This window comes from Pezoporus flaviventris, unplaced genomic scaffold (genome assembly GCF_033815535.1).
Source record: "Pezoporus flaviventris isolate CSIRO_AGI_PZ_B2104156 unplaced genomic scaffold, CSIRO_AGI_Pfla_v1 ptg000066l, whole genome shotgun sequence".
NCBI classification, from domain to species: Eukaryota; Metazoa; Chordata; class Aves; order Psittaciformes; family Psittacidae; genus Pezoporus; species Pezoporus flaviventris.
In genome coordinates, this window is record NW_026892614.1 from 11,668,650 (window position 1) to 11,935,004 (window position 266,355).

The 266,355-nt window shown below is 41.3% G+C and overlaps 3 protein-coding genes and 1 long non-coding RNA gene across 9 annotated transcripts; 2 read left to right on the top strand and 2 right to left on the bottom strand.

Moving 5' to 3' along the window:
- Nucleotides 1–1,504: 1,504 nt before the first annotated feature.
- LOC133278681 (uncharacterized) lies at nt 1,505–3,700 on the top strand. The gene is made up of 3 exons (XR_009746645.1): nt 1,505–1,611; nt 1,893–1,974; nt 2,461–3,700. It is a non-coding gene; the product is annotated as an uncharacterized LOC133278681 (long non-coding RNA).
- Nucleotides 3,701–4,328: 628 nt separating this feature from the next.
- On the top strand, nt 4,329–38,411 carry TARBP1 (TAR (HIV-1) RNA binding protein 1). Of its 2 annotated transcripts, XM_061471250.1 has the most exons (30): nt 4,329–5,165; nt 5,259–5,356; nt 6,571–6,640; nt 7,017–7,165; nt 8,354–8,406; nt 9,986–10,083; nt 10,818–10,953; nt 11,268–11,364; nt 12,216–12,305; nt 13,202–13,340; nt 14,381–14,477; nt 14,772–14,947; nt 17,833–17,930; nt 18,768–18,929; nt 20,055–20,248; nt 20,926–21,178; nt 21,259–21,447; nt 24,509–24,708; nt 24,850–24,921; nt 26,505–26,625; nt 27,996–28,106; nt 28,647–28,796; nt 30,673–30,759; nt 31,359–31,555; nt 33,147–33,228; nt 34,038–34,209; nt 34,453–34,644; nt 35,585–35,709; nt 36,824–36,960; nt 38,024–38,411. In XM_061471250.1, the coding sequence occupies exons 1-30, from the start codon at nt 4,334–4,336 to the stop codon at nt 38,181–38,183; spliced, it is 4,737 nt and encodes a 1,578-aa protein (XP_061327234.1). In that variant the 5' UTR covers nt 4,329–4,333; the 3' UTR covers nt 38,184–38,411. The 2 variants fall into 2 exon arrangements, with proteins under 2 accessions (XP_061327234.1, XP_061327235.1); XM_061471251.1 differs by lacking the exon at nt 24,850–24,921.
- A 384-nt stretch (nt 38,412–38,795) lies between these two features.
- LOC133278459 (cytochrome c oxidase assembly factor 6 homolog) lies at nt 38,796–40,565 on the bottom strand. The gene is made up of 2 exons (XM_061471252.1): nt 40,334–40,565; nt 38,796–39,227 (listed from the first exon to the last, which is right to left on the bottom strand). The coding sequence occupies exons 1-2, from the start codon at nt 40,475–40,477 to the stop codon at nt 39,132–39,134; spliced, it is 240 nt and encodes a 79-aa protein (XP_061327236.1). The 5' UTR covers nt 40,478–40,565; the 3' UTR covers nt 38,796–39,131.
- Nucleotides 40,566–46,016: 5,451 nt separating this feature from the next.
- Nucleotides 46,017–215,838, bottom strand: SLC35F3 (solute carrier family 35 member F3). Of its 5 annotated transcripts, none has more exons than XM_061471253.1 (8): nt 215,528–215,835; nt 215,023–215,252; nt 88,913–89,237; nt 57,003–57,222; nt 52,559–52,684; nt 49,952–50,144; nt 48,838–48,927; nt 46,017–47,681 (listed from the first exon to the last, which is right to left on the bottom strand). In XM_061471253.1, the coding sequence occupies exons 1-8, from the start codon at nt 215,578–215,580 to the stop codon at nt 47,437–47,439; spliced, it is 1,482 nt and encodes a 493-aa protein (XP_061327237.1). In that variant the 5' UTR covers nt 215,581–215,835; the 3' UTR covers nt 46,017–47,436. The 5 variants fall into 5 exon arrangements, with proteins under 5 accessions (XP_061327237.1, XP_061327240.1, XP_061327238.1 ...); XM_061471256.1 differs by lacking the exons at nt 215,023–215,252; nt 215,528–215,835 and adding exons at nt 101,940–102,094; nt 104,723–105,236; XM_061471255.1 differs by having other exon boundaries at nt 47,502–47,644; nt 215,528–215,838.
- Nucleotides 215,839–266,355: the final 50,517 nt, after the last annotated feature.

The following is a 266,355-nucleotide window of genomic DNA, read 5'->3' on the forward strand; positions in this document are numbered from 1 at the left end:
TACAGAAGGCCATAGACCACAGGAGGTTATAGACCACGTGCTGCCTATAATTTGCATCAGTGTGGCAACAAAGGGAAGTTTGGGATATAAAAAAGGAAAATGAGGTGGGAGCACAAGAAAAAGCATGAAGAATGAAGTCCTAATTGAAAGTCTAATGTATGGACAATTAAGATTGGCAGCATGGGTAGGCTGGTGTGGAAATCAGTGTCTTGGTATTAGATAACAGCATGGGGAAGGATAGACTAATGAGTATGGAAAGGGAAAGGAAAAAGCAGCAGTATGTGTTTGATGTAGCACAGAAGAGGGAGACAGCAGAGGGACATAAAGGAAGAGGTGGCAAGGTCAAAACAGCAGGCTAAGTAACAGATCTAATTAGGGTAAGATTGCTTTTGTTAAGCCAAGGAAGGGGATGTGGGACAGGGACAGCCCAGACAATAATTGTAAGCATGTGGGTAGACAGGAATGGGCCTGTTTTGGTGACAATTCTACAGATAGAATTTGCAAGATACAGGGTTTGCTCATCTTTCACAATGGAGTTTATACACCGAGCATGATGTTCCATGGTATGGAATATGCCTTTGGCTAGTTTGAGTCAGGTGTTCTTGCTGTGCTCCCTCCCAGCTCCTTGTGCACCTCCTCATGGGCAGGGCGTGGGAAACTGAGTTCTCGACTTAGAGTAAGCACTACTTAACAACAACTAAATCACTGGTGTGTTAGCACCATTATTCTCAGATTAAATCCAAAATACAACGCTGTACCCACTACTCAGAAGAAAATTAACTCTATCCCAGCTGAAACCAGGACAACCTAGATGATACATATATCTTATAGTTGGGTATGAACATTTACCATAGCATCCGGTCTCCTTCTCTCATCTACGCTTCTAACTGCAGGTGCTACCTTAAAGTGAGAATCACATACAAGCTATGTGCACTGCTGTTATTTTTTGCCCAACAGCACTGAGGAAATCTAGGAGAGGACATGAATATACCTAACTATCAGTAAGAATTGTACAGAGCACATCTATGCTTTTCATTTCATTTTCCCATTTTATTGTGGGACAAGGATGTGGTGGGAAATCTCCTGCATGACTCTTTTCAGAAGTCTCCCATCTACTTCTGCACACAGTGGGAGAGGAGGCTGTGTTACGTACCCAGCGCCTCTAGCGATCTTACATGGTGCAGACACGCTCCCACGAACACCAGCAAGGAAAGAAAATCACGCTCCTTATTAACTGTGCAGAATTACCTGTAAATATGCAGGTAGTAGTATGGCACTATAAGAGTTTTGATGAGAGGAAAGGTATTTTGTGCAATCCAAAACCACCATCAACACAATTTAAAGACAGACACTTGGCCTGGACTCTATAATCTAATGTGGCGCCCCAGTACCTCAGCAGTGGCTTTATGACAACAGCATGACACATACTTCCAACATCGTAAGTGGGCATTTCCAAGCCTTGTAACTAATTGTCTGTAGTTTATACTGTAGTTTTGTCCATTATCCTTTTCCACTACAACCAACCACTGAAATGATCATCCATGGGTTTCTCCTAGGACAGAATTGACAGTTTATGTGATCACAGGGGAAAACATTTACACCAGAACAAGTGTACGTTTGCCTAAAAGCGTATGCAGTTAGCTAAGGCACTGATTTTTTTAACTGGGGGTGTGAGGAAGGAACCTCAGTCCTCTTGTGTTGCTAAATCGGTGTAGCATTATGGGTCCTGATGAAAACCAATTATCATTAAATATCTGAGTTCTACAACCAGACCCAACTTGGTCAGCTAGTTATGTGCTGGAAGCCCAAATCATCATAAAAGGTGCTGTTATAAAGTTCAGATAAGAACTAACAATAATAACCATTTCTCATATCTTTCCTGCCTCCCATAGGCTCAGTAATGGTATTAAATGGCACATGAAGACTCCAAAGAAAACAGAATGGGACATGGTCTTTGGTGAGGTAGGGACATGTGTTGGAAGTGCAGAGCTGGAAAGCATAAATTTAGGGTCCTAGCATTAGGACACTTAACGAGTATGGCAGGAGGGTGGGAATGCTGTGGCTCCTGCCATTTGAAAATTACAAAATGCTGCTCGTTGTTCCTTTTCTCTTACTTCCATGCCCACCTTTTGGGGTTTTGTTTGTGTGTTTATCTTTCTGCACCACAATCCAGGCAGAAGCTCCCCAGCCTGGTCTCCCACTGGCTTAATTTCTCACCTTCTTCTTTTTGTCTGACAAGACGATCTGCAGTGAAACAGTTTGAATTTAAATGCTGGTGTTTAACTTGATGTAATAAGACTTTAGACTTGACGCCCCACTGTGATAAAAATAAAGGCAAGAGAGAATCCAGGCAATAACGGAGAAGCAGCACAGCACCTAGTATTTTATTCTGATTTGATTACTGCTTGTTGTGCAGACCTTTAATGCTTCATTTAGTTAAAACTTACAGGTGCCTGGAAGGGAGAGCAATACTGTAATGAAGAAGGGATACCCTGCTTGGCATGTTTTCAAGCCTGATGAAAGAAACACCCACAAATCATCAGACTGCATGCTGTAAGTAAGAAGTGGAATAATTACTAAAGACACCAGAGCAAATGGAAAAGCAAACAAAATGTATTATGGCATGAGATTTCAACTGTAAGCATCCTAGTTACTAACACACATTATACCCATTCCTCATCTGAAAAATGTTTTTGTGTGTGTACTAGGGTTTACTTTATGTTTAAATAAATGTATCACTTTGCACTGTTTTCTTGAGCTTTTTCTAGATTCTGTTTTTATACGTAACTGAACACATGCAGAGTGGTAAGGAAACCATTTTAGCTAGTGGGTTTATAGCCACACTAGAGGTCCAGTTCCAATGAGAAGCTTCAGACATTTTGCAATCAGGAGACTTTCAAAGATAACAAACTCCTAAAAAAGTTTGGGGAAACTGGATAGCCAGGAGAAGAAGCAACTCTACTCATGTGGTTCGGAAGGTGATCAGGTGAGAACCTACACCAAATTTGTCCATTGCTTTCATAGGAACAGAAGGTTCCAGGTCTGTGTTTTCCTATGACTTCGTCTTAGAATCATAGAATAGTTTGGTTTGAAAGGGACCTTCAAAGTGATCTGGTCCAACCCTCCTGCAACAAACAGGAACAACTCCATCTAGATCAGGTTGCCCAGAACCACATCCAGCCTGGCCTTAAATGTCCCCATGGATGGGGTACCCACCACCTCTCGGCAACCTGCTCCAGAATTTTTACCACCCTCATTGTAAACAATCTCTTCCTTATGTCCAGCCTGAATCTCCCCTCTTTTAGTTTAAAACCACCACCGCTCATCCTATCACAACTGGTCCTGCTAAAAAGTATCTCCCCATCTTTCTTATAGGCCTCTTAAGTACTGAAAGGCTCCAATAAGGTCTTCATGGAGTCTTCTCCAGGCTGAACAACCCCAGCTATCTCAGCCTGTCTTCATAGGAGAGGTGCTCCAGCCCTCAGATCACTTTTGTGGCCCTCCCCTGTACCCTCTCCAACAGGTCTGCGTCTTTTCTTCTCAGAGAGTATTCCCAGCGTTTTTCATGTGCCGATCTCTAACTATTTTTCACAGGAACTGTAATCTTGCATACTGAATTTACATGTACTGAAAATCAGTTTGCTTTTCCTGGTTACGTTTTGGCTGCACCATGACATTAAACAGCTTGGGAGTTGTTCTCTGGCCCCAGAGCCTCTGGGCCTCATAATAAGCCAACAGCATTGAGCCAGCACCCAGGAAAACCTCTGGTGTGGTGTGATGACAGTGTTAGATGGGTTTCAACTTATATTGGCATAAATGGCCATAACAGGCAAAACTGATGGGAAAACAGAGCATTTTGCGTGTTACTGCTGCTTGATATTGTTATGACACGCATGAAGCATAGAGTTTCTAAGGCGCACAATGAAGAACCTTCACCCCCTCAAACCCGGTGCCAACACCTAGGATGTCTCTGTTAATCCTTCCCGTGCTTGGCCCATGGGAGCACAAGGTGGGTCGGGCTTTGCTTAGCGGCCAAGACGGCTGGACACATCCACACGAACGCACCCAGCCGTGCACGGGTATCCCTGACAGGACACACAGCACCACGCAATCCGAACAGACAATTCCAGGCGCTTCCTTCCCTGCGCTCGTGCAACATCCGCGAAGCTCACGCACCTTCTATAGCACGCACCTACCCCGCACACCCCAGCGGGCGACGGAACCACGCCTGAGCTTCCCGCCGCACCTCCCACCGCCCCTCAGGGAGCCAGGTCCCGCCCGCCCCGCCGCGACCTGCGCAGGCGCGGAGCGGCTCTCCCGCTCCCCCCGCAGGATGGAGGTGGTGCTGGCCGACGCGCTGCTGGCGCGCTGCGGGGACCCCTGCGCGCTGCTGCGGGCCGTCTGCGCGCCGCTCTGCGCCGAGCGCGCGGAGGCGCTGCGCCTCCTGCTCCAGCGCCTGGCCGCGGTCGAGCCGCAGGCGGGGGAGGCCGAGGCGCTGCGGCGGGCAGCCTGGGAGGTGGCGCTGGAGCGGTGCCGGCCGCTGCTGTGCGGCGGGGAAGCGGCGGCAGGATGCGGGGAGCGGCTGCGGGTGGCGCGGGCGGCGCGGGGCGCGCTGCGGCACTGCGTGCAGCTGTGCGGGGCGCCGCTGGCTGCGCGGCTGGCCTGCGACGCCCTGTCCGAGCTGGCGGCGGGCGGCGGGGCGGGCGCGGAGGCAGCGGTGGAGGCGCTGGTGGCGGCGGCGCCGCGCCTGGAGGAGCCGGCGCTGGTGGCGCGGTGCGTGGCGGCGGCGCTGGCGCTGGTGCGGGAGGAGGGTGAAGGAGAAGCGATCCCGGCGCTGGTGGCCGGGCGGCTGCTGCCGGCGCTTGGCGGCAACGGCGCGGCCCTGCGCTACGTTTGGGAGGGCCTGCTGGGCGCCGGCGGCACCCCACGGGCCGGGCGGGCGCTGCTGGCCCTGAGCGCTCTGGCCGATGCGCTGCTGCCCCGGGGCCGGCCGGGGCCGGGGCCGGACGCGCGGCTGTGCCCGCAGTTCTGGCGGGTGGTGCAGGAGGGTCTGACCGAGCGGGACGGGCTGTGCCGGAAGCGGGCCCGGTACCTGCTGAAGCGGGCCCTGGACCTCAGCGGCGGTGAGCGCGCCGAGCTGCGCTGCCCCGCGGACGGCGGAGACGGTACGGCCGGGAGGGGAGGGGGGAGAGGGGTGCGGATGGACCCGGGCTGCGTGGCAGGGGTAACCTTGTTCGTTCTTTGTTTTCTTTTGTTAGACTCAAGTCTGTTTTGGTGGTCTGCTGAGGAGAATGAGAAACTCCTACAGTTTTGGGAAACTTACATTTTGGTAATGGAAACTTTGGAGGGAAACCAGGTAGGAGCGCTGTAAAATCGAGGCTTCTAGTATCATAGAACAGAATCATAGAATAGTTAGGGTTGGAAAGGACCTTAAGGTCATCAAGTTCCAACCCCCCTGCTTGTGAGGAACACCTCACGCTAAACCATGTCACCCAAGGCTCTGTCCAACCTGGCCTTGAACACCGCCAGGGATGGAGCATTCACAACTTCCCTGGGCAACCCATTCCAGTGCCTCACCACCCTCACAGTAAAGAACTCCTTCCTTATATCCAATTTAAACTTCCCCTGTTTAAGTTTTAACCCATTACCCCTTGTCCTATCACTACAGTTCTTAGTGAAGAGTCCCTCTCCAGCATCCTTGTAGGCCCCCTTCAGATACTGGAAGGCTGCTATGAGGTCTCCATGCAGCCTTCTCTTATCCTGGTTACATGTGATGCCTTCTGCAACAGTGGCTGTAAATGTTTTATTGCTCAAACCACTTCCACTTTGGGTGATTGAGGGTATCTAAATAAGCATTAACAGAAATATTCTTATTTTGAATTTTAAATATTTAAAACACAGTGCTTGTAATTCATTTAGTATAAGTTCAGAGCTGTCTTCTATCTTTGAATTGAAGAAGGAAAAATCTTCACCATAACTTATTGCAAGACCATGGGTAACCTGTTCCTTAGTGAAATCAGGCTGTTGCACTTTATGACCTTTTTTTAGTAGAGGGGACTACATCTGTATGGTAAAGCATTTGTGGCCTTGAGTGAAAGTGATTCTCAGTTTGAGTGTCCAGGGTACTTGGCAGAAAGATTCCTGTTGACTTGAAGCTTCTGTAATTGAATAGTGTTGTGTTGCTGACTACTGCTTGTGTGGCTTTGTAGTTATTTTATTTGTACGTAATTGTCCTGTAACTGAGAGAACTAGTATTTACTAAAATGTTTAATTTTAGAGATTAATGCTGCTTTATTATAATTTTGATGAATAGAATGATTGGTTATTGGGAAGCATTCTTATGATAGAGTAGCATGGAAGTACCAGTTTTTCTTCAGTGCTAAACTACGATTGTTACATACCGAGTGCAAGGATCAGTTGCATAGGCACTGTAAGTCTATTTAAATGCAGTTACATTGTCAATTACTATATTAATACAGTTGATAGTAAATTCTAGCCCATGAGTAAGTGCCAATTACTAAACTTGAGATATAAACTGACTACTTATATTACATCTGATTTGCATTTCAGATTCATGTCATAAAGCCAGTATTACCAAAACTAAACAGTTTGTTTGAGCACGCTGTATCAGGGGAAGGAGGTAAGATGCAATATTTTCTGAACCATCTCCTAACTATTAAGCAGTTAAATCACACTTCTTTTTTTTTTTTTTTTTTTTAATTCTGCTGTTTTAAATAGCAATTTTTCGTTATGTTTTGTTTCTCAAATTAGCTGGTGGCTGTTCCAGTTTTAGTGGGCCTTCTACATGCATAGGTTGCTTGGCAAACATGCATGGGCAGTGCCACTGCGCCAGGCAGAAGTCCTAGCATATACTTACTACTTACTATATTATCTTGAAATACTTTTTTCAATCAGAAATCCCAACTCAGTGGTCCTTTTGGACTATGTTTTGCTTAGTATGTTAATGTGTCAGTGTCATTTCTGTGTTGGTTTAGAAAAATTTGCTTTTGTAACAGGTTGTTGGTTGTTTCACCCATCATGGCACATGTGCATTTATAAACGAATGTTTGAGAGTGAGAATAAAACATTGACAAAGGAGGGCATTCTTCATTTTCTGGAGCTTTATGAAACAAAGCATCTTCCCAGTTCACTTGGTTTTTCAGAGGTAAGGCAGTTACTGTTACTTGCCAGAACAAATGGATGTTCTAATCTGTGATATATCTTAACACTAATTGCCTCAGTAGTGTTGGAGTTAGACACGTTCTGTAAAAATACCCTTTATTTAGCTGTGCAAGTGATAGCAGTATTTGTAAGTGGTGTGAGATATGGCTAGGCTAGAGAGAGTGCGTTTTTGAATGTAGTCATTCTTTCCCATATTTCAAAGTAATGCTAATTAAAGTTGGCTCCCAACTGATTGTGATTTTTTTTTTGTTTTTTTTTTTACCAGAAGTGAAATTGAGGGGTGATGGATGCTGCAGATTTTCAGAGCCCCTGAGCCTCTCAAAAATTAATGTTATTTGATTGAACAAAGTCTTGGATAAACATGGTCAACAGACTTCAAGTCTGTATATATTGTCTCCTATTCAGTGATGGATTTTGGAAATCCATTGTTAGATAACCCTGTGAAGAGGTGAACATATAATCAGTAATATACTGATGAGTATATTGCTGTATCCCATTAAAAACAACACTTTAAAATATTCTAGATGTGGGAAGAAATACTTTAAAGTTCTTTTTTTCTTTTATTAGTAAGCCTACACCTTTGTAAGGAATGATCTCTACTATATTGTTACTTCTTCCTTTCCTCCTTCATAGAAGGAATGTTGCCTTCCGAGGCTAACATTTCTGATTTATACAAATGAAGTCAGCCTCTTCACGACTAACGTGAAATCCTGTCAACCGTGAATCACACCCTAAATCTTTCTACTTGTGTTTGCCCTTGCCTTTCACTTATTTAATGTTAAATATCTTTTCTGCATCTGTTTCCCAAAAGTTTTTCTTACTCATCTGCACCTTTCACAATCCTCTGTGCAGTGTACCTAGTGGAAAAATTACTTTGCTTGTTTATTCACCTCTAGACACCTGGTCTGGTGGAAAGTGGCCCTGCCCATAGCTGGGGATTGGAAGTAAACGATCTCCAAGTCCTGTCCAACCCATTCTGCAATTCTCCTGCTACCCATTGTCTTTAGTTTCCTCTTTTTGCTCCTGATATTTAGTACTAGCAAGAGAATTCTTCATTTTCACTAAAAGAACTGTGTCCTTTTAAAATCTGGTGAAAAATGTCTTGTTATCCTCTGTGTAACAATGCCTTGCAAGTGTGCATTTAGCCATTGTTCTCGTTTCCTTTTGTCAGTTTGTTATTGGACCGTTAATGGATGCGCTCTCTGAAAGTTCCCTCTATAGTAGGTAAGACACTGATTTACATTTAGTTGGGTTTTTTTTAATGTATTGATTGTTAGAAATGTATTTTAATGATACATTTTAAAACATAACTGCTCTAAGTATGTGGATCAAGTCTGGGTAAAGGAAAACATTAATGAACAAGTGTTGCTGCACTTACTGACAGGTAAAGAGTTTTTCAGGAAGGGTAGGTGGGTGGCTGTAAGGTGAAGTAGGTTCAATTTAATCCTTGTCATAGCAACATGGGGATCCCTTAAGGGCCTATTTTACATCTTGTCAAGATACTAATTTGGAAGTGAAGTTAGATAGGATAAATGAATAACTTGAAGTATTTTTTAATCTTCTAATTTTCTTGCCACACTGAAAGAAGGGGCTGCTCTAATTGTTGCCAATTCATAACTGATTGAAGGGGTTTTCTGTCAGGGCCTGATTATCTTTTGGGAAATTAATACTTTTTTTACAGGAGACTACTTGCAGTTGACAGAGATGAGAAGTGGCCTCCCTTGGTGTAAATACATAAAGAACAGATAAAAGTTTGAGGATTTGCAAGTTGTACATTCAGAGTGCTGATGGTATTCAGTCCTTTGTGCTAACGGCATGGAGAGTACTGTGAATGGGGGATTAACTGCTGACTGCACTTCATACTCAACATTATGCCAGATACCATGGCTTGGGTGATTGAGCTAGCAGTCTGAAATTCAGTTCCAAATGATGTTGGAGGGGCCTTAACTAGCTGAACTTGTTAGGCAGCTAGAAAAGTTGATGCTGTCTCTTTATGCACTGTTAGAGCGATGCTGGATCAGTGCTTTATAATCTTCTCTGTTAGCTTATGCATTTCTGGTGACACAAATTGGCATATGTAGAGAAGGGTGCGCGTTTGAGTATACCAAGAATAGACAAAGTTATTATGGTTAATGTCAAACTGTATGAGAGAAAACTGTAAAATCTCATGACTTATGCTAATCCTTGATAGCCTGAGACTTCTCATGGGGCACAGATTGCCTCTGTTGGTCTCATGGAGTGTTTTTTGCACATTAAAACCTTCTGTGCTGGTTAGTAGTTTTCTGTATATTGACTTTGTAATTTTATTCCCTAGCACACTTACGTAGGTAATTTGTCTTAGCTGTTCTCCGAATCAACCTGGTCACCTTCTTGCTGTGTGCCACTGATCTTGTCATGTGGGCATTGGCAACCTGCTGCATGGAGGCTTGTGTCATTATGTGGGTGCAGGCACAGGGTTGAACTGACAATGACATCTCGTGCTATGGGCTCAATGCAAGGTGCTCTCAGCCCTGAGTAACCTAACCTGACTTGAGCCTGCACTTAAATGCTGCAGTGTGCTACTACCGTGTCCTTGTAGGTGCCCAGGGAGAGTCATGGTTTTGTGACCATCTCCATCCTCTGTGTGTTTGCTGGGTACTGTTGGAATACTGGGATAACTGGAGGATGAAGCTGATGCATTTCCATCTATTTGGCCTGTTGGAGCAGTCTCCAGCCATGAACTGCACTTTGGTTTTGTATAGGGGCAATCCTATTTGTATCTGTTAACATGCAAATTGTGTATTTGATATTCCAAACCCAACAGGACACCAGGTCAGTTAATGGGAGCCTGTCCTCCTTTGGGAATGAGGCTACAGAAGTTTTTGGCTACTTACATGATGCTTCTTCCAGAGGAAGAAAAAGGTATTTTTCAGTTTTACCCTTATTTTTAAATAAAAAAAACCAAATAAAAACTATGGACCCATTTTCCGTATCTCATGTAAACATTTCCCACTGCTTTTCTACATTACTTAAGAGAAAAAAAGGAGTAGTTCTTGTGGCAGTGGAGTCGCCAGAGAAGAGAGAAGTCTTCAGAGGCTTTGAGGGATGCTGCAGGGGCAAACTGAAGCAGTCTTGCTTTTTTTATTAAACTCCTAAGTTCTGAAGGTGAACAGTATTTGAAGATTCTTTTTACTTTATTTTCTGGTGAACATAATACTGTGTTGAGCAAGATCTTTAGAACTTTTCTTTTTTTAGGTTGTTTTTTATTTTAAGGCCTTGGTGTGTTGGGTTGTTTTTTTGCTTGAGCTTGTTGTGGAGGCTTATTTTGGTCATAGTGGTTGAATCGTGTACTTTGGTCTGCCATCACTACTCAGTTTACTAGGCATTGTCTAGTACTCAAAATTCTGTTACTGAATATAGTGATCAGTGCAGATCACCAAAGCCAAAATTAGGGTTATCTCCTTATCACACTGCTGTATTGACAGACATCTTTGGAATATACTTTTTTAATTGAAATAATTAGGATATTATTCTATTGGTTTGCATTTAATTTTCAGTAATGATCATGACGCTCTTCTGCTGGGGTGTTACTTAAATGTGTTGGGGAGCGCAGAACAAGAAATCACTCCAAATTGTTTGTTTTGTATTCTTTTAAGGTAGCTTCCTGTTAAAATTTATTCAGAAGATGACGAGTAGGCATTGGTGTGCTGTTCCCATTTTGTTTCTTTCTATGGCTCTGGCGTATATCCCTGAGTGTAAAATACTGGGCACTGAAGGACTTCATGCTTTGAGGTAAAAACGTACACATGGAAATGCAAATATTGAATTCAGTTTGAAGTGATTATTCCTTTAGTTTTGGCCTTAGTCCTGTCTGTCCCACTCCTACTTCTGTTTTAAATTTGTCAGGTTGTTTATCCAAGTTTTAGTATCAGTTTTTTAAATTACATATGGCAATAGCCAATAGAATCTTGGTTCTGGATTGTATGCTGTTTGATCAGGCAATGTTTGTGCCGTACTTTGTAGAATGGCTAATAGTTGTCAAATACATGAAAATGTTTAAACATCCCAAGTGTGTTTTCTACAGTGCACATTTTTCCTCTTTCCAGAGATGTCCTCCAGTGCACTATGATTACACATCAGATTTTGTTGCGCGGAGCTGCACAGTGCTATCTTCTTCAAACAGCTATGCATTTGACAGATGTGGTGAGTTTTGGTTTGGTTTTGTTTGGTTGTTGCTTTTTTTCCTGTTGTAAAAGAAATACAGTGACACTTTTAAACAGGGTAAACAGTGTTCAAAAAAGGGCTAAATACCACATGGAACAGCTGATTTGGTTGGATTTGTATGTTTGTGGGTTTTTTTTATTTTTTTAGTGACTATTAAAAAATTGGTCTGTGAGTTCAGATGATTTTTTTTCCCCTCCATTACCTTTTATTAGTTGATGTTTTCCTGTAGGTTTTTCCTGATTAGTCATGGAATAGCATTTTATTAGGAAATCCACTGTATAAACTTGGGTTTTAACGTGTAGAAACTAAACTGACTTTCCTGAAACACCTAAGAAAATAGAACTATTCAAAATACCAGAATTAGTATTATACCATTAATGTTGAAATAGCAAGACCTTAGTTGTGCAGTAATCAAAGTATTCATGTTTTGGTTGTTTTAGTACATGCTTGCTTTTTAGATGAGTAGACAGTCTTCCATGTAATGTGTTATGGTTATAAACTTGTCTGAACTGAGAATTTCCTTTTGGAAATACATAAATAGTACTTATCAGTGTCTCTTATTTATGTAAATAATTTAAAAGGTTTCTTCAGTGAATAGCACTATTCTTCTAGTCATTCATTAAACTTCAGATAGACATATTATTACTTGGGAATATTAAATGGTCTTTCTTGGTAAAGATAAGTTGGTCCCAAAGAGGAAAACACAAGTTTGTGTCATGGAAAGGGAAAAATAAGTATCTTTTCCTGAAACTGTTGCAAGATAACAGTAAGCTTGAGTTGTTACATAATTGTTATCTGTTGTATATTATGTTGGCAACTGTTATCTTCAGGGCAAAGTGTCCCTCCCAGAAGTTTCAAGCTTTCTTCTGTCACTTAGACCAGAGGAGTCCCTAAGGAGGGATACTATGTTATGGATGGAGGTGAGAACTGAAGCTGGTTTTATGTTCATCCGATGTTTTTTAATACCTATACAAATGCATGTTTTATTATTGCTAATTTCATATTTAAATAGCTGGTTTTGCATTCTGGAATTTCTGTATGTGGAATTCTGATGGATTGATGTTTTACTTGAAAGTTGTGATTTTTAAAGTTTTATATATATATTTTTATATATATATATGTATTTTTTTTAATGCTAGAGGTGTTAATGTTAACTCCAAACAAATGATTAAGCAGATTCAAAGTGGAAGAATTCTAAGGTGTTGAAGGTAAGGTGAGGTTAGGGTGAGGAAAAAAACATGAATTTTTCTTTTTTCATGCAGAAGTTCTCAATTCTGCAGAAGAAAAAGTTATTTCTTGAGGCAGAGTTGTGTTTTTTGTGTTTTGTTTTTTTTTTAACTCTTTCAGAGTATATATGCCCCAATTCATTGTGTTTCCTAGAGCTAATCTCAGTATTGCAGCTGTTGGGTGCAGTGTTTCTCTAATAATTTCACAGTATTAGCCATGATTTCAGTCGGCATGCTTAACTGACTTGCTTTAGTTTTACCATGCTTAGTAGCAAGGAGGTTAAGCTTTAGCATATTGAAGTGCGAAACTGAATTGGATTTTACTCAGCTGAGTTTTGTCTTATAATGGTATCAATGATCGCTTTTGGGGCATTCTGAATTACTCTCTGGAAAAAACTTTTTCCATGTTAGTTAAAAGGGAATAGTCTGCTAAGCCCCAAGGTAGCTCCATTAAACACCTCTCATAGTGTGGATTTGTTGTTGCAACAGCTCATGTTTTGATAGTGCTTTTGTGTGCTGCTGTTACATTGGTAATTTCAGTATACAGCTGGCAGACATGGTTAAGTAGTAATGTACTGTTTTTAATTTAGCTTTGCAGTTGGTTGCAAGCGAATGAAAGATGCTTCAGAAAGTCTGTAACCTCTGATTTTGAACATCAGGAGACACCATCATTGTGCCAATATGTGTGCAGTCTTGTGGGAGAGTACCTTAAGACTCCAGTGTCTGAAAGTAAGTTAAATGTTTATTAATATTAAACAAAAAATTACTACAGTCCTTTGAATTTTAGAATAGTTGCTTGTTTGTTTACATTGTAATTTTGGTATTATTATATTATATTATTATATTGTACCCATTGGGTAATGATTTAAACCAAAGGAGGGGAGATTTAGGCTGGATGTGAAGAAAAAACTGTTCACAATGAGGATGGAACAGGTTGCCCACAGAGGTGGTAGATGTCCCTATCTGTGGAGACATTCAAGGCCAGGCTGGATGTCGTTGTGGGCAACCTACAACCTGCTTATTGAAGGGAGGTTGGACTAGATGACCTCTGAAGGTCTCTTCCAAACCAAACTATTCTATGATTCTATATCTATTCAAATTCTACCTTATTTGTGGTGTTCATGATACTTAAGTTTGAAATTAATTTTCTAATTTCAGTTTCCCTTTGTAAAAAATACAGTCCTGCAGCAATTAATTGAAAGTTAAGCCTTAATTTTAAATTCTAATGCCACTGATTGTCTGTTAAACGTCTTACTTTCTTGGAGGTGTGTGAAAATGCCAGTGTTTTGGTTTTGTTTTTTAATTTCTTTTTGGCAGAATAATTCTTGTTCTTCATATGCCTTTTAGCTGGTCAAAATCACAGCTGATGTTTCCGATGAAACATAGTGGTATTATGTTCTTGGTTAACTTCATTCGAATATCCTAATGTATCTTTAAAAGCAATAGAAAAGTCTTTTGGGAGCCACTACATAATATACATTACTACATAATATACATTACTACATAATATACATTACTACATAACATAACACTTAGCCTGAAATTGATTTCAGCATAGAGACCAATGATATTAGCCTCCTTGAGGTGTAGAAGAAAAGCAATTATGTTTGTGTTTAGTTTATATCTAGATAAATAATGCAAAATATTACTAATACTCTTGCTAGAATTGTTTTGCTACTAATTTATTAAGCTATAAACCCAAAAGTTTTAGAAATCCATATGAAAGTATTTTTTAAATACTGTGGAAATCTTAAAATATCTTTAATCAGGAGAAAATTGCTTTATGCCTGACTGGTTTGAAGCTAAGCTTGTCGCAACAATGATTCTGTTGGCTGCGGATGTGGAGCAGATGAGGAATAAGCACAGGTAAGTATGAAATACCTTATTTTACATTTCTCTCTTTTAGAACCCCTTCAGTGCTGAAGGATCTCATAGAAGCCTGGTTGAATCAGGAAGCTGTCCATTTTTCTCTGTCCACTTTCAGTCAGCCTGGTTATTTTTTAGTCTTGTCCAACTGTTGCTGTAAACATACCGGGTAACATTTCTAAAGATACTTAAGTGATTTGGGAACGTGTGTCCTATTTATTTCCATAAGGGACTTCAGCACTTAAGGCAGATACTCAGAAGAAGACTTTCTTTTTAATTTTTGTTTTTGTGTAGTGGAAAAAGCAACATAGAATGGATTGAACTAGAGGCTTTCTTGAACCCTCTTCTGGATGTCTTGATGAAACTTGGCAGTAATGCTTACATACCAACACTGAAAACAGATAAAAGCCTACAGCTTCTCTTGAAGTTATTGCAGACCCGTTCGTTAAAATGTTCCAATACGCAAGATGGTTAGTGATATCTTTAGTATACTGTGTCTTTTATTACTTATAGTCTAACTAAAACTAAGGTACTTACTGTTTTAAGGCTATATTGTCAAATTGATACTAGCCTAGAAGTGTTAAATGTAAAAGTTGACCATATGGCGTATCTGTTATGAAATAGAGCTGTGGGTCCAATCCTACAGGAGCTTTTCTGAAGGTGTTCCAAGGAGTGGGAATTGAGAATGTGGAAGCCTTCCAAGAAAGCAGTTGTTACCCATTAGAATTAGATTTACAGTGCTTAACCAACTTGCTTTAGTTTGACTGTGGTTAGAAGCAAGGAGGTAAAGCTTTAGGACAAGGCTGCTGATCTGAATGTCTGGGAGTTTTATATTACCCTCCCCACCTTGATGGTGCACTTTAGCTTATAGACCTTTCAGGAGAGTCTGAACAAAAAACATGGGGCCATGGAGTCCTTTAGCATCCCTTTTGTGAGAACTTGCTCAGTTTGTAACCAGGATAGACCTACTTTCTTTCTCCTGAGAGTAAATGAGGATCTTCATTATTTTCCTGAATTAGGATGCTGAACTGGAACAAGAGGGACCTTAGTGTTTGGTTTCTGCTTTCCCAGATTATTTGAGGAATTTTTTTTTAGTGTTTTTATAACATGGAATATAAAAGTAGTTTTGGAGTGGGGACCACAAATCTGAGTTCTTATGTGGGGAAAAAATATTTCAGGTTCTGCATCCAGGTTTCATAAAGATGTCTAAATGCAGCCCCTAAGTAAATCCTTACCCCCATTTTGAAAAGTGCTTTATATATTCGCTCCCCTTTTGAATTTTAGCTGACTGAAGTATTGAGCATTAGGCAGGCTGTTAGTTTATAATGTGGGATGGCCTCTGCTGAAGTGGATTCCTTCAAATGAAACTAAACTGGAAGATGAGCCCCAGCCACCTGTGTGCATTCAGTCTACAACACAAGGCTAGAATAAGCTAAGGCAGAACCCTACAAGACACATGCAAGTGCATGTTATTAGGGTAAAGAATTGAACTCTATAATTTATTTCCTTGTGTGCCTTACTTCCTTCTGTTCTGGCTAATGTAGATGTAATGGATTGCTCCTGTTTTGGGAATTTTGACACCTGACTTAATGTTAAATTCTGCTAACAGAGTTCTTAAGGTCTGGAAAGATGAGCCTTGCAGTATCTCCATCCCTTTGAATGTGCCTATAGGTACTTTAGTATGGCTTGTTCTCAGTAGTCTTTCAAGAGGTTTTCAGAATTGCACTTATAATATTATGTCTCTTTCTGCTAAGTTAAACAAGGATTACTTTTTTTATTTATAGTACTTCCTACAGTGTTTTTGTGCTTCTTCCTCCTGTACAGGAGAGACAACAAATCTTGTTTCCACAGCTGGGAATTGACTGTGGTGAGGGGTGGGATGAATAATGCTGTAAATCACAGAAGTTTTGTTTCTGTGTTGATTAAACAGGAGGTGAAAAGTCCTGTTTGTCAAATGGAAAATGGTATGGGAGGGAAGAAGAAAGGAACTGAAGCTTGTAAAATAAAAATAACAATTGGGAAGTGTTTTATTTAAGAGTACTTTAATGGGGATAGATATATGTTTGAAATGCATACTGAACCAGCAGCATTTTTCTACAGGTCTTGCTGTTTTTATACATCTCTATTTTAAACAGTAAGGTTCTGCTAATTTTTATTTATAGTGTTCCAGAGCCGCTGGTAGTGAAACTGATTTTATGCCAACATGTTTATCTAAGAATTTCTGAATTTTAATTGCAGAAGATGTTAGATATTTGAGACTTATGATGAAATGTGATAATAATCTGACATGGTTAAAACTGTTTGTTCTAAACAAATTAAGCATTAGAAAGGCAGTCCAATGATCCATTTTAATAGAGAACATTGAGAGTAAGTACAGATTTGGAAGTTATGGAAATAATGTCCCTTTATATTTCAGCCTTCTGACGGTCTTCCTTTTCATAACTTTGCTATATGAAGTGTAACTCATGGTCAGCTCCAGTAAACAACAGCAGATGTAACCTCTGGGTAACTCTCCTAAATACCGAAACTAATGATTGATATTTTTAGAATGACATGGTCATGCAGAGTATTTTAGCTCCATTTTCATATTGAGACATTATTTCTTTGGCTTTCAGCTAGCCCTTACTGTAGAGGCACAGATTGAAGGGTGTTTGTGGCTAAATACATTTTACCAGAGTGACCTACCTCCTGTGTATAATAAACTCGTGTCTTTCAGTTTGTGAAATAAATACACACATGCGGTATACTTTGTAGTATAGCTTTTTCTCAGAGAAAGTATCACATTTTATGTTAGAACCATACGGTTTTGTTTACAGTATTAAGCAAGGAAACTACTGGACTGAAATATTTTAAGATTACTCTATATCCAAAGTCAAATTATTGCTAAACAGCAAAAAATCCCCAACTAACAACCAAACCCCAGTTTTCACATCTGTACATATTGGAAATACATAACTCTATTTTTCTCATATAGAATCAATTGCTGAATGTGGAAACTTCTGTTTTTTATTAAAGAGTAAGTTCATGAATAAGCTGTTTGTGCAGAAGGTTGGGCATAGGATGAATGTGCATCAGAAGCTGGAAAATTATGGTTTGATCTTCTGCTTTTGTGTGGTTTCTGGCTCACTAATACATGATAAATCTCAGGAAAGACTACAGTCTGGTTTGATTCTTTCAGCCCTGTGTCTCTTATTCCTAAAGAGTACAGAGCTTTTTTAAGGTATTGTGAGATATTTGAGTATCTATTACTGTGTAACTTTAACTCAACTAAATCCTGCATGATACAACAAATTTCTTAAGGAAATTGTATCTCTGTATGTTAATGCATTGTTGGCTTTTTTCTCTCTTCACACAGATGGTGTATTGTGTTTTATCTGGAAATCTCTCATGACACCTGTTGAGAGTATTCTTGAATTTCTTCTCCGACGTCTTACTACAAATGAATTAAGCACTGTAAGTAATTATTGTGAGACATACTTTAGTGTGGTTTTTGATTGTTAATTTGATTTAGCAATGTTCTTGATTTTCATATAAAACAAATCTGATAGTGGAGAGTCCCCAGAATGTGAATACCATGGAAAATCGGTGAGAAAAGTGGTTCTGTGTCAAAGCAAAAGTTAGGGTTGAAGTAGGAGAATGGTGTCTGAAAGCCAGTGCCAGTTCAAAGGTGTAATCTCTCTCAAAATTACATAAGGAGTGGTTCTTTCTTCACGTGGTTCTTGAGTGCATGGCTTTGTGTGTGGTTTTTTTAATGTGAAGAAGAGTTGCAAATAACTCAAGAATAAAAAGCCATAAAAACAAGCAAGAACGAAAACATAGTGGGCAAGAAGTGCAAGGCACAGTGTTGTGTATGTACAGGTTGCAGTGCTGTGCTGTGATCTGAGAACTGAGTTGCCTTTGAATACCACTGACACTCAGGGCCAGCTCTGGTGTTTTTACATGGCACTACTTTGGGCCCAGGAAGGTAAGTTAAGTGAACTTGCCAATTAAAAGAAGTGGAGATTTCTTTCAGAATTTCACACTGTCTCTTGTAAGGCATGCTCCAGAGCCCTAAAACTAAAAGAACCTGTAAGTTGAAAAGGTTTAAAAATAATAATAAAACCCAGACAAAATCCAAACTAACAAAAAAACCCTAACAATGACAAAATCCCCTGAAAATTAGGGAAAGGTGGTTCAGCTGCAATGACCTGTTGTTTTCCTTCTGCTGTCATTGTTACTATTGGTTTTCTTTCTTTTCAGCTCAAGTTTCCTTCTTTTAATGCTTTAGTTTACCTTTGTTTCCTCTTTTAGGTTGGTGATTTGGATCGTTGTGATCTGTACTTAGCTTTAATTCCAGAGATAGTGAATCTGTGTTTGCAAGTCAGCTGGAAGAAAGTACCATATATAAAGAGTTTCATTTTGTCCCTTACAAATGCATCTATTCGTAATCTTCAGGAGAGAAATTGTAAAGAGGTAATTTAACATTATTTACAACAGTAAATATTAATATAAATTAAACCAGTAAATATTAATTAAATATTATTGTAATCGTTACAGGATATTTCTGTTATATGAGCTAATTGCATAACTATATGATAAATGTAACAATCTGCAAATATTAATATTTATTATAAATATATCTGATACAAAATAATTTAAAAAATATGTGAATATGTATGTATATACATGCCCTAACACAGTTGTATGTGTCTTCAGTTGGCTTTGTACTGTTAATGTAAAATACTTGTAGCTAAGATTTGTAGCACTCTTGTTTCCTTACCTTAAGTTTTTAGAAGTCTGTATAGCTAAAGTAAAACGTTAGTTGTAATAATGGACTTTTTAACTTTTATAAAAGGAAGAGATTTAAATTAAGATTTGTTGGGTATAATCTTTGGTATTTTCTGCATTGAAGTGATCAAGAACACGTAATAACACAGTAAAATTGGCAGTATTTGATTTGCTAAGTTTACTTTTCTACGGAAACAAAGAGCAAGACTCAATTTTTTTTTTCTCTTTATATGAATTACATTCTCATTCTAGTAGTTTCAAGTAACATTGAGCTTTTAATACCATTAGGTTACTATATGCTTGTTGGCTTTTTTATTGAGACTTTCTATTTCATGCTTGAATATATGTATCACACAAAATAACTATAGTAAGTGTTGTGACCGTGTAGCTTCTTGGAGCACTTAGCATGTGGTAATCTGAATTTCAGCTGTGTTACTGCATCGTGTTTCTGACTACGTGGACCTGCATTTTTTTTCTAGTTGCTATTCAGCTATGTACATAAACTGCTACCTGGCAAGATACAAGTGTTCCATCAGAGTCAAGCTACACACCTGCACTTAATGAATATTTTACTGTAATTTGCAAGATTTATACTTTTTTCAGTGCTTGTAACTTGTGATTGAGTGCACTGACCCAGCCAAGCAAAGCTGTGTTATGCATAGGGTAAGAAAATAAGGAAGTAGAAGGATGCAGAATTATGATGTCTGCCATGATACAAGTAGGAGGATTATCAAATGTATCGGTAAGCTATTTTATCATATTAGAAGAAATTGGTGTGTGTTTGTTCATGTATGATTTGGTTTTACATAGGAACCAAAGCTTCAAGAACAAATTAAAAAAGTAGCTAGCATGGCTTCACTTACAGCAGTTTGTGAATTAATGGATCGGAAACCTGAAGCACACCTTGACTCTCTGCCTTCTGTGGATGCTCTGAAGAGGTTTATTTCCTTTTCTCAATTCAATGATGTGTTAAAGAAGCCATCTTATATTGGAGAAGAAAGCAGGTACGTCTTTGCTATAGCTTCAGTAATTCTCCAGAACAAACTTGGTTAATGTGGAGCTGTGATTAAGATGATGGTTTTTCTTGTTGTTTTCTTTGATAACTTTTTGCGAAGATAAAAATGAAGAATTCTGAAACAAACTATTCATTCAGTTGCTCTTTTGTTTTAACATTCAGGTGTTAGAACATTAAAGCACCCATAATTAATCAGACCAAACATGCTTTGCTTAGTCCTTTAGAGATATGAAGCCAGAGCTAGCTTTGAACATTGCTTATCCTTATGTTAAATTAAACATATATACACGGCACAAAGCTATAACACATATACTGGCAAGTTGAAATGGAAATTACTGTTGGGCAAGGGAAGCCCAGAGCAAGCCTGAGGGCCAAAACCCAAATACTTGGGTAAGAGAGATAGTCAGCATATAGTGATGTTTCCATCGAATACTCTCCCAGATGTTTGTGACTGATGAGACTGTCTTAGCCTGAACTGCTTTTTCTCTGTTTAAAAGAACTTTGTCGATTTCTCTTCCATGAACTTGTCCAGTCTCCCCTTGAACCTGTGTAAATTTTAGTGTCTTGACATATAATGAGTTTGTACAGTTAAGCTGTTCCTGGTGATTAGGAACGTGCAGGATAAATGAATACAATATGTATTTAAGAATAATATTCTTCTTACAGCTTAAGTGAAGAAACAACATTTCAAGGATGGGGGAAGATAGTTGCACGCTATGTTCGTGACCAGTGGATTTGCCTTCGTTTTGTTTTAAGTTCATTTCCTACACTGGCTCAGGAACATGAAGAAACTTCTGAAATGTTATATACAGTTGAAAGGTCAGGCAAAATTCTACAGTCTGCATTGGAAGCCCTAACTATACTTCCTTCAGACCAAGTTTTACCTGTGTTTGACTGCATGAAAGTCCTTGTTCCCAAGGTAAAAGATAAAACTACTGTACACTATTGATAGTTTTGGGGGTGTTTTTTTGTCTAACGCTTTGTTCTCTTTATTTTCAGCTTCTGGACTCCTCAGAGGCTCTCTGCATAGAAGCATTTGATTTAGGTTGGAAAATTATATCTTCTTTGAGCAACACACAACTGATATTTTGGTCCAATCTAAAAGCTTTTGTTGAGTTCGTCTTTGATACTGAGGTTCTAGCTGTTGCTGCAAGTGCGAAGGGTCAAGCATATGCCAAAATAAAAGAGGTCAGTTTTAAGAATTCTGTTTTGGCAAGGGAACATAAATTTTATCTGGATCTAAAAATGAATTTTATCTTCTATTTTCACTTCAGCTATTGTGAATTTATCATTCCCAAAAGGTATTAGAGAGTGTTAAGAAAAAATATCTGAGAATTAAATTGAGGATAAACAAGTCTATTGTTTGGTTTTGTAACAGAAAAGTTAAAGTACTATTTCTTTGGTTTTTTAGACTATTCAGTTTTATCTGCATTGAAAAAATTGTTTTTTCAGTCTTGTTACTCTATTTTTATATTATACACTTCTTCTTAGATGTTTTAAGGATTTGCCACCTGAACTGTCACAAACTATTAATATTCTGCAACGAATATGCCTTTTTCTAATAGTTCAGTGTTATGAAAATACTTTAAGTTAGAAGCTTTCATGGATGTTGCTGAATGAGACAACCCTAGCTGCTTCTTTAAAAGGTTTTTTTTATCCTCTGGGGTCCAGGTGTAGAACATGGTAGCGCTGCCTCCACAGTCAAGAGCTGCATGCAACTTCCTGTACTCCAAAAGTTTGTGTGTTGGGGTGTTCTTTTTCCATTTTAGGTCACTAAAACCTCATTTAATATTGAGATGTTGGTTCACCTTCTCTTTATATATTAGAAAGTTGTCTACTGTTTCTTTTCTACGTAATCCTTTTTGGGTGGTTTGGGGTTTTTTTTTGCCTTTTTCCTCTCTGAGCATCAACGAAGTGTTTGCACAGAACAGTCCACAATGACTGCAAGACTTTCACCAGAGCAGTAATACATTACATACTAGTTACTAGTATATGTGTATGCTTAGACTTGGGTCTCATGTGCTGCATTGTACTTGGCACAGAAATCATGTGAGGAGGGGCTGCAGTTTTGCCTTAAGTCATCATAAGTAGCTGTGTCCTGGTGTCACACTTGCATTTGTAAAAATTAGCAAACGTCTCCAGCTTTATTTTCAGCACAGGCACTCCAAAATGTTGTGATATCTCCAGATTTAACTTCAGTGTCTTAAAATGCAGCCTGTTTTTTTGATCTGTTCTTTTAGAAAAGTTGCTTCAAATGGCTGTTACTGTCATGTATTCTAAGCAGTAGATAAGACTTTGCAATTGTAGTCTTCATATGGACATAAGTCAAGATACATATGCTAAGATGGTAAAATACCTGTTCAGTTCTAGGTATCGGTTAGTTTTTTCTTGTAGGGAATATCTGTAATGGATAATTGTGTGCTCAGTATTGTTGTAACTGATGAACTTACTTTTCTTTGATCTTAACTTTTGTTTAAATTCTTAGTACTACTGTATTAACATCAGTGTTATTATTTCAAGCATTATGTAAGATGTATTTTGCCAATGTTGAGCATCTTGAGTCTGTGTGACAGCTATCCCATTGTCTGCAGTGGGACATACCATGACAGCAGGCAACAAGGAACTAAGGAAGGTCTCCTGTACTCAACAAAGGGCATCTGGTTGAGCCACCTTCTGCCCCTTCATAAGAAAATGAAGATAAAGTTCCCAAGCAAGTGTCTGCTTATGTATATTCTTATGCAAATCCTCAGCAGTCTCTGTTGCCGTTGACCCCTTGTGGAATGGCTGTATAGTTTTAGCTGAACAGAAAGGAAAAAATGAAACTCCTTGGTACAAATTTGTCACAGAAGCATAATTTTAATTTCATCTTCCACAGTGCACTCCTCCTTTTCAATCCTTAGAAAGGGTGGAACAGAGGGGTATTGTTAAGCCAGAAAAGGGAATATTGCTATGGTAGAATCCAGATGGACTTTGACAGAAGTGCCCAGAGTACTGTGTTCTTAGGCTTAATTTCTTCTGCTGCACTTTTCCTTTGTGCTCATTTGAATGTTAATTGTGCTAGAACTTAAATTTCTTTTGTGTGTGCTGGGCTTTTACTATGTTAATGAAACAATTGAAAGACATTCCAGAATTGAGAAATGCGTGGTAAATGTCATTCCGCTTCCCTCCACATGAAACGTGGTGGTTCAATTTTGGAATTATTGGGACAGTTACTATGTGTGTCTTTGCACTAAAAGAAAGAGTTTGAATACTTTGTAAAAGGACCAGCTGTTCCTAGGATTTTATTTTGTTTTTTCTCCCAGAAAGTGTTTCTCCAGAGAGCATTTCAGTATTTCTGTTTACGCTCTTCTTGGGCTTCTTGGTACCTTAATCCTCAGCAGTGTGGAACAACTTTCTCTGTAAAAGCTGGGTTACTGTCAGGACTGTCACATTATCAAAAGGGGATATTCAGAGCGGAGAGGAGAAGCAGCCTTGTCTGGAAAGAACTGTCACACTTCTGGAAAACCATCCTCCTGGACAGCTCTAATTGATGTTGTCTATAAAGGAATCCATAAAAAAAACCACCTGTTTATTCTGAATCTCCCTGTCCTCTCCCAAATGCTTGCAATTGCTTAGAAAAAATTTACTTTGTAACTGAAGTTTACTCTTGCACTTAGCCTAGGAAAGAAGAATTTGGAGGCCATTTTCCTTGTTTATTTTTTTCTCTTTCTGGAAAAGTTCTAGGCAGCAGTTTTGTTTATCTTAAATATGCCCTACTCAAAAGCAAAAAATAAATGACACAACACATTTTTCCACTTGAACTCACATACAAACTTTTAACTTCAGCATGAATGTAACCCTCATTAAAGAAGAGAATTAGTGATTTGGCTACCTATAGAAGAAATTTTGTTTATTTTCTTTCTCAATTGGAAAGGATTGATTGAAAACACCAGGTTTGTACACATGAAGTAAGCCCAGGTAGCATTTGTTACAGTTATTGGGAGATTTGTGTGAAGCAGCTGGTGTTTCATCTGTTTAAGCAAAGAACAGTTCTATCTTTTGTTAATTTAATCAAATAACTGGGACAGTTGTTGCCCATTCACCTGCCCATATAATCAGAGAGTTGTAGATAGATTTAAGACAGCATTTACATGAGCAGATATAGGATGCAGAGATGATCAGACCTGTTAAAATAGATATCACTGCAGTAGTATTCTAATAATTCTAGTGCTTCTGAAAACTAGATTTTGAATCTTTTCTTTCTTTTCAGATAATTTTCAAGCTGATAGATATGTCTACTACAAAGACTGGCGTATTCAATGTAGTCCTTAGTCATTGTTGTCAATCTTGGATATTTCCCACTGTTGATGAGAGAAGTGCCTTGACAAATGCTTTCGTAAATGCTGGAAATTATTGTGAACTTATCACTGAGGCTTGTGTCTTTGGAACTGTATTTAGGAAAGATCAGAGGTATAAAAAACATCTTTGTGATGATATTTGTTACCATTTTGTGCACCTTGTTTTCTTTTTAACCTTGAGATAACTATTGTAAAACAATTTTTGTATGGTATTCTGCTGATTTTGTTGCTTTGTCTTCTTTCATCTGTGAAGACTTATTCAGGATGTGCATGCCTTCATAGAAAATCTTGGAGAAAAATGTGCAGCAAACCTTGTTACGGAAAGGTAATGATTTGGAGGATATATCTTACAATATTTAGTGTGAATTGTGTCTTCTGTTACCATTGATGCTGCAATAGAATAGATGCTGGTTTTGAAGTCATCTTCTTATCATAGTATCTCTTAAATTGGATGGGACCCATAAGGAGTACATTCATAACTTTATAAAATATTGGTAAAAGGGATATACATTATATTCATAATTCATATAGTGGCTACTGGATTACTGAATTTTTTTTTTGTCATTTCGCTACCACCTTTACTCAGTAAATGAAAGAGAAATAGTTCTAACATAGTGTTTTGAGAAGTGTTAGTAGTTGATAAAACCTGAGCTTTTAAAAAAATCTGCTGCCAAAGTTCACTACTCCATTTTAATTATAGAATCATAGAATAGTTAGGGTTGGAAAGGACCTTAAAATCATCAAGTTCCAACCCCCCTGCCATGAGCAGGGACACCTCACACTAAACCATGCCAGCTAAGGCTCTGTCCAACCTGGCCTTGTATATTGCCAGAGATGGAGCATTTACCACTTCCTTGGGCAACCCATTCCAGTGCCTCACCACCCTAACAGGAAAGAACTTCCTCCTTATATCCAGTCTAAACTTTCCCTGTTTAGGTTTTAACCCATTACCCCTTGTTCCATCACTAAAGTCCCTAATGAAGAGTCCCTCCCCAGCATCCTTGTAGGCCCCCTTCAGATACTGGAAGGCTGCTATGAGGTCTCCATGCAGCCTTCTCTTCTCCAGGATGAACAGCCCCAACTTTCTCAGCCTGTCTTCATACAGGAGGTGCTCCAGTCCCCTGATCATCCTCGTGGCCCTCCTCTGGACTTGTTCCAACAGTTCCATGTCCTTTTTATGTTGAGGACACCAGAACTGCACACAAGACTCCAAGTGAGCTCTCACAAGAGCAGAGTAGAGGGGCAGGATCACCTCCGTTGACCTGCTGGTCACGCTCCTTTTGATGCAGCCCAGGATATGGTTGGCTTTCTGGTCTGCGAGCACACACTGAAGCTGGCTCATGTTCATTTTCTCATTGACCAGCACCCCCAAGTCCTTCTCCACAGGGCCGCTCTGAATCTCTTCTCTGCCCAACCTGTAGCTGTGCCTGGGATTGCTCTGACCCAGGTGTAGGACCTTGCACTTGTCATGGTTAAACTTCATGAGGTTGGCATCAGCCCACCTCACAAGCGTGTCAAGGTCCCTCTGGATGGCATTCCTTCCCTCCAGGGTATCAACTGAACCACACAGCTTGGTGTCATCGGCAGACTGGCTGAGGGTGCACTCAATCCCACTGTCCATGTCAGTGACAAAGATGTTGAACAAGACCGGTCCCAACACTGATCCCTGAGGGACACCACTCGTTACTGGTCTCCAGCTGGACATTAAGCTCCATTAGTGTTCTTCATCAGCAATGATGAACAGATTTTAAAATTCTGGTTCTGGGTATTTGCATGTAGTCTCACTACAGGAAACCTGATGGCTGAAGGTTCAAGATGATGTTTGGTACTTTTTTTTTTTAATATCATTTAGGAATTCCCGATCTCTAAAAAAATTATTTTGATTATTCTTTCATTTGTATTTTACAGTACACATCGAGATGATCACTATGTTCGGGTTTGTGCTATTAAATTTCTGTGCTTGCTGGATGGATCGAATACCTCGCATAAGACACTCATGGAAGACATTTTCATCAAACTACTTGACAAAGTAAACTTGTTTTCTCTGCTATACAAATGTGATGTTAGTACAGTTACTAAAATGCAAAGTATTTACAGGTGATGGGGTTATTTACGGTTATTTGTATAGTCTGTCAAGGGTTGTCCAATAATACACTTTTTTTGGATTGTAAGGCAGAAATTACTTCAGCTGAACAAAAATGGTGAAAATTCTCTCAGATTTATTTCTCTCTTTTTAGTGGACGTTCTGACTTCATGAAACATTATCCAAATTGTAACCATTTTTGCATTACAAATCTTCCTTTAGGTTGCATCTTGAAGCAACACGTTTCACTTTAACAATTGGAGAAGGCAGACTAACTTGAATTGAGAGAGCTATTGTCTCCTTGGGAGACCTTTATAAATAGATTTCATGGAGAAGGCTTGGGTCTCATTTTCATTTACATCATATCTCCTTATGCATTGGCATGAGTCAGTGGTAAATTACCACAGCTACTATTGGAACATCAACCATGCATTCTGGTACAATAGAATTCTGCTTTTGTCTGAAGAACAAGAAATGGGTGGTCCTTCATTCTTGTCAGTTAACTACTGGAGAAGAAAGGATAATATTTGTGTTACAAGTCTGATAAAGTGGGAGAAGTGAGCTTTAAATGTTATTTCCTTACTTGCTTAAATATGAAGCTTAAATATATAAAAGTAAAGTGTGTTTGCATTTTAATATTAACATGGGACTCGGATCAAATGCTTTTCTTTTTTAAAAGTAAAAATAGTTTTGAGTGTCACATATTTTGAAGACCATAGGGAAAGCTATATGAGAACATGAATTTAAAATCTTTTAAAAGCTTTATTTATCTAATCTGTTTTCTGTCATGTGAAACATCTCTATTGCAGAATATCAATTACTGTCTCAAAGCTAGAGCTGTATTTTGAAGCTAATCTTGATTGACAGCATGACTAAATCTTTTTTTTTAAATGTAGACACTAAAGTAGAAATGTTTTATATACTCATCTCTTCAATTAGGATCTTTAGTTGCTACATAGCTAAATGACAGATTGAGTGCTCGTGCTCCTTTTTACGTAGTACTGTTCTAATTGTTCATGTACAGTAGGTGCTGGAAATTCTTAAGCCTCTGCTGTTTGAAGAGTCTTACTACTTTTTTTTTTTGTGCTCCTAACTAAAAGTACTAGTAGAATTGTTTATTTTTTAACTTTCTAAACTTCTCATGGACAAGCTTCAAAATTTATTTCTGAATAAATGAAATTAATACATTTTTCCTAACTTTTATATTTAATGCTGATACTAGGTATGCAGTAGGTGCTGCTTTCCCAGTACAGTATATTTCCATGTATTCAATTTTAAGGGAATAATATGTAATAAACTTTTTAATTTGCTTTTAGGATGAACAGGTATCCAGATCTAGAACACGCTATTATGCAAACTCTTTACAGCATAGAATTAAAAACCGGGTATGGCAGACACTCTTGATTCTTCTTCCAAAGCTTGACCAGGTATTGCTCTTCACTGTGAATTCTTAAATAAATATCTCCTTTCAAAGATAATTTGATGTCATTCAAACTGCATATGTTAAATTACAGCCCAGTATAAAGGGCATGCCATTTCTGTGGTTGATGTAGAAGTTTTGTGTATTTTCATTCTTTCTGTCTGAATTCATGAATTCATGATGCATTTTTAGAGTTCACTTGAAAACTGGTTCTTGGACTTGTGAGTTATAGGAGACTAGATTATGCCTCTTAAAGCTAGGTAAACTCTGTGTTGAACGTCCAATTTAAAGGCTTTCATGTAGTAAAAATGTTGCTACTTTATGAACACTCAGAATATTGAGAAATCTTAGTTTCAACTAACAGTTCATAATTAAATAATTAAAAGGTATAATAAAGAAATGAGATGGTTCTAAAATGTTTGCATCTGAGTATTAAAATATTTCTAATGTTATGATAAAGGTGAGAATGTTCTTTCATTTAGATTTTTTTCCCCTTCATGGAAGTAACTAACAAGATACCAACTGATTTATGATCTTTATTCCTCAGAATTTTTTGTGTGGAATCCTTGGCAAAGTCTTTCAGGCTGGATTTGGTAACAATCAGGCATCTGTGAAATACTTCATAGAATGGATTGTTATCACGAGTCTACATAGATACCCCCAATTCCTTAACAAATTCTGGGATTGCTTTTGCTATGTAAGTAAGAATTTTGGCATTTGCTTGAAGAATAATTCAAAGAGGGTACAGTTCATCACCCCATACCTTATTTTCTATGTATTCCGGTTTCCCTTTGGAAGCAATGACAGCCAATGAGCCAATCAAATTAACTTGGAAGTGGATCTGAACCATAGTCTGAGATATTTGTGATATAGAAATAGCTGAAGACGAATGAATTTTTCCAGCTGAGATTTCTTGAGCACATTAGGTACTGCTCTGGGCATAGTGAGTTGGAGTACTCTTCGCAGTCACAATAGAAGAACCATCAGGAACACACAGATGCCCTAGATTCTGAGTTTAGGAAGACAATGCAAAGTCACTTGTGGTTTCCACACCCAGCTTTTGTCTTCTGCATCTTGTTTGTCCATGGGAACACAACTTGCATAACACACATTCAATTTTTGGCTTGTAATATGCACTTCTCTCACAGTGGACTTCTGTAATGTGGTTCCAAAAGCTGGAGGCAGGGTTTGAATTACGGCATCCAAAAGTTGTAAAAGGGTTGACTGAGGAGAACTTACTTGCTGCCATTTCATTTTTACATCTTGGATGATTAAGTAATCATCTGTAAAAGTTGACTTGTGCAAATAGTAATTGTCTATATTGATATTCTTGAATTTGTTAGCATTGTATATTTGGGCTGAGTAGAACACGTATGTACTTGCATCTCCTCCAGTGCATAGGGAGACATTACTTGCAGTTGTGCATCTACTGAAGCTCACCACTCATAATAATTAAATGTAGATGTCTTCTTTTTTATCAAATAGCCTAGTTGCTACTGTAGTTTTTAAAACAGCTAAACAGTACAACAAGAATTAAATTAAAAAGCTATATACATACATTTTTTTGCCCCAAACGAGGGAAGTTTTTAATACTTTGCTTGCTCGTGATGCTTGCTGGGGTTTTGTTCTGATTCATCTTTTTTATTTTTTCCCCTTCACAGGAGAAAAAAAATCTTTCCATTTACAATTTATACTTTTGCATATGTATACACATATATAAGTATACAACTGCACAAAGATGCCTTGTCATGCCTATCTGAACTGATAAAAAGTGTTGTAAGGACTGTAGCCTTTTCCTGTTCGAGTTCTTTTCAAAAACTCATGCAGTTGGAATTACTGTCACTTTAGTAGATGATTATCTGTTGGGTTAAAGCAATCTCATGCTGATAGCAAAGGCACTGAATCACAGTGGGCCCATTCAAACAAACAGCAAGCAGAAAAGATACAGATTTATGAAAAAGGAATAACGATTGTATTTTCAGAGGCTGTCCTGGAAAACAGTGACTCTGAAAAGATTTTTCAGGATCATACTGAAAAATAAGCTGCTTGAGCACCCAGTGCAATGCTTCAGCAAAATGGATGAATAGGAAATATATCTGTAAACAGCAGAGTTGAATAGAAGTGTGGAAACTCATTTCTTCCAGTACAGAATGTGGGTGAGGCAGCTGCTACTATTTGGTTCTGCTGGCTGCTTGTTCGGCTGCTTGTTCAGCTGCTAGCTGTATTGGTTCTACATCCAATACTCGTGTGTGATGACATGGAAAATTGCAAGCACTAAAAAGAATCCCTGAGGTTTTTATTGGGTTTGGGGTTTTCAGAGTAGGGAATACAGCAAATTTGGGTTGAATTTTAGCTTATTTACACTGCTGTATATGTTGTTCTGAATAGTGTGTTAATAAAATGCAAATAACATATTAGGAAAAATGAAATCTGAACTTCATATTTTAGTAGATTTTGCTGTGGAAACACATGGGGTTTGTTAATAGTATGGTATTATTGCATGTGCAGAACATGCTTTGAAAACTTTCAGGATATAATATGCGTATTTCTTGTTACATTATCTTTTGCTTTAGGATGAAGAAAAGCTTAAAACAAGCATCTGCACATTTTTATCAGTGTTATCACACTTTGACATCATTCTTCAAAATACCTCTGAGAAGGTAAGTTTGACTGAAAGTGTTCATTCTTTTCCAGTTCCACTGTATATGGATTTCTGAAATAAAATCCATTATCACGGTTTTTCAAAGGTTCAAAGGTTTTTCAAAACCTTTTTAATACCTACTTCCTGCTAAGGTATGCTTTGGTATGGAAAACAGTGAACTTTAAAATATATGATGAGATACAGTCAGATGTTACATTAGAATAAGTACTTCATATCTGTAGCAATCCAGGCATTTCTATTATTTTTTTTTAATGTTTGCATACATTTGCAAGATCAGAGCTAGAAAATCAGAAGTAAACAGAGGTTTCTGTGTATATGCAGAATTAATAATTTTTAAAGCAAATTAGTGCATTGTCAAAACACTTGTTAGGGTGGTATGTCTGTGTTCTACTGAAAAGGAAGGAAGAAAATCAGAACCGCATTATGAAGCCTGGTTTCGCACATCTACATACTATTAAAGCTTCTGACTTTCTGAAATGCTCGGTTTTGAGTAAGCCACTGTTTCTTGGGCCACTCTTCCTTTTCTACTTCTGAATGGCACATTTAGCCTGAACATATAAATGAAAGAATCATTGGGCTTTGTGTTTTCTTTTGTAGAAACCAGCCTTGAAGAAAGCCCTCATAGTTGTTCTGCAGTGGTGTTTCAACCATAATTTCAGTGTTCGTCTTTATGCATTAGTTGCCCTTAAAAAAATCTGGGGCATGTGCAGAATGTTGCATGTGGAAGAATTCGAAGCTCTGACACCAGTTATTGAATCTAGCCTTCAACAAGTGGAAAACATGCATGGTACAGGGTTAGTAACATTCATCTTGCTTACAGTCTAACATGATTCTTCTGAGCTATTTGCAGCCAGCCTAACTTTCTTAAGCAGCACTTGATAATTTCTGTGGGAGTTTATGGGGTTTTTAACTCTGTTAAAATTAATTATCAGCAAAGTAAATGAAGTCATAATTCAGTATATCATCACAGTTTGAAAGCACAAGAGATGAAACTCAAGGCATGTTTGAACAGTGCTCATAGTTTAGAGGTGGGGTAGAAAAAAAAAGTCAGGAGTGCTTAATTTTCTTCTATGGTGGATTTTAAAGCAAAAAAATTCATTCTCCCAAACTTCTGATACCAGTAAATTCTTAAATATAAAAATCCAAGATGTTTTTGGTGTTAATACTTGAAAAAAAAACTTCTGTGGGAGGAAAGTAGATAGGGAATTTAATTTTGGGTGATGATTAAATAGGCTCTACAGAAATGCTTTTCTGCCTCCTGATTTGGAAATAGAGCAGTAAATTTAATTTTGTACTCTGTGCGTGTGACTTTGTGTGTGTGTATTCTTATTTTTTTAGCTCTGTTTTTAGGTTAATGAAAAATATTCAGTTTCTGACAGTGGTGTTGTCAGCCAACATAAACTCTATTTTTTCACAGCTGTAAGTTGTAACTAAACTCTAGGCTAGTATTCAGTTTCCTCCAGAGGCCTACCTAGATAGGATACTCTTTCTTGTGAAACTTGCTGCTTTTGATAACAGAATTTGGAGACATGTTACAGGCCTTCCTTGAAGCATAAGTAAAACTTATTTCCTGTATATTGGGGATTTTGTTCTTGTTTGTAAATAGGTCCTTACTTAATTGTTGAAGTATTTTATTTCCCGTTCAGTACATAGAATCATAGAATAGTTAGGGTTGGAAAGGACCTTAAGATCATCAAGTTCCAACCCCCCTGCCATGGGCAGGGACACCTCACACTAAACCATGTCACCCAAGGCTCTGCCCAGCCCGGCCTTGAACATTGCCAGGGATGGAGCATTTACCACTTCCTTGGGCAACCCATTCCAGTGCCTCACCACCCTCACAATAAAGAACTTCTCCCTTAGATCTAACCTCAACTTTCCCTGTTTAAGTTTGAACCCATTACCCTTTGCTTGTCCTACCACTACAGTCACTAATGAAGAATCCCTCTCCTGCATCCTTATAGGCCCCCTTCAGATACTGGAAGGCTGCTATGAGGTCTCCACGCAGCCTTCTCTTCTCCAGGCTGAACAGCCCCAACTTTCTCAGCCTATCTTCATACGGGAGGTGCTCCAGTCCCTGATCATCCTCGTGGCCCTCCTCTGGACTTGTTCCAACAGTTCCATGTCCTTTTTATGTAGAGGACACCAGAACTGCACACAATACTCCAAGTAAGGTCTCATGAGAGCAGAGTAGAGGGGCAGGATCACCTCCTTCGACCTGCTGGTCACGCTCCTTTTGATGCAGCCCAGGTTACGGTTGGCTTTCTGGTCTGCGAGCACAATAATAAATATGATTAGGTTGCCTTATTCCAATTTGATAATTAAAGAAAAAATTCAATTACATTGTGCTTTTTGTGCATCTTGCATTACTTTCTGCAATTGCAGGAATGCTAGAAGGAACTGGCAGCGAATCCAAGATCACTTCTTCTTTGCAACATTTCATCCACTTAAGGATTACAGTCTAGAGGCAAGTCTGAAATTATTGCTGATCTTTTTGTAGTTTTGCAACTACATTTTTGTCTGCCTGTGTATGTTCTAAGGTAGGATGAATAATGATGAACTATTATTCATTTAAAACTGAAAAATCACCTGATTGTGATGGATTTTAGACTAATGCTGCAGCTTAATTGTCTAATTAATACTGTGTTAAAAAACGAGGTTATTTAAGAAGTGGTGTATTTGATGAATTTGCCCATCTGTGGGAGTTAATCAGGTGTTATATATATGACTAGAAGAGGTACTTCTAATAAACGAAGAGCATCTACTTAATCACATGTAGTTTGTTAGGATTTTTAAGGCTTACGTTCTTAGAAGTAACTTTTGAGGATGCTTAAAATTGATGTGAATGGATACACATCTATAACTTCTAGAGCACCTCTTTCATCTATTCTTTTTGCTATAGCTTAAAGAACTGATAAATGAATAAACACTAAGGAAAGGAAGGCAGGCAAAAATACTGGTGCAGAGCAAAATAAGACATAAAGGAACTAAGCTGAAAATACAAGATAAACATGAATGTTAAAAGGGGTATGTGTGTTTCAAAAATGTCTAACTGGAGAGTGGAGGAGACTAGATCTATGAAAATTTGGGATAGCACTATATGTAAAGGGATCAATGAGAGATACATTAGTAAGTTATATCAAGTACAAAGAAAAACAAGTATAAGATCATGGAATGCTAGATAAGATATGTATGGTAAAATTACTAGAGATTAATTTATTATCTGTTTTGCTTGCTTTAGTGGTGCTCTGCTAATAACACTGTGTTACACTGTAGACTATATTTTACATTCTTCCCCGCCTTTCGGAGCTTGCTGAAGATGAATGGATCTCGCTCTCTAAATTCGATAGATTCACTGACATTCCTTTGCCACCAGCATTTCAGTGGTACCATTCTCGAACAGAATTTCGTGATCTGAAACCAAGTGACTGGTCCCAGCAAGACATGGGTAAAATATAGCTAATCTATATTAAATGTAATTATTTGTATGTAGTAGCTGTATACTTCTGTGTTCAATCTGATCTCTGTTTCTTAGCTGAAGTAGACTTCTATGTATGAGAGCAGAGTATATACCATAAAATAATAGTAAATGACTAATGGTGGCTACAGTATTACCATTTAGATAATCTTTACTGAAGCAGTAGTTTTGCTACCACTTGCCTATCTGTATGACTACTAATTGTTTTTATAGGCTCAAGTTCAGCTGAAACAGATAGCCAGACAGAATGGACTGATGTTCAGAAAAAGATTATACCCTGGAAAAACAGTACTCCTAGTTTAGACCTGGAAATGGTATTTCAGGACCGTGCTGCTAAACTTGGTAAATCAAACAGCAGACTGATCGTGGTGGCTTCTCTTATTGATAAACCTACCAATTTAGGAGGTAAGATTGATGGCACATCTTATTTTAGACCAGTTGGATAATAGTAATGAATTTCATTTTATGTTGATAATTAGAAAACTATTTAAGGACTGCTCAGAGAAATAGATTACTATCTTGGAGAGGTGGTAACCAAACAAAATACTACCTGCTTCAGAAGAAGGGATCTTCTATAGTTTCATTTCAAGGGGGGTTGGGGGAGGAGGAATTACACATAGCATGTATTAATGAAATAGAACTTTTTGCTGTTAAGTCATGCTCAGTTTCTTACTGCTTTTGTATTTTTTGTTACAGTTGAGTTTTTCAACATTGTATGTAGTTAAAGGAAATAATTTGCTTTTATGTTCTTTGTGGTAACAATTAAGCCAAATTTTATAGACCTACTAGTTTCTCATGATGTGGACAGGAAAGTGCCTGTTCCTGATTAGGTGCTTTTCACAATGTCATACAAGCTGTGATATAATAAATCCTCCAAATATTTTATTGCATTGTACTTGCTGTTGTCAGCAGTTTAAATAACTGCAGTGAGACTGTTAATGAAAAATAAGCCCACAAGCTGCTGCTGTCTGCATTGTAATGTGTCATTCTCTCAATGTAATGTCATTTAACAGGTATGGGTTTTATAGCTGAAGCATGTGTGTGTGTATGTGTCAATCCAACCCTGTTGAGCCTTGTAAGCTGACCCATTACTCTGTAGAAGCACACTGTCAGATATACTACTTTTCTAATTTTTATCTTTCTGATAAGTTACAAAACTTTTTTCCACCTTGGTAAATTATATGGAACAAGGTGTGGCTTGGAAAAACTGACGTAAAACTGATTAAAAATAGAGGACTAAAGTAACCATTTCTCTTGGATATTTTTGTCCTTTCTCAGTTGCTAAAATATTCTGGCTTTGTGTTTATTTGCTACACAAAAATCACTTTAATTCTTCTTTTTGCAGGTTTATGTCGTACAAGTGAAATATTTGGGGCATCTGCATTAGTTGTGGGCAGTCTTCATTATATACAAGATAAGCAGTTTCAGCATCTTAGCGTTTCTGCAGAGCAGTGGCTCCCCCTTGTTGAGGTGAATGGAAACATTTTAATAGCTCAGAAGTGTACTGTACATCTTCAGTTCATCAACTGTATAGTACAGTCTTTTTTTATCTGGTAAAAATGAACCTTTTATTTAACAGAAGCTCCCACTGTTATCGCTGAGACTTAATCTTCAGTAGTTTGGTATAAAATTTGGCTCAACCTCATAAAAATAGCTTATCACAGCAGTAAGAAATTAACATTATTTTTAAATTGATTGTGTGAGCTGTCATTGTTACTCTATTTTTTATAGTGGCGAGTTGGAATTTAATGTTTATTTATAAATGTTAAACAATGCTTCATTTATCTTGCTCCATTGCTTTTGGTAAAACTGTGGGGATGATCACCAAGCTTGCCTGGAGCTAACTTGTGCCAAGCTTGTAGAACCTATTATCTAGCTTATAAAAATGAGTTTCGATCTATATGTTTAGTATTTGGTAGAAAATGTTTGTGATATTTTATAATGATCAGTTTTTCAAGATCACTTTTAAGTCATCTGAATAATTGAGTGCAAATTTTTCACCACCTCCTCTCAGTGTTTATGTTCAGCCTATTCAGATTTTTCTTGATAGCTACAGCGTTTTGCCTAAAACAGAATAATGCTGCTGGACATGTGTTGTCATGCCTAGTCTCTGCATAGAAGTGTACTGATGATAGAACTTCAGAATGAAGGCATTTAATATGAATAAGCAATTTAAAGAGTAGAGTGCAGACAATTCTTCACTGCAAGCTATTACAAGTTGTAATGCAGGCATGTAAGGCAACTCAGCCTTGGTACTGGGTGTTGTATTGTTTTGGGAAGGAATTCCAGGTTAAACAACTATGCACCTTCTCCCTGTGATTCTTCTACATTCAGATGTAAGGCTTGTAGCTGTCAGAATCATAAAAAAGCCTTTTTGTTCATGGTATTCATGGAGTACATTTTTTGTGACCTTGTGTGCTATTGCTGAAGAGCTTTTAAGCTATGCATATGGACAGAGCTTTTGGAGATAAAAGTCATTCATCTTAAAAACAGTCTAAGTAAATTGATTTTCATGGTTACTTCAGAAGTTTACGGATGGTGATATTTAAATATTTGTGCATTTCTCTCTGCTTCTGATGGACAGGTGAAACCATCTCAGCTTGTTGATTATTTACAGCAGAAAAAAACAGAAGGCTACACTATTATTGGTGTGGAGCAGACAGCTAAAAGTTTTGATCTTACAGAATATTGTTTCCCAGAGAAGTCACTGTTACTGCTGGGGTAAGAACACACACGTTTTTGTAAATCTACTTCTTGAAGTCCATCCCTTCTAGTAGTCAGATTTTGGTCATGTGAAAACCAAGTGGCAGTGGTGAAGGTGGATTTAGAGTGCAAAGTGATCGTGGAGACAGCAGAGCTTGACTTTGTGTGCTCAGGAGCAGGTGGTGATGCCTGCTTCTGAACGTTCCTTCTCCTCATACTTAATACACTATCCAAACACTGTAACTACTTTTTTTATATGAGTGGAATTAGCAGCAGCACAGATGATAGTTTTCCTGGTGTGATAAGAGGTACCAATAGTTCATTTCAGTTATCTGGGGCTCTGGGCGTGTAGGCTGCAGTTTGCTCAGCAAGAAGGGGGCTGCCTGTTTGCTCTGCTTAACTTGGTGAGGACTGGAGCTGACTGGAAGCATGCATGGGAGATGCTTTAAAAATCAAGGGTGAGGCACAAGACAAAGCACTGTTTCTGCAGTACAACCAGAAGCTGGGACAACTTCGGAAAAAAGCAGTAATCAGTTCCTATAGGCAGGCAAGCCTCATTTGTGACAAAGGGAAGGCTACTTGAAGAAGTCTAGAGGAAAGTGCCTGCAAGTCAGAAAGCTACTGAATTGTAGGGTCGCCAAGTGAGATCAGGAAGACGGGCAAAAATACTGGGTTTTCAAACCTTTTTATATGTAGCTTGTCTTCAGAATGTAGTTTTCATCATTACTTTGTTCTCTTCTACTTAAAACCACAGTTCCAATTACCAATAGATAACCTTTAGTAACTTCTGGTGTGCTCATTCTGAAGAGGTGAAACACTTCCAGTTCAAGGCTCCAATCAGTCTCAACATTCCCTCATACCAAGACCTCACTGAATGTAAAGTGGGCAGTTAGAGCTTCCCTGTTGAGCCAGCAGCTTCATGCCCAGATCATTTCCTATACAGCTGTTCACTAGTTTCAAAATAAAGGTAGAGAGGAAGTCTTCATGTTGGGTGTTCAGCTGTTGCTGGAGCAGTGAACTGAATTTCTTTCTGACATCAAAGCTTAGTTAGGTCTCCCATATCTTCTTTTTTCTTTAATAGAAACGAACATGAAGGAATCCCAGCAAACCTGATTCACCACCTGGATGTCTGTGTGGAAATTCCTCAGCAGGGTATCATTCGATCCCTCAATGTTCATGTAAGCGGAGCTCTGCTGATTTGGGAGTACACAAGGCAACAAGTCATCAAGCAAAAACAGTAAAAATAACCATCAAGAGTTCTGTGCCTTATAGTACAGATGGGTGACTTCCTATGGTGCTACAATGTGAAATTCTGAATGGGCGAGATGATACAAACTCAGGGTGAATGAGGATTCTTCAGTTTTGCATGTTTTATTCTCCGTAATGTTCAGACTGACTTTTAAATGCCTTAATACTATACCTCCTTAAATAAAACTGTTGCATTGGAAATAAATACTATTTATATTGCATGTAGATTTTTTTCTACTATTGGAACATCAGTATAGTGTGTGAAGAATCCCAAACTCAAAAAATAAGTTTTTACTGCAGTTACTTCAATTGTGATGACCATGCTTGAAATGAAAGTGGTGCCTTCCTGCCTCAATCAAAACTTACCTGCAGCCAAAGCATTCTATGCCTCCAGCATGTTTTTCAAGGTAAATTCACTTACATTAAATGCCACCCCATGCATTAGGTCTTCTAATAGCTGCTGTTTTATAAATTGATGTCTGACTTTACCACATATATCAAAGTATTTTAAAATACAGTTTAATGACAAATACAAATCCTATTGTACCACCACCTCCTTTTGACAAGGAAGTTGGAATGGTCTTCTTATCTTAAGGAAAAGCTGGTTAACTTACTGAAAAACAGTTTTATTGTTCTCTTCAGAATTATATTACATTATTAAACAATCATTTATTCCCATGAAACAGTTTGACTAATTGCACATTCAAAACCTTAATTTTTGAATAGCCGTGCACCATATTTCTTTGACTTATTCTCATGAAAAAGCTATCCACGACCATCTTTTCCCAGCAGACACCTGAGACCTGGTAACAGGAGCAGCAGTGTGCATTTCAGGAAGACAGTTTGGTTACCAGTTCTTGAGCTGAAGCAGCTTCGGTCACTTTCTCGTGCTTTTTCCTTCCATAGTTATTCTCACTAGATTCATTTTGAAAGCAGAGAAGTTACGACTTCCCAGCAGCTTCTGGAGGATGATACCCTTCTGTTTCAAGCTTCTTTTTATATTTTAAAAAGTCTCTTCTTTTGTCAAAATATTTAACCTGTTTAAAAAAGAGAAAAGATATTTGGAAGAAACTGGCAGAAAAAGAGGCTTTGTGCATCACAAAAAGAATAAGGAATAATGACCAAACTTGAGGATGTTAACTCAATACATTAGTTAGGAGCTTCTTGCTCTGTTGAAGAAATTAAGAGTGGAGTATTTGTTTTGTGGATTTTTTTTTTTAATCATTTTGAAAGTGAGTTTCCTGCCCTAACCACCCAATTACTTCCGTAAGCATCTGATAAAACCAGTCTATTGCTATTTTCATTGCTATGAATAAAGATTACTTGTAATGCACAGAGATGATAAGCTCAGCAGCTTTTCTATGGTATCGCATCCTATGTAACCTCTGAATTCATTGCCTGGAGCCACTGATGTGCATGCTGCAAAGCACTGCATGTGAAACCATCATCACCAGAGATGACATACAGCAGAAATGCAGCGTTCAAAGTGTAAGTCACTACAGCAACTGCGAATGTACTTGGGTTTTTGTTACCAACTTCAGTCCGTTCAGCCCCTCAGCCACTGCTGTTAGCAAAAGAGCGTTAAAAAAGGTTAAGAACTACAGCTTGAGTTTAGGGAACCTAGAAGGCACAACGTGAGTGTGCTACGTGGAAGTCGATCGTTTCTGTGAAGTCACACTGCATGAAAAGGGTATGCACAAGGCATCAGATACCTGTCTTAAGATGCCATGCAAGTGCAAGCCCTGCATGTGGCCTCCCTTCCGTGCTAGCTTATCCTCTTTATTAACTTCTGTGCACTTCCACAAGCTTTTCATCATCTTTCTGAACTTTTTTTAAGCAAACAATCAGCCTATATGCTTGCGTAGTTGTGTATTTATCTGAAAGTCTGACATTGTGATTTCCTTCCCCTTTATACCATGCGCTTCAATCTACTTTTCACAGCTCCCAGGTTAGTTAGTGCTCTGCTCAGGAGCTGTAATTTCCCTGCAAGACAAAAAGCGTGCAAACCAAGTTATGTTTTCAAGGGCGCATGACTGTCTATGAGAAAGCGTTAGCACGCGTTCTGCAATGCAAGACGCCAGAGTTGCCATCATTAACGCGGTAAGCGGAGGCCGAGGTCGCGCCCGGAGCGGCGGCTGCTCACCCACTGCTGCGGGCACAGCGACTCGAAGGACCGCCGCAGCTGCTCACACTTGGAGGCATCATCCCCGTGGCTGTCCATGCACTGCCAGAACTCGTCCCGGGCCCCCCAGCAGGCCTTCCTCTCCTCCATCGTCGGCGCCGCCATCTCGCTGCCCACCTGAACGCAAACGGCGGTGTGTCCGAGCGGCACCGGGTCTGCTGCGAGCCGATCCCAAGGCCCCCGGGGAAGGGACTGCCGGCACGTACCGCCGCCACACGGACCGCAGACCAGCGCCGCCTCACCGCGAAGGTCACGGCCCCGGAAGCGGTGAGGCGCCTTTCCTAGTGCGCAGGCGCAGTCCCAGGCGAGGTTGGCCACGGGACATGGTCGCCATGGGGACGGAGATGCGGGATCCCTCCGCGGGCCGGGCCGGGCCGGGCCGGGCTCCGCGGATCATTCCGTCCCAACAGTTCGGTTCCTGCCGCCAGGCCCTTCAGGGGGCCCGCTTAGTGACAGGAGAGCCCTGGGTGCGTGAAGGGTGTGTTTCACACCCCAGAGACACCCAGCCGGGCGGCGGGTGAACTCAGCCGAGGGGCATCACCGGGAAAGAACCCTGCAGTGCTGGTAAAGAACACCCAGAAGCGCACTATGTTCGTTATTTTGTTTGGGAATCGGTGGCGTTTCCTTGGGGCAGTCCCTGCAGCTGAGGAACTGGAAGTCTTATTTTATGCATCACCATTTGCGCGGGGCACTGTTGCAGTTTGGAAAGCGATCACCCGTGTTGCCGTAGTCATCCGCTGCACTCGCGGGAAGAGTGGCTTTTTGGTGCTGCGAAGAGCCCAACTCTGCCGGGTGCAGACCCACTGCCAGCTCCCATGCTGATGGCTGGTGCTGCTTTGGGTGCGTGAGGCCGCCCGGCAGCCGGGCCAGGGAGCGGGTGGAGCTGCCGACCTACCTCGAGCTGGTTTTCCTTCTCAGCATGCAATACCAATTCCCACTGGTGGTTATGGGCATGCTCATCTGGTTCTCCTTGCAAGGTGGCTCACTTACCTCTATACCAGGAAAGGTATTTTCAGAGAAGACCAAGGATTTGTGCTTCTTCTGCAGAGTACCTTATAAGCCAGCCAGATCCGGAGGGGATTTTGTTGGTTAAAATGCCTAACCAACCCCTTCAAAGGGAATCTTTTTGAAGCAAAGTAAATGTGACTGCTGCTGTACACTGTACAGTATATAACAGCCCATGTTCTCAGCCCTGCCTATTTGCTTAACTACCTTCTGTTTGTTAGGCTGTGATAGGTAAAAGATAGAAATCCAGTAATTTAACATCTAACAAAACAGGCGGTTTAAGGTGAGTGGAAGCCACTACAAAAGTAGAATTTCAATTAATATTTTTCTGTTGAAAACAATTAATATAGAAGTAAATTTATATTACTGCTTACTTGGAACCCTTTTGCACTCAAGGTTTTGCAAAGCAAGCTTTTACAAGCATGAATATTGAAAAGAAAATTAACGTTACGTCTCAGGACTGAAACACGATTATAGGAAATGTCAGTTGCGTTTTAGATTTCAAAATTTATGGTGCATGTAATGTTGTTTTGTTACTGCGTCGTAGAAACGGAGTGGGTAATATGATTATGTATAATTAATCGCAAAGCCTGAATAGCACACCTGGGATTTGTGATAAATAGTTTATTCTTTAATGATCTGGAGCCCAAGAGATACTCAGTGGACACAATTGTAAATAGCTCCATGTAATGGATATTATGGAAATTTAGTGATCTGGTTTTAAGAAAGTGCATGGATAGAAAAAAGGTTTCTCTAATGCATTGTTAATGGCAATATTTCCAATTTGGTTAAACAGCTATCATAAGGAGGTGGATTTTTTGTTGTTTATTAGCCAATTCTAAGTATCTATCTTTATTCTCTTACTTTTGGGAAATGTGCCCAGTAAGTAATAAATGGGATATTTATAATACCGGGCAGAGGCAAATGTTCTAGAAAGAGGGGAGGCTGAAAAAATTCCAGATTTGTTAGGTGCACTGCTGGCCGCAGTTGAAGCCTTTGCATTACATTTCCATTTAGCTTTTAGTGAGATAGATGTTATTAAAGAAATAGATACCTGTCATAAAGACTTCATGTTGAGTTTTATGGATATCCTTTTAACAATAACCTGCCTTAACGTCTTTGGATGAGTTAGCAAGAATTTGGGGTTTTGAATGAATAAGGAAGGAGGAGTGTGTGAGGAGAAGGAAAACTGTAGCTTTCGTTTGGCAGCCTTACCAAATCAATTTTCTGAATCCCTAAGAAAATGTGCATTAAAAAGTTATTTCTCAACTAACTGGGGCTCTTACCTTGATTTCCTTGTAATGCTGTCTTTGCTGGGTCAACAATGCTGTGTCTTCACTGTCACGCTAGGGAGTGCCAGTGTGGCATGAACATTGAAAATTAAGCACATGGCCTGGGACACTGAGATGGAGACTTGGCTGTGTGGGTGCACCAATTAGCACAGACGGGGATTTGACTAGGAAGAACTAATCTGTCTGTGCAGGCTGGTATGGACACAAAAGGACGGAGAATAGACAGAACAGCAATTTTTATCTTCTCCAAATCTCAGTTTAGTGATCTGAAGCCTGCTGAGAAAAGGTTTCCTTGTCTTTGTGACAGCTCGTGGACATCAATGGAGAATTCCGTGAAACAGTCTGAAAATCAATAGGCTACCTAGACAAGTGGCGATTATGACCACCAGGGAGTGACAGGGGGGTTGGAACTAGATGATCTTAAGGTCCTTTCCAACCCTAACTATTCTATAATTCTATGATGAAGAAAAAAGAAAAACTAACCCAGCAGCTGGAGGTTTAGGATTCTTCTGAGGTGACAAAGTAATTCACATTAATTATAGGCATTGTTTTTTAATGCTAATATTCCATTTTTGTTCAGTTGTTAGGAAGGAAGAAAACAGGAGAAGGAGTATTTTGGGAAAAAACAGTCAATAGTAAGGTGGGAACACTAATTCTTACTCTTCTATTGGCTCCTGATTAGCAATTGTCTAAGCCTACCGAGAATGCGACAAGCTTGCTTTGCAGCAATGTCAATGCTCAGCCTTTTGCAGGAAAGCTAGATGGGAAACTGGGAATCTGCCTGTTCAACAAGCAGACTTCAACTTTCAAAGCTGTGTAAATGACAGAAGGAAACTCATCTGAGTTTCATTTGGATGCCTTCACATTTCTGTGGCATGTTATGTACTAAAAGTGAAGAAGTGGTTTCTAGTTCTCTCTGAGACTGAAACACATCCTAAAATTCTTTCTAAAAAATCCAGCTGCATTCTTGCATTCAAGTATTGTATTTAATAATGCATCAGCTGCACCAATTACTTATAGTCACTGTAAACATTGTCTGTGAAGTGTAGGTGTACTGTACCAGATGGGATTGCTTACACATGCACAAAGGCAACATCATTCTCAACATGATATTTGTTCCCAAGATCAATATCAATTTTCTTAGCAGCCAAGCTAGCAAGTGACATGCCTTTGACCAAATCCAAAATCACATAATGAAAGAGATGTTTTTGTTTACAAGTCATGAAGGCATTTAAAATGTGTAATTGGCCAAAAATCACAAAGAGGGTATTAAGCGACTTACTCTGCTTACTAGGCTGCAGGCATTTTGAAGCTTGGCAGCTTCAGAAGCCAGAGGGCCAGAGAGACTTACTGCTGGGAGATAGCAAAGCTATGTTCACTGGCCCGTAATGTATACTCATAGCCAGCAGGGCAGGAAACCCAAGCTGAAGTTCATGTTTTGTAAGTCCTTACAAATCTGTCTGCTCAGACCGCTAACGAGTAGAGAAGAGAAATATGAGGCTTATTTTCAGAAACATTAGTTTGAGTTACTGCTTCTGTCCTTAGGACTGTGATTTCCTCTTAAAAGAATATTTTTAGGCTGCAGGTGCGCATCTGTTCATTTGACTTCCTTTTTGCTTTCACAAGATCTTTCAGCTCCTTTTTTCCTTATGTCTCTTTCTAATGTTCAGGACTTTTAGATAAGGTGCAGGGATTTTTGAAATGCCCTAGAACATGACAACTGAAGAAGAAAATCTCATTGCTTCTCTTTCAAGAGTTTTGAGCTAATTAAATTTACCCATCAAAAACTATTTGCTGATAGCAGTTTCTGCAAAGACAGCTTGCATGACACCTGGACTGTGAAAGAGGCTTCTCAGTCTTGGCCTTTGCCAAGGGGTAACTCAGGTTTGGAGGCCTTGAAAGACTTAGTTCTTTCTGTAGGATGCATCGGGGACATGGAGCCAAACTCCTTATAGCTTATGACTTCAGAGTGAGTACGCAGATGCCGTTTCTTCAAATGAATTGTAGCAAGGGAAAGGTGAGTGTCTTCTCTTGGAAAATGTTTCCCAAAGGCATTTCTGTCCTGATACCGTCAGCAGTGTTTCTGTGCTCCTGCTTCACACCAGCTGCATTGTCCCTGACTTCTGTTCTTCTCCATTCCTTGAAGAAATCCATGTCCCAGCCTGCTTTCTGAGTCCACGAAGTCCAGGTGCAATGTATTGCCTGAAGAAATATAGGTAATTTCATCCGATTAATTTGTCTGTGTGTAATTTACAGTTGTTTAACATGGGTAAATCTAGTTTGCCCAGCTCCTACTTGGGAGAGAGTTTGTAATAGAGCGCTGTTTGAAATCACAGCCCTTGCATCTATTTAGTCTGTACTTGGGAAGGATAAGCCAGCAGAAGCAATGACAGTTGCATCAGGCAAATCACAGGGTTTTCCTGGTGCTGCTCTCCATTCTGGTGCATAAACTCCCCCACAATCCTATAGAATGTTAAAAAATTGGTCTGTCATTTTAGTAATAAACGTACATTAGTTGCAGTTTTTAAACTGGCATTTAGAGCCTTTTGGATACCTATGAGACTGCATCAAACACACAGTGAAATGGAGTGCAGAGATAACAGAAGATGCCACGTATTTGGACTAAGGAAAATGGAAGGACTATTTGTACATTCTTCTCTGGCTTTGCCTCAGGCAGGGGGCTTGGGGAGGGTGTGGATTACTTCAAGGATGACAAAATGATATGCCCAAAGATGGAGTAAACTTTAATATGAGAGCTTTGAGATCAAGTCTCTCAACCAGTTATTAGAGTTGTACCTGGGCTCTTGTCCTGTGCCTTACCCTCCCCTGCTTCCCAAAGAAATAGGTTAAAGATCCAGGTGTGTAAGACTGAATGGGACAGTGGTTCTGAGCAGCTTCCCACAGCCTCAGATTTTTGCCTGTGTGTATAATCTCTGTTAGCAAGTCTTTAGTATCTGTTTGGTCATGAAGAGATTATGAAGATATGGAGAAAACAACATATGGCTTAGGCTAGGGCCTAATGATTAATGTACAAATTTGTGTCCCATCCATTGTCCCTAAATACCTCTTAGCATATGCATGTATGGCTGCTCACCAATGGTTTCAAAGGAAGCTCCGCTTTTCTTTTGGTCTGCTTCTGCTGGACATGTGTTTCCTGACTGATGCCTGACATCAGCCTTCCAGGAAGACTAGAGAAGACTTTGCTGTTGAAGACAGACTGGCAAGCAGTGACAGACTGGCAAGGGTTGCATTCTGTCCCTTTTGATCGCTTTGGCCCAATACCACCCACAGTAAAACAGGAATAGAAGTGCAGTCAAGAGAAAGAAACAGATAGCATTGACTGAGGCTGAGTTTAAAATCTTTTATTATTTAGCTTTGCCAAACAGATAATGGAATCTGAAGTTGCTTTGCTAAAATGTTTTGAAGTGGATGCCACCCCTGCCTGAGACAAAGAGGACCTCAGTGGCAGCAGGGACCCTTAGGGTATGGCAGCAGTTCAAAAGAACACTTTTAATTTTGTATGCAACAATGTAAACTTCAAAAATAGTAAACTATAACCCTTCCCCCCCCACTTTTTACATAGCATGTGATCTATCACAGATAGAAATTTAATGGCGAACCAAAATCGCGTAAGTAAACATCCTGGTGCTTACAAGTTTCATAAAAAGTGTTACATTTGATGTAAATATCTCACATTTTTACTCTTAACACTCACAATTATGGAGTAAAAGCAACTGGTGATTCACCCCCTTAGTCCGTGCTCTCAGACTGTACATCAGCAACCACGCTCCTGCCAGCCCCTTTGATCGTTTTTGGTTGGCTTGTTCCACACATGACCAAGACTTCCCCTTCCTTACACTGGTGTTAACCAAACGCAGCTTCACACAGGGGTAAAACCTGTGCAAGTGAGTAAAGAACCAGGTCTGCTGCACGCAAACGTACGTGTTCCCACAGAAGCCACGGCGTGTATGGAGCGCACGTCCTGATGTCGGTGGGAATTTGGGGTCCCCCGGGGCTGCAAGCCTGAGCCCTGCCATTGCAAATGCCTCTTGGCAGGACCTGGTTCTGCGTGGATAAAGACAAGAGTTCTGTAGAAGGCACTGGATTTCTCTTGCATGATTTTATACGTGGACTACAGTCATGTGCAGAATAAGGAGATTAGGGCTCTAGACTGCTTTCTCTCTAGTCCTTTAGTGCAAACATTTTTAGCACTTAAATTTTCTCCTGACTGCAGTGCAACATGCGCTCACCTACATAGAGTGATTTCCAAACCTCTTTCCTTCCTTCCACTCTTCCCCCCATCTTCCAGTCCCAGAAAGTTTCCCTTTTATTTTCCGTGACAACTTTCAGAGTACAGCTCTGGTCAAAAATAAAGGTGTGATGTAGCATAGCATTTGTTTCTTTAAATCACAGTGTGCAATGCATCATTCAGTACCTAATGTTCAAAATGTCTGCCCTGCATTTCATGAAAATCGTTCTTTAAAATAACCTATGCAAATATATTTTGACTATATATTACATTCATTTAAAAAGAGAAGAGAGGTTCTTGGTTTGCAGTTTTTTTTTCAGTGTACTACTTAAGTGAAAGGTCTGATGTGAAAAAAGTACAAGCAAACTGGACATGCCAAGATTCAATGCCTTAGATGGTGATCATATCAAAACTGTACAGGTATGTACACCATGTTGGACAGGTGTGCTTCTTTCCAAGAAAAGACCTTTGCATCATCATAGATAAGGTTAACCACAAAGTTTTGTTAAAAAGAGCATTTAATGAGCAAAGGACGACATGGAGGGACGAGTTCTCCGGCTTTTATTAGGCAGTCCTGAAGTAATGTCTCCATTCCCTTCAGGGATTTCTTCCTTCTTCCGGACTTTGAGACGCGTGAGGAGCTTTATTACCCAGACGTCCCACTCCTCTGGCAAGAGCAACAGGAGAAAGCCCAGGCCAATAATGATAATGGCGATCACCCGGACACTGTTGAAGACAATTTCACTCGTGTAGTGATCAACAACTGTGTGGGACATTGAACAGCTGTTATTACATGGAACAGAGCATTAGGACAGTATCCCTATCCCTCCCCTTTGCCTCCCCAGCTCTGGAGGCTGGCTTCAGCAGGAGAACATGGCCATGGAGGCAGTGGTGGCAGGAACACTACTCTTCCTGATGATTTAGCACATAACAGGGTATGGCCCCCTTCAGAGCAGGCAGAGCTGGCCCGTGGGCTCAGTATGCAAAAGGCACAACACCTGGAGTTGCAATTATTGTCTGCAGTGGCATCTTCTCCCTTGCTCACCGACAGCACAGGAACTCCCACTGAGGTCCAGGTACACAGAGAAAGGGGTATTTCCCTCCCCAGCACAGCAACTCCTTCGTGCTAATTTTAATTCTCACCCTGGCAGCCTCACTGAGTAAGAAACCCTGTGGACACTGAGCCATGCACATGCTCTGTGGGATCACACCACTTGGTACCAAAACCTGCCAGGACCACCAGCAGTGCCTGGCCCTTCATGCCTGTAGTCAGCACAAAGCTGGGAGCTTCTGCCTGCACCGTGGCACCAGTTCAGCCTGGCTGGCTTTGGGAGAGGTGGCTCTGGTTTGAGCCGGGGTTGCCTCTGCACTCGCCTGCCCAGCACTCTCTGGCTCTGCAGTCTCTTGGCTTCCACTAAATTTCAGAAAACAGTCAGTGAAATGTACCAGGCCATGCCCAAAACTGAATTGTCCAGAGCTCTTGAAAAACACCTGCAATGCTGGTTACCAAGGCAAGCAGAATTACTAGTATCTGTTTACTTTAAAATATAAGCAATTTTATTTGGTTCAATTTAGTGTTAAGCCTGCCCTGCAGAAATCATTGATTTCTACCTCATCTGTGACTTGTCATTCCAACCCCGAGATCTACTTTGAAAAACAAATCTACTTTGTTTTTCAGTAGCCACGCTTCCTTGGACAGTAATTTAAAAAGCAGTTTTAGAGATTATGAATATTCATGTAATGTTATACAACACATTTAACACCTAAAGAATGCACTTTTTATCTAGGTTCTCTCCATAAGTCTTTGAGAGAAGATGCAAAACATGTTTAATAAAGCTATTTGATTGTATCCCTGCTCTGCATTTGAAAGGCCACAGATTTAATTTATTCATTAAGATGCAAAAGACAGAAATTCTTACCTGCATTCACTGGGACACTCAGCACAATTCCAAGAGAAATCAAGGTGGGGTAGGTAATAGCAATCCCAAAATTTAGTAGAATATTGAATGCTGAAGAAGGAAAGAAAAGCACTTTTTACTACAGTGAAACTAGGCAGGGGGCCAAATCACTCTTGTTCTAAGGCGATTAGCTTCAGCAAAGTCAGGACAGCCTCGCCAGTACTGACCATGTCAGGAGCTGGGGCTGACTGTAGTAGTACCTATACATCACACAGCCCAGTGATCTCCTGCCAATTGCTGCACTGCTTGCTCATAGAAACCTTCCATTTGAATCCACTGATAAATAAACTGGAGTTACTTGTAGAGCCATGTGTTGTGACTGTTCTGGGTAAGAGGAGCTGGGACTCAAGATAGGTATGGAAAGGGCTATTTCCAGTAGAAACAAATGGAACATTCTGGGAGATGTGATGGCATCATCCTGTGTAGTGAGCAACTGTGGCAGCACAGTCCACATATCTAGTTTGACAGGGAACAGCATCACACTTCTCATGACCATGACTCATTAAGGCTTAGATTTGGCATCCCTCCCAAGCTGGGCTCCCTTGGTGGCACAGCAGAGGCAGCAGAACAGAGGAGAGCCGCCTACCTAATTCCCATCCGTGCTGTGCAATGCTACATTTTCAAAACTTTCCTGCTCTTTAGGAATAGCAATTAGCTATTACTGAAGTCAGCAGAGGCACTGCAGGTTGGCCTTGACTTGCCTGACCTAACCTGCTCGCTCGAGGGATGCTGATGAGCTCAAGGTAATGCCCTGCCAGAAGGGCTGCTTCCCATCCACAGCCTGGGCAAGTCTCTCTGTCTCTCTGAAGCAGAGTTCACAAGTAGGAGTGAGGATAAGCTTTACAGTTTACTCCCACAGCACCTTCTAATGAGGGCCACAATATTATGGCTTGGTAATAACAGCAGAAGTGGGTTCTGCATTGCCACCTAGGAAGGGACCCTCTGCATAATTTCTCAACCTAATAACTGGGTTGAGAAGAAGGGAAAACAGCTCTAGAATGTCAGAGGTCTGCAGCAGCCAGTTTTGGGAACCCTCCTCCACCCCGAGCAGTGTGAAAATCTCCCATCTACTCACTCAATAACAGAATTGAAAATCCACAGAGGTTTCCCCAAGGAATGATGTCAAAAGAGCTCCAGTACTCCACTTTGGTAAAATAAAGGATGACAGGAATACAGGTAACGAAGAGGATGTTGAAGACGGCTAACACAGACAGGAATAAGGCAGCTTCTCCAAATTTAGCACTGCCCAAAAGAAGTTTGAATAAAACCTACAAGAGGAAAACACATGGGTTTAACTCTCTTGCACCACTCCTCTGGAGGGCTGGTTGCTGTCTTGGCTCCAGTGGCTCCCAGAATGCTGGCCCACTGGTCAGTGGTTGGGGCCAATGGGCTGCTGTCAGTCAGCACCTATATGGCAATGCTTGCCATACACTTGAGGTGGCTGCTTGTGAAGCTGTGATTTCCAGCTTGTGTGCCCCAGCCTTCTCCCTGCTGGGAGCCAACTAGAACACAGGAAAGGGCAACCACCAAAGGAGCCCATGCAGGAAGGGGGCTCAGCACCTTTGGTCCTCTGGATAAACTAATATTAAATCCAGAAGACTTGGTGAAGCAGGGCAGGGGTGAAAAGAAAGCAGCCTGTGTGATCTTGCATGAGACATCACTGGTCCAGACCTTGAGCTGCCACCTGAGGAGCGCTGCCTTGCTAAGCAAGCACAGTCCAAGCTGCCCGGCTGTCCTCCTGCCTTGTCCTGCTGTGCACCATGGCCTACCCACAAGCACTGCTGTCCCTGCCTCCCTACACATGCTCACAGTGCCAGACCACTTTCTCCCTGGGAGCTTGTTCCCAGAAGGCAGATAGTGCAGCAGCAGCCTCACAGTCTGGAACACAGCTGCAGCCTAATGAGACCACAGGGAGGGATTTAAAAGCTTTGGTTTGTTAACGGGAGAAAGGATAAAGACAGAGGAAACAAGGGATGTGAGTGGCCCGTTGAAGAAGTCCCTGCAGACAGATTTGGTCTGGTGTCTACATCAGTTTTCCACATAAACCGGAGAGTATCCAGCAGAACCCATGGGCTCTGGGTACAGCTCTCCTCTGCCACAGGCTGCAGACTAGTACAGCTGATAGAGTCTGACTTACTGGTTTGTGCTGGGATGGCAGGCCCCCCCACCAGTGTCCCTTTGCCTACCCAGAGACCTGCAGGCAAGTCTGCAGGGCCGCCATGCTCATGGAGCTGCTGCCTGCTCCCACCACCTCACAGCTCTCACTGCCAGTGCAGCTGCATTGCCACTCTGCATAATGGATTACTCCTCATGTGCACCCTGAGGATGGCTTATTGCCCCTGGCAGGGCTGGCAGCCGACACAGGCAGGCTGAAGTGTGTCTGGGGTAGAAGGGCAGGTGGAGGTGGTTCTGCTGCATGTGGCACAGCTTATCTGCTGGCAGAGCTGCCTGCTTGCTATGGCACAATTCACAGAAACTGAGCCAGGCTGTGGGAAGCAAGAGCAGAGTGGCATTCATTGCAGAACAAGCTGCACAACTCCATCTGCCCTTGCATGCAGGGTGTACTGCAGTGAATCACCCTGCCAGCACTGCCACCATCATCTTTCTGTGCGTGGGCTCTGGTGGAGCAGCACCTGCAAGGTGCCATGGGAGAAGGGGCAGAGCTCGGATCTAGCCTTGAATAATCCTGCCTGCCTGCAGATGACTCCAGAGCCATGGTGTTTCCTTGGGTCTGGAAAGCCACATCTCTCTTCTTGCATCTCTCTTCTCTTTCGTTTTCTTTTAGGGGAAAGTGTTGTATGACACTTCACAACCTCCCTTATGTAAGACACAGGCTGATCTGAAAAAAGGAGCAGAAAGCATTGCAGTGCAGTGTTGAGGGACACGGACAGATGCTTCTCAGTTTGGCGAGCCTCCCTGGATTGCTTGCGTTAAGGCTGCAGGGCTCGCCTGGTCAATTTTTGTTGCAGGACTGGAATGGTGCAATTCATTAGGCCATATGGAGTCATCTACACCTCATCCTGGTCTTTCTACACATTCGAGCTAGGGTGGGTGACCCACACCCTACAAGTCCTTATTCCTCTCTGGACTGTGACTCTGAGTGCCATGAGCAGCACAGAGGCAAATGCATATACGTGTCCCAGGCTACATGAAACAGCTCTCTGCTCAGCAGAGAAGGCTGCATGTCCTCTTACACACTGTGCAGTTTACCCTGCTGGTCCCTGGATGAGACCTTGTGCTCTGGATTCTAAGCATGTAATTATTTCCATGATAAGCAGTACTTTAAGCCCAATGCACCTACATATGCCACTGAAGGAGGACTGGCAAGGAGGGGTAACAAACTGACTTGAAAAAGAAGCTAAACCTCTGAAAGGTGCTTCCAGGGTGAGTGATTAAATCTAGCACCTGTGGAAAAGAAGCCTCATTTCTCGAGAATGCAGGGCAGCTCTAGTTCTCCTGTGGACACTGGAGAAGACTCTTCCCAGGAAACAGGAGTTTTCATCCTAAGTGAATGCCTGAATGCAGTGTTGTAGTCAGTGTGCTTATGGCAGAGCCTCTGAAAGAAGGGAATGTGGCACTGAACTGCATGAAGGTCTGCAAGTAAGACAAGAGCAGTTCAAAAGAGTGAAGAGGGTGACAGCCACCTTTCAGGGTGTGGAGGGGAAGACCAAGGTGTGCTTACCTTGTAGAGAGCAGACATTGAGGCAGAGCCCACCACCAGGGCTATCCCAATAACTGAGTGGCTGTGAAACCCATCAGCGTACGTCATCATAACTATCCCTGCAATGGCAAATATAGCAGCCACAATCTAGTTGGAGACAAAGAAAGAAAGCAAGAAAAGTGTTACTAGACAACCACCGACACAGAAAAACAGGTGAGCAGGTTTAAATGAGAGGGCAGTACTGCATCATCTGCTTGTGTAGAAAACTGGTAGCAAGCCCTGCCTGATACCCATGGAGCCAGTGCTGCCTCCCCTCTCTATTTCTCTGTCTACAGAGAAGCTGCAGGCAGAGCTGTGAAGCAGTTCTGCCATGGAGCTGTGTGGCAGACCAGAACACTGGGCCCAGTTTGTCTCGGGCTGAGCTGAAGGGGGATTTCATCTCTGTCATTGGGTCCCTGCAGCCTCTGCGTGACAATAATGCAGAAGTAATAGTTCCCTGGAGTTTGCAGGGAAGGCTTTGAGTGCGGTGGAGGCTTTGGAGGAAAAAGGTTTTTGAAATAAACAGGGGAATAAAACTCTTGCAACCACTTTTCAGTTCATACACATCATTTCAGAGAGGCAGGTTTAGTCATCCTCCAACGCCTGAAGGGAGTTGTTCAAGGGGAGGTAGCATGGATACAGGCTGCAGGGTCAGCAGCTTCTTTGGGACTGTCCTGCCAGATGCCTCAAGCCTCCCCAGGAAGTAATTCTGGAGTGAAAAGGGCTTTCTGCATGCTCTGTGCCTCATGGCTCTGCTGTGGTGTGAGGGGTGCCCTGCTTTAAAACCACATTCCCGTTGGCTGCACAGTCATGGTGATGATTCTATGACTGGGATAAATGAGTTTATTTTGACCTGTAGCTGGGTCAGTGCCAGCCAGCTGTGCCCTCTCCTGGAGCCAGACTGGGTTTTAAGACCTATCCCCAGGCTGCGCTTCCTACCAATGCTGCAACTTCTCTGCGGTGGAAACTTAATGAGCATTAATGAACTGCAGAATGAAAAGCGTCCAGTTTTGCTTTTACTGTCAGGGTCTGACTGACTTCAGAGCACCTCCCAGGAGGCTGGGTCTCTGGTTGGACAGGAAGATTATAATTTGGGATTTGTTAGTCTATTTATTTCCAAGTCCCACTGGCAGGTGCTCTTGTCTGTGTGATATGTACACAGGAGTACCTGCCAGTGATGCCTCTCTTGGATCCTGAGCTATTTTACTTACTGTAGCATGCAGGGAACATCAAAGTCAAAGATCAAAGCAAATAACTGCAGTCTGCAAACAGTTTTGCTGGGGCACAAGTCCCTGCCTCTTCTATTGAGCATGTCACAAGTGTCAGATGAGTCTCGGCCTCACCTCTCATCCTGCCTGTCGACATGCCAAGCATGTCACATACGCTGCCTCTGGAAGCCTTTCAGCCTGTCTATCAAGCACACCATTAGTGGTGGCGAGAGCCTGCTTGCACCACACCACAGCTGCCAGCCTGTGGTTACCTGCAAATGCCTCAGCACCACAGCACTTCTGAAACCTGCAGCTTCATTACATGTGTGTCCTCTCTGAAAGCAATACAACAGCTCACAGCCCTGTTGGACCATTGCTCTGGGCACAGTGAAGGGAAAGGGGGAAAAGTGCAAGGGAGAGAGGTAGGCACTTACAAGTGCCTGAGTGGCTAGGATGGGATTTTGTAGCTTGCTCTTACATTTAAATTCCAGCCAAACTGTGATTGAAGTGCCAGCTGCACTTCTGAATGCCAAGTGGGATGCTTGTACATGCTTAAACCCCACTGAGCTGTGCCTTTCTCACCTGGCTTCTCCTCCAGCAGGTGTGAACAGGGACACCCAAATGTGCCATCACAGCTTTGCTGTGGCACCATCTATCCTGAGATGCTGCCACGGGATGGAGCGGGAGCATGGGATGATGCTAGCTGAAGGGCAAGGCACTGTCTCCTCTGCTGCCTCATCTGCCAAATACCCTCCCAAAAGCTGCTTCCAAAAGGGTCAGCAGCTCTGACTCAGGATGGCCTCAAGGGACCAGAAGCTTTGGGGCTGGCCTGTGTGTTGGCTTGCAGTCCCTAAGTCACTCTGGGAAAAGCCCCAGCACCTATCCTTCGTCCTGGTTGCCAGTCCCAGGAAGAAGGCTTTGCTCATCCTGAGGCTATCCCTCAGCACACCAGGCAGTGCCGTGCTTGCTGCCACTATCTTTTTACTTGAGCTGTATGGAAAAGAGGAAAGAGGGAAGACAATGAGTCTCTCCAAGAGAGTCCACATTATGGCACTCCGCAGACAGGAGTGTCCCCAGCACTCCCACTGTGCCGCATGAATCTATGCAGCAGGGCTGCTCTGCTGCCCCAAGCCCTCTCGGTCCCTAGGGAAAGTGCCTTCTCACTTGCATTTTGCCACAGGTTAAGGTGCCACATCTGCACAAGAGCAATGAGCCCACTGCCTGCGAGCCCCTTCCTCCTGCACCCAGGTCCCTTGCTGGCCCATCACCTGGGAAGGAGACAGCTGTGTTCCTCCTTGGGAACAGAGGTGGCTTTCTCACCCCTCACCAGCACTGGGTGCCATATCACATGGCAGGAGCATCACACAGCCCCTACTGCCTTGGCCCCTGTTCTGGGTCTCAGCTTCACTGCTGCTCTCCCAGGGCAGTGGTGATAAGAAATGAAGGACGGCTGGACATGGCCAAGACCACCACTCAGATCTGCTTCCCTGCTCCTTCCATTCCTTTGGCCCTAGGAATCCATAGCAGGATCCATCCTCCAGTGAGTGTCACCTGCCATGGCATGAGACTTTGCCTAGCTGGGAAGCTGCTGGAGAGCCGCTGATCACTCTGGCTCTTCACGCGGAGCCATGTACCCGGGAGAGCACAAGAAGCATCTCTGTTACAGCTTGTGTCTGCCCGTGTGGGTATCCCCACACAGGTTCCCACAGCCATATCCAGTGGCGAAAGATGGCAGTGCAGACCACGGAGCACACTGCACACACAGGACAGCAGTGGTTGGCCTTGTACACACCTCCTCTCCTGCATCCCACCAGCACTACTGTAGGCAGTGCCACAGGGCAGCTGAAGACCACAAAAAAATGCATTATTCTCTTTCTACTTTGCTCAAAATGGCCATCACATGCAGCCATGGTACCAATGGCACCCCCTCCTCCAGGACAATTTCGGACATCCTTGCTTCTATACTAAAACCCCCGGTTAATTTGTTTTCAGGTACTGCTACCTGGGCAGGGGGTGGGCAAGAGCAGACACCATCTGGCCAGGTTGGGGTTTTGGCAGGTACATTTTGCAACGATTCCCTGAGCAGCCTCTTGGCTGCCACCACCGCAAGGCTGGCCAAGCTCTCCTGCCAAGCTCGCCTGCTGGAGAGCAGCACTTCCTGAAGAGTTAACTCTCAGTTGCTCCATGCAGCGAGGCCTGACAACCTCTTCTGAGCTCTGAGAGCACGGCCTGGGTGGGTGAGCAGAGAGCTGCTCAAATGGTGGGCAGAAAACAAGCATTATTACCGTTATTGCTGTTAATAAGTGCCTGCTGGGGCAGTGAGGCAGGGGGAACACACTGGCACCTTGTAGTTACTCCTGGCAGGCCCCCCCCTGCCAGGGGTGATGTGCTACCCACCCTCCTGGCCCTGCTGCAGGGGACACTGCATGCTGAGTGCTGCCAGAATGGCTGCAGGATAAGCAGGGAGCTGCAGGGTTTTCTGATAATAGCCCCAGCACACAGCTCCATTGCCACATGTAGGACTAAGGGTGTAAGCAAAGACTTGGGGTGTCACCAGCAGAGCAGCCCCAGGGAAGCGGGCTCACTGCGGGCCATGCCGCCTGGCCCCATGTCCACAGCAGCTGGCCAGATGCAAGTCCCCATGTGTTGGTGTTACACCCATCCTCCAGCAGCGACACATACACACGTTTTGGCCATGGGTGGGCAAGGGCAGCCCAGCTGCTGCTGATTGACATGGGTGCAAAGGATAGCCATGCCACCCCGCAAGCCTGCTTTCACACATAGCAAGGTGTTTAAATTCAAAGGTTGGGACCAGAAGGGAACTGCATGCAACTGGGGCTTGCAGGAATGTGAAGTTAGAAACCACTAGGTCTGCTGCCATAGCCTGGGAATAGTCATTCGGAAGGGGCCAGCAAAGGCTGATGAGCATCCACAGCAACACAGAGGTAGCACCTATCCTTTGTGCCACATCTGGAGCAAGTTACCTCTTTCCTGACGGAAAATGCTCAAAGGCATCAGGCTGGGTGATACGTGGGCTCCAGGAGCTCACGGGTGCCTGGGCAGGCTGCAGGGAAGGATGTGTTCCTGCTCTGCAAGGATTTCTGTGCCCATATGGCTGTCTGCATGATGTGCTGTTTGACTTGGCCAGCGTGAGGGAAAGGGGAAAGGAAAGGCAGAAGGGTGAGGAGGAAGAGAGACAGAGATAAGGAGTCACTTACCCTCACTCCCATGAACCTGTCCCTCAGAACGATCCATGAAAGCAAGAACACAAAAGCTTTGTTGCAGCAGAACAACACGGAGACATCCGTAGTGTTTATTTTCTTTATTGCATGTAAGTAAAGGTAGTTTGTGAGTGTCCAAAGAACACCAAAGGGTGCTGCTTTGGTAAAAAACACCTTCAAAGTCAAACCATTGTCTCCAAAAAATCGGCAGCACTCCCTAAAACAAGGAGAGAAAGGCAGTGTTATTGCACAAACCAGTCACAGTCTGCAACAAGTATATGGGTTCCTTTTCTTACTCGCCTTCTTTTCCTTTTGGGGAAAGAGGAGGGCATACCTTAAAGAGGAGAAGAAAAATAAGTTTCAGCTTGTGCTGTAGCATGCAGCACCTGCAGAGTGTATGAACACACCAGGGTGGCAAACATGGGAGGGCAGCAATGAAAGGGGCAAGGGGAGAGGTGAACCTAGGAGGTGAAATCTCACTCACCATGAGTGAGCACCTTCACAGTGGACACTTTGAAACAGTGTGGGGTCATCCTCCTCCTTTCACCCCTGTGGGCACCAGGATGCCGAGGGGCCAAGGCTGGCAGCAAAGCCCTTGCTTTCCGCTCCTGGAAGGAGCCTGGTGTGGGGTTTTTCCACCCAAGGGATGACACCTGGCTCAAGCTCCTGCTGCAGCAGCAGGGGCAGGAGCAGGAGGAGGTGGCTGGCAGCTGCCTGCTCCCACTGGAGTGAGGACATGCACTGGGACATGGCACAGTGGCACCCAAGGACATGCTGTGTCAGTTGGAGCAGCAGCGTGTAGTCAGGAGCTTAGGTGTGCAGTTAGGCCTGTGGATGCTGCGAATCCCAAGCAAGAGGCAGCGGGAGCTGGTATGGCCCTGGTATAGGGAAAGGAAACACCAGTGGTTTATTTGTGTCCTGGAGGCGCTGGCAGGCAGAAAGGGACAAGAGGTGATGGGCACAGCCTGGCACAGCTCTGGGGAGGCAGAGGGTCGGGGCTGGGATGGGGCTGCCTGGGTCACCTGCCTGCCTGCAACCTGCTTCTGCCGAGCTGCAGAACTGTAGCTGCCAGCTGTGCTGCCTGCACGGAAATTCGGTAACGTGAGGAAGAAATGCAGAGGTCTGGAGGCCAAGGGTGCAGCCTGCAGAAGTCTGCAGGTGGTGGCCAGTGGTGGTGCCGTGCCCTGCGCTGGCTCTGCTTGCTTTCAAACCCGCAACCCCCGCGTCCCTCAAGTACTTCAATGAAGTGTTTTGCAAAATCTGAGCAAAGTTAAATTCTCCTCTGGCAATGAAGCCAAACAGATTTTGACTCTGCTTTGAAAGTCAAGCTCTTTGCTTCCCGAGACTGGGCACGTAAGGCTCATTATCTGGAGTCTGATGATGGGGCTATATCAGGTGATTACCTAAAGAAACCAAAGACACTGGGGAGGGCTGCACTGCCAGGGCGTCACAGGCAGCCAGTTTAATGCTCCGAAGGTAAAAACATAAACCTGGGCACAGTTTAAACTAAATGACCTTAAGTAAGATTAATAGGAGAGGGACAGGAAGGATGTAGCCAAATGAAAGGACTAAAATGGAATTTATGTTGGGATTCATTCTGGGAAAGAAAAGTTCCTCCTGCCAAAAGCTTGTTCCCTACCCGTACAACTGGGTTTCACAATTTCACACACAGTAGAACATGTGCTTTTACTGTACTGTGGGCCCAACTCTTGTTCAGTAGATACCACTGGATCCATATGCTAGCACCACCTGGCATTCGCCCCTATCCCTGAAGCACCCAGTGTAGTTCCATGATGTCCCAAAGGACAACCTTGCCTTAGCATGGATCAGGGCCCCAAGCTGCATTTCTCCCTTTGAGACCTGTACAATAAAGCTTGGGTTTAGCTGTTTTTGGCTGGTTTCACCAATTGCAAATTTCTTCTTGCAAGTTGGCTCCAGCTTCCAAAGGAGACCTCCTTATGGCAGGGGTTTTCCCATCCAGCATAAAGCTGTAAGGGAGCTTCTCTCCAAGAACACCTGATGTTGTGGAGGGTGCTACCAGACATTCACCCACATGCACAGAGAGCCCTGTTGTCCAAAATGGGTGCACTGCTGAACTGCGGGTGCTTTGTGGGGGAAGACTATGGGTTAGATGGGTTTCTTGGACCTGGCACCTTCAGTGAAGTTGGAGGAAATAGGGGAAATGTGTATTTCAAGCCCTAGGATGGCTATATCGTGTACAATAACCCCCTCACAATTAGTTGTCTCCTCAGGTTCGCTACTACTTATCAGGGAAAGTGATGTTTCCTCAGTGCCATAACACAGCTTGTGAAGCTATACATGGAAGCATTTGATAGAGAGAGTTGTCAGTGCATAATGGTAGATAAATAGTCATGGGAAGCAAGACAGGACTGTGATATAACCTATGCTTCAGTCCCCAAACAGTTGGGGGAAGAAATTACTCCAGAAAAACCAGCCTTCAACTTTAAATATTTCAACAGAACATTTTGGACACAGTTGCTCCTGCTGTCCAGTAATTTCAGTTTTGCCAACAAGGATGCTTTGTACACAATGAGTATCCTGATGTTTTATGGATATGCCTTGAAAAAAGCAGAGCTGGTGTCCTGTGGTACTCCAGATGTGCCTGACTGCACCAGAAGAGCCTAACTATGAGCATTTTAACAATCTCATCTGCTAATGGAAATGTCACTTTTTAAGAAAGACAACCCCCCACCCTGCCTGGAGGGCAGTCTGTGAGCGTTCAGCATTCTTTGGAGCCCAACTCAGCACTGTGGACCCTAGAATGAGGCCTGAGCCCAGGTATCCCAAAAACATGGGTCAGATGGGGAGCTGGTATTGGTTCCTTCAGGTTTTACAGGACAAACTCCTGCAGCTCTCCCTGCCCATGGCAGGACACGAAGGGAGTCCTCTGTTTGCACCAGAGCGAGCTGGCTGCCTCCGGGCTGGGGTGGAGGTGGCATTTGGTATCTCCTCCTGGGACAAATGTGCAGTGATGGCGAAGTGCCCTGCTCTGGCAGGGACACCACCAGCCTCCTCTGGCTTTGACTGCTGAGGACAGCAGCCTGTGAAAGACTGGAACGGAAATGTCAAAGGATGGATACTGGAAGGAAAGTGTACTGGCTTAACCACTGCAGCAGTAAAAAAGAAAAGCTTGCTCCCACTCAGATGTGCTGTATCTGTGTTCACAGACAATCTGAAGGCTCACAGCTGAAATAAAAGGCAGGATTACACTGCTGGGAGGAGGTCTACATGTGAACTGAGAGAAATGCATTGTTATACATAGCCCTTGGGAAGTGGGAAGTGTTTTCAGAGAGATGTTACATAGTGGATGTGCCCGCCATGGGGTGTTGCTGAGGGGGCTGCTGAAGCAGGCACCTCTGCTGTGTGTCAGAGTAACAGGATGGTGCAGGTGGGAAAAAGCAGCACATGCTTGGCCTGGCTGCTCTCTTCTTCAGGATGACAACTGGGATGGGTGGTGTAAAGACCATAAAGCCCACCTTGGGGCAGAAGTAGGTGCCTGGCTTTCAGGGTATCGTCTGCATGGGATGACAGCGATGGGGACAGACGGAAACCTGTTTTATAGAATTTATAATATAATTTATTACTTATAACTAATAAAAAAAATGTAAAAAATAAAGCATTAGGCACCACATGACATAACTGAGCCCACTTTACGCCGCTGTGGCAAAAAACCCCTGCAGTAACAGCCCCAAAGCAAGGTTTAGCAAGTTTTGACCAGCACCAGCCAGGCTGCACGTACCAGTGGTTCTCTCTCCCAGATGGGGGCTCTGGTCCCCTGACACTTGTCACAGGGTGCCCCTGACAACTTGGCCTTATGCAAACATGTAATGTCACCTGGGAAAAAAAACTTAGATGCTACTGCACTACAGGAACTGTGCTGGGATGAAAAATACTAAAGGAAAGCCTAAGGCACAGAGAACTTACTGTTTGTATTTTCACTCTAAATTGTTTGCTGGTTTCCTAATCTTTCATGTACTAGTTCTTGGTTTTGCTCATAATCATTTTAGTGTGTATCTTCATTAACCCAGCAAATGGCAAATTAGCTCTGCCCCATTAGGCATGTCTTCAGCACAACAGTACTAGCAAAATACCTCCGTTGCTGGAACTGAACATGCCCAGTGAAGTAAATCAGAAGTTGGCGGTACCAAAATTGTGTGCTAAGTAAGAGTTAATCATATTGAAAGCAGGTGCTGCAGTCAAATAAAACTTGCGAATAAAATGATGATAATGCTCCATTTTTTCCCCACTGAGCTCACAATTATCATAGATTATCATCATTATGTTTAACACTATCCATCTTCCACTGCCTGCTTTGTCTTTAACCATTGCTAGGTAGCCAGGAGGTTTCTCCATTGCTTTGAACCTTGTGCAGATGAATGTATAAAATTCTGCCAAGACTGGAAGGAACGCTTTTTTGCCCCCATTTTGCAAAAAAAGACCCCTATGAAGAGGAAAGGTTGGCAAGAACCAGAAAAAGCACACACAGTGCATTCCCCTGGGCTGCGGTTTGGTCTCTTGATAACTCACTGCAGAGCAAACCTGTGCCAGAGAGGTTAATAAGCCATTGAAGCCGCTATAACATCCTTGTGAAAGGTGCAGCAAAGTAGAGATTTTCTGGGAGGAATACGCATCCTAAGGGGATACTTTGCACACGCTGGTTATTTCTCCTTTCCAGACCATTAGCTTCTGTCACAGTTTTTTCACCATCTCAGTGCTCATACCAGAGCCTTCTCCTCCAAAGCAGGTTTGGATCTGCTGTTGTTACTAGCAGGTGGTGTTTTCTCCTTTGTAGACTGCGCTTCTTACTTTGACCTTGCAAGGTCTGTACCTGCAAATTGAATTTGGCTAAATTGCTCCTCATTTTCAGCAGAGTGAGCATCACCTCCCTGGAGCACGGGAAAGCTGCCACTGTGGCACTGAATCTGTCCTCTTGATTATAGATTGGCAGGCAAAACATATTTTCCTAATCCATGTACTGATGAGGCCTGCATGGATAAATAATCTGCAGATGCACTGTTAACAGTTGTAGGTTTTCCATTCAACATAGGAAAAAAGATATATGGACTTAATATATCATGCCACATCTTCGGGGGGCGGGAGGGGGGGATGACTCACAAGCCAGGTGCAGTATCCAAAAGCAAAGATGATGGATGATGTGCCCTGGCTGTTAATAGGAGGGAAGGAAACTATACCCAAGTTTAATTTCTCCCAGTTTAAAGAGGAATCCTAGGTCATTTTCCTATAACTCATCCACAGCAGCCCTCATTCATTATGCTAACAAGTGGGGGTAGGTCAAATACTGAGGTACAGATAAGAGATACAAGTTAAGCCATAATATCCCTCAAAAAATGCTTTCCAGGAACCTGCATGGTGTTTCCAAGAACACAGGATCATGCCTCCAGGCCTGCTTCCTTCCCTCTTGAGCCAGCGCTGACCTGAAGGGCAGTCATGACAAAACCAGCCTCTCTGGTGGGTGGATTTCAAGGTAGCGCAAGCGAAGGGTGAGCTTGTGAAACCCATTTTACAGATGTGCAAGCTTGGGCACAGGGAGGTGAATTCCCTGGGTGCTCAGAAGAGGCAGGATAAGGGCTCCCTCTGGCTGCACCTTTGGATAGCCGGGGATTTGCTTTTCCCGCATGTTTATTTTACAGCCAACTTATCAAGACAGCCCCTGAGCGCCTTTTTCCTGAGTCACCGCAGGCTCATGTGCCAGCAGAACAGTTGCACGGAGGCTCCTGTGGTGTGTCCCAGATCACGAAACACTGTGAATAAATCCGCTAGCCTCAGCATTTTGCAGAGAGGTGCCCAGGGTTCCTGCCATGGCTTTTATTGCCCGCTGGTCCAAGGCTCCTACAACAAAACCTGTGCCCCCCTGCCTCCAGCTTTCCTCCTGTGCGCCCGGATCAGCTCAGGAAAGCTGCTCCCCTGTGCTGAGAGGGCACAAGCTCCTCCTCAGCTTCCATAGGGCAGAGATCCGAAGCGTGCCCCGCTGCTTGGACTGCCTGCTGGGGCACATCGCAGGCCATGGCCAGGGCTGGGGGAGCGCTGGTTTTTGGACTCCAAAGCAAGGGGTGTCCCTTTTTTTCTTCCTGAGAAATGCCTGGCATGTTTCCAGTGGCTGTTTAATTAATAATGGCTGGTGATGGGACACTGCTAAGCTGTTCAGTGAGTGACTCATCATGATCAGGCATCTTCCCTTTCTTTACCAGATCTGTGCCTGAGAAGAGCTGTGTGGCTACTGCCAGAATATCTCAAGCTTGGAGTACCCTGCCCTTAAAAAGGACAAGGCAGCAAGTGCAGCCTGTCATAAAAGCACCATTTTTGCAGCTGATTTCACAAGGAAAAGTTTCTTTAATTGAGCCCTCCTGTCTTCAGGGTCAGGTCAATTTCAGAACATGTCTACAAATCTTACATGGCAGGAAATTTGAGCAGCAGGTCACTCACAGACCATGCTGTCCTGCGCCATGCGACGCTCGTGTGCTGCTTCCAGCCCAGTAAGACAAGGTCCACGCCAAGCACATTAGCTCAAGCCACCACACTGAAGATTTTAACACTCCCTGGGGTGTCCAGACGAGGATCCTCATCCCGTGCTGTCCTTCCATGTGCCTGAAGGGGGGTCCCCAGCTGAAAAGCAGAGTGGGTCGCAGGGTTGTGTTCTAACCCCAAGCCCGCCTGTGGGAAGGTCATGGTGACGGGTCTCAGGGTTCTGCTGTCTGAGGTATAACGTAGGACCCAGCACATCAGACCATGGAGGAGAGAGGTGGGAAGGTGGCCCGCTGCCAGCTTCAAGTAACTGGGGGCTCCCTTCAGGGGGACTGCGGGGTGCCAAGTCCTGCCATGACCCCCAACAGCTCATCCTACCCCCGCTGAGACCTGAGAGCTGCAGCTGATGGTGCCTGCAAGGAGCTCTTCACCTTTCTGACCTTCCAGATGTGGATGGCATCAACCCCAGGGAGGGAGTCTGGAGGCTTGGGGTGCCAGCAAGCCTGAAAATCAAAACCCCTCCCACTCGCTTTGCCCCGGAAAGCCCCTTGAAGACCTCCTTCCTGCAGGAGGGAACACAGACAGACCACAACCCACAGCCCCTTCCCAAGCTTGCAGCAGGAGAAAAGCAAGGACCTAGCCAGAGAACACCAAACCTTGAAACTAAGAAAGGATGGAGAAGTTCCTGGTGTCAGATACCCCATGACTGCTTTTCTAAGCTCTGGGAGTGAGTTTGTGCAGTCAGTACATAAAAAAGGCTTGAACTGAAGCTTAAATCAACAGGTAGATCTGGGGGCTGTCACCAAACCTACCTGATGACATGAATGGAGAAATAATTGTTCAGGGGCTTAAGCAGTTTCTCAGGAATGGATGTTAATCCCCATCATCCCATGCATGTTGTTATGCTATTAAATGCAAGAAATGACCACAGAAGTCAATCCAGCATCCAGCTGCCACTTTTAAATCTCTGCATCTGATACTGGCTGTTACTTGTGTCTACACACAGTGTGGGACTGATGCTCTGCCTTTAAACTTTTAATTGTTTTGAGAGTTTCCAGCTTATTTGCAGAAAATGCAGTGAAATGAGAAAATTGTCTCTCTTAAATGAAGCAAAACAATCTCCAGGCTGATCTTCCATCTCTGCATTAGAGAGACAGAAGCAATTGGTTGTACTGAGCACTGTACTCGTGCCAAACCAGGCATTTGCACAATAAATGGTCCCAGGAAATGCTTAGCTATGGATTTACATAAAACACCAGAACGGCTCCAAAAGAAGCAAATAATACAAATCTTACAAACCACCTGATTCCCATTTCCAAGACAGATCTCAGCACACACTCAGAAGCATTAATGAGATACTGTTTAAACTAACACTCAGAAAAAAAGTTTAAAAGAACAAGACCAAACCATGGGGAAGGTTCACATGCTGTGAACTGCCTTAGCAAACACCAGTGTGGGAGTCTTGGGTTGCAGACACACAGGAAAACATCTGCAGCTTCCCCTGTGGGATGGCCCTCCATTCCACGATTTGCTGTGCCTGGGGCACTAAACCTGTTCGGTTTGCCTCTGTCCATTTGCAATGAAGAGCAGTAGTCCTAGGATACGCTCTACAGCTTTTACATATGTGACTGCAGCGAAGGCTGCGGGAGGAGGGTCACACTGGGATGACTATTTCATTTCAGTTTTGCACCAGAAGGTACTGCAGAATTTTGCATGTAGGTTGGTTGTTGTGGGAGCAGGCCACCAGCCATCTCTGATGGGACATCAGGGAAAGCACTAAGGAGAAGGTAAAGTCGCTCAGCAGCACTACAACACTGCTGATCCTTCAGAGGAACAGCACCGGCTGTAGCAGTGTAAGCAGACATTGCAACAAATTTCCTTGTGGAGTCACATCTGTCCATAAGCACCAGGGTTAGCTGAGCTCACGCTGGGGTGTGTTATCACAGCAACCAAGAGGTCCTGCTGAAAAGCTTTCATTCAACATGCTGCATGGGGCAGGCTGGCATTTGTGGGTCTGCCATCCATCCAGCGGCAACGTGCCATTTTGGGAAATGCAGCAAGTATTCCTGTCAAGAAGCTTTCAGTGTGATCAGACAGCTGAAGCTGCAAATGGTACATCATCTAGCATTCTCTGGCTTTATAACCTAGAGGTACCTGGGGCTTGAACTGCTTTATATTCTTCTAGGTAATTGCTATTATACAAATAAAATGCAATACTGTTGCTATATGCGAGCTCCAAACACCCACAGACCAGACAGACATCACACTTGGACATAGAGATGAGGTTTTTAGTTACACTCCAAGCCCGTTTCATGGAGCAGCTCATTATTGAGCCCTAAGGAGATGCAACCCTTGACTTGGTCTGGTGTGGCTCACAGGATCAGCCCTAAACCTTATTAGAGCCTGCCAGAGCAGTGGCCAGCAGGAAACTTGAACTGGACATTTCCTCTTCACAGCAGCAGCGGCTGAAGCTGGAAGGGGCAGTGAGGGGAATGAAAGCTTCGCACGTGCCTGGGAGTTACTGGCATACCCACAGGGCACACAGAAGGAGGGTTCCTGCTGTATTTGGGGCAGGGCTCCTGCTCATACCACACACCTAATGACTGCCATCAAAAAACCAGGACATCAACTTCTCAGAGCAGCTAAGTGCTAATGAATTCAGGCCTTCCTGAGGATCTCCCACTGCTTCAGGTCCATTTCCTTGCCCAGTGCAGCTGGGTGCTGTGCTAAGGAGCAGGGGCTGTGTCCAGAGTGTCCTGGGAGATACACTGGCACCAGTCACGCCTGATTGTGTCCTGCATAGCTCAGGCTGTCTTATGAATGTGTTTGTTAATTTTGGCCTTTAAAAGGTGAGTTAATAACATTTTTTTTTTGGTGGGGTGAAAAAACCCAAACCACAAACCCGCATTGTTTTTAATGTTACTTAAGTGGATTGGGCAATTCCTTGCAGCAGTTTGGAGAGGCACCTCAAGCAATGTTACACCACTTCAGTTACTGAAAAGATGAAAAGTCTCCCAGGGAAAGAGCTGGAAAAGGTGCTGGGAGGCTGAATTTGAGGCCCATGGTGATGCCTTATCACAGATTCCCAGTATAAGCTTGGCTGAGTCCGACAGCCAGCCTGTCGCCCCTCGGCTCGGCAGCAGGACATGAGGGTACAGGCTCACTGTTATTTCCCAGGGCTGTGTTGAGGTAAATGCAAGCGAGCGTTTCTGCAGCATTTAGTGTGTGGTGAGGGATAGCATATACAAACTAAGGCAGAGAAAACCTAAACACGGGGCTCTCAAGGCTTTCAACATCATCACTGCTCTCCGTCATCATCCAAAATTTCCATTGTCGTCAGTGGATGTTCGGGGTGTGAAAGGCCTGCAGAGTTTGAAACTGTGCAGCGATTGCTTGCAGATGTCTTAAACTTGGCCTGGTGTGATTTATATCCAGCTTGTACTCTTCAGCTGTGCACCACTTACTAGTTTTTGGAACAGTCAAAATGAAACTTCTAGGAGAAGCTGGCCTCCTGTGAGCTGGATTTTTTGTAGCAGTTGGTACAGGTAGACAAAAGAGCATGCAAGAGTATTTCTAGTACCTGCTGTCTTGGCTTCTGGAAATGGAGGGTTTCGGCTTTGCTGATTTAGAAGCACAATGCTGACAGAAGGGGAACTGGGCTGTTGTTTCTTGGGGGAGGTAAGGAACAAGACAAGGGGCAATACCAGGAGGAGAGAAATGTCTCGGTGACAATCCTGGCTATGCAAACACCCTGAGATAGCTATTACTGAAAAACTAATACTAATATTAATGAAATACTAATATATATATAATTCACATATATATATGTGAAATACACACATATATTGGAACATGTATATAGAATATGCATATATGCATACACTCACATGTGTGTTTACTTTGGACCTTTATGCCTACAGTTAGTCAGAAAGACTGTGTGGAGATACTGCTCCAGCTGGGCAAAACCCTGCCAGACCATGGCCCGTCTCCCTGGTGATGCCAGCCTCAGGCCACGGCCATAAACTATTGCCTCTAAATCCTTACTCCATAGCAGCATCGTGCTGTAATACAGAAAATGAGGGAAATAGGTCAGGTTCATAGCCTAAGTGTTAACTGTTCAGCACCATGACAGGATACTGTGACAGCTGGGAACAAGAAGGCACGTGAGTCAGGAGACACCATCAACCTGGTAGCTGGTCAATGAAAAGAAACAAAGTTATACAAAAAAGAAAGCTGGGAGCTCGCTGACATAACAGCGAAACTGGCGTTCACAACCCACAAATTGACTCTGGCTGTGTTAAGTAAACAGGGACACAGAAAGGAAATAATCCTTTCTGAATACTTGTATTTGTGGTCATTTTTAGAGCACCTTGTATCAAGAACAGGTGAATCTTTTCTGTCTGAAGTTTGTTTGCCTTTTTAATTACACTGCTGATGTCAATTTAACACAAAACCATAGCACTCTGCCCCATACTCCCTTATTCTCTGTCCTTCAGTAATGTCATCCCAATCTCCCCCACAGCAGCACAGCGTGGAATGGGGAGAGTCCTGAACGACCGACCCATGGAAGTGGAGTGAGGAGGTCTCAAGACACTGGCATCTACCCTCATCCCAGAGTCTGATGTAACAGCACCCTTCTGAGCACAGTGATCTTTGAAAAGCAGCCCATGAGAGACTGAGAAACTCGGCAGTCGGATGTCACATGAAGGAGTACCGCTGATGAGTCTGGTCACAAAAGGACGGTGTTATAAAATACGATGCACTTCTGAGATTCATATTTCCAAACAGCTTTACTTGTTTTGACCCTCCTCTCAATAGGCTAGTCCTTCAGTAAACATGTTCTATGACATGTTGCTGTTGCTGTCTGCATTAATTTTGTTTAAGACCTTAATATAAATGGTAAAACCAGAGCAATATGTAACACCAATTGAATGAGTCTGTGTTACTGGAGCATTTAGGTCTCTCAAGTGGCATACAATAACTGAAAATGGCCTCGAAATCAATTACCAGTTGTCCAAGAGAAATATGTAATTTTAGGCACCCCATATAAGCACTTTCTTGTTAGAACAGTAAAGAGGCAAAGTAAAAAGTACTGACACCTACTGTGTTCTTAAAGAATGCTTGGATAGTACAGAAATGGAGGCATAGCTGGAACTCCAAGAGAGTTTCTTCATGAAGAGTTAGGTAGATACAGCTCCAGTGAAGAGCTGCGCAAGACGTTCTACAAGTGTTGGTCAAAAAGCTGTAGGTTTTTGTTTTCATTCAATTAGCTGGGAAACAAAACATTCACTGAAACAGAAACTTCTGTAGAAGGGAACAGGTTAAAAAACCTACAAAAAATACCGGTAGAGGTTTTGAAATTGCTCCATTTGAAAACTTTAAGTTACCTCCTTAGTTTCTACTGGAAGTGTGGAGTGGCACCCGCGGGTTACCCTTGTGACCCCACTGTTGGCTATTACAGCAGCCACATTTGATGTTGAGTTTTCCTCCAGCTGCTATGTCCTACTCTCAACTTTCTAGCCAACAACCTCCTTAGAAATAAAATGAGAACATAAACACCTAATGGGGTCATTAGCCCTCACCTGCTTCATTCAGAATGAAGTAAAGTGAGCATGATATTAAAAAGAACAGAGAAGAAATACAAGGAGGGGGAAAGAGATGAGATAAAACTGATTCATTCTACAAGTAAACAAAGATATTACGGCACTGAGGTGATTATGCTGCTTAGAGGTTACAAGGAAATGAGATTTCTTTGAAGCCCTTGGGAAGACCAGAAATGAGAACAGTGGTGAAGGATAGTCAGGAATTTGAAGGAAACAGAACTTAAGTTTCAGATTTGTCAAATGTAAAAACCAGACTAAAAGTTGAGATGGTGAAGCAAAATGGTGCTTGTGGCTAAAAACTGCTGGAAACTGTGAGTGCCCCTCTGAACAGGATGCTAGCCATTATTATGTATGTGCTTGGATGGGAGATGTAGTTGTTCTTCAGAGGCCAGGAAGAAATTTCCTTTGAGTCTGAAGCCTTCCACAGATACAGTGCTTCAGAGTGCTGAGCTCTGTGTTTTAAAAATGTAAAATTATTTAGATGAAGTACCTCATATTTTTAAGACTTTACTCTTACACGATAAAAGATGGTAGAACATCGAAAGTCTCTGGCTGGATCATGGTGCCACATAAGTAGGAAAGCACAAAGCAGTAGGATCTTGTCATTAGAGTGCATGTGCAGAGGGAACATCAGTGTGGTTTGGATCAGGCTGTTACAGCACACACTGCTCTCCCTCCTAGTGACATTTTTAATGTACATGTTCTTTAATATTTTTATTGCCTACTAAATGGTTTCTTTTGGCTCTGCTTTATGTGATCCTCACTGCAAAGAAAACAGTTCTGCTCAGAGAAGCACTTTGCAAACTACCCTGATGAGCGAGCCAGTGCCTCACTAGCATCTAATGCGCCATCCTGATCTTGGCTGTGAACCCACAAATTAGGATTTCAACCCAGTCACCTCTGAAGGTACCAATTTACTTTATGATTAGAAACCAGAAAGGAGCCCTTATCTGCAACAGTAATAACACAAGAACTTTCAGAACAAGACGCAGAACTGCTGAGTTAATGAATTGGAAAAACCCATCTGCTGGTCCAAATGCTGTACTCATGTTTTCAGCATCAAAATTATTGCAATAATATTACAGTGTGAGCCTTCCCTTCTGCTGGGTCTGTGTCAGTGAGGCATTCACTCAGAGGTGCCTGTGAAGGAATGGACCTGGACCAGACAGGAATTACCAGCCAGGGTCCAGGCAAGCCCTGTCCCGTCTCTGGCTGTGCTTTGAACCGCTTAGGTGGAAGTGCAGAGCCGAAGCGCAGCTCTGCTGTCTTTGACAGAATGATATGAACCACTGTGATAAGATCCTGCTCAGCTCAGCTGGGACTTTGTCAGCCCTGGGCAGCGTGCCGTGTGTGCATGGTCTACCAAATCTGGGACTTCTTCCTGTGACAGGGAAATAGCCATACCAGGCACAGTGATGGTGTGGCTCCACAGAGTGGCTGGGATTCACTAAGATTACCTCTCTGGAGAGAAAACAGTCCCACTACCTTCTGGGAATTACTGTAGCAGGCAGAGGAAGAGTCAGGATTACCCAGGAGGAAGATACACTGTCTAGCAAGAGCACCTTGTGAGAAGAGCCTTTGATGTTTAAGTGGCAGAGACTGACTGCTGACAGTAAACTTGAGGTGACTCACGAACACGGAATCTGGGTTTGTCTCGGAAATGTGACTGCGACATTTGAAACTGCCAAATGAAAATGACAGCTTTTAACCTGGATTTCCCTTAATCGGAATAGATCGTGCATTTTTCAAGCTAGAAATGTTCCAATCATTATCTGCTTCTGTGTTCATTACATTTTGATGTATCTCTGGTAATGGCTTTAATAAAGTGTCTGGAATAGAGCCTGTTAAAGAGTTTTTTACATTTAGATGATCAGATACCATGTGATTGACTGTAGCACAGATGAACATCCTTTTATGATAGAGAATTTCTAAAATAAAACGTAAGAATATCAGGAAAGACTGTCACAGAGTGTAACTTGATTTAGAGTCACAAAAGTAATTTCTGTTCTTTTGACTATTTTTGACTATAGAAATCAACCTCCTTTTAATCTACAGCAATCCTTTTAATCTGCAGTAAATCGTGCAACACATCCATTTTTACAGCACTCACTTTTGGCTAAAATGAAAAAGCTCTGTGACATACAGCTGCAGTTTATGGCATCTTCCTGGATTTAATGGGTAGAGGGAGTTACAGGGAGTGTGGGACTGTGATTTTCTGAGAGAAACAGTTAAAAGCTCTGCAGTGAGTCTCCCTCCTGCTTGCTGGTTCTGAAAACCGAGTTCCAGTGAGGAAAGCCAAGTGAGGAGAGCCAAGACAAGCTAGATAAAAAATTACCAGGTTCATTTGTCTTCCACCTTCTACTCCTGTGACATGCTTATTCCTTCCTTCATTTTGGAAAATGACCTTGTGATCCTTACTTCCAGGATCACACTCCGGTTCCAGAGCAGCCACACAAGACAGCAGTGAAAAATCTGCTCCCTGCTATGACAGGGTAAAATCACTGCTAGGGCAAAAAGCACAGGGTGTCCTTGCAGCAGGAGTCAGCTCCTGCTGACACCTTGCTGCTTTTCCCCTAGGAGAGAAGTGGACTGTATCGGCCATGATTAATGCCTGCCTTGTGGGCATGCCTGCTCTGTCTTCTCTTTTTTTAATAACAGATTTATAAAGCCCATGACTTTGGACTTAGACTATAATTGTAAAATGGCTTTTCTGGCCCTCGCCCAGATCTGCGGCTCCAGAGACCAATATCAGAATGCGCTACATAATTTGGATCGGATACCCTTTGGTTGCAGTTATGGTTAGTGCAATTGCAGCCACGTGCAATGGGCTGCCTAGGAAATGAAAATGGTTGGGTTTATAGCAGAAAGCAGGCAAAGAGGACGCACGGTGCTGTTCTGAGAGTGGTTAAAAGCAGAGGAGAGTAGCACAGTTTGCCTGTTCTGGTGTGCCTGCGAATCCTTATACATGCATAGCAGGCTGTGTTGAAAAATTTAACAGCAACACTGCTGGGGATGTATCACAGCCTACATATTCCATAAGCACTTACCTCAGTTTAAGTTCAGACGCAGATTAATTTAACCAGATAACTTGTTGCTGTTATCTGGAAAAGCAGGTTTACATCTTTCTAAGACTGAGATTTCTGTCGACTTTGGATTTCACAAACGTCTCTTGGTTAAGCCAGCCCAGACACGGTGGGCTCAGTACTGTGAGCCTCTTGGGGGAGCTTCACAGCAAGACTTGTCATTTGCCTGCTTCTCACATAAGGCTTCCTCTTTCTCTGTCATTAATAGAATCTGGCCATCTTACATCATGTTTTGACATGAGATTGAGGCATTATATTGTCAGAAAGTGGATCTCAGGCAGAAGAGGAATCAGGCCTTCTGAAAAACCTGCGTTGATCCTTATCTATAAGGACTTTTGTAATTCTTTCCCTTCCTGTTCATCTGCCAGGCTGTGCTGCTGCATCACATCCTGTGTTACTTAGGTTCATGGTGAGGTCCATGAAGGGGTGGGAAAACCATGTCCCTGATGTCCTCATCCTTCTGTCCAGCCTTCCCTCAGCAGGTACTGTTGGACCACAGCCCTCCTCCACAGGGCAGCAAACAGCAGCTGGAGAAGTCAGCACCAATCACCAGTTAAATGAAAACCAGCAGATTTTAGCAGATTTCTGCCTTAACCTCGACTGCATGCACTGTGGCACAGACACTGTGTTTATCCCTGCTGGAAAAGCACCTAGCACAGGCTGCTGGTGTGGATCAGGATTTGCTGGATGCTAATTTTATACAAATATTAAGCAATAACGATACTTACACAGCTGTGTGAGATAGGAAAAGGTGGCACAGGCTCTGATAAAGGAGATTTAATCTAGCATGCATGCTCAGAGAGGTAGGCAATTAGAAGTCCATAAAAAGAGAACAAAAACACATGAATGGACAGTTCAGCAAGGAAAATGTGTATGGGCTTAAGTTAAGCCAGTGCCAAGCCTGGGACAAAGAATAAGACAAAGAACAAGATTAAAGCTAAGTCTCCTTATTGCTCACGGCATCTGAAGAACGTGTAAGATGATGAATGCATTCTTTAGCTCACGGCATCTCAACAGCTGAAATAGTTGGTAGGTGGGCTGAGCCATAAACCAAAATATTCCCAGCATGTGAGAGAGGCAGCTCTAAGATTTTATGGGAGAAGTGAGCAAACACTGTCAGCTTCCCAATAGCAAAACATGGAATACCTTGAAGATACATTGTGGGGGAAAAAAAAATATCTACCGGATAATTCTCGCTCTTTGGTTTTGATGTGAATTTTACTTTATTGCTATGCTCATTCATTAAAATACATTTAACCTTTTCTCTTTGGCATCAACAGTGCATTTGAAAACAAGGATGAAATCCCAAGTTTAGGGTACGTGGTCAATGCATTCTTAAAAGACAGTTTACTAATTATAAAGTATAATTTGTGAAATAACAAATAAACTACTACTTTACCAACTCCTCATATCCACGTTTACTCATGTTCACTGCAAGAGTGGCATAATTGTGCTTTGTATGAGTCTGTTATTAAATCTTGGAGCATCCCCAGAGATCTTTAAAACTGAGATTTACTTGTGTTAGGAAATGGCTTGCAATCACATATAATATATACACAAATCATCCTAGAAAGTAAACCAACAGAGACAAATGATTTCGTGTTGATGAGATTCATTAGATTTGTCATGAAGAGCATATAAAAAGAATTTTATAATAACCCATAGGCAGCACAAATGAGCAAGCTGCAAGGAATTACCGCATTTTTCCACCTTCACACTGAAATCCCAGGAGGATCACATGAAATTAAAAACATAAATTCATATTCAGGTACCTAATACACTGACATTTCCAGTGGGCTGAAGACTGTCACCACCCACTGATTTCAAAAGGAATTATGGGTGATCAAATTTGGATTATAAAATAGAGTTAGGAAGGTTAAGCACGGCATCTCTCGCATAGGCATCAGCCACAGTGGGATTCCAGCCAAGGAGAGAGTCAAAAAACCCTGCTGAGGGGGAGTTTTGCCCTTTGGAAGTGGGGACAGTACCTGTGTGTGGCTGTGGAGGTAGGAGCATGTACCAAAGGGCTAGGGATCTTTTTCTATGTTCAGGTGTATGGAGAATGAAGAGGGCTGTTGAGGGCACTCGTTTTATACTGAACATGAGTGGGATGGAAAGCAGTGCAAAGCAGAAAGACTGATGAGAGCAGCCTGATCCCCCTGCACAACCCAGGATCTGCCTAGGGTGAGGGCAGCCCAGGGTGGTGGGGCCAGTGACAAGTTACCCTGTGCTGCAGGCACCACCATGCATGCAGGCAGCAGAGTGCTCAGGGTGCCTTTCACCCTATCCTGGGGCTCCAGCTCTGTTCGTTGGGAGGAGATATTTTCAGAGCAGCACCAGACAGCACTTGGAGACAGATGCTTGAGAATAAGCAGCTTTCCTGCTGCGAAAAAGCAAGTGTCAGCTCCCTCAGCAAACAAGCTGGGACCTGATCCTGGAGCCCTTGCTTTTCCACTGAGACCCATAGGGAAAGGTACATATTTTTCCACTCCAGTCAAGGGCATGACCCCACATTTACCTGAGAGCTAGAAAGCACAAAATTTGTGACTTCATTTTCCTTTCTTTTCCAAGTTTGTATTCCACAGGAGAGCTCCCAGTCTGCAGGACACCGTATGAAGACACAAGTAAAACCAGACTGTATCACCTGTGAGATAGCCTTGCTCTTGCAGCGTAAAGGGTCTCAGCACATGCATTCAAATGGCGCAAATGTGCACACATATGTACACATGCATACATACACACACAACCATAAGGAGACACTTCCAACAGCTTTCACTACAGGTTCACCACTCCTTCCGACTGAGTTATTATAGCTTCACCACAGTCTTCAGTAAGAGCAGAGAATGCAGCAGCAGGACCTCAAAAATGCTACCCAAAATATCCTGACACCTCACTGAGCCTCAAAGAAAAGAGTCACCCAGAGTCACAGTGCCCTGCAATATCCCTATCCAACCCCCCCAGTGTACATATCACAAAATCTGGCTTGTTTTACTGTCACTGTGCACCGGGTAAACTGTGTTAAATCTGGCTCTGTCAATACCGCGCCTACGCAACTAGCATGAAGAGCTTCCGCGGCTGGGCTCAGCCCATTCTCAAACCCTAATGCTCTGTGATGAGGCGGAGAGAGAAAGAGGTTACTCAATAAACTTGAGGCCTTGAGAGAGAGAAAAATGCACTGAACAGTAGTTTGTACTGTTGCTAATTTTAGTGTTGAGTCTGAATTTCTTTTCAGATTGTTTCCTGGGGAAAGTGACAAGAGCAGCAATGCGGTTTCAGCCTCTGAGGTGAAACTGTTTGCTCAGAAACCTGGCAAAGGTGATGCCTGTTTGCTACCCCACTTTCTCCTGGATCTGTACCAGTGAGTGTCACTCCTCCAGCAGAGCGCTGTTCAGATCCAGTGAAGGGACCTGAAGAACCTCACTGATTCAGACATGCAAAACACCTCGTGAGGTGTGCAGGGCTCTCTCTAGGTGGCTGGGGACATCAGCTTAGGTATCTCCGACAGTTGCTGGCTACATTCCCAGTGCTGGAGAGCTAGACAGCCTTGCCATGCCCATGCTGGGTCCACCCAAGAGGTATAGCCTGGTGAAATCTCGCTACAGCACCAAGGATTTATAAGCTCAAGAGCTGCAGAGTAAGCTGACCATGGGGGAAGCAGGTGGCTCTTTTGCTGATGGGATCCCATAGTAGGAATGGCAGCTTCTCTGTTCATGCAGAAATACCAGTGGCATGCAGTAGCAGAAAGCAGCTGAACCTGTCATCTAGCTGGAAATGTTTTCCATCCCACTGTAAACCATCATGATTGCTCATTTAGTAGTGCTGGGTTAGAATGAGCAGCTCTTGTTGCTGCAGGAGAGCATGGGAGAGGCACAAGACGTGTTGTGAAAACTGTAAGGCAGCTATTAGGAATCAGTCAGGCATACTGAGGATGACAGGGACATCATGATTTACATCAAGTCTAATGGAAAAATCAATTAATTCAGTCTTGGAAAAGCATAAGATAACAAAGTTTCAGCAACAAATCTCATCTGGTCAGTGCTGTTTGCATCTTCAATTGGCAGGAAAACGGAGTGCATGGAAACACAGGAGCAGTTACAGAGTGCGTTCCTGCGGAGAACGGTTGACCAGGTAAGCATGCACTTAAACCAGGACATGTCTTTCAGCTGTTTGCGCTTTGTGAAGCACGGAGGGACTATGTTTAAAGCCCTGGGTGAGCTGAGTCCATGCTAATGAGCTTATCTGGAGGAGCAGGTTAGATCAGCTGTGATAAACCTAATTAAGATGGGCTTGCATTTCACCTGCTGCTGCCAGTCCTGCAGCCTATCTGTGTTTTCTAAGGATGGATCCACTCAGGCTTTACCTCTGAGAGAAAGGAGAGGCTCCTGAGGAGGGAGAAGCACCTGCTGGAAACCACACGTACATATTTATGCCTCTTTGCAGAACACGACATGCGTCTCAGCCTTTTTTGGGTCTGACCCTGTGACAAGTCTTGCCCCTCAGAACACCCTTCAGCAACACTGAAAACCAGTACCAGCAACTCTCAACTGCAGTAATTTAGTCAAATTAATTATTAAAGATACAGAAAATAACACCAGCAGGGAACCAGCAGGGTTTGCTGATTACTCTCTTTCAATTTGGACTGTAAAAGTTGCTGGGGAGCTGGAAGCCAATTTCAAGTGACTTACACTAGTCCAGATTCTCATCTTCTCCAGCTCCAGAGCTGCACTGACGTGAGATATTTTTGGTTTGAAAAGCCTGTAAATGAATTGAGAATTTGGCTCATGGGGTGAGGACTGGATAACATGATGACAGAAGGGCTTTATAAACATTTATTATTCAAAATCTCTTCTGCAAATGTGAATACGCCTAGGCAATTATCTCACTTTAGCTGCAGATGGGCAATTTTGATGCAATTATTATGCACCTTCAGTACTACAAAGCTTTCAGTGCCATTCCTTTTGAAAATGCCTGAATTAGACAAAATGACAAAACTAATGAACTGCTGCATCTTTTTCCTGTCAGCTGCACAACATCTAGTAGGTGCCATCAGCACGCGTCATGCAGAGGAGCTGTATGGTCATGGCTATTGGCCCAAAGGCAGGAAAATACCAAGCTTCCCACTGAAGGTAAACCCATCTGAAGCCTTCAGTAGCTGAGTTACTTGAAGAGGGATGATCTGCCATTGTACATTCGGTCTCTGGCATTAGATTGATACCAAGACATCATCTGTCATCTCTCACTCAAATTTTCCTAATGAGGTGTTTCTACATGTGCCTAAAAACCTGTGCGTGTTTACTGTTCTGCACTAGACAAAGGCTTTTTGGGTAACAAGACTCCAGATAACAGCAGCATAATAGTAGAAAGTGTCTGAAGCCACACTGACAAAAAGACCAGTTTGTTTTTAGCACAATTGCCATGGAGGAAACACACTTGTCTCTAATTTCTCAAAACCACTTGTTTCTGGTTTCTTGCAGCAAACATATCCGGGAAGCCAGCTGGTTTCTGGGACTGGGTTTGTTTTGTTTTTTGTTTGTTTGTTTGTTTTTTTGTTAACCCTTAAAACAAAACAAAGCTCAAGAAACAGACAACATTCTGCAACTTGCCAGCCAGAAGTAAGGTCCACAATGAACTATACATATAACTGGTATGATTTTCAAGAGGAATGACCTCATTATGGCTCCTGTTTACCTAAAAATTAAGCCAATTCACTGCTCGCTTTTGAAAAGATCCCAAGAAAATATCTTCAGTGGTTTGGTAAATTTTATTTTCATATTGGTTTCTGTTAAGAAACCAATCTGAAAACACATTCAGTAACTGTTGCTGGCATAATTAAATCTCATCTAGATACTTCTGAGGGACATGTTTGGACCCCCATAACTTGGATGGCTGCTGAGCCGAACCAAGCAGTGATAGGACAAGAGGTAATGGGCTCAAATATAAACAGGGGAAGTTCAGGATGGACATAAGGAAGAAGTTCTTTACTGTGAGAGTGGTGAGGCACTGGAATGGGTTGCCCAAAGAAGTGGTAAATGCTCCATCCGCGGCAGTGTTCAAGGCCAGGCTGGACAGAGCCTTGAGTGACATGGTTTAGAGTGAGGTGTCCCTGCCCATGGCAGGTGGGTTGGAACTAGATGATCTCAGGATGACCTAACTATTCTATGATTTTATATCCCATACTCAGAATCTGCAACCAGCCACAGGACTCAGCACATGAGCAACACCACAGTAAGCACACTATCCATTAAAATCATATAGGATTTACTGATTTAGCTTAGCTTGTAAAAGAGCAACAGGAACTATAATTCATGTGAGCGTCACATTCAAGCAGAATTCATGCAATCTGCTCACATGGCAGGCCACATTTGATCCCACCATCTCTAATTCCCAAGCATGCACTAACTACTCTTTTCTTGCTTTTCAGGCTACTGACAGCTCAGTTGCACATTGATAGGAACCACCCCCTTGTTTCAAACACCTCACTCATTCTGTTTGATGCCACCTAGCTCTTTCCTCACTTTCTCCAATCTATATATGATTTAGCTGACCTTTATCATCTCCCCCTGTGTAAAAGTTATCCCTTTTATGTGATCAAGAGTCCAACTCTACTGAAAAAGCCATATGGAACTTGGTAAGGCAGAAAGTAACAGCACCATAGGGATGACCTGGAACTACAGCAGAGCACAGTTGCTTAATTTTGAAAAACCTATGAGATTGATAAAGCTCTTTGTTAAAGACTGTAAGACTTTCAGCGGGTTGGCCTTAATTGCTGAAATTTCATGAGCAAGTGCAGGTCTGCAGGTCCATTAATGGAAGGCACCTGATAATTTGGCTGTATGTCACTGTACCCTCTTCTGGGATATTAATTTTCAACATTAAGTTTTTCTGCTTCAGGTCTCCAGAAGCAAAAGACATTTTAAAAAAATAACATGTGAGATCAGGTGAATTTCAGCCTGGTCACAGCCTGAGATCCTCTCTGAAAGAATGAAAGTTAAAACACATCTAAACAGTTATTAACTCGATACTTTTAATATTCGCTGAGCCAGACCCTTCTCTGATGGAAATGAGCATACTGTCATGGAACCCAGTGGAGCTATGCCAGCTAGGATCAAGTGCTGACTGGATCCATCACATTTAATATACAGAACTTCATGAAATACTGAAAATATTAGATTGTTAAAAATAAGTTTAGCAGAAACACTTTATAGTGGGGTTTATTTTATTTTAAGGTTAATATAAAATAAACCCTGAGGGTTTGAATCAACATGTTTTTGCCTGAGGACAAACAAATATTTAAGGTGAATCTCACAAAAAGGGGCAAACAGCAGCAGAGCGGGTACCATTCATGCCTCTACACATAAATTGGAATAATAATAGTTATGTCTCATTCAGTGTCTGTAGATCACTCAACATTAATAAAGAAAAAAGTAGATACGAGGTGGCTCTGTGCTGAGCAGATTGGTCTAGGGACCTCCCTCCCCAGTAGCCGAAATTATTCCATGTTTCTATGAACTAATGTTCTGGATATCATGGTGAGATGGTCTAACAGCAGCCCCATTTGTTAGATGGTGAAAGTATCAGAAAACATTGCAGAGCTGTAGCATCATTGTTATTCCTAGGTACTATTAAGAGGTACTGAAAGTAGAGGTGCAATTCTCTCTATTTTCTAGTGTGCTATTTAATAGCAGAGCTTTTCATAGCTGGAAATTTATCCTTCTGTACTTGGAAACCTGTATGTAGTCTAGCTGAAAGCATGGTAAGACTGTTGAAGAAAACTGAAAAAGCAAGATACAATTTTCAGTTGGTCTGGCTGGCCTCTACAGCAGATACATTGAAGAGAATTAAATAAAAAAAAAAAATCCCAATCCACGTACTTTAAAAACATTTTTTAGATGCATTTCTAAATTAATCTAAAAATTCTAGGGCAAATGCCAGGTGATACAGACATAGAGTCTTCCTGTAGCAAATGGACCTGGGCTTATACCGTCCAAGGGCACCCTGTGTTAGCAATGAGCTACACAAAGTTTTACTGCTCTGTCACTGAAGGGACCCTCATGATGACTTGAGATCCCTGGGGTTTAACATTTGCATCTGCTGAAAGAGATGGGAGATCCCATCCTTCATGAAAGGCTTACTCCCTGTGGGAGTCTGGATGTTTTATTGAGGCAGTGGAAGGTTTTCAAAGACAGGAAGGAAATGTTGTAGCAGTCTCTAAGTGCTCATATAATAAGCAGCTTCAATAAACAAGTAAACAGCCCCCCAGCCCTGAAGGAACATGATTGATAAATTAACAAACCACAGGCAAACGACACCAGCTCCACGTGGGGAAGTGCTCAGTCAGGCATATGAGGAACAGGGAACAGATGAGGTAGCCACAGTGGATTTGGTTAATATAGGCATGCTGAAGACAAGAGCCCCAAATGATATAGCAATGACCATAAGGCCACAAAGTAAATGAGGCTCTTTAAACTCACTGAGATTTAGCCCTGACTCCAAGGACTGAAAAGCAGACCAGCAGGAGGGTTGTTTTTTTTTTTTCCACAGATAGGCTGTCTTCACTAACTACCACCCAAAGCAGGCAAACAAGGTAATAAACCCAGATGTTGTTTGTGTTCTCTGTTTTGGACTGGATCCTCTGTCAGAAAGTTACTACTGAAAAGGTGTTTTAGCACTTTAAAATACAGAAATAGTTGTACACGTGTGTGCGAGTACATATATATATATATGAAACTGTCTGCTCATCAGTTCATATCTTACCATTGTTTCCCTCAAAAAAAAAAAAAAAGCCCTATGGTTGTTTATAGACAACATTATGCAGTTGTTTGACAGGGCTGTTCAATTTACGACACCCTCTTTGTATACCTACGTGGCTACCAACCTTCACCTTTGGCTATTTCTCTCTTTTTACCAGCTTATAGCTCTAACACCAAGACTCCTGCAGACCAGAACTGAACAGGCTCTTCAGCCAGGTATTTGTGCATATATATGAGGCTGCCTTTTCACACAAACACAAACAATCCTGGGAAATCTGGACATGGTCCATAACCACTAGGCAGCTGGACAAAAAGGATTTTTCCACTTCTGTAGTACTGCCAGCCTCCAACACTTCTCACTGTATCATCCATCCTTATTGAGAGTTGTTAATTACAGCTATGAAGTTTGTTGCCTTATAGGCACTTTCCTTTTATAAAGCAGCTTTAAAGGTAGCTACCTTCAAGATATTTTGATGCAGATCTGGGCTGAAAAAACATGCAGAATTCCTTGTCACTCCTTCCTAAATTTTGTTGGTGTTTAAAGAATATGGGAGAACATGTCTAGGATAGTCCTCATTCAGTGAGTTTGTGCCCTGGGTGTCAAGGTACTTGATATGACAACCAAGGTAAAACACTTTCTGCAAAAAGAAGATCAGCTGTGAACTCTGTCTTTCATGTTATGGCGATTGGAAAAACAGCATATCCATGCTCACCTCAGAGTTCTGCTTCTTTCCCCATGCAATAAACATCATCACACACTCTTTTCCCTGTCCCTTTTTTCTTTTGCCAGCCACAAAATCCAGTTACTTTTCTGCTTGTGTGTGCAGCTCATGCCTGGAGACAGGGAAGGGAGGAGATGACCCCTCAGGTCCCTTCATCCTAGCTTGCTTCGGTTCCTCAGCATAGGTGGACTTGTTTTGAGGTGTCCTGAGAAAAGCCCTAGCAGCATGGAAGCTTGGCAGATTGCTCTAATAATGAGAGGAAGAGCCCGTTAATGAAGCAGTTTAACTACTGACCAGAGATCATTCAGTACTGCAAGGCACAACATCTTTTTCCAAGCAGAAGCCATTACATAAACACATTGTTTCATGCCCTGTCTGCAGGTAACAAGAACAATTATTTCTCTTTCTAGTCCTTGCCTCAAGCACCATTACCCCATAGGAGGCATATAACGTAATTATTTTACAGCATCAAGCCACAGCAGAGAAGACAGAAGTAATGGAAGAAGACGACAAAATTACAGGACACCGCTTAATTCAATCACCCTTGGAATAGTTTTGCAAACCAAGCTCAAGAGTAAAGAACATGTATTTCTCCTGATCAGGCAATATCTAGTTTTTATTCTCAATTAGCATAGATCTAAAAGGCCAGAAGAGGTGATCCTCAACAGATGAAGGATCTTCAGATTAAAAGGAAGCTTTTCACCAGCCATGAACATTAAACTCTTTTCAGAACGTCATGGTCTGAAATACACAATCTCCAAATATAAACTAGGAGGCTAAAATAGAAATGAGTGGTTTCCTAAAGAAGGACCCACAACCATTTTCCCACAGAAGCTAAGACACAAGCTCTCAAAGGCAGTGTTAGCTACCTCCTGTTTACCTTATATGCCTCATGTTTGTTCTATGCTGTAAGTATTTGCTCTCTTCACGCACTTTAGGAAGAAACTGGGCACTCAGCTCCAAGCCAGCAGTTCTGGGATATTCATCGTGGCACTGAGGAGCTGTATGTGGCAAATTTCCTTGCTAACCTAACCTCTGGTACTGTCTTCAGTGTGTAGAGAAGACTTAGGTAAATAGAAAGCTACCCTAGAAAAACTCTGGAGCTGCAGGACCACCTATTTTCTCAAGAACAGGCAACCTATAAAACACATTTTTCACAGCTAGAGGAGAAATTTTGTTTCAAGACCCACAAAGAGCAAGAAACCATGGCATTAATCTTTAACTTACCTAAGGAAACAAGTTTCCCCAAGGAAGCAGCTGAAAAGATGACTTGCTGATCATCTGGCAATAATGCAACATAGCTGTATCACATCAAGGCATAGCAGTGAGAAGACACCTCCAGAACTCCTAGGGAGTAACACACCCCTATCCCACATCCCATGGGGCCATGCTTTCCTTTTCAAAAGAGAAGGTGCAGCAGCAACCACAGGTTTCACCAGGAAGAGGTAATTACTTAACTTTGAAAACCAGAAGTTATCAACAGCAGTTGAGCTCTGTGGCTCGTGCTTCAGCTGAGCTAAGCCCAAGCGATTGTGCCAAGATGGAGCTTGATGCTATACACACAGCAGGTGTATATCAGACAGACTTCCACCGGCACTGCCCTTACTACACACTACTGTTACAGCAGAAGGCTTCACTACTACTGCTACTTGCTAACAGTACAATTTGGCCTTGTCTTCAGCTACAAGTGCAGATTAAGCGAAAACAGTCTGAGAAGTGATAGAGTAGCCCATCAATAACACATCACCAACAACAGTTCAGACATCTGGAGGAGAGACTTAGATGACCATGAGTATGCTTGCACAATATCCACACATTCTTTTAATTAATCACTTCAATATCAAGCACAAAGCTCAGTCCTGACAGACTGCTGTAGAGACCAAACTGGTTTAATCTGAAGTTACTCCTGGCTTGTATCTAACTCGAGTAAGAATCAGATGCCATATCTTTTAATTTCAAGGGTTCTTTTTGTTCTTTGGTTGTTGGTTTTATTTTCCCCCAAGAAAGTAATGGGAACTTGAATTATAAAGTGATTTTATTTTGAGAAACACAAAGTAAATAGGTATTATTTTAAGGCTAATGTACTGAATTAGACAAACAGAGTTTATAGAGTGAGGGTTTTTGAAAGAAAACATGCTTGACTGAGTGACATTTGCCAAAAACACTTGCATTCATCATGTCTTGATGCCTTTGTAGCTTATTTATGACTCTGTTAATGCTGTCTGCTCTGGTGGTAAAGCTCCCACCTAAGTAGTAATATAAATCAGTAGGATGCCAAAAGTCAACCACACTGCATCATTTTAATGCTGCTGGGTATGAGAGACTCATGAATACAAAATGCTGAAAATCAATAGTAAGGAAGAATTCAGTCTCGCCAAATGAGGCGCTCACCTTTCCCCTTAGAGCTGCATGGCGACCAGGCAGCTGCTTACCAGTGCAGCGTTGCTGGGTTCTCTGCCTGCTGCAGAAGAGGAGGTGAGTGCCATGGTGAAGTGAGTTGCACTTTTGCTTTAGTCAGGATCAAACTAATGGACCCAACTCCTGGAATAGCTGGAAATGCCATGTTAGTGCCTTGTCTCCTCTGTGCTAGCAGAAATACATATGAAATACCTTTAGAAACTGGCCCACATTCTCCGAGATATCATGTGAAACTATGGCACTGATAACTTTTGGCCACTGAAGAACTGACTTGATTCTGAGCCCATATGCATATAGATCAAAAGTTATTTTTGTGACATTAATGTTGGTAAATCAACGTGAGATCTACTACATTAGATGTCTACTGTTGTCGCTCCCAGTATTCTGGATCCATTTAGAGAAATAACTATATTTTGGTGTCATCTGCAACCTTTTTCTTCTTTTCGAAGAAAAATCTTCAAATTCTGAAAGATCAGTGGCAGCTAATTTGGGGACAGTATAAAGAAAAAACTGACCTAGTGAAAAACAACTTGTTAAAACATGCAGGTTTAAAGCTGTAAAGATAAGTGCAGGTACGTGCAATGATTCTTTCATTCACCCAACACATTAGGTGCATTCTAGGTTGTTGAAGAGATTTAGTTTTAGCTTCTGGTGTTTTCTTTAGCCCTAGTGCTTTATGAAATAAAAATCAAGATTTAAATGATAAACAAATAATCACACAAACCATTCTGAAAAGTCCTGCTGTTTCCTTCTCAAAAAAATCATTAGATAAGACTGTACCATTAAAATAATCAAGTCTTCTGAGGTATTCTCCTAAAATATGAACACAGCCCTCTGTTTTTCCCCCAGCTGGCACACACAGAGTGAATCTTTATGAAAGGTGTGTTTAGTCCTGCCTAGAGATACACAAAGCTAAGCAGTATCTTACAGAGATTTTAATTTGAACTTTCATGTAGCCAGTGAACTTTAAGCCTAGTGCTTTTAATTTATGTTACCTCATAAATTAATAATGTAGGTACGACAGAGGGTAGCTCATCAGATTAAATGTGCCATTTTAAAAAGCTGTTTGAAAGCAAAAAGTATAAAGCCGAAACGAAGTGCTCTTAGACAATCCATTAGGCGCATAAATCAGTATATGTGTTACTTCTGGACTGGATGATGGTTGAAATGAGTGATAATTTAGTTACTGTAATTTTATTTTAAGCTAGTAAGCACTTGCACAAGGAAAAAGCAGCAATGACCCTGGTGTGCTCTTCTGTGGCCTGCCACAGCTTTCTGCGTCACCACCCACACACACAGTCCTGTGCCAAGGGTGTGTGTGGCACCCTTGAGAGTGAGCATGGCACAAGGTCTTTCTGAGCAGTCTACACCTGGGCACAATTCCCACTGCAATTCCCAATGCACTCCAGCAGTTGATGGAGCTGCACAGGGAACCTAAAGCAGCTTTGACATGTGATTCTGTGATTCTATGAATGCATGAGTTTTTGTTTGCTTTGGAGAGTGACTGTTTCCCCATGCCAGGGACACAGCCACTGACAGTCTGCTCCAGCTTAAATAGCGCTCATTACCATCCAATATGGGTCAGTCAGAAATACTCAACACCTTACATTACAGCCTAATACTCAAAGTCTTATAAATAAACTGAATAAACCTGCTCTTAAATTTAATGTACTACTATAAAATTTTGCTGGCAACTTTATTACCATTGTATGTGCTATAAAATGAGGTAAAAAAAAAAAAATCTGCAGCTTTAAACTGGTTTGTGTCCATTGCAGGTATGTTCTTCTGTGAAACTAAAAAACCAGGAAAATTCATGTATTTACAGTACAGTGTATATACATACCGGTACAATACAACAGACATTTAAAACCACAATAAACCATATAATCTACACTGAGGGACTATACCTCTATTCACTGTTGCTACATTTTATTATCCCTGTTTTGTGTATTTTTCCTAAGAGTTTCTGTTCTTTACATGCTCTTTAACTGCACAGTGAGGTACCTGCTGGTACCGAAGCATGCCTGCTGGCTTAGGCCCCGTGAAGCTGCCCACTGAGGAAGAGGAGGTGGGAAGGCACTGCCTGTGCCATGGTGAGAGGAGGCTGAGCTGCCCAGTCCTGAGGAGGAGGAGGTGGCTGCGCAGGTGTCCTTGGGGAGCTTAGCTGCCAAAACACATTAGGTGCCTGAGGATTTTAGCAACCTGTGTAGGCAACATCTGAGAATCCCTTCCTTTACCACCTCACTCCTAAGGTGACTTAGATGTCATTTTTCCACCTCCCGCTACCACCTTTTCATTTATCTTGTTGCAAATGCCTTCCAGAGAGCTCAGATAATACATAAAATATAGATGAAAGTGAAGGATAAAGGAAACAGAAACTGATTATACAAGTTTCTTCTTAGTTCCAGGTCAGAACTGTCTTATAATAACTACCCAGAAGCCCACAAAATGCCTCCCTAAGGTGTTCAGTTATGCCCGGAGTTCAAGCTTTCCAGAAGATGGTAATGCTCTTATAAAGCTGCAGAGTCTTGGTATATGTCTTTCCTTCTATGCATATTTTTACACATATACAAAATATACAAAAAAGGGGGAATAATTAAGAGGGGATGCAGCACCACTGAAAGGTCTCAGTTTAGACAGTGGACATGCTGAGGCAGACACGATGTAAACACGTGATAGGGGAGTCCTCCCTCCTCCCTAAAGAACTGACTCATCCAAATGAACAGAAAGTACAAGGAGATCAGATGTCCATAGAGACTTGCTCAAAACCACAGAATAAATCTGCAGCAAAGCTACGAACCAAAACTGTATCTCCAAATGTCCAGGTCTACCCTGGCACCTAGAAAAAAACTCTGTAAATTAACCCTATCAAATCCGCTGGTCAGAAACACAAATGCAGGTTCTTTACTAAGCCTGCTGTAAGCTTACTTTTAGTGGTGTTCCCCTGCATTCCAAATAGGCTGCATGACCTCCTCTTCAACTCAGCCATCATTTAATTGAATGGAAGACATAAAACTACCAACCATAACAATTAACTGCAGCAACAATGTGTATAATGCTCTGGTTTTAACCCCAGGGATCTGGCAAACCACAACCGCTCATTCTAGAATTCAGAAGTATTTAAAACATTATCCGAGGGCAGATGGAAGAAAAATACTTAAAACCCAAAGAAACGAAAAGGTAGTTCTTTTGGGGCTAGCATTTGTTATTGGTTCTAGATTAAATTTGCTTTCTCTAACCTCTACACTTCTCCGGTCTCTGAAGCAACCATGTTTACTGCGGAGTAAACACGTACAAGTTGAACACTGAAGCACAGGAAACATGACATCTTATAAAAATGCCTTTAAAACTAGTGGATGCTGCTCTAGGACCTTCACTGAACAGTAGATTTCCTTTATCTGCAGCCCACAAATAACTCTGTAGATGAAACCATAATAATGGCTAAGCAGAAAAATTTCAGCACCACAGTCATCTGAGGTGGAGCATTTCCCGAGCACCCTGGTTTCTTAGACTTTTTCTGTAGTAAGTTTCCACCTCGCTGCTGCACAGCTGGAAGCTGAGAAATGTGCACTTCTTACTGTTTACTTTCTGAGCTACTTCATTAAAAGCCTGTGAGCCCCACTGTGTAACAGAAGGGGAAAACATTGTTCACATCCTTCCATGTATCGGGGAAGCTCTCTGACACAGGACATCTTGATGGCTGAGTCATCCCATCTGTCCCAGACACCTCTCGGGCCAAAATGAGATGAGCTGAAGGAGTGCTCACCAAGAGGTGGTTCTTTAAACAGCTAGAGCATTCTCAGCCCCTCACAGAGCACAGGCACTACGGGCTTTGTGGGTTTGGCTTGCTGTAAAGACAAGGTGTGCTGAAGACAAAATGCTGGCTTTGGTTATGACTGCGCTTCCTCCCGGAAATAAACACAACAGCTCAAGTTTAACCGGGATCAGAGCTTGGCCTTTGATGTCAGGGGCATAATGCCAGGAAAATACTGCAATACTTTTTACTTGGCTGATCAAGACACTGCACTAGTCCTGAGTTTGGAACAGAAAAGCTTACTGAGCTTATGCAGAAATTGCCATAAAAGTCAGCTGTGGGTAGAGGAAGAAGGTATTAATGAAAAAATGATGTTCACAGAGTATTGAACAGAAAGGTCTTGAGAAGTAATTGCAGCAAATGTGGACTTTCATTATGTGACTTGTATGCATCGGAAATAAACCAAGATTTCTTACTGTTGCAGTGAAATTGTATTAAGAATAATAACGTAGCATCTATATAATTAATTCAGAACATCCTTTAACAAACCTGGAAAGGAAAGCAAATGCAAGTTTGATTTAACTGGCATTTGAAAATGATTTGAAGGCTGAAGCACCTCTCCTATAAAGATAGGCTGAGAGAGTTGGGGTTCAGCCTGGAGAAGAGAAGGCTCCAGGGAGACCTTAGAGCAGCCTTCCAGTACCTAAAGGGGTCCTACAAGAAATATGGAGAGGGACATTTTACAAGATCCTCTAGGGACAGGACAAGGGAGAGAAGGTATATTTAGATTAGATATAAGGAAGAAGCTCTTCCCTGTGAGGGTGAAGGGGTGCTGGCACAGGTTGCCCAGAGAAGCTGTGGCTTCCCCATCCCTGGCAGTGTTCAAGGCCAGGTTGGACAGGGCTTGGAGCAACCTGGTCTAGTGGAAGGTGTTCCTGCCCGTGGCAGGGGGGTTGGAACTAGAGGTCGCTTCCAAACCAAATCATTCTGTGATTCTATGACATGAATAAAATATCTGCTAGACATAGAGCAGCATGCAAGAGCCACAGTGGAAAAAACAAAAGCTCCCATACCTGTATCTTTGCTTCGGAGACTGCTTTTCAGCTGACTTAAAAACATGTCCAAGATAATATAAAGGAAAGAATAAAAAGTTCCAGTTTGTTGCAAACCACGTTAGAGTGAAGGGTGCATCGAATTTCTTAAAGGTCAGTTTTGCTAGCTGGGTTGAACCTGACCAAGAGGAGCAGACACCCAGGACCATAGCCACACCCCAGACAATCTTCTTGAGCTGCGTCACGGAGCATTTCCAGCAACAGCGGTTCACCCTTCCACTGCCTTCCGCCCCGGCTTGCATCTGTGCTTCGGCTGGGGCTGGAGACTCCCGGGAGCGCTCATCCCCTGGGGAGAAGAAACACAAGGCTTACTAAGGAAAGCCAGCCCGCATTTTAGTTTTCAAACCCTAGGCCCTTCTGCAGTCACGCGGAGCTTTAGCAGCAAAAGAACCCTCCAGATCTTGCCACAAAATGTCCTTTGTTTTTAGATCATTGCAAGGCCTCTGGTTCAACCGAGACATAATTACAATGCAAATAGTAATTATCACCTCTAGATTTAGAAGCCACTGGGTAAAATTGAAATGAAAATTACATGTTGCTCTGATGTACGGAGAAAGGCTTAACACACCACTTAAACTGATGCTGTTAGGACGTGTAAACGAATGAAAAATACACATCCAGTTTAATAAAGCATCAAAGGGGATTACAACAACATTTGGAATTGTTATTGTCTTGGAAAAAGTGGAATTGGACAGCTTATGGAATATGGCGTTTCTTAAAAGGAGAGGGGGGACAATGTATTTAATCTTGCAGTTAAGCACAATCACAGCAATGTAAATAGTACAATTAATACTCAACTTGGATCGCCAGGCATTTCAGTGATCTCTAGAAAAACAGCTCTTCTGAGGCTGTAGCCAGATGGCAAAAATTAGACCAACCCACAGGCTGCCCTGGAGAGCATTTCGGAGTAGGCGACTAACTTTTTTTTAGCTCCAGCCCTGCACCAAATGAGACTGGACTGGAACTTTGCCCCAGTATATAACTGAGTCTACTATGCTGCTGGAAATTTCTTTCCTAAGAAGCTTCTTCCCTCAAATCCTTAAACATGAATTGGTATAGCCCTGGTATTGTACCACTATCAGCAGATACTGACTGAATGAGCAAAGTGAGGTTAGGGTGGTTCAGTTCTCAGGGAGCTCAAAATGTGCTGGAGACCTCAGTGGCAGACCCTTTAGGGCTTTCTACCTGCCTTTCTTAAATTCACCCCATTCACATGCAACACTCAGTAGCGACTTGTCTTAAAGGATGATTCAGTTGGGTTGGTCCATTCACTTGAAGGAGGATGTATTAGTAGTTCGTGTTGAAAGCCAGGACCCTACAACTTCAAAAGTGTCCAGAGGTCACTGCATGCATTGAAAGGTGAAAAGAGAAATGTAAGTGCAGCCACGGCAATGAGAGACTGTATTATTGCCAAACATTTATATACGTTCAGTGCAGATTAAGAGAGATCCATACACAAAAATCCTTCCTTATCCTGGTGAGAATCAATATTTGGAATGGAAAATTGCTTAAAAACTTTTATTTCAGGTTAACCTAAATTTGTATTTATATGAGCTAATACATTATTAAAGAAAAGGATTATTCCAATGGAGAGAATTATTATTTCCTTACAGATAACGAATGCCTGATCTCACTAAGATCTGAGTTTGCCTAGTAAAATTGTATTTTGTAACAGGAAAATCTGTGGCCTCTGGTGTCTTAAAAAGAGCGAATAGCAGCACAGGCATAAACATCTGGTCTTTTTGAGTGGCTTTAAGAGAGCTGGGCACTTTGCTGATCTCCAGTTATTTCAGTAGAAGATTGTGTGGGCAGCTTTCTACATAACAGGAGATGCACCAGCAGGCCAATGAATTATCCAAAGTTAATGTTGCTTTGTATTAAAAACCTAATGGAAGGGCTACTGCTACCTGCTAAATGTTACAAGAAGCTAGAATTGAGAAAAGGCTGTCTGTGAACCCTTAGCTCATTCAAAATCATTTAAATACATTTTCTTCATAATACACTGCTTGTCACTAATACTTCTTGCCTCACTTGCTGCACAGACCAGTCAGGGTTCAGTTTACCAGACAACAGTACATTCATTTCTTCTAACTTCACCGTCTAATGGCTCAACACTCTTTGCTCTTCACCACACAAGTCCCATAACGATTACTGATTTTTTTCTTTCCTCTCAAGCTTTTCTACTAAGCGTTGTCACTGAAACACCAAACTCTTCACACACCCTAACAAACTCCAGCATCCTTCCCACAGACCAGGGGTATTGCTATGCACGGAAAACCCACACTCGGGCAGCCAGAGTGCCAAGCAAGAGCTTAGGAGGGGTTTGTGCACCTGTGTCAGTGCAGAGAACAGCCTTCCTCCACACACAGTTTACATCTTTGACACTACCTGGAGAATTAGGCAAAAAAAGTTCCTCCTTCTAGAAGACAGCTAGCAGGGTACTTGCTGTACCTGTCTTCTCTGCAGTGATTCCAGCAGGAAATTGGAATTTAAACCCCTCCTGCTAAAGATATTTTAGATTAGTGAGCATGCCTTAAGCCACTAGGGTGTATGATATCTGAAGATGAGTAGGTGCTCTGAATCACAATATTGAAGCTGTGTTTTCTAAGATCAGATTTGATCATTGAGACAGCAAGTCTGTCCCTCTGGCCTAGTAGGGGAAGGAAAGAGGGGAAATCATGACTACACTATCTGATGCACCAGACACTCTACATAAAATAGTGCAGTGTTTGATGGACACCCCACAACACACACTGTGGTGAAGATCTTATCCCCACCAAGGCTGAAGATGATGCCTGCTCTGCTCCCCTTTTTACTGCACACATATGCATGAGTCAGCAGTTCACATGGACAACTCGCAAGGGAATCACTGCCTTTTAACTCTACTCCATGTCAATTACTCCCTATGAAATAAAGCTGAACTTTACTGATGCTTTCTCAGCTCCATAGGCAAAATTACTTGTCCAGGTATATTTAATTTTATGTTAAATACACCAACAGAAACATGAACTTTCAGCAAAAGACAACATTGCATGTATCACATCTAAAGTGATCTTGCAGCTCAAGGGTTGAATTTTTAGGGATGCTCATTCTTTGGATGCTTCCACATGCTGGATGAAGTAAAAACTTATGCCAGGTATGATGGGTTTCATGATGATGGGTCCCATATTTTGTGGTAATACCACTATTCTGGTAATACACAGTTACAAGCTGACACTTAAAGCATGTGTCAGTGTCTGTGGTATCTGTCAGTGAAACTGTATTGTGCCCATATCATTTCCTGTGCTGCTTCAGGCCTGGATGCCAAATGGGCACAGCCTTTTCTAGTGGCACTGTCCTGGAGGATATCTGGGACACAGTCTGCCCCCAGAAGCCAGGCTGTTTTTGGAAGAGGTGGACACTATAGATGTTATACACCCATGTGGTCTCATCTCTCATTTACTGTGATGGGGACTTGCCTGCCAGCTGACATGTATAATACTCAGAGCTGCAGCTTTCCCTGCCCAGTCCCTGTGTCCCGATGGAGACATTTTCCTCACCTAAACCACAGTTTAGGTCCCAGATGGGGTGACATCAAACCCACACATGGATGAAAAGCTCTTCACTCTCTTCCTAACATTCCACCATGGTCAGCTGGCAACAGAATCCATACGAATTTAAAGATGGCAAAATGTCTTGTCAGAATGGACAATTCTATTTCTGAACACTCTTCTCCAGGCTTTTACTGGTTTTCTTCCATTGCTCCTTGCAGCAGACTGCTCTGTATGCTACTGTATCCCCCAAAAGAACAAATCAAGATGCTGAGATAGAGGAAAATTGACTAGCTTGCTTTTACTAATTTTGGCTTTTCATTTTTCCTTTTATTCATGCCTTTTCCTGTTTCCTAATTTCCAACCGGAACCACTCCTTCTCCCTCCCTTTCAGCCCAAACTCTTTGCCATGGCATTCAGAAGCAAAGGGAAGAAGAGATCACCTCCAGTGCTACTGGCAATGCTTTTACCCATGGGGATCCCTAACACTGGGAGACAGCTGTCTTTCTGTTTCTCCATTACGGGTGAGGCCCCTCTCAGCTGACTTCAGGTACTTGTGGTAGGGACATCTATACCAGAGCTACTTAGTCCATGCTCATGGCTGAGGCCATGGATTAAAACAGGCACTGGAAGGTACTAGACACCCCACATAAAGCAGATGCCTTAGATGATGTGCCCTTTCTCACCGACTACAGATGCACTGTGTCAGACAAAATCCACCCTAGCAGAGGTTAACACCTTTAAACAACCTGTCCAGACCACTTCAAAAGTGCTTTAAGGTCTGAGACTCTTGTGCACAGATAGCCAGCTAAAGACTTACCGCAGCACCACACTGTATCTCACTGTAGATGTCAAAATGTGATACTGATAAAAACCAAGGGTGGCATTTGTCTTCTCAGTTTGAGACTTCTACTGTGCAGACTTGTGTATCTGAGACAGTGATTTACACTTTCTGCATAGTTAGTAGACAGCAAAAAGACATTTGCATAGCATGATTTATCTCCTCCTAAAGTAGATGATAAAGGCAAGCCAGATGAATCACCCTCACCAAGTGCTTGTTTCTCTCCACCAGCTCTTCTAAACAGTCTGGGGTGACATGTTCAGAAGTAGGTGCCTCTAGCGTAGGTGTCTGAAGCTGGGCTAGACGAATCCCACCTCTCCACCTCTGTTCTGTGAGGAACACGGAGTATAGCCACTGCAGGCAGCACTAGTGGGCTCAGCGCTGGGCCATGACACCCAAACATATTTAGCTGTCACCAATGAGCTGCTTTAGCTGATGCCAGCTAGCCAGCAAATGAGTGAAAGACGTATTACAAAAGTGCTGGGTGTTCTTGCCAACCCTTCAGTGTGAGAAAGCGACCCTCACAGACTAAGGACCCTCAGTCCTAGTAGGGACTGAAACATGTGCCTAATGATAATGCACAACTCCACCGACTTCCCCAGTCTATGCTTGTGCTTCAATGTAAGCATATTCTTAAGCAGCATTTTAGATCAGGCTTCTGGGAAAAATTCTGGCGAAAGAAAGAATCCTCACAGGCCTCTCTGACAAATACAAATGAGCCATCCTCAAAGCATTTCCAGTTTGCCAGCCTCTCAGATGTTTTGTGGCTGCTTGGGCATTGCACAGAACAAGCTTGTAAAGCTTGCAAAAATACATGCTTATCATAAACAGGGGAGAAGGAGCTGAGGCAAGCCCTGTAACGCAGCACCTGACCACCGGTGTGTTTAGAGCTCTAGAAACCAATGACATGCAGGGGAATCAGAGCTGGAGCACTACTCAAGGTATATTCTCACAACCTTTAATGCTGTGTGACTTCCTCTTCACCCAACAATTACCACATGGATCAGTGGGAGACAGTTCCAATGCAGTAACTTACTAGTTACATACAAACATACCTAAAAACACACATGATGACTTCTGGTGGTTGTTTTCTGGACACAAAATACTATTTGCCTCATTGGCAGACTTCCAAGCTCCTCAAAGTGTCTTTTTTATCCCATTCCTGTCTACCACACTAGCTATGCATTATTTAGCTGTCCAGGATTTTTGAGCTAAGTTGTACAGCTTAGGAATCATCCTGTGAAGACGAAATGCCAAATCCACAAAGTGATTTACATCTCTGATTGCCACTGTAGTTGTCTAAATCTGAAATGTGGGTATTTATTCAGATATGTGGCCCAGGCCAGTTAGGGACTCATCTGTCACCTGGCAGATCAGCTAGTAGCTAGTGCAGCTTTCTCATGCCATTGCAAATGGTGACCTCCCCTTTCACAGGTCATCCTGATAGCTAGTTTTAAGGAACTGTTAATATTTTATTTCAGAAGCCAGTTAGCTTCATGTATCTACCTTTCCAAAGGCCTTCCTCTCTGCTGCACATATCAGTAATGACAGCACACACAGCTTAACTTCTGCACCAAGGGCCATTTTCTCCAAATCAGCTTTACCTGCTTGCACCAGCTGTATCCTCCTCCCAGTCCCATTAGAGCTCCCCAGATGCCAAAGAATCTGTTTTCTGGGCATGCCTAAGCACCATGACTCCTAAGAAGGTTTGTGCCTCTGTCATACCCAGACCCTGTCAGGATTCAGACACGTTTGAGAGCTTCCATCTCTCATTTTAAGAGTAATCTCCAAGAAATATTTCCATACTGTATTTGAGGTAGTCATTGGAACAAGGCCTAGACCCTCACTTTTAATTTTCTGGGCAAATGACTTTCTCACTTCCTGCTTTCCCAATAAATAAGGATGTTTGCTATTGTGAGCAGACCAGCTTTGCTGATATCTGGGTTCCCCTGGTATTAGAGAGTCACTGGATTAGGGCACCCTTCTGGGTAGATGGGATTCCTGCTTCTTTCAGCACAGAGGGTGGAAGGCTGCTCCATGTTCTGAGCTACTGACGAGGATCACACACTCCACCTACACTTTTTGAAGGAAAAGAGTTCAGCCACTTAGCTGCCAGCTCAACTCTGAAACAGAGTAGTAAGTGCTAGAGAGAGTGAGCCATAGTGAGGAACAGGGATCTTATCACAGCATAAACCACAGGTCTCTACTTGGCATTACGTGTTGGGCAAACTAACCGATTTAACCTGCAGCCTCACCAGTGTCCTCTGATGGGGGGGGCCAATAGGCACACTGATAAAGGGGATGCAGTTTCCTCTCCTAGGTTTTTAAGAGGCCTCTGACAAAAATCACACTATAAAGGTCTTACAGAAAACAAGTGCCCAGGGAAGGTACTGGAATGGATAAAAGGCCTAGTAGAAGACAGGAAACCAGTGAGGAGTAAATACAGTAATGCAGGAAGTAGCTGAGGCTCTGCAGAGGTCTGCTCTGGGACCTGTGCGTTTCACAATACCCACAGGTGACCTGACCAGGAGGCAAGCTGTGACCTGAAGTTGGGCAGGTCAGCAAGGGCAAGGGCCAGCTGTGAGGATGGCAGGCTACGTGACTGGGTCATACACCAGCAGATGGAGAAGTGTACCTGCCGATCAAGAGGTGCAGGTGGGAGTAAACAACCCATATGCCGCATACCCAGCAATGGGCTCTGGCCATTGCCACCGGGGATCCTGAGCCCTTCACAGGCTACTCCACAAAAAGGGCAACTCAGTGTTCAGGAACAGCCAAGAAACCCCAAAATACCTGCCAAAAATTACTAGGAACAAAGCAGAAAACAGAGAAAAAAGTTATTTTCCTACGTCCCCATGGGTGGCTGGTGGGTGAGACTGCAACGCTTAGCGTCACAATGACTTTGGGTTTGCACACATTTCCCCAACCTTCCAACCATGGTCCGCGCTGAAGGTCTAAGAGATCAGTATTATATTTTTTAATGAATACTAATTAATGTATCGCAATGGAAAAATGACAAAACCCCATAAACCTTTATTAAATCAGTTTAAATGAGAATATTTGGTCAAAATGGCATCACATATATAGATTTTTGATGCTATTTGGGAAACTGTAAAAGTTTAAAGTACTTTCTTTAAATACTTTGCTTTTACAGTAACAGATAAAAATAATTTTACTTAATTTGATCACGGAATGGAATGACTAAGTCAAGAATAAATCAATACAGCAGATAGTTTTAAAATCCACAGTAGAGGTTATTTTAAAGAACAAAACCAGGATATTAACCTATTAGGTCAGAAGGTCTGAATTTGCTCAAGGCTACAGAATAAGGGATATACGTATCTGGAAATGGGGAAAACTGCACGAAGACAGATTCAAAACGAGACAAATGCATTCTGCGTTCAGACCTGCTTTTGCTGTTGGAATTCATAATATAAATTAACTAATTATACAAAGTAAGGTGTATTGATGCAGGATTTTCAGACTTGCCTGATCATCTCACCCTAATTTCTGCAGGTTAGAAAATAGGTCTACTGGCTCACCAGCAAGTAAGTGATTCTCTTATCCTCTTGTCTGTGGAAATCTGGCCCATATCACTGGTTTTCACCAGATCATCCATATAGCTTAACTCCTACAAAACAGGCATAAGTTTCATGTAACAGGTACACCCAAATTCTAAACTATTAACCACAGATAAAGTGTTTTCTATCCCTAATAGTTATTATATATTAATTCCTGTTTTATCTTGCACCAAATATTATACCTAAGCTTATTAATAGTTGGAATTAAATAATCTCACATATTTGCTGAAGATATGCTAAATTCTCCTCCTTAGCATACACATACATTCCTTCCTCTGACAAATACTCCAGTGAGGCTTCCTGCAAAATATATGTTCTAATTCCTGCTAGTGATAGTGAGCTGAAAAATTATCAACTCCATACCACAGCAATTTAGACTTTAATCCACTGAATTTATCTTCAGAGGCAACTGCTTAGAAATTCTATTAAAAGAGCTGCATTTGAATGGGCCTCATTAAATTATGATATTCCAACTTTGAATTTTATGGGGTGGGGAGCTCCCCTAAATACTGTCTTTTTTACTATTAATCAGGATTCATGACTGGAATCCAGAGTGAAAATGGAAGATATTGGGTGCTTATTACAGTACCAGCATTGTGGCGCTGGAAAGTACAACTGTAAAAGCATGTAAGGAATAATCCTGATTATGAGATACATATTCTTGATAGCATGGAAAAATATTTTTTTTCCTCCTTATTCCCTTTTTGAATAAAAGTTGGACTGAAGCTAACAGTGAGTTGCCTGGCAATGTCACTGGAAGTTTTGCCATTTAGTGTGAGCAGACCAGCCTCTCTATGGAAGCTGAACTTCCATTAAAACAAAAATAACTTGCAACCAGAACAGTCTTCTGGGCAAATTTTGATCAGAGTCTGTGCAAACTTCACTCTGAACAAAGGTCTGAGAGATGATTGTCTGTTCTGATGAAAAAAACCACTGAATTCTCTGAGGGAAACTACTGTATTAATTAGCCAGGCATTTGAGTGCCTCATGTCTTTCTTGAGTAATAGTTTTATCTCTAAGGGAATCTAACTACTTATATAAATAGCACATTTATATCAGTACCTATGTTCAGGTATTTATATTAAGAGGTAAGTGAATTTATGCTAACTGTGGAGGCTATGCTGGCTGCATTTTATCAAAACCAAGATGATGTTCTTTCTCCCTTATTGAGCTTTCCAAAATTCAGAGCTGCTTGGCTTTGAAGTAAACACAATTTTAGACAGAAGATTTTGCTATAGCCCATTGGTTCCTTGCATACCGAATTCTAACTCCAACTGATCTCTTTGAAGCTAAAGGGGTAACCTGCTATTGAACCTCAAACACAATGTTTTTTTAGGTCCTGCATTCAGAACAAGATTGTTGGAGCATCTGCTCTTTGTCAACCAATAACCAGATATTAGCATAGACTTGACATGGACTTGAGCGTGCTCACAGTGGTTGGAGTGACGCACATGTAATCCAGACAAGCTCCCTCCGTTCTGCTGCTCAAAGATCTACCAGAAGAAAGAAGAGGATGCTCTTCACCTCTCACCAGAAAGTTTAGCAAAAGCTGGGTCTCCTTTGATAAGAAACCTAGGTTTGGCTGGACCCATGGTGGCACAAAGGCACTCAGTATAATTCCTAGCAAAAATATGTTACTGTCCTGATTTTGGTTGGGATAGAGTTGATTTTCTGCCTTGAGACTCATGTATATTCCTTTCCAATGCAAAAAAAAACCCTAGTTTCTATATTCTCTCTGATACTTGCCTTTTCCTCTTTTCAGTGACACAGGCTTTTGTAACCCACTATTCTTGACTTGTTTCAATCACTATAGAAGATAGACTAGTACCTTTGTCAACCATAAATACAATACCATCCTTGCTGAGACTTGCATTAGGGAACTTGAGGAGACTGTGGAAAAGGGCATCTCTAGATCATACTTCTTCAATTCTGTATTTCTCCATGACAAGGCTTGTAGGGATCACTTTTTTTTTTTTTTTTCATTTGAGGAGGTTTTGGCCAGAAGTAATGATACTAGGTAAAATGTGTACCTATTACCTCAAGAAAAGTCAGTGTATAACCAAAGGGTGTTAGATCCTATGGAAAAATCCATGTCTTGAGTTGGACTCACAAAATTTCCATGCCAGGTTATTATGCTCTGCATTAGGCCCATTTAGAGTGGAGCCAGGTTCCTGGAACTGGGCAGTTAACATCAGAGAAGGTAGCTGGCTTCTCCAGTACATGGTACCTATGCAGTTGGTGAGCAGCCCTGTGTAAAAGCAAGCCATTTCTGCACCACTAAAAACACCTTGGCTCCTGTTGCGTTTGATCTTATTCTGTAGTGGCTGCCAGCAAAACTCAGTGAAGATTGTAAAGTAAATCTACTTTTTTATTGGACAAATTCCTGCTTCTGTGGGATGTTCTCCAGGTCTGCAGTGGCATCTTATGGTTTATAATTAACAAAGATTAACTGGGCTGTAGACTAAAGGCTGGCAATGGTACTCCAGCCAAGTGGAGGGAGCTGCTTAGTACGTAAGTGAATGTGCTGTGCTGAGTATAATGTGCTAGGAAAGCTACAACATAAATAATGCTGTATGTGAGGCTTGTAACTGGGAGATTCCTGGGCAATACATGTTGAGCTGCCATAGACTTTTATGTTGAACTACTAGTTTGAACTCTGCCTTTTATGCTGCACTGTTCCTATGCTACAAATCCTGTTGTTTACAAATGCCAGCCATTGGGAAAGACAGACAAGATATCTTTAATGAGAATTATAAAATTAAAATGGGAGACAACAAATGATTCATTGTGGTGTTTTAATATTTATTTTTTACTATGTCTTGTTCCAACTTCTCATGAGAGAAATCTGTAATTAAATAGATGGATTAGTAACCTTCTGATTTTTTGAAAGCAAATGCCTAAATTGATTAAAGATGACTAGAAAATGCACCTTGCTTCATCTAGGGGCAAGTGGGTTAAACATAATGGTCTGTGATCTACAGAAAGTCTGAGAAGATGATCCAAGGTTGCTGTTATCTGTAAGTTCTGTCATTGTAAATGAAACTATTGTTTGTCCATAGCATGTACATGTTGGCTTTTTTTCAGACACTAAAGTAAGGAACCTTGGATACATCTTTAATAATTTATCTTCCAGCTTTGTGATACATAAAAGCTCCTGCCCTGGCATTTGTTTAGTAACATTAAAATAGTCTCATTTTATTTTTGTATCATTTGGGGAGGGGACACACAGTGCAGAAGTAATGAGTCACCTCCAAACTATAGCTTATGAGTTTGCACAGGCGAGATAGTATATGAAATAACTGGTGGGACATGATCAAAAGGAGCTGGTGGGAATCCCCAGTGGGTAAGCCTAGCACAGCTCATTTTGAGGCTGTTTAAAGCTTAAGAAAGCATGGTGCCATTTGGGAAGGGAGCCAGGTGTTATGCAACAAGAAACTCCTCACGCCTTTGGAACAGGAGCTTGGACATCTGCTCAGATATGCTGGTGTGTTAACTTAAAGTACTGCAAGGAACAGGAAATTTGGGCAAAAGTTGCCCTGTGGCAAAGCCAGAGTGTAATTACAGCCTATGTGCACTTAACAGTCAGTACCCCCAGTAAACATGGAAGAGGGCGCTGTTTTTCCATCAGGGGAGTAAGCCACCCTGTCATATCACAGCTCATGCTGGTGGTATCATGGAGAAGCAGACACATAGCAAATTTACACTCCTGTTCATTCCTGTAGCTGCATGCAAACTTGTTAGCATTACCTTCACCCCTAGGTCATTCATCCCATCGCAGCTCTGGTCAGGAATCAGCAAAAGCTGCTACCACAACTATGGAGCAAGCACCAGCTGGGTTTGATGCTCTGGCCTAATAGTGAATGCTCACACTGAACAAAAGCGAGCATTTTGCAAGTTATTACTCTGCACAGAAGCCAGCATGCATTTCTCATGAAGGCCACTTCAGTGGGGAAGTGCACACAAACCAAATGCCCTGGCTGAGCCATAGTCCTCTCCTGCTCTCCAGCTACTTCTGCTTTCAAGAACATACAAGCAGTGCATATTTCTGTCATGTACAGCTCTTGTATAAAAGAGACCAGTGGGCACAATTCTTGCTTCAACAGATGTGATTTTTCACACTGTCTGCCCAAGTGCTCGAAGTATAAACAAGTATTGCCTGACTACCAAAATCTTTCAATGCCACCAGCAGAACACTGCTAACAGTTACACAGTATTTATCCAGAGATATATTTATGTAGCACTTGAGCTTATCTCTCAAAAAGGAAGTTTTAGTAGGAAGCTGAAGTCACTGATTTCAGTAAAAGAGGTCTTGTCCCTGCTATATTGCATCCATTCATGGCAGTGCCCTCCCGTGGCCAAGAAAACGTGTGGGAAGTTTGAGGGTCCATTCCTATCTACTGTCAGTCTTTTCTTGCCTGCTCAGTGAAATGACGTGCTGCTTGGTTTTAGGCAACTTGCTTCATTCTGCAGTTTCTCGGCTGCTCCGTCTGCAAAATGAGGATAATAAGAACTGCATCTCTTAAGGAATCAGACTGCCACTCATGAAAGTTTTTGCTGTGCTTGGGATCTTCAGTTTGTGCTTGCTGAGGTAAAGAGGAGGTTTTTTTAAAGTGATTACAGTGTTGATATGCTTGTGATGACTCCCCAGCAGGCATGCAAATATGTTAAAAGGCCAAACTCATTTCTCATTTGTACTTGTATAATTCCCTGCAACTCCAGCAATGCAGACAAGGTTACTCCAGCTGAGCATGTTGCAGAATCTGGTTCCACAGCAACTCAGTTTAGACATTAACGTGTAATAATTGAAAGTAGAGAGGTTATTATTTGCATTATAAGCAACTTTGAACATCACCAGTCACTCTTCCCAAGAGAACAGTGCAGAGGAAATGTGCTGTATTGGGAGGCTGAAATACCATTTCCTAGGTGCTGGAAACCTGGGAATAAGTAGCTCTAAGTATGGGCTAATTAAGTGAAGGATGGTTTTTCTCTGGCAGAAAAGATAGCTCCTGGCAGCTCCTCATGAAAGCTGACGTTACGTGTCCCTGGAAGATGCAGAGCAGGGAGTGAAATATTTACTTTCCTAATGAAGGGAAATCAGCCTTCAAAGTACACTGTGCTTTCGTGTACAAACAGAGTGAAAGCAGTCAACTGACTGGTCTGAGAGGAATGGCCCCTCCAGTATGGACAGAAACTGCTGAGAAAAACAACAACAGAAAGATGAACAAGCACAAATCAGGCACCAAGCCTACATTTCTCAAAATACGAAGAGTGTGCAATGGTGCCAGGCATACAAAACACATGGTATGGTTACTTCCTGCCTGGGTGATGCATGTAGATACACTCGTCTTGGGAAGTGCTGGTACAGCAGGCTCAGAGCATACTGATGATTCAATCTCTGAAGTAATTCAAAATGACAGTCACGCTTGTGAAGACTCACAAAGTCCTTATCTCCCTTTTAAAGCAAAGAAGTTACTGCACCAACAGGAAAATAGAAGGACTGCTGGAAGGCTTTACAGCAATGCATATCAATGAAAGGCTCCTCTTGGCTAGCTATTCCAGAGTGACACATATTCCTAGTGGTTCTGCCAGAGATCCTTGAAATGCTTTGATGATGGCTGATAGGAGAGAAAATAATCATAACTGCAAAGCAGAAGAAAGTTTTTGTTACCTTGTATTTGCAGCACTGGCTATGCCTTTGCAGGGGACTTCGGCTACCAGAGAAGTTTAGGAAAGCAAATCTTTACCAGAGGTCTGGCAGTCAGATCGACGGAAGCAAGCAGTGCACAGTGTGCCCACTGCCTCACTTTATTTTTGCCTGTAACTACGCTTGGCTTTTTCAGCCAGGCTCTAAACAGCAGCTGTCAAAATTAGTCAATATTAGTCTGAAAGGAAATGTTGTCGATGTGGAAAAAGAAGCTCTCAAAGTCAGTCTGTTTCATTAAAAGGAAGCAGACAGCAAAGAAAACTCTTACCTGCCTCTGTACAACCTCTGGGCCCTATCATACACCATCAAGGCAATTTAGATTTTGCCACTGATGATAAGGGAAAAAACAGTCTCAAATAATGAATGAAAAGTCCAACTAGGTCAACAAAGTCCCTGGTGAGTGGCAATAGGGTGTCTGAGAGCTGGTATGCAGAGCTGACATGGAAATGTTTGAAAGGATTCAATTTTATGGCATAGGGAAAGATTGCAGTGGTTCTGTTTCTATAAAAGGTAGGTAATAAACTGTATTTGAACCATTAGAAGAGGAATGAGATGACCCACATTTCAAAGCTGGGACCTGGTGGGTTATTATTATTTATGATTCATAAAGCATGTGCAGTGCACCAAAAGGAAGGAAGACATGCTCCGTACCCAGAGGAACCTCCAATTCAAACCTTGAGAGAAGCCCTCTACTATGCACAAGGCTAAATCCAAGGGCTTTTTTTAAATTCTAATTATAGTGTAATGAAGATCAGGCCTGTTCTTCTTCTGGTCAGAAAACCGAGATCCCTTTTCCTATCTCTACAGCAGGTGCTTTTTATGTTGGGGGAATGCAACAGCTGTGTTCTCCATGAACTGAAATAACAACCTTCAGGTACTCCTGATTTTCCAATTTTCCTTTCTGATTTCAGTTCCTTTCCCCCTCTCAGGCATTTCTGCATGTTCTCACGTTCTCCTCCACAGAGCTATTGCTGGCATGTCTTCTTTTCCTTTCTTTGTTCCTCAGTTTTTCAATATTATTTTTTTTTCTCCTTCGTGAGCTTTCTATGGAGTCTCAAGTTTGTACTTTATCTCTTACTGTTCAATAACTTTCTTTTTTGAGTCATTCTTCCTCTTTACCTCATCTTGCTCATCCCTTTCTCCCTCTCCTCCCTCTATTCCTCTCAGGCAATATTTTTCCTCTCATCAATCCCATTCTCTCAACCAACTACCACATTCCCCCGTGGATCCCTCAATCCAGTGGCTTCCTCTTTTTCCTTCCTTCAGGAACTGATGTCTGTATCTACTCCTCAAAAGGGCTCCTCTTCCTGACCTGCACCCTACTGCCTCCACATCATCCCCTCCACCTCACCCGTTCTGCCTCTTTTAGGCCATGGCCTATAGGTTTCTACCCAAGATAGCAGCTCCTCACCCCAGACCTCACCACCAGCTACACCCAGAGCTTCAGAACTCTCTGGAAAACCCTCCTGAGCACATCACTGCCCTTTTCAAAGTACCCAGCCATGATCTCTGAAAGTTTCCAATGATTCCTGAAGGTCTGCCAACCCCTCACTACTGCTGGGCTCCTAATGTTCCTCCATGATATAGTTTAGTGGCAGACTTGGCAGTCCTGGGCTAAAGGTTGGCCTTGATGATCTTAAAAGTCTTTTCTAACCTCTTTGGTTCTATGACTCTTTTGATTTCATTCCCCAGCTCAACGCACCTGGATTAGAGATGAGGAGAGATGGCTGGGACACGGGACTGTGTTCCCATGGGGGAGGGTAAATCTGTTCAGCTTCCTCCCTCCTTCCCCGAAGGGTCCCGCCTGGCACGTACTTGTCCAGGGGCTCGGGCGGTGCTCCAGGGCCCCGAGGAGAGCTCCAGGAGAGGAGCTCGGACTCTGGAGCGTGGGGGAGGAAAGAAACGGAGCAGAGAGCGGCGGGGGACACGGATGGATGCCGATGATGCCCTGCTGCGGGGGAGCTGCGCGACCCTTGTGTGGGCAGCGGGGACCCTAGGGTCGCGCAGCTCCCCCGCAGCTGGGCATCACCCCGTTGCGGTACGCGGTCTCCCCGGAGCATCATCCCCCATCGCGGTACCCGGTCTCCCCGTCTCGCTCCCAGCGCCGTCGTTTACCTTCCACTTTGGTGAGGGTGAGGACGGGGCTGTTGCAAGCGCTGAGGGGGGCCACCCTGGCCGAGTGCTTCTTCATGGCGAGCCCGTCACCGGCGGCAGCTCCCCGCCGCCCCGCGCCTACATCCTGGCGCCGCCGGAGCCCTCCTCGGCGGAGCTCCCCCGGTACGACTCCCGGCTCCGCCGCCGTCTGCCGCAGCACCGGGCGGCGGGCTCGCCCGCCCGCTGCCGCTCGGGGCTGCTGCAAACCCGACGTCACCGGCACAGCCCCCCCACGACCGCCCCCAGGGCTCCCGGGGCCGCCCCCCCTCACTACCCCGGGTCGAGGCGGAGATGGCGCCCGGACGCCGCGGTGAGGGTCGCCTTGCGGAAGTTCCCCCCGCCCCGCTCCGGTCGGCTCCTGCCCCGCGGTCCAGCCTCGGAGCGTCAGTTCGCGGTGTGCCTGGCTCCGGGGCTGAGCTTCCCGAGCACCGCCGCTCAGGCAGAGCAGGCAGCGAGCCTGGCGCGTAATGCGGATGCTGCCACGGCTCCTGCCGCCGCGGCTCCTGCCGCCGCCGGTGCGCCAGGGATTCCCGGAGCTAGCCGGGCTCACGGCCCCGGTGATTTCTGCTGGCTTTTCGCGATCTGCCTAGTACCCTTCTTACTGTCTTACGGGGAAGGGTAGTTGACACTTTCCAAACCAGTATCTTATTTGCCCGTGTTATCCCTCCTCTGTTTTCCTTAAAATCTAGTCACTATTCTGAGTCGATTTTCATGCGTGCTGTTAATAATTTCTCCCATCCTTTCTACAGCTTTTCTGTTCCTGCTGTGTCCTTTCTAAGAGGGAGGCCAAAATTAGACACAGCAGTCAAGATGAGGATACACCATTGATTTATCCGTAATACCCCAATACTTGCAGTAGCATACTCTATAGCTTTCTTAACACAGATTACCAACTTCTTTTTGAGGCATGAAACAAAGTACCTCCATAGCTACATACAAGTAAAAAAAATGCAGCATTTCACAATTGGATGCCACTCGTATGTCACAACTTTTTATAGTGCTTTTTTTCCAGCAATAATTTCCAGACCCCCAGTCATGACACACCAAAAATGCGTGGCAGCTTTACCCTTCTGTCAATATGCAGAAGTCTAACTGCTGTTAATTAACAAGACTTAACGCAAGTGGATCCAAGAGAGAACACATCAAAATGAATATGAAACATGTAAGAAAGACTGTACCAGTACAAGCAAAGCTGCTGAGCATGGTGAGCTCAGTGCACTTTAATCTTTGTGATTTCTTCCATGGATATGAAAATACTTAGTGCATTTACCAGGTTCCAATACAAGATGCATCAGCAGACAAAGAAACAAATACTCAACATTTCTTAAGACTCGGTTAAATTAAAAGAGTGGCCTTTGCAAACAAGACTGGGCAGCCATCGATACTCCACAAACATTCCAAAGTACGTGTTAATTTTACAAGTACTAGCTACCGAAAAGCAGCCCCAACAGACCATTTAGCAAAACGTGGGAAAATACCACCTTACTTGTGCCAGCAGGACAGCTCTTTGTATTTGAGAGGTGAGCTTTCCTGGGGGGGTCAAGTGTGAACTGTTAGTCTGCACAGGTCTCACCTCGTGATCAGTGCTCTGACGAAGCTCAGGGGTGGTTTGCATTTTCTATGCCTCTTCTGTGTCAGCCTTTGGGATGAGCTTTACAATAAAAATCATTAGGCTCCTCTCAAAGTGATCCTTCTAGAGAGTATATTCATGTGCTCAGTGCAAAGACCACAAAAGCTTGGCTTGGTCAAATGAAAAAACCCTGGCTTTCATTTCCAGGCCTTCTGAGTAGAAGTATCTGATTCATTCAGCTTCCTGTGATGTTACAGATCATAAGCATGTAGGAAACCGTGGGTTCATCTTGTTTCATTGCGCTATTTCACCTTGGAGTAGTTTCTGGTCTTTGAAAGAAGTTTCATAAAAAGGAGGCAGATCTCACCTTGGATGGTCCTGTCCATGAAATATTTTGCAATGTTGCAGTGCCTTTTATCTGAGGATTTCAAAGCATGTGATAAAATTTTGATTCATTTTGCACTGCCTCTGCAAAGAAATGTCAGGCTCACTGGTGAGTAAAATACAAGCACAGATTTTAAGTGACTCCCTCAGATTCAGATGACCAGTAACATCAGAATATGGATAACCCTGACCACCTTCTGCTCTGAGCTTGCCTTCCAGGATCATTGGAGCCTCTGCTACGTAAGCAGGAAACTACTAAATCAGCATTTTACATTAAAATTCCACCAACGTTTCCTACAGGTACATGGCTGTGCAAGGCAAGACTATCAGCTTTCCCTACTGGCTGTATCTTGTAATCAATGGGACATTCATAAAAATCTAAAGGATATTTATCAAAAAGTCTTTGTTGCTGGGTACTTAAACTCTTCCTTTCTGCAAGGTTTATGCTCTCATATTTTAAAGGAAAATAAGTGCGTTATGTATGCATAGTAACAACGTTATTTTACTTGGAGGATGGTGTTGCTCACCTAGAGAATTACACTGAAAACAAGACTTTTTTTTTCTTAATAGCATGTTCTTTTAACTCTGCATATGTTTAATATTGCAGGATTTGTGCAGCTGTTAACATGTTCCAGGCCTGCAATGTTTCACTAAAGCCTAGAACTCCAAATGTCAAAGACTTGTATGGCAGTATCTCCAGCAGTCGGCTGGACCTCTGCTTGTCTAGATCAGGTGGTGTCCGAGGGCACTGCTTAGCAGAGACTGGTGCACCTCTGCCAGTGGTGCTACAAGAGAACGAGGAGGCATCTAAGCCTTCAAACCTCCTGTCCTCCTTTCTCCTATGATGATGATGATGATGATGCCCTGCACAACCACATCAATCAAGCCTCTTCAGTGTCCAAGGTAGTCAACCCAAAGAGGCTTTCAAGGGGCCAAGAACAATTAGTATCCAACTAAGACTGGTTTCAAATTAGGGATAGGACATCCAGCTCCTTGCAGGCTTTTGGAAGTCTTTTGCCCAGTGTGTGTGTGAAAGATAGCTGCCTGGGGCTAACCCTGTCTGATACGGCTCTGCTCGACCCTCATCCCAGAAATTTTAACTCTGTCAGTCTCTGATTTCTCTTGCTGCCCTTACAGGCACACACACTCACACCAGAGATCCACACTAGGCCCCTGTCTTACACTGTGCATAAAAATATCAACCATGTATCACAACAACAAAAAGTTGTGTTTGTTTAATGAAGACCAGGGTGTCTGAGGACTGTGTTCCAAGGACTCTGCAGTGAGAGCTACATTTGGCAGAAGGCTTGTTACTTTCTGTAACTTGCATCATGCTACAGCCTCCCCATCTCCCTAAGCCTTAACACATTTGCTGTTGGATTATGTTTAGTTGAATTTGCAATAAGCGGCTTACAGTATAAGCAATGTAAAACACAGGTAACCCTGAGGATGCACTCAGGGTAAAATTTCAAGTCAAATTTATAGCTTTTCTTTTTAATTTACAACACCTCTCCCATATTCGAGTGGCAACAGGGGAGAAGACTGTGGATGTTTGAGCTGCAGACAGTTTACTAATGTAGATAGGAAACTCTTGAGGCTTCAAAACTGGAGAAAGCAGACTTTAATTTCCAGTCAAGAACAACGATGCTTCACATGAAAAAGGCAAGGTCAGATTAAAAACCCAGGATGAGATAGTTAGAATTTGCCTGGTTTGAAGAATTTGTAGAATCTGTAATTTGATGGAACTGGTTTTGTTACAGTCAGTTACGCTTCTTCATTTTAGTTTAAGAAATTATAGTCACATAAACCCACATACAAGTGTGCAAACATCTGGAGAAATACTGCTTTTAAGCTCATGCATCATCACCGCTTTTCTGAAAGATTTCTTATTGACATAGAAAAAGTAGATTCAAGAAAAAACTAAATTCTCACCGTTAGGTGTGCTACAACCTTTGACTTTTTTCCTAATAGCTACGTGCCCTGTTGGTAATGTGCACAGTTGGTATTTTTCCAGTTCAGACATTTTTGTGTATAGTGTACTTATTAATAGGACATTTATTAATTTAAGTGCTTGCCTCACCACTGAGGGCAGTAATTGTTGTGCTTAGCAACCCTAAAGGAAATGGAATGTGGACTTTTACTTGTGTAGCCAATTTCCTAATAGATTTCATCTCACGCCAGAATGAATTCATCTGTCAGGAGTCAAATACGTGCATGAAACCACACTGCCCACAATCTGTCAGAAACAGATCATCCTTTCCTTTAGTTTAAGTAATTTGGTGAATATCCTCCACAAATAATTATTAGCCTGTTTATGAGGGGCTTGTTCTACTTGAATGCTGTTATTAGTTTTGTCTGGCTACCATCTAATAATATTTTAATCTTTTATTTCCCAAGTGAAAAAAAAAACCACCAAACATAGATGTCCAAAGCACATTTCCAACACAAATAATAGCTATTTTGGAAGTGATGTTTGCTGTCTTGCAATCATTCTGAAATCTGTATTTAGATGCGCTGTCTGGTGACCATCCACCACTGTTCTGTTTGCACACCTCCTACATTCACAACCTCCACTCAGAAGAAATTCACATTTTGTTAAATTTACATACAGTCTTTCTCTCCAATATTAGCTGAGCTGTAACGATGATGATGTCTTTCTAAATCTTCCTATGCCAAAACAGTTCAGATTCTTTCAGTATCATGTCTTGAATTCACAGAACAAAGCAGTGAGGGAAAGAGGATTAAAACCTGTCTGGCTAGAGGTGTTTGCCAGACTGCACCAAGCAGAGACTGCTGTATCTGAATGTCTTATCTTCAATTTTGATCATATACGCAGTGCTACAGATAACAGTCAAATCTGAGGTGTCCGTAAAAGCTGCAGGTTGTATATGTGACCATATATCCAACAGTTCCTATACACGGATGCAAAATCCTGGTGAGAATTCCATCTTCATGCTTTTTTTTTAACCTTCTGTCTATAACTGCAGTAAGTGTTACTGGAGAGACAGCACTGATCAATTTTATTTCCAAATCTAATAAAATATTAACTGTTTCCAATATTTTCTGAGAAGCTCTCATGGTTTTGTGCATACAGAACAGCTGCATTTCAAATAATACTGCTGAATTCCACAAAATATAAAGAATAAAGCTAGCTTAAGTCTCAAAATTTCAACACGGGACAACATGAATTTAATTTTCAGGCTTGTGCTTTAGGATTTTGACAGGAAACATTCATGGCTTAACCATGCTTTTGAAAGGAAACTTTTTGTCAGTTTTTCTGTTCCTTTGAATTTTAAAGAAAAATAATTCAGTGCCCATGGGCAGGAATGGAATTGTGAGGTTTTGTGTATGAAGCCTTACATTTACAAGGGAATCAGATGTTTGCCAAGCTGCTTCAAACCTGTCTGACAGTGCTGGCGATTAAGGGCATCCCAAAGCCACACAGTCTTAGTCTTCATTGTCTTCAGCAACACAGGGGAAATGAGCACTGGTATTAGCCCAAGGCAATACTTCCCCAAAAATGGACATGTAGGAGAAATATGACAGAGATTATTCACTTTCTGAAGGCCACTGGGTCTCCTACAACCAACAGCAGATTGAGAAAAGATGTTTAAAGGTGAATGGCCCACAAATACAACACAAATTTGCATGTCTCTTGTCATAATTAAAAGATACCCATGTAGCCCTTCAGTGGACCTTTGCCTATACCTTTACCTCTCTACTGGTGCAGTTTAAGGGAACTGCCCACTTTTTGACCAGGTGGCTTAGGAACAACCCATGATGTGGTGACTGTGATTGTTCAGTGGGGCCGCCTGTCATCAGACTACCTCAATATATAGCATTTCTTGATATTAGTTGTGGGAACACAGGGGAAACTGTCTTCCTGCAGTTTACTTTCCCTGGGAACTTCAGAAGGCTCAACAGTTTTGTCTGGCAGAAGCTGCCCTTTGCTAGCTGCTCCTGACAACTCTACGAACCTTCCTTCTGTCTCGTCACTTTTTAGCCGTTTCAAATGTCAATTTCCAAAAAGCTATCAGTTCCCTGTGCAGTTGTGGCTGAAGATGAGAAACTAGTGCCTCATATCCTGACAACCTGGCAGTTTTTGTAATGACCCTTTTGGACTTAGCAGGCAATTGCTTTTCCTCGCATATTTGCATATAACACGCCGTCTAACTACAACACCTTAATGACCCCAAATCATATGAAATACATTATTATGCCATCAATATCAATAATTCAGTAACAACTATTTCTTAACCTTTTAATTATCTAGGATAAATGAAGTAAATAAAAATTAACTGGGCATAACCTCTACATTCTTCACCACCAGCCTACTCCTGGCCAGTTGTTTGTAAAGCACCAGACATGAGGTGCATTTAAATGTAGTTGTACGTGTTTTCCACCATCAGAAACAGTGTGTAAGCTGTGTGAAACCTCTACTGCTGTAGCAGCTTGGGAGGACCTGACTCCTCTAGTAAAGATGCAAAGGCCAGGAGACCATGTTTGGCAGCATTTTACAATTCTAGCATTGTAAAAGAATAGGTGGAAAAAATCTGAAGTTGGGACATATGAAAACAAAATTAAAAAATATAAAACCTAAAAACAGGATTAAAAAAAATCTATTGTTCAGAAGCTGGATCAGAAAGAAGTAAGTTGAATCTGTGAGGCAAGCTTTTGTACTCAAAAAACAGGTTCTTTCAGAATTGACTGAGCAAATAAGCATATACTCCTGGCCTCAAACACACAAGCAGAGACCATGAGAACTGAAGACAGAATCATATTTTTTTCCTCTTTCTCACCTGAATACTTGCAGACCTCTGCACTGCCCTACCAAGTAGTATCAGGCAGAAAAAGAGCAAAAGAAAAAAAAGAGATGAAAAAGGGACATCCAAAGATCTTTCTGAAAATAACAGTAAAGACATGTCTGAGCAAATATATTCTGTATTTCAAGTCACCTGTTTTATGGACTCTGTGCTCTGGGATGAAATTCACAACATCTGTCAAATCTAAGTTTTACTGTCAGCTCCTTGAATCAGGTAGGATTGCAAGCACTCTCAGTGGCCTGTGGAATGGACAGGGCTCCAGCCTACATAAGCAACTTGCTAGATATTTGCCAGGAAGAAAATTGCTGCCTGTCCAAAGATGCATAAGAGCCATCAAGCAGGTTCAGACTGATTCCTGTGTTGCCCTTTTACCAGGAAGAGTGATTTTAAACATTTTAAATAATTATATTTTTCCTGTTCTCCCATGTATACTCTGCACTTTGTCTTTCTTCTTACTTTTTATGTCAGCATTTCTTCTGTTCCTTTTTTCTTTATTTTCTTTTCCTTTCCTTTGTCATGTCTTTCCTTTGTCAAATTTCTTTCAGTGCTAATACTAAAAAGCTTGCAGCATGAACTGAATGCCACATCCACTTACAAAGTTACCCAGATAAACAAAATAGAAACCCATTCAACTGTGGGTTCTGTTTTTTATTGTTCATGTCCACAACAACCCTTATAGCTAGTACTGGGGTTTTTGGAGGTGTCTTAGACCTCACAATTTACAGCTTCAAAATCTTACCCTTTGCTCTGTGATTTGAAGTTTCTGCCTGTGCATGCTACCGGTGCTATGTCCAGAAGAATTCAAGATGAGAGTGAAAAATAACGTCCTAGGCACAGGCTCTCACCAAATTTTGCAAGTCTTCCCTGCTCCCTTGCAGGAGCTCCAAGCAAGGTCCAGCAGAGCAGGCTTCTTGGTTAATTCTTGGGAAGCAGTAAGTCAGATCCCTGGAGGCAACAGGTTAATTTTCCTCTCACAGAACATCTACAGTAGGTAGCTGGGCTGATTGCCCTCAGAGAGACCATTCAGTTTGGCAAGCTGAATCCTTTAATGCCTTTTAAATAAAATCTACTCCTTCAAGGTAGATTTTATTTAAAAAGCATTATACGGGATGAACCTTTTAGCACCAAGTGCATTGTAATTGTATCCTCCCAATCCTGCTATCCTATCACTTCAGTCTCCTGCTCCTGGAGAGGCCAGTTGCTGCTTCTTGAGCCCTGTGGCTGCTTCACTCTTTTTTTGGAGGCTTTTTCTCTTGCCTCTTTCAACCGCTATTAGGGGAGGTACTAACGCAGTTGAGCCCTGGCTATTTTATTATAATATGACACAGCAATATAAGCCTGTTTCCTAGAATATCTGCATTCAGATACTGGGAAAAGGAAGAGAATACTGAGGTGGGAATGACTATTATAAGATCTAAAAGTACCTATGAGCAGTTGCACTGCAATCCTTCCACTCCATTTTAGGCTCTGCCATTACAATGACGCAGGGTGCGAGTTAAGCATTTGTCACACTCATGAGTACCCTGGGACATAACTTAGCTACTCCATCAATGCGCTTTTGACATCCTATGCTGAAAAGCCCTGAGAATGGCCAAGCACTACTGTTATTAAACACTTGGAGTATATCTAACGGGCTTACTTTTTATAATCTTTCTTAATAAAGAGGATGGCTTTATTACTAGTGCAGAGAGTGAATGTATTGTTACTGCCATTTGTCACTAGTGCAAGAATAACCAAAATCTTTGGTTGATATGCTAACTCTGGGTTTCTGAAATTACAGTGAAACAGCTTTTTGTAGACCAAGAAATATCTCTCTTAATATTCTAGGTGTTTATAAATTGATCTAAACTCTGATATATCTTTACAAAGTGAACGATTTTAACCTCACAAACGCATTGATGGACAGCAAAATGTCAGATGAATACCTACAGCAAATGTACATCACCTCATATTCGTGGGAAACACCACAGAGAAAGATTAAGTCCTTTGGGCTGCTTCAAGGCCTAGTAAGTTTTGATTAGAGAGTGGGGTTAAAGACTGGAAACAAGCTTGAGTTTGTGACTGGAAAGTTAGGAGGTCTGCTCTGTCCCTTTAGAAAGGAGCTACTTTATATGAAGGACCACAGATATAGTCAGGAGATTCCCAACAGTGTGTAAACCCAGAATAATTCCACAGATTTCAATGCAGCCATGTCGGTTGAATGCCCAGCAGCACCCAAAATAACTTGCAATGAATTCGGCCTTTTACTTATCCTATAATGTTAAGTTTGTAGTAGCCCTCAAAAACCAGTTATGAGGTCTGAGGAAAACTGGAAGTTTTTCTAACAAAAATACTTTGAATAAACAAGGCAAGACTGCAATGTTATGTTCTGTATTTGATGGATTTATTTAGTCTAAAATAAACAAAAACCTTGTGGAGTTTTTTTTATTCTTCAGATTGTAAATTCAGTGCATATCAGCTTAGCTCTAAAAAATTTCATACATACTGACCAGTTAAATCAGTTTAAATAATCAGTTTAATCTCAGTTGGAGACAGTCCAACAGAGCCCTTGATTTCAGCAGATACAGGGGAATCACAGCCTGAGGGTCTGTGAAGGAGGTCAGGAAAGGAGAAATGGATGGTTTCTTTTAGTCAGTCTCAAGCTTCTCCCTCTTTTTATCAAGACCTATGCTATAGCACACAAATTTACTACAGATACCTTCTTCCCTCCCTGCTAGGCATGAGATACGTGCTCTATTTGTGCAGGCTCTGTATGAAACACAATTTTTATCCTTTGTCAGCTTGATTCCTGCCAACTTTCAGGAGTTTGAAATTTACATATTATTACAAAAAGCAGAGATTTTTACAATCTCCCTTGGGACATGAATGTCCATTGTTGGATCTTGTCTGGTTTTCTCTTGCAGTATGAGAAGAAAGCAGGTTTAATGGGTTATCGGTACTTGCTGAATGTGTATAGATTTTGTTAAAATAGGCATGACGATTTTTAATATGCTGGAGTAGAAATTTCAAGTTTTGTGCTTACATGACAATGGCTGTGAGCACTGAAGATGTGTCATTCCATGCTATAAGCCCTGTATTTTACACAATAAAAAGACAGCTCTTTATAAAGACACGCTGCTGCTTATCATTAATCCCTCAACTTCTAGACTGGATTTGGTTAATGCTTTTGGGGAATGAATCTGGATCATTAATTAACAGTACCAGGGATATCTGTAATAAGATTATGCACATGGTTTTACATTCCCATGACTCAGTTGATTTTCTTTTGAACTAATGGGAACGTTGCCACTGCACTCAATGTACTCAGTGCTGGAACTCTCATTGATGATAAAATGGTAATAAATAAACAACTAAAGAGGAAGCTAAATTTAAAAAGTAGGCAAAAATATTATTTTATAGAGTAGAATTCCATAAGGAAGCTGAAAGAAGGAAAAGCATTAGGCAGAAATACTGAAGGTGAGAAAGAGAGGACTACTAGACAGGATAAGCCAAAGACAGATGGCACAGTAGTTCAGGCAAGCATCAAAACCCAAATACAAAACACACTTGGAAACAGAAATAAGATAATATTGAGCTAATTCAGAAAAACTGAAGCACCTGTCTATTGTAAGGAGAGTCCATGTGTGCTTCAGATAGAGCGTGGGAATTCAGCAGATCCTGTTCCTTTCAGATAGAATAAAAAGTAGGCCACTAAAAGCACAGATTTCTACTACAAGGAAGCTCCTTGTAATACATTGTTTTGGGTTAGCATGTATCCTTCTGCAAAGAGACTTCCAACTTGTTCTTGAGTTTAATCCTTTCACCATAGCCACAGGCCAAATTCTTTGGAGAATCCTGCTGATCTGTATCACTCCTGTCATGCAAAGCAAACCTGCCAGGTATGGCCACAGGAGAGTTCACAGGATGGCACATGGGTACAAAACAGGAGTAGTGGGGAGAAGACGGACTTTATCTGAGGTGTCCCTGGCTGGTACCCTGTGGTCTTAGTGTAATCCTAGGGTAACATCAGCTTCTGATGTCACAGTGGGATGAGGCATACTCTGATCTTCCTGCTGGCAACAGGACAGATGCCTGGGTGATGGCAGGAGAAGAGACCTGAATGCAAGAGATAGCCTATCCATCTCCCTCTTGACTGTACTGAACCTCCATTAAGCAGGCTCCAGTCTCTGCACTGATAACAGAATTATTCCCCCTAGATATGAAACAATGAAAGTTCCTGGGGTGCCTGTCTGTGCTCACCTTTCCTCTCCCACACCCAGCAGATGCAGGTCTAGGTCTCAGGTTAAATTTCCATTGAACTGTGAAGCAGTGGGAAAGCAGATTTGTACCCTGCATATTATTTCCACCAGTGTTACCCCAAGCGTATATAAAACATGACTATAATTCTGTCCTAGGGTTCTGTTGATATTAATAAACCACTTGAATTTTGCTCTAAGTAATTAAAATTACAAGTACCTTTTATTGCCGGAGAAAACATTCATTGTTTCATTTACAGGCAGGAGACAAATGTGGCCGCGGCCTTGTTATTCAGAAATGTGTAATAATTCAGGTAGCAGTGTGTATTTCTTCAACTGCTTTTCTTTCATAGAACAGCCCACAGCGTTCAGCAATGCAACACACAGTTCCTCAAAGCTTCAAAACATAAATCTAGGTCCCATACCACCTAATGGAAATAAAGAGCACAACTGCCAAGCAATTCTTTACTGATTAACTATGTATAAAACACCTTGCAAATAACTGATAGCCATTTCACATAGTTACTCACTGAATAGAAATAACTCTTCACTGTCAATTTAAACCTGCCTTGGATATTAGCATTTCCAGTGCAAAATGTAAACCAAACTGATTATTGCTCATGGAGACCTAAAAATTAGAGCTTTAGGCTGAGTCCAGACTCTCTGACTCTTTCAGACACCTCTAGGAATAAGCCAGCACTTCCTCAGAAGTAAACATAATACTTGCTGTTTGCTCAGTCTTTCCCCTACTAATGGCATTTCTCCAAGACTGACTTTCTAGAGAGGATTAAATCAACAACAACAACCACACACATGAAGAAGGGAAAATGAGTAAGCAAATGCATTTATACAAGACTGAAAGGTCGTAAAACCTCTCAGGCCCTATTTGCTGAAGCCTTTAATCAGCATATAGGGCATAGCTAGGGCATTTAAAGGAACTTCAGAAACCCTAATTGAAAACACATGCATACTCCCCAGGTGCAAGATTGTATATGGGAATTGACAAGCATTTTATTGTTGGGTTTTTTTTCCCCCATCAAAAAGCTTATCTTGTGCTCTTTTCCAGGTTGGTTGGATGAACAAGGGAGTATGTGAATAGAGAAACAGAATCATGCCCAGAAGGCTTATGTGAGATAGACAGACAGAAGAATCAAAACACAGCTTTAAATCTACATGGAGTTAAGACCACTGCATGACTAGGCTTGAGATAAGTTCTTGCCAGTCAAACAGGAGGAAAGATGCTTGGTTTTGTTAGCAAGAAACTCAGAATAGTTTTTGTCATTCCAGCATTTAAGAGCTATTCATGTAATCACTGTGTAAAATAAGGTCATGGAAGGCATATCTGTGGGAGATACTTTTGTGTCTGACAAAGCAAATCAGGCATCAGCTGAAGTGAATAATCCAAAGGCAGAAGACAGGCAGAAGACAGGCAGAAGCATACAGAACTTATTAGTGCAATTAAGGTTACAGAAAGGGAGGACATGAAATACTAGTTGGGAGTACAAGTTGGCTTTCCTGAGGGATATGCAACACGGCTCAGTCCAAAAGAGCATCCAAACAGATATTAACAGATAGCCTGCATCCATTTGATTATTGTAGGAGTGTAAAGATTTACTTGAAACTTACTTTAAAAAATAAGAATGTTTTTGCTGTCTGGGTGGGATCCAGATGTGGATCCCTTAGGCCAATCTCTTTCCATTATCTGCAGAAGCACTATGGAGAAATCTCCTAAACTACAACTGTAACTTTTAGAGGAATACATTTAAATGAAATGTGGCCCTAAATTTTTATGTTTCAGTGCACATAAGCCAGGAATAATAATAATACTGACTGCTTCATCTAAGTTAATGCTGTACCTTTCAAAGAGTTGTGACCCTGCTCTCCTTCCTCTGGCAGTGTGTAATATACACAATGGTAAGAAAATAAGCTCCTTGCACTTCAGGCAATCTATACCACCTACATTAAGCTTCACCCAATTTAACTGCCAGTTAACGTCTGACTGCTGTCTAAATCCCTAAAGAGCACGATTGGTTTAAGTCCTATTGTTTAAAAATCAGCCTTTGTTATCTTGTAAAAGATCATACAACTTCTCCAACAGATATTATTGTTCCATGAAGACAACACCTGGATAATGACATTCTATTTGATCATTGTAAGTATGTTAGCATTCAGCCAAGCTATACATTCTTCTCTCACTACATCTTTATTTCCTCTATATCTTGTCAAACATAACTTTCTCATATTTTATTGCTACACAGGGATAATCTTTAAACAGTAGTGTCATCTGTTCATCACAAGCTCCAATCATTACATAGCACCAAAATTAGTATTCAGGCACTGCAGCCATTGAAAAGGCCTTTTCCTGTGGTCTGGATATTTCATTTCCACCTATCATTCCCCTCCTGGGTCACTGCATGCGAAGTGAAAAAAAATGCTTTCTATTTTATTTCACAGTGATTTTTATCCCACCTACTTTTTTTTTTTTTTTTTTTGGCAAGATTTGACAGAAAAGGAGTCCTTATCTGAAAAGGCACCATATCCTATTGCATTACCAGCAAAATGACTGCATTTCAGTGTGCAGAGCTGTTCAAGTTCAGCCAGCCTAGTCTCACTTCCAGATAGTTCATAGTTTCAAAGTTGTTTTCTCTGCTTCAGGGGAAGTCATTTAAAGCCACCAAAGACCTTGCAAATGGGATGTCATTATATACCGGCAACAACCAGGATCCTTAGGTTCTGCCTTTCCTGTCTGTCATTCTTTTTGCTCCATTCACATTGAGGTTTAGGGAAGTGTTTTAATCTCCTGTGTTTTTAATGTGTTTCACCTGGAGAAATTAAGTTTTCATTTTTATTTCCAGACCATAATAAGAACAATGCATCTGGTTTGACGAAATTGCTACCCAGAATGACTGCCAATGACTGCCTGATCAGTGCTGAGAGGTTTGGGGTTTGTTTTTCAGTTTTAATATTTGGAAAACTTTGGGGTGAAAGGAACTGAAGAGCAAACAGCAATCATGACTGCTTGTCCCTTAGATACTAACATTCTGATACTCTCCTGTATGCTTATATACTGTACACAGGCACTAGCAGATGACATTTAAAAGAGATTAACAGAAAAGTTGTACTCATGAATGTACCACATGGGGGAAGGGAGGTTCTTTGCAACTCCACTGAGTACAGGATGCCAAATACTTAACAATTTGCCAGTAACAGAGAGAATGTGAGGCTATCTGCTGCTGGAATAGGACCATCTCAAAGAAGAAACAGATAACTTATAAAATGTTAATGACTGCAGAAATTCCATAATTAGAATCACTACTACTTCTGCTGCAGATAATACAGATGGATGAAAGCAAACAGAGAAGATCCTCCAGGCTTGCATGAATTTTTTTTGCTATTCAGCACTAAGGAAGATTATGAGAATCTAAAGCCTAAGTAAAAGAGAAGCTGAATAAGAAGGAGGAATCCAAATGGACCTGGATGTGAAAGGCAAAAAAACTGTGGATAATACATAAGATATAGGACTGTGTCAGAATGGTTTATTATTAATCTCAACTGAGGGCCTATTTTACTGTATTTTAATTTTTTTTTCAGACTTTCCCTCCTCAGCATATATTTTAATGTGAAGGAGCCTTAGGGACTTGCCATGGATCCCAAGAATGGCTTGAACTAAGCCTCAGATTCACAAGAATAAAGAGCATTGCACAAAACTGTTTATATTATAACCACATAAATTAGCATACTGTAAGTCATCCACTTTTTTCTCCCATGCCAGTAATGTGCCCTGGCTCCTGACGATAGCCATACATATTTGCAAACTAGACGTTTCATCAACTGAAGCTAGGGCGATAGCAATGGGAGGACTGCTTCGAATGTTACGTATTTTGATATACATGTGTTATAGGTTTGCCTGCTGTACTGCAGGTTTATAATTTCATGGATAGTATGCCTGACATCTCTTCTCAGCATGTTCCAGTTCCAGGCCTCATACTATGGAAAAGTGCCCAGGCACATAATCAGAGCAGCAAATAATGAAGCTTCAACTTCAACCAACTGGAGCACACCTTCAGAGCTCTGTGTCTTCTTACAAAGTGATTTGCTGAGTGGGTTTAAGTAGATATTTAAAGCTAAGAATGTGCATCAGTGCTTTACTTGATACTGATAAGCTTCCCTCCCTCCATGTTGTCTATTTGATTTAACCCTAGAGCACGTTTCCTATACTTTTAGTTGATACTGTTGGGAGTACAGAGTAATTCCACCTTAAAAGTCCCATTCTCTCCTGAGTCCTACTGAACTTATGGTCTCAGCATATTTTTCATTGCAGGAGTCACACAGGTTAGCTTTACCCCAGGTGAGAAATACTTCTCTCAGTTTTACAGCTGCTGCCTGTTTTAGTGGGTAAGTAATCATGAGCAAGTCCCTTTTTTCTTATTTTATGAGAAAATTCAAACAGGATACATGGTCCCTAAACCATTTTTTTGTTTTGCCTGCAGTCATCTTGTTCTCTAATATTTAACACTCCTCTATAGGAAACATCTCTGTCTTTCTATCATCTCTTTGTTCTGGGACTTCTCTATGACTCTGGTCTTTTCCCCACCTCATGTTTCTCCTATTCTTGATGAAGCTGATTCATGAAAGGTTGGCCAGAACTTGTCTACAATTGCTAAATCTGATGTAATAAATTGTGGAGAGGGAATTATGCTACTTCAGTATGGAACCCAGACAGACTTTTAAGAAGAGTGTTTCTTTAATACCTTGGATTAATGTGATCAGTCCTGCCAATAACTCTGACAAAAGACAGAGAAAGAAAAGAAGAAACATACTAAGTCTATTTCAGTGGTTTTAATGTTACGGGATCTAGAGAGCTGTCTGCATGTCTTTCTTGTAAGCTTATTTGTGGGACCAAAATGCTATGCAGGTATTGCCATTCATAATATATAAATTAGATTTTCCTACAAGAAGGACAAAATGTTCACATAACAAATCATTCTGTCTGGGACAGAAAGAGATAGCAAGGTAATTAGCAGGGAGATACAGCTGTTGTAAAAAGTCATCCCTCCTATGAAGAAAGGCTTCACACAGTCCAACCTAGACAGGCTTGAACACTGTTACAAGCACATATAAACACTGTTATATCCATTATAACATCTCAAGCACATTTGCAGACAGCCCAGGCTGCAAATACATTTCCCTAAATTGATTAATAAGAAAGTGGAGGTCCTAGAATTGCTTTGACATATAATTTGTCCGCATTGTTATCCTGACAACTGTTAAGTATTAGAGAAACTCCAACACAGAGACTGTGTGTAGAGAGCCTACAATTTATTCTATTCTACAGTGCAGCACCCTGGATCTGTTGATTAGCCCTCGGCTATAACAGCCAAGAGATGTCTCAGAAAAAGTTTAGAAGACAGTGAGAATGTTTCACATGTAACTTTGGCTTTATCTCATGCCTTCATTTTTAACATTCTTATTTGTAACTATGTATTCAGCTTTATGATCAAGAATGTACCCTATTGCTTTGCTAGACAACACTTGTTTTCATTCAGTTTATGCCTGCCCGACCTTTAAATCTTGTGAGACAGATACATTAGTTTCTCAGGAGCAAAAGGTTCAAATAAAGCAACACTACAGTACTCTGGATGCCTGCAAACTAAGACATGGCTTGGACTTCCAAACAACAGCAGATGATGGAAGCTGTGATGAACTGTTGTATGTGGAAAATTATGTGGAAATACATTACAAAACATGTGCATGGGCACCTTACACTGTCTTTAGAAAACCCGTTTGTGACAGAGCACGGGTGTATCCCAGCTCCCAGGCCAAGTACGCAGCACAGGTAACAAGCCTCTTGCAGGCATTTGGTGGGCGAGGGGAAGAGATCTGTGCACTCAGGCACCTGGGAGAACTGTAAGCACATGCATTACTCAGCCATCCTGAGTGAACACCTCAAATGCTCCTACAGCATTTGATGATAATTATAGGCAGAATTTGTGAGTGAGTACTTCTCCCTCTGCTGTTTCTGTGGATGCATTCAAAGAATTTCAGCGGATCAGAAAGACTCCGTTCTCCACTTTGGAAGCAGAGTTTGTTATTTGCATGAGGAGATGTCCTGACTTTCCTGAGCATATCTGCACAAGCCTCCTGTGTGAACTGTGTCTGTTAACCCTGAGAAGTAAGGTATCTGCAGTATGATTTTAAGGGTGAGATCCAAATTCCACAGCATCCAACAGAAAGATGATTGCTGATAGCTGTGGAAATATCACTCCTGGCTTAGGCCACTTTGGGTAATTCACCAAATGCTCAGTTCGCCTATTCTGATCGAAGTCCATGGAATTGTAGCAGAAGAGAAAATGTCCCAGAGCAGGAGGCATTTGATAAAGTCACTGTTTTCTCAGCAGTGAGATGGAGTGCTGGAAAGTGCAGAAGATTTTCAGTGGAGGTTGAAAGAACCAAAGCAAGGGATTAAAAAATCGCTGTCTCATCAGTGAACAGCTACCTGACACGTGACTTTTGGATAAAATAATGATATGGGAGCTATATGAAAAACATGTAGGTATCCAGAATGTTGTATTTATAACCTGTACATATGATATTTTAAAATGTAAAAAAATATTTTCACAGGCACATTATTTATAGAAAACTCACTGTCATTTTGCACAACTAGAAGGCAACAGGAAAAGTCCTGAAAAATTTATTCAAGTGATTCTAGTGATACAGCATGTAGTTTTATTTGCTTCTTCATGATGTCCTTGTATTCATATACCACCAGTGCATGACAATGAACAAATACAAGAAGAGTTATTAGAACCGATGATGTACTGTATAGTGACTTGTTTTGCACTTAAGATATGGCTTATCTCAAATACTTCTATTTGGTTTGATCCTTACCATAAAGTCAATAGAAAATGCTGCTTTATCTTTTATAAAACATCTTTGTCAAAGCACTAGAATTGGACTCTAAGTCACCAAATGCATTAGACTTTCACACAAAGCAGGATAGTGCTTTTCCTCCTCACTCAGCCATTTTGGCTGGTTGTTACAATCATGTTGAAATTGTTCTGATTTGGTTCCCTTTTAGAGCTGAGACAGGACACTCTGCTTGCAGTATTGCTAGGTGTATTTGGCATTTACTGTGGTCAAGCACGGCTCTTGTTAGCGTGGAGCCGCAGAAGCAGACACTCGGCACAGAAAAGGCTATGATGCTGTGATGGAAGCGAATCCCTGACAGAAAGTGGGGGGAGGATGGACATGGAAAGAGTACTGGTGAAAACATCATCTGTATTACTGTGTATTGTCTGTGCTGTCTTTGAATAACCCAAAAGAAAAAGAAAGCTGAGAGTTTGTTAGCATATGCATAGTGAATATTTCAGATACATGATTTATAAATATGATCCAGTCCTGGAAATGTAGTTGCCATCAGTAACTAGCAGTTATTATTTCACAAAATGCAGTAACCATTCAAACTTGAAGGAATGAGCTAATTAAGAAACAGTGGGGTGAAAGGAAGGGTGCCTCACTCATAAGCACAATATTCACCTGCTGGTGGGTGGCAGGATTGAGATGACGGATCAGAAGAGGAAAATCCATCCTAAAAAAGAGGAACAGAGTAGATTCAAGCTGTTGGAGAACTCCCAAAGCAAATCAGAGTGGCAAACTAAGTTGCCTGTTCTGCTAGGTGATTCTGGAGACCTACTCCTTGGGCATGGGGTTGCTGCCAAAAGGATATTTTGGTGATCACTGCCAAGTCTACGCTCAGAGCCCTGGCTGCCATGTAGATTGGGTACTCTGACACTGCAGAATGCTGTTTGCTGCTTCTATTTTTGGTTTTGTTTTCCATTATCCAGAGCACCACCTTTCACTAGAATAAACTTGTTTGTGTTTTAGGCTAATACTTGAAACAGATTTGGCACAACCTAGTGCCCCTCATTTTTCTTACTTCTTGGGTAGTCAGGAATCCAAAGCAAGAGCAGTGTGCAGAATACCCCTGCCTGCAGCCAGGTATCTATGAAGGGACCCATAGGCACTTGAGGTGCTTATTACCAAGCATTAAGCAGAAATTAGCCCTCCCATATATTATTTACTGCCTTACGAAGGCACATAAAGAATATTCCAGAAACCTAGAAAAAGGGAGAAACTTGTAAGGCTGGAAGACAAATGCGTAATGTCTCTTTACAAGACTAGACAGAAGCAGAGTTTTGTTATGTCAAGCTGTTACAGGGTACATCAATTAGTTTGCAAGTAGGCTACATGGCAGCAAAGGGTAAAAATACATCAGCTGCTGACAGCATTAAAAACAGATCAAAGGATCATATTCAAATACTGTAAAGTGGGATTTGAGTTTTAGTTGTTCTGAAGAGCTGTTAGAAGTTAAAATTACCTTCCTACTGTTTCCCAAGACAATCTTTTCATGCAGTGAGTATGACCCAAAGCTAATCAGCATCAGTGGAAAGAACTAGGTGAAATTTGTGTCTGCACTGAAGTGAAGATGAAATGCTTTAGTCATGGGGGAAAGGATTTGATCCAGTGAACATCCAGAGAAAGGGTTACACCCAGTGAACACCTCAGACAGAAATAACACATCTCCCTTTCTCCTCCCCGCATTTTGCTTTTAGTTGTCTCTTGGAAATCAGCAGGAGCTTCTCCTGAAGATCTTGCGAATAAAGAGTTTTCTTAAGAGTTACAGTAGGTGCAAACCTGTAGTATGGTTCTGGGAAGCTTTCTCTTCCAGGTATGAATAATCAAAGCTTGAGTGACCTATATAACTGATAACACTAAGAAAACTATGTGAGAAAATGGTCTGAATTCCACTCCTTACACTAAGGACTAGTCATCCACCTTCTTTTTTCTTTTTTTTTTTTTAAATTAGGTGTTTTTAGAAGAAACATGAAGAAAAAGAAAATAAAAAAAAAATAGCAGCACCATTCATAAGTTTGACAGCTTTTATAAGGTAGGAAAAACAAGTAAAGTGAAACAAATGCATGGGACAGGAATAAACCCCCAAAACTGCCTAATGACTGGCTAAAAATGCATTTTGACTCATAGTTTTCATAAACCAAGTTTGCTTTTATGAATGAGTGCACCTGGCTTTTGATTTCAGTGGCACTTGGGTGCAAATATCTGAAACCCTCTATCTTTAATAAGTGCTCTTCATTTTGTTTCACATCTCCTGGCCATGGTAGATTGAAGAGTCCAGAATTCAAGGGCGTCTCTAACTTTCCGTATCCACTGTTATTGAGTCATAACAAAGTGATTATTAAAATACACATTCCTGCCCTATTCCTCATTCATTTCAGGTGAAAATGCCAATCTGAAGTTTTTTTTTGTCTCGGCTCTACAGAGCCTGCAGAGCTTTAAGGACAGCCATTTGAGACTGCCTTCTGCCTTGCACATCATCAACAATCCTTTCCAGGTAAATTCCACTTTAAAGAAATCTTTAGTATGGGTAATTGTATTACAGGTAATTGAGTTAAAATCTTCCCTGCATTAAGACCCCCAGTGACTTTATAGCTCTCTCTCATATGTGATTTGAGCTGAAACCTCTGCAGACCTTGTGGGAAAGATGTATGGACAGCCTAACAGAAGCTGGCTGCCTCTTAAGCTTTCTGTATTTTGGAGAGGAGGGGGAAGGGGACACTTTCACTGATAAACTGATTCATTTGTCATGTTCAGATTCATGGAAACCCTAAAAATCAGCTATCCTAAGTTAAAGTTTTGCTCAGCAGTGTCAATCCTATTATTTTAAAATGTCCTTAAACTATTTACTGACATTGATATGAACTCTTAAAGATTGCCAACAAATCCTACAACAAAATCAATGATATGTCTCTTGGACATGGTGTATGATGTTAGTATGTACAGGATCCAAACCAGCAGATCTCTCTCTCTCTCTCATCCTACAAGGATGATGCAAAAATTGCCTTACTAAAAGAGGAAGGAGTTTCTTTTCCAGATGAAGAAGCTCACACATGAGAAATGCTGCTACATGTATCAGTCTTTCTGCTGCTTAAGGATCCAAAGTTACTGAAATATCACAAGACTCCCTGTCAAAAAAACAAAGCTTATTTGCCAGCGATACCCTCCTACTCTGCTGCAGCCCACAAAATGCTTAAAATAACCAACCAAAGGTAAGCTTCAGAGCCTTCTGCCTTGAGCTTCATTTTCAAACAAAGCAAGTGAAATTTAAACAGAGGAAGCAAATGTTGTTCTGTTCATGATTTCACCCTTCAACCAGAAATAAATATAAATCCCCTTATTTCTTAACTGTTTCATGAAACTGTGAATCAGGTGAGTCTTCATAAAAGTGCAAAGCATTGTTAGAAGTCACCATGGTGGCAGTATGATGTTCAGCATGAAAACACAGCGTTCTTGGGTGACCTTGCCATCTTCAGTTACCTTACAAGTATGGGAAAAGTTTCAAAAAGTTCTCCAATGCAACTCTGTAATTTCTCTATAATACTACTAGGCAAGTACTTAATACTGCAGGCTGTAAAATCCTGAACCGTCTTCTACCATCAACTGCTGCCTTCAGCTGTACTCAGCCTAGCAGACTTTACCCTCTGGCATTTAGACTGAGTCAAGAGAAAGACAATGAAGCACCCGTATGGCTGTCCATAACATGTAACCTTGGCACACTGATAGACTTATGCATTATGGTTCCCTGTGTCCTTTCTTTTGCCTGCTCTTTGGCTTTCATCCTTCCTTTGTGATCCACATGCAGTGGAAATGGAGCTCTGCCTTAGCATTCCTCTGGATTGTGCCATGGCAAGTCTGTGCTACATGTCTGCTGGGTGACCCCTTTCTGCCTCAGCCTATGACAAGCATGATTCCATTCGTTCCTGTCCCATTCTTCTACCCCAATTCCGTCCCTTAATTTCAAGACAATGATTTTGCAACTTGACCCTCTCTTCCTCCAATCCTTCCCAGAATACAAAGGGCTGAAAAGCCACATTTCCTTATACCTGAGCCATAAGAGGCACTGCTGAACATGCTGGAAAGCACCCTGGGGTAGCAGACTTTAAAACTGAGATTATTAGATAATCTGGATGTGGAGCAACATGGATGAATTTGAGGAGATGAGCTTCCAGCTGTTCTATAAGTGACAAGAGAAGAGTTAACTGCAGTTTGGGTAGCACAAGAGAATAATTTCAAAGAAAGAAACTCTGAAATGTCAAAGAACAGAGTTATCAAAACAGATCATTCTTAACAAATGGTTGTTTATTGCTAACACAAAGCAAGTGTATAATTTGAAGCTGGGTTCTCTATAAGTGTTTACTAGAGGAAGAGGCAAAAAAAGCCACTTGGATCCTATTAGTTGTTCATAACACAACTGCTTCCATATGGCTCACTACTATACCATTTTACTTCAGCATATATGACTTCCAGGTTTTTGTCCTTTACAGTGATTCACTAAATGAAACACCCTCTCAACGTTAGTGTAGATACATCCTAGTTCCAGTCTAATTTTCCATAGCAAATGAATTTGAGTTAGTGACTGGAAAAACCTTCATGCACTTTCAATTCTCAGAATCCCATGCATGCCTGGACAAAATTTACCATACCACAGCTGATTTGTAAATCTACTGGTGATTAGATTGCTTAGATTTGGTTTGTCACCTCAGTTTTCCTGTCTAAGTTCATGTGAGTACCTGTGCATCTTTGGAAATTGCTTGGCACCTTTTTGTGGTAGGAATTAAATCAGTAATACATAATGCATGGTAGCAAAACCACACTGCAGAACATGATCGCACAAAAGCACCCCAGAGAAGAGGGACTGAAGTTATTCAGACAGTTCAAGGAAAATACCTTGAGACTGTTTTCAGGAAATACTCTCCAGGACATTTCATCCGTAACTAATTGCTGTTACCATGGCTTTTTTCTGTATGTGTTCAAGCAGCTAAAATATGGATAACAAATGCACATGCCAGCTGAAAGCCTCATTCCCTTGCTTCTGTGCAATACAAAGGGTGATCAGTTTAGTATTTCTGACAGCTAGGCTGTCTGCTCCCCTCTGCCAAACAGTGGGAGAGTTGAAGGTAGGAAGAAATCTTTGCTGCCCACCTCGGCTTTCACTGACAGCCATGCAGATATGACATTATGAAGGCACATATGCCATAAGTGTCTTTATTGTAAATAACATTTTTTTCCTCTGGCAGGCAATCTCACCCCACTGGAAGTGCCTCTAACGCATTAGTGTGCATTTGAAATAACATTTGCAGCGCCACCTGAGAAAAGGCTTCAGCTTGAAACTTAACAACTTAGAATCATAGAATCATAGAATAGTTAGGGCTGGAAAGGACCTTAAGATCATCAAGTTCCAACCCCCCTGCCATGGCCAGGGACACCTCACACTAAACCATATCACCCAAGGCCTCGCCCAAAACTTAAGGACAAACAAAACACTTAAACTATAATTTGAGGGGTAAGTAAGTATCTAGCAGGCTTTGATGACAAGGCAGGCACAAAGGAGCTTATCACCATTTGGCCTCCTTTATGAGAAGAGGAAAAGCAAACTACAGCAGCCCTGCCTAGCTATGGTGAAATGCAAGGTGATGTGAGGGAAAAATCAGCTGCCCAGGGGAACAGCGTGGGCACCCAAATCTTTAAAACACAGAAGCTGAAAATCGTGTCATTACACAGGTGGAGCAGAAGGCTGTTTTATCTCTGGACAGGGTGCTGAGAGCTTGCCAGCACGTTGAGACATGGCGGGCTCATCCAGTGCCAAGGACAGGCCAGCTGCTCTAGCCAGGATAAGGGACAGCAGCAGTGGGTGCTTCTGCATGAGCTAGTGATGGGACCGGCAGTCTCTGGGGATCCTGGTATGCAGGTTGGTTGCTACTATGTGCTAAAATCCATGTCCTTATAGCTAGTTGGAACAAGCTGACAAAAAAGAGCTAATATCACACCTTCATTTTATGGATGCACATGACCCCTGTTTCTTTCAGCAGAGACTGTCGTCTCTGGACCTTGTTCCATCCCTTGCCTTCCAAACAGAGCAAGAAACGCTGCCCGCCTCTCCTCTTCAGGCCCCAGAGAAATGGAAAAGCTGCTACTATTCAGTACTGCCCCAGCATCAGTGAGACCTCACCTCCACGCAGAGATTTCACTGTAGAATGACTGCACCAGTTAGGACCATAAAAAAGTATCTTGTCCATAAAGCATCCAATCTTACCAAAAAATGGCCCAGTATAGCTGTCATACTTTCAGGAAACTCTTTTGCTGACCTACCTTACCTCATTTCTGGATTAAGCTTTACAGGCAAACTCCTCTCCTGGTAAGAAGCAAATTTAGGAGGGTTGCGCTCTGCCAGTGCAGCTGCATCTGCAAAACCTCCTTCAGTAGAGACCAAGGCTGAGTTTGCAGATGCTTACAAAAAAAAAAAAAAAAAAAAGAAGAAATCAAGACCTGTTTTTAAATTCCAAGTAAAAGATGTGCACTCGACCCACTGGTCACAGAACTGTGAACTGCCAAAGATGCAAGTCTCCTAAAGTGGAGACAGTAGCAGGCATGACTGCTGGGGGCCAGGATTTAGTCTTTGGATTACAATTATGACTAAGAACTCCAGCTATGATCAGTCTTACATGGCAGTGAGGTGGGGGAAAATATATTGAGGCTGGTGTCAAGATCATCAGACAAAAACCATTTTTGTGAAAGTGAAATATTTTCTTTACCTCAATATTCTATGTTGTTTCATACAAGCACAAACTAAATGCACTCAAAATTCGCAACCTTCGTAGCAATTCCAGAACTTGAATCAGGTTGAAAAAACAGAATTCACAGTGATCTCTGGCATTAGGGCCTCTTGTCAGCCGCTCTTTGAAAATTATGAGCACTGGAGGAGCTAAACCCCATTACACAACATGTGACATCAAACGTCTGAGACGTTACGCAGTTTTCTATATTAATAATTCCCTACCTAATGGCAGTGTGCTCTTATTATTTTTGCCTCCTACTCTTGTTCTGTGATGAAAACCCTGCAGTAAAAATTCAGGTTAACTCCTTTATTTTTCTCCCTCCTGCTGCTGTTGTGTCAGAGCTGCTGCAGGAGAGGAAAAACTGTAGCAGAACAGCCTAGTAAAAACATTGCTCTGCCTCTGGTGATGTTAATATTGACAGAATTTCAGAGCTCCCCGTCTCAGACAGTGAAGAAAACAGCTCTTAATTTTCATGTTCCAACTACTATTTTCCCATCGTCATGGGGTAGCAGAAAATCAAACCCACCCACGACCTCCTGCAAAAGAGCCACCTCCAGAGCCGCACAGGGAACAGTCATCTTCCAGCAGCTTCAAGGATTCAGTTTTCCCAACTTCTTTTTTCCTTTTTTCTGCTTCTACATAGCTATTACTATCCAGTGCACGCCTAGAGACAAAGCAAAACACCAGCTTCCACCTTCTCTGTGGCTGGAAGGGAAAGGTGGAGTCACCTCTCTGCAAATTCTCCTCCATCTGAGCTGGAAGCACAGTGCAGAAGGGGATGGAGCCAGAACCAGCCACAACATGAGAAGAACAAATAAATCTGCGATCCCTTCTTTTCGTCTTGCCAGATGCAGCAATGTTACTTAGTCATATATTTTATAACACAGAACCAAGATTGAGTGTCCTTTGTAGCTAACACCAGAGATTTGTATGATTAGCAATGCATGGATTGCTAACAGTTCAGGTAAGCACTTAAAAATGTCGATCCCTATTACAACGCTCGAGTTGCACTCGCTACTATCAAAATTTATGAGACTGTATTATCGTATTGCCCCCTAGTGTCCACAAATAAGAGCGAGAATATCTTCCTGCTGCTTCATCTCAGCGCTTCTCTTTCAGCAGGGAAGTTCAGTCTCACATGTTGCTGAAGTGCATGCAAGGGGTTCACACTATTATGTACTAGGCATGCACTGCTCAGCTGTCACACAGTCACAGCATTTGCAACTGCTGCATCAGGGTTATACTTTCATTAAATCAATAAAAATCTAACAGAAACACTGCTTGTATAGACCAGGCTGGCAGGCCCAGCTCCATTCCCATCTATTCCCATCTAACTGCATGGGGAGAATAGCCAAGCCCCCACTGAAGCTGGCCAGGACCATGCAGGGGCTTTGTAGCAAGGTGCCTTCGAAAGAGCAAAAGAAAGCACCCTATAGATGGAAGGTCTAACCAAGCCACTGTTAGGCTTGGCTTTCAAGCTTACAGCAGAGACAGAGTTTTGGGGATAATTCAAAAGAAATTAGCCATTGAATGGAATTCAGTTTTACAGTAGAAACCACAAGAATATGTTTTACTTCTCAGTGTATAAGTGTGCCACAGTAGAACCAGAGATGCTCTACAGCTGCAGTGAAGAAGAGAGGTGGCAGACCACTAAAATCATCTCTGCATGGTAGGTGCTGGGCTGAGGCATGCCAATACATGCTCTGTGTAGAATACAAATGGTCTTTAGAAGGATAAAATATTTCACCCTGTTTTCTTAATTTCTCCATCACTTATTCTGTTGTCTCTTCCTCTCACTTTAGGGGTTCTAACCTGTGAACATCCCATACAGGTGCAGACAGCCCCCCAAGGACAGGAGTTGCTTACATATGGCAGCATGAACACATGCTTCTGCAATACCTTCACACCCAAGAGCTTGTTTAGGGCACAGCATCCTTATTGAGCAAAAATCAGCACTGTAGCATGCAGGAACAAGAATGACAGGCATTAGTACTGGTGTCTTAGTATTTCACCTTCCCACTGGGAAATGCTGTAAGATCAAGTAATTGCAGCCCTAATGCTGATCTTGTGGAAAAGAATCTAGGATAGCTAAGTTCAAGGAACAAAATACAAAGGTTAGTTAACTAAACACAGTGTACCTTGAGAACCAGATATTCAAAAGTCAGAAATCTGAAGGTACTGGTATGTACAGATTATAGACTTTGGAAGCTGGTAATTTGCCAGATTTCCACTGAAATTAATGAAAGTGAAGAGACTTAGGTCCCCAAAACACTATCAATCACAATACGTGTCTCTCTGCATCTTCATGTGCTTCATTAACTTTACATGCCTTCAAATGCATAAAATCCAGCTTTCAGCAGTTTGTTCCATGTGTTAGATGGATCAGGCACACAAAAGCTTTCAAAAATATCTTTACAAAAAAATAACTCAAAAATTATAAGGAAACATATTGTCAAAATGTTCCTTGACTAATTCAGGAGCTGAAGGTCTTTTAAAGTAACAATAACTGAAGGGCAAGGTCTTCAAGGGATAGACATAGAGATAGACTAATGCTTACTGAATTAATAGAATTGGTCTTAATCCATTTAAAAAGGAAAATATCAACACAATTTGATTAATTTCATATAAGCACACACACTCCTCAAGCAGGAGGGGTTGTTGTAGGGCTAGTTAGTCTGAAAATATTTGCCAGCAATATTATTCTTTTGTTTTGTAGACAAATAGCCCATTGTTTCAATACACTTGATATACCCACTAGATGTGTTCCAGAAGCACCTTTATTAGACACAGTTAATAGTCTAAATATTGACTTTTGTAATCCTCTTTAACAGTTACTGCTTTCTGCACTTGAAGTGACATTCATCTCAGAATAGTGTATACCAATGACTATCCTGTTTAGAAATTACTTTGGTTATTTAAACCCTCAGATGTGTTACAAAATATATAAAAATGGAAATGAAATGTTAAAGAGGAAACGTTAAGCTTACCAGCAACTTTTAGCTATGTAAAACCTCTATTAATTTATAAATATCCACATAGCTTCTCACCTTCTTTCCCAATAAACATTTCAAATCAATAGTTTTAATTCTATGCTTCATATTTATCATCTTAACTGACTTGCAACAGGTCTGATGCACATTTCCAAAAACTTAAAATGCCTATTGCTAAATCATACTTAACTCATGAACCAAGCTCCAAACATAAAAAACTTGAAAGAAATATAGGATTACTGAAGTAAAAGAAATGCTGATTTCACCTTATAAGTGGATTAAAAGTTAATTACTTTTTACCTTAAAGCGACAGGAAATTGCATCATGGACACCATCCTTTGCTCTTCAACAAAGCAGGAATGGGAAAAAGCAGTGCAAATTGCTTACAGTAGTCACTGCAGACTATGTTCCATATGCCCATGAATTTCTCAGCCTTGCTACTGCTTGCCAGTATAGCTGCTCCTGGCCAGCCTGGGGAAAAGGCAGGGGGGAAAGGAACAAACTGGGTTGGGAGGACATGCTTCTGCACACATTTCTGAACCGGAAGGCTTCTGGACAGACACTAGGCAGCAAAGCATTCCTGGCCCAGAACTCTGCTATATGCAACTTCAAACTGAAGTCACAAACAAGCCCTGCAGTGACAAAGAAACCAATTCTTGCCCTCCCAGGCAGCTACTAAAGTAGTTCAGACAGCTTACAGAGCCAAGCAGCCAGCTGTTCTGTCCTTCACACTGGGCTCTGATGGTGCAGGACTGGTCATGACACAGCCTTTCATCTTCTATTTTGCTTATGGAATTCATTATAATGGCAACTTTTCTTTAAATTAAGAGCTACTGTAGAAAACTTGAGTATCAAAACCTGCTCAAAGCAACAGGAACTCATCAGTCAAATTCTGATTGTGGGCATTCCTTCATTGTTTATTTTAAAACTTGTTCTATTTTAAAGTTTGGTCTTTGGACTTCAGCTTTTTCAGATCCATGAAGTTAATAATGTAACGCCATGTCAAACTGAAATCTATTCAAAATAATTGGCTTAGAGAACCACGCTGTTCATCATCTTTTGGAAAACAGATTAGCCTCATATCACCAAGACTGAAAATTCTATCAAGACCCACATTTGTATCTTAAAAGTTTATCCAGTTTTTGCTTGTCACTTGCTGAGGATGGACCCCCATATCTCTAAGGGGAAATATTTCTGAAAGTTACTTTAAAGTTACCAAGGTTATAACATCAAACACGAACAAGAATTTTAAGTCTTTTTTCTGTCAATCAGAAACTATTGTACAAATGGAGTTCTGATTGCTGACAGTGCTCCCTTTGGATGACTACAAAAAACTCTACACCTTTAAGGTGAAAGTCACATGCATAGGTATTGCTGCTGAACTAGCACAGAAACCATAATTCATTTGTTATACATGATACTTAAAGGAAGATAACTTTAAAAGATACCTTTAAAGTTAGGCAAATGTGTTTTCTAAGAAATTATCTTGGTTTATCTGGTTTCCAGGTGAAGCAAGTTTTCATAAATAACCAATTTTTGAACTACATTAATAATAGGATAAAATGCCTTGGTAATGTTTCTAGGTGTAATTATGGATAGATCATGTCCTGACCTCCCTTCTACACATGCCAGTGGTGTGACTGTTGCATAAACAGATCTTTATTTGCTCATTTCATTTTTGCACCCAGTGAGAGATCATCTATTGAATTACTAAAGTAAAATTTACCTTTTCAATTCAGCTGCTGAGCTGAGGGAAAAGCACCTACTTAGATGCTTGAATCCAAGCAGACACTATTTCCCTCTGGAGCACTTGAGAGTTCCATTCATTTGACAGGGAATGCACGTGCTTATTTTAGGAGGCTTTCTTCACTAGACATCTAAAATTCAGATCCAAGCTAGACAGTCAGATGCAGAATTGCAATACCTAGATGCAAGCTGGGTAGGCAGACTGGATCTTATCTCATGTGATTAACATTTTATGAAAGTAGGATGGCCTTAGAGTGAAAACCCTCCTAGTAGTCTTTCTGCCTTCAAATAAGGCCATTAGAATTCTGAGCTATTTTATATATATACAATTTATTAAATATTAAACATTTAAGTAGGTAAGGAAAATTACTGTGCATTGCTGTCAACCTGAGAAACAGCTTGATACAAAAAGTTTTGGAGTCTGGAATTCAGAGCTATATTTGGATCAACAGAAGCACAGTAATGAGACAACTTCATCTTGAAACTACAGACAGTAAAAGGAGGCCAGGAAGTATAAATACCCAAATGAATGAAGGAGCATACACTCTGAAGCTCAGAGAAAGAAAATGACAATGAGAAAGAATAATTTCAAAATCAGAATTTTGAGCTGAAATTGGAAAGCAACTAAATGATACAAAATTTGGATGAAACAGTCCCATCACTCAAGCATAAAATACCATGACTGTAGTAAAAAATACACTAAAAATCTAAAATAGCAAAATCATAGAATCATAGAATAGTTAGGGTTGGAAAGGACCTTAAGATCATCAAATTCCAACCCCCCTGCCATGGGCAGGGACACTAAACCATATCACCCAAGGCCTCGTCCAACCTGGTCTGGAACGCAGCCAGGGATGGAGCATTCACAAATTCCTTGGGCAACCCATTCCAGTGCCTTACCACCCTTACAGTAAAGAATTTCCTCCTTATATCCAATCTAAACTTCCCCTGTTTAAGTTTTAACCCATTACCCCTTGTCCTATCACTACAGTCCCTAATGAAGAGTCCCTCCCAGCATCCCTATAGGCCCCCTTCAGATACTGGAAGGCTGCTATGAGGTCTCCATGCAGCCTTCTCTTCTCCAGGATGAACAGCCCCAACTTTCTCAGCCTGTCTTCATACAGGAGGTGCTCCCGTCCCCTGATCATCCTCGTGGCCCTCCTCTGGACTTGTTCCAACAGTTCCATGTCCTTTTTATGTTGAGGACACCAGAACTGCACACAATACTCCAGGTGAGGTCTCATGAGAGCAGAGTAGAGGGGCAGGATCACCTTCTTCGACCTGCTGGTCACGCTCCTTTTGATGCAGCCCAGGACACGGTTGGCTTTCTGGGCTGCAAGCGCACACTGAAGCCAGCTCATGTTCATTTTCTCATCAACCAACACCCTCAAGTCCTTCTCCACAGGGCTGCTTTGAATCTCTTCTCTGCCCAACCTGTAGCTGTGCCTGGGATTGCTCCGACCCAGGTGTAGGACCCTGCACTTGTCATGGTTAAACTTCATGAGGTTGGCATCAGCCCACCTCACAAGTGTGTCAAGGTCCCTCTGGATGGCATTCCTTCCCTCCAGCGTATCAACCGAACCACACAGCTTGATGTCATCGGCAAACTTGCTGAGGGTGCACTCAATCCCACTGTCCATGTCAGCGACAAAGATGTTGAACAAGACCGGTCCCAACACTGATCCCTGAGGGACACCACTCGTTACTGGTCTCCAGCTGGACATTGAGCCATTGACCACAAGTCTTTGCGTGCGGCCATCCACCCAGTTCTTTATTCACCGAGTGGTCCATCAAAGGAAACACTTCACTACTAGTAAACCAATATTTTAACTCACAATAAAAGTACATGTATTTTGCGTGCTGCATTAAACAGTTTTGTTTTGCAACAAGAAATTGTTCTATCAGAGGTTTTCACCTAACCAGCAGCTATTAAGATGGTAGCAGATGACTAGATCACTGCCCAGACCCCTGCTATATCCCAGCTCTTGTTCTGCAAATGCTCCTGAAGAGGTTGCACTTCCCACACATTCCCATTTCTCTTAGATGTTATGTTGAACACTTAGGCTGGATTTATGATTATGGGGCCACAGAATGAAGGGCTATGCCTCTTCAAAAAGGACAGTTAAATGGTAACATTGGTATCTGTATTTTATAGTGTTAAAAAGCCCTCAAGATTTCAAGTGAAATGAAGCAATAGAGTGCTGAAACATCTTCCAAAGCAATGGAAAGAAGTATTTGGAAGTCTCATTAATAACAATTGATTAGAGTCAGAGGAGTAACAGTGCTTTGCAGATAGTTTTGTCAAGCAAAAGCTGCTACCCTGAGAATACATCTGAACATGCCTGGTATTGGTGGTGAGTTTAATTATGATAAATTGTGGGAGATGAGATAGAAAAATACAACTAATCACTCTGTGAGTATGAAGCATTACCAAAAACTAATGCGTATTCTGGGAAGGAAATTAATTTCTGCTTTCCTTGCTGAATTACATATTACTAGACTTACTAATTTTGAAAGTGACTTTTCCAAGGTGTAGTACTCAAACACTTTAAGTATTTGGTAGTTATCTCTCATAACAACAGATCAAACATTTAAATATGGCATAAATGGTGTCACTGAAATAATGTATTGTTGTAAACTTTTAAAACTCCAACCACTTGGGAAGGGTTTTTTTAAAAAGCAGTTGTCTTTATGGAAATAAGTAATCACAATCTAAGAGATTTCAAAGAGTTATTCTATGTCATTTGCATGTGTTTTATTTTTACATCTATAATCATTTGGTTTGAGTGAAGTTTGCTCCCCCCCTTGCTTTCAAGTACAGCGCTTGCTCTGGAAGCTTCATCAGCTGCCTAACACTTCACACACATCTGGCAGCCCTTCATGTGCCTGCAGTGGAGACTGCAGAACAAGAGCATAGACGTTGCCTTGGTTTTTGAGATCCTTCAGAGGTCATTTCTGTATCTCATAGTGCCCTGACACAGTGGAAGGCTCACCAGGAAACCCCTAAGTAGTCCACAGCCCATAGGCTGTCAACAACACAGACTCATCACGAAGTATGCCACAGGGTATAAAACCTGTCCTTGCACCTACAAATAGATAAACACACACAGCAGGTGCACAAGATGCCCGCTCTCAGGGGAAAATGTTTGGCTACCAGAGAGGTTACCTAACTGAGTCTGCTTTGTGAATACATCCAAGTGGCTTATCCCTCAGAGATACTGATCTGTAGAGAATGAGCTCTTTGAGATCTGTTAGTGAGAGCTCCACTGCACCCAGCAGTAAAAGAATAATGAGAACAGTTCGACATAAGGCAAGTCTTCTAAATACGATGTGATGTGGGGAAGAGAACATCTATGTATTTGAGGGAATGAATCAATATTAACAAAAAAAACAGTGCAAATTAGGTGATACGGAAAGGGTGATGATTCATAAGAACAAGAGCAGTATGGTGCTAAAAGGGCTAACATTTGACTTACTTAACAGAATAATCTTTTAAGGAAGATTGTGAAAGAAGAGAAAACAAATCCAAGAAACTCAAACAGAAAATTCTCTTTGGAAAGCTTCTTGAGAGTTTACTTAAAAGGCTTCTTAAAAGTTTCTAATTCACATTCTTTTACTCTGCCACACCTCCTCTCAACTCAGTATTTTGAAGATTAAAGCAAACATACCAGAACAACTGCCAACAGGATCCGGCTCTTTAAAATGATCAACCAAAAAGCATACGTTGCACTCTAGCTGCTGAAGGTGCACAGTTTTTGTCCACTCTAATGTCTTCCTCCTTTCTCTCCTTTATTACTTTACCTTCTCAGTTGCCTGTTATGGGCCGGTTCCTCAAAACAAATCTTTAACTCCAGGTCAGCAACAGTAAAGATATTGTAGTTTCGCTCTGTGTACTTTGGAAAACCTGAATAAACTTTATATGACAAGCACATTTGAAGAACTATTTCTCCCTGCCAACTGAGATGGAATAATCAGATCTTTCACTACAATTCAATTGGGCCTAGACAACTAGTATACAAATGCAGCAATTTGTGTGCTTAACCCCTCATGAATGGTGAAAAAAGATTTATACTTGAAAGTGAACATAAAGTAGGATGTCGATGTCAATGTCTTGGGAACAAAAAGGAGTTGGATGATTAAAATACGGTCTGATAACACAGGAATGCCAAAACGCCTTAAGTCTGCAAAATTTAACTCCTTAATAATTAAAGATTCTTGCAAGTAAGGCACTACATTGGGGTCATCAATATCAAGGAAATAAAAAATTTCTAACAGTATCTATAGGGATTCTTTGAGCCACCAGAAAAAGATGATACTGCCAGCAGGAGCAAATAACTCTCAGAGCTTCATGAAGAACTCATTACTGTAGTTACTAAACCTGCCAGATGTTTCTAACAATTCTGCCTGCTCTAGTTCACCCCTGCTCACCCACCATACCCATTTGCAGCTGATCTTCCTGTGATAAGATGCTGCAGTTCATAGGTTTTACTAGGTCAACACAATAGATACCCGTCTGACATACATACTTTAGCTGCCACATACTTTAGCTGCCACTTTACTAGTAAGTTAAGCATTCTTCCTTTGTAAACAGAGCTTGCTGAAGCTTGGGCAGAGAAGAGATTCAGAGCAGCCCTGGGGAGAAGGACTTGGGGGTGTTGGTTGATGCGAAAATGAACATGAGCCGGCTTCAGTGTGCGCTTGCAGCCCAGAAAGCCAACCGTATCCTGGGCTGCATCAAAAGGAGCGTGACCAGCAGGTCGAAGGAGGTGATCCTGCCCCTCTACTCTGATCTCGTGAGACATCACTTGGAGTATTGTGTGCAGTTCTGGTGTCCTCAACATAAAAAGGACATGGAACTGTTGGAACAAGTCCAGAGGAGCGCCACGAGGATGATCAGGGGACTGGAGCACCTCCTGTATGAAGACAGGCTGAGAAAGTTGGGGCTGTTCATCCTGGAGAAGAGAAGGCTGCATGGAGACCTCATAGCAGCCTTCCAGTATCTGAAGGGGGCCTATAGGGATGCTGTAGAGGGACTCTTCATTAGGGACTGTAGTGATAGGACAAGGGGTAATGGGTTAAAACTTAAACAGGGGAAGTTCAGGTTGGATATAAGAAGGAAATTCTTTCCTGTTAGGGTGGTGAGGCACTGGAATGGGTTGCCCAGGGAGGTTGTGAATGCTCCATCTCTGGCAATATACAAGGCCAGGTTGGACGAGGCCTTGGGTGATATGATTTAGTGTAAGGTGTCCCTGCCCATGTCAGGGGGGTTGGAACTTGATGATCTTAAGGTCCCTTCCAACCCTAACTATGCTATGATTCTATGATTCTAAAACCACACTTCTATTTTTGCTTATAAGATACACACAGTGGGACAGCTGCTACTTAAGTTGGCTTCATAACCATCACTACCCACATTCCTGGTGTTCTTCCAGCTCTTGGGAAAGTTGAACAGGCAGTGATAAATACTGACACCGTCAAAGCAGCCAAGTCAAAGGCTACTTACTACCAAAAAATTGTTAGTAAAGCAAAAACCAAAGTTTCTAAGACCTGAGAATAGAAAGGAAGAGGTCTGCAATGTCCTAAGGAATGTAGGGCACTGAATAGGAGCATTATTCTCTTTTTCCAGATGAAATCTGGAGCTTGCTTCTGTGAGAGGTGAGGGACTATCAGAAAGAAAGGAAGATGACTCTTCTCACTTTTCAGAACCTGAAAAGTTCAGAGGACTGTTTGCTTCAAAACCAAATCAGCTGTAATATCACTATAGCTTTTCAGATGCAAGCTGTTTTTATACTGTTCATCTTTATGGATGATATAAATTTTCTGTAAAGACCTACAGACTACCCAAACACAGCAGCTCCAATTACTTTCTATGATTCAAAGCCTCCCCAAAATTGACTGTGAATTCAGGATGTGCAGATTCAGTAGACATCTCCGTAAAATTGCTCAGTGCACACAACTCACTTCAGGCCTCACTACTGCTCCCTGCACACCAGTGAGAATCCCAGCTTTCTACCTGGTGAGAAACAGCACCACACACAGTTAAGTAGTAAAAGACTGTAGGAACTAAGCTTCCTGCAAGACTGACTGAGCTGATGTGTGAGATCATAGTCCTGCCTCTTAGTTGTGAGGAAATGTGATTAGCTAAAGAGTGGACATTGCTATCAGGCAGAGCAGTTTTTAGGGAAACAGGGGCCCCGTGGCATTGCTCTGCACATGGAAAGCAGAAACAACTAACAAAACTGTTTAGTATGTATTGTGCATATGTGTCTCTCCATGCATATGTGTTCTCAGGCACATACTTCGTGTACAGGAGCTCTAGAAAGGAGTAAAAGGAGGGTGAATACACAATGATACCTCTGGTATATCCTTCTACCTTCCAGCAGTCTGCAGGTTAAGAGCTTTGTATGACAAAGACTATCTTCCTCTCTTTGTTTAGTAGTCCCTTTCCAGCTGTAAATTTGTAAATTTTTCTGTTAAATATAGAATCATAGAATATCTTGAGTTGGAAGGAAACCGTAACAGTCATCAGATCCAACTACATGCTTGTTGCAGGACTACCTAAAGCTAAACCGTATGACTAAGAGCATCACCCAGACGATGGGGCTTCTTATATCACATATTTACACCATTTCAAGATAGGTGTCTTGACTTCTGTTGTCACAAGAAGTGCTTTCTAAAGGAAAAATCTGGAGTGAACAGTAACCCTGTTACCTTGATGTGAGCTTCTCAGCCTTTCTTGACAGAGCTTCACATGTTTTTAGAAAGGTCTAGTTTTAGTAATTTATTTTGTAATTTCACAGTTCTTTCCTTGCCTTCCCATTGATCTTCTTTTTTAGCTGCAGTGTGCCCAGATGTTATGGGAAGAGTGTTACAAGAAGCAAACCTTGTTCAATTCTTCTTCCATTTCATCTATACTAACATTAGTAGGCTAGTAGCTAGACTCTGACCTTTCTCAGTACTACCCGGAATGTGTTATTCCCTAATCTGTAACCCCATGGGAGGTGTTGGCACCACATAAAAAAGGGCATTAGCCATTCTGCCAATACCAGAATTGTGTGATACCATGATTGGCTGGCAATGCAGAAAGTGGTGGGACTAAAAAATTATGGAGAATTGAAGTACCCTCTAATCGCCTGAATGCAATCACTCATAGCTAAAAGGCATCTTGTTCAAAAGATACAGAGAAAGTCACAGCTACACACTTCAGTGATACAGCAGTTGTGTGAACAAAATCTTGAACATGTTTCCAACATGTTCAAATTCCATCCGTGTTTTCATTCCATGTTCAAATTTCATCCATGCTTTCATTCCAACATGTTCAAATTTCATCCAATTTTCATTCAAATTTCATCCACATTCATTCTAATATGTTCCAAATTTCATCACAAATTTTCTTCTGCTAAAGTTCTACCTCTTGAATTAATTGGTCAAATGAGCATTTCAAGATTTTGCCACAAAAATGTTTATAAACTGTAACAGTGGAAAAAAAGGCTTGAAACCACCATCGAAGCCTAATTTTATGTCCTTAGAAACCTGGGTCAAAAAAACATAGAACATTTAGGCTCAGGACTATAAGAAGAAATCAGCATATAGGGTTTAGTGAGATAATGCCTTAACTGTGAAAGGTAACTCATGGTTTCTGTGGCTGCTCTATCAATCAGAGCAGTATGCGCTAAAACTGCGAGAAATTATACTGGACACTCACCCCAAATGCTGCATGTGTGCATACATTTTATGCCATCCAACAAGGAAAACAGTGACCAGATGTGTTTCCATAAGCATCACATGACACAGCAATGAAAGAATGAGAAGCTCTTCAGAAAATCAGCTGCAAAATCAATAGAACATCTTGTCCCACTACATTTCTAACCAAGGAGATCTGAAATCACCAGACCGGAGCTGGCAATAAAGTAAGTTTTCTTAAACTTGCAAATTTTTAACTGGCTATCATAGACTTGCCTATATGTTATCATTGAGATAAACTTGGTGAGACTGGCAACAGCTATAATAATGGATTTTCACTTGTGACCGACGTCTATTTTAACAGCTGCTGGAAGTCCTATTAGATATTGGATAGCACTGTGAAGTACTATTAAAAGCAGAATGAAAACAATGTCATTGGCCCAGTGATCTTACACTTCACGTGCAGGGTAAATCAAAACAGAGAGGAACAGGAGATGAATAATAAAGAACATGAAAACAAGTCCATCTTCTCAAGTCAGAAAGTTACTCAACACCTGGATGCTCCTCAGTCTCTACAATTTCACACTTTTGTAAACATCAGAGAAAGAAAGAGAGTTCTCAGGGTGGGGAATTTGCATTGTGATGGTTCAAATTTTTCTGAGCAGAATTAGAGCCTGTGATCTGCTAAACCACGTGGCTGCAGTTGATTCCTATTCATTTTACAGTAAATATGCCCACACCAATTCCTGAAAACACAGATCTGAAAGCGAGAATGATCTCTGTGTGCCTATTAAAAGCACCATAAAAAGGATTAACTCAGAAAATTAATTAAGCATTATCAAATTAATTCCTGCAGTGCCATCTTGTGTTCAAATGCAATTGATAATCCTAACAACCTCTCAACCTGTATTTGTGCCAACAAAGCCTTCCAGCCCTGAAAACTGATTCACCCTAAGATGAGTTTCAACAACTAGAGCATCTTCTTGGACATCAGAGAAGCTGCTCCTCGCATGTTTTAGCATTAACCCCCTTCCTCGAGTCCCAGGGACCTTGGTTCAGAGGTGAGATTTTTCTAAAGCTGAGAAAGACCTCAAGCCACAGCAGCACCACACAGTCAGGACACTCCATGACAAAGTAGGAAACAGGAAAAGTCCCTGGAGAATAGATGAACTTGCTGGATTTTAGAATTTCCAAGAAAAGGACGCTGCAGAAAACATTTAAGCAAATTATGTTAATCTGATTGCAATAGGTTACAAAATTCAACATACGAGCACAGATCCAGATTTAATATCTTTTCACACAGAGGAGCATTGGAATTTATAAACAGCTCATTTCTAATCGCCAAAAATCTGGTGAGAAAAGGCAAGCAGTCACTCTCTATGCAGTACAACACTAAAGTAGGACACTTTTATTCTATATTGGAAAACTTGCAGAATTCTAGGCCAGGCCAGTGGGGAAAGTATAGGAAATAATTATCAAAAAACCCCCTTAAAATGTTCCCAAACTAGTAGCACATGTGAGAGAATTCCAGTGAAGTTCAGCATTTTATGATCATTTCATCAGTTTCATAAGGAACTAGATGCCCTTCTCAAATCCAAAAAGCAGATTTATTGATTTATGCCTTTATGTTATTTATATTTAGATCTATTTTTAAAGAAGTTTCATTACCACAGCTTGTGGACTTCCTGAGCACATATGGTTTCCACAGACAACACAGACACCAATGATGCACCTAAGATGGATTTTATGGATAGAAGATGCATCTGTAAGGCGCTATGGAAAGTCGAGAGTGTGCACAGGGTTTAGCTGGACATGGGGCTCCTTTTCATTCTTTGTAGTATGAATATCAGACATGCAGCACCACTTGGTACTCACCTAGGATCTGAGAAGCTTAAATGCTTCAGTTAATTGCTCTGCCACACTGTCTAAGGCATGTCAATAGGCAGTGCTCACTCCTGCAGTGCTTTGAGGCTGCCCTGGAGAAGGGACCTAACAAACAAGAGTATCCCTTCCAAAGTGCCGAAGTTATATGGTCATTGTCCTGAGGAACAACACGTGCAACATGATGCAGGATCATGAGCAGCCCCAGCATCTGTCATGCCTTGGCTGTTACCAGATGCTGAATGATGTTGTTGGATGCTGCTAAGCGCTGGCCTGCTGTGTCTCAGCACTTCTGGGCCCATATAGTGTCCTCACTCTGGTGACAGTCTGTTGGATGCCTTTACCAGCCAGGAGGATGGGTGATGAAAGGCCACTTTCATCAGACTGACAGAAGGGCTGCGGTAGGATGGGACACCTGGAGATGATCTAGTCCAACCCTTGCTCAAGTAAGGTCAGCTAGAGTCAGTTGCCCAGGATCACATACAAATGTCTTTTGAAAATCTTCAAGGATGGAGACACCACAAATTCTCTGGGCAACCTATGCCAGTGTTCCACCACCCCTACCATAAAGCCCCAGTGTGGCTCTCCAAGGCTTTTGCCACCTCTGCCAGAGAAGTGGGAGTATTCCCAGCCCAAGCAGCTGAGATAACACACAGCACTTGGTAGTCCTTGCTCCTCACTCCACTCTAGAGAGCAACTTTATTAAGTCTTAAGAGGACTTCAAGTATTTGAAGTGTGAACATGTGAACCCTTCCTTCACCAAACAACACAGTTATTTTAAAGAACTGTGAGATTCAAAAAAGCACAGTTAAAAAAGCAAGATGGGAAGGAGACCAAATGTAAGATAAAAGATTCAGATGATTCAGCTACTTTGAGCTTGTGCTCTGCTTACTCCTGTTGCAACTGGTAGAATTTCACTTATATTTGCCTACCTGGATATGTTGAACTAAACATCTGTATATACTGACTACTCTTTTAGCAGATCAATCATTGGGTCATTTGCCAAGGTGAATAACTCAGAGAGGACACCTTCAACACCGGCAAGAGAATATGGAACTCTGTCTGTGGACAGACGATCAGTCAACAGAGAGCTTGTGGGTCAAAGGGAGAACAGCGATGTGGGACATTACTGTGGGGAGCTGTTACAGACCACCTGATCAGAAGGACTCTGTCGATGAAGCTCTCTATAGACAGATAGGAACAGCCTCATGCTCACAGGCCCTTGTTCTCATGGGGGACCTCAATCATCCTGATATCTGCTGGAAGGATGGTACATCCTGGCACAAGCAATCCAGGAGGTTATTTGATTGTGTGGAAGACAATTTCCTCCTGCAAGTAATAGAGGAGCTGACAAGGAGAGGTGCCATGCTCGCCTCATGCTCACCAGCAGGGAAGGGCTGGTTGGAAATGTGACTCTCCAGGGCAGCCTTGGATGCAGCAATCATGAGATGGTTGAGTTCGAGATCCTCAGGACAGTGAGAAGAGCGTGCAGCAAGCTCACTGCCCTGGACTTCAAGAGAGCAGCCTTTGGCCCCTTCAGGAACCTGCTTAGTAAGGTTTCATGGGATACAGCCCTAGAGGGCAGGGGGGCCCAAGACAGCCCAAAACTGGAGAGACATCGATTTGGTGGATGGACCACTCAGTGGATAAAGAACTGACTGGATGGCTGCACACAAAGAGCTCAATGTCCAATTGGAGACCAGTAACAAGTGGTGTCCCTCATGGGTCAGCATTGGGACTGATCTTGTTCAAAATCTTCTTTGGTGACATGGACAGTGGGATTAAATGTGCCCTCAGCCAGTTTGCCGATGACACCAAGCTGTGTGGTTCAGTTGATACCCTGGAGGGAAGGAATGCCATCCAGAGGGACCTTAACACGCTTGTGAGGTGGGCTGATGCCAACCTCATGAAGTTTAACCATGACAAGTGCAAGGTCCTGCACCTGGGTCGGAGCAAACCCAGGCACAGCTGCAGGTTGGGCAGAGAAGAGATTCAGAGCAGCCCTGTGGAGAAGGACTTGGGGGTGTTGGTTGATGAGAAAATGAACATGAGCCGGCTTCAGTGTGCGCTTGCAGCCCAGAAAGCCAACCGTATCCTGGGCTGCATCAAAAGGAGCGTGACCAGCAGGTCGAAGGAGGTGATCCTGCCCCTCTGCTCTGCTCTCGTGAGACATCACTTGGAGTATCGTGTGCAGTTCTGGTGTCCTCAACATAAGAAGGACATGGAACTGTTGGAACAAGTCCAGAGGAGGGCCACGAGGATGATCAGGGGGCTGGAGCACCTCCCGTATGAAGACAGGCTGAGAAAGTTGGGGCTGTTCATCCTGGAGAAGAGAAGGCTGCGTGGAGACCTCATAGCAGCCTTCCAATATCTGAAGGGGGCCTATAGGGATGCTGTAGAGGGACTCTTCATTAGGGACTGGAGTGATAGGACAAGGGGTAATGGGTTAAAACTTAAACAGGGGAAGTTTATATTGGATATAAGAAGGAAGTTCTTTCCTGTTAGGGTGGTGAGGCACTGGAATGGGTTGCCCAAGGAAGTTGTGAATGCTCCATCCCTGGCAGTGTTCAAGGCCAGGCTGGACAGAGCTTTGGGTGACATGGTTTAGTGTGAGGTGTCCCTGCCCATGTCAGGGGGGTTGGAACCTGATCTTAAGGTCCTTTCCAACACTAACTATTCTGTGATTCTATGATTCAATCCAAATGCTAGTAAACTCTTTGCAAGAAAGCTGCCGTCTTCTCTCTCTAACCTCAGACTGTGGCTGCAAAAGAAATCATTATTCCTGAAGTCTGAAAAGTCTCTTGATATGTGGACCCCCTCAGCATTCAGTCATGTCAGAGATTTTGCTATCCTGAGCTTGGGGTAATGTTTCGAGCGGTCATTGCCTGGGCATGGCCTGAAGAGGGAGCACAAACCCCTTTGTTTTTGTTCTCAGGGCTCCATCATCAGAAAAGATGCTCTGTTTGCTTTTAGGTTGTTTTCTTTTAACGTGCCATGTTCGTCTCTAAATAATTTATGGAAGCTGTCTGGAAACTCAGAACACTCCTCAGCACATAATGCATGAAATCTGAAGATAAATGCATGACGATTTGGGGCCTGAGAAATGAGAGATCAAAATCAGGCAGGATTTATGGTTACTTCAGAAACACACACCAAAAAAAAAAACAAACCAGCCCCTAAAACATGCAGTTATGAATTCTCATCCTTAAGCAAAATAAAACCTGGAGTACTAGACATGCTGTGTGTAAATATATGTATGTAAATATATGCATTCATGCATACGTGCATTTTCCCACATCTAATAGGAAACATTTCTACCCCTTTATGAAGAAGGAAGAAATTCTCCTTTTTGCAGGTGAGAACACTCAGACACTGAAGATGCAGCAGTGAACTCTGGCCAAACAGCAGCAGGAGAATCTCGGGGTTTGTGCCCAGGGCTGTGTGCAGACTGCTGTGCATCCACTGAAGGGCTCAGCTCTGCTGAACGTGGTTACAGTTTACAGACTGAACCATCTTCCATTTGCTAGGCTTTGAGCCCAGGCAGAGCAGCTACATGACTGTTTGAATTGCTCTGGGCTGCTATAATCTGTAATGCTTGACTCCCACGCTGTTGTCATAGCCTCAAAACCGTATTGTCTCAGTGATGAGAAGGCGTTAAACTCTCTTGTCTGGTTAGAAAGTAGACAGGCAGGGTATATTACAGCAAGAAGAGCATCCTATGAGAATGCTGTCTCTTACAGTATGCGGGGGCCTGTGAGGTGTACCTTTGGAAGACTCAGGTTTTTAACATAAATTTAAAACATCTACCCAATATCTAGTTTACAAAGGAGAGGGAAACATCAATGCGTCTATTGATATGGTGACACAGTACCAAAAAAAGAAGCATGCGCTTTTGGCTGAAAAAAGTCCCAGTGCAGCAATAAACACAATGAAATCTTTGTGCAAAGAATCGTATCAGTTTCATTAAACTCAGACTTTGGGGGAAATCTATAGTGTTGTCAATTCTCCCAGTTCAATGGAGATTCTCAAGACACCTGCTATTCTGCTTCCACCACGATTGTGAATGTGTCCCTGTGAGAATCTGCAATACCTTTTAAAACATTCCTACTGCTGTTGGTTGGGGGGGAACGGTTGAAAACTTGATGTATGTGCACTCTGGGATTCAGCCATAAGATGACAAAATGAATAGATAAAGAGCAATTAAATGTTATTTTATTATTATATTTACTGATTTTCAAGCCCTTCTTCTCACAGGATTTCTGATTGGCAGCTCTGGAAAGCTTAGTGATTAAAATACTACACATCCAAGAAAGTAGTAGATATAGGTATTGAATTTACTAACATAGTATGAAGTGAAATGTAGGCTTAGGTATGTAGTCCCAAAAATCTATGCCTGTGGAAACAACTGACCAGAAAGGCCTCTGCCCTGCGACAGAGACGAGTAAAGCAAAATCTATATCTCTGCTTTCACCACAAGCTGAAAGGTATGAGAGCCTCAAGCTCCTCAGAGAACCAGTTAGCCAAAAATGGAAATGAAAGACAGAGCCTCCAAGCAGCATGCAGGCCTTCTCATTAGTGGTCTTACCAGCATCCAAGCTAGTAAGTACCAAAAAATGGCAATGGTAGGATAGCAAGGTTTCTCACTAAGTCTCAGACTTGAAGACGATGCTAACAAATCCCACTCCTCCTTACTCCCCCATTGTTTGTCATCTCTCATCCTAGTCAGCTCATTCAGTTCTACAGCTGGAAGTTACCTGGAAAATATATACAAATCCTGCATCACCATGTGCGTAAGTCTCACAGTATATGTACTAGCCCATTTCTTCATTTACTTTGACCGGGAAGGTGATTATTAGCAGAAACTGCAGCAATTCCGCTGTGAGGAGCATCAGAGAGTTAGCAGAACATTGTCACAAAGCAGCACCAACAGCAAGTTTTCTCAGAATGAAAGAAAGGATTTGGGGTTTGGTAGGACATAATATTTTGCTCCTGTATTGCACGGTAATGTTTGCCAGTATTCAGTGCTGCTGACCTCAGAAGAAAGTAAAAGTCTCTTTTCCCCCCAGATGGTGTCTGGGGATAGAAACAGGAACCTATACAGTACCTGTCAGGTTATACACGACCCATTTAGCTGCTCACTTTAGCTATGAAGAAACATATTTGATCCTGGGTAATAGAGTTCATTTCCAAGAGCTCTGGTTGGGTGAAGAAATATAGCAATGAACAAGAACAATGTTTCCATCTATTCCGAGGAGTTCTTGAAACTGCTAGGATGCTGTAAAGCCATTTCAGCATAAATCTCAATGGGCTATATAAAACTACTTTTCCTGGAACCTGTGAGTCTTAGGTTTACCCACCTTTCAATGTTAAAGCAACAAACTCAATACCAAGGAACAGAAATGTGTTAAAAAATGTATCACTATTTCCTCTTAAGCCCAGCCTTCAAGCCACTTCTTACTTGCTTCTCCACTCCCTACTGCTGCTACTTCTCTGTCCTTCTTGCCACCACCTCTTACAGCTTTGCCCCAGCAGTTCAGAATGCTGGTCTGCAGCAGTGGCCAACTTCCAGCCTCTGTAGCTGCCTCACAAGCTTCCAAAGTCCTTATAGGAAACATGCAAGTAGGAGGCTTGAAAACAGAAGAAATTTTTTCCTCAACACTGCCTCTGCCATCTCTTTGGAGCATACATCTTGAGTTCCCAATTTATCTTTCGGATGGGAGAATCTAGTAAGTCGGTACTAGTGCTCTATGCTGGTCTATGGAGCCTTATGCTCACCTTGAACCATTTTTCCACTGAAAGTCTTAATTATATTCATGCCAGCTCCCTTCAGCCTTTTATATTTCTCTGGGTACAAACCATATGTAAAAATATCTTCTAATATTTCTTCACATTGCTGGAATTACAGAATGAGGTTTTAATGCAAATCAGAGCAACACTCAAGCTGCCTAAAATGTTATATGTGCCTTTTGAGAGGACATAATACTCCTTGTTCCGAATTCATGTCTTTCATACCACCACCACATACCAGTAACTCCACTCATTTTGAGAATGATGCTATGAGATTACATAGTAAAATGGAAATTAAAGATCAAAGAGATATGAAATAAATCCTATGAATTTCAGCATAGTCTTCAAAGTGTTGTAACCCTGTACTCTTGTCACCTGCCCCTGTGCATCTTCCACTTTATCTACTAGTAGATTGTGTGCATCACTTCTTTGCGAACGCTGCACTTGGAAAGCCAGAAGAAGGTCTTCTAATGTGAGACATCACACATGATAACAGACCACCCATTATGCACTGCTTTGCTGTGTGGGTGGTAAAGGACTAACTTGAAAGATCCCTGTGGGTATATCTCAACAGAGTGGTTAGCACTCTTTTGGGAATACCCACATGGGCCAGTAACTCTACACAAATAACAGGGACTTCTGCACAGACAGTTATCTCGTGAGAGCAAAGAGTATTTCGCCAATAAGCTGATTATCACCTCCATCCCAAGACAGGGTCATATTGACTGAACCTGGAATTCTGCTGAAATTATGTCAGAGCCTCTGGCTCTGAAGCAGCCTCTTTCAGGCCTAATGTGCAGCCCTCTGCAAGGTACTAGATTGTCCTGCATTACTTCCCCTGTATGCTTGAAGGTATGGAGTATACCTTCACAAACTTTTATTCCTTATCTCTCTTGCTGATCAAGTGTATGCTACCAAGACCAAGATATAGTAACACGGCTTTATTTTCAGATTGAATGTAATATTCGTAAACTTCAGATCATGTCCAGTCACATCAGTAAGCGTAAAATGGCAAAAGAAAAAGGTAAGAAAATTGAAAACAGACTTCTAGGAAAGCTATGAATGTTATGGATTTCTGTGAAGGCAGTAGGGAAACCAATTCAGGATTGAGTCATGGTGAAAAAATTGTTACCATTAGCTGACATCAAAAGCCCGGTTTGAGATATTTAATATGGTATGAAAATCCCAAGGCAAATGTCATTAGTATTGCTAGAGAGAAAGTACTGCTTTTCACCTGTGAAACAACTGCACTTAGTAAGAAAGTCTCTACTATTAATTTGGATAGTGACAGTGTTTCTCAGGAGTCCTCAGGAAGTACGGAACATTAATCTCCAGATAAAAGACCAAAGCACCATCCTTGTGAGAGAACATTATTTCTTTTCACCTCCCACACGTTATGGCTAGGAACATGTGCTGATAAGGAGAATTGTAGGACTGTAGGGTGGGTGACTACTTCATAATCTTGACCCTGCTAGTCAGTATCTGCAATTAAAATCTCCAGCCAGGCAGAGGCAGGTAATTAAACATAACACATAACCTGCTGGCCTCTGAAAGCAGCAGTTATTAACAGATCTGAACAACTTCCTTCTCATGCAAGTGCCATTACTAAAGCCATTCATTGCCAGGAAGGAGCACAGAGGTCAAAACCATCCAACAATCTTGAAGGAAAGGAAACATATGAACAAAACACATTTCTTATCAACTCATGTGATTCTTCCTCATGGCAGAAAACTTTCAACTCAGAGGTACTCATTGGCTTAAAGGTGCATGCCTGTGTCAAGCTACAAGAAGACAAGAAAAATCCTGAGATCACTATCTATCCTAGGTGCCATACATTCCCCTGTACTTGGCACTGGTGAGGCTATACCTTGAATTCTGTGTTCAGTTCTGGGACCCTCAATACAAGAGAGACATTGAGGTGTTGAAGCAGGTCCAGAGAAGAGCAATGGAGCTGGTGAAGGGCCTGGAGCACAAGTCTGAGAAGGAATGGCTGAGGGGGATGGGGGGTTTTAGTCTGGAGAAGAGAAGGCTCAGGGGGGATCTTACTGCTCTCTACAACTATCTGCAAGGAGGATGGAGCCAGGAGGTGACTGGTCTCTTCTCCCAAGTAACAAGTGATGGGACAAGAGGAAACAGTCTCAAGCTGTGCCAGGGGAGGTTTAGACTGGATATTGGGAGCAACTTATTCCCCAAAAGGGTGGTCAGGCATTGGAACAGGCTGCTCAGGGCAGTGGTGGAATCACTGTCCCTGAAACTGTGCAAAAACCGTGTAGATGAAGCCCTTACTGACGTTGTTTAGTGGTGGCCTCAGCAACGCTGAGGTAAAGGTTAAAGTCAATGCTCTTAAAGGTCTTTTCGAGCCTGGTTGATTCTATGATTAATAAAGAATACTAAATAAACAGTTCTGTCTCTCAAAACCTATACAAGAAGCAAGAAAATTTCTACTCTGTATGATGGAGTTTTGTGGAGACATAACTGCTAATTTTTAATTAGCTAAACTGGGTCCTGGGCAAAGTACTGGCGCTCAATATGGCACCTAAACCAAATAGCCTTTCTGAGAGGCAGGGTAAATAAGCCTAGATAGAGCACTCCACAAACACAGCTATAGGGCTTCCAGAGCCTACACTAAACTGGGCACATATGAACAATTTGTTTAAAGCTGAATAGATATAATCTGATGTGTGCACCAGTGTGACAACAGCAGTGACCCGAGACCCTGGAAAACAAATATGTCACTCAATGACAGAGTAAGATTTTTGTCAGATAATCCCTCTGCTTGAAACAAAGAGGTGAAGAAAACACAGCTTAAAGTTGTAATTGCTGTAGCTCCTCGAGTGTTCCCTGGGGCACAGTGTTCTGAAGCCTGGAATAAAAGCTATCAGCATCCTGAATGGAGCTGTCAAGCTATACTTGTTAGCAAAATTGGTTGAGAAGATGAAAAAATCCCTTTTCACTTACAATTGATAGAGCCAGTAATTCAGGCTTGCCAGGAGAAGCCTCTAACAGTGGTGATGTCTGATGCAATTTGAAACCACCTAAAACTCCTTGTTGAGTTTCTGTGAATTTGGCTCTCAAGGGAAGCTCAGAGATAAGCAGAGCCTTGTATAAAAAAATTTTTCCATGGATGAATGTTTATACAACACAGAACACAGTATGTCCTCATTGACAGGTATTCTGTAGAAAAGCAGAGAAGCTGGATGTGGAAGACCTTGATGGTCAACACTCATCTATTTGCCCAAAGTCCCAAGTCTCCATAGCTTTTTTTTTTTTAAACAGTGTGTGTGTTGGGATGATTCTCAAGAAAATATTTGAGAGGCCCCCTCCAACACCTTGGACAAAACCAGGGAATTCATCATGAACACCACTATAAAAGGCTCCTTGCCATTCAGTATATGGCAGCAAAGATTAAAAACCATATGGCTTTGCTCTGCTAGGAAGAGGGTTTCCTGCTGTTGTTTCTGACTAGGTGCTAAAAGGTCCCAGCAGAGGCATTTACCCCTACTGAATGTACAGAGCATTAAGTGTATTTCTGTAGACAGAGAAATGTGTTCTTACCTCTTCATCTTGTGAACACAAAAGTACCTAAGAAACCTAAAGGAGGTTGGGGAACTTGGATTTTTCAGTAAAGCCACAGATAAGTAAGCTCTCATTTGATCTCTAAACCATGAGGAATCTTTCTCCTTGATGACAGCTACTCACATATGTATCACCACCACAGGACGCAGATGACGCTCGCAAATATTTACACCTTTTCTGCTGGTGTTGCAGCTTTTCTTGTAGAAGCTGCCAGTTCTGCTTGTCGCTGTCGCTGTCGCTGCTACAGAACCTAGTTCTACAGCATTTAGTCTACAGACAGGCCTTGAGGATCAGAAAACATTCAAAGCACATAAGCATTGTTCTCAGTGGAACAATTTATAGCTTTTCTAAAAGGATGGAGACTCAAGATATTCTTAAGAGAAGATAGAGCACCTGAAATGCTCAAGGTCAGAAGAATTGCAGGGTGTTTCATGTCATGCTTCCTCCCCTTCCCCCCCACCAAAGGTTGTTGATCCATGCACTGAACACAATCTGTCTCAAAGCTGATAGTAGCTGCAAGGCTTATTTATGCATATTCTTCCTGCAACACAAGCAGAGAGACAATCTTTTTTTTAAAGAAACACAAAAATCATGAGTCATACTAAGAAAGTGAATGCACCCTCTGCTTGTCATGTGGGCAATCACAAAGCAACATTGCTGGAAAACTCTCCTGCAGTCAGCCCAAAAACTGTTCACAGAACCCAAAAGTTCACCTGAATATCCACTCATCAATATTCCTTCTAGTTAACAGTTGTCTTGAGTCCCTGGGAATAATTAAAGTTTTGCTGGGTTCAGTACAGATTAAGATCTAGGTGTGAGGCAAGAAGTAACAGAACGTTATGGACAAAGCTTGCAGTGTGCTGTTGGTTAGCAAGATAGGGAGTAGCTACACAAACTATCCACTGATGACTTTTGCAGATTGACAAAAACCGGAAAGTATAAAGGATGATAGAATGAATGTAATGAGGCAGTTTGCACTTCCCAAGCACAGAAAGAGCAATGTGTTTGTCTGAAAGATATAAGGAGTGGGCAGACGGCTGGCATCTGCAACTGACAGAAATATGGAGAAGTGCTTGGGAGATTTTCCATTGTGATCACCATTCTTTCTTAATATATTAACCTTATAGAGATGGCCCATTGTCAAGAGAGTCCCAACAATGTTTGACTCTGGATATTACATTAAATACGTTTGTATTTTTACTTGCATTCATTAACTGTGGGGTTTACTATTTCAGAATAAAAAACTAAGCTGACCTAATACACAGCTCATATCTCTGTTTAAGTGCTAGGCAAATCTTCTGCAAGCCTGGGGCTGAAACTGGGCAGCTCTGCAGTAAGTGGTTTTGCAGGAATTCTGGGGACAGTGTTTGCTAAACATAGCAAATTTATATACCAGCCTTCTTTTTTTCCATTAAGGAAAACTGGCATCTGGAAGTGCTGTATTTTAAGGAAGGCAGCCCAAGGCAATTCGTTTTTTTAAAAGAAGCCCGATCCAACACATGAAGCAGCTGGGTTTCAGTGCAAAATTAGATCTCAAACATCACAATTGAGCTCTTCAGGCATAAGAAATTAAGAACTCCTTTCGGAGAACTTCTTTGTCTGGAGAGGCCCTTGACCTCACTGAGACCCTTGAAATCTACTAAACCGAGAGATAATCTTTTTAAGCCTTCTCCTCTTGAGTGACCCTCAACCTCACAGGGTCATTATGAGGTTTCTAAACCCTCACACAGGATTTTCTTTACTGACTGACATCATTTGAGGTGTGGTTTCTAGGATAATATCTGTGACTTCATCTCCAGAGAAGCTGGTCCAAAATGTGTTTGATAAACTTACAGCTATTATGACCAAACTGACTATGAATTGAAGATACACATTTCCTTTCCCAATAGAGCTTTCATCTTATCAGATTCAGCACAGATTTTCTTTTCTAATGATGAGAAACTAATCTCCATCTGTCAGAAGATCAGATCTTTAGCTGGAGATCAACAATTTACACCAGCCTGGCAGTTTTCTCCAGCACCAGCTCCACCTGGGAGTTGAGTGCAGTGTGTGAGAAGTGAAGACTAGTAAGTAAATCCTGAGGGTAAAAGCTACCCTTTCACTGGTCTGAAGCACTGAATGTATACTTAATCTGGTTTTGTTTTGCTTTAGCAAGACCCCTTGGGTCTCAGAATCATCTCCTTGTAATCTGAAAAGACAGATTCTAGCCAGTCAAAGCAACTTAATTTTAAGTTTACCACAGCACATTATCTCAGTGGAATCGTGCTAAAATCAAGACCATGCACAATTAGTTTCCTCCTTTGAATCTGAGTTATTGCATTAAAAAGTAAATGTGCATAGTGCAGTGTTGAAGTTCCTCCTGCATTGAAAACCTGCAGCCATTCTGTTGGTCTTCTGGAATGGCATTTTACCAACTTTCAGCACCCCCTTAATTGCCTGATGTGAAATCTAGCATATGATTTATAAACTGCAAAATATGCTTTCTGTACTCAAGAATTGAAAACAAGGTAACAAGACACCTCATTTTAGCAGGTATTTGGTCTGCTTAGGTGATCATAACACATAACACAAACAAGGACAAAGTGGCATTACTTCCCTCTTAAAGTAATTCTCAGCATTTCTTCTTCAATGCTTTTTCTTGGGCTGGTCATAACCAGATTCTAAGATGTCATTCAGCATAGTGAGGACATGGTGAGAGGAGTCACCACCACTGCAGGTTTCCAAGATGCTACTGGGCAAGTTGCTAGATAATGTCATCTAGGCTCCCTTTCTCATGAAAGGCTGGACCAGATGATCTTTTGAGGTCCCTTCCAATTTGAGCTGTTCTATGATTGTGTCTCACATCCAGAGATATTCACACTGAAAAGTGTGAAGTTTTTCAAATTTAATTGACCACATCCTTTCTGTACTCTTTAGTCCCTTTATTATGAAGAATTTGGTACACATGTTGGATTATGCATAAGGTATGTGTGCAAAAGTGCAAAAGCACCACTGAAGATCTTCAGCTAAATATGCAGGGACTACATACATCAGGATATTAATCAAATCCAGATCTCATTAGTATATTGCCAAATTTTACATAATCATTTACATCTTCATTGCTTGAGCACTCTGAGGCTCAAAAAAAAGAAACAACCCAATTTTTTTGTTTCTGAGTTATTCACATTGGAAGCTCCAGATAAAGACTGATAGTTCTGCGTGCTGTGTAATAATGCAATTTTCTAAATAGGGGCCTGCAGGTGATGAGACCCACTCTTTTTACTACTCCCACAGTAGACCCAAGTTCTCAGAGAGTGCAGGAGACCTTGTAAAAGACTGTGATTTACAGATTTATGGTCTTTTGAGAAGAGCAGAAAATGAGATATACAGCTCCTTAGCTGACACATGAAAAAAAAGCAAAGATAAATGCAGGGCAATTTACAAAAAGGACATGGCTTCAGAGGTGGTGCTTTCTTTGCTTAAAGGTTGTCAAATCCCAGTGGATCCCTGGCCCTAAATGGGTTTAAGTACCTTTTGTAAATACAGCCCAACCTTCACAAAAGATGGAAAATGTGCAGCCATCATGGTTAGCTGGAAAATGCTTTTGGCACTATCTGAGAGAAGCAGCCAGGACCCTTTTGTCTAGCAGTTTTAGCACATTAAATGATGTAAAAGCCCAGCACATATCATACAAAACACTTGCATGGAGGTGTCATAGACCATGTCCTTGGGTTTGTGGCTACATCTCTGTAGTACTCAACTGCAATTGCATACTGCTTGTATGCAACCTGCAGTTCTGCTTTAGCTGTGGAGCTGCCCAAAGCAGGATATTCCATACTGTCAAAGAGTTTGTTTCTTGCTCATTTCCAGAATTATATATATACATGTGATAAAAACATACTGTGCATTATGGAACATTTATCCTCACTATTTCAGATAGGTGAGAAGAAGTAGATAAATGTGATATAGCTCTAAAGGTAGCTAAAATAAACCTACAAATCAGAGTAATGCCAGGAAGGAAACAAGCTGTCATTATGCCTTTTCTTAAGGAAAAAAAAAAAAAATCAAAAATCAAAACAAACAAAACCCAACAAAAAACAAACCAAACTAAAGAATTCCCCAAACGTACTATTTTTGAATGCATGACTTTGGACACCGTTCTTTAAAATTCATTTATCATTCCATTTTACATTTTACTGTTCTTGATTCAAGCCCGTGTGAAAAAACCTGTAGCTCTGTGAGTAATTACTACCTGTGCTAGCTCCCCTATCAACTGATTTTTTTGTTTCGTTATGTGAGTGATGACTGCTTTCCTGTTTCCTTCCCTCCTCTTCCTCCTTTCTGTTCTTCCTCCTGAATGCCCTTTATTATGCCACCAGAGCTTCTTTTTAAAATTGCTTCCAGAATGACCCTGTATGAAACAGTGTCTTTAAGTTTTCCTGTCAATGTATTAAGCTGCTATGCTTCATATAGGGCAGAGGTAAACACCAAATATATATACATATATATAAGGAAATCAATAACATAATGTACATTATAGGTGAGACATCATGGTTAAGGAATAATTCACAGCATGCCAGACCTTTAGATTAAAAGAATGTGAGTAGAATAGTCTCTGAAGTGGTAACAACCAATGATTTGCCAGACCCTGATTAGCAAGAAATGAATGCACAGTGTAAGGGTTAGGATTCAAGGAATCCCTGAAGATGAAGACATGTCACATACAGTTCAGTGAATGTAGCACGGTCGCATTTTGAAAAGACTTCCTGTTTTTAAAAATATTCCTGGCTCCAGCATTACTCCCAAGAGGGAGTCTCTTTCAACACAGGATCACCTTTACCTACATGCATACTTGGCTAATTGCTTTCACTGTAGTTGTCAGATTTCTAAGTTCTGATTCTTGATGCTTTTCTGCTCATACCATGGAAAGCACTTTATATCCACTTTGAAAAGTGAACATAAGATTCATATTATATTCTCAATCCCCTCTTTTTTCACAGATGTGTAAAGTAAGATGCAGTTTCTTTCTGTTTGTGCATATAGTGTAGAAAGACTGTAGTATCCTTTATGTTTAAGAGGGAAGAAAACCAGGGTAGGATCTTCCTATTCACATTCCATACTAGACTCAAAATACGTTTTCCTACCAATTCAAGGAGCACAAAGGACTTGGGAAACATGCAGTTGAAAAAAAAGGAAAGCAAGACCAGTAGCTCCCAAGTATCTAACAGAATCAATAAAATACTGTTATTGTTGTTGTTTACATTTAAAAGACTGATGCAAATCCTCTCCCTCTCACATCCTCCCTGCTAGGGAAGGAGAAGGCCAGCTACAAACTTCACTACCCAGGTAGCTCATCTCTACAGTCAGTGCAGATGCAGTAGCTAATGTGAATTAGACCGTAAGGTCCAGCCATTTCCAATCAGTCAGCTGGCTCTCACCCTGGTATAACTCAGCTTCTATAGCGCTTTCCTTTTCATGAAGTTTGCTGCAAATTATGGGGGGCAGGCATCCCACATTGCTCTGTCCCACTTCTGGGTCATAAATAGTGAACTAAAGAAGGGGAGCCATCTGGAGGCACTTGAAGTTCAAGTGACCAGAATCTAGTAAAGTATGCAAGGTCCAGAATTCACATCCTGAAAATAAGTGTGTGACATCTATGCATATGGTTATTAAAAAACAAAACAAAACAAAAAACAAAACCACAAACAAAAAAACAAACCAAAACCAAACACCTTTTCCTTTTTCTTAAAATCTGGAAAATAAAACATGAGTATGAATTTCACACCAGTGTCGGTAACCGCAGCAGCATCTGGGCACATGAACCATGCCCCGCAGTGATTGACTAAGTTCAGTGACCTGCTTCTGTCTCTTAACCCGCATACATATGGATGTTTCCTTGTAGGGCACACTAGGTTCAGTGACCAGCTGTGTCCTAATACGCATGCAAGCTCTCTTGTAGGGCAGATGCCCAGGGAGAACTTTGTGACACTTTTACAGTGCCTGTCAAAGGCAGCCAAACACAAGGATACACTAAGTCGCATTGTAAAGTCCCTAAGCCACAAACCCCAGGAGCTGAGCAGCTACAGCTGAATGCTTTCCTGTCTGCCACTCTGCCCTCACAGTCTGCTGCTGGCACTGCTTGAGATAAGATACTGGGCTGGATAGACCTCTGGTCTGAACTGGCATAGCCATTCCTGCGTCCTAATACTCTGTTGACAGCTTCCTATGTTCCATGCTCACTAATCCATTTTGACAAGGACTTGTTCTAAGACTTAAAGCAGAATTTTTTAAAGAGATGCTTGAAGCCAGGGAAATATTCCTCCTCCAAGCTCTGGCTAGTTTTAGCTCTGCAATTGTTAGAAAAGAGACCTCATTTTAAAATTTTATTTCCAGCTCACCAATGACCCAGTTTGATGCAGTGATTACCCAGATAAAAATCACAAATGGGAAGAAAAAGGCAGAAACAGGGTTTCGGAAGTTTAGTCCTAAACAATGTACACTTTGGAATTTTCCATAGGATAGTTTATAGGGGCACTGCCTAGGTAAACCGAACCGTAGGTGTCAGTAATGCTCCATCCACAGCAGGGTAGATCAAGATTAACAGCCCTCGCCTTCCATCCTAACTTCAAAACAGCACGTACACATACATAAAACTTAAACAGGGAAAGTTTACACTGGATATAAGGAAGAAGTTCTTTGCTGTGAGGGTGGTGAGGCACTGGAATGGATTGCCCAGTAAAGTTGTGAATGCTCCATCCCTGGCAATGTTAAAAGCCAGGTTGGACAGAGCCTTGGGTGACATGGTTTAGTGTGAGGTGTCCCTGCCCATGGCAAGGGGATTGGAACTAGATGAGTTTAAGGTCCTTTCCAACCCTAACTATTCTATGATTTTATGCACAGAAATATAGTGCTGAAGCTGGAAGTACAGCCACAGACTCATGCACCACAATGGCTATTACTGCCACTGCAAAGGCCGGATCTTCTGTGCCACATGGCCACTAAAGAAACCATATTTTTGAGATTAAGAAACCTACTAAATCATCAGCCTGAGTATAAAAGAACCACAAACTTTCAGTTTTTCATTCAAAAGGTACAGTGTAATTTCTACTGCAATTTCTACAGCCAAGAGTTATCACCTAAGCACCTTTCAGATTAGGATATAGACAGCTTCTCCTACCCAAAGAGCAAGGTTAAACAAGATTTAGTTGTCCCACGGATTATTAAGACGTCTTCCTTACTTTCATAACTAATAACTGGATAAAGGTTGGGACATACATGGAAACATTTATCTAGGTTGATCAGACTCCCAACCCTCTAATACTGCAAAATGTGCATTCATTGCAAAACATATGAATGAACATACTCTGGCCAGCTTATGAATTAAAAACAAGTACAATATAGAAGAAGGAACACTGTTTTTGAAGAAGAGAGAAGAATGTTTAAATATAGGCTAGTTTTAAAGGAAAGGTGAATTTTATATCTTAGTGATATTTTTAGGGAAAAAAAAAGCTGCAATTTAAATTTAATTCCTCCAGATAGCACCATTTTCTCCCTTTTCCCCATTTATCTCAAAAAAAAAATCTGTATTTCTATAAATCAGAAATTGGTATAAATCAGAATGGAAAATTATTGAATGTACGGGGTAACTTTCTTATAAACCGTATTATGCAAAGTGAGCATATTCTGAATAAAAGATAAGTTTATTTTCCCCTTCACCACTTTGATTGCAAGTTCAACCATGAGTCAAACTTTTAACACTAGTAGATTGAAAAAAAAAACATGACAGGCTGGGACTGCTAAATTCTGTATCTACTTCTATGTCCCATTTTGATTTAGAGAAGTTTAAGAAATCACTAAATGTAGGAAAATATTTGAGCCAGAAATCAGGTTTTTAAACTAACATAATTTCTCCAAATGGAAGGACCAGATGAAAGCAGAATTAACCAAGACAGGTCTTGTTTTTGTTCCACCTAGAGCAGGTCCATTTTTATGGGAAGTCTTATAAAGTACACAGATTCTTTAAAAAGCAACTTGATTTTTTTTTTTTAAATTTGCTATCACTAGAAATAAATTAACTTATAGTCTGTATTTAAGTAGAAAACCTTGCTTTATGTCTTCTAGACTTCTTAATGGATGTTTTCTAGACATCAGGAGAAAAGTCTAGGATAAAGCAAGATCAGAAATAAACTTTCACCAATACAAATTTGTCTTTCAATGCAAATTGGAAAAAGGACATTAACTTCTGAGTGAAATTACGCATCAATGTACCAGCAACTATCATTAATAATTCAATAAGCTCCAGCAAAACATTTTTCTATTTTCAATCTAGTTTCCAAATATTTTGTATTAACAGGCAATAATAACATGTATGTGCAAAGAAAATATTTTACAAAAAGTTTAAAACCACAGTGAAGTACTTGGCATTTTCTTATAGCTTTGAGCAGCTGAATGCTCCAATACTACATTTTCCCTCAGAATAACTTTTTCAGATGGCCCGAAAACAATTCAAATAATCTAAATGAGGAGCATTTCCTGCAACTGCTGGTATTTCAATCTGCAATAAAAACTAAAAACCCAGTTACACAACTGTTTATTCTAAGGCATACGATTTATGCACAAACACTGTTCAAAGAGGCTGAAAGTGGCTAACTGTACCTACATCAGTTTGGATACTGACAGCTTAACTGTTTATGTGACCTAGAAAAATTATGCTGTTTGATATTAAGCCAACTCACTTGTAGGCTGTACCTCCTCGACTCACATTTCAGAACACTAATTTCACTAATAAATTCATTTTAATGTAACCTTGAAATGTATATCTGTTGAATAACATTGTAAATCAAGAGATGGCTCTTTGCTACTTCAGCGTGTTATGAAATAAAGCTTCTGGAGGCTGTTTGACATAGAAGTTAATGGAATGGACTCTCAGCTACTATACACTGTCACAGAGTGAAGGGGAGAAAGAATCATTATTCTGCACACCTCCACTTTGAACTTCATTTCGCCACTTCAATCTTCAGCTATTTACCTCTTCAGTGTACTCAGGTGCAGCACATAAGGAACCTCCTAACATGCATGGTACTTACAGGTACACCATGCATCAATATATTCAAATCATAGATTGGAATTATCACTATCTTAGGTTTGAGAAGACTGGTGATAAAATAGCCAGGCTAAGTTTAAAGGCTTTGAAATCTGAGCTAAACTAAGAAAACTACAAGGTTATAAAGTCATTTATGTTAAAAAAGAGGGATATTTTCCTGTCAAAAGACTGTTAAAAGCTACACCATCATGTAGAACAGGTAGAGGAGTGTTACTTCATGGATGTCATTTCACTTACAGGTGGAATAGCTTCGGTTGTCTGTCTGAGTCTGAATTTTTTAGACCAAATTAACTTTGGTATGAAACTTTCTGTGATGTTGTTCAGGTACAAAATTGAGACAGGGTAAATTTCATGGTCTCACCTGATCCAGTAATGAACAGCTTTCTTTCCTGTAATCTCAAAGTTGAAATTCAGCGACCAATACCTGAAGCACACTTCTGACCTCAAGAATCCACTCCTGGGTAGGAGATTAAAGGGTACTTACTCTTGTGCTGAGGGCACTTGACTACTACTCCTGTACACATAAAAGATAGTGATTCCTTCCAAGGGAAGAAAAGAAGTGTGCAGATTTTATTTCTGTTTGTTGAAACTCATGCTGTGAATAGTCAGTTCACCAAATGCCAGCTGTATCTCTCCTCAATATGTTTAAATGAACATTTAAAATGGCAAAATACAGGACAAAGGCAAAAAATCTTCCCATAATGTGTTTATAATAACAAAAGGATATAAAATAAAACCAAGATCTGGCACTTGGATCAGCCGAGAATTACAAACTTCTACCTTCTCCCTCTGATAAGAAACAGGTTAGTATCACTATCAGTGTATCCTCAGACAGAGCCACTGCTGACACAAAGTAAGCTGGAAGAGTAGGCAAGGAAATTACCTTGAACCATACTAGAGAATTAAGGAGAAAAAGAAAAATCAATATTGTTTGTTTGTCTTTATAATTTCCCGTCATTTTTCATTCTGAACTGAATGACTGAAAATAAAGATAAGGCAGATCAATGGATTATGCTATCACTGAACAGCTGAAACAGCAACAGAAACATGTAGACACGTTCCTGATTGCAAACAAGAGATTATGACAACCCAAGGAGAAAATGGATGCCACTGAGAGGCAGACTATAGCAAGTTCTAGCTTGGGGGTTCTTTTTTAGGGTTTTTTAATCAGAGTACTACTTTTCAAATTTACTAAAAATTCCAGCAATAACACGAAGATCAATACTAAGAGAATATACAGGGCCTACATCAACAATTATGTTGCTGTTGTCTTGACTGCTGCAATTTAAAAGAAAAGCACACTCAAGAGGAAGCCCGTCACATGTTTTCTATGCTTCTCTGCAGCACTGCAGGGAAAACACAAGATGATAATCCAGTGAAGAAGTTTCTTTATGAAAACAATACTGAAACCAGCATCATCTAGCTAACTGTTAGAAGCACACTGAGGAATAGCTTTATAAACAGCACAGAGGTAGGATCTTCTGAATTATAAAACCATGAATAACCTGCTCTAAAAAAGGGAATGAGACCACCGGTGTAAGATGTGCTCTGTGATTTAACTTGGGTGGTTAAGGAGAGATAGCTACACCTTTGTTGTAAATCATAATTATCAAAACAACTCTAATGAAAGGTTGTTTGGTGTTTTTTAATTACTTTTACTGATAAAAATCCAGCTGTCTGTAGAAGATGGTTTTCCACAGTTAAATGACATTGAAACTGTCAGTAATCTATGATTATGTCATTTTGAGTGTAGTTAAAATGATGCTATTGTGAATGAAACGTGTTTTCATAGTGTTCATGGCATCCAGAATTAAAATGAACACACAGGTATCTACTAGGCAATACAGTCATGGCTGTACTTTCATAAAATATCTAAAGTAAATTGATCTACATGTAACATTTAGAAATGAATATTAGAGATTATTGTGAATCTAAAAACACAAAATCAGGCAACTTCTGTGTTTATACAACAACTGTTTCAGCTTTATGACTGTCAGAAGTTAATCATGTTTCACTCTTTCACTGAGGATGGCTGCCCATGGAGGTGTAAGACAGGCTGTTCTATAGACTTCAATGAAGGAAGCAATGAACCCAGGCTTAGTAAGAAGTTCACTGTATTAGCTAGGAAGGAGTACAGTTATATGATATATAAAGTTATCTGAGGAACAGGTGCTTGCTGTTATCAGTTTGATGAAGCTGTTTATTTCATGGGGAAAAGGCACTAAGAACATTTTGAAGAAACTGAAGCAGTAGCTCCCAGGGCCTTTACTTCCCTGGGAGGGAATTCTGTATACTAAAGGAACCCTAAAGGGGTCTGTAACTGCACACAACATGGTTTCTCCTGTTTTGACTCAACTCTCCAAGCACCTGTCTAAATACAAATTGTTCAGATTTTTTAAACAATTATACTGCCTAGTAAAGCTACTTAGTTATAATTATGTCTTAATTTTCATTCTTTTCACCTGTATTAAAACACCTTTAAGGGCAGTGCTGAGCCTACCTCACACAAAAAAAGCTACCTAAGGGTACCTTTTGGTGCTTTGCTTCCAGAGACACAGAATGGCACACAACTGAGAAATTGGGGACTAAATGGCTTAAAGATGCTTTGGCTACTTTTCTGCTGTACAGCTGATATAGTGCTCATGTAGGCTACTGTACAGCTGATATAGTGCTCATGATTTGGAGGTTCACATTACGTATTGTTCCAAATGATGAACACATCCACTTCACCGCTGAAGTAGTGGCACTCCCCCAAGAAAACCAGTACAAAGAAAAGACAATGACGTGGGTGAGATATGAATGCTTACAAAGTTTTTTCATGCATAATGAAAAGGCTTCACCTTATTTTTGATTCCTGGAAATTTGAATGTATGAGTTGTCTGAAGTTTTTTGGCTCCTTTATTGTCTACATGCCCGAGACACATTTTATTTTAGCAGAGTTCATGGCTCATCCCTAAGAATTACAAAAAAATAAATCTCTGTGAGCAACTTACAGAATACAGATTGTCCATTATTGGCTATTTGAATGATTCATGAGATACCAAAAATTAACACAAAACTCCTACTTAACCACAATTACATGAGTCTGACATTACAAGGAGGCTTTAAAATGCCTTTAGCTTGTACTTCTTTGCTCTCAGAGTTTAAAATGTAGTTAGGGTAGGCCTCACAAAAGGATGTTAGGTATGGTGATGCTGGGCTTTCAGAGCAGAATCCAGCCCATGTCTATAAAGGGGTGAGGAGTGTCAGAATGAGGCACACAGATTAGCACTGGCCCTAAAATTAGGTAGTTAAGCCACCGAAAGGGAGTAGAGGACACAGCAGAACCTGGTGCTGGCTCCCAGTGGCACAGTCATTACTGCACTTAGCACAGCCAGAGTGAGATTCCTTCCCAGTGCACAGCCCAGCAGAGTGCCTTGACTTTGATGTACAGAAAGTCCTGAAATCAAGGCCAGGATTATCCATTCCTACTTGCAAAATGTTAACATGCTGTGGAAAACAGCCGTGTATCCCTGGGACATAGAAAAGGGAGCATAAGCCAGAGAAGCCAATGCACTCACATTGGAGGACAGATACATGGATTCTAGAAACTATTCAGATTCACTTTCTTGTTCTTCTTTCCAAATATATATAAAAAAAATCCAACCAAGGCTGGCCTAATTTACTGTAAAAAAATATAAGTCCCAAGTCCTGGAATCAGAGGTGAGCAACTTTGATGATTAGCCCTGAGGAAATGAGGAAGATGCAAAGGCACACTTATGTATCTAGATGCCTAGGCATAAGAGAAGTAATGCTCTACAATCTCTTGTTTGTTTCTTTTCAGTAGGAAGGGTTAATAATTTTCTCTATCCTTTTTGCTTGTTTATTTTAAGGCAAACTTCCTTATAATAAGAAAACTCAGAGGTTCATCAAAAAATACTGTCACATGGTTGGGGTTTTTTGTTTGAATGAATGTCATGCACCAATAAAACAAAAATAAAACCAGTAAGGCAAACCTGAATGCAACTAATAAATGAAAAGATCTGTGAGAGATCAAAAGCTTGAAAATAACTTGCAGATGTGGTCAGGTACTTCACAGTAATGGACACTTATATCTATAGATACATCAAAACAAAGACTGGGAAAGTGAAATAGTCTGTGCTAAATATATTCAAATGGGAAGATTTTTATGCTCAGTTTGTGTAATGTCTATTGAGACATCCAACAAAAGAGTACACACTAGACAAATGAATAGCATTATTTTTTTTTATGTCAATGCAAACTTCATTTCGAAATGGCCTTAGATTGTGCTTAAATATACCATTATGCTTTGTGCTTTTTCTTTTTCAGCTACTGTTAAAGAAATATTCTTTATTTTTAATTTCAAAATTAGGACTCTGATTATCACTTATACCAACGACATTTTAAAACATAATGGTAGAAAACTGTGCTTCAAATTACATTTATGTTTATTTTAAGCGTTCATTACACTGGTTGAGTGGTGCAACATGGATTTGAATAAATCAGAATTAAGGTCAAAGTCTATTTAAAAAAAGTAAAAAACAAGAGGTAGTTCTTTTTCTCTGAAATACTGAATCCAAAATTATTGCAATGAAATACCTAATCCACATTATTATATACCAACCAATGAAGAGTTAAAAAGGATACTCAGACAATAGGTCTGTTAAGATGCAGATAGGTGGCTCAGAACAGGTCAGTGTTAACTAACTTGTTTTCCCCACTAGCTACCTGAGCTTGATCTTCTTCCTCATTCAGATGCAGCTTAGTACCCTTTTCCTAGCCAGCTGAGGCATATATTTTAGAGAAATTTACTTAGACTTATCAGAAAACTGAACAATTATATATAATAGCATACAAAAAGGCTGAAGCTACCCACAATGCCATGCTAGAATTCTTCAGTTATTCAAACAAATGGTATTTTTCATTCCAACACCTCAAGATTTCAGTGAAATGTTAAAATCAGCTGTCATACTAAAAATCAAAATACACATCAAACCCCCGTAATCTACAAACACTTTTTTTTCCTGTAAAGGCAAACAGAGAAGTAGACTCTATCTGCACAGAGAAATTTGTTTTCCCTTGCAGAAGAGTCCACTAAAGACACATTAAAACAAATTCAGAAGTTTCTGGGTCTTTTACACTTACTTTAAGTCTCTCTAGAGAGCATTAGCAGACCTCTCTGAAACATCTGTGGATTAACAGCCATCGTGTTACAGTGCTTATCATGACTCAGTCTAATTGTAATCATAAATACAATAACAAAAATTTGGTTGCTTTTTTTTTTCCCCCAAAAATTTTACTGAAATGGCACAAAATGTGTTTTGGAATGTATTCAGCCACCAGACATAAATAGAGAAAGATGCCTTAAGTGAGAGATGTGTTCTTTCATTTAATTTTAACATTTTGTATTTATTAATCCCCACCCTTTGCATATAGGATCTATTTTTAAAATGTGACACAAACTGGGAGAACAGATTAATCTTAGTGGCAACTACCAGTTAAGAATCATACTAATGTATTATTCCTGACAGAAACATGCTACTTAGACCTCAGTTTTACAGACATATTACTCGCTGAGAAATGCCTGTGGCACTTCATGGGGATGGAGGAGAAATAACTGTTGAGCTTAAAGATAATGTAAACATCAATCCAAAACATAAAACATTATTTGCCATGATTAATATATCACATTCAAAATAATCCTGCCAAGGGTATAATCTGAATTAATCTCTGATTCATTGGACCAAAAGAATTGGGCCTCTAATTCTAAAAGGTATGTTTAGTAGCCTAGTTTCTGAACTCCCAGAATAAAACTGAAATCTCTGATTCTCCCCTAAAATTGTGTTTCTAGATGCATGACTTGGTTTGCGTTAGGCCACATACAGAGGTACCACGTGAGAAACAAGGTGTGGACATGACTTTGCAGTCCATAAAAGAAGAAAGCAGTGGCAAAGAGCATCCTGTGTCTCCATCTCCCTTCCAAGGTTCTGCTGGCAAAGTGAGCGACACTGGAATTGTACAATCTCCTTGTTTTTTACCTCATACAGTTTGAGGGGGTTTCTGAGCCATCAACTGAAGGTTCAGTGGAAAGAGGGGGTTTGTAGAAGAAAAGGAAAAGGAATGACGTATTTATGACAATGATAGACAGAATATATACCTGCTCTATTGTGTGCAGACTCTACAATGCAAGCAGGAATAACAAAAATTAAGAACATGCTTTGACTTCTAAGATGAAAACCCATGGCCATACCTCTCTGAGCTACATATTCATTTTTTAGTGTAGGACTACACCAAAAGCCTTGGGTTTTTCCAAGCATGAATATGGCAGCAGTTCAAGTTCCTGAGCAGAAAAAAAAAACACAGATGGCTTTAAGGAGCTGACGGAAAGTTATCTGATGAACAAATGCAAAGTATAAACACAGGGATTTCCAGGCTTTATTCTGTCCTTAGGTAGCTAGAGATGAGATGAACACCAAGGGCCAAATCCTAGTTCTGCTCAGTTAGCTGGACTTTTGCCACTGACTGTAGCTGAGCTGTGCTTCTCCCTGAAGTCAGAATTCATCATCTTCTTTGCAGGAAGAAGGCTGACACACTTACCTGATGTTTACACTAAATGGAAGTTTCACTGGAGGGTGAGGTGAGATGCACAACATAGGTCTGTTACTCTTTCAAAAAATATTTGTCAGAGAATGCTATAAGTGGAGATATTTATGAAGATGCGTACAAGAGGAGAGTTAGACCCAGTGTAGGTGGGGTGCTGCTTAAAGAGGTTTCACACTGGAACCATAACGCCCAGGTCCTTCACAGCATTGTCTGTGATGGTCACACAGTGGATCTAAAGACTAGGTTTGTTTTTGAAGCTTTCCAGAGGACAGCTACAAACAGAACATAAATGTATTGCAGTCTGTACTGCCTTTGTACATGGGGAAGCTTAGGCAACGCTAGTATATGAGAGCACCAAACTCCCTTCAATTGTGATTTATGCCAGACTGAATGCCAGGCATGAAAAAGGGAGCATCTGAAGCATAAACTCTGCATTTACAGTAATCCACTGTGTCTGCACTCACATTATCATTCACACATATTTTAAAAAATAGTAGTAATACTTTCCTCATAAAACATCAAAATACCTGTAATATAGAAAAATATTCTTAATACTTTTCCTTGCCCAAAGAGGTCATAATAGCTTCTGATTAATGCAATGTATTTGCAGATGTGCTCATGAGAATACTCCTTAATCTCTTCTGATAAACTAGAGCTTCCAACTCATTCATTTTCAAATTTCTCATTGTATTAGTCTGCATTTTTCAAAGAGGATTTTGTTTTTACACTCCTGTCCAGTTTTCTCTCCTCAAAATCATTTGTAGGTGTATATCACATATAAGCTTCATAGACACAGTATTTACTCAGCAAGATATTCAAGTTTTACGTCTTTAAAAAGTCCTCAATTTCTGTATTATCTTTGTTTGGTATTCCTTTTGTGACAAGAAAACGTAAGAAATTTGTCTGCAAAGTGAAGTAAGCAAATCGCGAAAGAGGGATACATATCTGGATTTTTTTATTCTCATTTATTCTATATCCCTGGAAAAAGTAATTATTCAGCATATGGAAAGTTAAGAAGAGCAGTGATTTTGTCTTTAGATACAAAACCATATGCCATTGTGAATTCAGTCACTCTCTCAGTGACAGCCTCAGCCTTCAGAAATGGAAAATTGTTCCAAATATTACTCAATTATTGCACTTCTAGAATAATTACTACTTTGACAATCATAAGGCAGGAAGAAACCTCAGTTTAAAAAGTCTTCTGAAGAACTGTGCCTTCAAGTCTGCAAATATGACTGGTCACACACTTTTTCTGACTTGCACACAAAGGCTTATTATGTTTCTGTTCCTGATAGGGTCATACTGAGCATCAGGATTTCTGAATTCCACCTGTGGTCTTAAACAAACTGAAGTAATCACTAACCACAAATATCACTTCCTACATCCTGTACCAACCTAGTCAGGTTTGGAAAACCTCTAGTTTGGCTGTGAAAAAGACAACAAAGAAACACAGCTCTAAAATTTCCTGCCTAAGGGGAATTAAAAAATCTGAATGATCAACATTTGGTTCATATGCAAGATACTAATATTCTTATGAACATATTAGATTACATAAAGCTTCAAACTGGCCTTACACACAAAGCTATGTACATAAGAAAGCACGCTCCTCTGTGTAAGTATTTCTATTTATAAAGAAAGCATGTATTCATGGATTAAAAAAAAAACAACCCACGACAACAAAGAAAAACATGGCACTCAGTACAGGGATGCAAGCAAGCTGCAGAGCATGCCACCTAAGAAATGTTAAGATGTGGCTTTATTTCTTTTTCATTGCTTTCTGCTACAGCAGCCTTTCATTAAAGGAGATGGTCAGGACTCTGTCTGTAATACCCAGCCCAGCACATGCCTTTTAAACAAATTCTGCATTTAGTTCACCTGCTCAAACCTCTATTTTGCTACAGTGAATGACTCTGCAGCAACAGCTCTATCTGTACCATATGAACAAGAGAAGTATATAAAGCAGACGATAGAAGGATGCTGATGAAAGCCTGAAATATCAGCTCCTTCCAGAGCTCACCGTAGTAGCACCTTGAGACAGAGGTATGAATCTGTGTCCATTGCTGTATAAATACCCTGAGCCTCCTTCTTCTGAATACAGACCTGCAGGCTCTACAGAGCTGCTCAGCTTTCTATCCTGCAGGTAGCTGAGTGGGTGGTACAGAAATCTAGCACCTCTTCAGCATGTATAACAACACCGTTGTACTTGCTTCCTGGAGCATATGCAATAGCAACTGCAGTTTGTTCCTGTTGTGGAGCAATGGAGAGATGTAATAAACAACTGTGTAGTAGATACAGACAGAGCCCTGCTCAGATTGCTACAGGAGAATTGCAACATTTTTGTACATGGCTACTGACATTTGTTTGCATCATATTTACGTCAATAATATGTTCATCAATTCTATGAGTTTTTCCTAGTTAGCTGATAGTTTTCCTCTTGTCAAGTCTAACAGGGTTTTCTCCCATTTCCTCTGAGATTGGTTATAGACGGAAACATGTATATAGCTGGGTATAGCATGGGCATTGCTGGCAACATTCAAATCTCTCATGTACCTGACTGATGTGTCTTCCCATATGCCACACACTGGGCCCAGAATATCAAGACTGCTTTCTCCTTCCTTTGTGGTATGGTCTAGGGGAAATTAAATCTACAGTTTTTCGGCAACTGCAGGACCTAAAACATGAGCAGTGTCCTGCACCAGAACAATAATGTTCTACTGGCACATTTCTTGGTCCTTTTCAATATCTAAAGTTTATTGGAAGGTAATTACAAAATCAAAAGTATTTTTATGGCCAGTGATGAGTAAAAGCACATGGAAAAGATGTAAGGCGTACTGTTTTGACATAACCAGCTGCTGACTGGCCACCTGACCCTGCAGTGGCCTGGATTCAGGGACCCTGAAAACTTCACATCACATCCAGGTTGTACAGACAACTTGTTCTCTGGCATTTGCAAATTAGAAAAGTGGAGTATCTCAGCGGTTTCAAGTTGAATGAGCATTTCTTTGTATTTTGCTACTTCTAAAGGGAAAGCAAGGTGGGCAAAAAAATTAATCTCACAGCATCCTACTGAATCCTTACTCACCAAGCCAGCTGAAATCTTTCTGGATGCACTATCTTTCTGTAACTTGAACTAGTTGAAGAAGGAACAGCAGGTATATAACTAGCACAGGCAAGTTAACATGAGGCACTGTCCTGGGTTCAGCAGTAGCAGTCATGTTTCTCCTTCTTGGTAGCTGGTGCAGTGCAGTGTTTTGACTTTCGGCCTGGGAACAGAGATGATAACAATGATGTTTTGGTTTGACCAAGGACTTTGTGAGCCTCATGCTCTGCCAGGGAGGAGGGGAAGCCAGGAGGAAGCAGAGACAGGACACCTGACCCAAACTGACCAAAGAGGTATTCCATACCACAGCACATCATGCCCAGGAGGTAACAGGGAGTTAGCCGGAAGGGCTGGGAGACTGCAGGGTTGGAGGAGGTATCGGTCGGAGCTTGGTCGGGCTGAGGGGGGTGAGTTATCGGTCGGCTGGTGGTGAGGTGTTGTATTCTCTTCCCTTGTTATTTCCTTTATCATTATTATCATTGGTGGTAGCAGTAGTGATTTGTGTTATACCTTAGTTACTAAACTGTTCTTATCTCAACCCGTGGGAGTTGCATTCATTTCGATTCTCCTCTCTGTCCCTCTGGGAGTAGGGGGAGGGAAAGAAGGGGGGGAGTGAGTGAAAGAGTTACCTGACTGGGTTTAAACCACGACAGGCACACACAGATTTTCATAGTTATTTGCTAACTTTGAGGAATGCTGAGATTCATAAATCCTGGACCACATTTCCAGATCATTTTACCAGAACCAGACTTCTCTACTGGGTTTTGTCTTGTTTTGGTTTCTTTTTATGCCGAGAGCTGCCTTCATGTCTGACTTTCATGGCCATGTATGGGCCATTCATTCATTGTCTCCAGACTGCAGACTCATTCTTAACTGTGCTATCTCAGTTACAGTTCTGCTACCTTATTTTATGCCTCCTAGTCTTTCATTTTCCTCCAAATAGCAATAAGAGAAGTTATTAGAAAGTAAACTCCTAAGTCTATCTCACATCAAAATCAATAGAATTGTTATGAATCAAGGGATTCTTTTGTGCTGTCAGATTATTTAAAAGAAACATTCAGCTGGTAAATGGAAGCAAACATTTAGCAGCACGTCCTATTTTAAACATTTATTTCCTGAGAATAGCCAAGGACTTTTTATAATGAAAAGATAAAGGTGAGTGGCAGAATCAGGGAAAATGGAATAATATTGTACTGAAATAATAATTCTGGGCTGATCATTCGAGTTTCAGTAATAACGTTGATAAGAAAAAGTGTTAAAAACAAATGAAAACCATTTCAGACAACCTTTCAAAAACTAACATAGATAATGCCAGTTACTCAGAGGATGAACACAGTGTCTGTATCACGCATCCATCCTAACAAATCTAGCAGCAGTCACAAGCAAGACCAGGAAAGCAAATTGACCCAGCTGTATACAAATCTGGTATTTGTCAGAATCCATATGGACAATTGTCGTTGGGTTGTTCCTATTGCATCTCTGAGAATTTTTCTTTAGAAAAGTTTACAGTGGAGTACAGAGATACAACATTCCTGAGACTTTCTTGGTTTTTTTTTTCTCCCAATAGACTTGGTTACTAAAAGCTTCTATTAGCCAGATATTGTTACTGCTATTAAAATTAATCATACTTTTTCTGTGTCTAAAGAGGAATAAAATATTGTATTAGGCACTCTCTATGCAATGAATAGAAGCAGTGTCTTTGCCCATAGGTGATGCCTCCAATACCCATCACTGATGAAAACACCTTTGGTTGTTTACATTAGCAACTGCTCCCATCACCTATTGAAAATAATTAGGATCATCTACTGAAAAGCTCTTACTGAAGCATCTGGTTGTATCCCTTTTCCAGTTCTGCATGCTCAGGAACAGCACAGCAATGCGTTCTACAGAGCTACAGCTTGTTTAACAACAGACTGCTCTTTTAAAAGCTATGAAATATTTTGTGTTCCCCAATGTTTTCTTCTTGAAGGAGAAGAGGGAAAAATGAGGATCCTTCAAAGTGCTGTGATAATGAATTCTCAGCTCACAAATCCAGTTCTCCCCCCTCCAAATAGAAACCGTTTCTAAACAAACACACTTTAACTAGATTTATAGCCCTTTGTAAGAATTGCAGGCAAATTACAACACAAGAATTCATTTTTTCAGCAAGATTAGTCAGTGTCATAATTGAACTTGGCATTCTGCCACCATCTGAAGATCAGGATTACTTATTTTTGTTGTTTGGTCACATGCGGTTTCCTATGTATTTCCCCATTATGTATCTCACCTCATCTTTTCCTTTTCCAATGAGTGCAGTCAATTTAGATAATAAATAGTAACAATTTTAGATGACAGAGTTTACTCTGAATAAAAGAATTAGTTATTGCAAACTGTTGCTAATTTTCTGCTTTTGAATATGTTTTCCAAGCTTTCATGGAGGTTTTAAGCTTAAATCTCCTCTATAAACTCTGTAAAGCTATAATTGGCTTTTTGACCATAAAATCCCACCAGTTTTTTTTTCTTCTGTCTTCCTGGATTTGCTGGCTTTTAAGTCTAATTCAAGCTGCATTCTGCATTTTGTAGGATTGTTGTTTTTATGCACATAGGGGTAGTTCACAATTACCTTAGTATTCGAATATATAAATCAGTACAGCTTTTCTGTATCAATCGAGGAATTGCTTAAACTTCCTTGAATTAGTTCTTACAAGGTGTTACCTCTTCAAAGCACCTCCGACCCCCTCTGGACAAATGGCTATTGCTCTGTATTTCCTGCAGCAAAGGTCAGATCTGCAGGAATCATCAAGCCACACCAGCTGGAGATAAATTGGATGGCAGTCCCGCTCCAATTACCTTGCAGTAGGACTGCCTGACCAATTTTGTTGAATCAAAATTTTTTAAGCCACCAAAACCGTGTGCATTCCCTGTTGTAGACAGCTTCAGTATTACCACCATTATTAGTTCTGAAAGCAAAGGCACAGCAAGAGGGAACTAGCCTGAATAAATATCTATATCTTCAGGATGGTACAAAAAGATATTTTATCTCACATTCCCTCTGGTAGATGCCTCACCACTTCTCACATAGGAGATGAGCACCTCCCATTGCTCTTTCTACTCCCCAGCATATTGCTTTGCCTGGCCTTCCTCTTCCTTGCACATCCACAGAACCACTGTGGCCTGATGGGCAGTGACAGGTTCTGGGCAACATCTGGTCTCTGACAGATAATGGACTACCTTGACCTGTGTCATCTGCTTTCTCTCGGAGCCAAGGCAAAGGGACTGTGCTGGGAGACGGTGCAGTTTCTGCTGTGTGCAGGTTTGCTTATTCACCTTGAATTCCCTGTGAGCTTTCTGGCAATATTATTAAAATTACCAGGGCAACTGCTCTGACTGAAAATTAGCAGCAGCACCCTAGGTATGTCTGCACTAGTGTGGATGTGAACTGATTATCTCTGCTGCTGGAACACTTCCACCACAATTGGGAAAAGCACTATTAATTACATCTGCTATTCAACATACAAGATCACCAATTAAAAACCACCTATGAATAATCTCATTAACTGATGCAGGTCTTGCTTATCCCTGAATCACTTTCCTGAGAGCAGATGCCAGACACTTTATAAAAGAGTTTATGAGTCTACAGATTGAAGTCTAGAGGGAAATTCTTGCTGACCAGTCATAAGAGATAACACGCCACAGCTGCTGAGCAGCATGTCCTTAAAATATTTTCTACCCTTGATGCTGAAGGACAATGGGGCCTTGGACAGGTCCCACACTTTCCTATCAAAGCTGCAGCAGACAGGTACTGCTTTTGCAGTACAGTTTGTTTAAATAAACCAAAGGAGCTGGCAATGCTGCATCAGCCAGTAAATGAAGCAAGTGGGGAACAGGTGGACAAGAAAACAGATCGCCTCAGGGAACTGAACAGAAAACAAAGAAAAGGCGGCAGAGGAGGGAAATGACGGAAAAAGACGAAGAGCAGTGATTGCATCTAGCCAGATCCATTTTTTTTCTTTATTGCTTCAATCTAAAAAAAAAAAAAAGTGATCTATTTTTTTTCAGAGCCTTAAATCGTCTGAACAATTGTACTGCTCTAATTCTAGCTAAACATCTCTAGTGAAGGAAACTAAAGAGAGTCCAATAACCAAACCCAGTGGGCAACCCAGACACTACTAAAAGGTTACTTACATAGTTATTCCCAAAGTCTTCCACCGACTGCTTCTGTACTTAAAATTAAGCATGTGTATAATTACTGCAGCACCAGGAGCTAAGTTTTTTATTTTTTAACTTCACAAGATTTAGTTCCATCATAAAAAAACAGCTCAGCCTTGAGAAAGGAAAGTAACCTTGATTTTCAGCCTTCTAGCTGTTATGGTTAACTTCTGAAACACAGGCAGAACAGATTTGTCTAAGAGCATTTGAGAGGCTACTGAGTTCATACTCAGACATCTCGATGAAAATTTTCAAAAGTATTCAAGTTACATGGAAGCACAAGCCCCAAAGTTCTCACCTGAAGATCGTGCTGGAGAGCTGTAAATCACCAGCTTCCCTGACATGCAGAAATTCAGGGTACAGCATAACAATAGCAGCTACAAATACTGCTCACATCATTTACTTCCCAGCTTTGTCTGTGCCATTTTTGTGATGTGGGTATTAATGAAGCCGTGGAATTGTATTTACTATCTTAGACATGCATTTTAAACCAAAGGTTAGTAGGAAAAGAAAAAGCTACATGATCTGAAACTGTAGAAAGTTCCATACAATTTGAGGCTTTCACAATAAGAAAAGTTAACATAGAGAGATTATACAGTTCAGTTTATAAAACAGAAAATACTGAGCCTACAAGATTCTCTATCAGATTCATCCAGACTTTAAAAGCATGTGGAAAGAATTCACTGGGAAAATGTAGGCTGATTATGAAGCACAGGCTTATGAGAATGACTGCACTGTGGGGACAAGTACCCACTTGAGAAGTTGGTTATTAATATTAGGAAAGTTATACTGCCCGTGTGTATTTTTCCTTCTTAGCAAAAGCAGAACCCTAAGGAAAAAAAAAACAAAACAACAATAGCATGTTTTTCCTCTTACTCTACCATAAAAAAGGTAAAATTAAACTGAATAGATTTTTAAAAGCAAAGAAGGAAGTAGTGATCACCACATCAAATATAAAAGTACATTAGTAGACCAAAGCCTTTCTGCACATATTACAGACATACAAGCCACACTGACAACTACAGCAAGATGCACTGGGCATTAAGCAAGCAAACCCCCATATTTTCAATACTCTATTTCACAGAATTGTTGAATGGTTGGGTTGGAAGAGACCTTACCAATCATTTAGTTCCAAACCCCTGCTGTGGGCAAGGTCACGTTGCATTAGACCAGGCTGCTCAAAGCCCCATCCAACCTCACTCTGAACACTTCCAGGGATGGGGCAAGAATTACCCTACATGTTTGATTTTCATTTCTTTGGGAATATTATTTTAATTCTCCATTATTTTTTCAAAATTTCATCCCTCAAACTGCTATTTGGGCTTAAAGCCAGAGCAGAGGAATCTGGTGTTACTCCTCTGAATCGCTAGACACTTGTTATATATTTCACTCTCTCCCCTTCCCTATGCAGTGGCATAATTCCTCTGGGTGATTATGCACTTCTCTTTCCTGGTTCACTTGGTATCCAGTATACAATTTCTACACGAGGGAAGGCAGAAACAGCTGTCAAAACACCAACTTAATTTGTGCTGTCTCACCAACCCCTGGATGGGAAGGATAGATGCTTTTCAACAAGTTTAAATGCAAGGTCCTGAGTGCTGGTGGGAAAACCCAGTAACACTAATACAAAATAAGCTTAATTTCTGCAGAAATGTAGGCTGTTGTGGATCATAAGGAGAACAGAATTCACTGAGACCATGCTGTTTGTTTTCTGGGATATATAAAGAGCAGGACAGTAATGAAATAGAGACCTGGAGATATACTGGGTACATCTCAGAGTGCTTTCCCCCACAGCAAGGCTATGGCCAAGAGGGTGGACTCAGACTCATTGAGTGACCCACCTGCAATGTCCTCCAGCCCTACATGTGAGGTGTGAGCCTACGCATAGGAAACAACATGCACTTCACTGCTGAAGAGCCACGCAATCTCAGCAGACTGCAGCAGGTTCCTCTTTGCACTGCAGCAGTTAGGAAATGAGCTGCGCACATTCAGCACAAGTAAGGTCATAGCTGGACTAGCTGTCAATAATAATGCTGACCATCTGGACAGAATCCAGAAGAAAACACTGAGAGTGATAGCAGTCTAGCAATAGAGAGCTACAAAGAAAAGTCAAAGGGATGCGAAAAACATGGAGAGGAAACAGAGGTGAAGAAGTTAACAGTCTATCAAAACATGAAATCTTACTGCAAGGGGGAGGAGGATAACGGTCTGCAATCCATAGGGGGAAGGATAAAAGAACTGAGCTTTAGTCACAGCTAGGCAAGTCCAGGTTTGATGTTTGTGATGAACCATTCATCACCCTGACAGGTGGCTGTGTGACAACAGTGAGCATGGGGGCAGCCCAGTTAAAAGTTTAGAATACTGGCAGTGCTCAAAGTCCAATGAACTTCCCACAGATGGGACTCCCCTTCCATGCATTCTACTTAGAAAGGCTGGCTTCACAACTAGCAATTTGTGCAAGAGCTTCTATGGCCAAATGACCTTTTAGTTATTGATGCCTGACTTCAGCAAAGACAGGCAAGTCCAGAAGGAGGTGGATGTGTTCATCTGAGCAGAAGCCTAGGTTAGTAGAGGTGGCCTTCCATTTCAGTCTGCTGCTAGTCATGATGAAGCACTGATGCTCCCCACCACTAGCGAAGAGCAGCATTCCCTGTTTGCTTTTCCTTCCCTGGTTGCTGGGCAACCACTAAATCTTTCACATCTGTAAATGCAGCAAATATTTTATTTTGAGCTATTTTAATATTCAGCCTGGTGAAGAGCTGATTCATCGGCACTTTTATTCAGATGGGTATAATTAAACTTTGCACTCTAGTGTAAGCCTCTGAAGTTGGTAGTAGGTAGAAATTACAGGACATGAAAAAACAGTAGGAAAAAAACGTAAGTTGAGCATTGTTTGAAACGGGACCAACAACATTGCTCATTCTGCATCCTCATGTGGACCAGGCCTGTATCACAATGGCACTTAACAGAATGGGATTTCTCAGATATAAAAATGATTTTTTTTTTTCCATGCGTAAGTATTTCTATCTGGAAAACGTGCAAGAGATGAAGAAATATAAAAGGTACATGACTGATGTAACAGTCATGACTACATTAATCAACAGTGTAAGACATGCATATTTTCACTCCAGTTTAGAATCTCTCAATCCTGTTTATAATCTCTCGAAAAAAACAGGACAAGCCCAATTAATAGCCACGTGGATGCATACTTCTACCACAACATGGCACCAATTGTGCGATCAACTGCAGTGTTATGCACTGTCAATATTCGCACCTACAATACAGTAAACAAGCCAGCTCCGCCAGAACTCATCCCCAAAGTATTAGTAGATGTTTTGTGGCAATCTTGCTGCAGTGGTGTATGATTTCACTCTTTCCAGTTCTTTTCTTCTCCTGTGCTGCCTGCCTTACCACACAGCATTAGAGGAGAATGCACACTTATAGCTGAAACTCCCACGCAAAGGTCTGGTTTTAAGCATCTAAACTGAAACTGTCAGTGACACTGGGTTTGAGTAAAGAAAGTGCACTGCAAATGGGACTGTGTTGCAGAGGTTTGCTAACAACTCTTAACAAGTCTGCCACAGGGTAGGAAGCTATGGGTGACGACATCTAAAACTTCTGCACGAGTGTCGTGGTTTAAACCCAGTCAGGTAATTCGTTCGCTCTCTTCCCCCCCTTTCTTGCCCTCCCCCTGCTCTCGGAGGGACGGAGAGGAGAATCAAAAGAATGCAACTCCCACGGGTTGAGATAAGAACAGTTTAGTAACTAAGGTATAACACAAATCACTACTGCTACCACCAATGATAATAATGATAAAGGAAATAACAAGGGAACAGAATACAACACCTCACCACCAGCTGACCGATAACTCGCCCCCCAAGCCCGACCAAGCTCCGACCGATACCTCCTCCAACCCTGCAGTCTCCCAGCCCTTCCTGCTAACTCCCAGTTACATCCTGGGCATGACGTGCTGTGGTATGGAATACCTCTTTGGTCAGTTTGGGTCAGGTGTCCTGTCTCTGCTTCCTCCCGGCTTCCCCTCCTCCCTGGCAGAGCATGAGGCTCACGAAGTCCTTGGCCAAACCAAAACATCCTTGTTATCAGCTCTGTTCCCAAGCTGAAATCAAAACACAGCACTGCACCAGCTACCAAGAAGGAGAAACATGACTGCTACTGCTGAACCCAGGACATTATCCACCCCTTATTCCATACCATTCATGTCATGCTCAGATCCCACATTTTCAATATACTCTTATCTTAGTGCATGGACCAGTCCCTATAAAGCTGCTGAGTCCATCTGGTCCATGATGTCAGTCTCCATCTCTTGTACCATTCTTCTAGAGCAGGAGAGACTGTGTGCAGTGTTCACACTTGTGAATAACCTGGGCAATAGTGTCCATTGCTAAGTCCACCCCTCGATCTTGAGTCCACGTCTATGTTGCATCTCTGCCCTGATGGCCTGAAGTGCCACGGGCCCACCAGGCTCAAAATAATTCACTGTCCCCTTAAGCAGTTTCTGCAGCTTGTTGCTGGGGACTCCATACAGCTGCCTTCCATCTCCGACGCTTCCAAAGCACTGGGGGGGCCCAGTGGACTAGATACTTGCCCATACTGTCCCACACACCCTGCCACTCATGACTGTCCAGCCTTGGGGAAAACCTCTTGGTCCCCCTATATTGTCGTCTAACCCCAGACAAGACCCAAACCTGACTCTGCTTAACTTTTGAGATCAGACAAAATGGTTGTGGGTAAAACACAGTCTGTATGTGTGCCAACATGCTGATCCCCATCACAATCAGCAGGCAGGTCCCAAGGATACCCAAAGGCCACTCAAAACCTTCAGAACTCTCAGTTGATGCTGCTGTACTTGTCACTGGGGCTGGTGTAGCTGCTGTGCTTGCCGGCTCTCCCACCACCAGCTTCTCTTTTCCTGAGTCCAGCTCTTCCTCCTCTGCCTTGCTGGGAAATGCTGCGTGGTCTCCTGCATCCTCCTGGGGCTCGGCGGGCGGCTTCCGGGGGATGCTCTCGGCCGTCGCGGGGCTCGGCTCGGCCGCGGGGCTCGGCTCCTCCGCGGGGCTCGGCTCCTCCGCCGCCTTCTCCCGCTGCTCTGCAGCCGCCCCCTTCCGCTCCTCGACCGCCCCGACCTCCTCCACCGGCAGCCGTCCCCTCGCGGCCTCCGGCCCCGCTCCCGCCGCCGCTTGGTCCCCGGGGCCGCTTTCCTGAGCCGCTTCAGCAGCCGCCGGCTCGCGGGGCCGCTCGCCCTCGGCTCCCCGCAGCCTCACGAAGATGGAGAGTAGGGTGAGGGCCAGGGCGGTGAAGAGCAGCCGGACGGCCAGGTACAAGTCCACGGCCACGTCCGTCCCGCCCTGCTGCTGGAGCCCGCCCGTATTACAAGCCATTGGCATAAAGCACAGTGAGACAAGAACCTTAGCCCAGGCCCCACACTTGATAAACACTATCACAGCAAATACCGGCTCTACGTAAGTTACAACGGTCTGAAGCTGTGAGATCAACAAGAACAACTCTGAGAGCCAATAAATCAGCATTGTGACGAGTGACTATTAATCCGGTCAGATCTGCCGTTATCTCAACCCTTCGTGCCCCACGTTGGGCGCCAAAAAGGAACTGTCGTGGTTTAAACCCAGTCAGGTAATTCGTTCGCTCTCTTCCCCCCCTTTCTTGCCCTCCCCCTGCTCTCGGAGGGACGGAGAGGAGAATCAAAAGAATGCAACTCCCACGGGTTGAGATAAGAACAGTTTAGTAACTAAGGTATAACACAAATCACTACTGCTACCACCAATGATAATAATGATAAAGGAAATAACAAGGGAACAGAATACAACACCTCACCACCAGCTGACCGATAACTCGCCCCCCAAGCCCGACCAAGCTCCGACCGATACCTCCTCCAACCCTGCAGTCTCCCAGCCCTTCCTGCTAACTCCCAGTTACATCCTGGGCATGACGTGCTGTGGTATGGAATACCTCTTTGGTCAGTTTGGGTCAGGTGTCCTGTCTCTGCTTCCTCCCGGCTTCCCCTCCTCCCTGGCAGAGCATGAGGCTCACGAAGTCCTTGGCCAAACCAAAACATCCTTGTTATCAGCTCTGTTCCCAAGCTGAAATCAAAACACAGCACTGCACCAGCTACCAAGAAGGAGAAACATGACTGCTACTGCTGAACCCAGGACAACGAGGTATGTCTAAGATATGCCCTAAACCTCTCACAACTGCTCAGTAAAAGTTACAACGGTCACTGGTTTGAAAAGGTGAATGGAAGATAGGACGACTGGTTTTGTTTGCTTGTTTAAAAAAAAATTTAAGCCATCACCACTTCCCTCAGCTGTGCTGGGCACTTGACTGGTAAATTTGTGTTATGCAGTGCTTTTGAAAACCCCTTTCTGCACAATCATAGCCCTTAGTGTTGACTGCTCCGCAAACCATGGGAATTCTACCACTGGTGTTTACAGGAACAAAACTAGATCAAGGCAAGAAGCGTAAAAAACATTCTTTTCCGTTTTATTTTTAAGTCTTCCAAGATGACGCAGGACACTAAAGCTTCTTGACATTTTTCCTGGGATGTTGTGTACTATGTGTCAGGCCTTCTTCATACAAGCCTACTTTAGTGCAAGATAAAGTCAGATTCAGACAATCCACAAAAACATGAGAAAATGTTTCAAAATTCAAAAAAAAAAAAAAAGAGAAAAAAAGCTATTTCAGATTTCAGGTTGCGACCTCCTTAACCCACATGAAACAGAATCATAGAATAGTTAGGGTTGGAAATGACCTTAAGATCATCAAGTTCCAACCCCCCTGCCATGGGCAGGGACACTTCCCACTAAACCATGTCACCCAAGGCTCTGTCCAGCCTGGCCTTGAACACCGCCAGAGATGGAGCATTCACAACTTCCTTGGGCAGCCCATTCCAGTGCCTCACCACCCTTACAGTAAAGAACTTCTTCCTTATATCCAATCTAAACTTCTCCTGTTTAAGTTTTAACCCGTTACCCCTTGTCCTATCACTACAGTCCCTAATGAAGAGTCCATCCCCAGCATCCTTATAGGCCCCCTTCAGATACTGGAAGGCTGCTATGAGGGCTCCACACAGCCTTCTCTTCTCCAGAAGCACATGAAGCACACTAAAACCTTACCAAAGGAAGATTTATGCTGCTGACCTTGGGATAAAGAGAAACAAATAGAGTAAGATTCAAGCAAAACATTCCTAAAAATTACTTCCAAATAGATTTTTAAAATAGAAAATTTAAGTACCCCAACAAATAGCAAGATACCAAATAAGCACATGTAATAATTGCACTAAGAAGTTGAGTTTTCTAAGCGATCTCACTTGGTTGATCTAAGAACTTTACATTATTGTATTTCATTGTAACAACTACCACCTAGAAGATTCTCCTTTAAAACAAAGTTGACATTTTAAAACATAACTACAAGTGCATATTTGAAATTGCAGTAAGAACTAAAGCTATTGATTAGAAATACATTTTAGATAAACCGGAGCATTTTATTTTAAATATTCTTCTTCAGAAAGTGGCAAGTCTACTAGAAGCAGAGATTGCCTCAAAAAACCCAAACACATTTTTGACAACATGCTTAATTTTTCTAAGTGATGATTTCTCATGAAACTCACAAGCTCAGAGGTTGTGACCTTTTCCATAGAAAGCTTGAATACTTAAGAGTGACTGTACTGCCTAGTAAATACAGCAGTATCTTTGTCCTTTGTCATATCAATGTCTAAAGTAAAATATCAATAATGCTATTATAGAAAGATGGCATAAGTAACCCATGTTGACAGTTGTGAGAAAAAAAACCAAGACAAGCATTCAGGCTCACAAACTCTCTAGCTCTCAAATAAGAGCAACAATATCAAGCTAAATGCAGATTAGCTGTTATGAGTTACTACTCTAGGTTAACTGGATATATATACTGTATATATATATATTGGCTGGTGACAGCAAAGGACAGTGTTCACAGATGAGGCTGCTGTAGAAATCAGTCCTTCTAGGGGACACATGAGACAGGGACAGTCACTGTTCCTAGAGTCTGGTGTCCTAAGAGGCTAGTTGGAGCAGTTTGAGATGAAGCCCAGTGAACAGGCGTGGATTTGTTTTAACCTGGTGAAGAGACAAAGGTTTATGTTCCAAACTTGTCTTCTGAAGCTATTTCAATGTCTCCAGTCCACTTTGCTCCTATCTTTGACAGGAATCTTTTGTATCATTTTGCAAATGGCAAAGAGGCAGATCGAAAATACAAGCAACATCAAAGAAAAACTGAATTATTGGAGCTTTTGACTTTCCTGCCCATAGCTGCTAAGAGAGTCCCATTCCTGAAATAGGATCACATTTTTTAAGGATCTCCTGACAAAAGCATGCCTTTCCATGCTCTCACCATGCGGGACAGGAAATAGCCTTTTGGCGTGTGGCCCCCAACTCTCAGACACAACCAGCAGCAGAGAGGTCTCCAGGTTTATGTAAGGGTAGCTATCCAGGTCCTGCCCCATATGGCAGAAATCAGGGAATATACTATACCACTCATCTTCCCTAATCTTTGAAAGAAAGGTCACTGAAATGAAACACAAAACTGTGCTTTGCCATCTCTGCGTTTCCCACTGTTCCTTTTACATATTTTTCATAGCACTGAAACTGAGCCACAGCAGAGGCTGTTGCGTATTATACTGCAATATTTAGAGGCCTAATTTACTGCAAAAAATGACTTGACTATTAGTTAGGAAGTGAACTAAAGTAATAGGGAACCTCTGCAAGGTTGCAGTAAGAATAACATCTGGTCTCAACCAAGATAAAGAGGTATGCCATCAGCCATGATTATGGGTAAAAAGTCATTATTCATTAAATTAAATGGCCTGGAAAACAAAGCAAGCTTGGCTATTTGCAGTCAATGTACAGGAAGGCTCACTCCTCCCTTGAGCTGCTCAGGCTTTCAATGTCCTTGATCCATTTGCTTTGTGTCAGCCTGTGCCACCTGGATATAAATTTCTTCTACCTTCTACTACTTACGCTGCCTTTTAATAACTTATAAGACTCTGCAGAAAGGCACAATTTATTTATATGCCTGCAAAAGTGCAAGATCTATTTTTTAATCATGCCATTGGTATTACACATCAAGTCCTTCTCAAGGAACTTCGCTGCACAGTGCAGGTCTCAGTTGCATTACAAAGGATGTGATGAGTGCCAGCAGACCAAAGGTGTACAACTCTAACAAGCATTTCCTTCCCATAGGTGTGATGTTTCATAGGCAAAAAAAAACGTAAAATATTCTCCTGAATGTGTTTCTCTCAGGCAGCACTGATTCTGATAATCTATGGGGAAAACAGCAGAATCACAGTCCTTTTACTGTTTCCAGAGACACAAATGCTAAATTAAGAGCACATCAGTGTTGTATTTCTGTCCCTTATTTATTTCTTAATTAAAATAAATAACATTTAAGCAAATGTTCATTTCTATTACACGATGGTCCTCTCCAGCCACTTACTACAAATACATTTTTTCCTTTGGGCTCACTCAAGTTTGACAACACAGAAATGGTGTCCAGAACCAAACAAAGTATATATTCTGTTCAATTCAATCGCTGCATCAATTGACTTATTCCCAGGATGGGCTGATGATGCAGGAACAGTCACATTTTTCCCCATCGGTATACTGCATTGCATATTCATGTCTAGTATTTCTCCTACTCACAGACCACCCTCAATACTGCTGGGTGTCAGGATTTTCCTCTTTCTAGCAAATATTTGTGTTGAAAAGCACTTTTCCGAAGCTGTACTAAGTAAAACTCTTACAGGCGTGGGTGCAACCTAGCATTTTTCCAAATTCAACTTTTTTTTTTCTGCTCATATTTCTAAATGGTTTTGGTCCTTTCATATTATTTCACTATTCCTACTGATGTTCTGTAGAATTAGCGTTAAATGTGTAACTGCAGCAGCAGCAGATTACTTGCTCCAGCGATTCTTCTCCCCATTTAAATGGAGGTGCTGTGTTAACTTTCATTTTGATGAAAATATACAGTTCCTTTTAAATCAGGATTTCCTGTCTCTGTCAACCAGAGAACAACTTAAGCACTTTTGCAGACAGTGCCCTTTTTAAATATTGGTTGTTACAGCAGTAATTGTTTTGTGTTAGCTAATTAGATCACCTTCCCAAGTACCAATGACTCTGTAATAAGATTAGAAAACACCCCAACCAAGCAAATAAAAAACAACCAACCAAACAAAAGACACCAAGCAGACAAGAAAACACCAACCAACCAAAAAAACCCCACTAAGTTCCAGCAAAACCCAATTTGGCAATAATGTAATCTGTCTGCACTGCAGAATGTAATCTGTCTGTCCTGTTCATAATAAAAATATGTTAAGTCATGAAAAATGAACAATTTCTTTACACTATTTGCAAGTAGATGAATTCATCAGTTCTAAAACTTAATTACAGATGTTCTACACAACAGTTTGGGCTGGAATCTGATAAATACTTAATTAAGCGATGATATTAAAGCTTGAAATTACATGTAAAGAATAGTACTGGTGGGAAAGCATAATGGTGTCAACACTCCTATGCTGCAAAGAAGTAATTTAGAATCCAGCACTTGACATGCAGGTCAGACCTTCTGGTTGCATTAGTAGCACAGATGTATTGAAACTAAAGATCTGCAACATTATCAGACAGTTTCTGATATCTGAAGCCTGTAAGACAGAAGCAGGAAGACTGCAACAGAAGAGTGATCATAATGCGTAAGATCCACTAGGATCAAGAGGACAAGTACATATGTGCTTTTCTGAAAACAGACGTTTAGGTGCATACCTAACAGCTTCCACAAGAAAATTGCTCTATGAATATACCATTGCCTGCAGAAGAAAATGAAATTAAAAAAAACAAACAAAACTCCTGCACAGTAAGCCTAGAGTTTTAAGACATTAAAGGGACGAATAAGGAAAAATTAAGATTAGGAAAGCAATAGAAGGGAACTTCCAGGTGAAAGTCTAAATGAAAGTGGATTTTATTTTTGTTTCAGTAATTAAACAGATCACCTAAAAAGTCTGTTAGAATTAGATATGACCCTGTCCTTCCCTGTTAATTTAGAAGAGACTTTACAACCCAGGTCCCCCATGTGCCTTAATGAAAATGAAACTACCTATGCTTTATACAAGATGAAAACAGGAAGAGGCAGACAAAGTGCTAGGAAAGATGCAAAATAAAGCAGCAGGGAAAAAATATTTAAAAAGGAAAAAGAACAAAACCAGTGTCAGATAAACATATACTTACAGTCTATTTATTGTACTGACAAAGGGAACAAAAGGCAAAGAATTCAATGAGAAACTACAGAAGTTAATTGTTCTATTGAATTTCTCTTTTTATTACATCAAATAATGTTACAATTTATCTTTGAGCAGTACGGAAAACTGAAGATGAGCCACGTGGTTAAATATATTTAAACAATCACCAGAAATGTTGCTATTTTTATCCAAACTCTTAACACTCCTTTCAACCAAACTTTTCTCACTGCTCACAAAGCATTGCAGTGATGTGGCCAAATATGGTCATCTCTGAGTTCATGAAGGATATTTCTCTTTTGCATTAAATATAGCTCTAGATTCCTCACGTTTTGCTGGATAACTGGCAAATAATAAGAGCATGAAATCATGAGAAAATAAAGCACCGTGGCTTCTGACAACAGATGGGGTAGTGTCTCACTGTGAACTAATTCTTGCGGTGCTTCTGAGGGTCCTTCAACCAGAACAATGGTTGAATGGTCTTGTTGACCATTCTTACAGAAAGCAAGAAAAAAACGAAATCAAACCAGACAAACAAAATTCAAACAACAACAAAAATCAAAAACACTAAAACAACTCCCCCAAAGAAAAAAGCCAAAACCAAACCCCAGCCCCCCACCCCTCCCCACCCCAAATAAACCTAAACAAACAAACCAAAAAAGAAGAAGAAGAAAATAGAAATCCTGAGTTGATTACTTTTTTGAGTTGGAGAAATTATAAAGCTAGGATGGTATACAAGAAAAAGCTGCTTTTCCTTGGCCTTCACTGTTAACTCTCAAACCCTGTGATTTTCCCCCTTTGAAGATCAGGCATGACTGTGTATAAGGATCAGCAAATCAAGAGAAGAGAAATAACTTTAAGTCATTTGACTCCAGTTTAAACAGGAGACAGAAGACTATGTTTTAAATGATCAAGGCTGCCACAGGGGGTGACTCCAGAGGCTGACAGGGCAACCCATTTGCAGCATTCCCACTGCTAGCTCCAGGAGATGAGCGGTGCCCTGATCTTCTGGCAATCATTTTCTCCATCTCAAGAACTCTGAAGACAGGCAAAGTCTCCCTGGCCATTGTCACTCCTAGCCCTAGTAGAAACATCTGCTTCATCACCCTTTTTGTGTTTTATTAATAAAAATGGAAGGAGGAAGCTTGAATATTAATTAATTAATTAATGTGAAAAGAGGGAGCTGGGGAAGTTAGGGGAAGGATAGGCAGCTATTTGGACAGAGCACTTCACTGCTTCCTGGAGGCATCCTAAAGGATCTGGGTGAACACTGCCCTGTAGTGCTCTGCCCATGGCGAGAATTTTGTTATTCTATGACAGAAACATAGAATCACAGAATCATTTAGGCTGGAAAGGACCTTTAAGATCATTAAGTCCAATTGTTAACCCAGCACTGCCAAATCCTCTGATAAGCCATGTCCCTAAATGTTCCAGTGCCATATGGGCTGCCTCCCAGTGTCAAGACATCAGTTCATGTCTGAGTGGGACAGAAGGAAAAGGAAATTGTGTGAGCAGAGCACAGGCATGCAGAGGCGTTTCCACAGAGCTATTCAGAGGGAGCTGCCTGGAGTTCATGCAGCCCACTGAGGAGGAGTGTGGGTGATTCCCAGGCAGACTTGCAGGGATTTGTTTGCTAAGGCACAGCTGGCATCTGTCCCAGTAGGGAAACCCCCCATGATCAGTGCTATTTGAAAAGTACAGAAAACAGTGTGAGCAAGCACAAATGTGCCTATTCTCCTCACATACTTTTCAGACAGCAGATGCGCATGGACTTGACAAGTTAGAGGCTACACCAAGACTAACACCAGCAACACAGCCATTCTCCCCAGATGTCTTGTTCCTTTTCAACTTCAATATATCCTGGATCAATGAGGTCAACAATCTTATAATAAGGGTGCAGAAAAGAAACAAACTAAAACCCCAGTCAGTCTTTTCATGAATGCTTGAAAATTGCTTCATGATCATTTCATTGAGTATCAAATGATGATTATTTCTCTATGACAAAGAGCAGACTATAGCTTGTTTATAGGTTTATAACATTGCTTCATTTTTCTCATATTATCTCTTTCTAATTAGTATTTCTTCAGATGAAAGCTGCATTATAGTTCTGATCATACATAGCTTTTCTTAAATTACTTAAAAAACAACCCTAAAATATGACAAAGCCCAGCAAGTTGTATAAGGCTATAGTTATTTAAATGCTATGTAGTTTACTCAGATTCTTAATCAGTAATAGAGTTGCTGCTTAATTTTATTGATGTTATGGTTTTATCATGTTTGGTTTGGAGGAAAATAGCAACTTCATATAGGCATTGCAAAATCAGCACAAAATTTTGTTGTTACTTTCAATTAAACTATCCTAAATGGATTCTTCAGGGCAAAAAGCTGGTTTATGTAACATATCTTGAATTTTAAAGTAGTTCATACTCCACAGAAATTAATTTATTGTAAGGAACAGAATTACGATAATGGTCTGCACCATCACTGTCCCATTCACGAGTCCTTTAAACAAACAAAATAATTTAAAAACCCCACAAAATTGCAAATTGCATCTTCATTCACAGACCAGAAAAGAAACTTGGTTTTGTAATCTGATCTCCTGCTTCTGAGATTACCCATCTGATTTATTCAAATCAAGAGAAAATGCTTTCCACTCCCCCAGAAAAAAAAAAACTATAAATACCGAAAGTGGGCTCAGCCATGAAAAAACAATGTGGTTCTGGTTAAACAGCCAGGGACCTCCACCTCTTTCATGATTGAGACTTCTTATAACTGGAGCAGCAAACAAAGCTGTTACACTGATCTGTTCTAAAAACTCACTTGGAATAATCAGAATACATTATAATGTACTTATTTAAGCATAATTAAAGTCTCATAAATTTTCATGATGAGATTTATGCTTAAGAATTTTTTCATAGCACTTTAAATAATGAGTTATTTCATTATCTATATATGTATATCTATATATATATATAGTATTTATCTATAAAAAGAAAAAAAAAATTACTGCAGTTTACTGTGTCCATCATTTACAATCCTAAGATTCAGGCAAGAACACACTGTGCTGAAGTTGAGGAATGATTCAATTTTGTTTAAGAAAGTGAGATGAGTCAACAAACTTCCAAAGGCAGAAGCAAGACGTGGAAAACAGAGTCCCCTAAAAACAAGGGGAAATCCCAGGACTGCTTCAGGCTTTTGCAAATCTTATCCTTGTTGTAAAAGGAGGAAAATGCAATGCAGTGCTGCTAATCAAACAAGTCTTTTTACTTTGCCCAGACAATGGGAATCTTCCACTCTTAGCTGTTACATCAGAATGCTTCTGAATCACAGCACTATTTCATCACTGCACAGCTCTTTATAAATTGCCTCAGGAGGCACATTCTTATCCTAAAAAGAACAAAATCCTGGAACAAACAGTGAGAATTATGTTTTAACTAAATATTTAAGACTGACACAGAACAAGAGAGACACTTTCCTTGCAGATGAAATCATATTGCAGAGCATGAGCACCAAGAAAAAAAAATGTTCCAAGAAGTTAATTCCTGGCATAGTGTGCTCCGTTCCCCATGCAATGCATAAATTGAATTATGGGATAAATCATACAGGAGGGAGGCATCATCAGCAATAACCAGAGATGGAAGAGACCATCACTCAAGCTGTTTATTTCCCTTGCAGGGCTGCTGCTGTTCCCTGCATATACCTGTTTGCAGGCCAAATCACCAGGTGTTAAGACAAAACACTGTCAAGAACAGCACTGAACGTAGTTCCCTTCCTCTTGAACTTATATTCACGCAGAATTCAGAGATGGCTTTAGTTTGTTTATGAAGGAATAAGACTCTTGTCTATCCTGTCTAGTCACTTTATATCTCAAAGTCTGAGCTGCGCAAGGCTTGACGCTATTGATTTATGTTCCTGCACTTCACACTTCTACCCTGGGAAAGAACACAGCTTTGTCAAAGCTTCTTGGTAATTATCATGATATAATCTTCCTGAATGCACTGGCCACCTTGGAACCAGTGAAACAAAATGAAATTAAAAAGTCTGTAAATAGCCAGGATGCAGAGCAGTGTGCAGGTGAAAGATACAGACTGCTGCCTGCTTTGAAATCACTCAAGTCACAACGTGATCATCACATCTCCCCAGAGCTGGCATTTAAAAGTCCAAACCTACCCTGCAGGACAGATGAAAAGAGAACAGTGCTCTTCTGCTAGTCATTATCTAATAAACTTCTATGGCAAATCCAAACACCCCATCTCATATTTATAGATATTATAAACAGGAAAGCTCTCTCAATTACCTTTTTCTGTTAGAGAAAGAGAAACATTTACGCAACTTCTACAGATGTCTTTTTTCCAGCAAAATCAGGAGAACACAAATGCTTTCTTTGTCTGATTCTGTGAGCTAGTACCTATTAAATATTAAACTACACATGGTCCATCCTTCCCAGCCATGTTACAACATACGCCATTTGGCTGACTTGCAAGTGCACATCCTCCCAGTGTCAAACAAGAACTACCCTGATCCTTGGCAGTACCATCAGTGGTCATAATTTATTAATATTTATAATGGAATCATAGAAGCATAGCATGGTTTTGGTTGGAAGGGACCTTAAAGATCATCTCTTTCCAAACCTCTTGCCAGGGGCAGGGACACCTTCCACTAAGCCAGGTTGCTCAAAGCCCCATCCAGCCTGGTCTTGAATACTTCCAGGGATGGCGCATCCACAGTTTCTCTGGGTAACCTGTGCCAGTGCCTCACCACCCTCATACTGAATATTTTTTCCTAATATCTCATCTAAATCTCTCCTCTGCCAATTTAAAGCCATTCCCCCTTGTCCTGTCACTACACACCCTTACAAAAAGTCCCCCTCCAGATTTCTAGTAGGCCCCCTTTAGCTATTGAGGCAGCTATTACCCCCCGATTTATTTATCACCACAATTCACATTGTGGTAATGTTTAGAATCCAGCTATTATATCCAGTATTGCATACAGTAAAAGCATTATTATTTAGAGCACTTTCCACCGATAGCATACAAGCTAAACAGGATAAAAGGAGGGTATTAACAAGAGGACAGACAGAACAGGACTGGGGAGAAAACACAGTGACAAAAAAATCACAGTATATACCCAATTCCTGGCCCAGCTGGGAGTGATATTCAATATTTATTCCTGTTATCAGGTCAAAGGGTTTTTTATAGATGGCACAGAAGAGAAATTTTGAAGAGGTGCTTCCAGTAGGTGAAAAAAACTAGCATGTAGAAAGGGTTTAGGTATAACATGCTGCAAATACATCTGAAAACATAAGAATAACAAGAGTTTAAGCTATACAATTCCATTTAAAATGAAGATTCAACAATGCTCAAATACATTTAAAACCAATGCAATTCTAAATCACCTTAATAAAACCTTGAGTAAGAAAAACACTATAGAACTCCATTGATGCTAGAGTAATTAGATCCTTCTTGCCCACGTCACACAACTCTTCCACTCTTCCTGTACTGGGAAATTCATTGTGGAAAACGCTTTTATTTAGATTCCCTCATTTAATCCGCTTTAAGAAATCTTTATAACACATAAGAAACACGTATCTGATCTGGTAACATTCCTTGCAGTTTACAGTCAACTTATGTCTGTCTTTAATAGGCACCAAATACCTACATATTAGAGTCAATAACGCTGAGACATTTTTCCATTTTTTTTAAATTTTAATCCTACACATTCAGTGGCTATGACTTATTTTTGATGGATTATTTTCCTGTCAATAAAATTAATTATATTAATATTAATGTGCAATGAAATATATCTGCATATCTAAATGTCTTATCTCACACTTTAGATTTCCTTGCACTGTCTTAAAGTAATTTTTTTACCATGACAAAGGAATTCCTGGCCAATGCACAGTGGTAAAACTTGGGACAGGAAGGCATGACTGACAACGTATCTCAGGATAAGCCAAAAGCCATTTTACTGCTCACTTTTTGGTGTGTTACAGAGCCCTCACAATGATGCAGACAATTAACAAAGCCCAAGTCATTCAAACCAGTACAGATGCTCTAATGTGGGAGAAAAAACTGTTTCCAGTTAACATTAATAATGTTAAGTTCTTCATACTTTCTTCTTAATTGTTTTTGATCTTGTCTTTTTAAAAAGCATCTCAATTTTATTTGAATTAAATACTTCAGCAAAGAATTTTGAACAACTAACATATTACAGGCATCATAAAAATAAGTGTCCTTGCCTTACTAACCACACTTGCTATTAGCATGTCATTTTGTATTGACACTCTAATCCCACCGAATATCAACATGTACATATGGCTTCACGTCAGTCTCAGTTATAACAGTCTGTTAGAAGGTAGTTATTATTTGTTTCCTTTTTCAGTTGCTACAGTCTTGAAGCATGTTGTAAGTCTGTTAAACTTGTTAAATCTGTCTAAACAATTTATTCAGTTCCTGTACTGAAAATACAAGTAAGACTGAAGTGAGACAATTCACTTTTGACTTCATCATCAGACATGGAAACTTTGTTTTTAAGCGGCTGCCACATTTCACTTTTTCAAAACCCTGAAACACTGTGTGTTGATGGTTAGGAGCAATCCTGTAAGACAAGGGAGTTCAAGCACATCTTCAGAGAACTAAAAATCTGAACTCCATGAAAGTCAAACTTGTAAAAGGATGATACAATGAGACAGAAGAGGTAAATTTTTTGCTTACACTTTACATTCAAAGATCTATCATCTACACTTTTCAACAGTTTAAGTATGTACCGGTTTGGTTTTTACTTAATGGAGACAAATACGCATGTGATTGGAGTATACACTTCTGTACAGGCCTCCCACTTTCAGAAAAACACAGACATTTTAATTTAATTTGAGACATAGACCAAGACTAAAATAAGTCTATCTTCTGTTGATACTTTTGAAAATGGAAAGTCTCCATCTTCCTATATGGGAAAACTATATGGGGTGTCTAGTATCACAGGATCACAGGATGGTTTGGGTTGGAAGAGACCTTTCAAGATCATCTAGTTCCAACCACCTGCATCAGTATAGTTACTCTTTACATTTTCAAGATACAGACATACTTCAGGATAAACTCCTTAACCTGGATCACCTGTTTGTGTTCCTATTTCATATAAGTTTGTTATATATAACACATAAAAGGGGATGACATCATGTTCTGATATTTATTCATTGATACTTCAGAAGTTAAGCTTTGCTCGCTGCTCAGCAAAACATTATTTCGTTATCAGCTTGTTGTTATCATCTAATCCTGTTGTATCTTCTCAGTTATGTGAGAATTCTGATGTAAATCAATGACAATATTATCAATAAAGTCCATTGACATTTGCATGGCCAAATACAATTATTCTATATCATTTATCATAACTGGCACAGTATTTTTTATCTTGCAGTTTTAATACACATAGGCAAGCCACTGAATTATTTTAAGTCTATATCTGAGCCTGTAAGAAATCGGCTGCCAAGATATTCAAACCCAGAATTTAAATATGTTAACTCCAATTTTCACCTGCAAACTCTTAGGCATCAGAAAAAACAACAACAACAACAAAAAACAACAACTTGCTAAAGAGGTTTTCTCATAACACCTTCTCAAAGCTAACTTTGCTTTCTCTTAAAGGCTGAATAACAATTAGATGGACCACAACTCCTAGCAATCATGGCAATTTCTATGTTTCTATCCCCAAGGGACACCACTGCAAGGAGTAATGAGCTGTGTCTTACTGTCAATAAGTTTAAATTAGCAAGAGTACCTGCTGAGAATAAGCACGTCTGATCTGAGCTTTGGGAAATGTGCTAGTTGAAGTAGTGTCTTGAAGTTACAATAGCCTGTCTGTGGATCCCAGATCTTACTGAATAAATAGTCATTTTAAAAACCTCAAACTTTCTCATTGTAAGTGTATTGTCACATTATTTCAAATTACACGTTCTTCCATCACCTGCTCAATATTATACAACATGAATGTCACAAAAACTTCGTCAGTATTTTGACATAATTTTGCATGCACATTCCCATTTCTGCATTAAAAAGATGTGCTTCTGAATTTTGTTGAGTACCAAAGCCAGTGATCTTAATACATTGTGGGTGCTTACAGACTTCTTAGAACAACAGCTAAAGATGACTAAGGTTTAGTCATAGGAAAATAGCACAAATTTCTTTTCTTATGCCTTCCCTCTATTTTCCCCTACATAGGTTTAGCTTATTTCTTCTTCCCAGGTGAAAAGCATACTACATAGACTTTTATATCAAACTCCCTTTCTCATTTTTCCATTTCTTTGTGAACACCACTCAAGGAGTGTTATATGCAGTTTAAAATAACTGGTTGTCTAACTACATTATTCACTGCTGCAACTGTAGAAAGGACTGAATTAAGACTTCTGTAAAATGCCTTAGATGAGCAAATCTGTAGCTGCAATATAGACAATAAATTCAGTGCAAAACTGATGTGTTTTTTACAAGCGAATGAATTAAATTATTAGAAAGGGAGGAGGGAAATGAGCTGTAAGAACAATCAGTCGATGTAAAGAAACCATCCAAACATGTCAGGGCAGATCACTACATAATGTTCTCTCAGGGTACTTGTTACAAGAAAACTTAACTGTTTCTGTTCAGTTTTCTCGAAGGTAACACTTAAATCCCAAAGTCGGCTAACACTGCGCACATATGCATTTGGTTTGCATGTGTAGAAATCGTGTTTATATTAAAAGCAATGAAGAAGCACAGAGGAGTGTAACATCAGCATTACAATCTTGATTGGTATATGTGTGATTCTGCATGCGTACAGGCTCAGTCACTGTGAGAGGACTGTGGATTCCAGTGTTACCTTGTCAAGAAGAGTTTACCTGGAAAGGCGGGGGGGGGGGGGGGGGAGAAAAAAAGGGTACCTTTCTCAGCCAAATTCACAGTATGTAGCACATCTGGAGATGGCACAGAACTCATCAACATGTTACTCCATCCTCCCTATTCATGTAATCCTGGATGGCTACAGGACTGGGCAAGTCTAAACAATGTCAGGAGAAAATAACATGCAGAGACTTCCTGCTTGTACAAAGATCATCCAATTGTATCTCATTTTCCTGCCCACAAAATCTGTTTTCTGTGGAACAGCTGTCTCTTCTCTGTCCCTTATCAGGAATGCCTGAGTTTGCTGGCCAAAGGATCTTCAAGTCAGAGAAATACTCAAACACCAATTTAACGTCCATTACTGTTAGGGGATCATAACCAAGATCTGGCCACTATTATTATTTATTATAGATGCTTAGGATACAGTACAGAGAGAATGAAATATTTAATTAGAAGGACTCTTCTTGCCATTCTTTTTAGCTTTTGCGTAGTTATAGGCAAAGGTAATTTCTGACTGATACTAGGCTGTCTGGGGTTTTGGATTTGGTTATTTCAGATAAAGTTGCTTTCTCCTCTCTGCCTATTCAGGAAACAACACAACAATTAAGATGTAGCCCAGCTAGCACTCACCTCTTAACAAAACAGGTTGGGAGTACAGTCACTTAATGTGTTAATGTTTGAGTTCATAATCTATTTAAATGAGTGTATGAGAAATGTATGAAGATACCATAAACCCTGACACTTCTTAGATTTTCAGCAGAAACCTAGTTTTCTTCCTAGTTCTAGCCCTTCAAACCTGTTTGAAGGTTTCATGAACTCTCCTTTGCCTTTGATACTCTTCAGTATCTGTCTTATGCTATTTATTTCCTTACAAGTTTCCACAGAGCTTACATCATATGCGAATTTGGCTGCCTGCAATCCAGTGCTCAGTATGGCATTCCCACCCACGTAATCTTGCACTTCCACAGCAACCTTGTTTACTTGGTGTTTTATTCTGCTTTGTATTTTTTATTTACTAAATTGATTCAGAATGTTTTCCTTACATTTCCATATTTTGTCTCTGTTGTTCTGTTACTGCCAAAATATATTTTAATTGCCTTGTCATATATGCGCACGGATGCTTCAGCACATTGCAACTAATAAAACCGTAACTTAGGTGAGTTATGTGTTACTTGCTTTGTGAACTGACAATTTCATATTTTACAGGCAGGAGCACTGAGGGAAGGCCCAAGAAGCTTGCCCAGGCTCTTCAGAAAAAGCTGACTTAAAGGAGCAGAGAGCTTCAATGTAATTTACTAACATTTCATTCTTAGAGATGACTGACTGCACACAGAGTTGGAAATATATTCCTCTGCAGGACCTTATATTCATAATATTTATATTGGTGCCCAGGAGTTGTACAGATCCTATCATAAAGCATGAAACCAAACCCGACTTACAGCTTGGGGTGAAAGAATGACCTACAAGCTACAGATAAAACATGGTGCCAAATCAGGCAACAAAGTCCCTCTCAGAGGAAAATGACATCAAATGATCATCTTTATCACAGATACCAGGCTACACCTTAGAAACTCCACTAACAAGAAAATGAAGACTGAGGCAGCAGAATGAATCTAAGGTGCAGCCTTTACATTTGAGCATCTAACTCTCACTGAAATTAATTGAACTTAGACTTACCAAAACCTTTGAGGATCTCAGTCTTCTGCCCAGCCATACAGAACTTGAAAATTAGTCTAGGTAATTGAAGCTTAATTACTTCTAGCTTTCCAGACTACTGCTGGCTGATACTTATTACCTGGCACACTGACAAAACTGGTGTGTTTGATATAAGAATAAAAACCGGTACCCTTCCTTTTCTTCCCTTTGCCAATTTCCCTTCCTTGTCAAAGTCTACAACAGGAAGGCCATTAGATGGCTACCTCAGCCACATTGCAGTGCAATTCAATTCGGAAGACTGGTTATTTGCTTACAGTTGTATATGATGATCAGCTAACATATCCACAGAGTACTTCAAACTGCACATCACATCAATGAAGTGATTTGAATTTAGGAAGGAAAAAGAAAAATGAAAGTTGTATAGGGTATTTTGTCGTGATGTTCATGGGACATAATTTTCATTACAGAACCACACAGACAAAAAGGGCAGTTGTTGGAGAACGGAAAGCAGTAGTTACAACTTCACACATAACTACTTCCCGGTAGCTAAAATTAATTTCTCTCCCTCTCCTTCCATTCTTCTTGTTCAAATCACAGATAATCACTTGCAAATAATGTGTAGTTAATAGTGGCTCCTTAAAGATGACGGTTCCTTAGGTGAGGATTATACAGAACACACAGAGACTTGGGTTCTGTGTAAAAGACTGTAAGTCTCTTATAGTCTACAACTCTATGTAAGACTTGTGCATGACAAAATTTTTCCTATTTCCAAGAACCTGACCCAGAGTTAAAATTGATCACAAAAAAATGTGGTAATTAAAGTTTCTTGTCACATGCTGCATTTGGGATTCAGGACAGATAGATACTTGAAACTGTTAACACTGTTTTCCCCAAACTCTACAACTGATAGCTGTCTTCACTCTTCTTTCCAGGCTATTTATTTTAAGCTGGATTCTACTAGCTTGTGCTGCTGAAGTACTACTTATCTCCACCGAAATCAGCACAGAACCAACTTAAGTAAAATGAACAGTGTACTTGGTCTGAAGAGGGTTTTATGTTTAAGGAAATGGTGCTTCTTGCAAACAAGATTATCAGACGATTTCACAACATGGTGCTATAATATTTAATTGGTCACTCAGAAATATTACCAGGAGAAATAGATTTTCTCAAATAAATCAAGCATCCATCAAAACACTAATGTATACAGTTTTTAGTTTACATTAAATAAACTCCGAAGAAACCCTGACAGAAGGATGTTTCCTTATAGACAGACCATTGTATTAAAGATAATTGCTCAAGACGTGAATTACTTTGGATTATATTACATTCTGGAAAAACGACAAGATCAGATTGATGAAAAGAATTAAAACAGAGATCAATGATTATGTTAGAAAGGATAACTGAAGTATTTTGACACTGAATGGAATTATTTCTGGTTACACAGAAAAATTACTTGGTTTATTCACACACAGATTGACTTATAATGTATGTATAAGAGCAATGATGAAATCTTCTAGATTGCTATAATTTGCATAGACAAAAATTATATTTTATGTTGTGAAAAATATTAAATTAGTATTTTCAAAAAAATTTACACAGTCAGTAGAAACCATCTATTTGGGGCAATACTAATAATTAACATCCTAAAAGTTAATATATAAAAATGGATAATTTTAATCACACAGACACTGCACAATTTAAGTTATATATAATCCCGCAGGCTTGAAATTTGTGTATCAAATAGTTGCAGAAATATTTCCATGGAACTATAGCTCCCTGATTATTTAACTCAATAAAAACCATTGAAGACCTATCTTTCAATTTTTTGTAAACAGATGCATGACTTTACTTACAGCCATGGGCATTTTCAGTTATTATTTTCATTATTATACAGGTCCTTAATATTTTAATGTTCTAACATTAAAATTATAAAAATGATGAGAGGGATGAAGAGTATAATAGAATAGTTTCAGTTGGAACGGACCTACAATAATTACCTAGTCCAACTGCCTGACCACTTCAGGGCTGACCAAAAGTTAAAGCACATGATTAAAGGCATTGTAAAAATGACTCTTTAATACCAACAAGCTTGAAGCACTACCTTACAGCAATTACTGTAAGGATTAAACTTCATTTGTTAGCTAGTCCCCAAAGCTTATAAATGCAAAACTATTGGAGAAATACTATTTAAAGTAGGGAATGGTTGAGAACTGCTCTATTTTTAACCCTAAAAAAAAGAAAAAAAATGTAATGAAACCATCTTTAGGAGATGACAGAATAATTCAGCCTATTAGAAACATATCAACAGCAACAAAGAAGCAAGAAAGATCAGGAACTGCAAGGCTGGTTATTGTCAGAGAAATTTTCCATTTTCAACACTGAACCCAGATTTATATGATTAATTTTCTTTTAATAAAATTAGCTGCTGTTACACAAAGCAGATTACAGTGCAACTGGTTTAACCTTGTACTAGCTGAGAGCTATATATCTCAAGTGAAAGAAGCCTTTCTGCAATGTGTTGATGCACAGAAATTCAGCTGGAGCAGTTAATATCCAAGGTATTAACTAATATTTAATCTCTTTATCTACATCCCTCTTACTACTCCAGACTAATTCCTACAACTTTGGCTAAGGTTCTATAAGCCTCCTCCCGAAAATGTGTTTCAAGATCCAAATTGTCTCAACATCTGAGATTGTTTTACCTCCTCCTATTTTGAACTGCTGCAGAATGAAAGCTAGTTTCATTGCTCTCATGTTGTCCTCACCTAGCATAAATAAGCATGATCCTTTTCTTATAAATAATTGGAGGATCACAAATACTTACCGTCTACTCGCTTTCTGCATGGAAAAAAAGTGAAGTAAACAAAGGAATTCACTAGACATTTCCAGGGCAAATGCTCTTAGCTAGAAGTGAATTTACTATATGTCTTTACATCACCAGATAGCTACAACAGGTATGCTCTCAGCTGGATGCTGGGACCAGATCCAGTCTGCACTTGCATTTGAAAAGTGCAGAAAGCATTAGAACAGAAAAAGAGATGCTGGCCTTGTGATAGCATGTTGTGTTTGTAAAAATACTCTGGTTAGTTTACTCCTGGTAGTCTCTGGAGGTTTATGAGCGTCCAAGACTGCCAAACAGCACAGCTTTCGTAGACCTCTTACAAACACAGACCAGAACCCTCACTTCCCTTCAGGACTGCAGTATTCCTTCACACCATTAACTGCTGGTTTTAGTTGGGCAAAACTCCTCTTCGCTTCTATCAGAGTTTTACCAACATTAAGACTGAATGATTCCAGACTTTGAAAATAAAAAGAGGTTAATGCACTAATCCAGTCAACCAGTTTCATTAGATGGATTTAAAATTTTACCTGGGAGTTTCTCCAAGCTGCATCCCATACATCACTCACAGGGCCCTGTGGTGGGATAGTTTGACAACAATAAAAAAAAACCCTAAGTTGCATGTACAACATCTTTAGCATTTCATATTTCTTGATGAACCCCGTGATCCCATCCCACTGCACACCATCCTTTGTCCATATTTGCAAAGAGTCTCTTTTTTTATGTTCTTATTCCTCAGCTGACTGAATGAGGGCTGTCAAATCCTAACTAGCTTCCAAGTTATACAAATGATGAAATAGAATGCCTTTGTGTTATTGTTTTAAAAGGCTCCTGCCTCAGATCCATTCAGCGTCCCCCATACTAGTTTAGGTGGATTCTTTGTCCTCACATGAAGCGAAAAGACATGAACAATGGTTTGGCATATAGCAAAAATCAGGGACTTTGTGCTAAAGAATTTTTTATTTCTTGCTGGTAACAGACCTCTTTGAGGACCTTCGCCTCCTATCCCAGTGCTTCAATTAGCATGCCCTGTTAGACGTCTCAATCCTTATCTCCTAACCTAAAACTGCAAATGACTGTACGTATGTTTTCTCCTTTCAGCACCTGGGCTCCGAGTGGTCAGTTTTCTAGGCAATGGGAAGAAAGCATGGTCTCTTCTCAATTGTTGTAGATGCTTTCTACTCGTGTTGGGACAAACTATTAAGTACTAATTAAATACCAAGTTCAAGATGAAAGAAAATTAAAACTGCACATCTATTAAAAGAAATAATTCTTCTGTAATTTAAATGGAGCTCCTCAATAGTGCTCAGGAACATATAATAAAGACCATTTATGGGTAGGTGTAATTGGATGCAGTTGCCTTAGGAACAGATGTTCAGCATATAAAGCAGGAAGCCTGTTTAAAAGGCAAACTCAAAGATTTAAGCCCGGGGGGTGAAACCTGGCTTGACTAAAGTTACTGACAAAAGTGCCATGGGCTTGATTGGAGTCGGGGTTCATTCCAACACCTCTTCTAATTCTCTCCTATTTGCAACATTATTTTGACTGCTGAGCTGAATAATACATTACTTTGACCAAGAAGTGCTCTACTGGAGATGCATTTCCCAGCTTCCTTTGTTCAATAAAGTCATCAAGACATGAGAAGTACTTAGGGAGTCATAAGAGAGTCTAGGCTTACACTCTTGAGATTCTGGTATCATTCCCGCTTCCAACGTATTTTTATTATGTAGAAGAGATACTGTGCTTTTAGAGAAGTGTTATTGTAGGATGTAAAAGAATCTGACATGCAGAAAGAAAACACTGTCTGGTATATGAATGCCATTTTAAAGTAACATGAATAGCAAAGATACCTATAAAGATGCGAGGCAAAAATCTGTTCATTTTCTGAGTTTTCTAGAAATACAGAATGACTAATATTGTTTGCCAGAATTATTTCCAGTGAGATTCAACTTCTATTATGCACATACCAGAAACAAAAGGTCCAAAGTATTGCTCCCAATACAAGATTCAAGACATGGGTTTTGTCCATACATTTTTCTACAAAGAATATACCTGTTATGCTTCTATGATTTACTGCCCATCTTTGTTTCCATTTGGAGAAATATTATAGAACACAAAACCATTCAGCCTGTATGAAGTCAGAACACATATACAGCCCTCTACCTCTTGAAGTAACTATTTGCAAAAGTCAAAGAATTTCCTATAGAAACTGAACCACATATTACTAAGATGTAAAGTTTGAAACAACAAAAGGTACTACATTTTCTTTTTGCATTTGAAACAAGAAAAACAAATAAAGGAGTTGTTTATTAAATAAGTTGTATTTTAAATAATATTTCCCAAAGACTGAGAAATAATTTTATGAGCAGGAACCAGAGGTTACATTTTACAGTGCACTGTCATACAACTGTGGGAATGCAGTGATTTAAGATGAGATTTAAGATGTCCTTTTGCACTCTTCATGTATTCTCCCAGGATAACTTGACAAGCTGAAGAAACCATCCAGGAGTCAGATAGCCTCCTGAAATCCATGAAGCAATGCATACAGCAGCTCTATTCCAACATTTTAATCTTGTTTTTCATTCAAACTCATGCATTTTCCCAGACTGAAAAAGAGAATCTTTGGAAAAAGGGCTATAAACCCTACATACTGGAAGAAGGTTCACGTTCACGTGGCTGGATGCCGGGGTCCCACAATATACTTACAATACTAATTAAATGTGGGCTTACGTTCATTCTCAAGACCCACCTTCACTCCCATGGCTATAGAGACACCTTAAACTGTTTCTGAACTCCTGTTTGCACCATAATTCACTTTGTCTGGGCATAATCTCTGGCTTGAATAATACCCGAGTTCCTAAATTACAGTGTCTGTAAATTGGCAATGCATGTAAGAAATAGCTGAAATAGAAGTCCTTAAAAACAGAGGCCTGTACTCCCCACACACGTATAAGCATCAGGAAGCCAAATCTGTAGGAAAAAAAAAGCCTTTTCTGACCTTTTCTCACTCCTCTTGCTCAACTTGAAAGTGGTCCAAACTCCTAACTTTGATTACAGACATTTTTCCATGGCTCTACTGACTCTCAGGGTTTCATTTGTTGCCTTTTTCTACTTTTATATCAATTTGTAATTTCTTCTCTTTAACTAGCCTCTGAAAATCAAGCCTAAACATATTTTTGATTTATAAATGCCTGTTTCTGAAAGGAAGAAAAATCCACAACTGAGAAGTTAGCAGGCTAGTGGTACACTGTAAAGCTAAATGCTATACAGCAAAAAATAATTTCAGCAAAAATACAAGGAACAATATGTTTTCTATTATTCATTTCTGTTCCATGGAAAGTGCTACCCAAAACCATAAGCAGTGGCTAATGTCTAAACTGGAAAATTAAACATGATTTCCATAAGAATATTATCATTTCAGTTTGCCCAAACAAATACTAGTACAGATGGCTGCATATTTTATTGAATCAGTCTGAAAGCTTTCAAAAGACATTGCATAAAGTGCGAACGAGAGCCAACAGAATCATAAAGCCATGAAGATGTGTTTCCTGTTTCATGGTGTAAACACTGCATGGTTGATGTTAATCCTGACACTGAGTATTTCAGCTAGGGCAAAAACTGGCAAGCAGATAATCCCTACAGAACACCCAATAAACCACATTGTCTGGATACAAGTTACTGTTTGAAAAAGTCAACTCCAGGCTTTCAGGACATGACCATGAAGAAAACATCATCATCCCCACAGAAGCACACTATCTCTGAAGAGGCAGATTCTCTGTTCACTTCCCATCTGAGCACAAGCCTGTTCTCTGTTCATACCAACTGCATAGATCTGGCAAAGCTGAAGCAAGATACTCTGGATGAGGCAGAGCCCTCAGACTGCTACAGGGCTCACAAACAGCACAACTACTAGTTTAAGAATCAAATGACTTTGCCTTCTCTAGCATACATGAACAGTGTACAAGCTCCTCTTTCATGCTACTTTGGTACCTTATAGCTGGTGTGAAGAAAAGATAATGAAGAAAAGTGTCCAATCTGTGCTATTTCTAATATAAATGTAAAGAAAAATATGATAGAACTCTTTGGGTTGTCACTATCAGATTACCTCTCCCACCTATCATTTATATTGCAGTGGGACTAGCAGAACTTTGCACCACTGTTCAAAACTGAAAAAATGGTTGCTGCCTTTAGACACATAAGGCCCCTTTTCACAAACTATTGCATGGGGACCAGTTACAGCACAGCAAAAAGTATATTTAATTGCAAGATCAGGAACTTGTTATTTTACTAGGAGCCAGTTCCAGGCCCTTGTCTTGGAGAAACTCAAAGAAACTTCAAATTTCCTTGCCTCTTATGACTGGCTTGCTGAGTTAACACATGCTGTTGGCTAATCCTTATTTTTCTAAATGTGAGGCCACCTAAATTCTTACACTTGTGAAATAGCTTTTCTCAGGGAAAAAAAAAAAAAAAAAGCCCAATTCTTACATTTGCCGGGTACACTCATGAAAACAAAATGACAGGAAGCAAAATAAGGCATATTTGGTACAAAAATGAACATCACAAGGCCATCAAGTTCAAGAGAAAAATAGAGGTGTTTGAAACCACTTAGATGCACTTTTTTATAAGGGGATCTGGCTGAGTGCAGCACAAGCTTGACAAAGTTTAAAGAAGATTAAATCAGGGAACACCACCCCCACATGCCTCCTATCTATGGCATGTTTCAAGGAGTGGTTCATAAATGTTTCTCTGTGGCCTTCCATCAATCACAGTATGTTTTTTCTTCCACAAATGTGCGAGGAATGAAATAATATGCTAAGTGAAGATAATCAGGTAATCAAAACTGCTCAGGGAAACAGGTTCCACAATAAGATATATGGCATGAAGGCTATGCTGGACCTTGCTCTCACCAACAAGGAGGGCTTGATGGGGAACATGGAGACCAGTGACAAGTGGAACAAGTATCAGGTTCCTCAGGGATCATTATTGCACTGGCACTGTTTAACATCTTTATCAGCCACATAGACAGTCATGGACAGTGGGATTGAGTGCACCCTCAGCAAGTTTGCCGATGACACCAAGCTGTGTGGTTTGGTTGATAGGCTGGAGGGAAGGAATGCCATCCAGAGGGACTTGGACACGCTTGAGAGGTGAGCTGATGCCAACCTCATGAAATTTAACCGTACCAAGTGCAAGGTCCTACACCTGGGTCGGAGCAATCCCAGGCACAGCTACAGGTTGGGCAGAGAAGAGATTCAGAGCATCCCTGTGGAGAAGGACTTGGGCGTGTTGATTGACAAGAAGCTCAACATGAGCCAGCTTCAGTGTGCGCTTGCATCCCAGAAAGCCAACCGTATCCTGGGCTGCATCAAAAGGAGCATGACCTTTGAGCGTGTGAAGGGAGGTGATTCTCCCCCTCTACTCCACTCTTGTGAGGCTTCACGTGGAGAACTGTATCCAGCTCTGTGGCCCTCAGTATAAGAAGGATGTTGACCTGTTGGAGTGGGTCCAGAGTAGGGCCACAAAGATGATCAGAAGACTGGAGCACCTCTCCTATGAAGACAGGCTGAGAGAATTGGGATTGTTCAGCCTGCAGAAGGCTCAGGGGAGACCTTACAGTAGCCTTCCTGTACTTGGTAGCACTTCCAGTGTGGAGGCCCTACAAGAAACCTGCAGAGGAAATTTTTACAAGGGCATGTAGGGGTAGAAAAAGGGGAAATGGTTTTAAACTGACAGAGGGGGAATTTAGATATTAGGAAAAGTCCTCTATTGTGAGGGTGGTGAGGTTCTGGCACAGATTGTCCAGAAAAGTTGTGGATGCCCCATCCGTGGAGTGTGCAAGGCCAGGTTGGATGGGGCTTTGAGCAACCTGGTCTAGTGGAACGTGTCCCTGCCCATGGCATGGGGGTTTGACCTAGATGATCTTTAAGGTCCTTTCCAGCCCTAACCATTTTATGATCCTATGTCTAGCTACTCCCTAGGTAGAAACCATGATTTGCAGATAAATTTCTTTCTCCAGACATAAATGCTCATTATATTACTGTTCTCAGAGTAGTCATAATTCACTAGTGACAGTGGAAAGCATGTGGCTTCGGCTTCCATAAGAAAGAAAGAAGCAGAACTACAACCTCAGTTGCTCCAGAAAAGGCCATTTTGGCAAAGGGCTAAAGTTGCCTGTAAGTAACTTTTCCAACCCTCTCTTTATCTAGACGCTTATTTGACCTCAAGTAGATGGCATCAATTATCAGCAGCTTTTGATTTGCACCAGGAATATGAAACACAAGCACCTTATTACATTATAGAGAAATTGGGGAACAAAACCTCACTTTGAAGATAGCCCTGACATGAATCAGAACTTGGTAAAATTAGCTATTAGGCAAATGAGCTTTGCTGGTGATGCACTAAGCAATTTCAAGAGGGACAAACATCTGGGATCATGAGTCTTTGTCCTTTTGTGGCTCAGTGTTTCAGTAATACTACAGTTACACAACAGCATCTGATATTACCATAGACCAGCAGACTTTGAAGTCAGATTCCAATGCATTATCTTATGCAACTAATTGCTCTTATTAAGCAAATCATTGATTTAAGTTGCAAATATGCACCACACAGTACGCTCCAGAAGTATTACAGAAATTTACCCTGATGAAGGGCCTACAATAAAGATAGTTCTAAAAATAAGCGTTTGTTCATAATTCTTGATAGTCTCTAAGCTTGCTTCCTCATTATTCCTTATCAATACAGAGTAATTTGTGGGTTTAGCCACAATCCATTCTTATGGATTCAATGCATTGATTAGTGAACACATTCACATTTCTATTTAAAAAAAAACCCAATACAGCTCCCCAGTGAAAGGAGTCTCAAATGCTAGGTAACACTCTCCTTCAAAACTGTTAACATGGGCCCTGGCTTTATAAGGTCATACAACTAACTTTAAGAGTAGATTTTCACTATAGAGATTTTGGTGGTATATTCTCCCAAAACAAAAACATTCAATGATAAAGTTTGTGAAGGACATAAAATAAATGCTGGAATCCAACAAACCCCTAATTGCTGTCCCATGGACTGTTTTGCATAAATGGTGTACAGCAGATTAAAGCTGCACTGACAAAAAGAAAGTTGAAAGCAACCAATTAATTCGTTTAAACGGGAAACAAACAACAAAAAAAGAGAGACTATTTCTAGGTGGTTATTTTTAGTTTCTTTTCTCTGTGAAAACTAGACACAAACTATAAAATACTTCACCAGCTGCCTAGTTAAAAGTGGTGGTTACTTAAGCCTACACAGTTAATTTGTTTAGTAAACAAGTTACTAAATGTTCACTAAACATAATTTACTAAATATTTACCCAAAAATTCAAAATGTTTAGCACAGCAGTTTAAATCACAATTTGCTTGGCTTCCCAGCAAGCAATTTAAAACTTAAAATTTGTAATTAATGAGGCTCTGCATTCAACAGGAACCAGGTTTACTGCTTAACATTGTCCAAAAAATACTTTTCTTTCCACCTGCCAAAAGCCAAAGAACTCTCATGTCTCTTCTCCATTGGAATTGTCTTGAAAAAGAAACTTCTGAAAGGCTGGCTGTATTTCAATTTCCCTATTTCTTTAAATATTCATAAGGTACCTTTGCAGCTGACTAGTATTCCAAACCTGTACTCCTCTGCACTGTCTCCCATGGCCAGATTGTGCTACTCCATACTCATTCTCAGTTGCAAGACCAGCCAGGGTTGAAGCCCACAGGGGCCAATGGGTTCCTTTTCCATTGAGAAAAGTCTCCTGTAATATCCTGGGACATCCGCTGCAGGTTTATGATTAGGTCTCTGAAAAATTTTAAGAGACTGTTTCTGGGGACAGCTCTCCTGTTACAATGAGTATACAGGGAAATGTCTTTACAAGTTGCTGTGTGAGCTGTCCTGTGGATGTAAATCAGTAGTGTCCCTGGTTTGTGTACAACCATACGCAAGTTTATGTTGCAGCAGACAATTATAGCTGATGTGTGAAACAATAATGCTACAGAACTTTCAATTCTGCTATGCAATTCATTGCCATTGCTTTATTTCACCTGTAGGAGATATGTCCTGGGTTCAGCAGTAGCAGTCATGTTTCTCCTTCTTGGTAGCTGGTGCAGTGCAGTGTTTTGACTTTTGGCTCGGGAACAGAGCTGATAGCGATGTTTTGGTTTGGCCAAGGACTTTGTGAGCCTCATGCTCTGCCAGGGAGGAGGGGAAGCCAGGAGGAAGCAGAGACAGGACACCTGACCCAAACTGACCAAAGAGGTATTTCATACCACAGCACGTCATGCCCAGGATGTAACTGGGAGTGAGCCGGAAGGGCTGGGAGACGGCAGGGTTGGAGGAGGTATGGGTCGGTGCTTGGTCGGGCTGAGGGGGGGCAAGTTATCGGTCGGCTGGTGGTGAGGTGTTGTATTCTCTTCCCTTGTTATTTCCTTTATCATTGTTATTATTGGTGGTAGCAGTAGTGATTTGTGTTATGCCTTAGTTACTAAACTGTTCTTATCTCAACCCGTGGGAGTTGCATTCTTTTCGATTCTCCTCTCCGTCCCTCTGGGAGTAGGGGGAGGGAAAGAAGGGGGGGGGGGGGGTGAGTGAACGAGTTACCTGACTGGGTTTAAACCACGACAGAGATACCATGTTTTCTTAGCTGTTCTTGTTAGCATAACACTTAGTTATGTTAGTATTGCCAATGAAAAGCATGAAAAAAAAATAATCAGGCCTGTTAATCAGGCATATATTTTCACTTGTCTTCTAAGTTTTGGGGAGTGGAGGGCAAGAACGGGGGTTGACCTATAAATGGACAATGGGTAGCTATCCACGTTTCTCTCTCAGAATAAAACATCTAGAGATTACTCCATGTGTTCAGCTGAAAAGCAAGATTCGCACTTTGCAAGAGGATCGTTTGACCACAGGAGCAGCAACATGAACACCACCAAGTCTTGCATTAGTTATAGCAGCATTACATTCAGTATTTCTGTATTGGAAAGCAAGTAATCAGTTTTAAATTAATTGCTTACATCTGGCCTGAAAATGGCTTTCCTGGGGAAACCAATACTCTTCAATTTCTGCCTTTCAACTTCTGAAGATTCCTGTATATCACCTCAAAAAGATAAGTTAAATTCTTGCTAGGATGCAAATATGCAAATTTGCACCAATTTCAAGCATTAATAATTTTACCCTGATTCATATCCCCACTGGATTAGCTTTTAGTCAGTGTGAAACTTACAGCATTCAATGACACATTAAAAGCAGATCACAAGAAGGAACACCAAAGATCAGCTGGAAACACTCATCTTTAGCTGTATAACTGATGCTTCAACATTTACAAGGGTACAATGTTCATACTTTTAATTAGCTAAAACCAACACTGACTTACTACCTTGAAGGGCCATCAAAGTTCAGTCACTGGGGCATTTTCATACTCAGACAATTATGCTTTCTGAGCAATGCCCAGGGTATTTGTAAGCTAGTGTGTTCCAATATATTACTTGTATTGGTGATGGCACTTAAATTCCATGTCCAGGTCAAGACCTACTATGTGACATGCCGGATAAGTACTACATTGAAATTCTGGACATTACAACTGTTGGGTTTATTTTATTACAGTTGAAATCACTATGAAGAAACATTAAAAATAGGAAGCTAACATTTAAAGTAGCAAGGAGGAGAAAAGGCAGTGAACTTCAGTTATTGGACACCATCTTTCCCTTTCACCTGAGCAACAATATGCCAACTTAGAAGTCATCACTGGAACAACCTGGAATTATTCATAAGGTCAAAGTCTCATAGAAATGCATGTTCACAAGCTGTGCCACAGACCGTGGTCAATTCTTATGAAATAAATAGAACTGAGAGGATTTAAAAGTATTTTTTCTGCAGGTAGAGTAACATCTGTATGCACACAAAGAAAGTAAGTGAATAAAAGTGAGAGGCCAGGTGGTCTCTTGGGCATCTAAAAGGAGGGAGGGACCCATGTAATCCTGATTTATCCATAACAAGACTGTATTGTGTAAGAACACATGCTACAGGTACTTCAAAGTGCCTGTTTAGAAGAAAAATCCTATTCTTAAAAAAGGAGTAGAAGCAGGTGATCTGTAGGAAGAGGCAAAGTTTGTACAAAAGGGATAGTTGGCTCAAGCCCACATGAATGTCTTTAAAATACTAATCACATAATGACAGACTGAGATATTGAATCACTGCAAAATAGACCTAGTTAATGTAGAGAAAAATGAACGTTTTGCAAAGGTGCTAGCTGTGCACATTTCGTGTGGAAACAAGGGCCCTACCACTTGCTACAATAATTAAAATAGACAGGTCTTCCATACTGATCAGCAAGACAATTCAAAAGTTTAGTGACATCTGTATTTCTAAAAATATTTAGAAATCTAAGTCCTTCTGATAATGGCATGAAATGGAAACTTACATATGTCTGTTCACCTCCAAACTTGTCTCTGCTATTAAACTGAAGTCACAAGCTTTTAGAGGCAGAAATCATGATAATTTACTTAACCTTCATGGAAGAGAACAGCACTCCTAATACAGCCTTAATAATGGTTTCCTTTCCATGCAAAAACAAAGGCTGTCACTGGGATCTACAGTGATCAGCCTTTTTGTGGGGTTTCATGTTTGGTTATTTTTTGTTGTTTATTTTTGCTTTGCTTTTTAATTAAGTTCTTTCATCCCTATGTGTTAATTAAAAAAAAATTAAAAGTCAATACCTCTTGTTGATAACTAGGATTTCACAAATGTTAAGCTCTCCTATTAATGTAGCTGCATCAGAGTATGACTCTACAATCTGACTGCACCTTAATATGTGTTTCTTCTCCTCTGCCTTTGCATTTCAGAAATCAAATCAGATGCTGCAGAATAGTCCCCATGGGACAAATACGAATATTGGATTTAGACTGGAGAGCAGTTATTCACATAATTAGTTACCCTGAAAATCAATAGTTAGAATTTCAGAAAAACAAGAACTGCCAGATTGGATCAGACTAAACACAACCCTATCACTCTTTCTAAAGGTAGGCACATGCTACAGAGAGAAGCAAAACAAACCCTCAAGAAATCAGCCCCCTCCCAGCCTAATTCTTAATAATGATGTTTTGAATTCTGAATAATGACGTTTTGAATTCTGAATAATTTTCTGAATAATTCTGAATATTCTCTCTAGTATGTTCCCAATTTATTACAGTCACTGCTGTCAAATACAAGCCCTTGAATTCCCAATCTCAAGAACAAATTGCATGCTTTCTTAAAAACTGTTTCTTTTTCCATCAGTTTTTAATTAACAGCTTTTCACCTTCACTGACTGTCCACCTGTTTTTCTCTTACGACACAATAAGAAGGAAAACCCTCTATCTGCCTGAGCAATATGTGCCAGTACCTTCCATACTTTTGTTTCAACCTCTTTAAGGTAGACAACCAAACTCCTGAGATTCTTTATAGAATGCCTGTACTCTTTCTCCTTACTCATCCCAGAGCCTTCTGTAATCTTTTTTTGAAAGACAACCAATATTACACAGTATTTCACTAGACTGTACCACTAAATTCTTTGAAGGCATCGTAACGCAGGCAGTATGTTACATTATTCCAGTTCCTAAAATCTAGTTTGCAAGTGCAGTCAAACAGCAGAGGTCTTCCCTGAGCTGCATACAGTCACAAGCTATTCCCTCTTAGCAGCTGATGTGATAATGTGAAATTCTGCAGGTAATTTCAGCATTCTCAGGAAAGATGAGGCTTTTATTTGTAATAATTGAATGTAATCTGTTGACATCTGGCCTATTCACCTTGCTGGGTCAGGTCTCTCTTGAGTAATGATGAGTCCTTTCTCATTCTGTCCAATCCATATCAGTTTATGTCTTTAGCAGATTTTCACTTCTTTCTCCTCTCTTTCCATCTAATTTATAAGTATATTAAACACTGGACTTGCTACATAAGCTTGAGGTATCCCAATATGTTTAAAACGCTCAAGTTTTCATCACTGCAAAACTAGTCTCCAAGAAATTTTGATGTCATGGCATGGGGTCAACACTATCTCTGATTACCTCTGGTAGTTTCTATCATGGAGTTTTGTTAAAAAAAAACCTCAAAAAATGTCCTGAATGTCTCCAACAATTTTATACATGCATGCACAGATACATACACACATACATATATATATAAACAGTCTACAGAAAGTATGAAAGAAATACACTTCCGTGCGAAAAAAAAACACAACAAACCAGATCTTGCCCTACAGGTGATTTAGTTACAATAAAAAGAATGTCACTGAGAGAGACCAACTCTAGATCAGGCTAGACTGCAGACTTACTTTCCAGAAAGTAGGTCCATTGTTAATGCGTACTGTAATTGCACTCATAGCGCCAGCAACACCTAAATGTCTACAGGCATACACAATAAGATAACAAGAAGTACCCAGGGTGCAATCTGAACTTAATACAAATTGTTTGTTCACACTTCTTGAGACAATTTCTAACTGGGAAGTCACACAGAAAGTCCACACCCCAAAACTGGGCTTAAGCCCAGCTTGAAGGAGCATTCCAAGAGGTTTCAAAGTAGCTGTCACAGACTCGACTTTCCCACTTTTGATGATCTACCCCATTTACATGCATTCAGCCAGCTATTCAGGTGATGCAGACCAACACAGCTTTGCTTAAGCCATGCCTTATTATCCCAGCTAGAGAGATGGATCTTTTCTTCAGTGTCCTCTTCTGCATTCATAGCAAGTCAGATTTTAAATTGGCAATAACTTCACATAACCTATTATTCTTAGACACACATTTATGCAACTCAGACACTTTGTATATTTATCCCCCACCATTACAACTCAAGTATGTAATTTGGTTATTCAGAACAAGTTATGAGAGGAAAATACAACTAGAATAGCAGGCTTAAGCTTGCAATTAACTTTTTCAGACACAGTTATAAATTTCAACAAATAGGATATAATTGAGCAGCCAGCATGACCTTTATTATTTCAGAAAGTTCAGCCATAGCAGCTCAGTGCGACTTCAGCTGGGTTGTTAGTCACTCTTTCAGACAGAAGCACTAAAATCCAACTCAGTCTGGCATCAGCATATGAACTGATCCTGAAAACTGACCTGAATAAGCATTACTCTCAAGAATGGTCCCAATCCAGGCAATGGAATTGCTCTCAGAGAAATCCCATATTCCCTGTGAGTAAAGTAGCAAATAACAGATATTTCTGCCATAACTGCAATCAAAAAAAAAAAGGAAAAAAAAATAAAAAGGCTCTTAGAGAAGAAGTCTTAGAATATTTACTAGTAAAGTCCTATTATCAAGCAACCAGGAGTTGCTCTTCACAGAGAAACTGAACTAGTCCTGTGTACCATGCTTTCTTGTATCATTTTCTTCCCTTATAAGCACACTGACAAACAGATAATCCAAGAGTATTTCAGAATGCTTACACTAAATAGAAAGAACAACATAAAAACACTTTATCAGAGCCAGTCTTCCTTGCAAAGCAATTATTTCTGTTACAGCAGAATCCTCACAGCAAAACCCCCATGTGATGCTGCAAACGACATTAAGACAACCAAAATATTTTAATGCTTCAGTTAATTGGTAAATTGCACTTCTAACTTGTTAATTCATGCAGCTGCCATTGTGGCAATTAATGACGGGCAAGAGCGAGCATTACACACAAATGTACTAGTTGATATATTACAGCCAATCAAGGTATCACTTCCTTTGTAAATCATGTGGAGGAATACAGCTCCACTGTCTCTCTTCATATTGATATCATAGGAAGTTTCTCAAGTGCAAGCATAGGGAAGGAACAGTTCCACTTGACATAAGAAAACGCATAATATTCAGATCAAGTGCTGTGAAAATCTGACCCCTAAAACAACAGAAAGATGCTCTGAACTCATTACCTGTGAAAACGGTATGTGCATGAATGCACTGGGGCTTTTACACAGCTGTCACAAACATTGTAATCAGCATCACTAAGTGTGTCTGCAACACTAAGACAAATATTTGACCTATTTTCTCAGCAGAATTTAGCTGTCGTGATTCTTTAGCACTCCACTCCTGTGAGCCAGCAACTGCATCACGGGCACGGAATTCTTCGCAGAGTGAGAGCACTCCCATGGGGCGAATTGCTCCCAGGGGCAAAGCGATCAGTCCCTCCAACCCGCACTCATCAGCCGCCTCCGGGTCGGGATGACCCCCTGCAAAGCCCCGGTGCCCGTCCCGCTCCCCGCAGCCGCCCACGCCCGGCCGCGCCGCGGACTCACGTTTGTAGCTGGCGGCCCAGGGCTGGTAGCCGTAGTAGCCGGTGATGCGGAGGATCCGCTCCTCAATGGAGGTGAGCCCCACGGAAGCGCTGGTGAGGTCCTCCACGGAGCGGGACCACTTCAAGTCCTCTTTGATGGCCTCGTCCACCACCAGGTACTTCAGCTGCCGCAGCTGCGGGCTGATGTCGGACAGCCGCCGGGGACTGACATCGGGGGAGCGCCGCATGCCGCTGCGGGCCGGGAGAGGGGCGTCAGCGGGGGAACGGGGAACCGCAGCTGCCAGCGCCGCCGCCCTGCCCCGGCCCGAGGCGAAGTTGGCGGCGGGACCTCCGCCGGCAGGTGAGCGAGACCGGCGACGGCGGCACCGCAAACTTTCCTTGCCGCTCTTCACCGGAGCGACCCCCAGGAGCGAGCAGGCGGTGTCGCCGGCTAAGGTGGGGTAAGGTGAGGTGGGGTGGGGTGTCCCCGTCCCTCCCCGCCCGTCCGGCCCCGCAGCGGTACTCACAGGGTGGCGGCTTTGCCCCGCGAGGAGCCGTTGGGGAACTCCCGGATCCCCATGGGGAGCAGCAGCGATGGCTGGGGGGCGCCCAGACTTCACGGTGGGGCGAGCCGGCGGCGCTCACCGGCCGGAGAAGAGGTGGAAAAGAAGGAAGGAGAGGAGAGAGCGGGTAGGAGGAGGCCGCCGTGGCAGAAGATGCCCGGGCTGGCTCTCACTCCCAGCGGCAGAGGCGGACAGGGAGCCGGGCTACTGCCGCTGCCGCCTCCGAGGCGCTGCCGCCTGCGAAGCGCCAGCGGCGGGGGCCGGGCCGGGCGCGCTCCGCGCCCCCCACCCCGCGCGTTGCCGCCGGCCGCCAGTAGGGGGAGCCCCGCGGCACCGCAGCCGCCCGTAACACTCGCCCCCTGGCGGGCAGCTGTGAGGCGGGGCGCGGGTGGCTTCTCCTTCCCCGGCGGAGCCACCGGCTCCTTGCTCGGGCGAGGAGCGGCCCGTGCCCGCTCCCGTGCTGCTCCCGCACCGCCGGTGGGGCGGCCTCCAGTTGGGTGTTCGGAGCGCGGCCGCCCGAAGGTAGCGCTGCTCTGGTGAGTGGCTTGTCGTTGGTGGCAGCGACCCCTCTGAAGGGGCGATGGAACAGGGCTGCTGAACCCAGACCACAGGCACCTGACCTTACATCAAGCAACATTTTTTTACGTGTTTTCAAACACACCACCTAACTTAAGTGGAAAAGATGCAGTTAAGCTTAAATAAATGTGGAAGCATCGATGTGTACGTTGTACAAACACTGCACAGACAACAGATTTGAACTCTGACAACTAGACAAAATCTGATGACCTGTAAGTAGTGTTAATTGAAGTTAAAGAAATTTTTGTGTACATCTGTGTGTCTCAGGGAAAAAGATGATGAAGTTCTAGGAGAAAGGACTGCTCCCTTTCAGCACTTCAGCACTGCACAAGCTGTTTACCTGGACCATTACAACACTAAGGAACTGAATGTGCAAGCAAGCTGGTATCGGTTAAATGCAACCTTTCATTACCACTGAATGTAATGTTACAGGATTGCTGCATAGTTAACAGAAAGAGAAAGCAAAAAAATCTCCATCTTAAATACCATCTTAAATATAATGTACTAAATAAGACACTAAATCTATTTATTTCCTATGCAACCCTTAATTTGAGCCTGTGAAATTGAAAATGTTTGTGGCTGAGGAGGTCAGTTCCAAAGTGTCGTACAGGTGAATAGCAGTGGACAAGCAGAGAGCAACCGCTAGCTTTTGATGCTGCCAACCTTGCAAAGTGATAGAGATCCTTGTGGGGTATACAGACCAATGCAGGAGGATGGTTTAGGTTGAGAGGATGAAAACACAATGCCCACTAAATCTATGGATATGGTTACTATCTTAAGTCTCTTCAAGGCATTCAGGGCAGCAGGAGAGATAACAGGCATGAATGGAATTAAACTTCGCAGTCAGACCTCTGAAGTCTACCATCATTCCACATACAAAGCCCATGCTTTGTCTGGCTTTAACTGATGGACAAGGATAGGATTCAATCTGAGAATTGCCTGTAATACTGCATGTACCTACCCAGTGTCAAATTCCTCCATTTTTACAGGTAAACATTTTTGAAGAGTACTAAACTCAACATAATACAGGTCCAGAAATGTAAGTCTGTGCTCCATACAGGACTAAGTCACATTGGCATAAGAAAACGGTTAGTATGAAGTTCTGACTCCTAGAGCAACCACAGATTCCAACAACCAAGCAAACAGCATTGTTGACCAACCAGCCAGTGATACCTGCCGAGTGCTCACTTACCTCTGGGCATGGGCTGGTGCAAACTAGTAAAGGGTTGGTCAGCCCTGCTAGAAATTTTGCCTCCATCACTGACGTATTTAGCTGCCCATATTACACACATCTCCCCTTTAATACACCAGAACCATCTCATTCCTCTGTCCAGTATAGACTGTTTTCCTCCTGTTTTATTCTTTCCCAGCTGCTGTCATTTCAAGGTGTAAATGAAATGATGGATGGGTGTTAATACTTTCTCCTGTGATGCAGGCAAGTGACACGGGATAGCTTGCTTGGCAGTGCTGCCAAACTTGATGTGAGCATGCGTCTTTGTGAGAGAGGAAAAAAAACGCATGGGCGTGAAAATTTTAAAGTTCACTGAAGCATTTAATCAAGATGACGTTTCAAATGTGTAGTTAGAGGCAACATCAACATACCTAGCGCCTAGGATCTCGTAAAACCTTGCTGTAAGTGATGTTTCTTATTGAAAACTAGTAACTGCTGGAGACATACAGGTAAAAATTCATGTATATATATTATTTTAATTATGTTTAAACATTGTAGCCAAACCTGAGACATTACAATATGGTGTCAGACACTAAAAAATAAAGTATGGGTTCAGTGATTTGGAATTTGTAGATTTATGGAGCTACTGAAGATTTTTAATAGGAGAGAAAATATTGCAATATACTAACAATGCTACCAAGAAACAAGTATGAAAGAAAACACTTGCTAAATAGTCTGTACTTATTCAAAGAATCATGTGCAAAATAGAGGGAAATTGGAGTCAGAGTTTAGGTTTGAGCCATGAAGCATGGTCTGCAACACCAAGCTGGAGCCACTATAAACATCTTTTCTGAACCTCTTACTAATCCGTTGCTTTAACAAAACACCTACAACCATCCAAACTGAGAACAGTTAGGAAACAGTGGATCTTTTAAAATGGCAGAGTCCTATAAGCAAAGGAAAAATCAGTACTGATTCCAGGGTGCAGTGACTTAATTCTGTCCTGTTAGATACACTTTTTTTTTTTCCAGACAACATGAAATTATACGCTTCACTGATGTCAGCTCTTAAAAGCACAACCATTAAGATATATTAGTGTTATGTTGTCTACAATGTGACGCCATGTCAGAGGAAAATGTAATTTAAATGGTATTTATTTTCACTTCCCACCAAGAATAGCTTGCCAAAATTTTCTCAGCGGTGGAAATTTACACTTATCAAAATACTACTAATTTCATGAGAAAGGTAAGGGAATTCTTGAATTTTTCCCACCCTCCTAAAGATAAGAATTTTACATTTGAAGGATACAGTGACAGTAGAAGCATAAGATAGCAAAAATATTCCATTGGGCAATAAAATAATCACAACCGCAGAAACTACAGCATGAAGTTGATGTGTTCCCTTTTCTCCAGTTCATAAAAGTCATCCCCAGGAACCAAGTCTTAAACAGAAAACCCAGCTCCTTCCTTAAGCAAATACTCTTCTAACTGCATCTTCTGTAGCTGATCTATGTTCTTGCTTCTTAGTATTTTTATGCTTAGCATTGAAGGTGTATACCCAATCCATTTATCACATGCTCCTCTCCCAGGGGCTTTTGCATATTAGACAGAAATACAATATACATGATAGAAATTCTATATAATAAATGGAAATGCTTGTATGACAAAACTATTCATTTTCTCTATCTGAGGTCAAGTTTGACATCCACAGGTATATAGTGCTACTGCATCCAGAGTGGCTCCAGCTCAATCGGTGTGACTAAGTGTGGTATGGTATTCAGATTGAATAACAGTGCAACTTTGAACATAATGTCACATGCAAAATATTTTAAATCAGCAACCAAAAAATCTTATATATATAGCTGGAAACTTTTTAGTCTATACTGAGTAATCTTTGCTTGCATTTGTGCTTTAAAATATTCAGAACCACCTTTAAATGGTTTAAATAAATCAGAGAACCAAAAACCAACAGAGTAGGTAAAGAATGGTGAAATACACAACTGAATAGTAAGCAAAAATCAGCCTGACCACCTTCAACAGATTCATGTTTGCTCTCTCAAGTAGAGACAGAGGCTGTGCTTGAGAGCAGACAGATGAATTTAAGACAAGTTGCAGTATATATTTCACTTGAGCTCCCACGTTGTTCTGAGACCCTTGCAATGCACAGACAAAACCAAACAAGCACCAGAATTTGTGACATGACTCCTTGCTGAAAGCAACTGGAAAGCTCTGGAAATTACAATGTACCTGCCCTGCTGTAGTTGGGAAAGGACACATGGAGTCAGTGTCCCAGTTCTGGGGAGGTATGCAGCTTTATAGAAAGCTGATGTCAGTGCCCCAGTTTTGGGGAGGTTTGCTGCTTTACAGAAAGCTGATTTTAATCTGCTACTTTGAAGCAACTGAATATAAACTGCTCAGTTTCTTCTTTGCCAGACAGTGAAAAGTAGGAGTCATTTATATTTGGTTTTGAAGATAGGACTGTTTCTTTTTTTTTGTTGTTACCCACTGTTAGATGATAAGTGCAAAAAAAAAATACAATTCAGGACATCTTATCATGTCTTGGTGGTGTATGAGCCCTGCCATTACCTCTCTTCCCAGTTCAGATCAAAAAGATGAAATGCAAACAGCAGAAAAATAGTAACATTACCTTCCTGCAGCAAAGGACTCAAAGAGACGTAGGAGGTATCAATGACAGAAAATACAGAACAGCAGACCTCTCCAATATCCTGTATTTTTGAGAAATACCAGAGGCTTGAATCTCAAAGTCAATCTGTGCTCTTCGTAGCCTTGGTATCCCTTCATGTTCTGTCATTCAGAGTCATTTGTGCCAGAAATAATGGGCTACAAAACAGGTTAAGGAAAGAGTAGATACTGGTCTTGCAAGTTTTCTGTATTTTTTCTGTGTATCATTACTAGTTTGTCCTTTTTTGCATGAGTTTGGCTGAGAGGCAAGCTAAAGAACCAGGGAATTAAGGAAGAGGGAGAAGTCATAGTAACAGCTACCCTGGCTAGCCCATGAAAACCCATGGTGGGAAGGAGAAAAGGAGAAGGAGGAAAGAAGGAGGAAGGAGGAAAGAAGGCAGAAAGAAAAGGAATAGCCACAATGATGGAGGGAGGGGGAAGGGAAGAAAAGAAGAAGGGCTCTGAAGGGAATTGAAAGAAAACTTTTAATGGATTTGTACTGAGGGAAGACAGTTGCTTTAGTGAATTAGAGCGCTGTATTCATGTTATGTTTAAAGTTGCTTATTTGAAAGGTATGCTAGCCCCAAGAAAAATTTGACAATTCTCACCCTCATGACAAACTTCTGGTTTTGTTTTTTTTTTTCTGGGTTTGAAGGTATTTTTAAAGTTGACATTTTTTTGATGTAGAAAATATGTCACTAGCCTTGGACTGTGTAGCTTTCTCAGTAGGAGAGGTTTCTGAAGGGAAAGGAACACTTGGAGACTGATTTGACAGGCAATTTTTACTGTATAAAATTAATGGCAGTTGTTTGAAGCTGCTCACATGTCTGAAACATTAAAAATCCCACAGCTGAATTTTTAATCTAGGAGCATAGAAGATCAAGGAGCATTACACTTTTGCCATATGGTTCTACAGTGTAGGGCATAGTCACTTGCTTCCTTGTATGCATTTTGAACCCTCTTCATAAGTTAACCACATTCCTGTTTCCAGATCTTCTGGAAATAATTTTGGAAGCTACTATAACTATTCTGCTGCACCAGCTGAGACCCCACTTCTCTTCACAATTTACACAAAGGTGTCCTCTCCACTTTTTTTTTTTCACCTACAATGGATATATTTTATCATACCATAAAGAGAGTTACTACACTTTTTTTATAGCTGTTTTTGAAATTAAAAGACTTCATTAAAAAAATCTGTTAACAATACAAATGTTTAGTATAAATAGTAGTAAAAACCATGGGTAGGCAATTTTCAGAGGTGCTATGCAGGTCCCTCCTGTAGACAGCAGCACCCTTATACACTGTATACCCATACAGGGCAGATGTTAGCACTACTGTTAGCCTCAAGGCTGCACAACTTCTTAGTATAAAATGATACAGCATTAAAAAAATAGTTCTTGCATCTTGTATTTCTTTAGTAGATTCTTTTATTGTGGTGATAAATTTGGAACAATGAGATTATTTGATTAAACTTTCTCAGCCACTGCTGAATGAACTACCCTGCTTGTAGAATTAATAAAAAGGCCAAAACACCTCATTAACATGCTTGGTATTGAGCTGGATTGGCAGCAGTGCAGTTTAAACCTGCCAAAGGGCATTTGCTGAGCAAAGTCATAAAGCTTTTAAATCATATTCTTAAAGGTTGAGTCAGGAGAAGATGACCTTCCAAAAACTGAAGTCCTAAACTGTTTAGACTTCCTCCCCCCCCCCCCCCCCCCCAAGCCCATTCATGTTAGAGCTTCTTACTGCACAGAACAATATGTTAAATACTATGGCTTCTCCTTGTGTAATTCAATGCACCAAGCTTCATTTTGCTGTGCATGCTGATTGGAAAGCTAGATACAAAAGCTTAGTTTGGAAAAAGCTGCATGCACTAGCATCCTCTTTCTTTTAGTATCTGAAAGTTCCCTAACATCACCTGACCACCTAAAGGTAAACTTCCTTTTACAATAATTGATACAGACCCACCACACCACTTTGAGCAGCACCTCACATTCTGTGTAAGCAATTACAGTTCAGAAAGACATGGAGAAAGTGGAAAAAAAGCACCAGTTATGCATAATCATGCCTATCAAAACATCACAAACATCAGGATGAATGTCATCATTGTTGTTTAAACTCATGCACCTATGCCACAAATAACTACAGAATGTTATATTGTCAAGTAAATTACATCGTGTCTCGTACACAGCAACCGATCTAACAGCCTACCTGTGAATTCAGAAGAGTGGTGTGATTTTTGTGATATTTTCAAGAAAAATGTGATTGCGGTAAAATTTTTAAGCTAAACAAGTGAAAACTTCCTAAAAAATTGGTAGGTCCTTTAGCTCCTTTGTTTATCTAAAGTGAATTTTCATATTCCTTTTTCTAAGCTACCTTAAGTGGTTTTGTACTTAAGGTTTTCCTTTACATGTTTTCCTTTGTTGGTCCTTGCAGGATTCCCATTCAAGTAAAAATAGGGGAACGTGAGAAAATCCAGCAAAGATAAATTAAGCCAACATGACAATCATGAAGCAGCATGTGGAAGGCAAACTAAAAAACACACACAAAGGTAAGGAAGAGATGACGTTATGCTTAGATACCTTCATTAGGAAAGGGACACTCACCTTGACAGTCTTGAAATACCAATATTTTCCTTGAAACAGTAATCCAGAGACAAAAATAACAAAGTTTTCTTAGGCTATAGGAGTCCAAGGCACTTCAGGAATGACAGTGCTGTGTGAGACTGAAGACCTATGAGAAAGACTGGAGGAGAGAAACATTCTTCAGGCCACTGTGGAGTTTGAGTATTTGGCTATAAAGATAAGCCAAAATGCTAGCCTTGGTAATCTTCGGTTACAATCTGTGATAAATCAAAAAAGAAAAAAAAACACAACCCAAGGATATTGAAAACTTCCCTAATAGGATTTTTTTAATGGCTGCCAGAATTATCAGTGTTAGTTGTATGAAATAACTAAAAATTTAGAATAATTCATTTTTATTTTTTCTCCTGCTACACAATGCAGGATGAAGCGGTTGAGATTTCACACATTAAAAGTTTGAAAAGTGGCAGCATTTTATGCTTTACTATGAAGTGAAGAGGTAATATGCACCCTTTGTACCGCACCAGGGATTTTTATATTGCTTCAGTGTATTTTCTGTAAATGTTGAAATGGAATTAAAATAGCCCCCACAAAACACAGCCATTATTACTACCTGAGCTGCAGCTAGTGCTTTGCCATTGTCCAATACTAACACGCATATATACTAAGAGTTTTATCTCTCAGCAGCTACTAAAATTAATGTCTTGTAACCTTAAATATGGTGTTTCTCTACAAAAACAAAACAAATCCTCATCACAACAGTTTTTTAGCCTGCATTTTGGCACCAATTATGGATCAATATTGTATTTATTCCTTTTGTTGTCATAAATAAAAGGTCTCTTTTTTTTGTGGCTTCTCCCATTTACTCTATTGTCAGTTCCTATGACACTATTCAAGACAAAAGCCCACTCACACTGTGCAACTACTGAGGTGGTCATGTCATTCCCCGTGCCTCAAGTTCACTTTGTGCTGCTTTAGTGCATAAAACACTACCTTGGCCTTCCCTCTCTAATGGTTGCAGATATTCTCTGCTATATTAAGTATAACACTCCCCACTATTATAAAAAAGCAGAGATATTGTAGTATGCAGAAGCCTTTTTAAGCCTAATCTTATCAGTTAAGTTAAAAAACTTCAACAGAAATACTCAGCACTGCTCACGAAGTTGAAGAGATGAAACAAACATGTAAGTTATAAATGGCAATTTTTCTGACATTGGAATAATCCATGGGATAGCAAGCTAATGCTAGGCTCTGGTATATCTCCCACTAAAGAGTAAATATTCGTCTTTCTTCTGGGATCAGTAATTTTGTAGCAGGTGCATATTTTAGTATTGAGGTATTTTGTGATAGTAGGACAAATAAAACAAAAAATTCTACAAACAGACTGATGAAACATTTCCATTGACCGAAACAAGACCATGAAATTAAGCTGATGAGCAATATTCATGCTTATTTAATAATTTTGCTTGTTAGTAAATCGAAGTAGTGACTTCATTAGACCACTGTACAATTAGTAACTAGAACTTGCAAAACAGAACAGAAACAAGAACATCTGCTCTAGGAGAAAATACACTAAAATCCTAGCTGCTTCCCAGTTCTTCCAGAGTGCACTTATACACCAAAGAGAAAATCTTCATGGCATTAAGGGAACCTGCATTTACCATGACAGCACACCACCTGATCATATGCAAAGGTTTATGAAAAAAACCACCCACACTCCCCAAGAGGCAGCCTAGGGATGAAAGGTATTTTTCAGACTTGTGCATTGGCAGCATGAGCAAAGGTTCATCATTTAGGAGGCACTTAACTCCACTCCTGCAGAGTCCTGTTGCCCCATGAGAATAAAGTAGGAGAGAAAGTGAAGCAATTCCCCCTTTTTCTCTGTTCCTAAAGCAGTTAACTTCAGTTAGCAGATCAGATTATAAACAGACTGGAGGTGGCAAGAAAATGCCATCACTACAATCTCATTGTAGTTTTTAGACTGGGCATAGAGTGAAGACTAACATGAATGCCTTACAGCCATTTGTTGTGAGAAAGAGACAGCACGTTCTTCTTCCTATAACCTGGGACAGGTGAAGGGGCTTGCATCTCAGCAAAAAAACCCTTACAGTTTAAATACTTACAGTTTAAATACCGGTAAGGATTGTTACCAAAATAGAAGTGCCATGCTTAGGAAGTTTACTGGAGCCACCATTGCCCAGACACATCTGTCAAGGGGTGAACCCCATACTATTTATTTCTGTTCTCCACAGGGGAGAAGTGGAGGCCTCAATCTTAATCGATCACTGGCAGCAGCCGTTTCATGTGCCAGGCCAAAATCATGCCAGAAAGAACACAGATTGTATATTAGATTTCTAGAGAAGTATTGCTGCAGTCTCTCCTACTACGCCATTTAATGTTTTGTATTGCATCACTCAACAGCTACCTCATCACTTGCAGCCTCCTTGTTTTTTCCATTTTATTACAATTTGGTTGTCAAACAATATTGAAAAGGTATAAATCCTGGGTAATGACTTGTTTTCCCTTTTCTGAATGCTCATTCTCTGGTTCAGAATGAACCCTTTTTCCACCCCTACCCTGCTCCCCCCAGAATTAAGCTATCATTTCATCTGACAAAATTCAGTTTCTCCTGATTCTCATGGCTTACCCATGGGTGCTCATCAGCTCTGCTGTGTATGAACCAGCCCAGAGGTCCAGAGAGCACTATTTGTGTCATGCTTTCCAGAAATGCAGTTTGTAGCGCTAACTTTTGAAAAGATTCTTTGGTGATATTTTGTAAAGATACAAATGAAACACAGAAGATACTTCCCTGAAGCCTGCAAAGCGGGCCAGTGCGAGGGGCAGCGCTGCTTGCCTGCTTCCCTGGCTCAGATTTCACCGCATGCAAGAGGAAGTAATCAAAATGACAAAAGAGAAGCACCAAATCACAAAGGAGAAGCACAGAGTACCAACTAAAATGCAGAACCTTGTCCCACTACTCAGAAGCAGGAAAGGCAGCTTTGGGAGGAGAAAAACCCTGAACATCCTTAAGAACTCAGATTACCATGGAATCGAAATTGCTGAGCATCAGACAAGAAGGATTATAGTTGACTACTTACTAGTGGTAACAGTTATCAGCACACCATTTTCTTATAAAGTTCAGCCTGCCCTCTGTTACCTTGTTCTGGAATAGGCAGGATGACTGCAGAGCACCATTCACCACCTTGAGGTCCAGCTAACTGCAGGGGTTTTCATCTAATGGCACCCGTGTTTCAGTATTGCTTGACACCAACTGCAGTGTGGGAGACTAAACTGATTTACAGAAAGTACACGTGATAAAAAAGGAGGGAAGTAAGGCTTCTCATATGTTTGTGATTTTTTTTTTACTGGGGATAAAAAGGTAATGTGCAATCATACTGTTCACCTAAACATATCAATTATATTCTTGTGTTTTAAAAAGTTCACCCCTACTCTTCATTTCTATACCTTTCCTAGGCACCAGTTGATATTTAAGGTATTTACCTACACAGACATAGTTGTTGCCGGTATTAAGCAAAGGGCAGTACGAGCTGAAAAGAGGGATAGGAAAATACCCCTGAGAGTGATCTGTGCTATTCTGGAGTGTGAAACTGTGTGGTATCAGCATATACATGGTCTTACTCTCCGTTAGTGCCTTTCCAACAAGATGCGAGTGTCTGTATGCACGTTCTAGACACCTGGAGCTCATTGCTCCCATATGACCACTGATCAGCTAATTCTCCAAGCTGCTGTACCAGCTGCGTGCCCTGCTGGAAGCTGCTTACATGAGGCTAGAGCATTTTTGCAGTCTTCTGCAGGAATATAGCAGACCTCATAGCACCTTTCCAGTATCTGAAGGGGGCCTATAGGGATGCTGGGGAGGGACTCTTCATTAGGGACTGTAGTGAGAGGACAAGGGGTAACGGGTTAAAACTTAAACAGGGGAAGTTTAGATTGGATATAAGGAGGAAGTTCTTTCCTGTTAGGGTGGTGAGGCACTGGAATGGGTTGGCCAGGGAAGTTGTGAATGCTCCACCTCTGACAGTGTTCAAGACCAGGTTGGATGAGGCCTTGGGTGAGATGGTTTAATGTGAGGCGTCCCTGGCCATGGCAGGGGGGTTGGAACTTGATGATCTTAAGGTCCTTTCCAACCCTAACTATTCTATGATTCTATATGACCAGGCCCTAGACAAGCAAAGGTTCTAGCTGTAGAGATGTACAGAGAGGCATATCCACTTTCCCTTTCACCACCTGGGATTATACTCAAGCATTAAATTTTTAATAGAAGGACAGTTTTGTAGTCTCTCTCCTCTTTGATCATTGAGGAGGTTTTGAAAAACAACACATTGGTTCCCTTCCTTTTGAAGTTGTGCACAGCAGGATCCTTAGTGGTAGATAAGCAGGCAGATGTAGTGCCCAGTGTTAGATCTTCACTGTCACCATAACAACATTTAGTAGGGATGGTGAGCTGCCATCATTTGAAGTGAGACCAACAAGTGCTGCAGAGTTGTGGGCAGGAGGCATGACTTTCATTTTGAGTCTGTTCTCTCCAGCAGTGAGTAAAGGACCTGGAGAAGGGCTTGTTCCTTTTGGACAAGAGGCCAAGGAGTCTCTGTGCTTCACAGAACAATTGGAAACTTTGGTCTCTGCTTGTCATTTGAGAGGAGATGAAGCTTTGCAGGCTTTGGTAATTCACAGTGCAGCCTCTCATTCTGCGTTGTCTGCAGCTCCTGCTCTATTTGTCAAGCTATAGAGAAGCTTCTGGAAATTATTGCCTTCTTCCCCTCTCTCCCTCTCTGCTACTCCAACTCTATGGACCATTATTAGTAACAAACATAACAAGCTCAGTTCAAATTTTGAGAGTCATTTATGCATAAACACTTCTTTTAGATTTTCCTTTTCTAAACATAGTATTGGTGGAAAGTGGTAGCTGAAAAGTAATAGAAGAAAAGTTTCCTTTTTCTCCAGAAGCCATACATTTAAACTGTGATTAAATAATTTCTAGGCAATTACAAGCATTACCAACATGAATCAAAAATCCTAACTTATCTGCAACAAGATAACACCTCTTGGGGCTCATTAAAGTCATAGCTCCATCCCAGGTGCAGCTCTTCCACTGTGAAGTGCCATAGTCTTTCATATTGGTTGCTTAATACTAGATTGGCAGGCAGTATACATGGGTAATTAAGGACCTGGTTAAAACTGCAAAGGAGTTGTCAGAATATGTGCTTTCAGGTGAGCTAAAGTGATTCCTAAATTTATATTGTATATGAAGGCAAACAAGAAATCCCTGAGGTGTGACACTGGATGTTTTGTGTCAGAAGGCAGTGGGAATTGGCAGCAACCTGGATGTCACCAGTAGTCCTATGACAGTTTCTAGCCATGAATCACTTCTATGAAAACAGCAATTCTCTGTGCTGTAAATATCTTCAACTGTCTTTTAGATTGTGACAGTACAGCATGGAAGAGATGACACTTATCCTGCACTATATGATCACCTTGTGTAACTTGTCCATACTTTAAAAAAGTCCAACCCCACCCAACAATCCATAAGTAACAGTCTCCTTAGGGGAGATCACCTTATGTCTAACACTTGGAAGTAAGAATAGCTTGACATTCAAACAATAACCCAAGAGTTTGCGGTCAGGAAGAACAGAAGGGAAATAAACTAAGACCTTAATTTAGGACTTGCTTACCATTGTAGTGTTGCAATGTTATGCTGAGCTTCTGTAAAGCAAAATTTCTAGTGACAATGGGCACAGGCAGCAAAAAAGAATGATTTTTTGTGACATATAGCAGCAAGTCACTGGCTGTCTCAGCAGACATAAGTGAAAAAACACATTTCTCTCAGTTTGGAGAGGTTCATTTCAGAGAAGCCTACAGCCTCCAGGCAGTGTAAAAGCAAGGCTGTCCACCGGTGAATTTAGCACAAAGCTCCATGCAGAAGGTCCTGCTTCTGCCATAATTTCCCACACTAAATTACTGGCACTTTCAGCTGTTTCCCTTGGTGGCTCTACTGTTCATCTTCTTTTTCCTTCCTCATAAGAATTTCTTGTCCTTTATACAAGCTTCAAGATGTGATAAATTACTATGGCTTTTTTCAAAATATATTTTGCCTTGTCTGTATAATGAGGTCTATTGATCTGTTTATAATGTTACAATATTAGTTCCGTTAAACATATTTACAAATTTCAGTGTTAGAGTGAAAACAAATACCACACTAACACAGACCTCTTCATGAGGTACGCATTTGTTAGAAGAATACCAAGTTTGTTTTCCATTGCTCATGCATACAGTTTTCCACTGCTTTGCTGATTATAATGAGTGTATTGATTTTCTCATGTGCACACACACAAAACTCTGCAAAAGAGCTCCGCAGTGAAAAATATCCTGCATACTAATATCCCAGCTGGTATGTTAAAGGGCTGCTTGTGGGCAGTAATGTCTACTTAGAGCTTAAAGAAACAGAGCCTTCATTTTAGAGTAAATTAGGAACAGGACAGAGGCTACTAGACCAAATACAAAGACTTAGATCAAATAACTCCATCAGCAGTCTGTGCTTACACCAAGGCTAACTCTGAACTCACTAATTGAGCAATTTCTACCTCTGCTACTATGAAAACTTGTAGGGATCAGAAGCCTCAGAGCAAGCACTCTGGAACAGAATGACAAAACAGTGTATTTGTGCATCGCAGTACACAACATTTGATCAGAATAATCTCCTGAAACAGCAATATCATTTGGCCCAATGGCCTACATAGTGTGGTAGTGTAAATGCCAGTGCCCCTAGGCATACCAGTTGTTTGTAACTTTAATTACATGGATGTCATATGCTTTCATTAGAATTTTTTTTTTAGGCTGAAACCTATCACATACAACTTGGAAAGTTTTGAGAGAGGAAATGCTGGTGCACACTGGCCTTTGATTTGGTGAACGTGAAACCTAGATGCAGTGCCGTAGCAAAGACAGAAGTAGTGAAGAAGAAAGAATGCAACTAAAGGGAGAGACCATTTTCCCAATTAAATTAAATGTCTTAGCTCATATTATAGAGGGTAATACATGTGCCACTCGATCTATCATAGTAAAAGGAAGGAGAAATACAGAAACAGAAATTTAGACTGCTGTTATCCTTACAAATACTATAGGAGAATTTACTGGCCTGCATCCACACACTTTTGCATTTCATAGAATTAACTCTGTACTTCAGGGCTCTTTGATTACTAATTGCAGAGTGTTCATTACAAGCATGATCATCTGAGTACAAAACAGTTCAAAGAGGATAGATGAAGGTAAATTCTAAACATAAAATTAAAGACCCAGAACAAAGATGACAGATAAAAGCCCTAAGAAAGGAAGGCAAAGACTGCAGGAGACAGAGAAAACTCTTGGATTCCACGCTGGCTAGAACTGGTCATGTTCAAGCAGGTGATGGTATTCATCTGCTATCTCCAGCACTGCTAGATAAAAAGCCCACAAGAGCTTTCTTACGGACACAATGATGTAAACAATTAGATCTTCTGTTCTGTTTCTTGAATGGAAGAGGCAGTTTTATTTTTGCACCCTGTACCCAAAGCAATGAAATCCCAATAATAGAGCAGAATACCTCATGCCTCCATTCTGCCATGAAGGCAGTGCTTTTAAAACATGTACTGAATATGCCTTTAATCAATGCTTCACATTTACGTATCATAGCAGTGAGCTGTATTTAGCCCCTTTACCGAGGGCCCTGCCTGTAGCTTTCCCTATTTTTTCAACATTTCACAATGAAAAAGAACAGGACACAGATGTACATCTGTCCATTCACAGAAGGCAGAGTGCACAGCTGAGATTTCTGACCAAAGGAACACACTGGCTCAATGGAGGCAGTTTCTAGAATGTTGCCATTCAATGTCTGTTTTTCTTGCATATTCAAGACTTTAATCACCATCTTTATCCATCACAGAAATTCAGCACAAGCTTCAGAACTTATCCTTGATCAGATTATAGATCTAAAGACAATGGAGGGTGGAGGGTGGGAGGAAAGTGTTTTAAGATTTAGTTTTCGTTTTCTCATTACCCTATTCTGTTTTGGTTAGTAATAAATTAATTCTCCCTAAGTTGAGCCTGTTCTACCCATGACAGTAATTGGTGAGTGATCTCTCCCCATCCTTATCTCCACTCACAAGCCTGTCATTATATTTTCTCTCCCGTGTCCAGTTGAGGATGGGGAGAGCATTACTCTCACTTGTCTGTATGGACAGGCATGGGTCGAAACCGCAGGTGACAAGGTGCATTGAAAGCTGCAGATCCAACCTTGCACGTGGGTGGATCAGGGCATTGGTCGCTTGAAATTGCCCCAGGAGATGACAGTCCTGGTCGGACACTTCCTGATTGCCTAAGCACCCTTTTTTTTTTTCCAATCAGTTTTGCCTATCCCACTTGCCCTTGGTCATCGTGCTTGTAGAAGCACACAAAAGAATTTTAGTAACACAAAAGAATTTTAGTATTGAAGAGTACTGAGCTATCTGAATGCTAAGAATTGTTTTGCTTGATATGAGGCAGATATTGGCACATGCATGCTCTTCCCATTAACAGGGAGAAAATACATTCAAGCAGATCTGACTTAGCATTACTTTCCTGAATAAAATTCACTTACCTAAGCTAAATGAGGTTTTATAAAATAAAATTTAAAAAACCCAAACCAAACACAAAACCACCACCAAACAAACCAAAAAAAATTTCCAATCGAACCCAAAACCTAACAGAACTTCTCTCTTTTCTTGCTTGCTTTGATCACCTGTGAGAAAATTAAAAAGGTTGTCGCCATGTGACTTCAGCACGAAAATCCTATTGAAATAAATGGTGCAATTAACACCTCTGAAAGCATTTACTTGACCATTCATAAAGTCCAGAACATCATCTTTCTCAAAGTAATTTTTTTTATAGTTGGCATTTATAAATATTGATAAATGTCAGAGACATCAAGTAGAAATCTTGCTGTAATGTACAAAATGCACTTGACAAAAACGGGCTTTTTTCCCCTGACAGGATCACATAGGTTTTTGCTATCATGGCTGAGTTGGAAGCTCAAATGTTATCACATTGGAGCTAGAAAAATCACATCCAAATCTCAATTTTCAAAGCACATTAGCTTAAAAATAAATAAAATAAAAACCCCAAACAAACAACAAACCCCCACCTTTGCTTTACTAATTCCTAGATTTTCAATTGTTAATTTTAATTTTAAAGCCCTGTTACAGTGTATTCTTGTATTAAAGTTTTTACTACTTTTCATATTAAGCAGAAGATGCTTATATGGAGGAGAATTTAGGAAGTACTGCAGTTATGCAAGAGTTAATGCTTGTTTAGGTCTTCAGTAGCTTTTGGAAAAGCAGGATCAGGTACAACTAAGGGTGTTTGCCTGAATCTTTCGGAAATAATGTATTTATAAATATATATCTTTTCCCAAGATAAGAGGTTCAGAAAATATAAAGTCCACTGCTTTTATGTGTGTACACCTACTAATGCCTATTTAGGACTACTTTAGAAGATGAACTACTGTATTCAGCAGTAGACACCTACTGCAGTTTATCATTCAGAAAGGGACATGGGGAAGAGCTCAGTACTTGGATACTGTCTGGAGTCCTGAGGGGCTGAGGGTGTTGCAGCCCCCAGTAAGCATACCCAGTGACAGATAGAATTGCTGGGATTTGAAGTCAGGCATATCCCTCAAGATGTCTGAGAATGTAATTCAGTTCTGATTCATTCAACAGGTTTCACTGGGCTTTCAGAATACTTTTCTATGGATTATCTGTCTTCAGGAGCAAGAAAAAAAAACTATAAATCAACATCAAGGAGGTTTGGCAATTTTACCTCCTGCTTTTCTTCAAGCATAGGAAGAGAGGGCACTCTGAGAAACCAGTATGAACAGGAAAATAAAAGGAGACTGCTTAGAGAGGTTCCCTTTACTGAGCTTTTTTGAAGGATTTCATAGTTCCACAAGACAGATCTCTTATTTTTGCAGTTCCATCAGGTCAGATTTCACTACTGCAGAGATCTCACTGACTTTATACTTCAGTTTATGAGACACAGAAACAATGCTTAGCTTCCAGCCAAACTAAAGATCAAATAAAGTTTACCCAAACAGACGTTTTGAAATAGAATAGGTCAGGTTCAAATGGTTCCCTCAACTGTGATAATAGAAACCTATTGTATCTGCAGTCAAAGCCTTACTAACAGCTTTATGTTACTCCTCCAGCTCACTCCAGATAGAAGTAAAAGTTCCAGCAATACCCTGCCAATGTCAGTGAGTTATACATCACTCTCTCAGTCCCACTTTTCCTCTCTGAATATCAAATCCTCTTATGCAAAGAGGAAGCAAGCAGGACTTTGGAGTGAGTAAGAGAAGACCTGTAGTCTGTTCACATTTACAATACAGTTTGAGATGTCTGGAAGGTTTGTTTTTACTAACACAGGGTACACGATTTCTATTTTCCACATTAAACATCTATACTTCAACATTCCACTGTTATTCTTTAAAGGAAACTATACTTCAGAAAGTATCACTGTTATGAAGAGCATGTTATACTATAGGCACAATTCTTAACTGTGTTTTCTCCAAAATAGAAATTAATCCCTTACTCATTAGGATACTTATCCTACTTCTTGTTAACACAATGAATGTTTGTGTATAGTAATATACTATAATATAGGTTGTATGAACATGAACAGAAAAAAAAATAGTATATTTATATTACTTGTCAAGAAAGTTAAAACTTGTTAATATATTCTTCCTATTAAAACAAATAAACCATAACACTAGCAGCAGTGTAACACAGAACACACATGTTAGAGATCACTGATTCAGAAGCTTTTATAGCTCGGTTATGCATTATGTATGCGATAAGTGACTTTCCCTTTCAGCTTAATCAAGAACAACTATTTGGACCACAAATACTCTCTGTTCTCATATTACTGAAAACAATTATACAAGTACAAGGAAATTTTGTATAATACTTATTTAACTGGAAATATGAATCTGCACTGATCCACTTAATGTTGAAGTACTGCAGTTCTGTAGTAGAAACCAGAGAGCTAAAAGTGTGCCTGAAGTGCATGAGCTTCTGAAGACAGAGGTCGGTAAAAGCATCTCTTTATGAAGTCTGCTTTAAAAGGAAGACACAGTTGTTGTGGTTTTGCTAGCAGTCAAGTGAGTTTCTCTACTTTACATGAGAAGTCCCTGACCTAGATTCATTATCAGTATTTCTCAGCATTTGTATAACAGAGGTTTGGCATAAAATTCCCAGCCATATCCCAGAAGGAGACATTTTCAGGGAGCAGTTCTGGCAACTCAGTCTTTCCTTTCCAGCAGTCTCTCTCCAGCCCTGAGCGCACTGGAGCTCCACCCTCAGTAAATCCTCACCAACAAAGACCTTTTTCATTTGTTCTCCCATCTTCTGGTCTCTGTTCACATTTAGATGGTCAAAAAGGTAACCACATATTACTTCAGCTGAAACAGAATTCCTAGTAAGAGTATTCAGACACAGCTCTTTCTACTCTGATGATCATAGCCTTTGATAGTAAGTGTTCACACAGATGCAATAAATCCAGAGTATATTCTGTGGAAGCATAAAGCTAACTTATTCCTTAAAGGAAAATATGCTTCAGAAAGTATCATTGTTATGAAAAGTGCATTATACTGTAGGTACAATTCTTATTAAATGTGTTTTCTTCAAAATAGGAATTAATCCCTTACTCATTAAGTATCAATCTGGTTTTCTTTTAGCCTTACTTCCCATAAAATATTTAATTAAAAAGACTTAAATGAAACTGGTGTTATCATATTCTCTCAGTATCAGTACTGAATTTTGTAAACCATGCTTTCATAATAAACTTTTCTATGAGAAACTGAACATGAGCCAGCTTCAGTGTGCGCTCGCAGACCAGAAACCAACCGTATCCTGGGCTGCATCAAAAGGAGCGTGACCAGCAGGTCGAAGGAGGTGATCCTGCCCCTCTACTCTGCTCTCGTGAGACCTCACTTGGAGTCTTGTGTGCAGTTCTGGTGTCCTCAACATAAAAAGGACATGGAATTGTTGGAACAAGTCCAGAGGAGGGCCACGAGGATGATCAGGGGACTGGAGCACCTCCTGTGTGAAGACAGGCTGAGAAAGTTGGGGCTGTTCAGCCTGGAGAAGAGAAGGCTGCATGGAGACCTCATAGCAGCCTTCCAGTGTCTGAAGGGGGCCTATAGGGATGCTGGGGAGGGACTCTTCATTAGGGACTGTAGTGATAGGACAAGGGGTAACGGGTTAAAACTTAAACAGGGGAAGTTTAGATTGGATATAAGGAGGAAGTTCTTTACTGTAAGAGTGGTGAAGCATTGGAATGGGTCGCCCAAGGAAGTTGTGAATGCTCCATCCCTGGCAGTGTTCAAGGCCAGGCTGGACAGAGCCTTGGGTGACATGGTTTAATGGGAGGTGCCCCTGGCCATGGTAGGGGGGTTGGAACTTGATGATCTTAAGGTCCTTTCCAACCCTAACTGTTCTATGATTCTATAATTAAGCAACATAAAAGGCTCTACATACTTACCCTCCTGACTTACAACTTGAAGTCCTGGCTGGTGCGGTACAGGAAGGGTTGTAGAGTTCATTGTTTCCCATCTTACAAGTATATCTTCTGGCATGACTGCACCCCAGAACAGGGCAGATCCTAAAATTAGCTTAAAATGGTCTGTGTTGAGGGGTGCTCTACTGTTATTAAAATATGTGATTGTGTCCTAAATGACCTTACATTTGAATTAGGGAGCCTGAGGCTCTGTTGCTCACCGATGCTGGAACCAGATATCCCTGGCTGTGATGCACTCTTCAGAAGTCTCTAAATTACCAGTTTCTCACTGGATTCTCACCAGAAATCTTTTTCGAGCTACATGAAGGAAGAATGGGCTAAGGTCATGTTTGCTGACAGTAGACCTAAAAAAGGAAAAGACTAAATTCCAATTTCACTGCTCTGATTTGATGTTGTCACATAATTGCAGAGCTTCATTTCCTGCCTATAAATTGAAAAGCTCATTGCAATACATTTTTGCAAGCATAATCTCATACTCATGTAATTCAATCCTTCCTGTATTTCATGCCATGTATTAAATGAGTTGCATTAGAAAACAAACTCAACGGTTGTTAGTGGTTAACACATCTGGGGAATTAAATCAAGCTTAAAACCATTGCCAAAGCATTTGACACAAATCTCAAAGGCAAATATTAATACAAATCTCTATTATGTATCCTGTTCTGTAGTTCCTTATTACCTCTTTAGGTAGGAGAAGGAGTGCGTGCCAATTTACTCTACACTAACAACAGCTTCCAATAGAGTTGTGCACCCCTCATAAACCATGTTTTGCATGCACCTCAGTAGATGTGTGTGGGGAGGCAGATAAAAGCCTCTTCTCCAGGGAATCAATCAGGTGTAATTCCAAAGATGGTTTTGTCTTCGTTTACCCCAGAACAGCAGGAACTGACCAAGGTACTCTGCACATCCATAATCCTCCTCTGCAGGCATTCTGGGTCTACGGACTGTGTAATGTAAAGCCATGATGTTCCAGCCACCTCCAGTCTGAATTTCAAAAGGAGCACATGCTGCCTGTGGTCTGACAGACTATTCAGAAAAATGCCTGACTAGGAAAACAGTTTAACTGAAACAAAGAGCTGTGGAGGTCATACATACAGCATGCAGGTAAAGCCTTGAACATGCACTCAGCTTCAGCATATGGTTAACCATAGGTTATCTGACCTACATTCCTCCACCAGCAGCATCCCTTTCAGACATGGTCTTTGTTTCCTGTGAAATATACACTCAGGCAAGCATATTTATTCTTTACTGCCCGAGTGTACCCAGATGTGTTCCTCAAAACTTCATTAGACCAATTCTTTCATTCACACTGTTTCAAAATTTCACTCCACTGTTTCCTGCTACGCAAGGGAGGTGCAACCACTAGAAGAGGGGCCCAAACCTCTGGGTCTTACACAGTCAAGTTGGTACAACTTAGTTCTTCCCTTTCTGGTTCCTCACAGTTTTTGGCTTGTTGCCTTCACCTGGTCTAATTGAGTTTATAGACACATTCGTTACTGGCAGACACAGCTCCTCTTTTACCTCTGGTATGACTAACATAAAATGATAGAATATTAACAAACTTAGCAAGAGTGGCTGGCATTCTCCAATCTAGCCAATGGGAAGATACTTTGCTTAAATAATTTTGTGACACACTCAGAAAATATCAGGTGTTAGCCTGATACAATTTGCTCCCCCACTGAAAGAATGAGTTAAGTCTTTGTTCCTAGATCTGTCCACATCTTTGTAACCTGGATCATTATTAGAGCTTTATAAAAAACAAACGAAAAAAATAAACTATAGCACTTAACATAAGCCATGACCCAACAGGTGAGTTCAGGTCTCTGTGATCCATGCAATCACTTTCTGCAAATTTCACAGCCTAACACTTCCAGAAGCAGAAATGTCTTTCTGACAAAAACCAGTCTCCCTGGTGAACACAAGGCTTATTAATTTTTATTTCTTTTGTAAGTCTCCATATTAAAAAAAATTAAAATCTATAAAATAAATAAGCAATATTTCTTTAAAAGACCGTTTGAGAAATTGTTTATTCTGATTATTTTAACATTGAGTATCTTTAATTAGCAACTAAAATTAGTAGAGGAAAGTTGCAATAGTAAGATTGCATTGGAAACAGGATTCCTAACAAAACATTGCTTCCAACTGATAATTGCTGCAAGTCATTTCTTTGAAAATCCAACCTTTCACAGTTGTGTTTCTAATATCCAGAACCCAAGGAGCAAAGTTTATTTTGTACATTGTGAACAGACAAACTAGGGCAAGGAAACCACAGTTCCCCACACACTGAACAATGTGCCAGCTACCAAGTTTTGGGAGGAGATGAGGTAGGGAGTTTCTCTGGACTACTAGACCAAACTAAAGGAAGTGATCACACACAAGAGCAGGTTGAAGGACCCATGACAGTAATTATTCTGTACCCTCCAGTTGTCACTAGGTTAGCAAATGGCAGCTTCCTGAAACATGATTCTGCTGATTACACTGCTTCTAAGGAGGGACACTGAGCCAAAAGCTTCCACCTGTGGTCACACTGCACCTCCTTCAGGAGCTTAAATCTTCTACCTAGCATGAGCATAGAATCATAGCATAGTTAGGGTTGGAAAAGACCTTAAGATCATCTAGTTCCAACCCCCTGCCACGGGCAGGGACAACTTACACTAAACCATGTCACCCAAGACTCCATCAAAGAAGGGCTTATTGCAGATCAATCTCCCCCAGGTTGCCTGCACAGACACCCACCATCCCACCACCTTGCCCTAAACGAGACTCCACAAGTTAGCACAAGACACTGGCAGATACCGGAGGAAGAATGCCTGGGAATTTCATAGCAACAGCTGGACCTCTGGAAGCTGCAGCCCATAGGTCTGTTGGGTTTGCTGATATGAGGCACATGGGAAGTTGATTTTGTAAGTCCCACCCTTGAGATATGCACATCAGTGCCCTTAAACTGCTGAGAACAAAAGAAGTAATTTGCTGTGGCCCAGGACAATTGATCTTCCAGACACAGGTGGGAAACAAGAAAGACAAAAGACCAGGTGGGCTGCATCCCCCATCCTCCATACTGCACACCATTACTCCTGCTCACCCACTACTTGTACAACCCTCTCTGTACTTACAGTACATGGATGTGAAAGTGTAAGCAATATTTACATGTATGAGAACATGGGTGAGCAAGATCAGTTTTACTTAACATAATGTTAAGTGGAGGGTTCTGTTACATTCATTTCCTACATGCAGACCTCATATGAACCCTTCTCATTCCTTACCCTTCTCCAAGGCTGCTTTCCTACCTTCCACATCCAAGAGCCTCCACGCAGCTTCTCTCTGTCTCTCCAGAGGATGTTCTAACACCTTCACCCACTGCTCACCTATGTCTGGAGAGCTCCCTTTCGGAGCAGTTGTCCCTAATTAGCAATTTTGGCAAGAAAAGGGAGCAGGAGCCCTTTAACCCTTTAATGATGCTTGTATCTCCATATGGGTTACTATGTGCTAAACTTGAGCCCTTACTGTAATTGTATTGCAAAGGGGGCTGGTCTGACTGCTGGGATAAAGTACACAGGAGACAAAATTTCTCTATGGGCTGGTGAGGCTGATATGGCAATACAGTGTTGAACTCCACTACTCTCATTTTTCAAAGACTATTGCAAAATCAAACGAGTGCAAAGAACTCTTGTGAATTGATCCCAGGGCTGCAGGAAATTCCTCACAGTGAAAGACTTTATGAGGTAGTTTATTTATTTTGTCAACAAAAAGCCCAAAAGGAACATTGACTACATACAGCACATAGCTGCCTACATGGAAACAGCCACCAAAAAATCAGTATTAATGATCTCTGCAGTCCAGAAGTATAAAAAAATTCAAATGAGAGGGCTCAAGCTTTAACTTCGCATGAAATGTAATTTTCAAGAAACCACCCATGAAGAAAATTAATGTTTCCCTTTTTTCATTTTTCTTCATCATTTCAGATGTTATAACTTGGGAGCACTTTCTCTTTAAAAAAAAAAAAAAATTAATCAATATACCTCTGTGCCATTAATAAAATTATTATCTTCAAATTATAAATATTAGAATATATATTTATTAAACAGGAAAGTGAGGCAGGAATGCAAGCATGGTTGGTTAACTTTGGCAGAACCCTAATTTTTAGTATCATTTCTAGAAAGGACTGTAAGTTTCTAAAGAGATTTTAGAACTAAGAGGTGAGGGGGCAATAGAAATAAGCTTCTTCCGAGGGGAAATAGGAAGCCACATACTTTCCCACTTGAATGTTAATCAGTTTATGGGCGATTCCTAGAGAGTCTGTTGAAAAAGCCAATGGGTTTTCTCCCTGGCAGAAAGTCTACTGAATATCCATGGGGAACTTAAATGATCTTTGTAAGTGTATTTTTAAATTGATGTTCTTGAAATATCTTGGTAGACAAGGTATTCTGTATTAACTTCTGTAGTTATGACAATAGTTTCTCAAGTAGTCGACTGCATTAATCTTCATTAAACCCTGTAAAGATTTTTCCAAGACACCTTAACTGTGGTTGAAATATTGTCAGCTTTTGCATAATTTTACATAGTTTTACCTTCTTCATGATGTGCCAGGAGGAGCCGGCAGCTCCGTTTGCCTCCCACTGCAATGGCTCATTGTCCATCATGGCACAGGAGTCACCCGGGGCGATGGTGTGCCTCGAGGGAGAAGGTCTGTGGTGAGCCCTGGCCTCCTGCATAGCCAGGCTGAGGACATGGCTGGATGGAGCGCAGTGCAGAGATCTTCCAGGACACATGCTGGAGTGTTTCTGTCTTTGAAATGAAGCCATAAGTATGGGGATGTGTCTGGGTGACAGGCCAGGGTGTCTGGGAGATCCCCAGGTTAGAAACGACCATTGCAAGCAGTCTCTCTCTTCTAACTCATCCCTAGGGACATCTACTTAAAGGTTTTTTCCTGCCCTTACACAAGATTTTCCATGTTACTTTGCAGGGAGCATGTAAAATGTTTTATGTGGAGTTCAGCAGGCACATTTTTGGGTACTCCTAGTTGCTCCCTGACTTCTAAATCCAACTAATTCCAGAAAGTGAATGTGCTTGCCAAAGACAGCATGGCTGTCACCTCACCAAGCCAGCCCTTGCTCCCAGCAAGGGATGCCATGGGTGCCAACACTGCTGCTGTTCATCTTGGCATGACCCTGCTTCTGGAAGCTGCCCTAGAGAGACAGAAGCAAGAACACTGCAGGTCTCCACATCACCTTGGGCACATCCTTGATCTGCCTGTCTGTGTTCTGTTTGGCAAACAACCTGGCTCATTAACTGTTCTTTTGTTACAAAATCACTGAAGTGGTACCTATAGGAAATAACAGGCCAGCTCTGGGTCCTGGAGGTGTAGAGGACTGCCTTTGATGGCCCTTGGGAAAACGACAACAGGCAAGATGGAAGCATATGTGCAATGCTATTAAAACCTAAAAGACAGCAGTGGTGGAGTGGCAGAGGAAAGCACCCATACTCTCTGAAGGCTGGGATTTAGTTACAACTTTTCCTGTGCTCCTACCTTAGATAGAACTTTAGTAATAATTCTGTACACCCACTTTCAAAATTCATACTGAAGTACTTGCCTCAGTGACCTCCTGCAGCAATGCAACCCACCAAATAATGAAAAACTTCATAAAGAAACATCAAATGCAGAAAAACGGACTGAGGATGCAAGAAAACAGGGCTGTGACAGCATTGCAGGTTTGCAAGGTGTTCACGTTGACATTTTTAATCTTGAAGTGGTAACTACAAAGTTGTAGTTGTCATCTTATTCATCTTACCCTGAGTAAGAGTTTTTGGTGTTAGGTTATGTGACAGAAACCTGGTGGCTGAAGAAAAGGTCCCCTCAGCCACAGCTCTGAAGAACAGATTGCATCTCTGTAGGTCTGCTTTTAATGGAGAGGGCTGGAGATGCTTTTATACCTCTGTGACTCTGCACTGTAGTTACCAAAGTCCCCATCGACCAAGTAATGACAGGAGAGTTCTGGATTTAGGCATGTTTCTATAGTAACGATAATGTCATCAGAAGAATTTGTTGGTTATCTCCTGGATTAATTCTATGGGGTCTTTCAATATTTGGAATTTAGAGGATCCTTCTGCTCCACAGAAAGATTTTTTTTTTTCCCTCATAAAGAACAACCACCATTAAACATTTTGACTGACACTTCATGTTGACTAAAATAAGACATTTTTACAACTCTGCAATGCCAACAAATACCCCAAACCAGCCATCCCCACTCCAAAATAACTAAGCATGGGAGGAATATCTGTGACATACGCCTGTAGGAATGGGGGAGGGACTGGTCTTTTCCTTTTGGTAGAGTATGGCAACGGCTCATGACAAGAAAAAATGAAAAGGTCCTTTTTCTAAAATGCAATTACTTCAGTTCATAATTAAACTATTTTACCTGATTTAGCTGAAGATGTTCCTGCTCATTGCAGGGGGGTGGACTAGATGACCTTTGAAGGTCCCTTACAACCTGTACTATTCTACAATTCCAGAATACTATATAGTATCCTTTCATAGGCTGCATGGTCTTGTTTGCAGGTGCATTCATACAGACTTTAAGGAGCATGTATTTTTATGTCAATGTGATATAAAAACTGCCTGAATTTCCATAAACACTTTGTCATTCTTTCACATTAACCTGACAGCAGGGGATCACACAACACAATTCCTTCACACTGGCTGTTTGCAAGAGGTCCTTCACACTTTCAGAAGAATCAGTGTATTTCAGTCAGATTCTGCATTGTCCTGAAATTACTTTGTGGAGCAGAGGTTAATGCTTTCAATTTCATTTATTATATTTTAAAATAATAAAGACTCATTTTTGTAAATACAAGCTCTGTGTTTTTTTCCCTGTGTGGACAGACCTTCGGGGCAAAAGGTGCAATAAACCTTAGATGAGTTTTATGCTAAAGCTCCTTCTGGTCCTTTGACTATGAACATCAAGGGTTAGTGCAGTTTATCGGCCCAGAATGGATGAGTTTGACCTATGTGACATCCTGTCCTTGCAGGGCAAGGAGGCTGTTCTGGCCTCTATTTTTGAATCTGTACCAAATCTAGATATGGCCCTGGGCAACCTGCTCTAGCAAAACCTGGTTGAGCAGGAAGGCTGAACTAGATGATCTCCAGAGGTTCCTTTCAAGCTCAGCTATTGTGTGATGGGAGGGTTTTGTTTTCTGCCTTGCCTGCTGCTTTCTGCAGCTGCCGAGCAGCTCAAAGCTGTAAGACTTCTTGTTACACATGCTCATTTTGTACAATGCTGGGCACAGGGGACAGAAGCTTGTCAGCTAGCAGGAGGCAAGGAGAGACCCATAAAGACATTACAGAGGATGTGCAGAAGTCACCCACCAGGGAATAAACATAACTCCTCTCATTACCTAGGAGGAGTTAACACCTAGCAGGCTGCAAGGTGAGCCGCAGATGTGATGTGTGCTGCCATGGAACTTCACACCTAGGCTCTCTTCTGCTCCTGCAGGGATCTGAAACAGGTTGTGTGGGTTTAGGATGTCTGCCAGTAAGGTGCAGAATCCTTTGGTATCCTATATCCTCCTAAAACACTACTAAGCTCTTCTCAGTCTCCAGTTCTTAGTATCATGTAGCTGTTGGTTGAGCCACCTGAACACGTACATACACAGATAAACATACACATTTTTGCCAACTTGAAAAAGAATATGGTCAAATTGTTACATAAAACCTATGAATAAGCATTACTAAATGACCTAATGGAATATTAACACACACACCCCTTTCACTATCACTAATTGAGTGTATTAAACTTGCAAAGAAACACAGAGAAGTCAAAAAGGTGTAGTTTCTGAACACAGACAACAAGCAATAATACCTGAACACAGAGAAATCCTGAGCTATGTGAAAGGAGCAGCTACAAGTGCATTTTGTACTTGGTATTTATGCTCTAACAATAGTGTCAATCTGGGGAAGCAAAACTTGTCACAATGAGTGTTCAGAAACAAGTAACCCGGGGGAAAAATAAATTGATTCTCTTCATAGGAACACTTGTAGATATGACAGATATCAATGTCATGGCTCCTACACATGCAGTCAGATATCTTTGAATGGGTGATTTTACAATCTCTATAGGAGAATTTGGAACTATTTGTCCCAGGTTTAAGTATTTTATTCCATAGAGTTTTCAGGATAATGCTCGAAGACTGCTAATGACATTTATGTCACCACACAGAAAACAGAACTTCAGCCATGATTTTGATTATTACTTCCAAATATGCTCAGATCCATATTTTTGGTATTTGAACCAAAGTACGCAACACCGAAAACTTATGAAGGCTGAGCACCAGTTGAAAACTGGTATGAAGCCTGAAGCCTACCATGTCCATCTGCTTCTTCACACAGTTTGAGCAACATGTCCCAAGATTTTGGATTTTCCAGCCTCAGCATCTCTTGTGTTGTGGTCCATAAAATAGGCTGAAGAATTTAGTTTATTATCAGCATTTTTACTGAACTGGAATACACTTGAAATGTTCTCATCTCCTAAAAGAAAGGCATTATAGAAGGTATGTTATTTTTCTATATGTAAGAAACATTGCTACAGATATATTACACTTTTGATAATAAAAGTAAGTTGGGCAAGTGGAGGGCCAACTTCACAACTGTGCATATGATATTCATACAGATGTGGACAGAAACCTTTAGTATCTATGAAATCCTAGGAAATAGATAGAGATAGCATTTCTTCCTGAGAAAACTGTTTTCATTTGAAGACTGTTACTTGCTTTTACTAGTATTTATAAGAGTATTTAAGCACTCGCAGTTCAATACACATTCTCTATCTTATCTCCTTACTGCCTGAAATAAAATCGGTGTTCTCCAAATGAATGGGCTGTGATTAGGTGTGCAAACCAGGACAAAGTGCTAATAATACCTGTTAAAATACCTCTATACATTTCTGTGGGACAAATCAGAACAGGTGTCAGCAGTAAGAATTTTTTATGCAAAGTCCGCGTTTCCTCTTAGACCAAGTGTTGGTTACTTCAGCCAGAAGAGTCCTGCTTTTCAGCACTTTTCTACAGGTTCATTTGCAACTTTATGAAAGTAATTTTTTTTTCCCCTTAAGACTATTCTAGATGAGTGCTGGGTCAAGCAAGCACGTTGGAAGGGTATCCCAGCTGTTCTCCTAATAGTGAGCATCCCAAGCCACTTTCTCCTGAAATCTGTTGGATATGGCCTTGAATCTGGCTCTATTTGAGCTGTCACCAGCCTCTCAGGAGCAGTAAGCTGAGCTATCCTGTCTATTTTAATACATTAGAAAGCAAAACACAGGGATTTTTAAGCCACGAAGCAAGCCACTTCCAAAGTATACGACCATCTCAACTCATCTTTGAACTGCCAACATCACATGCGAAATAAAAAACTATGCTGCCTTTCTGTTACTGGTGTCATTTTAATACATAACTTTTCCCTGTCACAAGACTTTTCATAGAAACAACACTCTATTCAAATAGCATTATCTGAGGGAGGATGAAGTTAAAGAGCTGTGACAGACTGAAGTAAAAGAAAAAGATAGTCATTATCAAATGGAGTCGTGTGACTTATTCAGTTATTTCATGCCTGTATAAACCCATACGTGCATCACATGTTTTCATTGGTTTTCATAATATAAAATAATACTTAATTTTAAGTCTAATGTATTTTGTAGAAATACAGAAAGACATTTAAAGGTATAATGGTTATAATCTGCCTATAGCACACAATATTATATCTGGATGCATTTTATTGCCTTCCTTCATGGCACTCTCTAAAGAAGCAGCAGGTATTCAGAGAGATAATGAATCTTCCAAGCAATACATAGATTAAGCAGTTGACTGGCATATTCCTAGACAGTGCAGGTTTCATTTTTGAGTTAAGCGCAACTTAATTCATTTTTGGACTATTTATGTGCCAGTGACTTTTCTATATGGGAAGGTAGACATTGCACTTAAAAATTATTATACAGCAGAGAGTATGTAAGAATAGAGGGCTGGAAAGAAAAGTGTTTGGAAATTGACAAAATTGATACTGCTCTTGCAGCCTTACCATGGTGTGCTTATATATGCACTTTACTCTGGGCTGTGGCATGTGTTCACAGACAGTGCTTTGCACAGGACCTTCCTCCTTCAAATCACAGGATAGAGCTTCTCCTGGAGGGAACCAAGGCTGTGAAAGGAAAAGGACTAAAAACAGCTCCTGTGCCTGTTGCAGGAACTGGAAAGCACACGGTGGATGAGTCAGAAAGGATGAGCTCATGGTTAAGGCAGATTAATGCTGCCCAGGATACAATTCTGTCACTGCCTGAGCCACAGATGACTCTGTGAAGCACCACGAGTCACCTGCTGTAACTCTTTGTGTGTGCTAATAAGATGCGCTTGATGTGATTCAGGGCTCATTTGTCCAAGTGCTGAGCTGCAAAAGGGTTTTAGCAGCCGTGGCTCCATGTGCTCCTAAAAAGCCAGCCTAGTTATACCAACCTAGGCACTCTTTACAACTAGAAACACCCCATGTGTAATAATGTGCCGAGGTCCCTCTGTATTCAGGATTGCCCTTCCACATGCTTCATTGGGCTAGGATTGTGAACATGAAGACAACAGAGTTTATGGATTAGAGGTCTCTAATCCACAAGCCCTTTGAAAGCACTGATGTGAGCAGTTTGGAGGAGCTGATAGAGCAGCTAAAAAAAAATCACCTGCTATTTTGTTTTGTCCAAACAAACCAGCAGGTGAATGAAAACTACCCTTAAGGTGATTTAATTCATTTTATATTAGTTCATTTTATTCAGCTGTTTTCCATCCTCTGTGCTCTAGAAGAATGAATTCAGATAGTGTTAGTTTTGCAAGCCAAACACCAATACATAAGAAGCCTTGACATTGTGACAGATTGTGAAATTGTAATATTGTATTGCTTATGGATGCTTTAATATAGTCTTTATTCAAATGATATATGGGGGAGAAATATGGGGACAGTACAATAACAAATTGCACCCACATTTTCAAGCTATGAGATACATACGGCTCAGCTGGCAAACTTGTCCCAGATACTACTGTTTCTTCCATGACTCCCTGACCCATACAAGCTCTGCTCCAGCCTCCACTGATTTCAGTAAGCTTTAACTCACATTGCAGAGGGCAAGTAAGGCAGGTTCATATACATTGCAAGTCAAAATGGCATCTAGGCAAAGACAAAAGCTGTGTAAAGCTTTTTGATTAGCCTTAACCTGACTCAGGAAGGAAAGATTATGCCTTCATACGTAGCTTTTCCTAGTACTGCTTTCTCATAAGACCTTTTCAGACTGTGTTCTCCAGCTTTCCTGACTGCGACCCTTCATATTTCTAAGACCAGTGAGTCTTTTAAGCCAATGGGAAGTAATGATCTTATTTTATGGACAAGAAAACAGAGGAAGAAATGAAAGCTGACTAAAAACCTGGTTAAGCAGACAAAGCTCACAGTTCCTTATTTATTTCTTTGGACCTACGTACTTAATGTGAACACAGCCAGTCTGCTTTAATTCAGTAAACAGAATTAATATAAATAAAAAAATGAACTGTTAAATACAAACAACAAAAAAGTACTTTGAGTCTAAGGTGAAAATACTGGCAATGTTCTTTTGGTGATAATCACAATAAATTTACAAACTATTTTTGATTCAGCAGGACAATCCTATCTGTTTCAAATCAAAAATTTCATGGTTTTTATAATGTTTTTTATAATGTTTTCCTTGAACTTACCAACCACTCAAAACTCTGCTCAGTGCAGTCTCTTTGACATTTCTCAAGCAGCCAAAGGAGCCAAATATGCTGGCCAGAATGCGTTGTCTGGCACACAGTTGAGACCAGAGCCTGGTGTGCTCAGAGCACTACATCTGGCAGCAGGAGATAAGACAATCTCTGGGGCATAAGAAGTCCTTTACACCCAGGTGTCAGAAGACCCCTTCTGTGTTGAACTTTGCCTGTTTCCCTAGTCGGGGTTCTGATAGGCAAGCAGTGATTAAGCTGTTTTTTCTCAACCAAACGCTGCCACCATGTCCCATAGTGCCCTCCAGTGCAAAAGTTCTTACTGCATCAATAGTTTTGCTTCTCTGGATGTCCTGGTATCACCTGCTCATCTGGACCACCCCACATTTCTATGAAGCAACCTCCCATGTTACCTACAGCGCAGGAAGGGAGGTACCTGTTTCATATGGTTCCATCAGTATCATATGATGTTAGACCCAATTTGGACCCTACTGCAGCAAATTCATGTACAAGATTGTACAGTGCAGCTGTAGCTAGGACTAAATGGGACAGATCTTTCTAGATACATTTATTACATTCCAAGCTGGAATTCTACCATTTCCAATACCTGGAATTTGATCTACCGAACACAAAATGCTCATTACTAGTGGTTTGTAGCTAATCTGGGCTGGAAAGCAAAGGATCTTAGAATACTCTGAAAAGAGAGTATGCCATGGCAAGCTCTGCATGGAGTATGAGAAGAGCAATTTTGACCTTCATGAATATGCTGGCCAAAAGAAATAACCACCCCAGAAGACATACTACCAGTGAGAAAACAGCAACCTGCATAACACTGCATCAAAATACCAGTGCAACTCACTAGAGGAGAAATACCTCAGCTGTGGCAGAACATCACTGTTTCTGCAGCTCAGGCAACAACAGCAGCATAACATTTAGCAGAGACACACTAAGCCTGAGGCAAAGCTAAAAGTAGAGAGATGTCATTTTGCCATGCATTGATAGAGGGAAAAACACAGCAAAGTTGGGCTTGCCAGGAAGTCTTGATCAAGTGTTGACTTGTTGATCAGTGGCTGTGTTGACTGAGTAACGAGTCCAGATGCTAGGTTTTTAATTACTTCCTGGCCACCAGTGTAGGGTCCTGAAGTGTAAGATCTAGCATGATGGGAAGATTTAGCAGGGCTTCCTGGCAGGAGGATTTCACTCAACTGGTAAGGTTTTTCTACAAGACATCACAGAGCCACGCTGAATTACTCTGTGTGTGGCCTGAGTTCTGCAAAACTGTTCAAGATGCATATATCCAGGTGGGCTTAGATTAATACATTTTACCCTCTCACAGCTGTTTACAGTTGCTGAGGCTAGAGACAAGAATAGGACAGAAGAGACTGAGGATCTGAAATAGGGTAGGCAGCCATGACTGCCTCTGGTGTGGGTTAGAGCTGCTTTGCACAGAAACACTCTATCTCAACAGTATTCATTTGTGCGCAGTGGGCGTTAATACAACTCCAAGCCATCTTCACAAGCTGCATGGAAGTCTTAGAGCACAGGTACTATTAGGAAGCCATTACTCTCTCAAAGCAACTCCCATTAGTATCAATAGAAGATCCAAGCTGATATCACAGGAGGTCACAGATCCATTAAAATTTGCAAATGAAAACTGTTGCTTCCCGTGAATGAAACACTTCTACAAAAATGCCCAGCAAATTTAGACAGAGTTTAGTGTATTCAAGCCTGCTCCGAGATTACAGGAAGTGAGAATAGTCACCATTTTTAAATCAATTGTAGCTTTCATGAGCTAGGTGCAATTTTCAAAGCAATCATGTCAATTGTGCAGATAACCATTGTGCAAGTTAAGAATATAAATTGTATGACATAAAAGAAAGAGAAAAAGCCAATTCCTTTTGAGTTCACATGATTGCAAATGAAAGACAGCAAGAAATATCACGGAGTCACTTTCCACAGAAGCACGAATAGCAGGGGCTTAATTACCATCAGATCATACGTATAAGACTGAAAATGTGTAATGAATAGCTAGCACTTTCTCATGAGACGACGCTTATAATCTGCCCTATTCTTTCAGGAAACATCTATGTATGTAATGATCCTGGCCACAAATAATCACTCTGCTGTAGACCTGCCAAAAGGAGAACTTTGAGCTTAAAACACCTAAAAATGAGCCTTAGAATGTATATTCAATGAGGCTGTAGTTCGTATATGGCAGAAACAGAACTTTCTGCCAGCCACAGCCACAGCAGAGATGTACAGTTTACCTTTGATGAAAACACCTACAGTGATCTTTTGAGTTGCTTGGATTTATTTTCCTTGAATCTGACTAAGATGAAGTATCATGTTTAGTATCTATACTGGGATATATTTGGGACAAATCTGTAGAGCTGTATTAACTGTTATAGGTTTGGAAGTTACTTGAAGTTTTGCACCAAACGACAGAAAATAGAGTGAATGGGTTGAGGGCAGTATAGAGAAGCTGATGATATCAGGGGGAGTTAAATGCATAAAAGTAATCCAATTTGTAAACAAATGAGACACAAGTTAGGGAACACACTTGCATTACTTCTTCATCCACATGTTACAGAGTCTACTAGCACGTCTCTCTCTTCAGCCTCCAGCTTGCAGGCCTGGCCACACCAACCAGTGTTTAGTAACCATTCCCTCTTGAGTCAGTGGCTGCTTTCAAGTTTCTCCTCAGGAAAGTCTTCTACTTGCAGGCTCCTGCTAATGGCTCTCTGCTGACAATATTTTATGAGGTTCTGGCTGCCCCCAGTTCCTCAAAGCTGTCTCTGCAGACCCACTCTGCAGAGCGAGAGCCCAGCCCTGGACAAGTATATGTCTATAATAAACAAAAATGTGAGGGCTCTATGTCTCAGGCTCTTGCTCTTCAAGAGCACTGCTGAGTGACCTGTCTTGCTCTGTCATGGTTTCAGCTTTTGACATTTCCAACCATGCTTCCCCCCTCCTTTCTTTCCCCTGGCTGCTGTGGCTCCTGCTGCACAGCCAGGACAATGGCTGTGCCAAATCTACCATGTCCAGTTTGCTCACAGATCTGTCTGCTTGTCTTTCCCTAATATCATGGGAAATAATCCTTCACGCCTCATCCCTGTCAGTTTTCAAGGCCAAAGGATGGGGCTTCGAGCAGTATGGTCTAGTGGTATGTGTCCCCGCTCATGGCAGGGGGGTTGTAATTAGATGATCTTTGAGGTCCTTTCTAACCCAAAACATTCTACAATGCTCTGATTTATGACTGTTTCTTCACACAGCACAGTGTAGCTCTCAACACTATTAATTCCTTCCACAGTCCTGCAAGAGCTCATTTAAATAATTAGACAGAAAATAGTACAAGAATGTTCAATAAGAATGTTTCCTATTATTACGCTTTTCTTACTTTACACTGATTTATCTTTTTTTTTTTTGTTCCACACTGCAGACATTGACTCCACAGGGAGGAGGACTCAATAATTCACAACAGGAGAATGAAAAATTCAGATTTTCATCTGTATGTTGTTAGTTTTCCTACACAACCTCAAAGGAGACTTTAAACAAGAAGTTTTAATGACCCAAAGAGATTTCAGAAATCCTCCTTATTGATGGAGTTTACAAATTCACTTGCACTTTTTTTATACCAGCATTCCCTCCCGCCTCAGATATTTCTCATAAATCCCTGAAATGGAGCTTTTAAAAGTACAAGGAAACACTTCAGCTGGGAGGATGACAGCTTGACTTTGCCCAGAACTGAGCCTGATTTATAGTGTTTGAACAAGACCAAGAATTAAAGCATGGTGTATGGAGACTGCTCTAAACTAGATGGATAAATCATCTTTATACTCGGATGCTTCTGTTTACTTAATTCATGATGCTTTTACTTTAACAACTTAATATTTCTGTAAACAATCATGAGATAGATTCTATGATTCAGAATTGCTTCACATCTGTATTAATAAATTACAGGCTAAATTGCAGAAGTTGCCTGAATTCAAACTGACCAGGGAATATAGAGACGTAGTTTACTGCCAAAGTACTGAAGATTTCTTTTTATGTTTTATGCTTTTCTCCCTAAACATTCAAATCCCTCTCTTATTCACATACATGGGGACCAGGGTCAAGTCACCTCTTCAACTGAAGTAAGCAAATAGATTAAATTTTATATCTTTTCCTCCCATTTAAAAATCTTTTTGAATCCTTTTGCACAAAGCATTCAAAGACAGACCATTAGCCCTATAGCAGGTCATTAGATTCCTGCTCATGTGATATTTCTCTGCTTGTATATCCTTTACACAGTGCTAGGCAGATACTTTATTGTCACAACAGGTACGTCAATAGTGCCACAGTGCACATCAGAGCAGCGTACTGCATGATTCCCTTTCGCTCAGGAGGCTAAATACAAACCTGTTAATTGATCAGATTTCAATCCCTCTCTTTGTCTGTGATATTGATTGACCATAGACTGTTGTTGGTAGTGGTTTTTTTTTATTAAATCCTGTTTATAGAACACGAGACAGGTTCATACCTATACCTACCAGTTTAATATCTTGACTAAATACTCCCTCTGTTCATGCTTCCATTATGCAAATGTCTTTAAAATGGAAGTAAAAAATAGCAAAGACAAATATATACATGCACATGTATAAAATAGGTATTAATAGGTATATTAACATATGTTAAACATATACTTGTAGGCACATCAATCTGAAATAATTATACTTTTTAGATATCAAAGGAATGATTTTAAAAATCTTTATCAACATAGCTATTTCGTAACATAACCCTCCTGCACTCAGTTTCCCTGAAGCACATTTACCTTTTGAGCATTACCCCTGAGCTTTTCCTGCTTGTTCCAGAACCACATTCTTTTCCTCCATGAAGCTGTACTCTGATCACGCTTTGCTCATAGGTAGCTGTAGGATTTAATTGTTAAACTAGAAATATTTGTTAGAGATAATTCTATCTAGCAGACACAGAACAGTCCTGAGCCTGTGCCGATAACTTGTTTGGAAAAATTGTATTTAGAGATTTGACAGGTATTTTGCCGTTGGCAGGGATAGCCCTATGGTATGTGCCTTTAGACTTGAAATTACCCATGATAATGCAGATCCTTTCTCTGGATCTGGGACTCTTTCCCTTGATTTGGGCAGGGTTGCAGACTCCCTGGCAGCAAGTCGCATGGCTGCCTTGCCTTCCAAATTGTTGATAATTACAGAAGATAACATCACATGCTGTGCCAGTCCCTTCTGCCTTTCACCAGATGATGGTTTACTGGAGGCCAATCTTCTTCTTTTTTAGCTTGTAGAGTGTATATTTAAAAAAAAGAAATCCTCACACATCAGTAGATCCAGTTTTATTTCAAACTGAAGATGACAACCCAGCATGTTATGACTTCATGGAAACTGCATGCAAGTATTTTGAAAGAGTTTCCACATATCATTATACAGAGCAACCTGTTTATCTGAGTTTGTTATTCAAGATCTTTATTAGGCACTCAACAGCTACTTTAGACTTCTGAAAACCACAAGTGGTCTGCAGCTCCTGAGCTTCAGGCTACTTTCTCACTTGAGGCACTCGAAAACTTGTTTATGTGAGAGAGATATATATATATATGTATGGAAAATAAAGTTCGCAGTGAAAACTGATCTTCCTTTTAAGAGCTAATGGGACTTATAAATCTTATTTCCTGTACGGTTTCACATCTATTTCCCCCTCCACCCATTAGAACCTCCCTGTGCTTATGAAGTAAATGGATCTAATCTACTAGTATAAACTAAGGCAGAAAACAAGTGGAGATAATATATGACTTCCACTGGTCTCCATCAGAACTAGTGCTTTATGGTACATCAATATTCCATAGACTTTGAGCTCAGCTCTTCTGGAAAAAGAAAATGAAGGCAGCTGCTCAGCCTGCCTATAAGCAATGGGTGGTGGTGATGGTGCTGGAGTTTGTGTGTGTGCCAGAGAGCCTCAGCCTGAAAACAGAATCTCTTAGCTGTGACTAAAGGATGGAAACAGCAGGTAGCAGGTCAAACTGAGTACAAAATCCTGTTAAAAATGAAAAGAAGCACAGAGATACATGACCTGAGCAGCAGGACAGGGAGCCTGTGATGGTGAAACCAGGACGGTGCTTGCCTGGGGATGATCTTCTAGTGAAGTTTAGAGCAATCAGTGAGCAGACAGCCATCATTTTAGCAAGAATCATCCTTCTGAAGTTTAAACTAAAAGGGAACATACTTGACTGGTGAAGAGCAACAGGATAAGAGCATCTGAAAAGTGCAGCCTCTCAATTACTTTAAGAGAAAAACATTTTATGTAAGAAGATGTGTACAACACTTGGGCTAAGTGAAAGTGGTGAGGAAAGCATAACCATTCTTTTCATAAATAAGTAAAAACGCCTGCCTGGGTGCCTGGGAAGCAAGTTATGGCAACATGTGTGTTCTACTAATGGAGAGAAGTCAAGGTGTGAAGGCACTGGTCCCCGACTAGTCCTGAGGACCTGCTGGAGAATGAAAACATACAGGTAAGATGCAAAAAACAAGCCTTTACCAACTGCATGTGTCATCTTTTAAGTACAAGGGAAAGGAACAGCAAAGTGTCTGAAGTGATCAGGTGAGCGTGGGTGATATCTGCTAACACTGGTGCTGGGGAAAGCAGGAAAAAGACACTAGAATGGTGACACCACCCTTCCTCAAGAGTAAATGTGCTTTCTTGCTCCTATTGCAAAGATGAAAAAAGGAGTCTCTGTATCCAGGGAAAAGGTGCTTACACTCATTTTTTGAGTCAGGTGGGCTAATACTGTAGGAATAGAGGCTGCAACTCCTATTTGATATCCCACATATCCCTCCCAGTGTTTAAAGAAGCTCTGGGAGAAAGTCATTTATGAATTTTGGTCAAATTAAGTGTCTAGTTTTGAACACACATAAAAAAAAAAATGTGGGACTAAGAACATGATTTTGTTTCAGAAATGGTTACTTTAAAAAAACCATATTTTTACTCCTTCAGTTAATTTTAAAAGATCAAATTTATAACTGTCCTAATATGTGCTAACACTCAGTAAAGGGTGATTAAGAGCTCCCTCTCATAGCAGGATTTCTTTTCATATCAAATAGTCTTGTCAAGAACCCACAAACCTGAGCTATTCCTTTCAGATTCAAGTACTTTCATCTTCATTGAAGTCATCAAACCAGGCGGAAGAAACCCAATTCATTATCAATTCCACCCAGACAGAAGGCAGCAGACATCACGCAAGGCAGCCCCATTGTATGGGAGACTCTGCCTTGCGTGTCGCTGACTGTTTAAACGTAGTGAGTGATGAATAGGCAAATCAAACCCACATCTGGCTCTTCCTTGCCTCTTCCCCTACCCCCTTTATCAATCAGGTCCTGTTGCTCAAACCATATGCTTTCCCACACCAAAAGCAGCTTCCAAAATGCTGCTTAGTTGCTGCTTCAGCTGTATCACTTTTATTACAGCCATTCTTTTAGCTGTTGTGCCAAATACAAAGCATACCTCACAACACTGGTAGCACTGATACTCTTCAGTTCTACAGTTCTAGGGGAAGAGCTATACATTTAAGATGGGCCACATCCTGGCATGGCAGCCATTTACCTTTGGAGAGAATTTGTACTGAACACGCCCGCGACAAATCTCTTTTCCCCTTCCCTTTTCCTGGATTATAATAAAACACACCCTATGACGTTAACGGTCTTGTAATATTGGTTGAACTATTTGGATGCTAGGAGACACCACAACTGAGGTCATTTGTTCAAACAATGTATTGGATTACAGGATTCTTTATGTTTTGCTTTTCTCTGCAGGACCCATGTTGCAACACTGAAAGAAGTAGGAGCTTGCTTAATACAGCCATTCAGCGTTTTATTCACCTTCATTTTCTTGTCTAACCACACAGTATTTACGTTCTTGTGTGACAGACAATTGTCATTTCTACACTTTCTGCACACTCACACTATAACGTCTGAATACATAATAAGTAAGCATACATTTACCATCAGCAATATGATGTTGGGGGATGTTTACTTTCTCTCCCTTCTTACAGGTGGAGAATCAAGAAACTGAAATGTCAGACCAACCATTCATTGCACGGTCAGCTTCAGACAGGTAGGATTTCTCATTTTAGAGTACTTCTATTATAGGAACTTGTTATATGTGATAATTACATAGCTCTGTAACAACAAATGTGCTGGCCACAAGGTGACACCTGAACTAGTTCAGATATTCTACAGTGCTAGGAGAGTCACAAATGATTGCAGTATTTGCATTACACAAGCGAGCACCACTCCTGTCAGCCCAGTGCCACATCATCTAGGCATGATCTAGCTTTGAAGCCCAGTTCCTAGCTATTTAGAAGTGGTGTGTTGGAGAGTTCAGTGCTTTTGTAAGTCTTACACCAAAAAATAGGGGGTTCAAATTAAAGGATTTGTCTGCACAGCAAAATGAGTTGCATAAGCTTTTGCACAAACAAACTAGCACAGCTAATGCCATAGGTGAAGGAGACTTTAGTAGGCTTTGGAATATGTCACCTGCGGAAGGACCCAGGTGACTGTGGGTGCTCACTAGTTATGACCCATGCACACAAGCAGAGCTTTTATTTATGGTTCTGTTTATGGCTTGCAGGAGCAAATACACCACATGTACTAAGTAATGGTAATTCTAAAGTGAGGCCACTCTTTGTCAGCTCCCAAGAGCTGGCATAGTCTCAAAGCAGCAATCCAGGTGGGAGCTCAGAGCTTGGAGGCAGCTTCTGGCCTGATGTCAGTATTTCATTACCAGACAGCTCCCTCTCACAGAGGCTTAGAACACTGGGTTTGCCAGAGTTGCCCCTCAAAACTGCATCTTCCCACTAAGAAAAGCAACATGATTTATGGACTTTTCTTCCACAACCCGTCACTGGCAACAGTCTTCATATCACTTACAAGGGGTCAAATCATGCCCCTTCTCTACATGACTTACTTCTCCTTTTGACAAAGTCCCTGTCTCTAGTCTTTCTACCCTTGGTGCCCCAACCAGTCTCGTATTTCTCCTTTCCTGCTTCCCTCAGCCACATGCTCAGTGTTTGAAGGCTTCTGCTCCACTGGATGCTCTCATAGGAACTCACCCCCGCTCTGCACAACACTTTGTGTAACACTTGTGCCCAAACACATTAGAAAGTAAATGAACATTTCAGCTTGCTACAGACTCAGGCAGAAAGCCCAGAGAGTGGTTTCTTTCTTACTGTCTTCAAGATCAAAAATCAAAACAATTGATAGTGCTGCAAACAGCACCTGAGAGCCCCAGCCATCTCTTTGATAAGATGAGGTACAAATAGTCCCACAACAAACACAGGGCACAGACAGCAAGTAAGGCCACATAGGGTACAAAAAGCAGACAGCCCAACTGCTGACACAATAAAAGGTCACAGCTGACAGTGCCTTACTTCTTCCATTGAACACCAGCAATTTATTATGAAGACTGATCTGGTTTGAAGGCAAGTATTTTTTTAGCCAAAAAAAATACAGGTGTGTGAAGCCTGGAACTTCTGTACTATTCATGCCAGCTGAACAGCTTGGGAGAGTCTGGCTTTATACATGTGAAATTCAGAGGATTCAGAATTTCTTTGCCGTTTTGCCTTTCACTCAGCCTTACATTTTTGGTGAAATAGAGAACGCAAAGCACCATTTTTGAAAGCAACAACCCTGAATACAGCCAAAAGGGTTTATACTCTGCAGTCTTCAGAAGGACGTATCAGCTGTTAAGGTCTCCATACAGGTGGCCAGACCTGATTGGAAAACGATGCAGAAAAGAGCCAAACATTGCAGAGGATGAAAGAGGAAAAGCAGCTGGCCAACCACACCCTGGACTGAACTAATCAAACAGGAGCTGGAAAAAACAATCAGGCATTTCAGAGTGAAACAGGAGCATTGGGAACTCCCTTTAGGCAAAATCTGAAGAGATAGGGAGGTTTTGGTTTATTGGTTCTCACTGAAGCCAACACAGCAAAGCTGAGGCCTATGGGGAAAGACTGAATAGGTGCAGATAGGTTACTTGCGAAAGGAAAAGGTGTGAAAAGGGATTTCTAGGTAAAACAACTCATGTGATTTGGGGTCTGTGGGTTACCTGTCAAACATCTCTGCAGCTGATCAACACAGCCTGGAGCAATAAACCTGTTTTTGTAACCATGCTGTGTGTACCTAGCTTGCTTCCCTTTCCAGAGGGCTCCAGAGGGTGTTCTCAGATGTCAAGCTGGAAGGGGTTGGAGGATGGACTGAGCACCACTTTAATGTCTGAACATCTTAATCATTCTTCCTAGCATAGACCCACCTTCATACTGCTCACTTATTTTCATTTTAATGAAGATTTAGTGCAAGAAGAAGTGCTTAGAAGTAGTTTATCTTATTGCAGACCATTGGTCTAAGCCTGTTTACACTCCTCTGCTGCATTCACATTTGCGGCAGCCCTTTGCTGAGCACAGCCATGGGCAATGTCTGTGTCTCAGCAACACCTTGGTGTTCTGGCTGTACTGTGTCCTGCTTGTTTTCCTTCATTAATATGCTGCTCAGGGAAAGTTGAGGGACCTGCCAAAACTGGGCACTTCTGGAGTCATTTCCCTTAGTAAAGCAGCACACAGGAGCTTGTGTCAGTCTGTCTTGTGTTTGTATCTTTGTCCTCTTCCCCATTTGTGTGCTTTTCTCTGCATTATTCCCCTGGTTAGCAGGCCAGAAATGAAACTTCAGCAATACAGAGAACACCTGGGAGCACAGGCAATGATCAGCCTCTGCTTGAGCCAATGGATCACTGTTAATTCACCCATGAAGAAAGTTTGGGAAGGAAAAAATAATTCACTTCATTTCTACCTAATAGCCTGATGCATTTGTAGCTGACAGGCAGCTAAGGGTAAATTGAGACGCAAAAGCTGCAGCGCTCTGCAGCCATGCAGTACGATCATTTCCCAGTCCAGTCACACAAAGGGTGTTTTGACAAATCGAACACACAAAAGCTGCAATTCCACAAGTCTCGGGCAATTCCCTCAGTGAAGTCTGGCACAACAGTAAAACAAGGAAATAACCCCCAACTCCTCTGGCAGGCATCACTGGTGCCAACTGGGGCATCCTGGTCTTGTGGGCAGAGGAGAGCCTTGCCAACAGCACAGCTTCCTTCAAGCCATAGCTACCCTCAGCTGAGGCCATGTGAGACGCAGGGAGAGCATGAGAGCCCCTTAAGGGAAACACACCAAGGAAGTGCTACAGGCAGGTGGAGGCCTGTAATTGCAACTACAGGTCCACAGACCCTACTTCCATACAGGGCACCTCCAAAAGGCCAAGGCCCCAATTTCAAGTGGACTTTTCCATCGTGCCCTGTGCTGGGCCCTCAGGAGCAGCACAAGAGCGTGGACTTGGCACTTTCTCTTGAGAATACACTCTCAGCCAGGATGCTGTTACAAACCAAGCACCTTGGGCCGAGATACACACTTTCTCTAGGAAACAAGAGAACGGTCCTGTCCACACCTCAAGCTTATCCAGAGTGCTCAGGTCCTGTGCTCGCCCCCATAGCTGTGGGGTCAAGCAGAGCCTCAGCACGTCCTTGCACTCCACAAACTACTGCGTGGATGAGGTTTTCATACCAGCTCAGACTCAGTGTGGATGGGGTGTTTGCTCTTTTGTACACTCCTATGCCTCATCCCTAGATTATCACCTTCTCACAGGCTCTGCACACATACCATGGTTTCTCATGTCCTGCTTTGACAGGTTAGCACCAAGCGGGAAATGCATTTGAATTGCTGCATATAGGAAATACATTTGTTATGCCAGACTGAACTCAGACTAAATCGAGCCAAGCACTGGCCTTATGAGATCAAATGGAGGTCATACCATTACAGGTGTGTTTTAGGGCATCAACATATACCTCCACCTCCCCACAGGTTTAAGGGGATGTCCCCATACAAAAATCTCTTCTAAATGAACACAGTGGGGTCATATCAGACTCACAGTCTTTGGCAGCCCACATTTTACTCAAGGTTGCTTCATTTTTTGGAATTTCCCTCAGCATTCATCCCTAAACCCAGCCTTCAGCTGTTTGGCATTCACTTGGCACAATGGGGAGATTCCTTGTGAAGGAACCTCTGAGCAAGTGCTCTGAGAAGTGCCCTGAGCAGCTGGGTTTCTAAGGTGCCAGAGACTCGCCGAAAAGGCACTTTTGCATATCAATGGAGTTTAAAGCAGCCATTCACTTGGTAAACTGAGCAGGGAGAGAGGAATCAGGAGCCCAGGGGTTCCCAGACAGGGGAACTGTGGCAGGAGATGGTCAGAGGAGAGGGAGGACAAGGGTGAAGGAAAGACTGGGAAGAGAAAGCAGTGAACAATCGACTACCAAGTGAGGAGGGCTTACTGCAGTTATGGACTGGGGCCAGTGAAATGGAGGACAGCGATACGAGTGACAGCTGTGATTTTATGAAGCATATGAAAGAGTGACATGCTTTTAGGCGTTTTGAGACTTTTCCACTTGCTCTGTGATAAGGGAAATGCAGCTGCAAGAAGGCATGTGGCTCAGATAAGAGGCTAATAAACATATGGATGAGGTTTAAACCCAGCTAGATCAAAGGAATATATTTGGCTATTCTCATAAGAAGGGTTTTATCCTTGCCTTGCTATTTTCCCCTCAGATAGGAAACTCATCTTTTAGTCCCAGGGCAGTTTTACTCTAGGTCTCCGAACAGCACTTATGAGAGTCTAAAAAGAAAATTGGCTCACACTTGCTCCCAGCAGAGCTCTCTGATTTCTCTTTAGTCTCAGCTTCTCACTCCCCAGCATCACCCTCAGTCCTCTACAACTTGCACCCACCCCAAGCAGTAGGTATATCCCCCCACCAGGTCCTGCATCCCTAGATCAGGCTCGGATGCTACACAGCTCTGGCCCTGGGCTAAGGAAAGGTGCAGAGAGCAAGAGACACGTGGTTGGTTCTTACCTTTCTCTAGGACTGAAGCCAGAGGCATTGCACATACATGGATGCACTGACCTAGATAGGCTGCCTGCAAGGCTGCTAACACCTCCTGCACCCACCAGCACTGATAAAAGACACTATCACTCTCTGCTGCAAGTCCTCATTCCATAGCTAAAGCTGTTTTACAAGGTGTTTTTCCTGTACACATTACTTAGATTTCTACAATATTCCTTTTTAGCTAATCTGACCCCCTGCAGAGGAGGAGCGCTTGCCCCTCAAACCACAGACCTTTCCCCACCCAGCCGCTGATTGCTGTTACCTACACCAGCTGCCTGGCACTGGTTAAAGGAAGAGCTGCTTGAAGCCAGGCACTTTTTCCTGTAAGGAGCTCAGCAGGTCACCCTGTGCCTGTTCACTCACATTAAATCCAGTAAAGTCAGCAAATGTGTTTAGCTAAAAGAAAATTACAACATCTTAAAGATGGCATTGAGTGTGATTTTTGGGGCAGGAGTTAGTCCACTGTGGAATAATAACTCCCCTTTAAGGTAATATCTACTTTATCTGTTGAAAAAAAAAATACAGCTATGTTTATTCTCCATTGGTATTTGCCCAACAGACAATATTGTCTAGTTTTGAAAACACATGAGGCCACACAAAAGAGCTGCCAGATTCTTACTGAGTTGATGATTCCCTTTGTATCCTTGTTTTCCTTATCTTGGGATCCAGGCTGCCATATCTAATTATTTTAAAATGGCTGCTGCATCTTATCTCTTTTAGAATATTTTATCCTCTCTTCACTCTTGTATCTCTTCCTTATTCACAACACTGAAAGGAAAGGATTGTGATTCTTCTTCCTTGATTATTAGTGGTTGAGCTCTTTGCTTCTTAAATTGGGGAAACTAAAAAAAACCCTAATTTATATTCAGGTTTCCTATTCTGGTTCTCTGGTGTGAGTGTCCTTCCCAGCTGCTCAGCTCTTCCCAGCAGACTTTTCTCCTATGCTGGATGATGACATGCCACATCCTCCAGTTTGCCTGGAACAAACCAGTTATGTGATGTTGGAGAAGGATTCCTAGAGACTAGAACAGGTGATAGATGAACCCACTTGCTCTGTCTGCATTACTCCACTTCTCCTGCCCCATTAACCATGCATGATTAACCACATTGTGACTACTATGCCCCTCCCTGCCAGCCCAAACACCACGGCCCTTTCCACCCTTCTTGACACAGTTTTTATTAATAACTGGGTGTGTATCTAGGCACAAATAGATTTGCATATGGAGTTTGCAGACTCCAGGCTATAATTCATACCAAAGAAATACAGTATTTCACAGTTGTGCTTTACATTGCAAGGAGGAGTGAATATTACTGTTGGTGTACATGAGTACACCTATCAGCATCCATCACTGCCACAGGGCTTGGATGTGGTCTAGGGAGTTAGGACAAACACCAAATGAAGTGGCATTTAGGACAAAATTTTAAGTACTTTTGTTGGAATGGCATAGAGGGACTGAGGGTCTTTTTCAGCTGTTTGAAGTGTTTGTGAGGTGGCCATACAAGCCTTCTTATCTCCTTAGCATCTGATTATTCTTAGTTCTCCAGGACTTTCACCTGCTGTGACAGGTTGTGACAGGGTGGAGAGGAGGAGTTGTGATGCTCATAAACCAAGTTTTCTTTAAGATTATTTTAAATGTGGCCTCTTACTCACAAAAATCAAAACCTGATTTACACAATCTAATCCCCCCATAGCACAGACAATACGCTGATAAATGTCTAGGTAGCTACATTTCTATTTCTTCAGCTCAAAATATGCTTCTAGTGATCAATGAAATATGAATTTGGAAAAGTGTGGATTGAGGGAAATAGGTTTTTAGCATTTTGATTATCAGAGGCAGAATGTAATGAAGTCGATTTATGCCAAAACACTCAAACTGGCATCTTAATAATGTATGACTGTGCCTGTCAGGAACTATTTAGTTAATGTTTTATCATATTAGGCTTAAAATTAAGAAATATTCTGTACAGAATTACAATGCCATGAGCCTGCAAATACAAAAGGGTAGGTAAAAGCTGGGACACACAGATACAGAGGAGAAGTAAACCAAGTATATGGATTAGTAAAAAGTGAGAATGTAACACTGCACAACAAGCTGCACTCGATGATGTCCATGATATGGACACTGAAATAATTGGAAGAGGCCCCAAGAGTGGTGTACAGCACCCAGAAATGAAATCACAGCTCTATTCTGGAGAGCAGAACTGGTATCGGAGCAGAAGCTGAAATGAAAGCTGACAGTGGAGCAAATGTTGGTCGGTAAAACACAGGCTGATTATATACCAGTTAGCATTGATTCGGATGCCAAGAATAACAGCAGGCACTGGAACAGAGTAGGGGAGTGTGAGGCACTGAGAAAGAGCTCAGCACAATAGGGCAGGAGATGATTAAAACAAACAAACAAACAAACAAACACTCCACCCCAAGGAGGAAGTTATTAAAGCAGCATGAACAGGGAGCCGCAGCTGCCTTCTGTGGGAAGCAAATACTGCAGCGAGCTGGCAGACTTGGAAAGCCAGCAAACGGCAACTTTAATACTGGAGGGGACTGAATCAGTGTTAGCTGCTAGCCAGTGTGTGTTTGACCTTGCTGGGGTAACCAGCATAAGTGCTTTTATTAACGACCATGGCAGGGAGACAGGCCGGTGTCAAAGGAGGTTTGATTTCCGGACCATCTGCAATCCCGCCTGCCAGGCGATGGAAAGGCAGGTGGCCACCAGCCAGCCCTGGCCCAAGGCTGTGTGTCTTCTCACAGGCAAGGGAAGGTGAGACCTGCCCATCCACACTTCTCTTATGCAGGGGGTCTCATTTAAATCTTGAGCACTGGCATATGGATTTGGGGACCTGATGGAAGTTACTGTACAAACAAAAGGCACTGCTTGCTTGGAGAATCGCATGTTCAGGCTCTGTGCGGCAACCTCTTGCCAGGAGAAAGGGCAGGATAACAAGAAGAAACAGTCAATAGGTTAAACCAGGTCCTGTATTTCACGATACATAAAGCTAGTGATTCTGTATCCATCAAGCCATTTTCTTCTTTCAAGCATGAATGGCCAGTATTTTTCATCTCCTTTGTTTTATCAGTGAGCAGGGGTAAATTTAGGCAGGTAACAAAAGCCATCATGTTCACTGAAAAGAATTAGAAAATGTGATCATAGAATCAGCTGGTTATTATGTACAAACACATACAGATGGAGAGTGTTGCAAAAAGGTTATTCCAGTCAATAGCATAGACTGGCTGGCCTCATCTCTATAGAAGAATTTAGTATAGTTTCTCAGAAGGATTTATTTGTAAACCTGAGATGTACTGCAAGAATAAGAAAGAGCACAAGGACGTGGGTAAAGAGGACAGTATAAGATTAATTGGCAGGGGTGTTACCAGCACAGAAAGATATCTCAAATCACAAACTGGCCCATTTCCCTTAACACCTACAGTGCAAGACAAAGCCTGTGTTTATGATGCATGACTGGATTATTTAATAGGAAGAACTAGGTAGCCCCGGAGCTAGTAAAAGAAATGTGGCAGAAAAAACTGTTGCGTAATTCACCTGGGATCAGAGAAGGTGGTCTGCTGGCATGTGCTGAGATGCTAAGAAGGGATGCTGAGGAGAAGGGCGATCTGGGTGCACTGCAAAACGATGCGCTGCTGTTTAGCCTCCTGCCCTCAACAGCCAGGGAAGAATGACAGGAGATGCAGCAGGTATCAGGTGAGATGTTTCCCACAGGGGCAGGGAAGGCCCTGGTGCTGGCTCAGGCACTACAACAGCCTCATTGAGCTGTCAGTATGCTGACTTCTCATCACCTGCCTTTCAAACAGGTGATTTTAAACAGACAACTGGGCAAAGTACTTCCCATAAACAAGAGATGATTCTCTCCGTTTCTTAAGGGTAGATTAAATAGCCTGTAGCTGTGTTAACAGAAGACTGAGAGGGGGTTAGATTACATTTGAGCAATACATACAGGAAGGGAGAGGAATTATTTCTGTTCAGATAAAAGCTGCTACAAGATCAACCAGGTGTACGCTGTCCCTGAAAGAATTTGTGCTGGAAAGAAGAAGATATTTAAGAAATAAAGTGCCAGAGCAGTCTCCTTTCAACAGGAATGCTGGGAGAGGGCATCTGTCCGTTACAAGATAATATTGGATTAGGTTACGGAGGAGACTGTGCAAATCCAGAGACGGTTCTTAGTTTTGGAAGTGATGGTGTAAGATATGGGGTTTCAATTCTTTTAGTATTATTCAGGGTTCCGGTTGAAAGGAAACTTAGTCACGTGTGTTTGTGACTTAACCATTCAATCCCATGCTAGGCTGGTTCCCTGGTTATTTCCAGGCTCCAGGATAGATTTTGTTTCTTGCTTGAGGCTGCTGATTTTGACTTTTAGTTTTCTTTGGGGCACTACAGCTGTTAGAGGCAGCAACAGGGTGTTGGTCCAGGTGTGTGGATGCCTCAGCAGCACAGAGACCACTTTTAGGCACCCCACCAGTTTGTGTCCCCCTGATCCCAGAATAGTCCATGTCAGCTGAGAGAATTTTTTTTTTTCCATGAAATTTAAAATTACATCAGATATGATGGGGGAAGACTCTCATATTTGGCCATTGACAGAACATGAAACTGAAGGCAACAATATGGTGAAGAAAGGAATTGCCATCTGCAATTGAGAAGTCCTTACAGCTGATGGATTTTTCCTCTGACCTGGAAGGAGGCCAGTCATGCAAACATTTCCACATGTCTGTGCTTCTGGCTGGGGAGAGACTCTCTTAGTTTTGGGGAAATCTGACTTTAGAAACCACAAATATTTGCAAAGTGAGGCTTTCGGCCTTTACCTTCCCATAGGTGTTTGTTCATCTAGACTTTCTTGTTTTATTAGAACAGGGGAATCAAATCCTATTAAGTGACAACAAATAGAGAACACTGCATTTAAATACCCCAAGATGTGAGAAACCATATAAATTATTACCTCTTGGGGTATTCTCTTGACACTACCCAGAGTGGTATCTCTGCAGAGTGGCTGAGCTGTGGCCATGGAGCAGAAAGGGGAGATGGCAGGAGCGTGGCATCCTGTTTTCAGTGCTGCGTGAAAAATGCATGTTGAAAAACTAAAACAGGAATTAACTGAGCATTTGACAAGACGCTTGCATTCAGCACTCAGAGGAGCTCAGCCTGCTTTGCTTATTAAGAGGACATTGAGGGATGTTCACCTTCTCAGAGCAAGCTGATGGCTAATGTAATGTGGTCCATCACCTAGCAGACAAAACGTAACAAAGCCCTATAGAAATGCTGCTTTTGGAACAACTCATTACAAATTGTGCAGTCAGAAAAATGAAACAGGAAATTTTTAACAGAGAAGATAATTAGTGTCTGGGACATGGGATGAGAGCTAGGACAGAGTCTCTGTCAGACCTGGAAATCTCATCTAATACAGCTACCTCTGATGTGTCTTGGGTGCTGTAAGAGGTCAGGGAAGGGCATCACAATGGTTATTTCTGCCTTTGAAAGACAGAAAACCATCTTTTCACCTTTCCTCTCAACATCTAATTGTTACAGATTTGCTAGTTCCTACTTCTGTTTCGTTGCAATACACTTCAAAGCCCCCCCCCCAAACTCAGATGATTAAAAGCTAAGTAACTTCAAAAAGCACCCCTTTCCTCTTCCTCTCCTTCCCCCTTGTAAGCCTGATATAAAATTATTTCACTCTGTTCTCCATGCTGCCACAGGTGCAGCTTCTTCCCCACAGGCTGGAGCAGGCTGGCTGCTCCTGCCTCCTCCAAGTCCATTATCTCCCCTCCCTTGCTGGCCCTCTTTGCTGCTTACCTTAGCCTCAGAGGTGATGTGGTCACTCCTCTTGCAGGTCCCATGGAGCCTGCTGCTCTCCTTTTGGTGCTCCCCGAGACAGCCCTGTCTTCTCAAGGCTGGGGATGTTGCTTGCAAGCCTTCCTGGGGCAAAGACTGCCCGGCTTCACATTCTGCACGGGACTGGAAAGGCAGGGGATTTTCTCAGCTGTGGGCATGGATCAGCAGCAGCAGCAGGTCAAGCTCCCTGGGAGGTGGGGTACAAAGTAAGGTCATCTTCTTTCATATTGATTTTTTCTTTTCTCTGAACATGCAGTTGAGTTAAATGGAGTGTGGATTTTAATTTTTGCATACTAAATTTCAAACAAGGCCTTACTACTCTGTGCAAACAGGATTAATCTGCAAAAACAGCAAACTAAACATCTGGGGGACTTAATCCCAAAGGTGATATTGTACTTTATTACTGGATAGCAACATTTTTTGCATTTCTGTTCAGAAAGCATGCTTCAAATCACAGCTGCCAATCCCTGAAGAAATTTAACAGATCTTTGCTCATAATCAGGAAACCAGCCCAGGAAAGCAGATTAAGATTTGCTAATTCCCATTTAAACTGTTACTACAGTTCGTTGTCTTCTATTTATGCAAAGATGCTAAT

Excerpts from the sequence above, each read along its gene's own strand:
- TARBP1 (XM_061471250.1), top strand. The coding sequence starts at position 4,334 with ATGGAGGTGGTGCTGGCCGACGCGCTGCTGGCGCGCTGCGGGGACCCC. Across the intron at positions 8,407-9,985 it reads GAAAGTTCCCTCTATAGTAG|GACACCAGGTCAGTTAATGG; the intron begins GTAAGACACTGA and ends CAAACCCAACAG. Across the intron at positions 20,249-20,925 it reads TATATTGGAGAAGAAAGCAG|CTTAAGTGAAGAAACAACAT; the intron begins GTACGTCTTTGC and ends TTCTTCTTACAG.
- LOC133278459 (XM_061471252.1), bottom strand. The coding sequence starts at position 40,477 with ATGGCGGCGCCGACGATGGAGGAGAGGAAGGCCTGCTGGGGGGCCCGG. Across the intron at positions 39,228-40,333 it reads CGCTGTGCCCGCAGCAGTGG|GTTAAATATTTTGACAAAAG; the intron begins GTGAGCAGCCGC and ends TTTTTTAAACAG.
- SLC35F3 (XM_061471253.1), bottom strand. The coding sequence starts at position 215,580 with ATGGGGATCCGGGAGTTCCCCAACGGCTCCTCGCGGGGCAAAGCCGCC. Across the intron at positions 57,223-88,912 it reads TCTCCGAAGCAAAGATACAG|GGAGTGCTGCCGATTTTTTG; the intron begins GTATGGGAGCTT and ends TCCTTGTTTTAG. Across the intron at positions 50,145-52,558 it reads CAATGTCTGCTCTCTACAAG|GTTTTATTCAAACTTCTTTT; the intron begins GTAAGCACACCT and ends TTCCTCTTGTAG.